This window comes from Genypterus blacodes, unplaced genomic scaffold (assembly GCF_046128005.1).
Source record: "Genypterus blacodes isolate CSIRO-AG114 ecotype Tasmania unplaced genomic scaffold, CSIRO-AGI_Gbla_v1 ptg000067l_1, whole genome shotgun sequence".
NCBI classification, from domain to species: domain Eukaryota; kingdom Metazoa; phylum Chordata; class Actinopteri; order Ophidiiformes; family Ophidiidae; genus Genypterus; species Genypterus blacodes.
Window position 1 is genome coordinate 4,730,345 of NW_027466879.1, and position 288,358 is coordinate 5,018,702.

Consider the following 288,358-nt stretch of genomic DNA (forward strand, 5'->3'; position numbering starts at 1 on the left):
GGAGTTGAGGAGCTATCAAGGAAATTAAAGTGATAAACAGACTTATAAACCACAACCGCTCAAGGTATAAGAAATGATCTGAATTCCTTGTATTTGTACAGCCCTCAGTCAGCTCGTTCAATTCATTTCTCAAAAGCTAAACATGTTTGTAGAGAGAGTGTATATGCACGAATTCCAAAACAGCTCTACCTGGCCAAGCATTCAGTGGTGCATGAAGTTATAAATGAATTGCTATTTTTTTTAAACCTGCATCAGTTACAGAAAAAACACAAACAAGATAAGTCATGAATTTGAGAGGCGGGCAATGAGGGAACATTCAGGTTGCTTTAATTGCAGTAGATTTCCACTAAGTCTCTAAATCAGGCATACACTGATCATGTAAACGTGATCTTGATAGTAGACTACAGAAGCTACAACACAGTGCACTAACATGAAGCATTCTCACGTGCGTCTAATGTTTTATGATCAAAGAGGTGAAACTCGGAAAACATGAGAGAGCTCCATGTGTGTGAAGTCACAAAATGACCAAACAGGAACAAAGAGAATGATTTGAATTAGCCAAAAATGTATTTGCATGGTGCCTGTGCCTACACACAACACAATCCATTACTTGACTCATTTGCTCAACATGATCTGCAGTGATTCTCCCACTCTCTGTGATCCTCCAGCTTGCGTCACTTGATCCTTTGCAAATATTGGTACGATACAGTGATCAAGCAGTGTATGTCTGACTTGTGTGAGACCCTTTGGTAGACATTTAGTGCTGTGATCTCAAGCCTATACCTCTGTAGAAACTATTGTTAGTTGTCCTGTCTATGTTTTCTCTGTCCCCATCTTTACAGTACTTCCTCCTGATTCAGACAGACACTTTTGATTGTGCTCTTTTCATTGTTTTAACCACTATGGCCAGTAATTGGATTCTTCTCTCAAATGTCTCTAACAACTTGACATCTTGTGAAGGCATTGGATTAATGGATGTGAAGATAAATGGATGTGATGGTGGGTGAGTAAATGGATGGCAATGAAAGAAAATGTCATTCCATCATGATCAATTTAACAAATTCAGTATTTTCTTGCGTGAAAGCAGTGGTGCTTGTGGTAATCAACCCATCTGCAGTCATCTTCATGCAATTCGTGGAAGACTTGTAAGCTAAATAATGAGATGTGCACTTCAGTACAAAGGGTGAGGGGCAACCAGTGAAGCACTTACAAGTGCTAAGAAGAGCAGGGAATGTGAGGAGAGGAAGAAAAGACAAAATGACCACTCGCACATGGCACAACAAAATCATTAATTTGTTTTTTAAGTGCTACACCGAACACATTCTCACAAGGATTTTGTTTTTCACTGTGAGGGGTGTTGAAATTCTGAGCTTTTACTCAAAGCGTTTCAAGAAGACAGCTTGTGTTGTGGCTGGACTGTACAATGGTCAGTCGGTCAGTCGCAGTTTATTTTACATAGCAATAGATCGAAGAAGAAAAAAGGGAAACAGATGGAGGTGCCATTGTCATTTTACCATTGAAAAATTCAATTAAATCAACTATTTTGTAAGATTGTAAGATTCTGTCCACTCACTGCTGTCTTATGTTGTTTGTCGGATGGGAGAGTAAGAGTGAGTGACAAGAGAGGGAAGACAACTTAATGTCTCAGATGAATGTTTTTCATCATCTCTGCCTGCACCGGTCACAAGAGTCATTGTCAATTTTGGCTGATCTCCAGATCTCTTTGCTCTGATTGGAAAGAAGGCTGTACAAGTTGTCTATCCCCTTCTTATGGCAGCCATCGTTTCACCTCCCGCCCAGAAAATGCCATGTTTACAGATGGAGGGCACTCCACAGTCAAGGCACGTTGCACGAGTCATTACAGAGAGGGCGAGGGAGAAATAAGAGGTAGACAGATGTGAAGAAATAGACAGATGAGGAAAGGAGTGATTGAAACGCAAGAGATAGAATGAAATGATGAAATTGTGGTAGGGTGAGTTGGAGAGAACCTTGGGAATAAGTGAGAAAGAAGACAAAGGAATATATTCCCTTCTGCTCTCACTGCCAATTTATAGGCAAGGGAAGAAAAGCCAGGGGGGAAACAGGAAAGCTATTCTCAGATTCTAAGAAACATTTAGCTCTGTTCATCTCACAGAACCTGCAGTTAGACTTCATCACTCTCGATTAATCAGCTCCTTAAAAATCCATCAGTCTCAATCTTTCTTCCTGTTTCCCTCCTTTTAGTTGTATGCCAGTCTGTTTCCATTACTCCTGTAAGACACGAACATGCTCTCACTTAGGTGGTACTTAGCCTGGAGCAACATATCATTATGCTCAAATTAAATCTCTGGATTCAAAATATACTAATGTGATTTAGGTGCAAAAAGCAGCAATACAGCCACTGTCAAAGACAGAAAATCGTTTTATACTGTATGCCTAATGTCAAGTTTGCCGCCTAATAAACTCTAAATTGGACTTTCAGAGCATCTGTTTGGACGTGAAAGTGGTTTAGTTTCTGCATTTCAGTGTCTAAAACATCACATCCCTAAAGGGAAATATCACCTAATGAAAATCAAGTGCTCAGGTGCCAGTTTGCCTTGCTTTTAAATGAACATATTTAATTTGCAAGGAAATGCCTTTGTGCCACCTTTCATCTGAACACATCTACTTCAAAGTGGAAAGGACAGTTTGTAAATGCTGTAGGTGATTTGATTACTATGCTCTGAACCATGTGCAGCAGTCTTTGTAAACAGGTTTACATACTATACTGTATGTGGTGTTTCTCAGACTGCTCCCACAGCTTCCCCATGGTGTCTACATGTATCAATATGCATTGCAGGTGAGGTTTTCACCAGCAAACCAGACTAATCCAGCTTGCGAATGAGTCTGGTTGTCTGGTTGCTAAGCGACTTATCATGTCTGCCTATTGAAAGCAAAGCATTACTGCTTGCTTGACACAAGTGCAAAAAAAGCAGTGCCTGTACTGTTCCATCTGAAACTGGAGTTCTGAGGCTGAAACTCCAGAGTCTATGAATACCAAACAGCCAGGTTTGCCAGACTAATACTCCATTCAGCCCAACACAACAACACAGCTCCAACCTGACATGGCAGCCGATCATGATCAGTCAGACCTTTGTACAACCTTACTTACAACCTCCTGGCTTTGGTGATCTGTTTAGTATGTATTACTGTTTAAACCACATTTAACCAAAAACTAATCGGAAAAAGGTGCCAAATAAAGTGAGAATAACAATGTCACATAAACGGGTGAGATGCCAATGAAAGGTGCTTGTGTCATGTGCGCCTCTCACTTATGTGGGGAGTCCAAACAAGGCAGATTTCTCACCCAAATTCTTTGATTTTACTGGAGTTGTGGCTTTCCTGTGATATTGCCTCAGGTCTGTGTGTCAGTATGTCTTATACCTGAGTGGATCTGGGCACTTTCCCAAGCTGTCCTGCTCATGTGGTGAGTCATGATTCCCAAAGCACAAGTTCTCTGAGATGGAAAGCATGAACAGAATTTTTTCTGCAAAAAAAATCGGACATTCTTCGTCTCTGAGAAATGTTGGATTGAGTGCAGTTTTGTTACTTCAGTTTCCTGCAAAAAAAATTGGGCATTCTTTGCCGATGAGAAAAAGTTGGATTGAGTGCAGTTTTGTTACTTCAGTTTGTTTTGTTTTTACATTGGATTGACAGCAGTCTTGTTTGTCGGTGGTAATCTCTTCAGCCTAGCACACCCTGCTGCTTTTTACATTCTTCACCTGATTATATTGGCATGTTAGTTTATTATGGTACATGTGTTTCAGAGAGGAGGAGGAGTGGGGGGTGGGATTGCTGTTTTTAGGGTAATGGCATGTTGGATTTATGGCTGTTATCAGTGAAATGAGACATCGAACCTGTGCAGGAGTGGGAGGTAAAGAATGGATTGTTGGATGATCTATGCTCAGGAAGTGGATGTGAAGTAATAAAGAAACCAGAAAAATAGCACATTAAAAATAATACAGACTGTTACTGGAATTACTACCAACTGCAGCGATTGACAATGTCTTTATTCACTAAACTGGTATGCCATTATTGTGAAGTTGTTAAACTCGTCACAGCTTCTCAAAACAAAAACTGGCTCAAACCAAGACCCAAAATAACACAGCCACCACAAGAAACTGCAAACACAGAGGCACAATTGATCAGAAGGGAAACTTAGTTAGAGTTACAAATCATTCAAAAAGGGAGTTGGAGAGTCCAACTGGGCCAAACCCAGAGTTTCCCTCTTTCCCCCAGACAGTACCACAAATCCAAAAGTGGCACCTGGAACCAAAAGTAACACAGCAAAACAAAACAAAGCTATGAACTAGTAAAGGGCCTCGACTCTACTTCTCCTCCTTCTGCATTAATTCCAGTCCAGTAGATAGTTTACTTAAAATTAATCCTTAGTAGCAAGAATATAATGAATTGTATGTACAATTACATTACGTGAAGTGTTGCAAAGCAAATGAGATGATCTGCTTTTTTGTTAAGGACTGTAAATGTCAGGACCCGAGAGATGTGGAGTAGCAACGTCTTTGTCATGAATGCATAATTTTGATAATGTGTTGTGTTATTTTGATTATTTGGTAAGAATTTACAACAGGGCAGTAAATCAGTCCTCCCTTTCCTTATAACCCGTTGCTTCAGTCAATGAAAATGGCAGGGGGGCTTGAATAAGTGAATTAACATCAATATCCTGACAGCATTGCCAAAGCAAGAGCAGCGTTAAACTCAAGTGTCACAGGATGACCTTTCCCATTTCACACTTTTATTTGTATTGCTAAGTGTATGTGTGTGTGAGTGTGTGTGTCAGGGGTGGGGTGGTTGGGGGTGTTCCGGTCACTTAATAGACGCACTGACAGAGAACATGTCAGAACACAGTGTCATCTGCTGGAGACAGCTAATTAGATCACACTGTAGGGCTTTTTCATTCTCTCTATTCCCTCCATCTCCCTCCCTGCCCTCTCCGTCTCACTCACTCACTCAGTCACACACACACACACACACACACACACACACACACACACACACACACACACACACAAATCTCAGTGTAATTTCCCCCCCCTGCCCGCTTTAAAGTAACACCAGCCATGAAACAGATAAGACAGCAAACACAATTCTGAATATATTTGCATTCTGCTTTTAATTAGCACTTTTGTAACCACGGCGGCTAACCTATTTTGTTGTGGCAATTTCAAAAGTTAAATCAATTTGAACAAGCGTGAAAGTGGAAGGGAAGAAACAGTCGTGGCTGAATAAATAAATGAAATAGAGCCACTTGATTTTTAATTATAAAAGGCATCACCATGTGTCTTTGTTGGAAATGAAGGCTGCTGAGAGATTGTTGTGATAACAAGCCACAGCCACAGCCACATTCTCACAGCCCAACAGACGAAGACCACGAGAGCTTGAGGGAATTTTATGATGTATGTGCACATGTGGACATGTGGATTTGTTTGTTGCATGTCAGTGCAACAATCACTCTCCCCCGCCGCTTACAGAATTGAGCCTGACTAGCTCTCAAAGGAAGGGATGTCACCTGAAATCACACGATGGTTACAGGACTCAGAAGCCACTTTATTATATACAACTGTTCAATCTAATACAATATAACATAAAGCCTGCTGCTATAAACCTGCCTGTGTCCAACAACTACATACATGGGGAGGGGGGAGATTATTACTTTTCAATACCTTTCAATACAATGACTTATGGAACAGCACCGCTTACTACGGCCATAAACAGTTAGCAGTTTAACAAAGGTGGACCTTATAGAGAGGGTGTCATAATGGATTTCTGGGCTTGTACAGGTGTATCTAATAAAGTGGCCCCTGAGTGCAAATATGAAGAATTGCATCTTAGGCACATGATTCCTTGCAGGGTTGTTGTGCACCTGGCTGTGCATTAATCATTCATATAAAACACATTGATCCCAGGCATTTGGTTCAGTAAGTTGTTGGCTGTTGATGATGCTCGGCTATTTTCACCACAGAGAACCCTCCCGAAATAAGCCTATTGATTTTTGATTGGGATGACAGGCTAACTCCCGTAAAACTTCCAGGAAGAGGATCACAGTGCACTTTTGGCAAGTAAACCCATTCCACTGAGGAGATGTGCAGCCTGCAATGAATCAAGGACATGCCAAAGCAGAGATTTAGATATGGTGATATGCACCTCGGCCTCAGATGTTGAGTGTGTCTAGGAGAGTCTTTCCCAAAATAGGACTGTGAAATGAAATAAAGCACAAAAGGAGGAAACAGATCTTACTTACAAAAGTTCTTGTTTGAAATTGTGTTACAGTGTGAGGAAGTTAGTGAAGTGCTTTTGAAAGGCAAAAGCTAAATTTCAAAAATATTATTTTCAAAATAATCTAATTTCCAAAATAAACAATGTATCAGCTTGGATTTTGTGAATGATGTTAACTAAATATTGGCCACACTGTGTTTGTTATATATGACCACAACAAATATGGGAATGCACAGTAAAACTGATTTATCATCGCTACAGGAGAGGAAATTGTTCCTGTTGTTTAGCACCTGGGAGAAGCAAGAGTAAACTTTGCAGTGCTCATTGAAGCCAGTTTTACCTTGCAGAGGGAGAGAGAGAGAGAGGGAGGGAGAGAGAGAGAGAGGGAGAGAGAGAGAGAGAGAGAGAGAGAGAGAGAGAGAGAGAGAGAGAGAGAGCTGTCTTGCTTTTTACAGTATCTTGATAGATCGCAGTGAAGCGAAGGCAGCAGCAGTATTGCATTAAATGAAATAACGTTTCTCACACAGCTCATTTTCCTACTCTTCCCCTCTCACCCATTAATTACTTTCCAGGTATTTGGCACTTCATGATTCTGTGCTACTTGGAAGCAGCCATCCGTAAATGCATTACGTATTGATTTGTAATCGATTCACAGAGGCGATCTTGTCAGATCCTTAGTTTCTCTTTAAATCGCTCACCAGCTGATCCTCATTGGCGTCACTTCATTAAAATAACTTGCACTGCAGCCGTGCTCATTGACATCAGCAGAGTTACTAAATGTCCTGCAAAGCTGAGGATGCACACGTTTACATCTCTGGTGATGATTTATGATGAATATGTCTCTGTTGACAGTGAAACCTTATACCTCTTCATGGCTGTCTGCCTCAACCACATTAACTTGTTCTGTTCAAGGAAATTTACAGATTCAATAAGCAAACAGTAGACGAAGGAGCACAACTCTATGCTAAACCGTCTGACCTGAAATCATTCACCCCTCACAGTCTCGCCATCGATCCTGTTAAAATGCTGTAAAATGTGATTTTCCACACAAATTGGTGATCCTCTTTAATCTTTTATGGATCGCTTCAGCATTCCTTGGTTTAGTGTGTGGCTGCTGAGGAGGGAATTGGCCTGACTGATGTGAAAAGTTGTTTAGGTTAGTGGGTTACCTCCGAGAGCGACACCTGGGAGGAGGGGTGGGGGGGGCACGTGTCCTGATCAATATGTGGGGGAAGAGAAATGAAAGGAAGTGATTATGTTCAGTGTCTAATGGATTGTGGAGGAGGATTGTAATTCAAAGACTGATCCCTCTCCAACAAAGTAACTCAGGGGTAATTTGGAAAGGGAATGTTCTTCACACTCTAGTGCAAATAGGCTCCATTCTTTAAATAGAGGTACCAAAATGAAAACAAAACAAAAGTTGCTGAAACAAAATAAGGATACACATTTTGTTTATTGTAACTGATGACCTCCAGGAAGGCCATTCACACTCTGACCCTGGATTGGTTTTCTATATTGATGCAGTTAACAATACAAGGTCAGGAGGAAATATATACCAAACCATCAAAGCTCAGCTGTTCATTAGATATGCTTCCAAGCACTAAGTGAGCTGCATCTCTAAACTTTAAGGTTCATATCCACCATGAATAAAAGCTCCATCTTGTATTTTTTCAGGCTGGATTGTGGCCTCTCCAACATCCCATTGCTACCTTAAGGTGGCTTCTTGCTGCTTTACGGTGGTAAAATGTCCAGCATGCACTTTAGAGTAAATCAAGGCTGGCTAGTTTATGGCAAAGTTGAACTCTGTTGAAATCTTTTCAACTTTTCAGAAAAATGGTCAAACACAGAGAGCAGACAGCCAGACTGCTCTGGGGACCTAAACACAACATTAATGGCCCTGTTGAGATGGCCGGTGCTGATGATACTGCAATATGAAATTGTTGAACCTAAACAACTGGACAAGATTGTTGAATGCCCCTCGTAGCCACAAACTCAAAAGTGTCAGGAGGAGCTTCCTTGACACTGGCTGTCTCAAGAGCTAAAGACAATGTGAGATGGCTTCTCAATGCCATTAAAGTAGTAGCAAACTATCTGCTGGTATGTACTGAGCTGACAGTGGAGTCGGTTACAAAAATCGCTCCTGTCTTTGTGCACTACTTGAGAACACAGCCTTACTCAACATGTCTGTCTTCAAAAAGAATAAAGAAAACATTTTGGAAGCCTTTCCTGTTCTGTTTTTGACAAGTCTCTCCAAAAGCACTGCGGTTCGTGTCGGTTACTGCCGCCTGTGTTTTGGTTAAGATGGGAGAGAAGCACAAACAGACTTTGAGTTGAAAAAATGTGTTATTGTGCACAGACAGGATAGCAAACAAGAGTCATTGTTTGAAATCTTTACAAATTCAGTATCATTTATGCTGGGAATTAAAAGTGTCTGTCCTAATTACACAACAGTTCCACACTGACACTCTTCTCTCTTTTAAGCAACTCTATCTGTGCACATGCCCAGGCAGCAGAGGGAGAATTGTGGCTTTGCTTTAACTGGAGGTCTCAGGTTTAAACCCAAGTGATGACAAGCGTTTATCATGCTGAAGTGTCCCTAAGCAAAACATTGAATCCCCAGCAGCCTCTGGGGGGCACTTCTGCGGCTGACCCAGCAGTCTGACAGGTCCATGGACAAGGGTAAGCAAAAAGAGAATTTCCATACGAGAATCAATAGAGTATCATGTAATTATCGCACACGCAGACCTTTGCCCTGCTTCTTGTTACTACTAGGGCAGGCAAAATATGCATCTCTCAGGACAGTTCATACTATGGCCCCGGTGCATAATAATGTACTGTACATCCGGCTATTAACACGCTCACATTAACAGATTCTATGTAAGAAAATATGTAGAGCAAACACACAATAGTCAAACTATGCAGACTTGTACCCTTAGGTATAAGAGTCTGAAACAGTGAAGCCTGCATAGAAGATCATAGGGATCTCTCTCTCTCCCTCCCTCCCACAGGACAGCTATCAAAAGTGAAGTATATGATAAGCCTACAGTATTGCATAATAACCTCCCCAGGCCTCCCTCGGCCGCTCTGCCCTTCTGCACTCTGCAAGTTTGCACCAAAGGGACTTTAAATGTTGTTGTTTCTGATACGCTTGATACGATGTGTCTCTGGACAACTAATGGCGGCCTGTCAGAATAAAGTCCCTTGTTGAATTAGGAAAGCCACCATGTAATTTCTGTTTTAGTTTAAACTGTTCCCTCACAATTTTAACGTCAGTAAATATCAACTCGCTTCTTAACCAAGGCTTTGTCGTGCAGACCAATTAGACTATTTAACCTACAACAATATGGCAATAAGTCAATCACATCATTGCTGTCAGACCATGGGAGGAGAAAGGAAAGAGTTGTTTCTTGTGTTGTTTTCTTTTTGGCTGTCGACTACTTCAACGTACTTCAACCTATAAGCTCCAAGTAAACTTCAGAAAGGATATTTGGACATTTGGACAACACTTTGTCTTTCATATTCAGCTAACATGAAAGGAGAAAACCTTCAAATCTTCCAAATCTCCTCCACACCCCCTGTACCTTCACCGTGAAATGTTATATTCTATATTTTGTGTCTTTTTCTTTATGCCAAACATTCACACACACATATGTAAAAACATCCTTTGATCCATCCATACATTTATCGATCCATCTATTCCACTTATTGCAGGGTAACACACACAGATTTCTTAAAAAGTGCACGGCTTCCAATAAATCTCTAAAGTATGGTACTTTATTATTTTATTTTAAAATGTGTGATTCTCAGTGATTCTCAGTGTTTTTTCACACTGTGCTCCTGTCTCCCTATTCTTTTGTCCACATTCCCACGAGATATCAAACCGTTCTTGACAGTAGCATGGGGTAGAATCCACTTATAATTGGTGCGTACTGTTCTAACCTATCAAATGCTACTTTAGAAGTAGACTAGTGGCAAGTGCCCCAGGCGTCAGCAGTTACTGATGTAACTTAAGTTGTTACTTTGGTGGACTGTGAATAAATTCAGTTCCTAATGGGTCACAATGCTGCATCACCAGAGGCCATGGAAATACTAAGGGAATATCTGGGGGAGGAAAAGAGAGAAGAAATGAGTGACACTTTATTATATCCTGGGCTCTTTGCTCAAGGCAACACGTCTCAGCTCCTCGTGACGACTTCAAACATTGGCAACTTCGGGCACTACAGAGTGTATACATACTACATATAAATATATATATATATATAAACTGTATATATATAAACATACATATACATGAATGTATCCCTGTGGAGTGACACAAATCTCACAAATCTCTATCTCATAGAGGTGAGAAACATCCTCCTGGGGCAAAAGCACATGTGAGCATCGGTTTATTTTATATACCCTATGACCCCAACCGGCTTATTCCATATATCTCTTTAAAGTTCATCCCTCCACAACCTTACCTGGCCAATTCTTTTTTTCTCTCGATCATTTCGTCTTTGTCGCAGACTGAGGATCTTTTTTCATGATGACCCAAAACCTTTCTAATTATGATCCTCTCCCACAGGAAGAACTGGTTGCCAGGGGCTGGTAGAGTTCACTGAACCTGCAAAGTGTACAGCTGTTATCTTTGACTGGTGGCCAAAAACAAAATTGGAGCGTCATGTAGAATCAGCCGGGTGTAAATCCTGTCTGCTTGGAACACGATGACGACTTTTTGGTTTATTCCTTTAAGTCGTCTAATCTCCTGACAGATAGATGCAATAACAAGCAACATATTTTATCAGTAAAATTCAGGTTGATGCATAGAAACAGGAAAACAGCATGTGAGCTTATGGGCTTGTGTAACTACAATTGGACACACATGCATACACACAGACACACACAGTCTCAAAAAACAATAAGCAGCATTATTTACTGTTCTGCCACAAATATCTTAAACACTTCACTGCAGTGGTTACAAGCACAGCAAGACCTTTGTTTGCCAGATCTGTAAGACACTCAACAGCGCAGTAAACGGTTGTACTACAGCAATCAAACTGTAATCTACCACTATCTGTAGATTACTGTAGTAAAAGCAACAATTCACCTGCTCTGTCACTGTAGATAAACATTCTCAACCAGCCTCACCACATGTTTGAGGTGCGCCAAATCAGCCCATCTGATGCCAAACAAAATCGACACACTAATTACACACACACGTAGAATGATTAAACAGTGAACACCCACATTCATCCTGCGGCATATCGGAATCTATTAGCCTGTGTAACATGCGTTATTGTGGGTAGATGATATAAATGTACACAAGGAAATAGCCATTAGTCATACACTTGAAGGCAAAACACACAAACACACACAGAAAAACAGACTTAACTGTACCAATTTGGCAGATTTCTTACTGTTTTCTTTTCTCTTTTCCATTTCCTGACCTATCAGATAAAGACAGTAAGTGGAGTGGACCCATACTACTGTACGTCATACTGCACTAAACTTTGTTTTCTCTCAGATTGGCTCTCATTAAAAACATTTTACGGTAAGATACAATGTTTGTTGTAACATCTAATAGTCCTTTCTTATAATTAACTCTCCTAACCGTTGGGAGGTATGATGAAGTCTTAATAGGCTGTCTCCCACACCCCTTTTTTGATGTGTATGTCACCTTGCGGCAAAAACAAATCATCAACACGAGTGTAAACAAACCCCTCAACACAACAGAAATACTGTGAATAAAAGGTTAGAAGTGATAAATGCAGTAACAAAATATAAACACAGTAGATCTGATCCTTCAACAGCACAAGTGTCATATTAAGTGATGAAGGTGAAAATGGTGTATGAAGGTGTTTCAGGTACATTTGGGGGACCTGTTGATTCTCACATAATTAGAGTGGTGATCCAGGCCAGACAGTGGAGACCAGTGCTAATCACTGATCCACAATAAACTGCTGTGTCTTTGCCACACTTGGCACAGCGCTGTGTTTGCAGCCCATCACTAAAGCCATTGTTGTGCCAAGCATACCTGCAGAGCATCTCCACCAGCTGTGTCTCTGCCATAGCTGGCCAGGCTCTGGCATCTGTATTCCAAGTCTAAATGTTCCAGCTCAGGAAAAGGCCGACTCTCGACAACGTTGAACTTGAATGGGTTGTATTGTCGAGGTTCTGGTTGAGTTGAAGCTTCCTGGTCCAGATTTCTTTTGTTGTATATTTTTATTGAAGCAAGCATTTGACATCACAGTGCTCATACAGATGTGGAACATGTTGGAGATCGCTTTTTTATACAGAAAGAGGGGGGAAAGGAGAGAGAAAGAGAAAAGGAAAGAAAATTTTGAAGTCCTTTCACAAATGATCCTTTTGTTCTTTCTTTCTCTTCTCGTTCTTCCCCCTGTGTCTCCCCCCTTTTCTCTTGCCACAGCCCATGTTGTTTTGTCACTGCTGGAACGTTGTTATCCTGGAGAAACTGCACCTTTAAGATTATCGCACTAGCAACACTGATGTCATTTGAATCTCCATGGTAACATTGTCTTGTCACGTCATCATATGTTTGCTGCGTAGTTGTAGTTGCTGTCACTTTCTTTGTTTTCCCTTTGCTTTAATTCACATGTACAACACACATCCTTGTTTTCTTTATTGTTTTCGTTCGCGTTTCTGTATATATAAAACAAATCACCCAAATTGTCCCATAATTGGATACTCGTTGTTATGTCAGATGCTTTCTTCAGTCAAAATATTCAGCAAAAAAAAAAAAAATTGAAATTGAAATCTCAGTTCTTTCACAGGCACACACTACCCATGAGTGTGTGACTCCACTTAGGCAGAGATGTGTTCATAGCAGCTCAGTGGTTGTCTTGTCACATTAAGTTGACAGATTTAATCAACAGCTCGTGTGGCTCAAATACAACGGCCACACTTCAGTTTGTGTGAGATAGTTTGCATCTGTGTTTGTTGTTATTTGTGTCAGTTATGTGTGAGCCATGCATCTCCTTATATTTATTTTTTAACAGATATTGACTTCAATCAGCAAACACGTCTGGCACAATCAAATGTTTAGTTATAAAAAATACCAATTAATTGAATGATTATCCGTTTCTGAGGAAATAATAAACGCCTAAGTCCAAATATGTCCAAATATCACACTGGTGCAAGTGGGCCTGAAAAAAATACCCTAAAAAAGGGGGAAAAGATGGAAAAGAAACAGCCCGGCTCCCACAACACATCTGTGCCCACTGGATACAGCAGAAACTACATTTAATTCCTTTCTTGCTTCAGTTTATCAAAAATGTTCCAATAGTTCTACTCATCATACACATCATATAAAAGCCTAAACTTCACACGCAGGATAATACACAGCGGCGAGTGGCGAGTTAGTGAACTTGTGGGAATTGATTGGATTTCTGCATTAATTATTCACCAAAGACACCAACCTGGCAACCAGACCTCTCAGTGCTTTCATGGAACTTACTAAGTCATTCAGAACCTGGACTGATAAAAGCTTCCAGAAACAGAGATTCACACTTAAATGACTCGATACAAATGTCCATCGATAGCAGCGAGCAACCCCCAATTCATGACGCTGCCTCCCCCAGAGATCACAGTTGTGCTCGAGGGTTTGCTGTTGGTGCACACTGCCTTTTTCTCCACAGCACCGTTGTGCCTTTACGCCACAAGGTTTATCCATTTTCTGTCCACAGAAAGCCGTCTTAAGCCCTGATCAGATGGTAAATGTGTCATATGAAAGCGTGTATATCACATCTGCGTGGCTCCTGTTCGATCGAGCTCATGCATTCAGATGGCAACTGAAACCGCAGAGGATGAGTGAGCTCGGCACATTAATCAATCACACATTCAAAGTTGCTGTTATTAGAAGATTAATCCAAAGTTTACCTGTTGCGTCATTACCATGGCTGATATAATCAACTTGAGTGCCTGTCATGGTGAAAATATCTTTTTATGATCCATTAATGCTGAAATAAATAAATAAATAAATACTTGGCTGTATGTAGCAATACTTAAGTCTCACTGGATAAATGTGTGGACAAGAAAATAAACATTCATATTAGTCTGGTAAAGGAAAACAGAAAAATAATCCAGTTACACAAGCATGCTGAGACCTTTCAGTAATTGTGGCTGAAAGATTTGATGTTGGTACTCATTTGGTGGCTTGTTGTGTATTTTAATGATTCGGGAGACTCACTCGATGCTCATTTACTGAAAGCCCGCAGGAAGCAGCATTTACTGTGCACATTTAGTTGTTTATGTACTTTTAGCAAACGCCTGTCCCAGGGGTCCTCAAACACAAACCTTAGAGGGCCACTTACTACATTTTGTCAGACTCTGGGGGGGTTGCAGATAAGGAAAGTGACATTTCAGTTCTGAAGCTGTATTAATGGGAGAAGTGACAGTTTTGTGTTGTGTAACCAAGCTCTTTTATGTATGGATGAGCAAAGGGTGCGAGTGTGCAGTTTGCTTCACACCGTTGAAAATGATGAATCACAGCTGTATTCCAAAACATATACTGACTGATTTACAGCATTGACTGAATTATATTATTCTGCCAGTAACCTGAAGATTTCTGATGGTTAATTCCTGTGTCTCTTGTGTGTGTAAGCTTAATGAGCACATGAGAACATACTGTGCTGTGGCCATCTTGACATTTTTCTTTTCTTGTCAACATCTGCTCACCATTCCAGACTACATTCTTTCAAAAGCAAGACCTTTCTGTTGCTATAGCAAGTTCTAAAATCCCTAAATGGACAGGAGAGCAATGTGTTAGACCTTAACAATGTGGTCAGGAGAAAATGTTCTTCCCGGTGCAGATCAAATTGTTTTTCCTTTTTTAGGTTCTGGACAGAGCAACATTAAATTGTATTTTGGTCCTGAGCTCCACTATTTGACTATGTAACCTGGTGGTATGGTTTGTGGATAATTTTAATGTTTTCTATTTCTGTTATATAAAAGTATACCTAAAAAGTGTGACAGCAGTGTTGTTGTGTTGAGCAGCTGTTTAATACGACTCATGTTTCCCCGGGGGCTCCTGTGCTATGCTGACCGTGCTTGACCTCTATACTGAAAACTTGACTCAGCTGATGGAGGTGCTAAACGCTCGTCTTACTGCTCTTCTTGCAGTGCTGCTGCTGCAATTGATTCAGTTACCCAGTTGCCTGCTTGATGAGAGCGTGCAGTTGCTTGGCAGGGTGGAATTGTGTGCCTTTGCTTTTAATCAGGTTGTTTGCTGAGCATATTGATGGGAATAATACTTTAATAGTTTGTTTCTGTTTTTAGTTCTTCCTACTCTCATGATACAAACTAAATAGTGGATTTTCTTTGTGCTCTTGAAATTATTACATTTTAAATGATTACACACACAAGCAGAAATAACACAATTATAAACTAAATGAAATAAAACACTCCCTAATGAAATCCAAGTCTCTACCCTCAATGACAGCATAATGAAAAATAATCAGTATAACAAGAAAAAAATAATAGTTAATAAATAAGTGAAAGTGTTCCCTTCTCTGTAATGGCTTAAAAGGCACAACATAATGAGTCATGACATCTGTTAATTTAGAGTAAAGTTAAGTAGGCAGTGCATACATTTAAATACACATTCCTCATACAATCTTAATAAGTTTGTCAAAAGAATTAATACTGTGTCTCTATTTGATTTTCTTACTCTCAAATAGCAATTGAAGTATCAGGGTTTAATATAGAGCACAAAGGTTTGAGTCAGTCAGAATATTAGGACATATTAACGCTGTAATGTTTTTGCATGGAACTGTAATTTACTACAGGATATCAAGTGTGGTTCATATATGATAATCTTAATTTTGTCTAGGGAAAAAAAGTGAAACCAAACATGTTTTGAAAAACATCTGCAGTTTCATTTTTCTAAACTGCTCAGCTGACAGCATCGACCTCAGCATGCTGCTCACGCTGCAATCCAACCTTTATGAGAAGCCGCTTTGCTTTATATTACCACCATGACTGATGCTGACTGTCTATCCCTGCTCAGTTCCATTCATTTCACGGCACACTCGTTTGAAAACAAATTCTTTCAGAATGTACAGACAATATTTCCCCATGTATTTGTGTGATTTGTGGGATTATGGGGATTATGGTGGCCTTTCTTTGGGGACTGTCTGTGCACTTGAGTGGGAAGCATTTAGGGATGAATCTCCCTGCTCCCACATATTTTAACGGAGGAAGTGACGGGGGCGAAAGGACATCTGAGCTATAAATGCCATGACCCACCATGAAACTGAGTAAAATGTTTAGATTTGCATGAGAGTTTCACCTTACTGGTGCAGACTCATCGCTCTCTTACAGTTCACTTCACTGCCTCTTTTACAAATCACAAAGACCACAGGCCCACTCTGAATAGTTCAAACACAGAAAAAGAACCTGCTGATGCTCCAAAATTGAGTGAAACTCCAGTCACCAACTAAATGAAGCTGTCAGTTTTCAGAAATCGATTCAGTCGTGTTATCTTTGAGTAAAACTCTTCAATGTTTTGCAGTGTGTAATGTAAATGTAAAGTATTTATTCATGACTGTTTTGCATGTGGTGCGATTGGAACATTCCTGCTAGATTGCTAAATATGGGCACATTGACATTTTAGTATTCATTAAAATGGCATATGTTTAATATTCATTTAAATGTCAAACCTTAAAAAGCAGCAATTTGAACTACAATGACCAAAGCCTACAAAAGATTACAGACTGGTGAGGTGGTGCTGCACAGCGGGCTACTTTTCATCTGAACTTCAGGTTTCTTTCAGTGTATGAACCTTCAAACTTTGGATTCTATGCAGATAAAGGCATTGCATTGATTATTTTTCAAACATCATGTAAACAATCTAATCAGTTTAAAATGCTGTGCTTATTGTGTGTTGTGTATAATACACCTACGTAGATGTGTTTGTAAATTGATTCACTTAGACATAAAATGATTCCAATCAGAGTGCGGCACCTCTTCCTCACCTCACACTCTCATTACATCTCTCATTACAATCTGCCGTGCGTATTTGGAGAGGGGCGGAATCCTGCCTGTTGTCTTCTCACATATCTGATCATTCATCTGTGCTATGATGAAGGCAGGAGTATAAAGTGCATTTGAATGAGTGTTACAGTCAACCAACCAGATGAAAACACAGTATCACTCAGTCCCACCTTTGGCATTACTGCCTCATTACTGTGGGCACACAGCTCCAGTGAAATTGCAGCACTTGTCAAATTATCACAATTTGAAATCAGGGGTGCTTGTTACCTAATTAAAATGTAGAGCTCAAACTTGTAACATTGTCTGCACACCACTCCAGTAACCATGTATGTGCAGCAAATATGCATTCTACTGCTGTACATGCCAACGCAATGACTACTTCCACAAGCACTAAGCAATAGCACTTGAGTAGTGATTTGATGATGACACTGACACAGGAAGTCAGAAGTATCTGATTCTATTGGTCGCTGTTATAAGTGACATGAAGCAACTTCATAATATTCCTACACTGTACTTACATTCTCGTGGGACTGTTTTAAAATATGCATTCCATTGAGCAATCAGGTTAAAAATAGATGATTGATAGAGCAGATGAAGCTGCCTGCAGGCTGACCTGTAAAATCCATAAGAAGGGAATGTATATCTCCTTTGAAGTGATTACTGATTGATCATTTAGAAGTTCATATGACAGGCAGTCTATATTAAGAATCATCTTAATGTGGTTTGCTATGGTAAGTGATACTGGGGGTGTGATTTTGCTGCAAGGACGAGCCACACGTTGTGATCGCTCTTGATTAAAAAACAATCTTATGACAATAACTCTGTTAGTAACTGATGCACAAATGCAATTAAAGAGAGATAAAACCCACAGCTTCAGTCACTGTTTGCACGCGCAACTGCTTTACAAAACGTTAATGGCGTGAGGCGCAACAGAGGAGGGGGAGGGGGAGCGCCAGCAGGAACTCCAGGAAGTCAGATGGTTATCTCCACCTTCAGGCATGTGTGCACTGCAGGGAGGAGGAAGTGTTACACAACACTACATTAAGGCATGAAGATATAGATTCTCATAATTGCAACCAGCGCTCCGAGGGCTTTTTCAAATAAAATAACAATTCATTACCTATTTTTTTTTAGTTTTTAGGTTAAATACATGTATTAATTTCAGATGAGATTAAATTTGCCAAGAACTCCCCGTGCCTGCTTGAGTTCTGTGTGTAGGTGTGTGTGTTGAGCATCCCCTTCTCACCTGTGTCTCATTCTGTCATTATGCCTCCCCGGCTGATTTTCTGAATTACACTCCAGTCTTACACCCTTTGCCTGCCAATTTTGATACCTTTTGTCTCTGACATAAGTCCCAAGTCTGAGTTGTGTATAGTACACACTTGTGCACACATATCTCAATAGTGAATCGGGTGCAGGTCACTTGTACTAAACATCTCAAAGACAAGTTCAATTGGATTCAAAATTTTCATTTGAAACTATGTATATGAAACAATCTCGAGGCAGTTTTATCCCCTTTCTTTCTTTTCTTTCTCTCTGAGTTGTACACAGTCTAAACATAGTACAACTGTAGTTTGACCTTCTTTGGGGTTAATGCGTCCTGATTAACAAACAGTTGACTTCGTTCATGTCAGCTCACTGTTAACGCCACATAGAGCACAAGAGGAAAATGAACATAAAAGAACATAAAGATATTGCACTGTAGACAGCATTCACCTTGTTCAAGGGCAGCAGCAAAGGTACCTTTGAAAATGCTGTTGTGTACTGAGAACACACGCAATCTTTGTTTGGTTCTTTTTCTGCATCTAGCATTGTGTTTTTTCCCAGAGTATGGGTATGAGAGGGTCTGTGCTGACCCTGACAGGAAAAGAACAGCCTTTAATAACAGACGTCTAACTCTGCAGGGAGCCTACGTTTGATTTCATTGCTTGAGGCAAAGCTGTCTGAATATTACCCAAACTCCCCCTGTGCCATAGTGGGAAGCTTCATCTCACTGTCTTGGTTCTTCATCCTTTTATTGGCAGCAGGAGGACTGGGATTGTGGGTGAGAACGGGCGTGTGCTTGTGTTGCATGATTTGAAAGAGGCTGGGTGGAGAAGGGTGATGCACTGCTGGTAATGGTTGTGTTCGTGTGTGTGTGTGTGTGTGTGTGTGTGTGTGTGTGTGTGTGTGTGTGTGTGTGTGTGTGTGTGTTGGGGGTGGGGGGGTGGGGGTGGGGTGTTCCTTCTCACTAAGCAAGCTGCCTGAGAGGTCAGAATAAACCACTCTTCAGCTGTCCTTTGACCCAGAGGTCAGGCATCAGTGTGAAACCTCCCCGGGCACAGACATATAGAGAGCCAAGCAAAGCAGGCGAGCGGCCCAGCCTTCATAACAACACTGCTGATTTGTAGCAAACTCCCCGGCCTCAATCGCCTCATCAATCAAGGCTGCAGCCCTGCTGATGGAAACACAAGCACTCAGAGATCCTATGCCCTCTCATGCAATACACATGGCATTATTGCGCTCATATTTTATTTACGCCCACTAACAGTTTTACACCCCGACCTTGGGGATGATAATGTTCATGTAGCTATAATTCTAATATGATTTCGAAGTAGAAATCAGATATGGTGTGACACGATGGATGTTGCAACAATTAGAACTGTACTTTATGCAAATTTGTGTGTGTCCGTGTAACTGTGTGTTTAATGGGTCATTTAGGACAAATCAATACAGCAGTGATTTACTGAAATGCAGCGGGGTATTGGTTCATACGTGTAGATTGATATGTTTATGTGGTCGACAATAGAGTCAGTAAAATACATGATTAGATAGATCTGTAGCTGTAAATTACTTTCAAGGTGTAAGAGATAACAATAGCTCTGCTCTCAATCCAAGAAAAGACATCACAGGGCTATTTTAGTAAAAACAATAAATAGGTTCATTTCAACCTGCCCTTCCATTTTTGCATTAGTTACAGCGTCCTATACATAACAGTAGAGTAGAGCTGCAAACAAGGATTCCTGACCTCTGCTAGATGAGGCTCAAAGTGTGACACAGAAGATTTCGTATATGAAATGAGTTCTGTGCCAACAAATATATATTTTCATGATGAAACCAATGTAACACCTTGGATGGATTTCAAGGCCATTTCTTTTTGTGGCTCTGTCATTTCATGGACATAATGTATCAATGTGTTACATGGTTTGATGATGAAAACGCATATTTTGTGGCACAGTACTCTTTTTGTGTACAAAATCCTTGGTGTGATTAGAACTCCTCATATCAGGGTTACAAAAAAAAAACAAAAACTGATCTCTGGTTTACTATTGGAGCAACATGGGGATCCCACTCATCCCTGGATAATCAAAGGTATTTAGACATTTAAAACACTCATCTGAATGTTAAACAACAACAAATGAACTCACATTGATTAACACTCCACAGTTACTGAATTTATTCATTATAAAGGTGATTTCAAAGCTGGTTGCCATGACCTTGAGACAGAGCATTTAAAATATAGTTTAAACAATTTCCTCCCAATAATCCCAATACTGTAACATATTTAGTACTTGCTGCCTACTTAATTCTTTACAGCACCGATTAATGGACCGAGTGTTGGCCTCCGTGTGTTCAGCTTGATTCATCCGGGTAAAGGAGGGTGAACGTTTGCCAAAGATAACAATAGTTTTATGAACGATAAATGAATTCTGGTTAAACCTGGAACACGGCCACAGATATGCTAATTAATGTAACAGATATGCTTATTATTGTAACAACACCGGGTGAACTGCTGAACTGTATGCAGCTCCAAATTTTTCAACAAATTCTTTGCCCTCTCTGTCTCCTTCAGATTTCACCTGTTCTCAGTCGACTTCTCGAGAGGCGTAGGGACACACGGTCTCGCCTCCATGTGCTTTCTTTCCTTCCTTACACAAATAAAGATGATCGAAGGACTAGACTGGTTGAGGTGGATGATTCTGAGGTCTAGTTTGAGCCCAGTGCCAGGCCCTCCTTTTAGTGATATACACTAAAAGATTGGTGACAAAACACAGAAAAATGCTGCTTCATCTCTACCTAAGGAACAGTTTTATAAATTCAGATTAATGGATTGAATGAAGACATATTCATATACAGTATATGATCGTGAATTTGCTATGAGAGGTAGTTACGCAAGCAAAACTGGGAATACGATGGCACAAGTACTGAAGATGCTGGAGCTCTTAGCAATACAAACACAAGACTACAGAGAAAGGATGAAATGATGAAGGGAAGCAGGCAATTAGTAGTGAATTTGAAATTGCAAAGATCAATGACTTCCAATATGGTCCTTGAGTCCTACAGCATATATACCTTCCATCTCTTCCTGCTCTATACACACCTGATTTGCTGACCATGTAGTTACCTAATCAAGAGTTATTGCCTTAAAGATCTTGATTAGCTAGACTGATGGATATCACTAATCAAGTCTAGGTGCAGCTTGGCTAAATGAGGGCTAGAAGTGGGATCCACTGGCACAGGTTGTCCTGCACATCTATGGATCTTTGCAAACCTTGTAGTACTGTAACATGCTTCAGAGAAAAAAGGAGATTGATTATAAGAAGTGGATGTTGAATGCCAGGCTGACATACAGTACATGCAGTAAGTACATATCTCACAGAGCACTGACATTAACTGACAAATAAATACATGAAATAGACTGCATTTAACAGCACAACATGGCCACAGTGAATACCTGTGCAGTGAAAGGCTGCTAGACAAAAAGCAGACATGACCTCCTCTCCTTTCGTTCTACCGCATACCAATCACGCAACACATCACTTCCTTTCCTTGCAACTACTGGGTTTGTCTTTAATTGAAAAAAAGAAATGAGTGAGTGCGCCACTGAAATGAAAATAATTGACATAGTTTTGAAGAGCAGGCATAAGCCTTTAATTCAATAACATGGCAGATTATAGGGGCTTAGATTCCACCTTGGCTCGGAGTGCTCCCGGTGGGGAATGGATCCACTTGGCCTGAAAACATGTTGATGGGTGGAAAAGAGCAGCAATTAATTATGAAGCAACAAATCCAGTGAATGGTTAAAAAGGCACAGGAAGCCACAGAGGTATTTCAATCTTTCCAAGGCTTGTAGCACATCATTATATTTCCATAGGAGGTCTGATGATTGTGACACCAGAATCTTGTCTCATCTGTTATGATGGGTGATTTTATCAGCATGTGCAGAGAAACCTGTTGACCTAATACTGTATTAGTTATATTATGCATGTTCTCACAGCTGCATAATGGCTGTTATATGTATTGTGTTTGTTCTTCGGTTCTGCATGTCCTCACTATCTCCATTGTGGCCACTGCAAATGCTTCCGTTGTCTTCTTAACATAACAAAAGGCTCATGTCAAATTGCCATCGCGGTTCTACCGTCGTCCAAAAGCTGAAGTAGCAGGTTTATATTCCTGGCCTCACATTACATCCTCCAGATTGACGAAGGCAGAAGCATCTCTGTGTGCAAACATGTAGCTTAAGTCATGTGCAATCCAGGCCTAATACATTAAGATCATTTTAGTTCCATCTAGCAGATTCAATGTATAATTTATGCATGCATGCAAATAGCATTCATACACTCCCATAAACCAGTATTAATAGAACAAATAAAAAGAATGAGAAAGCACACATCTCCATGCATGATTTAAAAGCTCAACATGAAATACAGAAGCAATGTGACAACAAAAAGGAGGAAGTGTCTGAACTGAATAAATGTGTGCATGTTTATAGAGGTGTGTATTAAAACCTTTATTCTACAGGGAAGATTTGTATCTTGTTGGGAAGAAACAGGTTTCATATTGCAACCCAATGGTACTGTAATGCAAGACAAAGGATACAGCTTATTGGATGATGAAGTTGAGCTTGTGGTCAGGTGTAATAAATCAATAAACCTCATAGCTCTCAATTGACACCAGCGCATAATGACGTGCAAGAAATTACATGCAGAAGTCTTGTTTTTTGTGCCAAAATAATGATTGACATTTATGTTCAGACATAATAAACAAGACCGTGTCGTGATGAAAAGACAACAAAGGTGTATTCATGTTTCACTTATGTGCTTACAGGGGTGATTAGGGCCTCAGTAGAAGTTGAGCTTCAAAAAGACTTCTCACGAGGCTCCAGGCACTGTGATTTCAGGCTGTTTTGGTGTTCTTTGTTGAGGGCCCCAAGGCGCAGTCCTGTCTTTTCTACTTCTGATACCTCCTCCTGGTTGTAATTGGTCCTGTGTGACTTGATTGGTCCCATCAGTGGTTGAGCTCTGCCTGCTAGCCCCTCACTACTACCATGTGACATTTGGGCCAGTTAAGCTCCGGAAAGGTCTCAGAAGACCATGGACAGTTCTAAAGGTCTCAGTCTACGTCATATGAAGTACAACATTCAGGGAAAAGGCATCTAGTCAGGATTACTGTGCTGTGATCCAGTCCCAGTTTTCTTTTTCCTGGGCCCGCCAAGGGACAATTTGTCTTTTCTGTTTTTCTGACTTTTGATATCGCACCTTGGTCGAACTTGGTCCAAAAATCACACAGCATCTTTTTTTACCCCTAAACTAATTATAGCCTCCGCCAAACCTTCTCTTGTTTTCCTCCTTCAAAGCCGCCCTTGGTACATTTCATGACCATTCTACATCATCTACGCCTGTTCTCGGGCGGTTGAGTCACCAGTAAAGCTCTGCCCATTGGCCCTTCGCCGGTTATGAAGCCAGACACGCCATGGAGCAACTGCTGCCAGGGGAGAGAATCCGAAACAGAAAGAAATTCATAAGGACGATGCCACAGTGTTGTTGGACGTGTTCACTGGCCTGCACTGGCTTTGGCGCTCCCATAATAAAGCACAAGTTCTGCTGTACTGTGTGTGATGCTGTGTGACTAATTTGCAACAGTTGGTGCCTGTTTTTCACGGTTGCCTTGTCAATAGTTTTCCAATTCAGATGACTGACTGAAATTACCAATGTGCATGGACAAAATCTAATAAATGCCCAGTAACACCCAGAGAGGTCTTAACAAAAATATCCGACTGCTAAAATGCCAATTATCTTCACAGCTCAACACATCTGAGTCAAACATAACTGTTCACTGCTCCAACAGGGCACAGGTGAGCTCTCTGTTCTCCCTCTTCTTTTGTGGCCTATGATTCAGGCTGTTCTATGTCTCACTGCTGTTTATTATAGTGCTTAAGCTTGTTTTATCGTGTTTATTCTGTTTCTATTGTTATGATCTCAGTGTTCAGTGTTTCAACAGCGTGCTGGCACAATCAGCCAGGGTTTATACTCAAACTCTTATTTTCACACTCTCTTCCTGGTTACACGTCTCACTTTACAACAACATATTGATTGTCCAACTCTGCTGTTCAAGCATTCTTGACCTGTGTTATAAGGCTGTATGCATAACGAAACACAATCCACCTACTTCCTGTATATGTTGTATTAATATATTCTTCCTATCAGCCTCATGGAATCACGATTACAGAGTGAGAGTCTGTGATTGAAACTGAAACTGTCAACATGTACCCCAAAAATCAAAGGACCTGAAATGTCATATGTCTACATGTCAAAAAGGCTACTCTCATTGATGACAGTGATAATGAAAGGGGCCGAGAACCAAAACACAGAGGGCTGCATTTCATTTAAGAGAATAAAGTGAAACATTGGTTTTGCAGAACCCCAGAGCAGCATGGGAGGGGCTAGATAAGATAATTGGTCGGGTGGCTAATGGGCCAAATGAGAATATTTTTTTCTAAGCCTTTTGGAACATTTTTGGATTTGACGCGGAAGATCACTGCGGTCTGTGCTACAATCCCAGAGAGCTTCTCAATCCAGCTGACAAAGGAGGAGGTTGGCAGCTGCCTCGTACAGATCAAACCCAACAAAGACCCTGGTTCTGATGGCTTACGTGGCCGTGTTTTAAAGCTGTGATCTACAAACCGATGGTTGTTTAACTAGAATTTTTTTGGCTTTTATCGATCACCCACACAGTGCCTGACGTGGAACGTGTCAGTAATTAGACCACTGCCTAAGTGCCTTCCATCTTCTGTCCTTAGCCTCCATACTGGACAGATGGATGGAGAAGTTTGCCAGCCACCATTACACATCACATTACAAATTGCTTACAGGGCAGAAAAAGGGAAAGAGGAAGGACGCCACTCTCACCTTGGTCAACATGGTTGTCAGCCATCTACAACAATCCAAGGCTTAGGCACAGATTCTATTTATTGATTTTGGTTCCATGCAGATCCATATGCTTTTAAAAAAGACTTTTGGACTTGAGGATTAACTGGACTCTGGTGCACTGGGTCAAGAGTCTGAACTGACCTTTAACCTGGTTTTATGTCAAACCCCAGAGTTGTGGTTTATGACCCATCTTACTTTCAATCTGCACCAATGCAATTAAAATGCAAGTTGTTCTTTTTCAAACCCAAGGTCTCTAAAGTAGAAAGATGGTGTAAAAACAAGCTTTTTGTTAATTAATGTTGACAAAATAAAAGAGCTTTTATTGAATCCCACTGTTTCCCAGCTTTTAACCTCAATGGCCAGTGTTTTTAATTAGGAAATTGAAGCAGTTCAGAGTCAACCAGAATGGTGCACATGAGCTTTTATCCGTCTGGTACTCATTCCCGACACAATCAACAAAACAAACTGTCCAGGGTTGTAAAGATGGCAGGGAAGAAAGCCGTGAATGACCTGAACAACACGTCCGTACAAAGGAAGGCATTCACTGTCATTCAGGACACAACCACAACCACAACCACACCACTCTCAGTACGTTCCTCCTATCAGACAGAAAGTACAGAGCACCCCTGGCAAACAAAGCAATACACAAAAACATCTTTCTTCCTCATTGCAATAAACCTCCACAGCAGTGACCTGAGCCCAGAAGCAATGTCCATGTAAATATGTACATTATATTGTGTCTGTTGTGTTTCATATTTGTTTGATATGATATCAAAGACAAATTTCCAGCCCCGTCCGGACAATAACAGATTTATTCTATTCTAAGTGTATTGACACCGGCATGTTTCTCCACATACAGCATGAGTAAGGATGTTCCACTCTCTTACATAAAGGAGATTATGTTTTATAGCTGTTTGTACAGGTTTGCAATAATGTGCCATGGATTTTATGAATTTAAGCCATTTCATGCCAAAATTCTGGAGGTTCTTACTGGTACTAATTCCTGATTCCTATTTTTTGTACTTTAAGAGCAAGTCACCAAAAGACTCTGCTGTCCCAATAAGATAAGTGTGTGACACAGAGAGAGAAGGGGGCATTTCTCATCTGTACTCCATTTTCCTTTGCTGTTGGAAGGGCCTGAACAAACACAGATAACCAGTGAAGTGTGCTCAAAGACCACCTGACACCTCTCTTCCAAACTTAACATGGTAAAATGGATAGAATAGAATAGTCTCAGTAGACGCCTAGCTATTTGGCTCTTCTGTTTGATGTGTACATCAATGAACACGATGCAGATTTTAGACAAAAAACAAAGACGGCACTAGGACCCAATGGTGTTCCATTCTATTTCCAGGGCTGCGAGATCCTTGTTTTTCTCCTTGGAGTGAGTGGAGCAGCAGACTCAGCAGCCTGACACTGATCAGCTCAGACAAAACCATTTTCATTTTAATTTTAATTTTTGAAATAATGAAAAACAATATATATAAAAACAATATAAAAGACCTTCTTGTGCATTTTGTGGAAACCAAACATGCGGTGCAAATAGTAATGATTGCTGGTAGAGTGATGATGAAGGCACTATTGTGCAGAAGAATTACCGTGGCAGGGAAAATTAATTTGAGGTGACCGGTCATGCCTGAATGGTGTCAGAAACACTAACCGATGTTCTCCTGCAACACAAGGACAGTGAGTATCATTAGCTGTATCATTCTTTATTTTAAAAAAGATGTTTTTTTTCAATCACTGCTGGAAGTGATGCTGTATTTTTAAGAGTGATGGCTTGTTACATTTCTGTCTCTTCATATTTAAAGGTAAATTGCTTTATGGTGTCTACGTCAATCTGTTATGTTATGGCAATGAGACACGTGAGTAATTTAGGCTTCTTTCAATTTTGGATGTGAATATGCTGCTTAATTGTCATCCTGCAGTTAGAAATAAGCTCTATCTTTCTGCCTTTAACTGTATTTTGCCTCAGTTGGTTTCCTTGCAGATTTCCCACAGGAATACATAGATACACAAACGTTCTTTTGTAATTAAATAACTTTAAATTCAAATTGAATTCATCAGCTAAGGTGCTTAGTAACTAATCCATGTGTAAAATGTAAAAAGATCTTGAAGCCTCTTGCGGTGAATTACCTCACTTTTGTTTGCTGTCAGTACCCAGGGGCCTTAATCCATAAAATAATAATTCAAATGTGTTATGTATTGTTCTAAATATTTAAAGTGGATACAATTAAATGTATGTCCAACCATTGGCAAGTTGTTTTTTTTCATGTTGCTGCTAATTAAACATCACAATCATTGTATTGCTGTTGATTGAAAAAGGTTGTCCTGGTGGTGTTTCCCCCTGAATAAAGGTTTCTGGATACATTCCTGAAACTTAAGAGGGGACTTTCAGAAGCAGCTTGCGTGGCCACAGTTGGGGCGGCCACCAAAGGGACTTGTTATTTCCATCTGGAAGAGGACCCAGATGTTCCATTTATAAATGATTCAGAAGTTTCTGTGTGTTCTGGGTGGATCTGAGAAAGGAAAGAGGAAAGTTTTGTGTTTCACCAGTTCCTACGTATGAATCCATTATAAATAAGGCTGTTGGAGTCTGTGTTTGACAGTCTAGCACTTCATACAGATTCTTTGAGGTAGGAGATTCTTGTGACATTCAAAGTGTTACAAAATGCAAAAAAAACAAGAGTGACCTTTTGGTTCCAGTATCTTTAGCTTTGAATTAAGGCCTTTTCAAAGGTGACCAAAGGAGGAATTGTTCCAACTGTACCTTGTTAGATGAAAATGCACCTTATGACCTTTGATTTAAATGGCAACTTGCAGTGAATCCTTGGCCAAACTGTAAAAAGTCGACTCAAATTCAACTCTGACTGCATTTGGCATAAGGACACAACTTCTTAGTTTACTCGTTTAAGACATGTACTTCTTCCTTCCATCAGTACAAACACACACTCATCCTGTACCAATCCTGATGATACAAATACCCTCCAGCAGCACCCCCCCCATCCCCCCCCACCCCCACCTCCTCGCTACATCCCCATGGAGAATATCGGGCCAGAGGTTAGAGATGCTTGGAGCATAGATTCCAGTTAGGATAAGGCCGCTTGTACATATCTGAGGGCCCTGCTGTCATTTCCTCTTGACACTTGTTATCTGACACCTCATGTGAGTCCAACAAATCGTATTTCCCAGGACTCACACATTGTGCCGCAGAGGAGACAGGATTCATTGCAGGTTTGATGATACGGTAGCCACTCATACAAAGAGTCCATTGCAGATCTGCATGAAAATGGGAAATACATCCTGATTATTCTTCTTTCAGATGCTTTGTGTCCAAATTGAATGTAGTGTGTGAATAATTAATGCAGCGCTTTGGAATTCCCAAATGTTCCAGCAGTTAAATGCATGTCAGTGGCTCGCTTTAGTTTACAGCTTGCAAGGAGTGTAACAACTTTGTCTTTTTAAGAGACATGTGATAACTTGTAATGTAACTACTATTGTTGTGTCCAATAACTCTATAATTGTAACCTACAGTGTAATTACTCTCTAAATTACAAAAGCACGAATCCATTATTCCCAGGATTTTCCCCATAATGACATTTTTGTATCTTATTATATTGTAAGTATCCTTCAAAGAAAATTGTCAAATCATGGTTAGAACCTTCACAAATAGAAAATTGTTTACACTTTTATCTAAAAACACATTCCTTTGTTCCGCCATAACTGAAATTTAGTACACAATAATTACTTTAATGACTGGTAGCACCAAATGAATGCATCATGTTTACACCTCTAACAATAGACGTATAATGTGTTATATTTGCTGTCCCTATGTCATATGTGTGATAATGTAATCGCAAGCTCTGTTATTCTTGTAAAGCTCAATGGATTGCCCTTGGGCCTGAGATGCTATATAAATAAATCTGCCCTGCTTGCCTTTGTTATCACATTACATCCTGCTGAATACCAGTTGCCTCATTAACAGAGTAAGAAGGAGTTTGCTTTGTCATATTAGGCCAGAATCAGTTGTGCACATCCTCCAGAATTAAGTATGTATTTGCAAGATCCAGTGCCTACAATAATTGCGGGGGTGGGAACGTAACCTTTTTTCCCGTCAGCAGCACAGCGACGGAGACAACTTGGAAATTGCTTAAAGTTAAGAGGAAAAAGTGGAGGATTCATTAATGGCCTCATGTATCATTTCTGTTCTCCCAGCTGCCTCGTTTTTTTCAAGTAAAACGCTGATCTCGTTGATTGTTCACACATTTGTGTAAACCAAAACTTTTAAAGTAATATGTGCTGATGGCTGATGCTTCTTCCCTTACTTAGTGGGAACAGATTGACATACAGTAAAACAGCCTGCCGTGGTATGAGTACATATAGTTCAAAGTCCTACCTTAATGTTAAAGCCCTGCATACACACACTGATGTTTTGAGTCTCTGGTGGATTAGACCTGTGCTCAGGTTAGGGTGGCGCTATGTTTGGAGTCAGGCAAGGTGTCAAGTGCAACAAACTCCAGCAGAGTCAAGAAGATGCTGACTCAGTATTCACTGTACACCTCCACACAGTCTGATGAAGAAGACTAAATCCGCCAAAGAAAGTGAAAGTACATGTGTGGGTGTCGCATTTATGTGCACGCACCTTTAGGTTCTGATTTTGTATCTTGTATAGAGAGGCAGGCAATTCTCAAAGACATCTATACAAAAAGGGTCGAAATCTTCAAAATGACGTGTGACCTACTTGGCTTAACCTGCCTTTGTTCAAGTTTGGTCTCAACGCCAGCTGTGAGACGTCTGCTGCTGTCAGCTGGAATCATGGGATAAGGGGCAGACAGAGGAAGAGGAGACAGCTCGCAGGGTGTGCGTATATACGTGTGTTCCTCTGGCTTGTCTGCGTAGGCGAAGATGGCAGCTACGAACACTGCATGTCTGTGTGCAGCCTGGTCTCCTGGGAGCAGCCTGGCCATATGTACAGTAATGTGGTCAGACAAGCAGTGTTAACAGCAGGAGAAAGGCCATTCAACTCCACTCACAGGCTCTGTTTGCCTCTTCAAGTCTGACAGCACCTCTGGACAGCAGGATCAGAAAGGCTCTGTACAGTTACTAGACACCTATTTAGGTACATCTGCACAATCCAAGAAGAGCCTTCGCTTTTCCTGCCTCCGTCAAACTGGTAGTGTTCAGCTTTTGTTGCCATTGTGTCAGACTCTCTGGTAATCATTGTGGTCATAGATTGTGACGCTGCATTGCATTGAAAGTTTTTGGAAAACCATTTAGAGACAATGTATACAAAACATTATCAAAGGTAGAGTGTACAGCAAGGGTGTTATATTAGACTGTACAGGTTTAATGAGTTTTAATTGTTAGCTCTCTAATCCTGTGGTCATTAAGGGTTAATGAACACTTCACTGGAATGTCTCTTGCGTGGGATTTGCTAAATACTGTACTATTTTCTTGTAGAGTGGCGGCTCCCTCTCAAGCGATTTTTATGTGCAAAATTGAAGGATGAAAAGAAATAAATCCCCTCCTCCAAAGCCCACAAATTCTTTCCTTCATCAGTGTGAAGACAATACATTTAAATCCTTATGAGTGAGAACAGAGCCTTTAGAGACTTAAGGCAGACATGCACTGTAAGCTAAGAGCATTATGCTATTTCAAGTATTCTGTAAATTGCTTTAGTCAGGCCTTCGGTGCAATGGAAATATTCATCACTTCTATGTCAGGGATTGCTTTTGCTGTCACCAAGTGTCTCTGCAAACACCAGAGTGTTTTACAGCGATACCGCGTTCTTTATCGCTCGTGAATTCTCAAGTTTATCGGAGGCGTTGGAGTAGATGATACTGTCTCTTCACACTAACAAGACAAAGCTTCCTGCTTTAATTGGAGCACAGTCTTTTATAGGGAATAAAGAAACTGACAGTGGCTGTACCTTTATTCATATTAGCCAATGTATTCTATTGCACACACAGACTAATCCACCAAGAGTTCTAAATATCTAAATTGGGAGTTGAGGGTAAAGCTAGATGACAATCAGGCCGACTCACTGGAAATTAGAATGTCTCTCTCTCTCCACTCCTGATGGTGTCGGAAGGAAGTCTATCATTCTGTCCCTTCTCTTTTTTCTAATGCCAAAAACAGATATTTCGGTTTCCTTTGTAGATTTTGCTGGTATGAAGCACGTCCATATGATTACTGATTTCCTTTCATCTAAGAAGTCTGTTGCGCGTCACAAATTCAATAAAATAACCGACAAACTAGATAATTCACTGCAAGGAATTACATCTTGTTTGTTTTCAAAATAATGTGTAGAATATGCAAGTTTGATATTAAATACACAATATTAAACCTGTTTGTCATCCATTTGCGTAACGGCCAAACTATAGGTTGAGTTGTCGGTGTATGTTCATTTCAAAGAATCTGAAACAAAACGCTGTTTGTGAAGGCTGAAGAGACTCCTTAAGCCACCTTGTGCAGACTTAATAAACCACCTTGGTTTGCTCTGAATCAACAGAAACTATCTCCATATGTTAGAGTTTGTGTTTTTCTAGTCTAAGTCTACATCTCATGCCGCATCATGTTCATGCTTCATCCACACCAACACGGATACATTTCAAAACACATCTGTTTCCTTCATATCTGTTAAGGCTTTCTGTCCACACCAGAAATCTTCATTTTACATCTGCAGCAAAATCATTGCAAATATATGGAATCATATTCTCCGTAGCACCATGTATTACTCTTGCCCCTCATTATTTTAGTGGTTTTTGAGAATTTATTGCAAAGTTTCTCAAAGTGGCTTTGCAGAGGTCCAGAGCATTGGCCCTTAGCTGCCTGCAGACTTCTAGGGAGGAATTTCACTTCCTTTCAGAGGTATAATGGTGCGGACATCTGCAGACAAGCTGAGCATCTATTGTACCCTTAAAGGTGTTCATGTTTCAGTGATAATGTAGTTAGACTGGCAATTAGTGGTTCCCTTTACATCCTGCACCAATCACAGATGTTCTGTCCTTAGAATCGCACTGTTGCTGATTTGGTGTAGTTGTACTTTTTGCAGACCGCCATAGTTTTGCTCAGAGCTGTGCAACGCAGAGTAAAGAACGGCATTCATGATGTTAATTCAACTCCTGTACTGTTAATGAAAGGGTAGACTTGTGTTTTAAGGATAGAAGAAGTTAGGCTGGCAAACAGGATGAAGCAGTTCACTGTACATTTCAGGCTATTATGGAGAATAATGTAACTTTGGATGTGAAGTATTGAATTTTCTGACTGCCGACATATCCTTACTGTTGATGGTCATCCAGAAATCACTGAAGTGTGCAAGAGACTGAGCACCAACATGCCAGTTCAGTGAAACCCCATTCTACAAATAGATGAGGAAAGATTTCCAACAAAAACAGATCTTGGTGAGGTTGTACACCAGCCACATACTCTTGGTGATTTGCGAGGCTTCATGTTCACTGACCTGGATAAGAACTTCACTTTATCAGGGGAATGGCTGTTTGAAATGGTGGCACTAGTTGGTGTAGTTTCCAGTGAGTGCTGTTCCCATTGAAAAGTTCAAGCCGGCTCACGCTGTAACCCACATACTCCACATCACATATTAGCATCATGCCAGAGGAAACACTGAAGCAATGACGCACATGAAAACACTACAGTGTGAGTCATGACGTGCCTCTCTCACTCTGCCTCTGTCGCCTTGTACCACATGTCCCTTCTACTCACTTAGCAATGTTCTTTTCAACATCTGCATGCTAACCACATGTTCATTAGTCTGACCTGATCATAGGCCCTGAGGGACAATCTGTGGGCTCATTGCCCATTGAATGTCAGCACCCTCTCTGCCTCCTGTTTGCCTTCTATTTCAACTGCACTTTTACACCTCAGCCTTCCTGCTGCTGTTAGTGGGGTAGCCATGTGTGACATCACTTGGGATCTGTTCCCATGCCTGGGCCAGAGTCCAGAGTCAATGCAGCATGTGCATTTAACTCCTCATCTGTGTGTTTCTGTATGAGAGGCACATGCTTGGCTTGATCATATTCTCATTGTTGTGTATTATAGTGTGAGAACTGAAGTGTGTGGTGTAGCAGTGCTGCTGATAATGCTGCTGCTCCACCATCTCAGCCTACGTGGCTGTCACAATAATGACAAATCCGTCAATCACAAAGCAAATTATACTTACACTTCAATGTTATCAACTCTCTCCAAGTTCCAAATCTATTTTTGTGGCACTGATGATGTATCGGAAATTTCAGCATCCTATCTCCTTCCAACAGTCAAGAAATGACACATTTTGTCAAACTGTGGAAGCTTTTACCAACATTTCAATGATCTGCACTTCCAACACAATATTCACAAATGCAGTTACAATTAGTGTGGTGGGATGTCGTATCTGAAATCTCTTTGCATGGCTCAGACACTGTACCTGCCACAACATTGACAAAAGGGATCAGGATCACGTAATGACATGATAGGTTGGTATCATGTGATTGAAGTTGGTTGGTGGGTAGTTGGTAATCTGGGTGTGAACTGGCATTTCTTTTTATGCCGTGGCAGCAATATGCTTCCATACTAAGGTCCAGTATATAACCAATCAAGAAATGTTAACCAGTGACCTTACAAATTTGACCCAAAATGTAATGTTCTCCAATTTGCTTCAAATTCTGATCAAAGTATTCCATTTCTGCACTGATGTATCTGACACTCCAGCTTCCTATTTCATTCCTCCTCTGTGATATGAACAGTCAAATAAATTATGATATTTGCCATTCAGGAACATTTTGTCCCCTCATATTTGACCAGAATTCAAATGTTCTCCAATTCTCTCCCAATTCTAAGTGCTGCAGGCAAACTTGAACCTTGACATGTGCATACATACTAATGCAGACATGTCGTCATTTATTTGACAACTGATTCCAGAGAGAAGCAGTCCTACATCTCTGGGTTATCACGACACTTCACAAGGTGTGGAAACTGGAGGCGATATGCTGTAGCATGTTGTAGCTTTTGGCCTTCAGAATCATTTTAATCATAATTCCTTCATTAGACAAATATGACACTGCCTCCTTCTACATTAATGCAATTTGTTCCTGAAGATGTCTTGAACACATCAATAAAAGTGAGATATTCATTGCATGCATGCGAGGGCATGCATTAAATACACACATACATCTTTCCCAGAGCTCATTCTGCGACTCACTACCATGCTGTCCGCTCGTGTGGCTGTGTGTGCATGCATGCAGAAGATCCTGCTGGAGGAGAGCAGGCAGGAAGATGCATACAAGTCCTATATGACAGGTGGCACACAGGTGGTCTGCCCTTTGTTCAATGATTCATAGTAGGTAAGGAACAATAACGTGCTCAGGTGAAGGAAATAACTCCCGCTATATTCTCAAACATGAACACAATTTGAGGCACAGTAGTTTTGTGGCTACAACTAATTTATCAATTTTCCACCACTTATCAACGGCCTGGTAATGCAAGGCAACAGGTTGAATGCAAAGATGTCTCTCTCCAAAGCCACTTCCAATTCTTCCTGGCATTCCCAGGCCAAATGGGATGTATGATCTGAGTCTATGTTATAATATATATATAGATCTAGATAGAGTATTCTGTGTCTTCCCAGTTGGATGTGCCCACAAAAACTCCCCAGAAAGGCGTCCTGGAGGTGTCCTGATTACATGCCTGAAAAACCTCAGCTATCAACTTTCAGCGTGAAGCAGCAGAGGGTCTATTCTGAGCTCCTGTACCTCCCCACACCCAATGGGCACCTTCCGGAGGCATCTTCAGCCGCGTTAGGCTGCAATTTCATTCTCTCACTCACTACCCAGATTTCACAACCATGAAATGACCAGAAATCCCCATGCTGATCTCAGGCTCAATCCTACTTTTACTCGTAACAAAATATCTCCAGATACTTGAAGTCCATCACTGTGGGCGCAGCTCACTGCCCACCTGGGTGTGGACACGGTGCTCTACCATAATTTTTCTGCACGAGCATCATGGCCTCACATTTGGAGGTGCTGACCCTCATCCCAGCCGTTTCACACTCGGCTGCCAACTCTCCTCCCTGCATGCTGGATTTCACAGCCTTACTGAGCCAACGTAACATCATCATCTGTAACAATCCACAGAGAGCAAATCACTGCATCGTTATCACTGGATACCAAGGCTGCCGGATGAACATCGTGACTTTTCCCAAACACTGGAGTATAATCATGCATGTTGTGCTCTACGTACCATGATAACATCTTCTAATCTGCTTCTGATCCTCTGGAGCATCAAAAGATTGTTAGATGTTTGTGTTCCAGTGTCAATCTAATGAACACCTATTTTTAGTTCGCAACACACAACAACATTGGTCATTAGTGTGCTTTGGATAAGTATATTGTTTGTCAAGCGTACATGGTTGAGTTTAGAAATGTATGTGCAATGTTTCAGAGTGTGTCAGAGGAAGTTCATTTGTGATCACTGGTTGAGGGGAGACATTTACTGAATTGTGTGGAAGAAATGTACAAAGAAAATAGGCTTGTACTGACCTGTGCTGAAAGGTTTTATAAAATTACTGTAAAATTGAAGGGTGTTAAAATAGCTCCGTGGTTGGATAAAACCTGGAGACAATTTTTTTTTTTTTGTCAATGTCTGCAAGCACTGTGACACAGCAGGTAGATACACATTATTGTTGGCTAACACAAGGCCCCTGAAGTCAAAGCAGTGACTGTAGCCATTTCTTTTTCGGCTGAGGAGCTGCACCAGAAAGCACAAGTCCTCCAATTTCTTTTGCCAAATATCCTGTGTGAGGGGGCTGTGGGCAGTTTGTATGGCCTGTGGCCGCATTTGCTTTGTGTTCATCGATCAGTGATCGAGGAGACCGAGTTCAATAAGCCAAAACTACCCACACTGTTTACTGAGTCTGCCTGAGCTACTGCTGTCCACCAAAACTCAGCATTCCTGCGGAATAAAAGCAGAAAAAAGAAAAGATTTCTCCTCCACACACAGTAAACGCATGATTAAACAGCACACTTAATGACAATGTAATTTGTCTCTTATATTTTAGTGTTGTCCTCAGGGCCCCAAATGAGTACGTGTACTGTAGAATAAAGCCCCAGCCTGGCAGCAGTCAGCACATGGCGCCTGACCCCCTGTGGTGCCCACAAATGGAGCGGTGCTTGTTTTGTTATGCCGTGGGCTCATGTTGACACAGTTGAGTACGAAAAGGAATTGAATCCTGAAAAAAACTATTATTATTTTATAACAAATGCTTTCAATTACAAAGCCTATAAGAAAATGATATTAGTGGCCAGGAGGAGCAGACGTGATTGACGTGATGGGTTTGAGGGTTGCAGCGATAAAAACGCTTTGTGGAGGATGATTATTAATAAAAGCAGCAGGGCCCTTAAAAAGAGTGATATTACACAAATAATGTATCATCTGCTGTGCTGCTGAGCCCAGTGTTGGGTTCAGTCTGGTGGTCTTCATGCGTCCACTGGGCTCGAGTTGGTTCGGTGTCATAATCATACAGGAAAACATGTTCTTCACCAGGCAAAACAAAACATGCAACTGAAGTGTGAGGAGTACAGAAGCGAGGGGGAGCGAGCTGAAAAAAAACGCTGCTCGCTAATTGGTGGCAGATCATGTTGCTTCTCTTTTTCTGAAAATGATTCCCACAGGTCTGTTGTCGGATTGGGATTAAACCAGACTAACCGCAGGCCTGAAAACACTCCCAGACCCTTTGTTTGGCCCTTGAGGGGGATGAAGCGATTGGTTTCAGGTAGATTACCCAGCTCGCACATCATATGTAGAATTCTGTTTGACTGAATTTGTCGAGGGGCTACAGCAGCACAGTAATTACCTCTCTCTGTTTTGGTGAGGATTATGGAATGGGGAGTTATTTGCATCTGTGATCCAGGACGTGCCTGTTTTTAGCTCGTCTGTGCTGCCTTATGTCATCTCCTTTGTGAGCCTGTGTTCTAAACGATGACAGCAGTTAGTTGAGGTGCAACACCTTTTCTCTCATTAGGCTCACTAAACAGGATAATGATTCCCCAGAGAATCTGTCTCCACCGCTCTGCTTGCCCCGTCACTCTCAGCACCGCCATCGCCGTGGTGATCAAAGCCAGATGTGCTCACTTTCTGTGCTGCTACCAACAAAGCAGAGGCACACTGAGTGTTTTCACAGTCGTCACTCTGCACAGTGCAGTAGCCCTCAGGGTATCTATTAAACACTGCAACAAGAGGAAAATGTAGAAAAACACTCTGCCATTCCACTCTTGGGCCGACACGTGCGCTTTGTTGAATTGAATCAACAATTAAAATAAGATACATTTTCCTGATTACAATTCATATGATAGCCATGTATGAATATTAACTCTCTACTGTTTTGTGCCACCAGAATGTTGAAAAGAGCCGACAGTAGCTCAGAAATAATGCTGAAAATACCTCAGTTGATGATTATTATTATTTTTGCTCTATTTTCTCAGCCAACTGCAGTTTCTTCTCACATCCAGGTTGCTTAAATCCTTCCCTATTTAGATCCCCTGCTGAGCCCTGGCAAGGTTGAGGCTTGGCTCCTCTTGCGTTACACCAACACCCAAACTAATTAAACGATCAACAAACCAAACACAGATCAGCCACTGCTGACAAAACAACAGCAACAGAAACTCCTGCTGCACTTTGGGGAGACGACAGATGAATATAAAGGAGGAAGGGGTCAAATGGCAAGTAAATGCTTCAGAAGAAAGTAAAATATGCATGTATTGGGATTTTGTGTGTGCTATCCATGTGCAATCGTATTTATCTGGAACATAGCAAGGGATGCATTTACTATCTTTTAGGCTTTAACAAGAAAACACTAACAAACATCACAGCGACACAGAACAAAGACAAAAGAAATGGGAGAGGGCAAAAATTTACAGCTGTGTAAAACAGCCGTGATCAAAGAAGAACACGCACAGCGAACAAATGCACACCTGCAGTAACAGATGGGGATGGCCCCTGGAAAGAAGAGAGAGGGCAACCAAACCCTGTAAGTCAGACTTGTAGACATAAAGCGAGAAAGGAGAATAAATGAGATGGTGAGAATCCATTGTTGTGCTCAACCACAACCCAAACAGAAGTGCAGACATGGGAGCGTCCAGGCTTTCACCGCTCCTTCCTGTTAATAGATGAAGCCAGACGTGTCCCCAGGTGACAGTATTAGGGTATTGGTTTACCACCGTAACAGTCTCTGCTGGACCTGAGCCCAGAAACAAGGTGACTCGGATAGAGTTGTGCAATGATTAGTCAGGTTCTGCCACACAGTGCTGCCTTTTGATACTGTTCAGAAAGAAACAAAGTCAAGATAGGAAAGAAAGAAAAATCGCTGCCGTTGTGTCAGAGGGGAATGAGGGAGTGAGCGGGTGTGTGTACGGGGGCTTTCACACCTTTCTGGCTGGGTGCAAACCAATCCCAACTTTTTCCTAGATATTTATGTCCACAATCGCACTCAGTGGTTCGTGGACGGCTCGCAAGTGAACTCTCGTACAGTTCGGTGCAGGTGAGCAGACATTTTTCAACATTAAGAAACAATTGAAATGAAAGAAAGAAATAGTGAACCACTGAGCAATACCGCCTTAAGGTTCAAAAGCTCAGGCACAGTTACAATGAAGTCTGCAAGGCCCACTGGTAAAGTGGTAGTGTGAGCAGCACACATGAAGAAAAAGGGGAAGCTCTTAAGCAGTGAATGAGGAGAACATGTAAGGAGGGACCATGATCTCTGCCCAAAAGTGATTTGCATTGCGAAATGTCAGCAGTCTTTTAATCTGTGCTCGAAATCTTATTTGGGCATCGGTTCAAGAAATCCAGCATCTTCATCCTCTCTACCAACCACAAAACAAAACTGTGACTGACACCTGCAGTTTACAAAATGTTCTTGCTGCCAGAGATGATCCAGAAAGTGAGCAGACCCTGGAGGTCACGTGTTTTGACTCCAACGGGGAAAATGGTGACAAATGTGTTGATTTTCCTCCTACATTCTGTGTTTTCCTTAAATCTTCAATACTCTTGACATGTTTTTTTTCCTTCCGCTCCAATCAAACATTGCAATCTGCTACACAATATGTTTTGCTCCACTTTATTAGGCCCATAGATAAACCTCATGACTGGAACAGAGGCCTGTGAGTAATGAAGTCTCCCTCAGCATAACAAGATGCTCCCCTCCGTATGCTCATCTCCTCCTCGCTATTTGAAGAGTCGATGAGTTTACGCGGTCACTTCACTTCTTTTGCACCAAGAAAAGCAGACTCACAGATGCTCAGATGATCGGTTTTGACATCTTCACAATGTATCAATTAGGAAACACATTGTCAATATGCAGGTTTCCAGGTAATGATTTGTAATTGTCAATAAAATGTTGTCCAACCAATCTCATTTTATGTTAACACTTAGACAGCAGGTTCTTATTTACCCCTGGAATCCCTATTATTTGTTGGTGGTGTCAGGAGGCCGACAATAACAGAAGAGCTCTCAATCATGTCGTGTAAACATTCTCCTAAGTGCCTCTTCTTTTTTCCTTCCACCGCACAGGCATTTAAGTGAAGTGAACCAGAAGCACAGCCTGGAAACCCCGGGGGGATCTTCTTAGTCAAAAAACACCTGATCAAGTAAAGATGGATGTCCAGTGGAAAGATTCTGCCGTGTGTTCCCACAGAGTGTAAGCTTGTTGGTGCAGCATCTCAGTAGTAGAGGTGAGAGTGGATGCACTCAGCCTGGAGGCCACTGTGGAATGGAAACATTAATACATTTCTAACTATTTTCTTTTTTTTATATATGTTTTTCAAGTTGGAGAATGTAGAATACACATATAAAGTTCCAGCTGCACAGAGTGTTAGGATGAAGATAATGTTGAACTAGGGAGCCTTGCTGTTTTGCTTCTACCGTCTCCAAATTTTTGTTTTACCTTAAATGTGTTAATCTGGTCACATTGAATGCACATGTGACCTCCTCTAGCCTCTAACGCTCTCTGCTAAACTCAACCCAACTTCAGACATAAAAGATTCTTATTTGAGCGGTAGTCTTGTATCAACACCGAAACGTGCCGCTTCTTTACGGAGTTTCCAGACACACTCAGTTTTAGATCAAGTCAGATTATTGAATATGTACACAAGGGTACAATCAAATTAAGTGGATCGTTTTTGTTCTTATGCTTTTAGGTGTGAAATGTCTCGGAAAATATGTTAATACTAATGATTGAGGCTCTCTGTAATCTGATTTATGTTTGCAGCAACTTGATATAATGAATTAGAAGCACAGTACCTCCTCAGAAATGCAAAGACACAAGAATGAAAAAGGAGACCAAACATGCACAAACACACGATCAAAATAACAATCGGCAAACTGAAAACAACACCAACGACACACAGAAACAGAGGTAATTATCAGTAACATTAGGCAGAAAAATATAGTTGAGGACATCAGAGCTGGTGACTGCGGTTGCATCCTCACAGGAAATAATTAAAGGCCGAAAAGAAAAGCTTTTAAAGTGTTCATTAAAAAGTGTATTGTTGCCCCCTAAAGCTAAATCAAGGCAACTGAAGAGGCCAAGGGACAATTGGGGCTTTCTCCCAAACCACTGAGTGCATCAGTGTGTTGGTCTCTGGCACTGATCCAGATGTGGACAGTGAAACCAGTGATGAAGATCTTAATCTCCCGATGAGCGACAGCAAACAGACTCTGTCCGTTTGTGGGTTGACTGATTGGCAAATGCCGAAATCATATGTGACTGCATGTTTTGGGATGCAAGTATAATTACTTATAAATGATCTGCATTTTAAAACGGGCATATGCTTAGCTTTATAAATAAAAATGAGGATATTTCTATTTATTGTCGCCAAGGCAGGACACGTTAAAGCCCCAGTCAGTTGCATTTTATTTTGACATTAAATCAAACACATAGCCGCGCATAGACTCACAAGCAGAGTCAGAGAAAGGTCAAGGTTAGAGGAGTCCCGACTCAAATCAGAAGGATATTTACAAAGCGTCGACACGATGGAACAGAAAGGTGAACAAAGCAGCAGTAAAGGAGACGGGCAAAAGATCGGCAAGGAGGAAACAGGTAAGTACGGCGAGTAAGGCGGGTAATCAGTGGACAGGGGAGACTGACTTACGAATCAAAACCAGGTAGCAGGCAGACAAACAAGAGGCCAAAAAGGTCAGAGACAGATTATCAGGATTCACTGGGAGGCAGGCAGGCAGGCAAACAGAGAGCAGGCTGGAACACTCAGGCACACCAATCTGGCAGAGACTGAAGAGAAAGTGGTCAGCATACAGTTCATCCAAGGGAGCTGATCATCTATATTTTAGTGTTTTATTTTTTGTTTTTGTTTGAACGGATGGCGTTTTTCCGCGCAATGCACAAACACGTCATCATCCACTTGGCTGGAGCTGAAGTCGTCGTCTCTATTCATAGCCGGTCTGTAACCAAATCCACACACTGCTAACATCAGTAGTTTTACTTTTTGCAGTTATCACAACTTTGACAAAGAATTTCTTTTGTAAACATGGCAGTCACAGATCTGCAAAGGACTTCATGGAAGGACATGGTTCAGACTTGGAATAAAACCGTTAAACTACAGTATTTCAGCGAAAACAATACAAATACTCACCTGTCAAATATCACCACATGACCTTAAAATATAGAGATATTGTTTTTAAGGCCCATCGCCCAGCCCCTAACTGAGAGCAAAGCAGGGGGAAGCCAGGAGTGTCAGCTGGTGAATGACAGAGATTAGTGACAAGAAAACCACAGGTAATAATGACATCCGATTTGATACGCATGGGTGATCTGGGTGACAATGATGCTGTGGTCTTTCCACAGTATGCAAACAGACACACACACTGTTCACATGTACGTTTCATACCTCAACATAATACAGCAGTGGCCTCCAGATGGCTTCCAGCGGTCACACCAGTAGATTAGTTGAAACCTTCCAGGCCTTTGCCAATGCTTAGGTTCATTCATGAAATACTGTAAATGTATTTTTTCTGCATTTTTTTTTATTGTAAATGAGTCTACAAAAGTGTGCATGCCTCCAAAAAGCACTTGGAAAAAACAGATACAAGTAATTTCAGCAATATAGGAATGTATAATAGAGTAACTGGAAGTTTTTATATTTTTGCAAAATGAATGGAAAATATTACACTTTAACTGTGCTTACATTCATGTTGTGCATTGACACAGAGACAGATGGTCTAACCATCAAACTTAAGTTGTAAAATGACTGTTCCAACCCTCGCAGCATGGATCTGCTTGTGTAGCTTTGTTGTTTGCACTGAAGGCTCTGCAGCACATGACGCACATTCAATAGAAAATACAAATAATGACAATGAATTGATTACAAAAGACACCCGATCACACAACGTGGAATGAAATGACTTAAAGGGAAAGAGGAATGAAAAACATAGAAAACCATAAAATACACAAAACAATTAACGACACATAAGTTGAATATCTGATAACAATAATAATAATAATAACATGCATTAGATTATAACTGTACTTTGTACCAGAGTGACTCAAAACTAAAACAGATAAATGCAATATCACAAAGGTATACAACCTTCAATACTAGAAGCAATTTTAAGAAATGCCAATAACCTGAAAGAAATATTGCCTTTTGCTAGGTTACATAGAAAGTGCATAGCAACAATACATCTTGTACAGCCAGAAGAAATTCTAAAGGCAAGTTCATATTGTCAGGAATCTGTAATTCACAATCAAATGTTTTGTCTGCCAATCTTGATTCAGCTCAATCTATCTAAGATGTGTTTATACAGTATGAAACCAAACCCTTCGTATTGTCCTCATATCGTTCGTTTTGAAAATCTATTTCTTTTCTGAAGGTGTTCTTGATAAAACTGTAATGAGTCACCTTGGCTGAACCTGCTGGAACTAATTTTAGACACTTTTTTTTAACAATGAACAGCTTAGTTAGAACACCGTCCTATGATGCTTCTTTGGCCTTTCTCCTTAAACATTTTCTCAGTACAAGAGTATTGAAAGTAGCTCTTGCCTTGCTCTTCAGTGTGTGTACACATGTACGTGTACAGGTATACATGCGTACATACAACATTATTCAAGAGTATACATACAGCTTTACCCTGGAGGTATGAGGTGAGTCTCACAGGGCGCGAAGTCTGGCCAGGAGAGCTTCTACATCCGGCTCTCCATTGGTCGAGCAGGTGGAGGCTGGCTGGGCGGGTGCAGGCTCCGCTTCAACCCTCCTTTCTTTCACCACCTCTTTATCCGTTTCCTTGTCCGCCACCCTCTCCCTGTCCTGCCCGTGGCGGTGAGCAGGGGTGTGCTTGAACTTGCGGCCTGACTCTGAACACGCAGCAGTCTTGGCCTGAGCTGCAGATGGATGGTCCTCTTGCTGGTAATGAGCCTCCCTGGCAGGGGCAGCTTTTGCTACCACTGAACCAGCATTTATATTCTGCCGAGAGCGAGACCTTTGTAAAGGTGCCTTGGTGTTTTCTGTGAGTGAATAAAAGACGGAAAAAGCAGTGAGCAAACCTGTGAGAATAACGGAGGGGAGAATGGAATAGGTGGTATTTTGCAAAGGCGCAGACAGACTGACTCATTACTTGAATGCAAGCAAAAGACCAACCAGAGACATCAATTGCAAGCCACTAACACAGGGAGAAAAGGTATTAAGGGAAGAATGTGTGAGAGTGAATGCAAATGGAGGTGGCAGTCACACCGTAGCAAAAGAAAAATCCAGACATTAGAAGTCTTTTGGAAGCATACTGTTAAGTACATACACACGCAGATTAGATACACACACAATCAGGTTTACACATGAGCACACTATACACTCTGTCTGGATCAGCGGACTAGAAAACACACACACACACACCACGGATGTATACTCCATGAATACACTGACTGATGAGAACAAATCTTCTGCAGCAGACTGGGGCATGCAGCCAGCACAATATGATGAAATGGATATGGCTGATCAACTGCAACAGAAACTCAATAAGGCTCTGCCCCCCCCATACCAATCCCCCAGTCTCTTTTCCTTTCCTTTTACATGACGCCCTCCCACTCAGCTCCACCTCTTCACATTCTACCATCATCGTCCATTCTTCTTTCTTCCATCCAGGCTTTCTGCTCCTATAGTACTTCACTTCATCTTCCTTATTTCTCCAAACTCCCGCAGCCCTTTCTTCCCCCCTGCCCCGCTCTCTCCCAGCCTCCCCTCTGCCACTACTTAAAACAGACACCGAGACAGAGAGTGGAAGCAAGCGACACCACAGATCAGACCCATGTTATGAATTATAATCCCCTGAATAGATCTTAGACTTCATCATCAATATGTGTGCGTTGGAGAGAGGGCAAATCCATATTCATGTGACCTTGAGCGTGAGGCTGGGAGAAATGGCGTGAGGAAAGACACCACTGCATTTAAAGTTTCCTGAGCCTGAAATGTCTGGCAAACAGGAGTCGAACACAGCGGAGCAGAACAGAGCGACCCGCTCCGTCAGCCAATCGGTAATGAGTTTGGAGCGTGGCCAGTCAGTCATGACAGTGTGTTTTATGGGCGGCGCTGACGAATGACAAGGAACGTCCCTGAACACAACCTCTGACAAATAAATAAGGATAAAGGAAAGAAAAAAGCAGACAAATATGAAGAAAACTGCAAAGTTAAGCAAATAAAACAAACAATCACAGGGGCACCCTGGCACATTCACACAAAGCTTAGGAGAGCAAGGGTTCTGGGTTCAGTGAGGGATTTTTAAAAGATGAAATGAGTAGAATAAGTTGCTTGGTCTGTGGTCTGAACAGCCAAGCCTGCACGCATCGTCTCAGCCTTCCTGCTCTCTCTCTGTGTTTACAGGCACAATTATAAACAAAGACAATTATTCTCCAACTGTAGTTCCTCTTGTTTTATATTCCCCCTATAACGTCCTGTTGGTGAATGAATCTCTGAGCACAAGGCGATATGGGCCTCAATTCAATTAGATTATTTTCAAACATTGAATTAAACACAAATTTTTTAAAACCACTTAATTTCCAGATAGGACTATGGAAATGCAATTACACATTATTAGTTGAGCACAAACGATAAAGGACTCCAATCTAAGACTTTGCATGAGGGTTAGATTTTCAATTATTATTGATTTTATTGTTCAGGTCAGTTCCGTCACGGCCTTCACAGTCAATGCATCACTATTCATTGATGCATCTGGACACCCCAACATGCTCTGTGTCTCTGTGCTAAAATGGGCCTCGCCGCCACAAACACAAAGACATTTCTATTACCAACACACAGGCTCAGAGTGAGCACTGCTGAAAGGGTCTGGCGTAGTACTCGCAATGGTAAAATCTGAAAATAAGCTCTGAGAAATGGGAACATACTGAGACAGAAAAAAAAAATCTGTTAAGCTGATGTGTTTTTCCTATTTCAGGTTCTACAGGACCTGTTATCCAAAAGTGCTTTTTTTTTTCTCCCACACTCTTTGTGGTGAGCGCGATCAAAGTGCTGGCAGGTTGATTTTCTTCTCTGTGACACCTCCCTGGCCCTTGCTTTGAAGAGTAGCTAGCTGTTAAAACCATGCCTTCATCGAAGCTGTAAAACACGACTAAGAGATGTAAAACAAGTCTCGTCTCACAGGTTGTACTCCTTCAACCAGCAGCTGACACAGGTTTTATGGCATCATGTGTCAAGAGAAATTTCTGTAGAAGTATCTGCTCCACACGAAATGAGCCCATCATCAGGAATTCAGAGACTGAACTGCCCTCTTTTTTTATTCAACACAAGCTGTGATGGCAATTCACTGGGGTGCAAAAAAACCTCCACTGCCCAATATTAGAAAAGAACGTAGAGAGAAGCATTTCTTCTTCTATCTGCAAATAAAGTGAGAGCAGAGAGGAATTCACATTTCCTCATGTGGAATCGTTTGCTCCATTTGCATTTGTCGTTTGATATGATGCAGATCAGCCCCCCTCCTCCCGTCCTCTCCTTGGTGAGGCCTCTGTGATTCCCGTTTGGAATGGAGCCACAGCAGAAGTCTAAAATGCAGCAGCGCTTGCCTGCCTCTGCTTCGCCTTAATTCTTAAAGCTAGACAGCACCAGCAACCTCTGTGATGACAATGAAGTCGTCAATATGAAGACTTTTTCCACATATAAAGCCTGGAGATCAGTATTTTCCAGTGAGAATAAAACACGAAACACAACAGGATTCTGCTAAAGCCTATCAAAGTCCCCTCGAGAAGAACAGTGGTTAAAAACAATGATAGAAGAGCAGGCAGACTCCACTATTTGTCTCTCTAGCTGCTCTCAGCTTTGCTGCAAAATGTGTCTACAACATGTAAAGCAATCACGGCCTCAGAGTCCTGTAGCAGTTTCACAAGCTACTGGTTCTCTGGCAGAGTGAGCTGAGTGAAATCTCAAATGAAACACAACAAGAGGCGCCCTGATTGGTTTGAGAATATCATCTGGATTTCGAAATGGAACCACAGTGGTTTATTAAATGCCTGATGTGATGGCATCGCGTAGGACTGTAAAAAGGCCCCGTCCAATCAAAAACACAGAGCTTCTATTCCCCCCCATCTGCAAATAGCTGCAGAGAGGAATTCACATTTTCCTCTTGTCAGATCATTTGGAGCATTTGCATTTTCCACTTCAAAAAGAGATGCAGACGAGCGTTTCCCCTCATCTCCCTCTCCCTCTCTCTCTACTCTCCACTCTTATGATGTGTGTAGCATTTGATCGTTCTGAGACGAGGGTAAGCGTGCAAACGTGGGAAAACAAGACAGTGACTTTCGCTGGGTGGAGTTACTGACACAAGTTGCAGTTGGCTAGATCAAACACAAATCTACACGCATCATAAACCACAACACGGCTAAGTAGTTTGGCTATGGCTAACAGGGATTATTTGATGTGTAATGTTAGTTGTGTGAAATAAAAGAGAAAGAAAAAGCAGCTGCAGTGGGGGAGAGAGAGAGAGAGAGATTGCTGTAGACAGATCAGCTTAATAGCTACAGGGCCGGCCAATACAGGCGTAATGACTCAACAATCAAGGGCAGACACCCTTGAAATCCCCATGGAGAGCACTAGAGGGCTGTCACACCCCCTCCATGGAAACACAGCTACCTGAAAAATATAAACGCTGGATCAAAGACGTTATCTTTAACAAAATCCAAACAATTCTCAGTTTTCTGCCATTTTTACTTTGAGTAAAAAGAAGAAGTTATACGAGTATTTGGAATAAAAGAAAGCGACCACAAACAATTCACAACACTTCTTCTGCTCTAATGGACGGCTACACAGTGCCACTGAGGTCAGCCCACATATGCAAACCTGATGATTTTGTGATGTGTGTGTGTGTGTGTGTGAGTCTGAAAACATGAGCACAATACAGCGGAAAATAGAATATGGCTATTTTTAATGTGTGTCGAGTAAAAGAGAGAGACATGGTGTCACTTTCACAAAGGAGACCTGAAACAGAAAGTAAAATTCAAGAGCTGACAATCAGCGATGCCACACACACACACACACACACACAAGTACAATGAGTCAATATGCCCCAGTGAGTCTTTTAGACGGTAAAAGCTAGCGAGTGGCTTGTTAGCTTGCCTGTGTGCATTATGCTGGCTATAATTACAGATCATTACCTAGCAACAAAACAAGCAAGTCCCTTGCTTGTTCACTGTAGTTACCTTTCTGTCCACAGAGCAGCTCTGTGTGACGGCTTCACTGCCACAGCTATACACAGAAAAAAAAACGCAGACTTGACCGAAAAAAGGTGCAATAAAAGGAGTCGACGGTGGACAACAGCTGAAAATATTAGATGATGGGAGAGAAGATGACAAGATGGATAGAATGAAAGACTAAAAATAGAATAAAAAACACAGAGGAAAAATGAGATGGAAGAAAACAGAGGAGGGGAGGTAATTGTTGAAAGAGCTCCGTAACAATCCTAGTAGTATGATAGCACATCAAACCAGGTTACAGGTGCCTGAAGCCTGTCCTGCAATAACACAACCATCCGTCTGTTCGACCAGCTCTCAAAAAGCCCAAATAGCTTTGTTGAAATGCAGAGGCAGAGAAAATAATAGTGGAAAATACTGAAAATATCTTTTGGGGGCTTTTTAGAAGACTGCCTGTATACTGGACCGAATTCAAATAAGAGTGTGGGACAAGGGCAGAGAGTAATACACTTTCTTAGGCAAAGACTGACAATATTACATTTGACAGTCAAGCCAAAAACATGCTTGAGAGTGGGTTGTAGTGGGTGGCAGATGAGCATATTTGTTTTTACCCTTAAACAAGCTGTTTGCTGAAACAAACAGCTTGCGAATGCAATGTGTAAATGATGTCATGATAATAACGATAACTAATCTTAAAAAGAAATCTAGAAAAAGAGTTACTGTAGCCTGAATGGAACCAAAAGAGAGAACAGGGACATTTTCCTGACATTTATAGGTCACCCTCCATGACTTCACTGACCAAAGGAACTAAAGAAATCACAGCAAATGTTATTGCGCGCACGCGCACGCGCACACACACACACACACACACACACACACACACACACACACACACACACACACACACACACACACAGTCCATAAGTAAAGAGATGAATTGGTCACATGTAAATCAAGTGTTGATGACACAGTGCAGAGGGCCAGGTCGTGGCTAACAGGATATGAAAGGACTTAGCTGGATGTTCCTCAGGTTATGTGCCCCTTAGTATGAACCCCAGCCACTGTGAGCTGCAGCCAAGCGTGACATTGCGTTAGCACGCCTTAGTGCTTCTAACAATGCCTCCAAAGTGAGCCTGGTTCCCTGCCACTGGGACTGTTCCCTTATACGTACACACACACAGACGTGCGCACACACACAAATAGCAGAGCGCTCTACTGAGAATACAATTTGAATAGACAACAGAATGCACATTTTTACAGCACGCACCAATCCACCTCAATACTGACAAGCTGAGACATGAGGTTACGTGGAGAGAGGAGTGTTTGATAAATGTTCTGACAGATCACTTATTGTATATTAGCGTGTCGAAGGCGTTGACTGCGTGTGTGTGTAATTTTGCAGTTAATTGTGGCAATATTTAAAAAAAGAGCAAAACCTCAGGAAAAACATTGCTTCAAGGACTGACAGATAAACATCATTGGCAGCCAAGTGCCAGGTAAAATCATCTTTAGACAGATTCAAGGCACTGCTTTTTATGATTAACCAATGAAAAACCATGAGTCATCCAGCAGCAGTGTGCAATGTTGACCAGTAGTAGTCAAGAGAATATTAAGGAACATTATTGCCCTTAATTAAGACGAGGAAGTTTTTCTTACTTGCAATGGGGGAAACTTATATGGAAAACAAATCAATTTACTGGTCAGTTTCACTTTGACTTGGTTAGTGATGGTTAGATTCAGGCAGTTTGAGGTTGAAAATAGTTAGATATCATGAAAAAAATACAAATTTAAAAGAAGAAACGAGTTAGAATCATAAGTAATAGCAAGTATATGCAAATACCCTTAACACCGCAAAACAATTGTATGACACCTTAAAATATAAACAAATCTGTCAGGCTACAAAAAAAGGGAACACACCTGGCAGATGGCTGAAGCAGCCTGGGCTCTTACTCCTGCTTTAGTCTAATTATATCTACATGCAGGGTAATGGACTGAGAATGTCTCCTCATACAGGGACTACATCACCTCCTGGGGTCTTTCTCACTCCCTCTCACACACACACACACACACGCACACACACGCACGCACACAGAGGAAAAACAGATATTAGACAGACATACAGGCATCACTGCAAGCAGACACGCACACGCAAGAACACACAGTCCTTTTCTTTTGTGATAAGCACTGGTTCCTTTTGTGGTATAGTTGTACAGACAGTGTACTCTGCTGCTTCCGGCATGAATTAAACATGTCTCGGTTTCAAAACTCTGCTACCTGTTGTTGTTTGTGTGTTTTCTGCTGGTAAATATCCCCCTGCAGTCGTGGTCTAATGCATATGTATTCCCCCCTCGGGGGCTTCACATGAACTACAGCTTTCTATCAGCCTTTTTCTCCAGCAGTGTACGCGTTAGGCTGGGAGAGGAAAATATCGACCCTTCACACATCTTCAGACGCAGCGTCTAAACGCACCCACGGACAGACAGACAGAGAGAAGCGTATCTGCTAGTTTCCAATCAGTCAGTAACATGGATTAATGAACTGGTTGACTGAGGTGATGTTTACATGATGGATGGGGAGCACAGCCAGTAGACTCCTGTGTCTTTTACCCACACAGTTTGTGGCGGATTATGGAAGATAGACTTAGCCGTCTGTGCCGGCTATTTGTATCCCTTAGATCCCTTACATTTTGAATGCTCCTTTTCTGATGAATTTGTTTACGAGTGAAAAGGATTGCGATTGCTAGAGTTTAGGAAGATTGCAGCTGCATATGAATAAGAATAAGCTACAATGTGTGTTTTTAGAAATTTGCTTGTTGGTCTCGACTTGCTGGCAGCCGGTTAGGAAACAGATGTGACCCCGGAAACATGCATCGTCTTTCTTCATCCCGCCCTTGTTTCTACTGGCAGGTAATGGGGTTGGGGGTTGTGTTTAACACTCAGGTCGGCTCTGACAGCTCTCAATATGCAGGGCCAGTCCTGCCAAACAGACTTATGAATTCCAAACTGCCCCGAGTCATGCTCCATATTTCATTGAAGTTGAATATTTAAAAAGATCAACCCACTCAAAACCCTATAAAACGTATCGTTCTGGGGCCTTATGTCCTAAAAATAAAATCGCATCTGCCATATCACATTACAGACAGACACATCAGCCTCCATTTCCCTGTCTCTGTATCCCTCTCTCTCTGACAAAACCCATCTGGTAACCAGACTGTTGCCATCAACACGGGTTTTGCTCTCTACTTTTCAAACAACTGCACACTTATTCCCGTCTACTTTATCTCATTCACATGTTTTTTTCCTCTTGGTGTCTCAAACTTAGCGTTCTTTACATCTTCAGTCCTCTACTAAACTCTTAGCTGTACTCTGTTCCCTTTCATTCATTCATTCATTCTCCATGGCCACCAACGGTGAATGGGCGAGAGGCAAGGACGTAAATGCATGAGCATTGCACGGAACAGGAAAAAGAGTTTGTTCTCTTTTCTTTAGCAGAGAGAGCCTAAACTTTTCAGATTTTCCAATGAACAAAGTACAAACCCCATATTCCCTCGGTATTGGTTTTACAAACTTTGATACTTTCAAATGCTCGGGAAAATGAAGAAATATGAGCGCCAACATTGCAAGACGGAGCTAATAATGAATATCGAAAGCCCTAAAATACAATGTCAGAAAATGTCAACTCTCACCATCCACAAACTGGCGTAACAACATTATGACTAGCTTAAAGTTGATGACAATACTTAAAATAGGATGATTTAATGTGCCTGTCTGACCCTTGGAATCAACCTGACATATCCTCACAGTATTTGCACGATCTTCTTCAAGCACATACAGTATGCATGAATGAAAGATGCAACTCAGCTGGCAAACTGGAAAATGCTCTTCCAGGCTGCTGTGCATGTGAATGAATCAAATGCACAACCCCAGAGGCAGAAAGTGGGGGGAAAAATGCAAAAGGCTATGAGAATTTGTCAAACAGATATTGCCTCAATGCGGTATTTGCTTTAAACAAATCCTGATCTGACGGTGTTCGTGCATGCACATGTTGTTTTCTTATCATCCCGACATCGAGACTCGATTGCAAAGGAAATCAATGATTCTTATGATGTTGCTTTGTGGCATTATTGGTACGTTTCTCCAGAACCACTAAAGCTCAATGACATATCAGTGCAATCACTATCATGGTCAGCCAGTTGTACTTGCAGTAAAATAAGAGAAAGCAAGACAGTAAGAGAATATGACAGAAAGAGAGACAAGTGAGGAAACAAATTAAGTGAAAAGGCAGCATGGCTTAGTTAAACTCAGTCTCTGTCCAGAGGCCTCCTCCTCTCACACTGGCCTAGCAATTAAAAATACATGCATCATTGCTCTATGCACCTCTCTCCCTCTACGTTCAAAGATATGAATACATTTACACAAGCCACACACATGTAACTGGACACAGACACTCTGCACAATGTGTGCAGGCAAAGGCAGGGCTATTTCATATTATTTATGCCACTTAGAAGTGATGGCCAACCAGCCTTGTTCCATCCAGCGATGCCCGATCAATGTAGCAGACAAATGAAACGACCAAGCAGGAGGCTGTTCAGACCATGGCTTAGGGGAACACATTAACCAAATCACCTCAAAAAGTATGGATCTGCCCAAAGAAAGTTGCAGTTCATCACACACCCTGAGTGCTCTGCAAGACGGTCATGAGTATGTCAAGGACAGTTTCGTTGATGAGATTGGAGCATATTGATTTTAATCAATAGAGCGCTCAACTGAGGTGTGTGCCCTCTCTAGACGAGGAAACAAATTTAAATTGGGGAGACTGTTCTTGTATGCAGTTGTATCCAGGCCTGTGTGTGTGGGGGATGATTATTTTTAACTTCTTTAAAGTGAATAGAAAAATCACATCAATGTTATTTGCGCATGTGTGTATTTTGTGTGTATATCGATGCTTTAGCACAAAAGCATCCTTAACACAACTGGCCTGAGGGAGAGTGCTGTGCTTTATTGTAAGTGTGTCATCCATCTCATTGCTACTGAAAGCTCCCAAGGGGCCCATAGCAATCTATGGTCCCTTTAGACATGTTCTACATCTCTATGGCTATAACTGAGCAGTGGCGTGGACAATGGACTGGGTTAATATTGTAAATGGTTGGCAGAGGAGCACTGCCAAGGAGCTACGACGCTGTGAAAGCTTTGACTATGAGAAAGAAATGGTTTGAAATAAAAGTAAAAATATCTACACACCCATACCTGCATTACCATCGCAAAAAACATAAACACATGCTGACAAAGTACTTGGCAGAGTAATTATTTTTCTCTCCTGGTGGTAGATTTAGCCTTGGCCCTTAGCATGTGGAAGTGAGACACCAGCCGTTTGTTGTATGTGTGAATAATTTGAATCACTGTACATTCTGACACATATGCTTACTGTGCTTAAAATGTCCACAACCAACACAGAAAATGATCTTGAAAGAAACCAGAGGCATGTGTGTTTGCACACATGTGTGCAAGAACACAAACAAACACACACACGCACACGCACACACACACACACACACACACACACTAACATGGACACAGGGTGTCATGGTTCACCAACTGGAATCAATGTGCTGGACTCAGTGGCTGAGATACAGCTACATCGATTCAAACAGCTTGGATCAGGGCAAATCTGGAAGAGTCGCAGACAAATTGATGCAAGCATTTCTGTTTTCAGAAAAGCTTGATGCGACAGGCATATCCTTTTTTATTTTTGTGCCTAATAACAGCATTTACTGTTTGAGTGTCTCCTCCCTCTCCCTTGTCTTTGCCTGTCAGTGGGGTAGGGGAGAGGGAGGGGTGGAGGAAAAGAGAGAGAGAGAGAGAGAGAGAGAGAGAGAGAGACTGTCCAACATGCCTTTTGACAGGTAGCCTAACCAAAATCCCAAGAGAATTGCACATTGTATCTTATAAATTAAATAGTAAATCTGATTGAATTGTGGTAACTAAGGGAAATGTATAGCACAATACTAAATTGCAATGCAAAAGCACAAAACAGGAATGACATCTGCGACTCTATACCAAGATATGCATTGAATCTGTCACAGTAATGCTGGCACAAAAGATGCACAAAATAACAGTTACATTTGTGTTTGTTGTCTTTAATCAGCCAATGAAGCGAACAATGACTCAGCGTGAGACATCAGAGCATACAGGTGTGCCTGCAGCATAATTCTACCTGTAATTACCACAACATCCATCAGCAAACACACAAAAGAGAAATGAGGGAACAGAGGAGATAGAGGGAGAAACAAGTAAACAGTTTCAGAAAAAAGACGTTGCACCATGCAACATCCAGCGTCTGGGTAGCTGTGGTGCTTTTGTCTGTTGCAGTTCAGACAGTATGTACAACAGGGGACAAAAACTGGGAACGCATACGTGTCTGTCCCCTCTGTGCCTTGGCAAGTTGCAGTTAAATCCCTGTTACTTCCAGTTATCACTGCATCATTACCATTAATCACAATGATATATTGAAGCCTCGATACAGAAAGCACACGCAACTATTCACTTAAAGTGACAGAGCTTACAATGGCCTTATACGAACAACACCACTGACAACAAAACCACAAAAACATCAATACACCCACTGAGCCAAAGCATACCTACATCAAAAATGCACGCATTTGTTGTGGTGAGTAATAGCACAAACAAATAATGTCTCAAGGGATTGGTATATGTGGGTACAGGACAAGAGCGTGATGCAAAGTATTTATTACTGAAAGCCAAGCCCAGCGCCACAGTTTTGCCTTGGAACAAACATGTCACAGTAATAAATGAAACAGACCCCAGCTGAAACAATGCAAAAATGCAGAGGTTTCAACTGCTTACTGTTCCTCTCAGATGGAGAGAGATGGTGTTCAGTCCAGTGAATTCCAACAGGCAACTGGTGTTCTCAGGGCAGATTTGGCTAATTATATATAAATGTCTAATGTCTAAGTACATAACAACTAATTGAAAGCTAAGTGCAAATTGCAAAAAGTTATTTTTTTTCTACTTTTTAGTCAATTACAGAAATTGTCATGTTGCACTGATACTCTTCAACTACTATATATATTATATACGTACATATTCTAACTAAAGGTTTTCGAAAGCTGATTTATAGAAACCTATAAATCAAATTCTGAAACAAGCAGATGTCGTCAACAGAGTAACAGAAGGCCAGTTCTTCTACAGTAGCCATTCCACACTACACACTTCAATGAGCTGGGATGCACTCAGTAAAACCCCTAGACAAGCACAAATCAGGTTCTGTTAGCATTGATTTTGGATCTGCCAAAACACTTGGCAAGACGACTGACAACATTGGGATTTGAAATGCTTTTAGCCTGGATGTAATCAGATATCTCAATAGAGGAAGACCCAGGAGGGATGGATACAGTATGTACATTTAAGAGTGGCCTGCATAAATAATGCTGTCCAGTGACTTTTTATGAAAGGGAGAATGGCAAGCAAGAGTCCAAGTGAACAACTCCCACGTACCAATGCCTGTAAAAATGATTATTATGCATTGCTCCATTGCTGCTTATGTAAAATGCTCCAATAGGCTAATGCAATGCAATATGTGCGTTTCACAGTACAGTCTAGGTAGATGGTGAAAGAACCTCACCAGCTTACCAGTCGCAGTAATGATCAGGTACATGTAGACTGCAAGATGTTGGCTGTAAAATCTCATTGTAGTGACATGTACAGTAGGCAGAACATTACTCTCTATAGTTATTGCAATCCAATAATTGCTAAGGAAACAACAGCCACCTTGTTGGCTGAAAAAGCTGTGCCTGTTTCTCAGTTTATGTGATAAATGCGGTTAATCATTAACAAACAGAAAGGTTAGAAAGAACAATATATAACCTACACTGTAGGATTAAAATGTTCTTGACGCATACATTCTTATAATAAATCGCTAACCAATCCACACCCTTTGAGTAAATGCACACCAACTGCCACGCCACAGGGTTAAACAAATAGTATTTGTAAAATGATGGAATCTGTATAGACCTGAAATGTTAAACAACACAGATGTTTCCTCATCTGGAAGTGTGCTCTGGGAGCAAGTTATTTGTTTGCTCCTTAAACAACCACAGGCTCTTTGTCACTCTTGTGCCATCTGTTGTAATGCTCCCCCAGTTGATCCAGATTTAACGGTGTGTGCAGCACTTCAGAAAAACAAACAAAAACAAATATGAGAACACAAGCCTACTGTTACCCCACATCAAATTGACAGGGGAAGCTGATATGAGGTAACGTCACTGCTATTATAACTGAAATGAAAGAAAAATCCAACTGCATGTTCATACAAGAACAGAGAATGTATGGAACAGCATACTTCAACCAGAATGCACTCAGTGAGTACATACTTTACCTCCGCAAAGTAAGAGAAGTCCTCCTATTATGACTGTCTCTGTGATGAAATTAAACAGGTTATTGACTAGACTACGATCGCCACATAATCCAGGGATCCAGGGATAATCCAGGATTTTGATTCTATCAGGTGTGGTTCAAAAACTGTAGGCCAAAACATAAAATAGTAATTGATAATGAATTATTCCATGGATCATGTCCAACCAGCCGACCATATGTCAATGAAATCTGTCAATTGTTTTTTGCGTTCAAACAAACACGACTGCTGTTTGTAATGTTGTTTTATGTTGTTTTATATGTTGTCTTCTGTTGTCTTTTTCTATATGTTCGCACCCAGAACCACAGCAAATTCCTCTTAAGTGCTAACTTAATTGGCAAATAAAGTGATTCTGATTCTATGATGAAAAACCACAAGAGCCTTGGCACAAGATCTTTCTTTCTCACTCTCTAATTTCCTTAATGAATTGTTGTCTAACTGGGGACTCAGTTGAGATTTTAAAGTGGTACAAACAGAATTACAAACAGCTACCTGAAAGTGGACTTAAGTAATCAAAAGGAAACCTAGTGGAACTGGCCGGCATGTGGTGTGAAATGCGAGAGTGGGAGGAGGTTTTGTTTTTTGTTTTTCTCTCAGCATGTGTACAGGTGTACAGTGATTGTAGCAGAAAACATAAATGAGTAAAAAGGAAAAGAAAAGGAGGCTTATGGTATAAAAACACTTTTTCCCCACCTCCTCACAATAGGATACCTATTGATATGGAGCAACTGGAACGCTGCTAATCATGCAACTTTAACACGTGATTACACATATGCTTGAAGTAACTGAGTCTTGAATCATATGGAATCGAAGCTCACATAGTGAATTCCATATTCATATAATTTTCTTCTCACCATAGCAACAGGTGATCTAGCATATGAACCCTTTATTCCTAACTACCTGGATCTCATTACAACCTCACTAGATGATCTGTTTGGAAGCATCCGTACAGATACAATCAATGACACAGACAAACAAACGTATAAATAGACACAAATCATGCTAATGTCTCCTCTTCTGTGGCTCCTCTTTCAAAATGCTACTGGCATTTTATACAGTAGGACTGTGACGAATCCTGACAACATTTCCCTTGTTATGACTCTCCTCCCCTCAATCCCTCTATGCCATGCAGAAGGTATTTCACTGGCAAAGGAACAAAACAGCTTTGTGCAAGGGCTTTGGCATTTGTACATATTAGGAACAAAAAGGATGACATGGGCTGATAATGTCATTTGTCATCGAGCATTTTCCAGGGATGGGTAGACGGTGGTGGGATGTTGCCGTTGTCCAGGACAATGGAGGACAAAGAGTTTGTGCAAATGGAACATGTGGACTAGTATTGTGAAAAAAACAGAGAGGAAGACATAAGGAAGGTAAAAGGGGAAAAAGGGAAAAACAGGGTTGAATGACTTATGGTACGAGATGACTGGGAGAGGAAGGGAGAAAGAAGTGTACAGCCAGAAAAGCCAAGGGAAAGGAGAAAAGGAGAGTGGGATTTATTTTCACCTGTCAACAGCACTTAAGGCCATAAACACATACAAAGCTTCTGCCTTGGGGGCATTGGGACAATGTTGGTCCATGTGTGTGTTTGCGTGTGATGGATGATTTTTCACATTGATGTACGTTGTCATTGGGGTGTTGACCCTGTCAGGACCCTGGCTAAATTTAATCCTTGGTGAGAAATTACAAACTTCTATCTACCAGTACACTACTTGTCACTATAACATTGGTGTAATAGTAACAAGCTTCTGGTGGCAGTGTGGGGATGCAATGCTACACTGTGGAGGTATTACACGGTCTACAGTTTAGAGCCTCTACCTGCCTACTAAGGGGCCAATGGGTTTAATAATAAAAGACGAAAACAACAGTCAACAGTACCGTGTCTGTTAAGGCTCTCAGTCATTCAGTAAACAGTATCAATTGATTTGATATCATGCCAGAGTTCCCAGTAACATCTGCCCTTGTAAAAAGCTATTGACATGACATCATGAACCAGCAAAACATGTTAACTCTTTCATCCCCAGTCATAAGTATTAACTACTCTATAAGGGTATCCTGAGGATGCCTACTATTGCTTAGATTTTTGAGGTTACAATTACAAGAGATTTCCAACATTGCACCCTAATTCTGCCATTTTATAGTACTCGGCTTTGCTCAATTTTTTCCTTTTTAAAGGATATGTTTAATTGCTTTAACTTAATTACATCAATTTAATTATTTTAAGCAATTAATTCTGCATGGCTCTTCATTGAACTACTTTAACTATTGAATGCTAATGTAGAAAAGGGTAATGTTTTGGATCTGCTCAGCATCTCACTCACTGATTGTAAAACAGCTGCAATTCTTAGATGCTTTCTTTAGTAAAAAATATTTGGCAAAAAAAGAAAAGCACCCCAACTACCAGGAGCTTATACGCCTCCATCAGCAACACATGCTTTTGAATCTGAAATTGCAAGTTTGAGGCTGGTGGCATTAAACACAGTTAGGAATTTGGATCAATCGTTTCATGGTGTCACTGAGTTTAAGTCTCTGTATGGGGATAATATGTTTGCTGTGTCACAAGATAAATACTGTATGTGAGCACTACAGTCTCTGCACAATGTCATGCTTTATTGATGCTTTGCACATTTCCGGTGTTATATGTAAGGGGGAAACTGACACATTGCCATCCTGCTAATTCCAATAAGAGAGAGAAGGAGAACAATCAGTGTATTGACGTGGCAGTGTTCAGTGATGTCAAGTCAATGTGCTGTACTATACAATACTGTATTGTGATTAAGAGTTTTGAGATTTATTCTAGTCCCTCTTTTCTGTTTTATCACATCTGTTGAAGCGCCTTGAGCGAAGAAAACAATATGGGAGGTGATGGAGCACAATGAAGACTGACTCAAAGGTAAAAATTAATCATTTCAAAGACAGCAGAGTAAAATAGCTCAATAACATTCTAATAAGTAGTTGGAAAGCCTTTCCACAAAGGCTACTCGCATATTTCAAGTCAATTAAGGATCATATCCACATGGGGTCTCAATATTATCCACGGCCAGCAATGGACCACCTTAAAAACTACTTCTGATTCTGCTAAACAGAGATTTCTTGATTTTGCTGGTTTAGATTTAAGCACTTTATAGTATTTGCATTTTTTGTTTTTCTATGTCCATATCTAAGGGTAGCTAAGGCTGACAGGGGAAAATATGCAACATACTCAAACCAGATTGGCTCTAGAGGACAGTGACCTTGTTTGAATGATAAGTAGAGCCACTGGGGTGTGATCGACCCTGCTACATTGCTCTTCCTCTTTTCCCATCCTTTTTGTCATCTCTTATTTAACAATTGAACTCTCACTCAGTCCTATTTACCTCCTTCTGCTTTTACGCCAGCTCGAGAAGAGTTTCAATTAATTTGGCCAAAAAACACACACACACACACACACACACAATAGTAATCTCAGATTGATCCATGTCTCCAAAATAAATGTTTGTTATTCACGGGGCTGTGACAGAAAAGGTGTTTACGTACAAACCTTTGGCTTGCCCTTTTCCAGCTAGTGGGGGGAAATGCTGACTAAAGGTAGCATTAAAGGTCTTTATATGTAGCTAGTGAATATCCCACAACATGTAGAAAGAGTGTAGCCCCCAATAAATGTTAATTATTGCTTTGGTGTATTAGAAAACAATTAGGAAAAGAGTTACTGCAGGTCAACCTCGATGACTAAAATTAACACTTCTGTCACAGTATGAAGCTGGTAAATGAGAACCTGAGGAAATGGAGCATTTGCTATTATTGTCATCATTGAGTTTTTAATGTTCTGAAAAGCACACAGACATCCTGAGCAGGCGAAATTGAAATGGAACAGCTGTGACCCAGAGGAAATGATTTCAGATGGGTTGACACAGACAGAGTCAGGTGAGGCATATGAATGACAGGGGCAAAATGGTCCTTGACGGCTGACCATTTAGAGAGTAGTTTTGACTGTCATCGCTGTCAACATGGGAATGTGCGTGGGAGAAATGGGGGGAGAGAGAGCATGCAGATGCATTTATGAAAAAACATGATAAAACAAATCAATTGACTTGGTTCTGGACCTACAGCTGTGCAACAGCGGGAGAATTTAGTTGGGGCAGGAACAGCTGTCATGGGATAACAAAGAAGGTGATACAACTTAGATGGACAGCCAATGTCCTTAAGTGGGAACATAAGAGAGTGGAGACAACAGTGCACTTTCTAATGTGTGCATGTGCGTGTGTTGTAACCATGGTGTGAAGAGGCTGGTGTGCTGTACTGTGCCATTGGCCTTGGCCCAGTCATTTCATTCTACAAACTATGAGGGAGCCAGGGCTGGGCTCTTGTCAGAAATCATATTTGTATGAGATGGCTGAGAAACAACAAATCCAAATATAGACATACATTCACTAATGCAAACTTCAAATACACATGCACATAGCACGGCCCTGAATAAATGAGCTCAACTGCCAGAAAAATAGAGAATGGAATGAAATCCTTCGATTTTACTTGTAATAGCACTTATTAGTGTAATCAGAGCTTTATTATTAATGAAGAAGCAGACAGTGAAACTGGGTAGAGGACAAGGACATAATGTCAGATGTCGAAAAGAAAAGTGGACAGGGCTAAGAACAATATGAACTATGTCTATGCTGGCTGGTTTCTCCAAGAATACAAGTACAGAACTCCCACTGATATCTCTCTCTCCAACACACACACACACACATACTATTATGTACACTACACTACCCAACTAATAGCAATTAATGAACCTCTGGATAATCTCTATATGTGAGGATGATTTCATGAATGTGCTGCCCACCTTAATATGTCTGTCTCTCTGCTCTGAGGCATCCCTCCTATCACTGTATTATCACTGACAACGTGGTGTGATAGGACACATATTGTGAATACTATTTGTGATTCAGACTGTGTTGCAAATAGTTCCATTTTAACTACAATCGACAAAATCTTTGACATTGATAGCAAGACAAAGATCTCTTGTTTTTAAACATCCAATTTGTTCTAATGCTGACTTGTATTTTTGAAAAGAATAAAACCTCAACATAACCATGAAGTTTTGAGAAAAATCTACTTATAAATGTTCAAAGGTGCGTCAGAAATAATATCTCAGAGAAACTGATGTAAATTCCTAAGATACTTGTACGCTCTCTTATTTTGTTCCATGATTACTTAAACACATATTTCAATCATTCATCTGTACCTGTGTACACTACTGTGCGGTTTTTATTTCACTGTCTTCTTTCCCTTTCACACACTCACAGACACTTTGGCACAGGTAGTCTTGTGTCCAGACAGCCATTCCAGTGCCAAATGTTTAATGAACATTGGTTGGCAGAGTATCATGAACAAAAGGCTGGCAGTGCATCATGAGCAAACTCAAAAACACTATTTGATAATTAGGTACAACCCATTGGGAAACACACACACACTCACCAGGAATCCCTGGATGTGTAGAAACAAGACCACTTTCAGGATTTACAAAACTAATGATGACTGAATTCCCAAACCATGCAGGTGAGCAAAAGACAATTTTCTTTTGGCTCCTTTTCATTTGAAATATTTCCCTTTATAACTAACTAATATTACGTTACATATATTTATTTATTTTTACCTCTTATCAGGCTGTCAATCTGATTATTTGTCTTTGTTGTCATCTTCCTATTTCTTTTCTAAAATTCTATTTCTCCTGACATTCACATTTTCAAATATCTTTCCAAGACACTTCCTTTCTTTTAACCTATGAAGACTACGTGTACCACCCCCCTCCACTGTTAATCTTCTTGACAGACAGCTACTAGTCAACTGTGACAGCCATACAAAGAGGCTTTTTTTTTCAGCAAAGAAGTCATTTCTTTTTTGCTGTAAGAAATAATAACAGGAAAAATGGACCCTTGCATACAAATAGGACTGAGGTGCAAAGGACTGTTTAATAGGTCCTATACTGCCTCCAACAAACAACATCTATCAGCTTCTCAGTATATAAATTAACATTACGATTCATTTAGGTTCAACAACAACAACAATACAATAAAATATAGGGAAAATGAATTTGGCTGTTTTGGCTTCTTACCCAGCAACGATACAGCTCATTTTCTACGGAAATGGAAAGGATTGTCAGCATTTTAATAATGTAGCACTAAAATGTCAAATTTAAACCAAATCTTTGAAAGAGTGGTGGTTGACGATACAATGCCTGGCATGAAGCTTTCTGCCTGTCAGGCTTTTCAGGCAAAAACATACCAGCTGTAGGGTGAAATACAGCCATGATTGATGAAAATAGAAATGTATTGGTGCTGCGTATTTCATCGAGAAGAGCTTTAGTAACATGGAAATTTTGACAATGTGTTTGAGTTGGATTTTACACAGCGTAGCGTGTACATGATCTATTTGAGTGTACCTGGCTTCAAATGAAAAAAAGAAGAGAACACACTCTCTCTCTGGTTGTGTTGCACTTGCAGATGTGCAAATGATGAAACATGCTGCAAAATCTAGAATATGATGTGTGCAATTTTTGGTTGTTGCCAGTCTCATGCTGGTGCTTCAGTCATACATGTGTTTCACTGCGATTTATTTATTTAAACCCATACCATCCCTCTAAAATGCTCTAACACAAGATTGTGGGAAATGCCAGTTGGAAATCACGGTGCTGTATAATTGACAGAACCTTGTGGCTGAATAGAGTTCAGGTAGATGGAGACATGCAGCATGGTGCACTTGGTTATTCAGCTTAGTTTTACTCCGCACTCAATCTATCAATCGTGCCAAAATAAAAATGACCGTAATGTGCCATGTGTTTCTTATAAGAGTTAAAGTGGATTTAAATTACCAGTGTTTTCATGAGCAACACAAGTGGACAACAATACAATAACAGCAGCATAGCTTTAAATGTGTATAGGCTTTCTTTCAGCATTATGGGAAACAGCCTTTAGAGTGTGTACCACCAATCACTACAGAAATCTTACATTAACAGTAAATGAATGGCCAGAATAGCCAGCGTCTGGTAACAAGCTACTTTATGCAGGAAACATGCCTGACATGTCTCCTCAGTTTGTAAATGCCAGCTCCAGATACCTGAGCAAGATGAATATAAGAAAGGGAGGAAATTCTAAGCATTATACGCATGGAATAAGCTGACACAATATTCTCACAATAACTATGTAGATAGAAAGTGTTTGTAATCTTAAGGTACAAAGCAATTTCTGGAGCCAGGCAAAAGCATGGTTCAGCTGAAAAATAAGATCCATGTTGCTATGGATTTTATTTGTGTGTCTAAGGTACAAACGTTTTACTTTGCATATATGTTTCTGATCTCAAATGTAATGATCTCGTAAGCGTCTGTGATGCTCTTTGATGGAATTTAATCTTTGACCTGACCAGAATACAAACCTGACAATTCAGTCATATTTGTTTGGGCATAGAAGAGATTGCCCTCTATCAAAACTGATAGATGCTGAAGTATTCAATGATATTTTGGTGTATGTGTCACTGTTACCATCTTTGTATTTAATGAGCACTCATATGAGAGGCTGATGTCACTGGGTACATAGACTTATTGTAACTACGCATATGCTTGACATGACTTGTATGCAACCCACACAGCCATTAGGCATGTTGAGTTCAGTAGCAACATAATACTTATTGTAAATATATACTGTATATATTTTTTAATTTATTGTACAACCAAGCACCACACCAAATTATTATGGCCAAAAAAAAACTAAATTGGGGCCATTAAAGCACAGTATTCTCCTAACAAGATACGGCAGAATGGACCATCAACCTTGACAGAACCGGTAATTGTTGACGACAACCAGAGGAGTAACTGAAAAAAGGAGAAAGCCATTATTCAATTAATCTGCTTTTAGAGGAGTGCATTGTCAAATGCTGACTGGAAGGAGCAAGGGGATGTTTTTATTTCTTCACATTAAGTAAGTGTGATGACTCCGGTTGATAAGGTTATATAATGTTACGTGGCAATTCAGAGGCACTGTCAAAAAAAAGCACAGTAAAGGCAGCAATGTTAATTACATTCCACAATACCAGAAACAGTATATGTCAACATTTCTGCAAAGTTCCACTCTCATTGGACCATGAAGCATTAAAACTATGCATGAGATAAGCACCAACAGATAGACGCAGGAATAGCAATATCATCTAATATAGTTCCTTTGGTGCAGCCACGCAAATAGAGGATAGACAAGGGGTAACAAAAAGAGGCATCAGTACAAAGTAGACAATAACTTAGCAATAGATAACAACTTAGCCAAAACAAAAACAAAACAAATAAAGTGACCAAAGGCCAATCTATAAGATCTGTATCAACATAAGCAACACTAGAGGAAGAAGGTGAATATGTGTGCAGAAGTAGGAAAATGAAGAAAAAGAAAGCCAGCCATGTTGGATGTTTCCACACTGGGCAGCTGGGCAGGTTGGTATCCTCAACATTAGCCCACTAACTAACACTCAACACTAACATGTTGTCTTGTATGTATTTATATTTTGGTTCTAGTTTAAAGGGTTTGAGTATTTAGTCCGCCTGTGACACAGTAAAAACAAAGCAGTTAAACAGCTCTTCATTGTTAACAGTCATACGTGGCTATTCCTGTCATTCTGTCCAATCTCCATTTTGCTGGCTAAAAGCAAATGACAGTAACTTCACCTTCCTATCTTTCATCTGACAAATCTGTCTTAAGAATTAGTGCCTCCTTGTACAGGGCCTATCAAATACACCTGTAACTGAGCCGGAGAGACTGCTGCCCTTAACCATGGCAATGATGTGTGAACCCTGAAGGATGGGCTTGGGTTATTAAAAGTTAACTGGTGTGTAAATGGGGTAACAAGGCCTGTGAATGACTGACCATTAAATCCAGTTCTTCCTTGCCAGTAATCAAATAATCAACATAGTTCAGTTACTCTGTGTTAGCGGCTTAAGTGTGACTACAGAAAATCATCACTGCCTGCATGTAATAGTATTAGCAGCATTTGCTTACAGTGGGCAATAATGCTGGTTACTAACTCTGAAGGCTACTTGTGAGCAAAATTTAGTAATAGAATTTAGAGGTACTCAAATGATCGGATATCTCAAGAACTTCATGAGTTGGATTCTGATGTTAATGTGTTAATACTGCTTCCAAACGAGCAATGCTTTAAGCCCTCTGTCGAGTAGGGAATGGGTGGCGTATGTGCCTGTCTTTGTCTCCGGTGTTTAATCATAAAAAAGGGGGAAAATCAGGGGAGGAAAAGGGTTGTTACAGTAATTCCGCACAGATACTAACTGATCTAACAGCATGCACATTTAGTTCTAGTTCTCTCTGCAGGATATGGGCAGAGTGTTGAAAAGAAAACAACTTGAGCGAGAAATTACTGGGTGAAGCCTGAGTGCCTGGTTGAAGAGTTACTGATTTTAACACCTCCTTCCAACGCCACCGCTGAGGTCAAAGCCCCCGCATGCAGAAGCAGCTCTTACCTAATAATCAATATATAAAACAAATGGCTGAAATCAATACAGCACCTGTGTCACTTCCTGTCTCAGTTTCTGTGCGACATGACCGCATTCTATATCTCTATGACAACCATGTTGGATTTGGTTTGGAGAGCTTACGATGGAGTAAGCTTTGTACTTATGCAGACAGTGGCGGTGGAAGACAGGAGAGAGGTGATGATTGATAAGCGGCGCTGCCTACCTCAGGCTCTACTTGGCTGTGACAGGGACAAAACAGCAGTCTGCTGCGCCTGCCACTGACATTTGTTATAAATCATTGGCAATTTCATCAGTCGAGTCGAGAGAAAGACGGGGCGACATATAGAGCTAGAGAGAAAGAGAGAAGGGTGGAAAAGACTGACAAAAAAGAAAGCAGGAACTAGACACCTGTCTCTCAACATCATCTATTGTATTTGTATGAATTTTGAGCTCAACATCTCTGCATCATGGCTTATGCTTTTCAACTTAGATCTCCAATACCACAGAGAACAACATATCAAAACACACAAGGTGAAGGCTTACACAAAACATTTGTGTTGTAGTTTACCTTAAAGAAGTCTGAGCTTAAGTATGTTTGTTTTGTCAAAACAAAACAAAAGCTATAAGTAGACGAGTGAATGTTTGTGTTAAATGGGTTTATAAATAAAATAAATAAATGGACTGTACTTATATAGCTTAAATCCAAAACACTTTACAATGGCCTGAGATTCAAGAACGCTCTACCCTGTACAGAAGTGAAAAACATCTTTTCACATCTGTCCAGAGAATATAAGTGTTGTTACCTGCTACTGTCAAACATGTCTGAAATTTTGATGAAGCTGTAGTAATAGCGCGTTGGTCTGTCATCCTTAACATACGTTTTACACAGTTTATTCATATTTATATATCTCGGATCTTCAATAAGCTCACTAAAGAGGCTGTCCACTCTTTTAACCTCCTCTCATCTGACTTTGAATCCTTCAAAATGATGAGAACTCAGACACCAAAGAAAGTAACTTGCATCAATTAGGAACCGATGACAGAAGTGAGATCCAAAACAGTCATTTATACAGTTGGTGTTAACTGTCAAATGTGAAAAGTTGGATTTGCACATGAAAAGCAGCTTCTTAATGTAAGTGTTTCATTATTTGATTCTTCTGCACTGCCAGAAGAAGATGAGAGACTTGCCTTCTTTCCCTGATCTATTTTGGTGCTCATCACTTTCCAATTTCCAACACCTGAGACAGATAATTATCCTTTAAAAAGAAAAACTGCTAAAATTTGTCATTTCATTCTCATCAAGACATTTTCTTGACACAGTAGCCCGACAAGCTGGAATGCCAATGTTATAGTAATTGGACAGAAAATGAAAAGAAAATACCAACAAATTTGAACAGTTTTAACTCTTATGGTCTATAATGTATTCATTTAAAAGAAACTGTCTCCTTTTAAAGAAAAGCCTTGAAAATTTCATCCGGCTCTCCTCTCAGACTCAAAAGGCCTAACAATTCATTTATCCACTGACTTCATGTGGCCATTCTTTATAAGTACCCATGCATCATCTCTTGCATGTTTCATGAAAGCATACGGGATCATCTTTTTTGTTCTGCCTGTCTGTCTCGTGTACAGAGGCTTCTTATAATCACTCACCTCCATGATAAATCATGCCCCCTCAGCTGTAGCCCAGGCCCCTGCCATTGTCACAGCACAGGCTCAGCTTGCTGGAGAGGCTGATGGATGATTCAGAGGCAGCCGGCCTCCTCTTTCTAAAACCTTCCTATGTGGATAAGTATTTTTCATTAACCCTCTCACACTGCTAAGCCCATGCACACAAGCTGGGTTTACAAAAGTGAGGACAGAAGATTGAAGACATTTGATGTAAGGGTCAGCTAATGACTTTGAGCTGGCTGGAGCAAAAAGGAGAATTGTTACTATTTCTTTAAAGCTCTCAATTGAAATCAAGTAAACATGGCCGAGTAGATCTAATTTAAGAGCCCCTGCCACGTCTCTTAATACACATTTCCCTTCCAACTACAAACCTGCATCTATGAACTGATGTCCAGTTGATAAGCCATAAGTGTATTATTGTGTACTTCACATACACCTTGGTGTTAGTATCTTGGGGATTCTGTACGCAACTAAGTGATTACTTCCTTTAAGTTAAGCTTAAACAAGTTTCAGCTTAAACAGCTTAAACTTGCTTTTGTTGGAGCATAAAAAATGTTCTAAAAAATGTGCTGTCACACGACTGAATTCATTGAGCTTTGAAGCTGTTAAACATGTCTAAAGTAAAGCAAGGACGTCCTTGACTAAAGATGTATTTTTCAGATGCTGCCCTGACAGAGACCTTCCCCAGACATGCACATGATCAGCTGAGACAGCGCTCCCTGTAAACCTGGACACATAAAAATATGGTCAAAAAGAGGTGTTTAAGTGAAAGCTGGTGAAATCTAATACTTGCTACATGTCATAAAATTTAACAATGTTCAGTAGCATCACCAATAAAAAAAAGAAAAGAGACTACTACAGACTGCCTACATCATTAAAAATTGACCACGAGGGAAGGATATTTGAGAATATTGGACTTATGCAGTATAATGATCAGCAGAATGACCTGAACTGGTTGTTCATTGCCTTTTAATCTGACATCACTCCAGATGTGCTCCATGTGTAGTAGAAATCTTTCATAATAGACTGCTTGTCGGTTGCCCTAAACAGGTTCTGCAATCGGAAGTTTGTGCTCAAGATTTAGATTTGCTCAGTGCCAAGAAAAATCTGAGGGAACATTTATTTTAATGAATATATGAATGAATGAGGAAAGGGACATGAGGAAAACATTTAGTGGATATGTATACGTATGCACGCTGTCAATACGTGTGCGGTGGAAGAAAATCAAGCGACTCAATTCAAGCAGCATTAAGAACCATCCTTCACTCTCTATAACACTGGAAGAAACATTATTATGAAAAGAACTCAGAAGAAGAGTGAGAGTAATGAGGTACACACAGCACTAAAGTAGTGACAACATAATAGTATCCCTGCACAGCCTGCTCTGTATTTTTGCAAGTATTAGGAAATGTATACTGAAGAAGAAAACAAGTAATTTTCTGTAATTTTGTCTGGCAAATGTGGAGTACTCCACGTCAAAATAAATGTTATAAATAACTGTGCGGTTAGCAGACGTGTTGCTGCATGATAAATAGGAAAGACAGGCATTGAACCATCTGTGGAAACATTCAGACAGCTTCTTTCGTTCCTTGTCTAACATTCCAATTATTTCAAAGTAGTCAATCTAATTACCTCCCCATTTAGAAAAATAATCAGGTTTATATACAAATCAAGAATAGCCACACACAGCATGGCCTGAACACCTAACCAATCAAGTCAAATGGATATGATTAATATGTTTTTCAATTAATAAAAACTGGCTGGTTCACTATTCTATCATTTAGTTTTCAGTAGATTATTGTGTAATTACTTAAAGTATTCATTATAGTCTGTCAATCAAGTTTGTGTTGAATTTGTTACCATTTCCGACCCCCCCATTAAGACTGTACTCCGACGTGATTAATTAATTATGGGATTAATTTGTCTTGTTTACAAAACTCTTTTTGTTGTCCTCCCCAATCTTTTCCTTCATTAACAGCAGGGAACAGAAAGTACTTAAAAGAAGGCAACAAATTGTTAAAAACAACACTTTAAAATCAAAGTCAATTCTGCTTCTGGAGCATCAGAGTGGAACTGGAAGGACACAAAGGTAAGTTAACTCTTAAACCAAGCTGCACAATGTGATTATTTTGGCCAATTGCTCCTAGGGGGCAGTGGATAAAAAAAGAAAAGAAAATCAATTAGGAATTGTAATCCTAACCTTTGAAGACTGTAAATCAATTCAGAAATCTGCCTAATCTGTTCTAGTATGATAATTCTGTTATTTTTTCTGCTCATTAAATATGTTATATTGACAGAATGGAAAACATGGAATACTGCCACAGGCACACAATGCAGCCAACTGCAGGTATTTAACATGCTAGGGATGAGGAAATGTTTCAACAAGCCTAATCTTCAATGATTTTTGTGAGCATTTTGGTTTTGGAGAAGGAGCAGCTTGCATGATTCACAATATGCAAGATTTTAAGGACATTTCACTCCACGGAGCTGAGAAAAGAATAGACTTACTCATTTATCCGTCTTTTGAAACATCTAAAGCTAAAGACACTATGGATGGCCTATTGCCAAGTGTTTCTAGTGTTACAGAAGATATCATAATGTCAAACCGTATGTAATCACCAGGTTTCCTCAAACTGCCGGAGTAAAAATAGTTACAACCTCATTATAATAGGGAAGAACAAATGATCCAAACAAACACTGTGAACAAACAACAGCCTCAGGTTCACACAACACACGGGTCAGTGTGGCACTAGGAGGTGAGCCAATATGAAGAGAGCGGTTCAAAGGAAATAACAAATTTTTTTAAGATCCACTTAAGATAAAGAAGCTGTCCGCTGCTTATGAAACAAAAGTTTGTCTGTCAAAATGCCCTATATCAGGTTTGTGTAAATGTGTGGCGATTTACCAGTAAGTAGCTTGAAGGCTCCAAAAAATGCTGAAGGAATAAACTACACATGCACTACAGCACTGAGTGTGTCTAGGCAGGATTTAAAAAAATGTCTATTTGTCCATGCCCTTTTCCAGCCAGCAGCAATTTCCTTTCCTGTACTCTTCTGCCCTGTCTGTACTTTATTGTGATGCTTAACAGTGAGTTTTGACATTCAGAAGGGCCCTGCCAAAGGACAGGCCAGTGGATGCAGTAGAAAAAGGAAGGCCTTAATGGGTTCAACTGGAATGGAAAGCATCTGCTACTCTCCACAGACTGGGAGAGGAAAATGTCAAGCACAGCTATTATAGAGCATGTAGCTGAATGAAAAACATTGCCAGACAATACACATGTACAGAGTACATCTCTAACTAATAAGGCATTCAATGGCAGTGAAAGCACACATTCACACAAAACATTCCAAAAGCACACTCAATGTATGCATCCACATGTCTGCATATCCAGTTGCAATATAGAAGCAACAAAGAATGCAAAAAACTGCAACAACATCCTGTTGCACATAATTCCATTTAAAACATAACCGAAAGCAAGAGTTCATTCCTCTTATATAAAGTCCCAGAGTGGGTTTTTCTTCATAGGATCACTTGAGCTTGTTTGCTAATTTGTGCCCTAGGGGATGGTAATCACAGCGTGTGCAAGGCTAATGAAGCTCTTTAGCCCAGAGGCCAGGGACACATTGAGGCCCTGAGCCTCAAGCCTCAAGCCACAAGTGCATGACTGTTTGTGCTTAAGCAAATGTGTATGAGTGAGATTATGTGGCTTTAAACCCAAACTCCACATTCTATGGAGAATCCAGTATCAAACGGATACTGCTGCCTCAGGGTAAGCCTTCCTCTCTCCATGTGGAAACTCCCCTCACTGCACTGAGCTTCTGGAACAGACAATGCAGACTGGCAGTGAAAATGATGAATGATGGATGAGACAAGGCAGTTAGGAAGAATTCGATCATTTTATCACCACAGACCAAAGTGATCCTGGGGATCATTGTTTGTTCTATTTCTGTATGGTGTATTATATACTGATACCTGGACTTTGGACTGTTTACAGATTGGGTATTACCGTAAAGTGAGTAGAATTCTAAACTATACATTCTCCCGTTAAATCACCTCTACCTGGATTATCTGCTATGTCTCCAAGTCAAGACAGTCTAGTATCAATCATAGCAATCGGTGCACACAGGGATATGGCCAGGGTGTGACCGGTTACAAATAGCCAAAGGCAAATGTCTAGACCGCCAAGTCCACCAAAAACACAAACAAATAAAGGAAATAGCACATGCTTAAAGAGACAGGAGTGACTCTAACCCACAGACAGACCGAAGTGCATCCCCTTGTAGAAGATATAGATAGAGAACACAGAAAGTATCCCTTCTGCGCCCAAAACAAAAGTGTAGGAACATTCCTTGGCTCCTCCTCTACCTCATGGCCATTTGAAAGCATTTTACATTGGCAAATGTGGGAGGACGGTGATTGTATGTGGCTAGATAAGACTGCTGTAAATTACTAAAGATAAAAATAAACTAAAGATTTAATTAGTGCGAAGCCATGGTGAAAATGACCTAATTTCTCACTGTATTATTCACCACATAACTACTTAAGAGCCTCGTCTAAATCAATGTATATACAAGGTTCAAATGAAGAGAAAATGGAGGGAGAAGGAGAAAGAGATTCCAACACATTTGAGATTTGAGAGGGAGAAAATACCTATCATATACCTAATATATAATACCTTTATTCTACCTTTCTTACACTTCTAAAATGAGGCTTAGACAAATAAGCAGAGCACAGATAAGTCCTCAAACGTCTCTTAAATAAAATCTCTGTCAAGTTGAAGCATAAGGTGTTTACCAGACAGTTAGATGGAGAGGATGGAAGAGAAGAGTTAGATGGAGAGGATGGAAGAGAAGATGGAGAGGAACTTAAAAGGGGTTTGAGCAGTGATCATAGATTGGCAGCTTCATCTACTGTTAGGGTCAAAGCAAGCGTGATCTGGCTGATTAGGGGTCACGGCTTGACATGCTGAACACCACATCCCATTTTACAATCCACAGCCTATATTACAGCCCAAATCGTGGGATGTAGACCAGAAGGACATACAGCAGAGTGCAAAGGTTATCAGTTTGAGACCGAGTTGAGCTCAGTGCCTCCACACGCATGTGTGAATGTTTACGTGCTGGTCAACGTTGGAGTATATGGAGCCTATGAAGACTACATTCATATAGGTACTGGTGACATAAGAAAGGGGTGTAATTATATGCATGTAAAAGTTAGGCAAAGAAAATGTATTATTACACAGTGACATCAACCCAATCTTATTTATATATAAGGACATTTTACCTTTTGACAATCCTTTTTTCCTGATTTCCACATTCCCCTGGAAACAAAATGTGTCTGAATACACACAAAGACATACAACTATATCAAACAACCCTTTTCTCCACACGTACAGCTTAACTACAGGACATTTCTCATTTTGTTTCATGATCTTGAATGTTATTGGAAAGGGGGACAGACCGCTTCATAATATTCGTCATCAAGTACCTTTTGTATTACACATATGACTGTCTTTGCAAATAAACTGATTCATCTAGCAGAGGCGGTAGAAACACGCCGCCTAAGGCTGAACAATCGATCAATGTTCTCCAGAAGCTTTGGTTACAATTCACAAGTCTCACTGCACAGACCTGCCCTTATCTTACTACACATTTTGCAAAGGTGCCCTCTTGCTCCATCTGTTTGAAACCTGTGTGCATAGACCCGAGCACACGTACAAACACACACCAACTGCAACACTTCAGATGGACAGACAATGGCAGGTCAAGGTGCATTTTCCCATCTGGAAATGCTTCTGTCTGTGAGAGCAGTGAACACTAATTACATCAAAGAAGTCCGCTGTTGAGAGAGACGAATAGACTCAAAATGTTAAGATGGATAAGAACACTAATACAGAGCGAATCACACCTGTACAAGTCGCTGACACAGAGCCACATTTGACCTTTGACTTTCGACATGGCCATCAGAGTTTAAACAGAAACACATCCTCTAAGCATGCATGTGTGAGTGAGTAAGCATGCGTTGAAAAGAGTGAAAATTCAATGTTTAGGAACAGAGGCTCTATGGCAATAATACGTCAGGTTATTGAAAAGTGCACAAGCTGTATGTGATATGTGGATGATGCATTGTGAGCGAATGTCAAGGAATCAGCAAGTTTGACAGTCAAACTTTTGAGAATCTGACATAGATAGCATAGATTTGAACAGATCTGGTGAAGAGATGTCTCCTTCTCTTTCTGTCTTGGGCTTGCTGGTATGTTTTAATAATCCCCAGTTTTTCTGCTTATGTCATGTCTTTGGGGAAGCAGCAAGGGATGAGATAGGGCAGATAAAACAAAATCAAGTCAAAGAGTAAATTGAGAAACTTTGGCATGACGGGAGGCTTCCTCTTATGACTGACACTGATATGATGAGGCAGAAATATGAAAGCGGAATCCAAAGCCACAGACCATCTGCAGGTTAGCCTGCAGTTCAATTCACATTTAATAGCCAATGAGATGCCCAATCAATAACACAAGCATCTAAAACAAATCCCTAAGGCTCCAGAAGCTACAGCCTGACTGCCTCATTATTACAAACGACTCGCATGCAAAGATGGGAGGAAATTTCTCTGGCTTTCATTTCAACTTCACTCACCAATTGCATCTGAATGCTGTTCTGCAGAGCAACCTGTGAAAGACACTGGAGGCTGAGTCTCACATGAAGCCTATGCCATTTAAAGTGTTCACTGCACAGCTGTCTGTGTGAACCACAAACTCAAGACTAAAGGGGAAAAAATTACAAACGCAGCAAAAAGGGACACAAAGTCAACTCAGCATAAGTTATTGAAACTTCAGTCAAGCTGAGCTGAAAAGGAAAAAATAAGTCTACTCCTTTCATTAGATGCGGTGCTTTGAAACCACTTGAAATTACCTTTACGTCAATTTCAAGCTCTAGTTCAGAGCTGTATCACACAGAAAAGACAGAGGCATTCACAGTACCTCCCCAATAAGCCGCTTTCTTCCCACCATTATCATCCATACACACAAAAGCAAACACACACACTGTATACTGAATTCCTGGATAGCTTGTGCTATCTTAAATACTTGTAATATGGAAGTACATGCACTTTGTCTCACACTCAAAATATTAACATAAAAAATAAGTATTGCTATACAGTGGCGAGAGCTTGGATAGAGGGCTAAAATGACCAGTGAGTGCCCGGAGAGTTGTTTCTAGCATAACCCAGTTAAAAAAGCTATGGCTCCCTCATAGATTCAAAAGTCCCCTACACCTGTGTACCTAACCACCACCAATCCATCATTTTGTGGAGTCCAGTCCAATTGGAGTTGAGGAGCCCCAGAGCCCCACAGCCTTATCCTAACCCGAGCCACAGCCACCACAAAGCCTGCTTACCTTCATCCTCTGGAGTCTGTGTGTTTGCCATAAGACCAAGCTAAACACCTTGGCTGCTGGCTCTTGTTTACGTGAGCTGAGCCAAGTATATCGTAGGGGAGGAGATGTGAGGAGAGATAGAAAAAGGTGAGAAAAGTACTGGGAACATGCCAGGCCAGGACTATGGCATGGACTACAGTGTGAAAGGAGAAACAGAGAAAGAATTGGGGCAGCACATAGTAGTGTATGTCTATGTGTAAGCAGCAGGGTGAAATATGCCCATTTTTATGACCATTTTGTCTGTCATAACCATCTGATATTTTGTAGTCATGGGAACTGAAACGATTATGTTTGTTTTGTCCCTGTAGACAACAAACTGGTGAACCTGAGTCACCCTTGGTACAAACGCCTAATGGCACTGCACATGTACAGGTTGACCATTGAAACCCTTCACCCTCCACCATCACTAATTACACTATCTTCTGGCACAGATGTTTCTATTTTAATTCTGTTTGCAGCTCCACCTGCGTGCAACAACACCCCTGAGATCAATTATAACCGGGTATTTAAAAACTGTAGGAAAAGGAGGTGGTTGGATAATGTTAGTGAAAGCAGCTGTTTTAGTATTTGAGCAGCTGACTAAACTTCATCACCTCCCAACTAAACACAGAGCATCCTGCGAGTTTCACTCTCTACTGTGACTGAACCCAGGACAATTAAGGCTTGTATCTCCATAGGAGAGAGGGAAAGAAGCAAAGCATACGTGAAGCCAGACAAAGTCGAGAGACTCCATCCCAATAACAAGCAATTATGTTTAGGGAAGGTCTTTGTCAGACCAGGGGAGGTAAGAAGAAGACGATGGGGATATGGGATTGTAGGGAAATGAGGAAGGGTGTTATTTCGGAGGCAGATGGCAGAGAGGGGGAAATTAAGATGAATGGGCACTGAGAGGGCTGAGCTTGTGCTGGGGCTGGGCAGAGAAAAGTAATTAGCTGTGTTTGCTCTGGGAGGTTGGCAGTGAGTATGATGCCTGCAGTGACAAGCTAAAGCCTTGAGCTTTATTAGTCAACGAGGCCATGAATGAGGCTGCCAGCAGGGGGCAGCTGGCCAGCAACCTCCCAGGACCTTTGTTTTTGTCCAGCACATCATGAGGTCTTTTCAAGCAGAAACAAAGAGCTGCACTTCCTGAATGTACTCTGGACCCCCATTTGTTTTGCTCTCATCCCCTAATAATATGACATACCCCTCCCATGCCCCACACCCACCCGACACACTATCTCAGTCTCAATTCTCTGAATCTTTTCTCCCCTATTATCCCTTAGTTTCACCCTGTCCAACTGGCTTGCTTTCTTCCTCACGTCATTTCTCTCCAGTCCTCACGCACCAGCCACCTCTATCTGTCTCTTTCCTCCCACCCTGTACATCAGCCTCCCCCTTGTGCCTTTCCAATCTAATTTCAGATAAGTCATAGGAGAACAACAGAACAAAGCCCTTTATCATTGCCATCAATGATGTGGGTGGATTGAGAGTGAATAAGTTTATTCATGTGTGCCTGTACTCAGGCCACTCGGATTCCAATTACACCTAATAAGAGGCAATGTAGTAACGGCGTAATTATTTTGTGCAACAGTGGAGATTGTAAAATACATTTGACATTTGAGAAGAATGTCATCGTTTCTCCTAGCAACAGCCAAAAGCGTAACATTTGTTTACAGCTATCCACTGTTCACTCAGTTGAAGTCATACATATACTCACACGCATACACGCAGGCACGCCAGACACACACACACACACACACACACACACACACACACACGCATGTACATGGTGAATGAGTCTGCCCCTTTAAACTTTGAAACAAAGTGTTTCAAAATGTTAACGCTTGTCACCTATGCTAAAAGGGGCTTTTATCTAGTCTGAAGGGCATCTGTGCCAAGTAATTGTGCCATATGAAGGCCAAAAGACCTCAGTGCATTATGCTTCACCACTCTTCCAAGGCCAAACAAATAAAAAAAAGGAAAAGACACTACACTGAAAAGCAACTCCAAAAAAAGCAGAAGGCCACACTCTTCACCCAATTTCATCCCTGCTCCTCTTAGAATAGGCTCCTGCCACAAACAGAAATTATTTTTGCAGTGGGTTTAGACACTTGTAGAGAACAGAGTACAGGAGGTCACAAAAATACAAAAGGCCAGATGAAAAGGTCAGTGGACACACACACAAAAGCAGGACATATAAACTGTCAAGGAGAATTTGCACTGACATGCAAGAAATGGTTAAGCCTGGTAAAGGTAAAGCGTAGCATGCTTTTTGCTTTTAGCTTTGTAAATGTTTGATTTTTGCTTTACCACGGTAAACAGGTCTGAGAACCTGGCGGTAGGAGCTGGGGCTGATGGTCTGTAGCTGGTTATCTGTAGGGAGAGCAGTGGAATCAAAATGTTCACCAGCTGAAGAAAAAACTGTGAAGGGAGCATTATATTGAGATGTAGCTCACTAAGATGAACCACTTGTATGGTTTAGAGCACAGCTGTCAATACAAAACTTACTTTATAACTGAATATTAAAAAAGCAAAGTCCAAAATGAAGAGGAATAAAATCCAGACAACTTCCAAAATGCAGTAGCTAAGTTATTAATAAGTATTTGCTCTTTTTACTTCACATGCCAAGTTAATGGAGCCAAGATATGAATTCACTTAGTTGTGTACACAAGATAAATGTATTCTGTTGTCAGAGTAAAATTATTCCACTGATTGTTTCAGGTTCAACTGGAGTTTGATTTGAATGTTGTAATGATATGTCTCTTTGTTTTTCTGGTGTTTCTGTTTTTTCAAGCAGGTGTGACTCGGGGATATGAGACTCACCTCTGGGTCTTGGTGCTCTCCTCCTGCGGTCTCTGAATGCGGCTCCTGACTGTAGAGCTTCCAACAAACTATCCATCACGCCTGTCTCATCATTCTCTGAAAAACAAAGAAAAAGGATGAGGATGTCTTGCAAGACAAAAGAGAGATAAAGACAGAAAGAAAAAAACACTGTGTGAATTCCTTTTAGTCGTGAGGGTCGTAACAATTGGATACACGCAACATCAGGGTACTGTGTTACAAAGAACACAGGGAATTGAAAGCAGGATCCTGTCACGTCCATTTATTATTTCACATTATATTATCTTTCCACATATATCCCCTATATGTTGGGTTTCAGAATACAGATAATACTGTCAACCATGCACAGCATTTTAGTCTTCTGCCATCTACTGTGCTAACCCATTCTGTTGAGTCCTCTTAAGTGTGTGAACTGTTTTGATGTCAAGATGGTAAATACAGTTGGAAATATGAGATGCCTTCAAACTGAACTTTGTGCAGTGAGCCTTAGGGTCTGAAGTGTCAAATATCTCTGGAAAGTGTTGAGGTTGTTAAAGAAATCATGGAAGCTACTGACCTTATTAAAAAGTCCTATATATGATAAAGGAAAATAAACTGTCAAGATAAGTGAGAACACTCAAGCCTGGCAAAAAGCCTTTCATAATATTGACTAGGAAATACTCATGACAAAGCCAATTAAACCCCTGCTTTGTTGATGCAAGGAAAGGAAACGTCCAGAGACGGAATTGAAAAGCTTAGCATGACATTTAAATGATGCCCCGACTTGATAAAACTGGAAACTGGGCCCTGACACTTGAGAAAAAAATGATGGCCCTGGCTCTGTTTTGCAGTGAAAGCAGTGGGTGGGAGTGATAATGGATAGCAGGTTAAGGGAGTGTTCAGGGACATTTGCTCCAACATGTCAATAAAATGTATGCTGTGGTTGTCATGTTAAAATGAACGCATGTATGTTGTTGAACACTGCATCATGTCGGGTATAAACTAAGAAGTCTAAACCAAACACGCAGACTCTAAACACTTACTGGGTTACATTTTAGGGTATTAACTAAAACAACTAGTGATTAACCAAGTGTTATCTTATCTTCAATCTGTTTTTTTGATGAGACAGAATTCAGCATGCTATGTGCAGAAGGGAAGGGTGAAGTAGAATACAAGTCAGAGGAGATTGGTGATTAAGCGTTATTTGCCCAGCCAGTCACATTACTTGTCTTAATGCCTTAAACCACCCATAATTTTTGACAGCAGCACATCAACAAGTCCACATCAGAGTACTATTCGCTCTGTGTGTAATTCCATGTGCAGCAAATCTCATTCACATTCAGTGTACAGTACTATTAGTGATTAAGAGGATAAACTATCATGACCATGACTACAGCATACATGGTACTCATTCAACACTGCTGATAAACTGCCACATAGAGTAAGTTCTGCCAGCTGTGCAGGGAATTGGTTCATTTACATTGAAAAATTGTGGACATCAATAACCAAGTGTTGAGACGTGACTGGGGCATGAAGCAGAGGAAAAAACAGGCAAAACACAAAGTTCAGCCCCCAATAATTCCTATCACTCTTCCTCAACTTGTCACTGCTTTCCCCTTATTTTTGTAAACAGCCCTCAACTGCTCATTGACCTCAACGGAGGCCAAGCTATACCATCAGCAATGGTGTGACTGTCGGATCCAACAGCTGATTTAGTGGAGGAGAGGAGGACATTGCTCTGATCAAGGCTATCTGTGTTTTTCTCACTCCTTTTACTTAATCTGACAGCACCCTGTGGAGCTGTGTCCTGCCATACTTAAAGTGTAAATATCGCAGGACAGAAGAAAGATGAAGTTGATATGCAGACTTTGCTATTTTTGAAAGACCTATTCTGTTATATATTGTATTTTGTTGTATTTGCATGCATAATCAGAAGCTAGAATTAGTGATTCAATGATAAACAATGCAATGCGCTGCTGTTGTCTCATCCTATAGCATCTATGGAATGAAATGCTGCAGATCTACATCCATTTAGATGTAAATGAGGGTTGAAAAGCCATTAAAAAACACCTTTCAACATGATTCAGTTAAGAAAAGCACAGTCACTAACTACAGCCTAAAATATAGCAACTATTACAGTAAAGGTACCCTTTAAAATTGATTTCCATTACCATTAAAAAAAGACACGACGAGACAAAACTGTAGCATATAGAGAAGCTATTGCCCACACAGTACTCACAGATTTTGACTGAATGGAAATGCAGGAAATTGAAAGAAAAAATATAACTAGAAAAAAACACCTAAAAATGATTCTCTAAATAAAGTGTGTAGGTACATGCTTTATGGAATGCTACAGGTAGAATATATGTGTGGGGATGAAATGGTTTTGAATTTACAATAAAGGAAAACAGTGAACACATGGTTGGTGCTGCCCCTACAGGTGCCTTCAACAAACCAGTGTTGAATTGATCTTTGCGTGACAGCTATCAGATCAGCTGTAGGGGCCATTGAATTATCCACTTTAAAACGAAAGAGTGTTAAACAGAATACTGATAATTCTCGCTCTAGGCTCCCCTAAAAGCCTTCCCTCTCTTTGATCCCCCCTTCGTGCATTTCAGGATTGTGATATAAATAAAAAACAAAAAAATTGGTCTGGACAGAGGAGTGGGGAGAGGAGGAGGCACGAGAAACACACTCAATAAGGTTAAATGCATTTAACACGCAACTGGGATTAAAGGCAAAATGTGATTTAGCCATAATACCTTCATGGAATTAACAAAAGTGTGCTGATCGCATTTCTTTGAATTAATGTTAAGTGCCAAGGGTTAAGGCTGAATGTCAAGAAACAGGAACCAAATCAGGCAGTATTAATGTTTTATTCACATCTTTGAATTATGACTGGGTTCACCGTCAGTAACAGTTAACCTCTCCAGTTTTATGCAAAGGGTCTAATCTGGCCACTTCATTCACACTAACAGGGAGGAGGAAACATCTTTCCTTAACACTCAAAAACAGAGCTTTTCAGAAATGTACCACTCAGCAAATCAATCTGAAGTTACCGGCTCATCATTTTAGAGTGGAAAGAGAAGATGAACCATTGTGAAGACCCTGACACTGATAGGTGATGGACAACGGCACCAGCTATTTGCCATTTTGATTATCCAACCTGTATAAATATGACATAGGCAGGTAGCCTAGGATAGCCGTTAGTTGTTGTCTAATCGTGCAAATTCCATTGTCATATGTGGTTGCTGCTCTTTCTGTGTCACACAATGTCTACTGGTTGGATACTCGAATTGCACCTACTGTGAAGAAAACATTGCTGTGACTATTTTCCTCCCTTATTTCTCATTTTTTTCCACAGTGGTGCCAATCTGCTGCAGCCACCAAATAATTCACGATGCAGGATAAAGCCTGCTCTCCCTTTTGCTCAACTGTTTATTATATTAGGCTCACCTGATCCGTCAGGTGCCTTCGTGCTCTCCTCTCTTTCAATCTGTGTGACTCCTTTATGACCCCTTCAGCTAGTGTAGTCATGCTGCACCATGGGCCTGCTAACTGAACACTGCATCAAATTTTCCTTGATGTATTCCATGCAGCATGTTCAGCTTGATGGAACACAGCAAATACTGTCAATCAACTCAGTAAACCCCTGACTCTACTCTGAAGCCCCTGCATTGAGGGTCTCCTGGGTGGTGAGTTGTGGTTGCACAAAAACTGTAAGCCAAGCTACCGCTGCATACACACAGAGAGTGGATGTATCATGGCCCACTTCCTTGCCTGCCTGCCTGCTGCTGCTGCTGTGTGTGTGTGTGTTGTGCTTTTCAATCCCAACAGTTGCACTACTGCTCTGGTTGATACGTGCCTAGTTCTTCATCATTACGCAGAGCACAGAGGCAGCAAGCATTTCAGAGGAAAACCAACGCTCCTCGACATCCAAATATGTCTCCACTGCTGTGGCAATTTATCACAGGCAGTAAGCTTTACACTCTCCACAACACACACACACACACACACACACACACACACACACACACACACACACACACACACACACACACACACACACACACACACACACACACACACACACACACACACACACACACACACACACACACACACACACACACACACAAAACACAGATAGTACACAGAAAACGAGCAAAAAAGTAGCAGATCAATCTATTGCAACCTGCAGTGTGTGCCTTCATGTGTAGTACTCCGTTTGACTCCAACCCACAAGAACATAAAACACTCCTTGAGTCTCAGGAGGGAGGGGAAAAAAACGAAACAGACTCAGATCTCCCGACTCAGGATTATATGGGAGCAAAAACAGTCCAATTTTACACATCAATCACAGCACCTCAGACAGGCCGAGACAGAAAAAAGCTTTACAGAATACAGACTAGAGGTGCTTTCAGACAGCATAACATTGAAAATCATAACACATATTTATATAGTCACATCCACGGGCCCACAAACTTGGAGGGGGAAAAAAGAGAGATCACAGGCATATTGAATGGATAGTAATGGAGCAAGAGCACGTGGCAGTGCAATGTTACTCAAGCCAGTAGATATAAAAATGGTCGAAATCAGTCATTCTGCTTGTAAAGTTGGTGTTATAGGTGGCTATAGAGATATAAGATAAGAGTGGTATTCCAGCTTTGGCATACCAACCAAGTAGTGCTCTGATGTGCGCAATGCACCTGCCTGTTCTGTTCTGCTGCATCTCAGACCACAGTGCTAGTCATGCACAGGCAGGTGTTATAATGTGCACAGAGAATCACAGCTTTATCTTGGCTTTAACTCAATTGAATTTAAATACCCTCATGAGCCGGTCTAGGCTTTAGTGACATCTCTTTAAGAGAGTGAATGCTTTGTGTTCACATCTTTGTGATTGCTTCTCAAAAGTCAACTTCTACTCCCAAATTTCAGCAGTGACAGAAAGTGGCAACTGAGGGGAATGTGCACCGCTGTGAAGTACTCTGACATGTCTGTCCTCTTCTTTAGAAAAGCAGTACAAAACAGGAGGAAGAAGAAGAAGAGGAAAAACAAAAGCAGAGGGGCGTTTTATCAATGACAGAACTGAACAAACAACACTCCGAGTGGAATCAAGAGTGAGTGAACCTCCACCTCTGAGAGAAGGCAGTAGTTATCCTTATGTCTGCAGTGAAACTTCAATCACCATCTATTTAATCAGAGCCCATTCAGAGTGGCATTTTCCATTGTCTGGACAAACACCCTGTCTGTGTGTCGATGTCTACCCTCTATTCAGACCTGGGCTAATGCCTCCAGCCACTTTACTCAACAGGATGTGGCTGTTATCATCAGGACAATGACCCAGTTGTAGCAGTGTGTTACAGAGGTGGGCCAGAGCAAGGCAAGACATAGGGTCAATTGGGCTGGGATTGAAAAGCTATGGACAGAAAATGACGTGCCCGAGTAAAATACATGCTGGCTGACTAGTGTGGTGCCTTAGGTACTTTGGAAACCTAAAGGGCGCCTTTTATACGTAAAGATTCTGCTTCTCTATCACCGATGAAACTAATCACAAAGGATGTGATGCTCTTAATATCGCTTATACTCAGCTCCATTATTAATGAGTTTCTGGACTATAGACACTCAGGTTACATGTTTTCTTAATCATATTGAAGTTTTGTATAGTTTGTCATACACACTGGCAGAAAGAAAACCAAAGATTCAAAGATCCTCTGAGGATCCCTGAATTTCCTCCTTGACTTAACAGTTATGTCATAAAATTAGTAAGGTGCTGTAAACTATGCTGTAGGATTCGGGCATGCAAGGAGATTTTCTTTAATGAAGTCATTTACGCTTGCTGTGCTCTTTTAAATCACATGACCTTCAGAGTAAAATGCATTTCAATCAGCAATCAAAATGAAGAGTGGTCAATCACACTGTAAAGGAAAGGTAGAAAAAAAAAAGCAGCAGCAATTGAAATCAGTACTAGAAAACCTGGTCTATGTATTATGAATGATGAAAAAGAACAGGAGGGATTTTTGCCCTATATCACAGTGGCCACCCAAGAACGTAGTGGCTACCAGCAAAGATGTACAAGATGTGATGTTGCATCTGGGAGGCAGTAGCTCAGTGGGTAGAGCTTCCACTTGGGAACCGGAGGGTCGCCTGCCGAGGTGCCCATGAGCAAGGCACCGAACCCTCAATTGCTCCCCCCTCTGCGAAGGGTGGTAATGTAATATAATGTAAGTTGCTTTGGATAAAAGCGTCTGCCAAAATGATCGTAATGTAATGTAATCTTGCACAGGTTAAAGGAATGAAAAGGAAATAAATGGACTCATTCCATTTACATTTCATCGATGTACGTAATTGGTACAATGCTTGACACAAGTGGTGTAAATGGTGGTTGTGAAAATATTACATTATTTTAAAATGGTCACGGACATTAACGCACTTCAGTTACAGCAAAAGATAACTGCTGAATAATATTTGAGGAAAATGAAAATGCTTGTTACATTCGATCAATCTATCAATCTTTCCTTTTCTGAATTTATTCCCTTCAGTAGTTCTTACTTAGATAGTAAAGCAAGTGAGTTTTATCGGTTTCTTGAGGCGCCGCTTTCCCGCTTGCAATCGCTTTGCAGAGTGGTTCGTTTCAGATGGGTTGATTTGGTCCATTGTGCTATTGCGGTGTTCACATATACCCAAACAAACCAATCTAGGTCTGAATACAGCTTTATTTTTAGATGTCACTATTGTTAATAAAAACTGCAGAAATGTTGTTAAGTTTTATACTATCAAATCCTTCATTTATGCCACAAAATGCATAATTAAAACCATTTGGTTGCCAAAATGAAATTGGTACAAAATTATTATCATCAACATCTACCGCGCAGCATGATCACAGTTCAGCTGTGGTTACAAAGTCAACAGCTGGTGTTTGCAGCGTGGCACTTCATGTTGCTGTGCCACAGTTTGTGTGGCTAAGTGAGTCATGCAATAAATTGAAAATAGGGGTTTAGTTTATGAACTTTCTTTTGGCCGTTAATTTTGCTGGATCAATATTTCTTTTCATTTCGTCATTACTTTACCTTTGTATGTCTTCTTTACCCTGAATTAGTAGATGTACCATAATATTCTGAGAGTTTTCATATTAACGCTGTTACTTTTATTTGAATAGAACCTTAGAATAGCAAATATGAGGCAATCATGTTGAAAGCATTTTCCTTGTAGTCCTTGATCATAAGCTGTAACTGGATTTCATAAAACATCACCATGCAAAAATCCTTACAACAGGCCTGCAGTAGTTTTTTCCCAATTGTATAATTAGTGTTAGGGGTCCCTCCTGTGTCTTTTGCTGAGCTATCTTTACTAATCTACAACCTTCTATTGGATTGTACAGGTGTATCCAATAAAGTGACCACTGAGTGTTTAACATAAAATCCCTGTTATTCATCACGCATGACTCTTAGCTACCTAAGAAAGACACGTTTGTCACACAAGCTTTTTTTCTCCACAGATTCTCTCTTGTGCCTCTAACCGTCACATGATTTTAGCATCTTTGCATACAGGGGTGCATCTGTAGCTGTTCCACTATTTGACATCTTAATAGTTCATCGCTTGTAGCCATGTAGGGAATGTTAAATAAAGCTCTCATGTGTAATTTGTCGCTCTACCAACATTCCTGCTCCGGGCCTACCCTGGGAGTTAATGCAAAAGATTTGTCATACACAGTGTAAGCACCGCTAGGGGGGGAGGAAAAACACCTTTTCAATATGAATTTCAATCTCCATAGGGCTCCATGCAAATGCACGCAAGCTGAGTCTCACACTACCAGAATGTAGAGTGCAAATGATGGAAACAGGCTGCATACTGTATTATTCTGAAGGTAGAAGCCACTTCGGTGGAAGGTAAAGAAAGGAAATAAGGAGGGAAAGGAGAGAAGCTCACAATTTTCGGAATGTATATGTAGGTGAAATAAATGCTCCTGTAGCAACAAAAGAAGAAAAGAAAGCCTAACTTCCATTTTGATCATTTTCTTCGTGAATTCCTCAATCTTTCTACCCCTGTCTCTCATTGCCGAGCCCTTCAGCATAATGTGGATATGCATTCTCTCTGGGGCTTTTTAGGAAATTGATGGATAACCAGATCATTACAGAGAAAATATCCATTGAGGACAATCCCGCCTGACAAACACCGAGAAAGCTTTTTAGTTAATAAATAGGCTGTTGAGCAAGACAGCGAGAGAAAGTTAGACAGGATAAACAGACAGACCTATCAACTGAGACAAAGACGAGAAAACCCCGTCCTGGGTTGGCAACACAATGCAGAATTTCAACCACTTCTTCGTTTAATCCCAACTCTCTGAGTTTATGTTTGTGTGTGTGTGTGCACATCTGAAATATAAATCACATCTTGAAGTTGTCATTGAGTTTGTTTTAACCTAATTTGAGCGTATCTAAATAAATTTGAAGCTCTAGGCAAATTTATACAAGCCTTTCTGACTAAATCTGGCTTAGGTTTATACAAATTATTTTCAACATTTCAAAACTACTTTTCTGAAATGGAAAACTTTGCTTTGAAAGAGTACCAAACAAAAACCCAGACAGAAACAAATCTGTCCAAGCTGACAACCTAAACCAGTTACACAACCGAGCATGTCAAAACCAGATTAAATTCATAAAAGTGCATACATATACATGGATTTCCTTTCCATATGTACACAGTAGGCACATGTAAAGTCATGCCAACACCCATCCACATACATAAACTTCACTAAATAAATAAACTAGAGAAAACACACATACACACATGTCTCAGCAGCAGCAGATTGGCAGATTGGTAGGGTACATCAGTTTGAGGGCTTTGTTGGTGCTGTGTTTCCGGATAGCAATAACACAACCCGATGCTGGATACACATATAGATATATTATAGATTATAGATAATAATGTTTTCCTCTGGATCGTTACAATGCCCAAAGTAGGCTTTTGGCCTGGGTGGAGCATGGTGGTCCTCAACTTGCCCTCTTAAGTCATGTTAGCTAGATGTGTGGCTGGTACTGCCAAGCCGAATTGCATTGCCAGACTTGGTTTTTGGCAGTGGACATAGGTCTGGACACTGCACTGTTGAAAAAGTTGCTGGCATTAGCTGTGCTCCAAAGGGAAAAAACAACAGGCAGTTGGCACCAGCTGCTCTGGCATGACGAACATTCATTTCTTCATAGCTAAGTCTGAACCTGATTGGTGAACAGAGTTAGTTTTGTCTAACTTATCTCTAAGGGGCCACAATGATGGTGAATTATAGAAGTACACACAATCACCCGACTCTCGATACTGGTAGCCTACAAGATAATACTGCAGTTTGTGTTTCTGTGTATCTGTACAGCATATAGGCAAACGTTCACCCATAGGAATGTTGGATGCCTGTCACTTAACAGCATTAAAATTGTAGTAATGTAGTGAGACCTTTGTTCATAAGCTGTCCAGTATTCAATACAATTTAAGTAGTGTTGACAAAAACAGGCATATAGCACACATTTGGCATTAGGTTGCTCTCATTTATATTACCCTGTATGGTTAAAAGAGAAAAGAGAAAAAATAACTAAACGTGATGTGTCAAACAGGTCCAGTGACATAAATACTTAAATGCTAGTTTTTAAGTGAAATTCCTTTCAGCAGTACAAACCATGTGCGTAAATGTTTTTGAGTGATCCTATTCAGAGTTTGTGCCTAAATTGATTCAGTGCACAGCTGAGTGTAAATGCCAAACCAAAGCATTGGTGGGCAAAGCAGAATGAACAATTTCTACCTGCATTGACTTCCAGCAACCTCTTCTTTTTCTGCTGTCTCTCCTGCTTTTCACGTTCAGCCTTCTCCTTCGCTGCCCGTGCTCTCCTCAGTTTCTCCTCTGATTCCCTCCTCCTCAGGTTCTCCTTTAGTGCTTGCTGTGGGGTAGAGAGAGAGAGGGAGGCAAAGATTTGAAGAGAGATTTCTAAGTGGGGTTAATTACAAGAGTGCTGGGTCTGTCAAAGGCAGAGCCAGCTGTCAAACTCTACAGACATCATCAGCCAACACCATTAAAGTCAATGATGCTTTTCAGGTGCTTTGCCATTTTGGTCTCCACAAACACCTGGGACTTCAGACAACTGAGATTGTGAAGGATAATACGATGACATAAAACATTAACTAGAGGTTGGGTAATACAAAAAACACCTCTGGTTAATTACTCCCTCCACTCCCTCCTTATGGGTGCTGCTCTATAGGAGGCTAAAGCATTAGCTGTGGCCCTGTAGAAAAATACTCTTTGAAAGGTTTTGACTGCTGAGTCAAGTACCATTTCTATTGAATAGCTGGGATAATTTTAGTTGTCTTTGTCCACATACATTTCACGATCTTCAGGTGGAAAAGAACCAATCTACCAGACAAACTTTCCACTAGAATCTCTAAGTGAAAAGTAAAGATGACCGAGTAATATGATAATAAAGCTGTCATTTACTTAAGAGATTAGAACTGTGACTGTAATGGTAATGCTTTTAATCCTCAGGCTGGACTTACTTCCTTACCTTGTAATGTACAAATTCTGAACCTTTTTTTTTAATCTGAAGCTTAGAGACAAATAAATGTAGATGGATGTTTGGAGTCTAGATGATAGTGCATTTACCTCAAAAATGTTCCATCAAGAAATAACAGTTTCTGCTTATTCAGGGTCTCTACCAACTAAACTTTCCACTTGACTAGACAAATACACGCCATGTGAAACAATAACCATGCAGAGTATCCATACGTTTTTAAGAATAAACCTCTCTGATTGTCCTGTATGTCCAAAGCAGCATTCCTTCAGGTAGGCTTAGGCTAAACATAGTGAATAGCATTCACCTTACACTTTTTATTCCATGTTTGCTGTCAACCAAAGTGTCAAGTGATAATCAACCCCTGCAGGTATAGGCTCCATGGTCTCTGTGCCAAGGGGCTGTTAATCTCACACAATGGTGTCGATGACTTGATAATGCCCTTGCTGAGGGACAGGCAGTTTATGATTTAATAGAGAGCTAGTTTGATTGCCACCCTGATCAATAGCCAGTCACTTCAAGGAGGAGAGCCTGGGCGCTTAACAAACACCCAACTCCTCCCTATCTTCCCTCCTCTCACATCATTCACACACCTGCTTGACAGGAAGGTCAATAGAAGAGTGTTCAGCCATCAATGAACATGAATGGATGTGCCCACAAACATAACAATAAGGAGAAAGCTACAACACGGTAATTGAATACAACTGACCACTGTTGAAAGTTAAATAAGCATTTTCAAATCGAAATTTGACAAAATATAAATTGATAATAAAAAACAGTGCATGTATAGAGACACATTTGCCTAAGCACACCTGCAGCATATCTGACCTCACTCCAATAAAAAAACAAAACACTGCTGAATTATCACAGGGTTCCAGAATATTTTCCATTTTAAAATTTTAAACATTTGGCTGATATTTTTAAGAATAATAAAAATAATAATTTGTATTAATTTCACAGCCAAAGTACTTAACATGCAACTGAGAAAAAAAAACGTAAAAAGGTGACTAATGAAAAGCCTGCCAAAACTGACGTGTCTTTCTAAGATAGAGGTAGCAAAAAGTACTTAGCAATAATGGGTCTGTCTGAGAATGGGAAAGATGTGATTCAGAGTGGAGAAGGGACCATGTGAAAGGGGAAAAAAGGACAACAAGTAGTAACAATCTGTCCCATGACGTCGAGGTCCTGCTCACATCCCTTCAAGCATCACCTGATCTGTACAATAGAGATTGAAGAGTATTGCAGGAGGACAGATAACAGGAAGATAGAGACTCAAATGAAAGCTGCATGGAAGCTCTATTTTTAAATGACACCAACTCATCTCCAAACTAACCTATTATTTGATGGAATGACTATAGTGGTTGCTCATGGCAACTAATGAAATGTTAAACCATCCAATCTTCTAAATTATAGTCACAGAATGAAATAAAGAAGAGAAGAAAGCAAGTGGGATTGAGTGATAAGTAAGGAACTTCATGTTACATGTACATGCCTCACATGAGTTTATTCTGACATTTCTTGCCATGAAGCAAGCAAAAAAAGCTAGTTAGTGTAGTTTGTAAAACATAAACTTACTATTATCTCAAAAAGCAAGGTTAAAAGAGCAAGAGTGATCCATGAGTCTGTACACCTAAATTACATATTATTCTGAACTGTGAAACCTACCGCTAACATCAGCTAGAGAAAGCGACGAGTAGTCAATAACAGGTCAATACAACAAGTGGAACAGTTTAGAAAAGGATCACTCTTACACTGCACAAAAAGAAGAGGAAAGGACAAAATAAGCTGAGGAACATTACACCAAGAAACCCCAGAGTCAGAAGAATAATTTATATAATTACTGTCAATCTCCCCCAGCAATATCACCAATCAATTATTTAAGAAAAAGAGCAAAAGCAAGGACATAAACTGAGTACAATTTTGTATGGAACACAAGGAATATTTAGATTATGTTCTAAAATGAAAGAGTATACTAATTGCGTCGACTAAAAATATATTGTTTTCTAAGGATTGTGAAGGAGAAGCGGGAAGAAAAGTCATGCAACGCGCTCTGAGGAGATTGCCCTCTGCTCTCCTCCATCACTACAGGTCTGCTACCCCCCCCATCTCTTCCTGGATGTCCGCCATTAGACACGCTCAATTGGATTCCTGTCAGATATGCGCCCTCGCCCTGGGTCTCCTTCCTACGGGTGACTGAGCACGCCATGTGTGCAAGTGTGTGTATGTACTGTATTTGTGTGTGAGAATCCTAAGCAACTTTCTGAAGATTATCAACACAAAATGATTGTCAACACACACACGCACACACACACACACACACACACGCTCACACACACACACGCTCACACGCTCACACGCTCGCTCACACACACACACACACACACACACACACACACACACACACACACACACACACACACACACACACACACACACACACACACACACACACACACACACACACACACACACACACACACACACACACACTTCAGAGCCCCTTCTTGCGCCAGGCGAAGGTCCAGAGAGAGCATGCTCCTATTAGCATGGGCCTTGGCGCAGCAGGCCAAATGCTGACACATATTTGACCGCAAGGTTACGGCACTGAGATTTACTGTATGTCTACGTTACCTGACCTAGCCTTGACTTCTCTCAGAGATGTGTCTGCGTGATGTGGCCATTTCAATGGATTGCTGAGAGGGTAAGCTGCTTACCTTGACCTATCAGAGGGAATAAATAGCTACCTTGGGAGTTTTGACCATATAATGCTAGTCTTTATAACACTTCACATGGTCACCTTTCAGTGGAAGAGTCATTATTGTACAAGGCTGGTTAGACCACAAACACAACTAATGTCTACACCATGAAGTTGATAAGAAAGGAGAGTTAAAACTGATGCTGCCTAACGATTCTGTCCCAATATATAGCATAGTAAAAAAAACAAGCTAAACAAACCATGGATTACTTCCGACTGTTCCTCTTACTCGCACTCAACTACTTACTCGCACTCAACTACTTCCTACTTCCGCATTTGGTTCAACTTTCAGACAACACTCCAATATTAACATGCTGAGAATCCTCAGGACATGATTGCTATGACTTTTGGAATTCACATCTTTCATACCCCATTCAAATGTCATCAAATGTTCTTAGTTTTCACAGTTTTTCAAAAATATTTGGTTTAAAATACTCACAATACATACAAAGTTTGGTCCTCTTTCAGAATACGTCATCTGTTAAACTGTAATGTGTAGTTTTTATATGCCTTTAGGCGACAACTGGTCCTGAGTTTTCCTCATCTGGCCCAATGTTCAGATACAGTATGTTAATAGTGATTAGTAATGTACTTAATGTTGCTGATGTGAAATCAACTACAAGGAAAAGACTAACTGACTGATCTAAAGAGATACAGAAAGTGGGAGGGTGAAAAAGAGGGGTGGGATGAACGCAAAATTGAAACTTAATTTCATTGTGGTCCTTATTTCATTGCAGTTAGTTACCAAAGCAGCACATAAACCACTGAATCATGAATAACTGTATCCTCAAGAGGCATCCAATCTGTTAAATTACAGACAGAGAATGAGAAAAATAAAATGGAAGAACAAGTGTACTGACACATAACACATTTTCAATAAAGTGCAATTAAGTCATTTCAGGTTACAAGTAAACCGCTGTGATGGATGTTTTTTATGAACTTCTAGTCAAAACCCCTGTTTTGTTGCTATCAAGGCATCTCATTAAATTGTCAACACCAATTAGTGAAACAGCATTTAAACCTAAGTGCATTACAAGAGGCAAGCAAACACATCTCCAAAATCAAACCAAACACACAGAGAGCAATCTAGTTAGAGTTGATACCGGCGTAGGTTTCAGAAGTCTCTCCAAAATTGACTCATGATGAGCCCATATCTTTGGTACAAGTAAAACAAGATGCCTTGTGGATATACAATATAAAGGACAACAACGCTGGGAGTGGATCAAGTCACAGGCTTCAGTTTAGCAAGTGAATTAAAAATGGCAACAGGGGAAATCTGGGTGTTCAGGTAGTTAACGCTGTCAGCTAACAATCATGGTAGCCGTGTGTTTTTCATACATTAAACAAGCATATTGACTTCCAGCTTTGTGTAATGGCCCTATGTTCATGTGGTCTGTGAAGTGATTTGCCAAGTATCGAGAGCCGCTGGATACTTGGCAAAGGCCTTTATGCCTGCTTCATCTAGGTAAGGATAGTGACTATCCGCCTTCTTTTCCCTTCCATTTGTCCAGTGCTGTAGTGCCACTTAATGGACAGTCTGTGTTATGGCCTTTATTTCATAGAACCTGGAAGTCTCCTTAATCATCGATTTTTGTTTCCTTTTTCCCCCACTGTCTTTTCACAGACAGTGGAAAATGTATGCATCAAGCAGCCTGACTCCAAGACTGTTTAACTTCTCAAAAAAACACATAATCTTGTCTTCCTTGTCATGGCTTTCTTTTATATCAACTTTCTGTCTCTTTCAAGCTATGGGGATCTTCAGCATCTAAATAGAAAGCATAATCTGCAATTTGGTCCATCTGTAGTCAAACACCCACCTTATTCAGCTTGTGAATTCAGGCACACATCAGTCACTCTCACTGTCACGCTACACTTTTCTAATCTCTAGTTTGAGAGATTGACTGATTGACACACACACACACACACACACACACACACACACACACACACACACACACACACACACACACACACACACACACACACACACACACACACACACACACACACACACACACACACACACACACACACACACACACGCGGGCGCGCACTGCAATTATAACTTAGCTCTTAGTAGCTGCATAATTATTCTTTAAAATGCAAACATCAAAAAACCTTCACAAGTACAGTCCACAGATTTTGCTGGGAGACTGACAAGACGAGATAAGACAGCCAGAAACAACTCTAAATTCACTTCTAATAGAAGCCTGTGTACTCGTTTACCAAATCTTAACCATTGGTTACATAAATTACCCACTATATTACTATGTCAGTCAAGTGGAAAATTGCTTTGCAATCCAAGTGATGACTCATAAAAAAAGGCCTCTACAGTGACAACACTGGCTAGATTTAACATAAATAAGATGGAACCAAAACACATGAGCCCAACGTCCTCTCTTTCCTTCCACTCTCCCTCAAAAAAACATGGAAAGATAGAATGACTCCAGTGGCAAAAACAAAAGTCAAAGAGGCATGAAATGCATTTGTGCCTCTGTATACTAGTTGAAAATGGGGTACAGGGCAGGAATTTTGATAGGCTAATTAGCTACTATTATCTGTTGAGACCAGTGGCTTGTGCCACATTTCCTGCTGATTAAACTCAGTAGGTGTCCACAGGTCCACGGAGCAGCACCGGACTGATAAGGCCAATGAGCTCACTGATGACAAAAATGCCAGGATGTAAATGGACCAGACGGGATCTGCTCTCTTCTGCTTTACTCTTTATCAGAGGTTACTACTCATACTTTCACTCATCCAGAGAGATATGCAGTTCAGGTTTAAAACCTGTTTCTATATTTTTTCAGATTTAGCTCTGCTCTTCAATAATGATTATGGTCTTCAAAGCAGGTGTGTAGAGGTGGCATTCAAACAAACTTGAGGTTTTCAAACTAGGCTGAATGACAAGGAACTTTCTGCTCCTAAATGTTGATAAACTGAAATGTTAATTTCAAGTTCAATGACAGACAACAAAACACCTAGGCATAACATTTGCAACACCTGACCTTGAGCAACCACATCCACAATATTACTTAGGTTGTTTATTTAGATAATGACTTGTTTTCAGCGATGGAAGGGTGGGTAACTTTATGTGTCATGCATTTTAAACTATGACCAAGGATCTCTTTCAGCATATGCGGTTGAGTGTGCGTGTTTGTCATTGTACAGTCTGGTTGGAACATCCACTGATGGTGGCAATCAGTGACAGGTTGTATAAAATCACCATCTGGCAGCCTTATCAGTCTATGTTTCTAGTTTCACCTTTTTACACACATAGAGACTTGAATGTCCAATCTTTCATTATCACTCTATATACTCACTGTAAACATGGTGCGGAAGTTGCTGAGATCAGTGAAAAGCTCCTCCACAGAGGTCTTCTTGGGGTCGATGGCAAAGTAATCCAACATGTTCTGGTACAGCATCTCCATGTTGCTGTGCATGGTCACCAGCTTACTATGTTGCTCCGTTGCACCCTGGCTGAAGCTGTGAGGTTGGGGTCAAGGTCAACAAGTCATCTCTCAATCAAGTGTTCAGCTATACATCTTAGTTAGGGAGAGAGAGATTATACAAATACATGTTGCTGTAAGGCTTTGGAGATGCAGGGCACATTGTGAGTGGCAGACTGTGGCGCTGCAATTAAGAGTTCTAACTCTGACGTGACGTTTAATCTAGTGGGTGCTCAAGAATCAAATCATATATCATATATTTGTATAGCCCAATATCACAAAAACAGATTATTTTCTGTTTTAATCCTAACTTTCTGGGTACAAATAGACACAATTTAGATAAAGTAAAGTAAAAGTCTGTTGAACCAGATCTTTGAAAACAATGTAAGTTTTTAAATGTCGATCCATAAAATCTATATAAAGAAACAACAACGATTTTGGTGGGAACAAATCTAAGGGCAGTGCTTATCACAGAAGAAAACGCTTGTCTTATTTGTAGATGAGAGGCAATAATGTCTGTGTGGTACCACAGGTGTGCGGGTATCTGGCTCCTATTGTGCCCCTTCATTATTGTTCAATTGATGAACCTATTTGCAGTCTTGGCCTCAGCTGAATCTGGCTGGGACTGGGAGTACCTATTCACAGGTGGGCAAATGCTGTTCAATAGGTGCTGCTCCCGGATTGACTTGTCATTAATTCCATCCAAGCAAGGAGCTCGAGGTAAAACATTCAGATGTGCTAAGGTCTCATCAGAATCATACAGTGGCAAATACAGCAGAGTGCTTGGTAGCAATATCACCATAATCAGCATTTTCATATCAATTCAATTTAATTTGTTTTAAATTTGAATGTCTATTTAGTACTGTTAAAATACAATGGTGTGTGTCAAGAATGTGGAATTGAAAAGCAGAGCTGAAAGCTGTCAGTCATTCTCAGTGAACCTGTTTAGGTTGCAGTCAGTTCATGTACTCAGCTAGATACTGGAGCACAAACCACTGTTGCATCCTAGCCCCAAGGCTACTGGTCAAAAGTACATAAAAGAGGCCAGGTGCAACGTGTATTATTGAACACATACTTACACACCTGGCGTAAGACATTCCTGTCAACCGGATTCGCAAGGACTAGCTCAGAGGACAGTGAATAATTAACACTGCTGCAAAGATATGCATAATTGGCCAAGCATCAGCAAAGGACCTGGATATGCAAAGAACAAGTTGCTGTTTTGGTGGCAAGCGTTTTGAAGAAAAGTTTAAAATAGGCTAAAGCTAATAATGATGCTCTATACCAGGGGTATTCAACTAAAATGCCATGGGGTCCAGTCACTCCCCATCCTGCCCAGCAAAGGTCAGGGATACGGTCTGTGGTTGTTGTCCAGAGGATAGATTGTTCATCTTTAAAAGCTCAACTCTTGTTTCAAACAAGCCATGTCTTAGCATTTGCATCTTTGCATCACAGCAATTGGAAAAAAAACACATGCAGCTCCGCTGAGTTGTCCTATAAACACCGGTCCATACATTTCATGAAACTATTGCTTATCATGTTTGAATGTGAAAGATTTGAATAACAGTCTCTTACGGCCCGCTTGTTGGTGACCCTGCATCTATGCCAACAAAAACCACCATTGTCACTACAGAGAAATTAATTTAGTAAATTAGAAATGATTTGATGTGAATGATAAATGCATACAGACAAAAAAATGGGCAAACCAACAAAGAATGCATTTAAATGATTTTCAACATGATACGGAAATGAAGTCTACATATGAAGGTGGAAAAATACTTCTTTCTTGTGTATGAGACTCTAAATTCTACCACAAAGAACAGCAACGTCTACCATCTCCTTAGTTTGAGAGACACCAACCACTGCAAGGGGAAGAAACAGACGGAGCGAAAGGCAGCATGGGGTAATGTGTGAATGAAAGCAGGGGTAGATATTCAGGGAAATCCGTACCTCCAGTTTCCCACCTCAAGCCCAGGATCATTTCAGGGAAAATGCACGCTAGTGCTGTATTGTCAATAAAATAAATAAAATTGCATGGAAGTGCCAAGAAGGGATATATCTGTCTGAAGAAATATGCTTTCACGTATCTCGTGGGTGATTTGATAACTGCAATACAAGTTTTTTTTTTTCAAAAAGTGGCTGGAAATTGGACAGATTCAGGAACAACGGCGCTCCTCTCAGTCCGTGCAGAGGAAGAAATTGATAGGCAGCTGCCTGGAACAGTTAGACATGCTGTTGTGTACACGGAAATAACAGGAATTCTACATGAGCACAGCACAATGAGGCAAAAGAGCAAAGTCTGAAAAGTCTCCGGAATTTTTCTTGGCAAAAAAATGACAACGGGGGAAGAGTGGCAGGGATGCATTTACCGCCATCTGCTGGACTTGTCCATTGCCATGGCATGTATGAATAGGTGTTAGACGGCAGTTAACTACTGTACTGTGTGTGGCTGCATGTATTATATATAGAGAGTATATATGCATGTATGGTAGTTTAATCAGGTGTTTGACAAAGAAAAGATGCCTGTGATCTCATTTCACTCTTTGATTAACTACTGTCATTGAGGCCAAGAAGAACCATTGAAAGTATAAAGTGTGTGTGTGTGTGTGTGTGTGTGTGTGTGCGCGCGCACGCGTGCAAAGGATATAGCCATTTTAGTGAAGAACATGTCATTGGGGTCATCGGGGGAGGAGAAAGTCTCCAGGTCTCTCTCCAGCTGTACCAGCTGCTTCTCCATCTGCCTGAGGCTCTTCTCCAGATTTTCTGCGGACACTGATGCACACCCACACATACATTCAGAAAAACACACAAAGACACACATCCACGTACCAGGAAAATATAAAGAAAGAAGAAAAAACAGAACAAATTAATCACAGGTACAATCAACTGCAGTATTATTGTGAGGTTCTGAAAGAATCTGAGGAAAATATCCAAAAGATGTCAGAAGTGAGAGACTACAGATCAAATGAAAAGCGAGCTTGTTCGTATGTAAATATCTGACATTGAGGGGAACACCATTGAAATCAACAATGACTGAAAGCAAAATTAAAATCAAGCAATGTATATTCAACATATCCATAGCTTTTTCATTATTATGTTCCCTCTTACAAGACGGGCTGGGATTGAAACAAAAAAACAATTTAAGGATTGTAAGAATATCTGATATACACAGGATGAGAAGGTTTCAGAAAACAGAAGAAACCACATGTACATAATTATGGGAACATACTGTCCCAGATGTCCTTGCTCTCTCACTCACCTTAACACAAAATAAGTCTCTCCAAATTTGAAATGTAAGAGAGAATGAGTATGGTCTATTCACTAAAGAAGAAGTTGAGAAAAAGCATGTGCATGTAAACTTATAGACACACACTCATGCACACTCATGCACACACATGCGAGTACACACACGCTTTCAACTGGCTGAGAAGAAAGGTCAGGTGGCACTTTTCATTCTGACTGAGTGTAAGGCAGAATGCACTACAGTGACAAGAGGAAATCTATTTAGAAAAAGATGACTAGGTGACAATTGGCACGTCAACTGCTTCTGTACCTGAAAAATACTTTTCCCTTCAAATTCCAATCTACCTTAGCAATGTGTGTCTCTACATTCTCCCTTTGACCTCCATTTCCTTCTGCTCTCCATGTTTCTGATGGTAGGCACTGACAGTAACAGTTAAGTCAATCGAAGACACTGAAAATGCCAGAGTTCAAAAATCCTTTACCATCTGGTGAGAGTACACTGTACCCCTCAGCAATGCTTCAATCAGAAAACAGAGATTCAGTATTACCTGCCAATCTAAATTTGAAAAGCAAAAATTGGAATTATGATATAGAAGGGTCAATACCCCCAAAAAGTACTCTTCCCTCAATCTATATTTACCCAGAAGCTGTATAAAGCTTAATACATTTTGCTAAGAAAACTAAATATATCTAAATACATTTGATTGAATGAACAAAAATATTTTTGACAGAGGCAGAGCAACATGCTTGAGCCCCACAGCACCACATAGGTAGGATTCACCCCTGTCACAAAGAAATCCTGACAATTACCAGGAAAATTTGAGGTCTAGAGCTGAATCGAGCAGAGAAGTGAGACCAATAAATATTTGTTGAGTTTATGTCTGGCAGAAGTACAACTGACAAGTTAACTAACCAGTTTAAGCTTCACATCTTTGGCCTGTTACATCAATGACACTGTGAATCAGTGCAGGAAATGTCTAAGGCTAGGGCTAAGACTTTAATCTGTAAAAGGGTATGTGTAAAATATAAGTAAATGTGCATGCGTGTGTGTTATAAATATGTGTAAATGTTTTTGTTTTTTTTACAGAATGTTGACAATGCCCGCCACAAAAAAACACAAAATATTTGCAGTATATTTGCAGTACAATTTTGGCAGCCATAAAATAACACTATGATGCATTATGGGAAGAATGCAAGCAGGTTTAGGTAGAATGATGATCTGGGCCTGTGGTAGGCTCCAGGCTCTCTTTGCTGAGTGGCTAACACTGAACATAAAAGCTAATACCTTCACAACTCAAAGTGTCAAACAATAAATGGTCTCCCTTGAATGATCAGTGATTTGCACACACATTGTGTTATTCATTCATTCATTGAGTAATTGCTACTACAAAATACACAGGCTTGGTGTTCTAAATAACCTATAAAAAAAGACGGACAGTGTTTTGCCAGAAAGGATTAAAATAATGGACTAAAAACTATAGGGTAAAGTAGAAAGAGGGTAAAACAGAAACATATGTGCTTTAGGCTTTCCGTGGTCTCCAGGCAAATTAACATTGGAAAATAGACAGGGTGTGATTGATCAGGCCACACTCAACTAAAATGCTTTCAACACAACAGAGAGAAATGTGTTTTGATCAACATAAATCTACGTGCTCCCACACGGACAGGGATAGAACATGCAAAATCCACAAACAATGGCACAGGTTAGGTAGTCTGAGGTGGGCTCGAATCCAGGACCTTCTTGCCGTGAGGGACAGGATGAGGTGAACTGATACTCTAAATTGCCCGTAGGTGGACGTGATTGAGTTGTCTGTCTCTGTGATGGACTGTCGACCTGGCTAGGTTACACTGTGCCTCTCTCCCATCGACTACTGGGATAGGCTCCAGCCTTCTCCTGACCCTGAACAGGATGAGTGGGTATAGAGAATGGATGAATTGAAATCTAGCGCTTTACATGCAGTAAAAGGACATTATTATCTATGTCTAGGAATCATGGAATCATTGATTTGCGATGTGGGGAGAGAGGAAGCAGAGAGGCAGGGAAGATAAAAAGCTGGTTTCTGTCTCCCTTGCTCTTAGCCCACCCTTGGTCTCACTTTCTCTGTGTGTTTAACTGTGAGTGATTTTTATGAGCACTGGGGCATGAATGCCTCTGTGGTCTAGAAGGACTGGAGACAGATATAGGATGTTTTAGAAGAATAATAATGGGAATATTTGTAGAGGTCAAATCCCCCATTGACATCCTTTTATTGCTCTGCCAACCTGCTGTGCCATAAATGAGACTGACTAGAGCACACGACCATGCATAGACGCTCACAAACAGCCCCGCCACATAGGGCTCCACTATAGATCATCTTTTGATGTATGAAAATGAAGAGACTGAACAAGCCAGATCTGCTTTGTGAGGCCAACGTTGACATACAAGTAACAAGACTGTTGGGAACTAGAGACATCTAATGTCAAAGATCATCTTGCACATATCAAACATGCTGAGCACCTATTAAATGGAAACTGAAAATGAGATTCAGTGCAGCATCATGACAAGGTTGGTTGTAGTTTGGAGTGTTCCTTTAAATATTTGTAAACTAAAGCCCACCATTCAGAGACATTGGTAAAACTGCCGAGCAATCCAGTTAAACTGGAGCCATGAGCGTCATTAAAACCTTGTGCATTTACATACCACAGCTTAAACATCCCTCAGGGCTGGAGCCTTATCTGAGGAGAGCATTCTTCTCTTGCTGGGATGTATTTAGAGTAAGCACACAGGTTGATGTTGTATGTCACTATGGAACATGTTTGCCTGTAACATCTAACACCATGAGCGTAGAGAGAGACAAGCAAACACAAAGAAACCTCAAACTAAGCTGCAGCTAAGAACTGGGATTGGTTATATGGGAAATCAAGACTATGGTACACAGTTGGAAGGCAGTGGTTTTTTCAAAAGTGCAAATCATTACTACTTCTACAGCTCAACCTTCTTTTCATTCTAAAGCGTAAGCTCTTTGCTTGGAGTCTGTGAATGTAATGTAGCCTTTCAGTGTATTTTCAGGCCCTGCAAATGGCAGTTGTGATGAAAAGGAATCAATTCAAGATTTACAGATGAAATGGAATTTTGTGCTTTGCTAGATTTGGAATATTTGGCATGAGTGGCATACAGTTAGGTCTGATCGTCCAAGGCAGTTTGATAATATAGTTATCCATGTTGGCACGAATGATTTTAGATTGAGACAATCCAAGGTGACGAAACTGAATGTGGTTGGGGTTTGTGAGCCAGCATTGAGTGATTGTCCCCTCTCCTTGCCAAGGGTAATGAAGAGAGATTTAGTTGGCTCTCAACCGCTGGCTGGCAAGGTTCTGCACAGAGCCGGCCTTAGTTTTTGTTGACAATTGGCCCTCCTTTTGGGGCAAACCTCGCTTGCTGAAGAGGGATGGCAGTTCTGTTTTCTAGTTCTCCTGGCTGCTGTGCTGTCTCCATGCTTGAAGGCTGCCCATGCCAACAGGTCGATTAATGGGTAAACCAAAATCAATCTACCATTCTGCCACACTGCCCATCCCCCAACCCACAACCGCGCATACACACGGGTTCGAACTACCTGCCTGGTCTGAGCGTCAGGATTCTCCAGGAGAATTCTCTCTCTTTCAATTCCTTATGGTAGGACTCGGTTCTGGGAGAGGGTGTGCGATAGGAATCTGTTCAGGTGTGCAATAGGAATCTGTTGAGGTGTGCAATAGGAATCTGTTCAGGTGTGCAATAGGAATCTGTTCAGGTGGTTGTTGTTCGTGGAATCTCTCGTGGAATCTCTCTTTGAATCACTTCTCCAAAGGTTTCTTCCCTTTCCTTATACGTTGAGGTTTTTGGAGTCTTGTAAAGCCCTTTGAGATGAGAGGTTATATAAATGAATGTGATTTGAAAAAAAATAGACACTTGTGGATCTCATGGCGATTAAGAAAATGAAATGACTCTACAGACTAGAGTCTTAGCTACATAAAACGGGCAAATATATACCTGTGCATGATGGAGGATTTAGATTAAATCGAGATCCAGTAGTCTCCAGTGACCTTGTATGTTTAAGTCCTTAACTAAGGACAAACAGCAAAGCTGGCAGATATAAATACTCAACAGGAGCATCATTATGCATCAATTATCAGAGTAACAACAAAAACTATAGGTGGACTTATGGGTGAAAGTTTGCAGAAGAAACTCGCACATTTCACCCTCACTTTTTTCTCCTAATTTTTTCGTCCACTCTCTCCTGGTGGGGAGTTAGCGGTGGGCAACATCTTTGCTGGAGCGGCAAGTGACATGCCGTGACAGTACCATGCACTCACATACATATAGCGAAGCAAACACAGTTGCACATCACCTCCTATCGGGTGTTGCCTATGGCAATATAAATAAAGATCACCAAGACTCCTTTGAAAACCTAGTCTGTCCCTGCATGTCTGTGACCTTTACCACACTCTAGACTGTGTGTGTCCGTGTGTTTGTGCCAGCAAATATTGGACTAGGGGTAATAGGTGGGGCTGAGGCGAAAGGGCTGAAATATCAGACCCTCAGTGTGAGCAAGACAGAAATAATGAGCTTCCCTTCATCTCAGGAAGGTTTTTGCAGTAAACATTTACAAAGGTTAGGGTCAAGAGAATGAGCGAATTGGCATCTACCTTCCTCAGCCTGTGTTCGCTCACGGGCCGCTCTACACAGCCTTCTCCACATGAGAGAGAGCCAGCAGCATCAATATTTCATTGAAGGTGAAAGGGCCCAATGGCTCGAGTATTATTTATTGTTTGGCTTAATTGCATCTCCATTAACTTCCAAAAAACTGTCAGCCTGTCTCTCTGCAGTCCACATTGAGATTTGAATTATGCACTCAGAAGAAAAGAGTGCTTTTTCCTGATTTCCCCATTCAGGTTTTGGCTGTAATAATATGTTTCCACCTGCCGAGAAAACATTTTCAACATAATATATATATATATATCACTCACAACTAAGTTGGTAGGGTTCATTTGATTTCCACAGGCAGTTAATCACACACACACACACACACAGATCTACAAAAGAGAGAGAAAAAAAGTATATTTACTGCATGATGCTCTTTCTTTGCTATCCTGCAACTATTTGGACTTGGATTGCTAATTTAGTCTTTGGAAGACCCAGGGTTTTCCTTATCATTCTACGACTTAAGCACAGCACCCAAGTGTTTTTGCTTATCCCCCAAGCCAAACGAACCAGATAAACAAACAATATATAATAAATATAAAAGATTGTATTATGTGGGGGGTTTTCTACAGAGCCCATGCTGAAATAAAATAAATTGAAAATAAAGAAGAAAAAAAGCACAAAGTGAAAAAGATAGTTTGGCATGAAGGGCACACACACACACACACACACACACACACACACACACACACACACACACACACACACACACACACACACACACACACACACACACACACACACACACACACACACACACACACACACACACACACACACACACACACACACACACACACACACACACACAGGGTGAGAGAAAACTCACCCTGCTAGTGTTACTACTTAACAACCACGACAACCAAGCCATATACTGATATAAGCCTGATAGTATTTATTTATGCATTAACATCTTACCTCTGCTTGCTCGGTCCACATGCTCAAGGTCTTCAACAAACTTGATCACATCTGGAAACTCTTCCTCACACACCTGTGCCAGGAAATGCAGCAGTGTGATCTTCTGGTCGGCAGACTTAGTGTCCTTAAGCTGTCGTGAAAAACACACATCCACACCAACACAGTCACACACAAAAGCACGTGGGAGTCAAAATATGTTATTTTCTTGAACATTCAAGAGACTAGTAACAAGAACATTCTATAGACTTTAGGCTTATTGTATGCTTGCTCAGACTTCCCTTGCTTTATATTCTAAATAGAAAATAATAAAATAAAAAAACTATTATCATTCGTTGTGCTGGCATGGGCTCCTGCTGCCTGCTACCCTGCACATGATAAGCAGGAACAGAGATGGAGGACGAATTGTTATTTGTCCAACAGATTTATAGATTTCATGCAGCTTTCAAGTACGATTTTGCAGATAAAGTGCAGATTTGGCAAGACATTTTGTTTGTTTTTTTCACAATACAACATCTGCTGCCATGAAGCACTCGGAATTGTTTTTAAATGTAGCGTAGGTCTTCAGATGATCATGCCGTCCATTCATGCAGCAGTCACATATGTGATGACCTCAACTACATTTTCTCTCCCTCGCTTCCTCTCCTGCATACAATAATTTTTCAATTCCTCTTATCCCTCTTTTACAGTCTAATTCCAAGACAGCTCTCAACAGCCCAGCCGTACGTGCCTCCTGTGGGGAGCGTTGCTGTGTATCTCTCTAGGTGATCTATTGGTAGACAGCAATGTGCTCAACCCTGCTGGCTTAAATCATGTTTGTATTATCTCCTCTAATCAAACATTCTCGTTCCCCGTTTGTTTTATGTTTTCCCGTTTTATTCTAAAACCATTTAAAAGCATCAAATCTGCACTCACAAAAGGTCCCTCTTTGAATTTGGATGGATGGTAATCATAGTTGACAATGTAAACATTTTGCTTTTTTCCCAGTTGGACTCAGTCCTATTTCCCTGTGCTGTACCATGGAATTAAGCTGTCAAACTCTGGCACAGGCACGAAGGTGATGTCTTGCTGTTTCTTATTGTGACATCAGCTAATACCCTGGTCTCACATCATACAAGCTGGCAGATAAGAACACTGACATGCCGAAAACAGCAATGCTATAAACATTTTCATTCTTAGGCTTTATTCATTGATTATTTTATTATCCTGCTGATGAGACCTATCTGTGTGTTCAAGTGACTTGTGTTTGCGTAACAGTACAGCCAGTAGTATTAAACTGAACATAAGCACCAAAGTCTAACAGGGCAGAGAGGTGGCAGTGATGAATGGCTGCGGTTGTTGTTTCTGTGGAAACTGCAGTGTGGGTGCTGACAGCTGTAATGTAACCAGTGGAGGGGTCTCATAGTCTAGGATTACAAACTGTTCTTTCTATCGCTATTATACAGCCAAACGTACTGTTCTGTCGTCAAGCCATGTAAAATCTACAGGTGCAGCGATTGAGACAAACCTGTCTTTTGGACTTGACATTAGAAATGTCTTATTATACCAGCCACTTAAGACTAACAGGGCTAGCAAGTCCAGATGAGAGGTTAGATCTGTCAGTTTATCATCAATTCCCTATTCCCAGGCAGCCCATGTTACAAACGAGTTCTGTTTTTAAGTCTCTCTTTAGGCAGAATTTGTATGCAATTCAAAACAGTTGTGTACGGTTTACATCTAGCGTGAATTGGTCAAACACAGCGCAAACAACAGTGTACGCAAATTAGAGTTCCCTCGGGCCAATGAAGGACTGACACTGGACGGTGTTTTGAGCTTAATTCATGCAGGTGCAAAGCAGTCCAGTAACTTGAAGTCTTTATAATAATAGGCTCTATGGAGGTCAGTACGTAAGTATCGGACCAGAAGTGTTAGTATCAGACCTCTGGAGCTGTCTGTGTACATTTTCCACATTACAATATGTTGATATGCAATCACTGACTGCAGTAATGAAACCTGGGTTAATCTGTTTGACAGTGATTAAACTGACGGACCAGAACTAAAACTGCTAAAATGTTGACATTACAGCTGTACAATTTAGCTAAGATCAAAGGCGCATCAGATTTAGCATTTAAAATGGAAATCTGGTCAACTACTATCTTTGGGACACACATTAGTGGTGCTGAACCATTGTTGTATGGCTGATGGTGAGGCCAGCAGTGAAGTCGTAACCCCTTACCTTGCAGAGGGAACTCAAGTCGAAGCCGTAAGACTGAGCATTCCGTGAGCCTGCATTCATGTAGTTTCCCAACAACAGCACCAGCTCCAGCAAGCGACCAAAAGCGCAACTCTTTCTGACCTCCTCACAGGCACCGTTCACAGCCAGGATGTCTGGGCGCAGGTTGTTCACCTGCTCTTCAAACTGAAGCCGGAAGAGGATGTGGCTGAGGCGTGGACGAAGCCGCTTCACACTGCTCATCTAGGAGAGAAGACAAAGAAGAGAGAGAGAGAGGGAGAAAGATTCATGAAAAGAAAAAGTGTAGGGAAGATAAAACGCATGAGATGAGGGTAGGGAGAGAAAGTAAGAAGTGAAAGTCAGAAAACAGTTAAACTTAAAGTAACTGCAATCTCACTTTTGGCACTCTCTTGCATTCAACCAATTTCATTTCAAACATATTTATGCAGCTAGCATGCCGGAAAGTGTTGCTAGGCAGTAGTAATAGATGCTGGCAGTGATTTGATTTGGGACCCAGGTCTGGTAAGTTAATTGCAGAGTTAGTGTCCATATAGGGCAGGCAGCAGGGGGGTGGAATATACAATAGGCTGCCTTGGATTACCACTCCCACACAATTAGAGAAAATTGGAAAATATTGCATTGGGCCCAAGGCCTGGCCACATCAGTGAATGTGTATGTGCAGGGTGGTAGTGAGGGACGCAGGTTCCAATTGTCTGTTTCACACAACAGCTGGCTGTGTGGTATGATGTTCTCCATCAAGGGTTTAATTATAGCTACTGTAATGTTATCAAATGGCTATTTCAATGAGTGAGTGAGTGCATGTTTTTGTATGAGAGAAAAGGAGAGAGAACTTACGAGGCAGGAGAAAATTAGAGAAGGCAGAGTGCAGGAAGACACAAATACACAACACAAAAAAAGAGCCCAGCTAGTGATGAAATTATTTAATAAGAGGTATTTAAATGGAGGTAAAAGTAATCAGAGGGAGGAAAAAAGAAAGGGGAAGGGCCTTCAAGGCCGTGGTTGTTGAAAATGACAGGGCAAAATGGCCAAAGCGGATGACAGCTGCATTAACAAAAAACTGATGGAGTACTTATACCACAATAGTGACTAGAGAGATGTGTGGCAAGTTGTGCTTGGCTATTGCAGAGCCTGGACTCAGTGAGGCTTGCAGGATGGTAAAACTGAGATCTGATGAAATGGATTTCCCTCAAGCCATCAGAGGTCTAAAGAATCTTAAGTGACAACGTGGCACCTCTGAGTGCAAAGATAAAAACAGCAATGTGTAGCCCATGGCTTTCAGCTTTAACAGTTTTTGGCAAAATTATTACAGTTTTTGGCATTAAAAACAAATGAATCTTATGAATAATTTTAACCCTGAAACCCACTTTGCAACAACATTCACTGGGCCATGTCAAAATCAATATAGATGAGTGGTCCAAGAGGTAAACAAAAGAGGAACATTTCTGTAAACGGTATAACCACACACAAATAAATCACAGCAGTAAAAATATAATAACCAAATATCTCTGTGGTGTGTCGACAACAACTTAAATTGTTGATCTTGTCAAGCAAGTTGCAGAAATTGCAATTGTAAGCAACATTACTCAGATATCCGATAAAGAATATGAGCTTGATAGATTTTCAGTGCAGTTGAGATAAAGCAGTAACAAGTACTGTACTGTATGAAGAGGACTGTGGTATAAGACTACTATTGTGATCACGTATGTAAAAGGTGTGGCAACAATGAGAGTTTTTGGAGGATAAACAAAGATAAAAATGTGTGTCCTTGAAATATGGTGAACTAAAACATTCCCCTAGAACCTTGGCCTTACTGACTGGTAAAAGCGACGCAGGTCTCCTTGGACCCATGCATACACATCAGTGAAACATTACATAAGCAGGCCACTTTTTGTTCTATAGCTCCCTCGTGAACCATACACTACAGCTGAGCAGGCTCTATTCTTTACCCACACCAATCAACCTCTTCCACACTGCTTGAACTTCATTAAGTGATTTATTTTTTATTTAATGACCTGAAAATAGATGGGTGCACTGGGCAAAAGTGGAAGATATGGAAGATTATGGTATATTTGGTCAGTAACTCAGCTGCTGTGTGTGTGTGTGTGTGTGTGTGTGTGTGTGTGTGTGTGTGTGTGTGTGTGTGTGTGTGTGTGTGTGTGTGTGTATGTGTATACTCACCACAACTCCAAACTGCTCAGGCTCTGACAAGTTTGCGTATTCATTCTTCAACTTGGCCAATGTGCTAAGCTGCTGCTGCTCTGGTAGATGTTTCACAAGGTTCTGCAAAGAACAAAAGTGAGAAGCAGAATGTCTGTAAGCACGTGCGACCAGGCATCAACCTCCCTGTTTGACTAAAAGGGCTTTTCCAGTTATGACTGACTATGTAGAGCTTTTCAGTTTCAGATTATGACTGAATAAAGGTAGTCGTAGAGAGAGAAAGATGGATTCTGATACATTGTCAGATAGATATCAACATCAGCCCGGTCAGCTGGTGCTCACCAACAGATTTAATTAATGTTTTGGACTTAACAAATTACAGTTATTTTAGCCTCAGGCAGCATCCCATTTCAAGACAGACAGCTAATCATGATGAGAGACAAGAGTTTGGGCGTGGGAGAAGGGCAGCATTAAAGATCTACTTTCTGACTCAGGGTGAAAGTATGTGCAATGTAGGTTTATATCACTAAACACTGGTATAATCCCATAACCATTTTGCTAATTTAGTCCTACCTGAATCATAGGTTCAGTGAGTTGTTCCTCATTCACCTCCAGAATCATCTGACGAATTTCCTGGTAAGGCATACGAAATGAACCCAGGAAAATGGCTGCGCACAAAAAGAAGTGTTTAGCAACATATAGTATATTAATCATATATCATTATAAGGCTGATGTTCAGCACCCAAGCTAAACAAACAAGAAAACACACATTTTAAAAAGTAAAAAATACATATATATATATTTTTTTAAAAACGTTTCAAAAGTGAAGATGTAAAATGTACATTTCATATTTAGGTCAAGACTCCAGTGAGAAACAGAGTTGAAGACAGTGACATCAACTCTACCGGGTGGATATCAAAGAGATCTCAATGTAGCAGTATGATATACAAACACTTTGTGAAAAGTTTTTACAACAGCAACAACAGCAGGACAGTAAAGCACCTTAATTTATTTATACATATACATATGATCCGATGTTGAAGTTATTAATGGACTGTATTTTGGTTAGTTTTAATGCAGTATCATGAAATTCATCCTTGGTTGTACAAATGGATGATGGCTGGATGATGTGACTGAATCTTCTAACATCTTCTTATTGCACAAATGTAGTATTGCTAGTTTTCAGCTAAATAAGGTACCTGGACTGGACTGCAGAAAAAAATTCAACTAATTACAATTCAGCACAATGTAAAAATTCATGATGACTGAGTGGCTATGAAGCAAAAGAATTGTTATCCCACATACTAATCAACCTGGAAGTAGCTTTCATACACTCTACCTCCCATTGCGGCACATACAGTACAAACCACCGACCCCCCTTTTTCACTCCTGTTTCCTGCTCTATAATTTCCGCTATGTGATTTATCATTGCTCCTGGGCTGATTAGACTCATTTTATTTTAATATTGGAAACAAAGGTCATAGCTCTGCTTGATACAAGCCAATGAGGTGCTAAGATCTGGGAGTGCTTAGGAGATCAGCTGGATCCTCATTAATGCCAGCACTGTTAAAACGGCCATTTCAAGACCCAGCATGTGTGCATGCTTGAGTGTGTAAGTAAGAGAGAGCAGGAGAGAGGGGGAGCAAGAGACTTTAAAGCTTAATATGGTTAACATAGTTAATTAGTTATGTGTGCATGTCTGAGAGAGCCAGAGGATGAGATGACAGGTAGTGGTGATGTTATAACAAATGAAATACCACTTTACTGGCTAAGTCTTTTCTAAGCTCTACGAAGTAACATAACAACATGCCAAGAACATAGATACGGTATATGTTATATGATATGAAGGAGGCTCAAGTAAGGAAATGGAGCTACTGTATTAGTGAAAGGAATTGATCTTGTGGAGAAATGTGCAGGATTGATAGGTTTGAAAATCCACAGCACATTGTGAATTGATATGGATAGATAGATGGGTAGAGCTTGTAAGACAGGGAGGAGAAAGTGTGGTAGGAGGAACAAAGACTTACAAAGATTCTGTGCAATCTTGGGATCAAGAACCTTGAGCTCTTTAATTCTCTTCTTTATGGATTTCTTATCCTCTAGATCCTCCTCTTCTCTTTTGGCTGATGAAGAAAGAAACAAGAGAATTAGAATTACCACATTGAAGCCACATGTGTGCATTTAGACACATACATGACCATACTGTATCGCTGACATTTACAGTATATACAGATTATACACACAATGTCTGGGGAATGAAAAGCGACATGATGAAATTTATCTTTACAGATGTATCTCTTTCTCTGGACAGGATCAAGAAATTGTTCACTATATCTACATGTTGCTGTTATAATAGAATGTTTCATATATTTTATAATATTAAACATGAGTTATTAAAACTATTTAGTCCGAACAAAAGGATTTTTTTTTCATAAACACAATGTCACACTGAATCAGGTTACAGGCATCAGTATATCTGTACTACAACCAAGGGAGCCAGGTGGGTGGTGGAGGACTGATGGTGCAGTTGGTGGTTAAAACGGACATCATGAGATCTGGATTCAAACAATAACTGAACTACACACACACGCGCACCCACACACCCACGCACCCACACAGACCTCCCAAGCCATGCTTACAAAGAGTTCATGGTTGGTTTTAATTATTTAAGACACCAGATTAAGAGAACAAAATGTGTATCCCAGGAGCATGCTTGGTAATTGTCTGGTGCTGTAATTATGGTGGAGGAGAGGAGAGAAGAGGAGAGAAGAGGAGAGGAGAGGAGAACCTGGCATGGGTTAGCACATGGGTTAAACCTGCGTAAAAAGGTGTTTCTCCTTCTACACTTGGTCTCCTTAAAGATTATGTGTTTAATTAAAAAGTGAGGAGGTGTGCTGGTAACTCAGAAAAATATTCTCAAATGTATACACACACACAAACACAAACACACACACACACACACACATATGTGCATGCACATGTGTGCACAGGGACCTACATGAACACAAATACACAAACGCACACATGCACAGTGCCATTCTTAGACTTACGTGGCTCCTCAGTAGGTTCATTCTCCTCACACTCTTTGAACGTGTGAGAGGCAACAATACAAAGGAAGACAACAGAAAATGTGTGGCATGGAAAAGGTAGAAAATAAACAGATAAAGAAATAAAAGCCCCTTATAGCGACTAATATGAAAAGACTGAGGAAAGGAAAGAGCAGTAGGTGTGAGATGATTTTTACACGATAACAGTTTATATCAGAAATGTTACCTAATTGCATTTATCTTACAGTTCGCCATTCACATAAAATATACATGTTTACCAAGTTTTTCACTTAATTCAAACATCCAGGAGCTCCATTACATGCAGTCTGTGATTTCATCAATTATGGGTTATTTTTAAAAACACGTTAATGTATCAGCAGCTTTGGAAAAAATGTTTTTTTCATCTAATCTTTGGACAAAGACAATACATACTACATGGTACACTTTCACAACAACCTTTCTTCGTTCCTTGAGCGGGACAGCGAACAGAGATTCTCATATTTATCCAATAATGTGACAATAGGAATGTCATTTTGAGTGTGATGCGATTGTGGATTTTTAAGCAATATAAGGAGTAAGTTTTGGAAAGCCTGTATTGATCTATTCCTCTCAACACATAGAGTCTCATTATAACACCAATACATTCTCTTACTTAGTCAGATACACACAGTATCAACATATTTGCTACCTTGTTTCAGTGCATATAAGCATACCTGGCTGGGTAATATAATCCATGAATCACTCTCACACAATACTGTGAGAGCTGCAAGCATCTTAATCATACCAGAGAAAGTGGAAAAACATAGGAAAAGGGCACACACATACTCACCCATATCCACACACAATTTCACACAGCAGCCTGAGGTGTTATCAGTTAAATCAGCTAATTAGATTGCCCCCTTCCAGTGTCCCCTTATCCCTTTTAGCCTTAAAACAGCTCTTCTTGAGGGAGGACTGCTTATTATACATTAGGCAATTAAAATGGCCTGCAGGGGGTCAGAGGTCACCAGTTAATCAATCAGAGGGGGCAACGAATGTTGTAGTTATCAGATTATTCTATCAGCAGGGAAGTAAGGGAGATAAGGATACACTGGTGAGTGCAGAGCAGCAAGGACTCTGCATCACATCACTAGTTCTCTCAAAAGTAGATGAGATGAGTTAATCCACACATGAACAGCAAGGGGGACAGCTTTTTTCTCTCAAGCATGTAGCTCTAACGAAGGTTGTTCCGTTTCAACTATTTTACAGTTAACACCAGCAGCTGAGACCTGGTACTACAGAAGAGGCAGGGGGTGAAGGAGACTTAACAAACCTTAGCTCGACAAAACCTTAACACGGCGATCAGGCTTAATCGGTATCACAATGCTGGTAATCAACTTGCTTAGTTAACTCCATGATCTCACTTCACTGTACACTGTTCTGAACTCACAACGTGCTACCTGTGTACCATTTTAGCACTTTTAATTAAGGCCTCTTAATGGTAGCCTGTGAGAAATCTCAGCTTGGTGAAAAGGTTGGACACAACACAGGATGTAAGCAGAGACGAATGACCAAGACAATGTTCCTTTGCTCCCAATGTAGCATTTACTCTGTAGAAGACAAAAATCTCTCTTGGTCCCGTCCCTGCAGGATCCCCTGGGCGTATCTTTCCGGGGTTTCTCCCTGTTAAGGGGCAACGTCTCCGCATAAAGAAGAAGTTTTGACAGTCAGTTGAGGATAAATAGCTAAAATGTTCAGTCTCAATCTCTTACTTGGAATAATTCTGCTGACTGGGTTTGATCCAATCTCTCACTTTTAAAGCTCTTGACAAAATATGACAATGTGTAACATTGCACATGCACACACACGCGCACACACTTGCAAAACAGAAAAAAAATCAGTTTGACTCAGTATCAGTGAATTGTGCCATCAAACCACTAAAGGGAATGCTGGATGAAATAAAACAGCTGGTAAAGAGCATGACTGATGCTGAACATGACAGGTAGGCTTTTGAGACATGGTAGTAACACCCAGATGCCTCCCACCCCACAAATGCTCCTCATCTACCACCTCCTCCCCTCCATCTCCCAAGCTCACCCACTCCAGTATTTCATCTTTTTAAGATGGGTTCCCAATCAGAGGAAACATCTTACTGGAACCGTCCTCTCTCTCTCTCTCTCGCGCGCACGCACACGCACAGACACAGACAGACAGACAGACACACACACACACACACAGTAGAGCAAATATCAAACGAAGAGAAGATACTGTGTTCTAGATTAATGGTTTGATAGCAGAAATTGGGGCAAATGCTAATATACTGATAAATAAAATAAACTGATTATTAATTAAAAAGATGAATGAATAATAATTAAACTGGGAGGTAAAAACCAAACAAATGGGAAATGCATTACTATTGGATAAATATAACATCAATATAACATTTAACTTAATCTACCAAGACAGTTAAATATAATGATAATAATATTTAGATCCTGGAATTTCTTCTTGTATATCTGCTAACATACAGATCCATTATTATTAGTTTATTTTTTTTCCAGGGACAATGCAGCGCACATTATTACACACATAGCCATCACAAATCAATGCATAACAGAGTATGTAGATGTGCTACATGAAAGGTTTCTAGCCAGATGGCTAATTTGCAACCCCAGTCCCTGGTCAGGCCTCTCTAAACAAAAAACATAACATGTAGTGGTCTAAAAAATTTATAAATTAAAAAAAAGTTGTTGTGTACGTGTGCATACACCTCTCTATACTCATAAAGACCAATATCAAACATCAAGGGTATAGTCTGAGTCAGACGACACCAAACCATACACATCAGAACAAACACAGCATACCGATATACAGTTTATATCAGTGGTAATTATATACAAAACCGAATATAATAATAGGATTTGCTTGCCAATACGGTAGGGCTCCACAGAATACAAAGACTAGTAAATCAGCTGAAGTGAGCGACTGCTAAACCGTGATCGCCATAATCAATGTGTATGACAAAATGTGAATGTGTGCCTTTCTTCTTCAATATTTGCTAGATTAACTCCCTTGCTTTATTAAAGAGATAACACCCACTTGAGCTAGCTTTCCCTTATAATGAGCCTTCCATTTTACGGCTGATATTGTGATAAGAACAGGTACAATCAGGAAGCATGCACATACAGTACATGTGGACACACACACACACACACACACACACACACACACACACACACACACACACACACACACACACACACACACACACACACACACACACACACACACACACACACACACACACACACACACACACACACACACACACACACACACACACACACACACACACACACACACACACACACACACACACACACACCAATGCACACAGAGGAAATGGGTGAGTGAGCAGCAGTCTTCAAAAGGGTAATTAAATCATGTGTTGCCCCCAATAGCCAATCAAAGGAGCCATGCAGGTAAAGTTTACATCACAGTTATTAGAGAGAGTTTCTCTGGCAGGGATAATTCCAAGCCTCACAATTTGATGTGCAAACACAGCACACATACACAACTGCCTGGAGCAAAATCCACGGCGAGATATCTGATGCGCAGGAGGGGGTCTGTAGACAGCATGTGAACAAATCCACCATCCTGACACATCTGTCAGCGCTACAGTCAACAGAAGGGAGATGAACAGTCAAAACAGCAGTGCGGCTTGACTGTTGACTTGACTGTATGTTTCTGAGAAGGGAAAAAAAACGAATCCAGCACGTCCAGCCGCAACCATGACCTGCCCCTGTCTTACCACCACCCTTTCCCCTGCGAATAATACTGACATCATGGTGTGTGAATGGTTTGTGTGCACATGTCTTATCCTCACCAAAGAAAGCTGTGGGTGCATGAGTACCAATGGGTGAGAGGGAGAGATCAGAGTAATGAAGTTAGGAGCTGTGTTGTGAGAGCCATAATCAAAGTGAACGATGCAGGGCCACCTCTCTCTGTGATCCAGAATAGATGACCCAGGGCCATAATTAGTGTGAGACTTTAATTCTGATAGCAGCAAATTAACAGACTTCATTACGCCCTCCTCCTCTTTCCCAGCTATATCAAGTTATTTTTCTAAATCTCAACCACTAAAATGACAGTGTGTCCCTCCTTCACATATCCTACCAGGAGACTGTGGGAGCATCAACATTCAAAAATAGAATTGCAAAAAAGAAATTAAATCATTGATGTGACATCAAAAGATACATAACAGAATAGCAACCTCTGTTAATAAGTGTTCACTTGCCTGTAGGGGTCATTTTAACTGTAATTCTTTTCTCAGTGGAGTACTGCCCTCTAAAGGAATCCTTGAGACCTCACAATGGCCTCACAAGCATGTCCCTGTGCGTGTGTGTCCCTGTGTGTGTGTGTGCCTGCGTGTGTAAAATGAATGTTTTCAGAGTATTCCGTCACATCAGGTATGAAACATTATTATCTCCATCTCATTTCACTATATGACAGCAAGAGCCTGATTTGAACAGTTGTTAAGCCCGCTGTAATGTTTCCCAAGTCACCCAATGGATTGATGACAGCATAAATCATTCATCTCTCAAGTCATTTGCCATTTTTACGCTTTTCTCCCTCTGTCCCTGCAAACATGTTGATCTCCACCTTCACCGACCCGACCCCCCCCCCCCCCAACCGGCACAAAACTAGGAGTGGATGAAAAATTACCATAGAAAAATAAGTCGAAAAGGCAAATATGTTTTTAACGAGTCAACCCATTACTTTGGTGAAATGAGAGCACAAAAACACAAATTGGGAATAAATTGAGGATGTGATATTTGAGATAGGAGGAAAAACGAGAAAGCATTGGAGGAGAAAGGGAACACAAGAAGAGGAGGATGTTAGAATAGAAAAAGTAGTGAAGGGCACACTTAGTACCAATGAGGACAGTGTGTGTATGTCTGCCAAACATGTGCTATGTGTTTCGTGGCCCAATAAAATGTCTAAATCATAGCCTTGCAATAGCTAGCTTATGCCCTTTTAAGCTCAATGGTGTTGTATTTTTGGAAAACCTGAGGACACATATAAAAAGAGGACGTAAGGACAAAAAAAACATCTTTTCATCCGGATCCCAGTGTGTGTATGTTATCAGCCTTTCAACAATGGTGAATAGAGCCTTTAATGATTATGCATTTGATGAGCTCTCTCATAATGGCATGAATTTTCTGCGGCCACATGAAAAGTCATTATACAACTAATGGTCTACTTCAAAATGTCACAGCAAAAGGATAAAGACTGTGAACAAGAGAGTAAGAGAGTAGCAGGATGGACAGTCCATCTGATGTAAATGGATTGGATGGATTTGGTGAAGGAGAGTAACACTAACTGTCAAACAGCATGTGATGGACATCCTGCTGCTATCCTGGGATGATGTAACCCATAAAATCTCACTATCCAAAGTCAGCCCTCCTCTTAAATAACAGAACAATGCTGCTGGTGTTGGCATTTCACCAAAACATTACGTATATTATGAATAGATTTTTTTTTTTAACTTTAATTCGTGCATCCTCAAAACCAGGACCTCTTGTACTAATTTGGGAACAGTAACGAAATGCATGTTTCCTCAACTATAGTTGGAAGGAAATTTGTATCACAGTCAGTGTAGGACACAATAATTAATAAATATAATAAATAACAAACCTGGTTTTCATGTGGAATTGAACAATTTCGACAATGACAAGACAATTCTTTCAAATATATATATTTGCATTTTGGATAAGAGATGAAGTAGGGACGGTGCTGCTGTGTTGAGGCTGAGTTGGTTTTGGCAACTGGTCACTGACATTTCTGACCGTATATTTTGACTACAAGTCGAAAAATACTACCTGAAATACTGAAATACTTTGTCCAGGCATTTCATTTCAAAATGACCACCTACTAGTGGCTTTTGTTTATCCTTTTATCCCCACCTCATTTTGTCCTTAATCTCTTCATAATTCCTTGACCCATTTTGTTTCCCTATAAATCCACACAGGAAACTTCAAAACATGTTTAGAGCAAAGAAAACGACTTGTATTCTAGAAATACAATAACCTTAAAATCAGTATGACTTCAAGTAGTTTCAATGTAGAAACAGTCTGAAAGTGTACTAGGGTACAGGATTTAAATAACCTTAATTGTATTTTAGAGCACAACGTCATTCATGGTTTGACAAGCTGTCAGCTCTGACCGTAGTTTTTACCTCCGTATGGGATACCCCTTTCGTCTGATGCAGTCCTAAAGCAAACTATCCACCGCAGTATGTATTCCTCACACGCACACACTCTACCACTTAGATCTAGTAGTTCACAAGTTTGCTCGTGCAGACTATCGGTCAAAACTATCCAAATATACTTCTTTCCTACATGGTTATGATCGTGTGAAAATGGGTGTGTAATTATCTGCTGCAGTATACTGTATGTCAGAGGGGAGAGAGCCTTTGCAAAACTCTTTTCATAAGAGTCCACTGATCTGGAGCGAATCTGTTCTCTCCATTGAGTCTTAATGCTGAGGCAAGAACTACATAAATACAAGGAAAATTAGTACTTAAACATACAGCACAGATTATCAGTAATCAGATAAAGGCAATAATAGCTTTCCAGCAAGTTCATGATTCGAACCATTTGTCTTTTCATATTTGATTTTATTTTCATTTTGGATGCTCTTTGTAGAAGTATTTTACTGTAATCAAGTTGCATGGCTAATTATAGATGTAGCGCTTTACCTGTGGCAAACACTGTGAAAACAAATTAGCACGTTTTATCCTTGAGAAAAGTGCTATGGCAATTTTCTTGTTTTTTGACTAGTTTAACCTCTCTGCATCAGGCAACTTCACTCTACTACTACAATATTATCCTAGGGCTGTCACCATCTTTTTACACCTCATCTATTTATCTTAATGAGTTAGATACTGGCTGCGTTTATATTGAGGCACAGAAAAAAACAGAAAAAAACACCTGATTTATATTGAATCATAGGATAAGATACTCAAAAACCCACTTGCCACAATTATCTGCTCACTGATTCTTGCTTCTCTTAACATTTCTATGCAATGTGCAAGTCTTCCTGTCCTTCCCTGCACTAATAGTTCAGCCTGGATGAGGGACCAGGACCTTTGGCAAAAAAAATGTCAACCGAGCCAATACTTGCATACAGCCACCAATCAGCATCCAGCTTGTCTCCTCCAAGGTCAATTTCACAAAGTTTGCCAGGAACTTAGGTGTCACAATTGATAATCGTCAGTGAAGACGTTGCTTTAGTCCCCGAGTCAAGCAGATTTGTCCTGTACAACATCAGGAAAATCAGACTCTACCCGAGTACCTAGCTGAGTTTGCAGCACAGCTCCTGTCTTACTAGCGGGACTACCAGCATGTGCATTCAATCCATAACAAACTATCTAGAATGTGGCAGGTCTTCTGGTCAAACAGCACACGTCAATCAGCTGCTCATATCCCTCCTTTCACTACCCGTCACTGCCCACATGCTTGATGCCAACTAACAAAGCAGCATCCAATATGACACCCACTAATCTGAATTCCCTCATTTAGGTTTAGGCTCTGTTATGCTCACTCCACTCTACCAATAAACAGTGCATGGTGCCACCATCATGATGCAGCCCTTCATCCCTAGCCAGACACTTCTACTTTGTGGTCATAAATTGGTAGAATAACTTAAACCAAACTTGTTTTCTTACCCAAATCTTTTGTAAAAACCTTCATAAATGAATGTTGTATTTGTTGACTGAATGAATGATGCATCTCGGTGTTAAAGAGCATACTATAAGGTGCCCAGTGTGGTTTTTAACAATCACCAGAGCAAAGGTTATAATCAGTGCTGCAACCAAGTGGTATGGCGGTATGCAAGTGCACCCTTATAAAGGAAAAAGCGCACCAGGCCCCTGTTTGGGAGGGAGGGAGGCACAATTAATTTACTTTTGATTTTTACTTGATACTTGAAGACTTGCATTCTCATGTTATCGTACTATGTATCATCTTGCTGGTTATTAGCAGATGCCTGTATCCCGGGGAAACTGATTATGTGAACTTTGAGGGTTCCATTTAATTGGATGTTGTCTATTAGCAGAGAAGAAGCCGCCGGAAAGGGCAGCTCTCTTTACGTAGTTGCTCATTTTCCCAGCAATTTGGCTATGAATTTCTCTCTGACCTGTCATGATAAACAGAGAGAGATAGGAGAGGAGAACTGGTTTATTCGAGAGGTCAATTAAGATACCACGACTTGGACCACTTCTTGGGCGTTTCTACCTTCTCTTGCCGTCCATCCCGTAACATCTTCCCCTGATATTTCACCCCCTTCCCCAATGACTTAAATAAGGTCTCTTAAATAATCACACGCAAACCCTAAACAAATAAGGCAGAAAGGCTTGGACCATTCCTCAATTGTATCTGCTAGTGTACATTAACATTAAGTGAGAGACAACCACCACAACAAATGAAGAAAATGAGAAGAATGGATGAGACAAAGGTATCCTGTCTTGGCATAGGTTCCACATGTCTTTCAATTCCAACAAAACATTCTTTGATTTCCTCTTTGTCTTTTTAACGCCCACAGGAAAGCCCTGTCATACACATTTTGTATCCAACTATTGTTACTTATTAGTTCCAAGAGCTTCTCCAGAGGCTACATTCAAAATCTTAGGAACTGCTCATGCTCAAGTCACGAGTTGTCAGCATTCTCTCTAGGCCACCACTCACTAGACTACACATCACTTTTTGCTAATTTGTTTTTTGTATTTATTATTTCCCTCAAGAAAGAAAGAGAACTGTGTGAGAAGTCACAGTACATGCAGTCTCAAACTCACCCTTGGTTTCTAAAAGGTAGTGAATAGAAATTACACAGCTCTCAAAAGGATATACTGTGACAGTGACAATACAACCGTTCGTGATACCATTTGCAAAAAACAAGATTAGGCTCTTGAACTACAGCGTCAGATGGAATGTGATGGAAAAGTGTTCCTAGAAAAAACAATCACATGGATTATAAGGATTCTTCCTCCCTCCATAGGAGGAGCCCGGGATTAAACCAGGAACCTCCCAATCTCAAAACTAGACTTAACCTTCCTGAGCTGCTGGTTACACCCTTTCAATGGTATGTGTGCTCAATTTTCCTAAAATGCATCTCCAAATCAGAATCTGATAAAGCTACAGCAGCAAAACTTCGGATCTATTTTGAATTACTTTCCATACCAGTTTTTTTTTTTGCAAATACTCCTACAGTTTTGTTTAAAATCCGCTGGACAAAACGTATGCGTATTATGGTTGATATATCTGCAGGCACATTCTTAAACAATCACTGATGTCTAGATTGAATTAGGTAACAGTTTAAAATAAGTTAATAAGGAAACAGAAAAGCAAGTACAAACCTTTGGCGTCTGTTCCAGTGAAATCAGCAACCAATCCGATCCAATGCATTATGCAGACATTAAGCAGCCAAGCAGAGGAGGACAGAGCAGAATGAGGAAACAGGCAGAGAGGAAGAGAGACAGAAGAGAAGCTGGTTAGTGATGTTTGAAGCAGGCATCATTAACTTGGTTTTAGGCATTGTACTGCCAGCAGAAAACACAGAAAAAAGTATGGCACAGCATACAAAGTGATTCACCAGTACTACTAAGAGCATAAGGTATTTGTACTCAGCCTATGACACAGAAACCACAAAATCTGCAAACGAAAAGCCCTATGATGGCAAAGCAACATATTACAGCCCAGAGTTCAGAGGCAGACATTGTTACATCATTGGCTGGGCTTAATTCATAATAATATTTTCATTAGGCCATTTGGTCTTCAAGGCAACAACTGATAAAATAAATGTTGTATTGACAACTGTTGGGTAACTTGTATGTAAGTGTAAAAGTTATAATATCTATGTTTATGAGGAAAATATGAGATACAATCTCTGCAAAAAAAAACAACCCTCCAGTGCATTTAATGGCAACGTGATAACATCACAGGAAACCAATTTGAAGAAATAGGACTGTATGACTGGAATTGCAATAGCATGAACTGACCAGACCCTCACAAGCAGAGCAGAAAGAAAAGGGACAGAGAAAAATAAAGTGGGCTGAAATGACAGTACAGGGGGTAAAAGTAATTTATTAGTTAAGCCAGTAGATATTAAGGACAAATGGACCCATTGTCAGTTTGGTATTAAAGACCCAAAGATCAAATTATTTGCAACAAGGACTTTTTCATCGATATGTTTGTGTAAAAGGCAGGCTCCTAAGAAAATAAAACCTGGATGTGGTCCATGGACACACGAATAAACATCCTGCCCATCATGGTCCTGATGTTTGTTTTCATAGAATATGACCTGAGGCCTATTCTTGGTACATGAATTAATGAGATAGCAGGATTTGATTTGATTTGCATGAGCTCAGATCTCTCAGTTCTTCGACGCACTTCCACAACACCAGTAGGCTTATTCAACACAATCAGGATTAAATCACAACTTGAGACACACACAGTACTCTCAACTCAGATTCAGCCATGTCCGCTCCCTTCAAAAAAAAAAAAACTCAACCAATCGACATTGATTAAATCTATTACACAACTGCCAAGTTCCCATGGTATGTTCCAAAACTAATTTTTACTTCTGCTTTCTTCCCATTTGCTTTACAATAATTAATGACAAAATAAATAAAAAATAAGCAAATGTCAACTAATTGCTCAGCATTGCCTATTACTAAGATTGATTTTGAAGTTAGGGGAAGTAAGGTATATCCGATATTTGACTCACCTTCTCTAATGAAGTTCTCACATGCAGTTGAAGAACCTAAATATTCAGCTGGGTGTCAGCACAATTAGGATATCCAATACTAATTCAATTGATCTTGTATTTCTTAAGCCAAGTATATAACCCCCTAGTCAGAATGATATAATGGATTTGATTGGCTGTTCAAACTTCCAGTCTGAAACCCGTAGATGTACAATTTGGGGGTGGCTCCCTCCACGAAACACACACAAATAGTAAATGATAAAGAATCAAAGAAACAATATCTCTCTCTATCGCTATCCCTCCCTCAAAAGCACTAATGAGCTTGCACACCCAATTCGGCATTTGGTTGTAGATGGACTGGGTGTCATAATTATCAACAAAGGAAAAATGCCCTCCCCTTAATAAGAGACGAGATAGGAAATCAACATCTTCCTGAGGCAATGTACAACAATCCCATTTGACCGCCACCATTGATTTACTGTAGCAGGTCACAATTAGACTTGATATATATACGCTGTCTTCTATTCTCCTGCAGCATGTGTACTTTTTCTGCCACCGCTGCTACGATTGTGTGAGTTTGTTTGTGTGTACAGAATATAAGTATATGCTGGTCACCCCTGCTGTGAAATACTACATATCACACAACCAGTGCATTCACTTTGATGCAACACCCAGATAAATTTCTCCTACACAAGTAGATTTTCTTTTGCCTTGTGTATTATGTGCATATTGTTTTGCACAGTTTTCCCAACCATTCCATGACTTAGACACACCGCCTAACACTTGTTTTCTCATCGCCTAAACCAAAGAGCTTTTCAGTAGCTTTTCTGTTATTTAAGGATGCTATATTTACCATTTTCTTCTTTAACATATTTTATTCAAAGATCAACTTTTTCCCTCTTCATTCTCAGTCTGTCCCTGAGGGTTAAAATAAATTAATCTGTCATCAGTGGCTGACCTGTTACATTACAGTTTCAAGTCCATTGAAGGCGTTGTGTAAGTGTCACATTATTAGTTATACAAACTGGGCTTCACTCCCTGAGCCAGAAAATCCCTGTAATAGGCCTCTAACAAGGACCCAGATGTTTCAATAGTAAAGAAAGACCAAGTCTTTAGTGGGTTGCCTGCCTGACAAAAAACCCACCATGCATATTTAAAGTCAAATCTGGACAAATGCTGTGGGCAAAGGCAGACATACTTGTCTAGAAATTTGGCAACAAAAATATTTAATCAGACTTTCATGACATGACTTCTCTTTATGCTTATTTATAAAAGGGCTCTCATAAAAGGGCGATTCACTTCAGAGGATCTTGCATCTATTATTCTATATTTTATGATTCTATGTGAAGCACCCTAAGCAATTCATACCAAATGTACCCCTTAATTGTGCTTGGTAATACAGGCTCTGCCGTCAGGCTTTGAAACTGGTAAGCAGGTAAAAAATCTCACTGAGAATAGAACAAAGAAGAAACGAAAAGAATATCACAATTTTTTATAAAACTAAAATAATGACCTCTTCTCTGAGTTACGTCATGACATTTCTGGTTGAATCTGTAGTTCAGACCTTCTTTTATCAGACAAAATAAACAAAATGGCATTGTATAATTATCATTATTATTATTTAGACTTAATTAAGTTGCAGAATAGAGTACTAGACTAAACATTGTTCCCTATGCATAAGGCATGCATCTTATTTTACCATCATTTTTTCTTTTTCCTGTCCAGGGTTGTACATGTGTTGTGGTGTTGAATATTTTGTATCCCATGTATATGTTTTTGGAAAAGGTTTATCTCTAATGTCTATCTCCATCTAAAGTCAGCGGGTTTTGTTCTCCCACAGTTTTGATTCCCAATACTGCTAAAGAGCCTCAATCAGCGGGAAAGAATCTAAGGGCTGCTTCATGGAATGTAAATTAATATTTAATGACAAAAACTGAGTGAATACCATGTCCTTTTTAATGTTTAATGCTGATCCAGATGCTGTTACTCTTTAGTGAGATGAAGCATGATGCGACAAGGCCTGTGTTATTAAGACGACAAGACCACATGCACATGTTCACACACGTACAGTACATCCACTGGCACACACAGTGGTAGCAACCAGGCCCATCAGCTAATCCCACAAGACACATTGCAGCCTCAAATGAGACCAGGAGAGACCGCAAGAAAAAAATCCTGAAACCAAATGGAAGATTTGATGTAGGTGCCCTACATAGAGGAATGTTTCATAATGTTCATCCCAAATGTAAAATACATTCCTGATGAAGGGTAAAAATCCAAGGCAAAAAAAAGAAAGAAGGTAAAATTAAAACTTGTGTAGGCTCTGGGTCATTACTCTTACAGAAGAATCTGATTGTCTGGTGAAGGACATCTTCATCTGTCCCGAGACGCCCGCTTAACTGTCTGCCTACCTGTTTGACATTTAGATCTGCCTCCATTATTCAACACCTCGTCGGGAAAGAACAAGGGTGGACTGGTGTGTAGGAGAGGGGTCCTCGAGAGAGGTGGCATAGAGTTGTGACAGGTAGATAATACCTGGATGAATTATTCAAATTGGCGTAAGCTAGCTGAGTCGGTGACAAGGCAACAAGAGCGAAAACACAAGACATGTGAATAAATCATCAGAGAAGGGACTAATAGACCAAGCACAGGCGAGGACAAGACTGATAACATCTCTTGCTACCTCTTAATCAGGCCAACAACCTCATACAAAAATATTCCACAGCATGTCAACCATGCAAATGTGTATCCCTGTAACTGCATGATGTCTGATCATGTAGCATTACCACCAGAAACACTGATTGCCAAGCATATTAAGGACCACACTAATTCCATTAAGGATGAAAAATTGCAGAACTAATGACTGAGATACATGAAAGATACAATTATCTTACTGAACTGTGCTGGTATGTGTTGTATGTTATGGCATGTTAGTGACCTCAATAAACCTGCCCAATAGGTAAGAACAGCAGATTTGGCATTTGTTATACATGATATTGATGAAAGACTTTAAAATTATCCTATGTAATCCTGGAACCTAAAAAATCTAATATGAACCTAATAAATGAATTATCTCTTTTGTTATGCACACTGTTCTCAGAAAGTGAGAAAAAGCAATCTAGCCACTTCATAATTTACATTTGCCTCCGTTTATCTTCTCACGTAAAGCCTCCTCAATTAAATCAAATAGAATCACTCTATCTATTTTCTCCAAGACAACACTAAGAATGAGAGCCAAGTTAACCTAAATCAATCCAGCAAGTAAGCATTGGGAGAGTGATGGCATTGGGAAGTAGTGGTTAGAAACATGCTCCAAAATCTGTATGTGGAGATCAATAAATCAATTTCAGGTGTTTAGAGAATCCCAGACTGGCAGAGGGGCAGCTTGTTAAGCACACTTGAATGATAGAGTAAGGTAGAAGTAATGCGACTCTAACCTGTTCTTTGTGAACCAAAGGTGAGAGCAATTTTGGTGAGCAACTCTGGTTTTGCATATCGATCCTCATCAGCCAGCACCCAGAAACAGCTTTCTGACATCTCCTGAGGACGGATCTGAAAACACGTGTTCAGTTTAGCACATTTAATTAACACCAATTATTCATTCAGACGCACACTGGCCTTTACATAGCACCTCTAATCATTTATTTTGTATTCACAGGACTGAGCAAATTATGGAAGTGTTGATAAAAAAAAAACATGTAGCATTTTAATCATCTTTGTCAAATGTCAAAATCAAATGATATTAGAGCTAAAACTAAAGACACTTTTAAAAGGGTCTTGCAGCACAATAGGCTTGTCTATTCCCATGACTCCATTAACAAGTTGCATGGGTTTATTTTGATGGGCAAACCCAAGTAAAATTGTTTCTTCATTCACCTATTTAGCCTGCATTCCCTTTAATTCCAACCATGCTCCTTTGTCACACAAATCTACAAATCTGTATGTTGTACACAGAGTATCTGTGCAAGATGGGCATGGGAAACATTGCAAGCAGACTTGACAAACGATAAGTGAAATTTGACCCAAGGGACAAAAAATGATAATTCATGTGTGATACTATGTTCTCATGTGCCTGAGGTCAGAAACCCTTGGCAGGTCAAACAAACGTGATTGTTTCTAAAGGTGCTAGAGGGGAATGCCAAGTCAATAATGAACTCATATTTGAAGAATAGTAGGATGCCCGTATTGATAAGCTGTATCAACAGGCTCCATTGTTATCTTTAGTGGTCAAAATCTGGTTTATTCATCTTAATGAATCTTTAAACACAGCTGAGCCACTCAACAAGTGTTCAACCTTAACACTTGATAACGCTTTAAATAACCTTTGTCCCAAATATAACCAGAATTGAGAATTTACTGCAGCTATGCCATAAGACATCCACACAAAAGGTACATTTAATATGTCAAACATATGGTTTAGATTGTTGTACCAATGTACAGATGATGATAAATAATTAATTACCTCACAGACTAATATCACTTGAATTAATCAGACTCTGCATAGGTTGAGCAACATCTGCAGAGAAAACCGAGGGTGTTTTGGCTATACCATCTGATCATCTGTTATTATTTTCAATGTCTTGGCAAAGACGAATAGGACGTTGTTTTGTAAAGTCTTAACATCTGCAATGTTCAGGTGCTGCCAATAAACATCAGGAGTAAAGTTACAAGTGAAGGAGTGAAAAGCACATGCCCTAAATTTTCAGTTTCAGGTCTTTAAACTGGTTGCTACACAAAATATAAAATTTGCATATGCTAGAGATAATTCTTCAATTCAGGTAAAATAAATGTCTGTTAATCAATGCACTGAAGCAGATTTGTAATACTGTAAGTAATACTGAAAAGCATGTTCAAAAGAGGCTGGACATAAGCTTACCTTGGACCAGTTGAGGCGCTTCATTGAGGTCTCCAGCTTGAATTCCTTCTTAGCCCTGATGCCATAAGGCAGTGCATGATGGGTGGGTGAACCGAGACAACTAAAACCTAGAGGGGGAGGAGGAGGGGCACCAAATGGAGGAGGAACACCTGGTGGTGGTGGTGGAGGTGGAGGTGGAGGTGGACAACCAGGTAAGGGAGGTGGTGGTGGGGGAGCTGGCATTCCAAGCCCTAGGGGAGGAGGTGAAGGTCCAGAGGGGATGGCTGAGGAACAAATATTCTGTCCATTGTGAGCTGAAGGTAAACCAATAGGAGCAGCTCCAAACTGAGAGGGCAGAGAGAAGGAAAAAACGGATTATTATGCCACATTCTTAGTAACTAGGCTCTCCAGACTGGACAAGTAGTGCATCAATCACTAGTGTCTACAAGAAGTAGCCTAAAAGCTAAAGAACTATGCTTATTGCCTGCCTGTGACAAATATTCAGCTTGAGCTGAACCGAATAGACTCTGGTTGCAGTGGTTGCACTGGGCATCTAACACCACGCACCAAACTGCGTAAATGCGGAGCAGGACATACCGTGAAAAGAGTATTGCTGCTAGCCACGCCTACATCAGATGAAAATATTATAAATGACTTCAAGTGAAGTCACAAGTCAAAGAAAAACTAAAGAGAAACATGAAAGGACACATAAAGCATCTCCAAAGTATGCTTTCCTGCCCTTTACCATTGTGCTGTGGATAGAGGAGATGTGTTCTGTCAACCATCCACCAGAGGCCAAATGCCCATAAACGGTGCCGGTCCAGAACATTCGTGGAATCATTTGTTTTTTTCCAAAGCTAAAAATCAAATGTTATATCCAAGGCAACAAAGCTTGGTAAATTGTATCATACAGAGCAAATGGCTTATTGATCCATGCACCAGTTTTAGATTAAAGACACACACAAAAGGTCAGCCCTGGGCACTTTCTGCCAATGCCTCTAGAGGGACGAACACCTTTGCTGAATTAACAAGCGTGTGTGTGTGTTTTAGTGAGAGTTAGAATGAGAGAAAGAAAAACACGGAGAAAAGGTGTGTGTATATGTGTGTGTCCACTGTGGCTAAACGTATCGCAGTCATTTCAGGGAAAGGTACTATTTGAGTATTCCTTCTGTGTTTGCTCTCCCAAATTGAAAAATTATCAGGAAAATAAAATGGAAGTTCTCTTCCCTTCTCTGAGTGTGTAGTTATCTTGCTGTGGCAACGCATAGCACTCTCTGGAGTGGTGGGGGTTTGAAGAGAGGCCCATTGGTGAAGTTTAAGGGGGTTGTCAGAATAAATTGCTTTTAGAACAATTTCCTCTTGTGGGATAGAGATCAGAGAATTAGAAGTGACCAACATGGGGGACTGGTCATGGTTCTCATTAGATTTGGTGTCAGCTGGGTACGAGAGCAGCCTCAACGTCAAACTAGACTGCAGGCTTCAGTGGTTAAAGTCAAGTGTCTGCGTAGATTTAACAGTTTTGTTGAGTAATAACATAGAGGGCTGAAGCCTAGTCTTAGCCTAAAATGCCCCTTTGAGCTGTCTTAATGTAAAACAGACTTGTTGTGTACAATAGTCCTAGGATGAACTTGTTCTGGAGTAAGCAAAACTGATTGCAAGCAGGAGGATCAGATATTCTCTAAGGACTACATGGAATTTTAAATCTTCTAAGTAGGCAGGTTTAATCTCTGCTTAAAACTGGTTGGGCCTTGCTTATTTGGAATATATGAGAGAACACCAACTGGCCAGTCAGATCAACAAGTGTCCATTATATGACTGCTAATGCTAAGGAAACGCACTGGTATTTTTCTAAGAATTCCAAAGGAAAATGATATTGAAAACCAAACATATAACTTTTACTCTACATTTGAAGAACACTACAGATAAAAGAAGATAGTGAAGTAGGCTATCTTGCTTAATTACCTGGGTCCTGAAGGCCTGGAGTTCTGCTTGCAGATCAGTTATTTTCTCTTCACTCTTCACCAGCTGAGATTGGGCCTCCTGTCTGCTTAGAAACTCCTCATCAAACTAAAGAGTGAGACATATCCAAGTTAATCACAAAATAAATCACATCAAAATCACACAAGTATTATTCATTTAATACTGTAGTTGTAGCCAGTCGCCAGTTCCTTTCATCAGGTGTGTGAGTGACAAAACTTCTCTGAGCTCTGTGCATTGAACACCCTTTGTGAAAAGTGAAATCACTGGTGAAATGTAGCTCCCTTAACAGGAAATGATGACCCTTTTCTTTAAACTGGGACCAGATGAGTTCCACATTTAGTGTTGCCACTATCACAGGCATATTACTGAAATAACTCCTACGCCATACTAAAATCATTCACAGACAAGTACAAGTAAAAACTCATACAAATAGTTTGATGATAAGGGAGGATAATGCTCTCATGAGTACAAATGTTCAAGAATTGGTCTCAAACACAGTATCATTTGGGTCCCAGCAAAGAGGTGGTATTTTGTGGATACTTACCTTTTGTGCCAGTTCTGAAGCACTTTGTTCACACTCATCAAGCCGAGCTTTGTCTACACAGACCTCTGAAAACATAAGATAAAATGAAAAACTCCATAAGTAATGGTTAAATGTCTGGGTTCTAAAAGTGCTGCAAAGCGTGCAACTTGCCTATGAGGTGGCTGAGGTCCACATCTAGACGCTTGCGGTAACTGAAGTCGGGGTCAGTGCCACTGCGGTGAAGGACAATCTGAGAAACACACTCTTCAATGATCTTAAAGTACTGAGGCCTGACAGTGAGGTAAGAGACACAAGAGAGAGAGGGTCACAGGGGCGTGGGTGAGAAAACGTATGGGTAGTCATTTCGCTTCTAGGAGACCCAAACTGTGTAGACGATTGTAAAAATGAGTTAATATGCAATGATGCACAATGTGTGCTAGCAGACAATTAAAAACAATTTCTTACAAGGATGCAATTTACAATAACATAACCACTCTGCGAGGAAAATTAACATGTAAACTGCTGTCACCAATGCAGATATAGAAAAATTTAGCCAGTATCACATAGTTTAGAAAAAAAATGTAAAGGGTCGGTAATACATTTCATATTCTTCAGATTAGAGCCCCGTCTTTTGATCAATCTGAGGTTTAACTGGCATCCAGCTGTGAGTGAAGTTACATAAAACAAGCCTTTGAAAAGTACCATTAAAAGGAGATGAGTAGTACTCTGGAGCTATGGTTACTGTGGTTGGCGATAGAGATGAAAGACACAGCATTCTCTTTGTTAGCTAATGTCATTGAGAAGGTTTGCACAAGAAAGAGTCAGACTTCCACAAAAAACCTGGGTTCCTCACTAGTATACAGCATTACAAGTGTTCAGAATGTGCTAGACCCTATATTTGGGCAAAATCTTTAATTAATTAATAAACTGCTTTAAACCGATAGCCGTAAGCATATTTATTACTTTAAATGATGAAAATGAGTTTCAGTATATCAATTTAATTTTGCAGAAGATGCAATTAGCAGATGTGTGGGGTGGGGGGGTATCAGAGTAATTAAGGGAAATAATTACAACTTAACCACTGCATTCTTTATTACACATAATATAATTTCAAAGCAAATAATTATGTTCAATGTTCAATGAAGTAATGCCGAGTATACCTGATCAAGTAGTCATTGCGTATAAGCATCAGGTGCTGAAGGATAGACAGGAAATAGGGTTCTGCACTGCTGTCCTTCACTGTGCTCTGCACCACACTGAACACATCCCCCACATCAGTGCAGCAAGTCAAGGACTCATAAGTAAATGGAGAAAAAAAGAATTGCACACGACAGAAGACACTGAAATTCAGAGGGAATGGAAGATGCAATTATCTTTTTGTTTTCTTCGGATCTGTTTTGAAGAATAAATGACCTTTGCTGGCTGCCAAGACCATTTCCTGAGCATGACATAGATATAGGAGTGAAAGTGCGTCTGAATCAGAGATTTACACAATGTTTAATTCTGTAATGATGACAAGGATATTCCAGTTCACTCCTGATGTCTTCCAGCCTGTGAGAGAACTCCATCATGTCCTCCTCTTTATTCTCCTCAAACACCTTCAGCTGAATGTCAAGGGCATCATTCCTTGTGGCTGTCAGTTGCTACAGAAGGATTAAAATAAAGAGAAGATAAAAAGTTTAAATGAAAGAAAGTAAGGCAAAGAAGAAAAAGCCTCCGGGTAAGAACTATTGAGAATGTCTCTGACACCAATGCCTATGGGGAAGCATTAAGCCTCAGTAAGGAGCTCAGTCTAAACACCATTACTCATCATGATATAGAGACATGGAGACCAGCTTCACATTTTAATTTATGCTTTCCTGGCAGCTACAGCAACACAATTTGCAACAGGTAAACATGTTTGGTAGATGGTGTAAAAGCCTATGGGAAAATGATTAGCTCAGGTAGTAGAAACTTTATAGGTTTCTTAGTGCTGGCACATACAGAGGAACTGTCTCTGTATTATATTATTCATTTGCTGGAACAAATCTAGGAGTGGACAACTCATTTAAATACTAATACGAGGTGAGTGTGTGTATTTATTACACGTGTGTGCGGTTTGTGTCTCTGTGATTATGGAGTGCTTACCGGCAATATCTGTTTAAGGCCACAGCGCATAAATTCATTCCGGATGTGCAGCCTCAAGTCCAGCTCGTCAGGAGATGTTACTAGTGCATTGATGAGCTGCATGCAAGCCACCTGCAAAAAGAAGGGCACACAGAGCAATGAGTGAGTGAAAGAGAGGGAGAGAAACATGACTTCTTCCAGAACTTGATGAAAAGCATGGTGACATGCATTCTAAATGAGTTATGTCCCTCGGAAGCAAAGGCCCATAACTAATGCATGTCTATTTTCTTCAGTCACCAGCAAGGGGAGGGCTGATTTTAATATTAATGCAACAACTGCAGACCCGTACACACAAAACCAACTAACAGTCAATTAAAGGGGAAACTCGCTCTTTTGGATGCTGTTCCTCACTCCCTCCTGAATTTGCCTTGCTGCACAGGGACTGCGGAATCTTGCGAGATCAGTAAAGCAATCCACTCATGTGTGAAAAGGGGGTATGCTACAGTGCTGGAGGGAAACCAGGATATTAAACTTTTATTGTCCATTTCAGACATTTTAATATTATAATCTAGACAACTAATAATTGCAAGCATGGTATTGTCAAAATCATTATGTTGGTGAAGGGCAGTAGCAGTCAAAAGATCACCACCATTGTTATACTGGCGTTGAATGAATCCATTTAATAAAAACTACACATGCTACAATAATTTCTTACTGCCCACATCCAAAACACAAGAAGGCCATGTTTTTTTTTTAACCTAATCCAGAATCAATGATTTGGGAAGAGGCAATGGATCACAAACTCTGCTAGCTGCACAGAGACATATTTTGCAGATTTTGTATGGACACTTCAAACATATCAATCACTAAAAATGTTTCTTACAAGATCAACAACAAGTGCAATTTCAGTTTTTTTAGTCCCCATAGGTATAATTAGTCTTTTATACAGAGCCACTTCTCTTGAAAAAAAAAGAAAAAAAAAAAAGCTCTGGCTTTGTATGTTGACCTGAAGTCGATGTTGGAAGATACATTTAAAACTACAACCCTAGCAATGAGGTAGGTTGTGTTTCTTAAATATTCCTCTGAATACACCCTGAGAGAGTAAGAGAAAGAACATCTGTATCTTCAGCTTAGCTTAAACACCTATTTTCTCTGTAATGACACAACCCGTGGCTGCTTTACAGCTTTTGTGGCTCATTACTAGCCGAGATGCCACTGTAACTAAAATGTTAAAGGGATTATGCATATAGAAATCCCAGGTCATGGGAGAAATTTGTCTGAACAATTATCACCACTACACGTTAATTACGTTGATAACTGTAAATTGTAACATCAGATTGGTTGGTTAGAGGCTACTTGGTTATTTCAGTTGCTTATCTTACTTCTCAGTTATGACAAAGTAACAGAGCTAGGACACCAATACAATTAAATAAAAATCTGCACAGAGGACAGCTCAAGAAATGACAAGTCATCACTGCTAAAGGCAATACAGAAATTCATTCATGGCTTCAATGTAGTTTCTTCTTTGACATTTCATCCATCCAATTTTCCTTACATCACATTTTGAGTGAAAAGCACAGGTAATTCCACGCAAAGACAATTTCAACATGTCAAAATAATGTGGCAGTGAAAAGGAGACGCCTGAGCAGAGAGGTTGTAGCGATTGTATGCATGTCCCATGCTGTATGTTGTAATGACCAACCTAGGTATTCCGTTTCAAGACACAAAAAGCTGGAGATGGTACATTTTCCTCACACTGACCTGTAATTGAACTGAGCGATCTCGTAGTCCCTGAACAATGGGACTGAATCTTTCGATGGACCGCCGATCACCTGCTGTGGTGATAGCTTCAAGGACCTTCTCCATACTAAATGGAAATTAAATGCATAAGCGAAAAAATGGAAGAGAATGATCTCGTATTTATTCACAGGGATTTTGTCTTGCAATGGTCTTCATCATAGTGTATCATCAACTTCATACTAAAACACCACAAAGGACTAATTAATATATGTTATTAATGTCAGTTGAAAACATAGCAATAGCAACATATCAGTGAAGTTGTGATACAGTAGCAGAACCATGCTTTCTTTACCCGGGTATATTTTGCTTCATATTTATACTCAATATTCATTTCTATGGAAAATGCATTGAGAAATGCAGGACACAGAACGTACGTGTTCTCTTCACCCACGATGCAGATCGCCGACAGAAGCTTTACCACATCAGTCATCATGGCAGACTGAGTGGGATCAATGGTGCTTGCCAGTAAGGTAAGACTCTTCTCCTCCTCCAGGATTCGCTGCAAGCCATACTACAATAAACACAAACATGAATAAATATGATTACTCAGGCAAACTGTATTTCGGCTCAACTTTAACAGGTTTTATCAGAAAATGCAATCTTTGGTGTCTTATGAACACAAAATTCCCCTCTTCTCTAATTGAGAAAGAACAAATATGAAGCCAGATATTGACTCAATAGTAACTACAAATGCATTTCCTGAAGAAAATGTGCTGTGATTGCAATTGCTGAAAGGTTTTTGCCAAATGCTGAACAAGTGCCTGAAAGATTGAAGTGTAAAGGCCTGAATAATGTTTAAATGGTTTCTGTACACGAATGAATGAATGAAAGGAGCCTGGATTTGTGAAGGCCTGAAAGTATAAAGGCATTTCCTCTGTATGAAGAGTCTGAAGAAAATGTGGATGTATTTTAAGAGAGAATGGTTGAAAAGTCTTTACAATTGGAAGCATTTTAAACTGGCACCATCGGAAAAAAACATGAAATATGTGAAAATGCTGAAAAAAAAAATGAAAGAATGAAGCCTGAAGCCTGAAGACCTAAATGAACCTTGAATGAATGGCATGACAACACATACTGTACCAAAGTCATACTGTGTCCTTGTCTTCATGCATGTATGTCTGATACTTCCACTATATTCATTGTTAATATCTCAACCAGTTGTCTATATCAGATGCTGCATAATGTAGTAACATTTTCACACAAAGGTTTGCATGTATCATTTATCAATCGCTGTTATGAAGAGCTGTGCGTTATGAAGGGCTCTGCAGAATGACAGCTCAGAGAGTCGATCTTTGTTCGTTACCTCATGTCCCCTATACACTTCCACCTGAGGAAAGGCTGTTTTAATTCAACAACCTGTTCCATACAGGATTTAAACACACAAAAAGTCACTTTCACACACAGAGTGTTGGCTCATAGATACAACACATTAACGTACATCATTCACTTTATACAAGTTTGTGCAATTCCGAGACAGGTCCCAATTCATTACATTACATTACATTACGTTCATTTGGCAGACGCTTTTATCCAAAGCGACTTACATTACATTTCATTACCACCCTTCGCAGAGGGGGGAGCAATTGAGGGTTCGGTGCCTTGCTCAGGGGCACCTCGGCAGGGGCTCGGCAGGGGCTCGAACCGGCGACCCTCCGGTTCCCAAGCGGAAGCTCTACCCACTGAGCTACTGCCTCCCAACGTTTCCCAAATTCACCTCAATTACCAGCGCTACAATACATCTACAACCTGCGGGAAATCTGGCAAACCCGTTCTCCAGGTGTGTCTAGATGGGTGAGGGATTAGTTAGGAACAAAAGCCAATCACATCCTCTATTTTGGTCGACAATTGTGACAACAGGATTTTGGGATTGTAGCTGTGGTCTCGGATAAAAATACAGCATAGCAGTGACACCTCGACAGAAAGCAATAAACTTAGTCTTTAAAAGTACCCAGGGCGATGAGTTTCAGTCTGGAGTGTACCCTTGGCCTAAACTAAATTAACATAGCTCACCCAAGAGTCTTACACCGTCTCTTATTTTAAGGATTTTATAACATTAACATTTTTCAAACTCGTAATTCAATAATTTTACGGTGAGATCTTCTTCTTAAAATCAATCAAGTTCTTCATAAGTCACATTAACTGTTGAGTAACTTTTATTGATCCGCTGGTGGCAGACAACAGAAAATGAGCAACTTTTGTCATTCTGGAGGAATACAGGAGAAGGAGAAAAGCTGCACTGACAGCTGGCAGAGAACACCTGTCTTCTTGCCATTGTGGCTACATCCAATCCCAAGATAGCTGTGGAGCCAAGGAAGGGTCTAGGCTGACAGAGAGGCCTACGGGTAAGTGCTGGCGTCTGGCGCCTGTTGAGACGCAGGATTACATGAGACCTTACAGAACACTTTGTGCCAGAGCGGCAGTATATCCATCTCCACTGGGCTTTAGCTCCATGTGGCAAGATTGTCATGCTTCTTTTGGCTACTGTGGACTAACAGCACAGAAAGGAAGAAGCTATTTCTTTGTTTATGCTCATTGGATAATTCAAGGCCACACAGAAATTCTCAAAATACTGCACTGTGTGTTGTATGTCTCCTATGGAGAGTTGAATAACCCCATCATATTCTTCATGCTTTGTGCTTTCTGGTGAAGTACAGGTATGGTTCTAGTGAGTGGTAGCTTTGCAACCACAGTCACCTATAATAAACGTTATTATAGAGAAACAGTTATCATAAAATTAAATCTTAAATCTTCCTGTCATTACCTTATTGTTCATGAAAGCTTTGAGACACTGCACAACTTTATGTTGGTTCTTTCTGTCAATCTTCTCCTGCCTAGGGATACAAGAGAAAGCAAGGAGTATGAATATTTTGAGAGAGGGAAACATCGAACATTGAAGGAAATAAGCAAGTTATGTAACTGTGTACAAATAGGCATTGACATAACATAGACATAACACCAACTAACGCTAAAGGAAAATTGTGTATGTTATCTCACTCTAAGTTATCACATATCCTTACTGTTTCTTGAAGAGCAGTCTCTCCAATACGTCCAGCAGGAGTCCAAGGCCCTCATGGCCAAAGCTCTGGACCCAGCTGTGATATCAAACATAAAAATCAACATTATGAGACTGGCAATCAACTGTTAAAACCAACACAATCAGACTCACACTCTGAAAAAGAAGGTACATATTGTGCTGATCATCTTACACAAGAGTTACAAGAAAGAAAACAGCTGAAATATTGTGAAGGCAAAAAAGAAAACTGGAAAGCACATTTGGATACAATTAGTAGTGTAAATATGAGGGCTGAAAGCAGAGACAAATGTTATGCCTGAAATGCGTGGGAGTTTGAATTCAATGAGAACATAAAAAAAAAGGATTGATGTAAAACAACACCCCACTCAGATTTCAATGCATAGTACATAGGCACTTGAAAGCTAATATATCAATTGTTGTAACTGACAACATAGCATTAGTGGAACATATAGAAGAGACAATTTAGAGTTGCATTGCACCCATAAATAAGCCATGGGAGCTCAAAATAATGTGTTGCTATTTACATAAAGGTTCATCTTAGCCTATATAGAGCAGCATATATACATGCTGCAAACCAGGGACTTGTTTCAAACTCATTCTTAAAGCATGAGTCTCGAAAGCACAGGACTAACCAACACAGTGTATGATGGGGATTACTCAGAATCCAGTGCAGGAGCCATTTTTGTAAAAACGGCAATAGACAAGGCAAGGCAAAGCAACTTTTTGCTACAACTATTTATATAGCACATTTCACAAACAAGGGTGATGCAAGGTGCTTCACATAAAACATGTTAGAAGACACATAATGTGTAAAAACACATCAAATTTAATAATTTGCTTTTAAAGTTTAATTTTTTGTGACAGATTCTGTTTGCTTGATCTCTGATTGATTGCCTGTCAAACCCTTTATGGCAGGTAAAGATTGTTTTTTTTAACTAAGTCGTGTCTCTGAGTTGGACAATTGAGTAATTTTGCCTGTGGTCACTCCAGTTGTTAGAAACACAGAAGGCATAGGAGTCATCCAGAGGGACCAAAGACTTTGCAAAATCTCCCTGCGTCCTCATCCTACTGATTGTTCAGTCTGTGCTTAAAGCAGGTGAATGCCCTTTGAGAGAAAATGTATGGAGTTACCACAGAAGAATTCCAAGTGCTAAAATTGCGATCCTGAAAGCATAGGGCAGCATAGCACAACAGAAACACCCCATCGCCTTTAAAAAACAATTAAATTCAACTGAATATGTGGTAATCAACTTAGAAAATAAGGTTATTCTCAGCTCGTGACAAACACCCAACTGCAACTATTTACAGCGGAATCAAATCTGCCAGTATTTGCAAGGTGACAACCTAAAAATGGGATTCTGTTATCTGAATGTATGTGTTGTTACACAGTTGTCTGTGTTAAAACATTGTGATAACTGGTTCGTAATGAAAGTGCTTACAAAACAAAAAAAAAAAGAGGCATATTCCATTGATTGTAAATTAACATTTATGGAATGTAATAGCCTGCATGATGTGCAATGTCAGCAAACATTGCATTGTTTAAACATGCAATATTCATATCAGGTCCTTTCCTACATGCTCTTCCATGTACTTCACACTGGCAGCATAGCAAAGCCAGGGCATGACTGCTTATGAACATGAGTTTCCTCGGACGGTATAGCTGAGATGCAAAATAGTGTGGACAGGGAGTACAGACCGGCTCAGTCGAGATGGACAGGACCACTATTTTGCCAAGTTCCACCATGAACAGAGTCCATTCATTTGCTATAGTATAGAGCAATGCTGCCAATAAATCAAATACATTATCATTAAATTCAAAACATTCGTTCTACATAAATGAATCAATATTGACAATAAAACATGTAGTCACGATGGTGTCCCTTTCAGACATTAATTGAATACAATTCAAATGCAATTACATGCTGTAAACCTTGACACAATCTTGTATCAACAGTTTCATGCAAACAAAGTCATTGTGGGACTCAGAGGCCTTGGATCTGTAGCAAACCATGACTATGACTAAGCTATAATTCAAATTGACTGAACCTCTGAATCTGGTCTGGGACCTTTGTTCCACGCACAAACAAAACACTGCAAAATTTGAAAATCTGTAGTAAAATAGACTAGACTAGATCTCAAAAGCAAATACCTTTGGGATAGTGCTTCAAGCATAGAAAGAGGCGGTGGGAAAAATGATGCCCAAGGATGAGATGGAGAGTACAGAGTGGATAGAGGAGAGTGCATTATAATGTGATTTCTATGAAAAGTGAAAATGTATGTCTAATGACTCCTTATATCACACTGGAAATCATTCCATCTTACAAAGAATTAGGCTGGGCTGAATCGGTGATGGATGGCAACATGGAAAATCCAGATATAAGATTTAATTATAGCTGACAGGGCAAACACTCTGATCATGCATATTACTAAATGTTTAAAGAGGCCAAAAGATAATAGCTACTATTTGTTGGTTATAATGAAAATATATATTTGATCAAAATCTAAGGTGCAAACTCCGTCTTAGCTCAGCTCTTTAAAAAAAAACCTGCTCTGAGGCTCCTGACACAAGTTTATAATAGATAGAAGAGCAGTGCTATGTGTCAGCCCCTGCATCAAGGTGTCTTAGTGTGTGTTTGTCAGGGTCAGGAAAATGAGGGAGGCTGACATGCCACGTTGATGGAGACAGGAAAGGCTGCTGCCAAGGCATCTCAGGAGTGAGGCTCTCATGTTACAGAGAAAATTTAATTTAGCCTACACTTCTCACAAGGCCATGGCCTGGGCCATTCTGAATATCGAGTAGACAGGGCTGGGGTCTTGACAACTGCTTCATTGAAATGCATAGCTCAGTAGCAACTGCTAGTTTTTCATCATCAGTAGGTGAGGCAGAGAGAGCAAGGGAAAATAATCAGTGATCGATAGCAGGAATTATTGCAGAGGAAACTGACCAGTCTGCCCTGCCTGGGTGTGTGGCAACATGAGTGAAAACTGTAAAGGAGGAAGTAGATGACAGTTAACTCGGCTATTGTATTGTTTCTTAAGAACCCAGGCAAATGGAGAAGGTGAGAAATACATAATCTGAAAAATCTGGAGGAAAGTCACCTTCGAAAACAAGAAAATCGAAAAATCAGAAATGGCAACTATGACTGACTCCTCCTCTCAAGTGCCGATGTTGTTGCAAAACCCATATGCCTGGATTTCCACCTCAGGGTAATCTAATCAATTCACCAAGAGAGAACCCTTGCTTGCATCCATACACTTGAAAAATCATTCCAAAATAATTCCACCACCAGTGATTGTACAAATATAATATTACAGGCTTAGATGTTGTAATCATAAGAACACACTTCTATTTTCAATCGTATTTTTTCCTTTCACTAGCAAATTTTACTTCAAGACCATGCATTGAATCACATCAAATACTCCTCCTCATTGAATTACTTCACTGTGCACATATTCCACATCATATTTGAGTATTGCCTAAATTCTGTAAAATAACTTTTAGATGACCCATTTAAGCCCATGATCACGCCCATATTTAATATGACACTATCCATTTAAAAGTAATTATTGCTTTCTCTAAGATTGGAGGTGTGCCGACTCAACGTACACAAAATTAATATAAAAGCAGTCCAGCACTGTATAGCCAGAGGCCATCACCTTAGAAAGACAGAGGGAAAACAGCAAGGGAGGGAACATTAAAAAATAATGAAAACAAATTCATCATACCATTCCCTTGGAAACCAAAACAGCCATAAATCAAGCAGAAAAATGAGGCACCTTATCTGGCTAACTTCATAGCTAAGGTAGCTTGACTTGTAACAGAGTCTCAGGAGGGTGCCTCCTAGGTTCTCAGGCAGTGTAGCAGTGTGTTGCGCTCTGCTAAAGTGGTTATGAACCAGAAATAAAAAATTAACTCCGAAAAGTGAACCGACTACAGCGGGACTCTCTGGGGATGCAGTGAAACAAGAGGTTGAAGTCACAGCAATGTGGGACATCTGAAGTAAAAATAGAGGAGGTCATTTCATTCACTGAGGAATGAATTACATCAGTCTAGCAGCCTGCCATCTTCAGCCAGCATGAACATAGCGTCACTTTCAATGGCCAAGGTACTAAAATATGCTTGTGAAATGGAATGGTGATCTCCTCCTTATCGTTTATCCTACTGTTTCATTATCTTTACGGAAAGAAGATTTAAGATTTTCTGTGTAATAACTCTTCCTTCTTCATTAGATTTATTTCATTACACAATACCTAACAAGATTTCCAGGAATGCGCTTGATATATACAAATTCAGGAAACAAAATACACTATTTTTTCAAGGAGAAGAGATAATTATAGAGCAAAGAGGATTATTTTTTAGTTTTAGAGTTCAGCAGAAAAACAAAGACAAATAGCCGATTCACATTCTTAAAAAGTACATTCACGCCAACAAACTAGTGAGGCAGAAGCAAGCCAGCCAACAGAAATCCAAGTTGAGCATCATAATGGTGGTGGGTGCCCTGTCAGCAAGGAAAGCACTGTGTATATTTCTGAACATGAGGAGCAGGTTTATGAGAGACAGAAAGAGCCGTCCAAGGTTCAAGAACGAAAAGAAGGAAAGACTGAACCGTATCCTCTTATACAGCTACACAGACAAAATAACTAATCTGAAACCTTAAACCTGAAGGTCACTTTAATATAATATCAGAAAACCAATTTCCACTTGTTTGTCAGATCAATTCATCAAATCCATTAAATACAATTACATCCTGTAGCCTTGCTGATGCTGTTGACCAGTATTGGGGCCCCTCATCAGAAATAGGAGGTAGAGCTGGAATAGCTAAGGTGAGCGAGGTATAAAGGGGTGAGAGGCCTGCAGCAGAGGATGACTCTCTATAACTGCAGGAACCACCAAATTATCTGCAAGCGTGTCTGCTCCCCCAGCAGAAACCAGTTAAAAAAGCATTCATCTCTGCCACTGTAAACTAAGGATAAAAGCACCTAATGTTGGATACCGATGAGAAAGCAATGTTTGCCAAAGAAAAATGTGCCAGAAAAATGACATATAGCATCAAAAAACAGTGGCTGGCAAAATGGTTTTACAACAACATCTATCACGTTCTTCTATTTTGCCATAAAGGGGGACGATCAAGCAAGTTAGTCTCCCACACTGTGCAATCATTAATGTGACAGTGTAACTTACAGACGTATTATTGTACAAACTTCTATTCCAACAAAGTTGAGAATGTATAAAATACTAATAAAAACAGAAAGCAGTGATTCGAAAATTCTCCTTTCCCTAATCTTAACAGGTACAAGTCCAAGGTATACAAGGTTATGGGTACGATTCAAGATGAGAGTCCGTAAGATGATGTCTGACCACTGTCATCCCTAATGAGTATTGAGCCATGACCAGTCGCATGGATCTATTCTACATGAAAAAGAACACACACATTTGTAATGTGGTCTTATTCTACATTCATGTATTCATGACTTGCATTGTAAACTCGACTTGATTTGGCAAAACATATTACATCTGTTTATGTGTGTGTGTGTGCATGTACGTGTGGCATCAGGAGAAGTAAAAAAAATGACTACACACTCCCTAGTTTGTAGTAAGTAAGTACTAAGTGTTTCTGACAGTGTATATGGTAATCTGTTACTAACTTCCTATACCCCACCAAAGACAGAATGAGCCCAAACCAACAATCCACATCTGAGTTGAAGACAAAACTGGGACGTGATTGAACAAGGGATCCTCCTGTCATTGGGCTCAGAAAGCAAACAACACCTCCACACTCAAGGCTCAGGAGTATAATCTGCTTTGTATTGGCAAGAATTAAACATTCACTAAAAGCATTGTGACACGCAATTAGCCATCCTTCCACAGGCACCACTATGTTTTAGTTTGCACTTTCTTGCATCGCCGCTTTCCAAATAGGCACATGCAATAATTACCCAATTATTACTATGGCTAAAACTTTAATTGTTAATTAATGGGACAATTTAAACATGATTTAATTGTAATAGGCTTCAGTTCAAGACCAGGGAATTCAGGTCCTCCTCAACCTGTGTACAAAGTTGAATTTTCATTTTCATACACAACAAGTCCACAAGTGTGCTTTACCTGACAGGGTTGCTGGTGAGGGAGACTCGTAACGAATCTAAGCAGGCACACAGTCGTTCCTCCATCACTCCTGACTTCAGCTCTCCAAGGAACTCTTGAGGAGAGATCTGATGACTGCTCCGCAAGCTACCCTAAAAGAAGGACAGGATGATAAAAAAAGTACATTTTAGTAAACAGATAGATAGTGTAGCTGTTGAAAAAAGTGCTCAGAATAACAAATTACAGTCGATAAGTAGAAAATAATACATTTTGGTGACTGGTATAATTTATGAAGCAAAACTACCAAACATCTGCTGTTTTAAACTACTCCAATGTCAGCTTTCTCCAAAAAAGTTGTAAATTGATTAACTATGACTACTTTGACCTAGGACCAGTGTGATGGTCAGATGTCCACACACTTTAGGCCACATAGTGTAGATGTGATTACATGCAGGGTTTTTTTTCTATATAATATTTTTCATATTCCTGATTTAAATCAGAGCCTAAATACAGGGATGATATTTCAAGGCGGTGCAAGAGGTGCAGATTCATTCCTCAACAATCACTCCTGTGTTCAAACCCATTGCTAACAGGGGACCTGACTTCAAGTCATTTTAGGCCAAGTTAAGAGCCTTGAATATTCTCAGAATGTTCTATGAATAAAGCCCTTTGTGTCGACAAGGATTGAGTAGATTTCCACCTTATCCCTGACAGAACAGAAAGCTTTCCATTACTAATTAATTAATGACCAGATTTCCACTTCACGGATTATCAATTGTGTGAAAACATTCTAGGGAGAAATGACTCTGTTCAAGGGGTGGCAAAACTCCAGACTTTCCATGCCGGTGTTATGCTGGTATTTTTCAATAACAGTTTGAAATTCAGTAAAACTGTGTTATTGAATTTAACCCTTAAGTTTGCATCTAAGCATTAAAAACACCCGCAGCAATTTGTTTAAATTAACTTTACACTCAAAATAAAAATGTCATGATTCCTTTGACCACCTCATCTCTCCAGGCTTGGGATCAAAGCTGCCTGCTAAACATCCTCCAGCTAGCCCAGGGTTATGGATAAACTCAAGCACATATTCCACTGCTCACTTTAATATGATAGTGAGTCAAGTCTCCTAATTAGTTCCCAAAACTCAGAATAATTTAGATTTGAATAACATGTTTTCCAAATAAAAGATATCCAAAGGGGCCCAGAATCCATAATGTTTTCATGTGGCTCCCTTACAAACATCAACACAGCAATTAACTTGGCAGTCATAATCTCTCACTCAGGAACCTCCTGTCACATTTAAAAAGAAATGCACATACATCAGTGGAGAATTGTTACTTATTGGAAGTATTTCATTAAATAAAAAACACAAATGGTTGTAGAGAGGATAGCCTCCTACTAAAGCATGGAACGGACATCATAATGTGTGAAAATGTTCATGAATGCTAATCAAGGAAAGGGCAGAATAAATGGCATTTATACCTGCCAACCAGCTAGCGGCAAGGCTAGGCTACTTGCCCATATCAGATACAGAGCTGATAATCAAGGTGACGAATAGCTAGTGCCATCACCTGTGAGGGACCCAAGATGACAAATATGTGCTTTATGTTTCTAATTAACATGGCAAAGATTATCTGACTTTGACCATTTGTGGCCCCTCCAAGCATTTGTAAGCCCTTAAGAATCCCCAGAGTAGCAGGAGGGAACGTTTATCAAGTAATTCTGGCTACTGCAGGTCTAAAACAGTGTCCTTGTCAGCAGCTTCAGTCGGTATGAAAAGGCCCCAGGCGAGCCACAATTTTCCCTAATAATCAATCTATTGATTTTTTTCTGAGGGCCCTTTGATGTCCTCGAGATGCAAGTGCGCAGTGAATTCAAACAGACGACTTGAGGACTATAGCGTCCAGAGTGATATAGAATAGTATACCTGATAAGATTAGATGGCACTTTGCACACTACCATTGCCCACCAGTCAGTGCAATGCTAAATGAGTACAGTGACAATGAAGCCCATTCATAAAGCTTCCTTGGTGTTAACTCAAGCACCATTGTCCCATTATCATCACATTGCTGTAAAGGTGTCCCAGATAAGAGATGCAGAGGAAACAGAATACAGAAGATGACACAAGTAAGAGATCAGAAAAGATCAGGGAGACAAGTGGAGGCTGTTAGAACCACAAATGATGGCCAGGTGTCCACATACCTTTGGCCATACAGTGGACCATTTTCGATGTATAATAAATAATTTATCTCAATCCTGCCAAACCACCGCCTACACTCTACCACCTTTAACTTTCTTTAAGAAGACAGTGGCAAGAGACTGAGCTGCACAAATGCCAGAACCTTGTCGCATATCTTCGGGTATGTTTTTGAATCGTCAAAGGCCTGAGGAATCAGCCTATATTACTACTGGCAGGAATAAACAATCTCCATCCCATGCAGGCTGCCAAAGCAATGGAACTATGCCCAGTCTGTCTTTCCCCCAAAACCCCAAACCCCAGTCTAAATTATTCTCCTCCATATTTCCCCTCAAGTGTATATAATACCCTCAGTATATTAAGTTGTCAAACCCTCACTCAAGTAACCCACTTCTATTCTAAACCATTAAGAAATGTCTCGTTATAGGGATTATACTCATCTGTGGCATAAAAAAACTCATCACAAACTCATCCCCAGTGAAAGCAGAGTCAAAGAGCCAGATGTGCGACTGAATGAGAGTCAGGAAGACAAAACCATGATTATCAATGAGGATCTATTCAAGTCTGTGTACCAGGCTACTTTCTTTCTAAGCAATAAATCAATAAACTGTATGGGAGTTGAGACCTAATGACTTGAGAATGTGACGTGAATTAAATGCTACATATTTCATAGAAGACGTAAAATGAGGAACAATGTAAGTAAAAGAAAAGGGGTTTGAAGTATGTCAGTGAACCTGAATGCCAAACCTAATCTGTACAATTATCAGCTTCTCCTGCAACATCTTTTTTGCAGCCCTGCCCGACAGCAGAAGCAAGAGAGGGTACACACATACACACTCTGAAAACTATACAAAATTGCTCCACACCTTAACATTGTTCTTAAGTGCTTGAAGGAGAGGTTGTTGGTGCACTGCCATGTAAACAGGTTGGAGAACTCACAGCAAACATTAAAAAGTCTTTATGAATTCAGGAGAGGCATTTTGAAAAAAATATGATGCAGCTTTGTTTTTCAGGCAAAATTTCGGAACACAATTCCTTACCCTGCAAGAACACTCTACACACTCTTGTGCTTGTTCAACAAAGCGTAGCTATTTTCTTACTGATACACAGCAAATATCAGCAATGTTTAAAGTGTTGAAGAACACTCCTCAGACGCTACAAGACAATTTACCTAGATTTACAAACCAGTACTTCACCTTATAAATCAGATTAGGACGTAAGAAAGAGGGAATTTAGGAAGACATTAAAGGTTGTACTTCACATCATCCCCTTCCAAACATTTGATTTGCTTTGTCCTCAAAAGGGAACTTCATGGTGTCACAAGCTTTTGTTGAAATTGAATGAACAGAAAAAGTTTTGAATGATTAATTGTCTATTGTAAATAAATACCATAGACTTAAATCAAATTAAATGTGAACATGTTCTGGGTAGATATCACATGTATACTTGTATATACACATTTTAAATAACGAATAGCGGTCCTTTATAGCTTTCCACTTTTAAGGGTAATTGAAATCAATGGAAAGTCTGCCCTTTCCTCGGTCCAGGGAGTGGAAGAACGGCCCACAGCCGCCAGTTTCAAGAGATTCAATCTTTTTTTTTCCTCTGAACTTTGAGAATTATAATCACACACACTGAGGACCTTATTGTCTGCCTTGAGAGGGAGAAAGGAGAGGTTGTGTGGTTGTGGTGTGTTCATGTGGCAGATGGAAAGCAGGTGGAAAGTAGGCAAACCAATAAAGCATATTTGAAACTGAAATGTAACTAAATGTAATCAATTACAAATGCTGGGAGTAGTAATTGCACCATTAATATTTCGAGAGAAGGGATCCATAGCATGCTGCCGTGATTGTCTCCTTCCTAATCGCAAATCTGTCTAAATATATGAATAATTGTTGACGAGATCTACAAATCAATAAAACGATAATTTCTTCTGTTTTCAATCCCCATTCTCCCTCATGTTGTTTCATTTAAAAAATATATATAAATTGTTGCAATTATGGAGTGATTGGGAACATAATTATGGACTGTTACAAATAAATGACATTTACACAGAGATGTTTGATTCCAGCTATTGATTATGATGTTTTATAGCCTTTGCCAACGAATAGTTATGCAGCAAAACATATTGCAAAATAAAGAATTACCAAAGTCAAAAAAACATTCAAAAACTTTTAAAGTAAAAAAGTAAAACTCACAGTTTTTGAGGCAGTAAAAACATACTGTATGACCATTTCCCTCTTTATGTTCAGGCATTTGGCTCTCAATGGTGTCTTCTTTTCCTCATTTAAATTCATGTCCTCCTGCAAAAGAACAGAGGAAAATGGTTCATCTTAATCATCATTTTAATAAGATTTCACATTTCATTTCATTTCAATTGATTGTGTTTTTGGGTGTTTTCTGCATACATAATTCTTTATTAAACGTGAAAGTCTTCTCCGTCTGTGCCATTACGATCATTACATTACGATCATTTGGCAGACGCTTTTATCCAAAGCGACTTACATTACATTACCACCCTTCGCAGAGGGGGGAGCAATTGAGGGTTCGGTGCCTTGCTCAGGGGCACCTCGGCAGGGGCTCGAACCGGCAACCCTCTGGTTCCCAAGCGGAAGCACTACCCACTGAGCCACTGCCTCCCCAAAGTGAAAAACAAGAAATAAGGGGGAAAAACTTCAAGTGTACTTCAAAAAATCACTTTTGCCACAATGTGGGCACCCAACCAGCAGATGTAGCACCTCAGAGAAAGAGCACCAACAACAAATGACGAATGAAAAGCCGAACTTAAGGCATTAACCCCTGCTAATGTGATGCTAACCAAAAACCAACACAAGCAGCTCCATGTTAGTGTGGATAAAATGGGATTAGCCCCCTTGCATTCATACTTTTTGTCATCGGTTATTCTTTATCATCAATCATCGAGGTGCCCGGTGGAAATAAAGCTGTGAATTGCTGCAGCATTGCAACTGGAAAGAGGGAAGATTTATAAAGAATTAATTGCAAAGAAAGCACAGCGAGAGGAGGGAGACGAAGTGGAGAGGCGAGTGGCGGTGAATAGACTAGAAGGAATGGTAAAGACAAATAACTGAAGCTTTGCATCATAATGCTGGCCTGAGAGGGGAAGACCTGCTGAGAGGGGCTGAAGAAGGACAGGCTTCAGGTGAGAATAAGGGCTGATACATCACTGGGCTTCATGGTCAGGTCATTGGTGTAAAATACAATGTGTTCTGAACCAACGTAGCCCGGATAAATAAAGGAGAGGGATAAAATAAAAATGAAAGTAACCCAATTCTTTGTACAAAACAACCCAAAAAGACGGTCTAAAATGCTGGGCTGTGATATCTGTGGCTGGAGAGACGGGGTTACTTTATGAGGTGACCATTTCTCAACCAGGACAAACCCTCTAACATCAGATACTATATCATTGGTCTTGTTGTTTATTCTGTTGTTGTTTTACCTCATCTATCTCTTTACTTTTGTGCTGCTGTAACAAATTCCCTGAAATCAATATGAGATCAATGAAGTACAGTGTGTCCATCTATCTATCTATTGACAAAGTCTCAAAATGTTATGAGTACAGGTTTTTTCAACAACATGTATGTATTCATTAAGATCATGAATAATCAACATATTCCGATATTTACAGGGTTTTTTGATCACTGAACAAATGAAATCATAAGTAAATCAATAAATTATTACATATTATAAAATCGTTGCAGGGTTGTTTTACTTTATTCCGTTACAAAAGCAAACACACACAGGGAACTTTGATTATGGAAGAGAAACTCTAAGCTCCTGTCCAAACATTGGAAGCAAAGCTCTGGTCATTGACCCTTTTCAGACCAATTTCAGTTTGGTCAAACCACTTGTCTCAAATCTACTCCTCAAAAGAAAGCTTTCTACCGACTTCTCTCAGTTCAAAGCTTCTGCTGTTCTGATGCCCGATACCGCCTGACCAGCAATCTGAGTCAATGCCAATCCACCAAACTCAGACTCTGAGAGGAAACACTCTTCTACTCTCCCTCCTGTCAGCACAATGAATGACTGCAGTGAATACCCCCCATCCCCAGTCGGACACACACACTAACTTTGTTTCGCAACCAAGCCCTCAAACCTCTGCAGTGTAGCTTGAGTTATCCATGTGTGATCTGTCCCAACGCCAGGGTCAGCATTACACTTGATTTTAACTATGTACAGTATATGCATATGCCCTTGTATGAGATCCTTCTATGACAGTTAGTATGGGGGTTTACATAACAGAACTTTGATATACTGTGCAATAAATAAGAAAACATACCATCATCTTTTCAAAAAGAGACAAAATCTCTTCTTCTGAAGTGATCCTTGTTGAAAGTTCTTCATGCTGAGATGTTGTGGCCCAGTCACTAGGGTTGTGTTTAACATGCGACAGGTGTGGGCGCTCCTTTTTACTCCCCGGTATCCGAATACTGGCGAATCTGTCCAGCTGTAGAGCAAGAGAGAACAGAATTAAAAGAGAGACCTCACCCATGGATTTACGCAAAAGCGGTGTAAGATTTTCAACTTATGTAAAATGTTAATACTTAACAAACAGAAAAGACAACACAATTAGCATGAAAACCAATAAATGCTGTGTGAGCAGAGCAAATATAACATAAAGTGTGTCTATCTAACAACTACGTACAATACACACACTTCAATACAGGAACTTTGTACTCTGCAACTGTATGTCACTGTATGTTTGTCAGTGTCACATTTTAAATTTTTAATGAAGATATTTACATTTTTAATGTGGATATTAGATAAACACCACTTATAACTTGGAAACACAATGAACACAATGCAGTCCTGTTTGTTTACTTAAAATTCAAACTATTTAAACAACTATTTAATTGAATTAAACACAATGAGCACAATGAAGCAGCTTTGGGTATATGCCATTATCAGTAGGTAGATTAGAACATGTTTAAGAGTGATGTTAGATGTTGCGACTGAAAACAAAGACAAAGAAAAAGCAAAGATTTTTTTTCAATCTTACCACATCGTCTGTGAGGTTTCTAAAGTGTTGCTGCTGCAGATGGAGAAAAAGAAAGCAAAGATAAGGAGGGTTAAGTGATATAAAATACATTACCTTAATACAGTCACAACATACTTGATTTGTTTTAGACTACTTATTTCTTGTGGGGATTTTTCATTTATGTGCCTGCTTTCTGTTTTGCATTGTTACCTTTTGCCAAGAAGGTTATGTTTTTAGTTGTGTTTGTCTGTTAGCAGGATTTGATTGATTTGCAATTAAACTTTGTTGGGGGTAGAAAAAAGAGCCACACTGAACAGAAAATGTTGGCATTGTGGAAGTGTGGAAGTGTGTAGGTGTGTGTGTTGTAGGATACATCTGGTTGCATGTAACAAATGAACAAAAACTGAATGTGGTAGAATTCCTCAAACATTACAACAGACCACTCAAACCCCCAGAGATGTAAATCAATACACACCAATGTTTTAGTTACATACAATTGACATGAACCTGTCAGTAAGCCATCCGATTAAAAAGTTTTCTGAAATTACCATTACACAGTTTTGTAGAGGATATGTCAGGAAAGAAATCGGGGGGTTGCCATTTACCAATTCAACAATCGGTCAAGCTAATTGGATGCATGAAAAAAGACGAGGTTGTCAAAACCATATCTCCCATGCCTACACTTTGACACTGCATGCTAAAAGGAGGCAAATATTTCAAACAGAGCTAACTAGTGTTGAACTGTGACACCGACCATAGATTAACTGTCGAATTGTGTTTTATTGCTGACACTCAACATTACAGTGTAACAATTGTCAGGGTGTTCATTATGAAAAACAGGTTTCTTATCTTAACACACTGTCATTCATTACTAAGAATTAACATTTCAACACTGAATAAGAACCGAGTGAAAATAAAGAAAGTAATGCAACTGCAATTACAAAAAAAAAACACAACATTGCTCTTTACGTTTGCTGATCTCGATCTCAACATATTGATCGTCTCTGTAATTGCTGGCGATAACCATTGGGTTATTATCTGTATATCACTTATCAAATAAAAGACCAACTGAGTAAGACTGGATCTCCGCACTTGATTAGAAAGGCTGTATTCAATTATCCAGGAAGATTGCACACTCCTGTGTTCATTTAGAAGGGCATGCACAGTATGTCGACAGTTGAAGTCATGATCAATAAGTGTCTGATAGGAAGAGATCTTCACAGTGGATGAAAAAGAATTTAAAAGCATTATATGAACTAAAAACAACAGTGCACAAACAGCGATCATTTAGAAAAAAAGGGTTGGCCAAAGCTTGTAAAGTTAAAGATATAAGTAGTCTATTCAATCATACACATTCTGTTTTCGTGTTTCGTGTTATGATGGTCTTATACTTTCTGTTATCGCTCTTCTCCATGTCAGCGCACAACGCAGGACCTAGAAACAGATTATAGTTCAACACAAACACATTCCACAAAATGCAATGTGTTACTTCCCTTGATATAAATATGTGGTCGAAGACTTTGTATCAATCAGTTCAATTTTCTTTTGTTGCTATTCAGTTTTGTAACTCAACAACAACAAAGAAGGATTCCTCCCCGAGTGAAGTACCTCTCCCAGCCGTACTGGCAATGGGATCTCTGTCTGACTGTAACTGCAGCAGTGTGAAGTGGTTGTTCTCTTAGAAATGGAGAGCCCATGGCCGGACTTGGGTGACAGTGTTGAAGTGTGTATGTTTCAAGCTATGATCTAATCCTGTTTGCATTGAACAGGTCTACTCCCAAGCAGGTCTAACATTATGTTACTATGACAACAACTCCGACGAGCTCTGCAAAGGGAGAGCGCTCCAGGATCATGCCAAATGACCAGCAATTAAATCCTGCTAAGTCATTACCCTGGGCTAATGAATAGGCCCTCGGTCTCAGTCACCATGCCGCGAATCTAAGCTATTAAAAAAAGTCTTTACAGAAAAACAAAGCTCACAAAGATATTGCACATTAAAAGGCCTATTTATTTAAAGACAGACGCAGAGAAGGGTTGAAGAAGTCACACAAAAATGGTCAGCAGTGTACCAGTTGTCACCAAAGAGAGGGATAGTAGGAAACAGAGCCAGCAGGGGGAGCTACAGGCGGTGTGGGTGGGAGAAATTGTGAGAGTGGCCGAAAGGAGATGAGTGAACATCTGGTTACAATGAAATGACAGAACTAAATGGAAATTGTGGTTGTCGAAGAGCTTCCTAAACAGACAGATGGTTAGCCAGCAATGTTATTGTGATTATTACGTTCTAAAATCTGAAATCTCACCACAGCAAACCTTCTGTTTCAGTGGATGAAACAGGGTGGCCTGCCAAGAGTAATTTGTACATGTCAGTGGATTCATTTCACCTTGCTCTGTTATCACCCTATTCATTTAATTAAACTCTGATAACATCTTTTTCAATTAACTGAGACAAGTTACCCAACTCCTGCTGTGAAGAGAAAAAGGCTTATTTACAAAACATCACACAAGCCACCCAAGACAAACAAGAGAGGTACAGATAGTGAGAGGGAGGCTTCATGAAGGTCATGGACAAGGCAAAAAGGCATCCTAGGGATTTTACTATATTTTACAGATTATTATGTAGTCTGCCTATTTTAAACATATCATTACCTTGTCATGACTCAGATACTCTGTGTGTGAAGTTGTCTTACCCTCCTCCTTTTTGTTACTAAACATATTACAAAAAGTAAACACTAGGATCACCAAGTTGAAAGTTCTTCTATTTGCCAAAACAAAAACAGCCGTCCTAATATTTTGTGGGCCATAATTGTACACCACTACAGATAGATGCCTCTCCCAGATTTATAGATACATGTATTAATTTGAAGTGACATGACTGGGCGTCTCAAGACGCTGATGTAGGTTTAACAGAACAGAACTGACAAATAAGACTGAATTCAGCCACAGAAGCATTATGTCAGCGTCAAAATCCAATGGCATTGCCAATTACTGCTAAAAATCCCTCAGCTTTGAACAAGAGAGACATCCATTACATTAACAAGCTCATAACACCTTGTGAAAGCCCAGAATGAGAACCAAAGGAAAGATTTCGAAGACCTTTGATGTGAGTCAGTGGACAGTACTTTCTCATCTTTCTCTTGACTCTAACTTCTCATTCAAAGCCAACACCTCAAAAGAAACACTGACATGTTCTATGGGCACGTTTCCTCTTTCACTCAGGCTAGAGCTTTAAATAAGCCACCTAACAAACAGTAACTTGTAGCATTAAATATTTTCTTCCAGTTGACATTATGGTATTGCACTGCCATCTACTGGTCATGTGGTGCACATAAATCATGTAGCATATTGTTACAAAAAAACATTTCAAAGGGTTTTAGATGTTAGAACTGCTTGGTAGCAGGATGTCATATTTTAAATTAAAGAGAGTGAAAAACTACATTAAAGTTTGTGCTCGTCTGGCTTATTGAAACATTTGTTCAGGTAATGTCTGTCTTTCAGTACACACAAATGTGAAATGCAGAACACTTGTCTGCTTTTTGGCATTTTGTTCACCTGTTGTTGCCATATTTAGACTAAACCTAGAACAGTGTAGTGTGTTTTCAGCGTAGGGTTACACACTTAAATTTGTTGATTCAAATCATCAGTTGGAGGATCCTAAAAACAGGTTCTCACTTGGAATGTCGCCTTCCTAAGGCATCACATTGTCCAAGATTAACCATTAAAACCAAATTTGGAGAATAGGATAATGGTTATCAAAAGGATGAGGAAAGTAAAAAAACAAACAGCTAGTCGAGACTACGGAATTGTCTTGCTATTGTGTCACCCCCTTTTTTTACATACATAATAATCTATACTCAATACCCTCAATATCATGTAATCTATCACATCATCATTTACTATGATGCTCAGAGTTCAGTCTGCATCTCCCTTTATTTGTTGCTGAATATTTGTGTTGAAGAATGAGCATGCGGTTATGAAACATTTTGGATGTTGTTTTTAGAGAAGAAGTAAAAAAGAACATGACAAGAACAACCATATGTGATACACGCGCGCGTGACAAATAAAGACTTTGGACTTTGAAACAAAGCGACGCATCTTCCTGTCTTTGAGTGTTTGTCTGGCAGCGTCACCCTGTAACTGGCTGGGTGATGTAACCGGCACATACCAAGCAGAGTGGCCGTTGGTTGGTAGTCGGAGGACGCACAGGGATTACTGTAAAGGCTAAACCATGAGCTAATCCTAACCTTTTGATTTGCTGCCTGCAGAGCAATGTCAACAGTAAGTGAAGGCGACTGAACACACAGACACAGACAGTTGAAATTCATTTATAATACCTGAAATTAGCTGAAACAGACAGGAGGACTGCACAGAGTGGGACAGACAGGTGGGACACAGAGGTGGGAGATAGGCTGATAGACAGAGGGATGGGGAGACAGGGACAGACAAAATGAGAGAGGGGCAGACAGACAGACAGGGACAAACACAGACAAGGGCAGAGGACTGCAGGGAGGGGGAGACAGGGACAGACAAAATGAGAAACAGACTAGGAGAGAATAGGGGGGGAGCAGATAGACAGACGGGGGGACGGGGAGAGACACATGGACAGAAGGAACTGACATGGGGGGAGCACAGCTGACAAACCGACAGACAGGTGGGGGGCGGCGGATGAAAAGAAGGGAGGGGGCGCTGGTAATATAACTTATAACGCACTAAAACCGCTGTACTTACAAACTTGGGTTTACGGTCTCCTTCGTCCAAACCCGCCGCGCCGTGATGGGAGGTGAAGCCCTTCTTCTTCTGAGATTTCCCCTCTCGCCCGGTGTTTGACTCAAACCGAGGGAAGCTCTCCATGGTTTAGCGACAAGCTGACAGTAGCGCAGACAGTATCCAGTTAGCAGCAGTTCACCTTGGCAAATGTAGCAAACAGTCCAGAGCAAGCATCCTTTTCTATAACACCGCCTTTACTTCCGCGGGTTAACGTATGACTGCAACTCACTCCGTGCTGTGTGAGGAAGATAATAAAACGACATGCATGTTTTCTGGCCGGCATACGCCCAAACCCCGTTTAGCCACCTAGCAACTTAGCTACACTACACTTCACAGGTGGCTTTACCCAGCAGCGCTAATCCAATTTACGGACAGCCGCGTACCGTTGTGTTTCTGACGTTTAAACAAACTTCCATAAACAATCCGTGTTTTAAAAGACTAACTTTACCACTAAATAAAGCTGTCAAACGATATAACTCTGCCACCTTACCCTTAAAGTTGTTAAATTCAACAGCACCGTTGTTGTTTTTTGACGGACCCGCGCAATGACGTTATCAGATCTACGTATTTGATCCAGCCAATAGTGTGACAGAGGACAGAAGCTTTCGTCGGTGCCGCCCTCGTTACACGTAAGAAGGCATATGATTGGCTGATGCGCATTCAACCCGCAGCACGTCAGGAGCGATCATTTATGGTACCTGGAGGTGCTTAAGTGAAGAGTTTTTGCAGGGTTTTTCAGACTTAATAATATCACGGTGGAAATACGTTCTAAACATCTAAACATACAAATGCTATAATCACTTTAGTTTGGTCAGCATTATAACGCGTCGCAACGCACGTTAACTCTCAAGTGTCAGTGTAACAAGCGCATTGACCCAACAAGCATTTTTTGTGACATTTAAGATGGATAAAACAAACGCATTTGCATTACTTCATCGACATTTGTGGGCGTGGAGGCAATGTGGAACGATTTTAAACATTTTTCGATATTTTTTTACTGATAGTGTCCTTCTTGGGATCAATACGTTTTCTGAACCTGAAAACAATAATAGGAAAAAAGTAATTATACTTAACAGTAATACATGTTACAGATGTGTTTTGACTAAGGGTCTTTAAGATAACCACTCAGTATGGATGTTTTGGGCCAGTGATCCAGTATATTTATCCATACCACTATATACTATGAGCAACAGGCTGGAACACAAATGGATCAAGATTTGTAGCAGCTTGTACTGTATCTGCATGCGACCCAAGATGTGATTTGTCAGGTCCATTTGTAACAATTTAAAAGGACTGCAGCTTGTAACAGGTGTAATTTATAAGACACAGATTAAAACTTAATGTCACAACTGAACCAAACTTTCAAGTATAAATTTTAATTCAAATTAGAGTTTCTTAAAATGCATGTCCCAAAAGACATTTATTTCCTGATTCACAATTGAATAGCAGTCTGCATTGCTGCCAACAGTAATGTTAACACGTCTCTTGCCAGCCACAAGCCTTATGGCACTGCGCCTTATTCATCCTCTCAGACGAGTCCTCTCTTCCAAATTAGTAAATGAATTGCTTCAGGTATATAAAATCAAAACAAATCCCAAAAGAGTGGGGAGCGTAGAGACATTTTAAAACCCCAATTTAATAGGATTTCTGTTGTTGCTTTGTTTGTTCTTCTAATTCAATTTTGCATTTTTTTATTGGCATGACTGTTGCAGACAATACTGCTCAAGCCAAAAAGAAAACAGAAATTTATTATAATTTAATCAATTATCTGACAAATGAAAAATTAATGAATAATGTCTCTTAAAGTATTAAGACACTGGCCCAACAGTAAAACCCTTAACCTGTATCTTTCCACCTAATGCCAATGTGTAGGATTTTACTTTTTGTTCAAGGATGCAAAACAATGCATGGACAGTGACAGATCATGTTCAAACTAAAATGTTATAGTTTATTTTTTATCCAAAGCACTGAATAAACTTGGAGGTTACGGTTTAGGTCTGTTATGCAGAAGAGGTAAAATTGAATTGTGCATATACTGACATCTTGTGGTTGGAATTGAAATTGTGTCACTTAACCAGATCCAATGTTAGTTTGTTCTACTCCTAAATACCTAATAGGCCACGTCTATTTTAGTGCAGGCATTGATATGAATAATGAGGCCATCAACAGTTTTTGAGTTGTGTATGTGTATGACTGAGTTGTTTCAAGAATTATGAACATACTGGATACTGAAATTGAGCTCAAAGCTAAATGTCTCCCACAATCCAATGTCACTCCAGCCTGCCTGATGGTGATCATGCATCATGAGTTGTGTTGCTGACCAAAAATAATAAACACAGAGAATATCATGACCATCAGATTTAGCAATAATAATAATCAAAGACTGAGACTGAGACAACAGCTTACACAGCCCTGGCTCCATGTCTGAGTCAGGTACTGTGTCTGCCCTCATTTTCTGATCACTATCATCAACAGTCAAAGTTTCATGCAGGAGCAGGATACCTCAATACTCTAGCCTTCCCCTGTGACATCATTCGTGATGTCATTATGGGGGTGCTAGTGTCATTCCATTCTCCTATACTTTGGTAATGCAAATAAAAATAAAACTCTCTATTCTAAGTAAATGTAATGAAAAGTGCCCTATGAAAATGCAAATTTAATCTAACAATGTAGCTTCATAAATCAAACAAAACAACCTAAGTTCCCCAACGCATGCTTGCACATTCTGTAAACTAATTATATGTGACGAAAACTCGATGTCGTCAGTCTGCTTATTTAGCGACATTTGTCCCTCCTGGCTGGCCGTACCTACAGACGCGTCTCGATCTGTGACGTACGGTCGTGTGGTTAGCAAGCTTTTAGCATTGTTACAGCTAAAATATGCATTATATTATTAGATAGTCAGTACTGAATAGTATCGGCAGTTAAAATAGGTGTCATCATTTTACACGCCCAGAGTTTGGACGAAAATGGCTGATTTATCAGAGTCTTTGACCACAGAGGGCTGGTAGGTAGCACTGTAGCTAACGTCAGAGCTAGCTAGCTGTGGTGTTGCAGACTGGTATTGGCTGACAAGAGTAACCTTATCGTGAATGTCGTAACTTTACTCTAGACAATATCGCGATCATGCAAGCTTCTAAATGACACGTGGCCACTTACGTTTGCTTGGACTGTGTCGTGGTTTCAGTAGTAGGTACTATGCCTAAAGCTTTGCCCATGGGTGGAGGCAGCGACTCAACAAAGGATACCTTGCTAATACATACACTATCAAACCCGTACATCCATTCTAACTGCTGACTGTGCCGAAATTGGGATACTTGTGTAATCTTGTGAAATGATTAATTTATCTACTTCAAAAGCGATACAGCAAGCAAAGGTGGACAATCACTGCAGTGTAGTTTCTCAGGTAACTCGTGATGCAGCGATGTTGGACATGCAGCCTCCTAACAGCATCACTATCATGTTAGGGCCCCTTAGTTCCAATAACAGGAAATAGTCAATGTACAGCTTAAAATAGTATTTTGACAGCAACTTTATGGTAAAAGTTGTGTAGAGGCCTCTGGCACATGTGTGGGAGAATATGAGCAGCCTGTTCAAAGCCTGGATTAGAACACTGACTAGGAGAGGGGCCACGTCGTCCTGTATAGGTACCCAATCTCCATAATGCCCTTAAGGCAGAATGGAAGCAGAGCCCTGCACCCATGTTCTAAAATCCAGCAGAAATCCGACTGAAGGCTTTAGGTGGTTAATGCAGCAAACAACAGAGCGACTCTATATGGATACTTGTGTGTTTGTAGTGCATCTCGGCCCCCCCATGTGAATCATTTTTCTCTTAGGCAGATAAATATAAAGCAGAGGTCTGGTTGCACTCTTGCTTGTTTTTTGGAGGCACAAGTTAAGCGCCTGTTTATTAATGGAAACATCTCATTCACCTCCCATCTGATCTGACTAACAATACTGACGGCTTAGCTCTGACTTATCGCTATCGGAAGAAAGCAAAGCACCAAGCAATAATAAGTCTAGAATGAAATAAGTTTTTAAGTGGCATTCTTTTAACAGTAATGTTTGCATGTTTCTTTGTAGTTGGCAGAGGTTTGGTTTTAATTGTCCCTCTCACCTTTGTCCTCTCACAGGTACTTCAGTGATGAGGGGATAACGGAACTGAAAGGTTCCGCTGAGAAAATAACACACAATGAAATTATTCGCATTGCACTTGACGTAAGTTTTCCCTCACAATGTAGTTATTCTGTCATGTAACCTCAGGCCCTCAGTCATGTTTGTGTGTGACTGTAGTTTTCATTGAACATTTTCTGCCAATTAGACTCATTGTTCATTCTAGTCGGCTGCTCCTACACATTAAGATATCTGATGTCCACTTCAGGCGGTGACAGCAAAAGTGGACATATATACAAGACATTTTAAATAAAAGAAGTTGTAAAAAGGGACATAGTAACAAACGCATTCTCATTTGCCTCCTCCTGCAACATAACCATGCACGTCAACATCAAACAGGTCATTGGTATCATGTGACAAGCTGCATAAGTAAACAGTAACAGTTTGTTCCAAAGTTGACGATCAAAGTCCAGTAATGTCAGATTATTTATTATCACAGTGATCGCCTTTCAATTCTGATCATTCTCTCCTTTGCAGAGCGATCTCAGGCCTCTTGGGAGAAAATTTCTACCATCTGAGATCAATAGTGGAAGAGTTGAGACGGTGAGTGGTACAGAAAAGTTGACGTGGCTATTTCTGTGCTAAATAGTAACCTAGGGCATTTCCAGGATTGAAAATTGGCCTGGAGAGTTTGTTTGTTTTTCCTATCAGAAGGTCGCTGTTGATTTTTAGGTTTTCAACTGAAATGCAGTTCTCGTGAATGTCACTAGATGGCCCTGACACACCGGCAAAGAAGGATCAGGGAACCACTGCCTCACTTCTAAAACTGAGGTTGAACAAAAATTAGAAAAAAAAAAACAAATGATGTCGAGAGATAAATATATGTAATAGCTACCCCCCCTGCTCCATTCTGACCCAAAATTAATTCCACAGACATCTCATGCCGGTTATGAACTCTACCTGCTATGCATGTCCAACAGAGGCAATAGAAAAGGAGCCGTTTCATTTAAAGAAGTTTAATCACGAGCACCCATTTCACCTACACCTATCCCCCACCCAGATGATGCTGACATGCATCCTTTTCAGACCTTAATTATTCTGTCGTCTCTTGTGCTTGGCCAGCTGGTGGGTCCATGTGTTCTCCAGGTGCAAAAGGTGAGGAACGTCTCTGCGCCTAAAGACCATGAGGAGTCCCAGGGAGCACCAAGAATGCTGCGCCTGCAAATGACAGATGGACATACCACCTGTGCTGGACTGGAGTTTAAACATTTGTCCAAGATCAGGTACCTGCTTAAGGGATATGTTCGCTTCAGTCTAAATGATGGCAGGCAAGGTTATTCTTTGTGAATTCAATCAGTGTTGAATATTATAAGTAAAACCATTAAGTGTCCAAGTATTGTTATGTAGTACAATATCAATTGTTTGCAGATTTTGTTCAATCAATCAATCAATTCTTGCTGCTGTTTTCAATATGCAAAGTTTTATCAAAGCTTTGTCATCTGAACAACTATTTCTAGCATGGAGTAGTAGGAGTTGCACACACACCAAGTTAGCCAAACAGTGTCAACTTGGTTACTTTCTCTTGTATTAAAAGCAAATGTGTAATATTCTGGACACACTCTTCACCTTCACCTCCTCGTCAACACTCTCACCCCGCCACATGCCTTGATTTTTCCCTTTAGCTGCAATTTCCACTTGGTGGCAGCTGATCTAACAATTCCCAGCCTTAATTACATCTCCATCCCAGCAACGGTGGCCTTGGTGACTGCTGCCATGGTGACTAGCCAGCCTGTACAGGTGGAGTGGCCAGAATGTGGGCCTTGACTTCCTGATGGGAAGAGAGGAGAGAACAGAACAAATCCCCTCTTTATGAGCCGCACACACACTCACACCACTAAGAGCAGTCGTTAGTGTTTGTGGCAAAGGGGGATGAGTTGATTTTACAGGCACCATGGAGCAGTCGAGGACTTTTAAGTGTGCAAGAGTGATACAGAAGGAGGACAATTAAACATGAAGTTGCAAAATTGATCCGAGGGTGAATTTTGTGTTTGTGTCACGTGTGTATTTGGTTTACTGGCCACTATCATGTGAACACACCATAGTAGTTTGGAGTGAAATCCCTAATTGTTGCTTTGGCATCCGGCATCAGTAGCTGGAAATCCCTCTAAGTCCCTGTGCTTTCCTAATGAGAGAGGCTGAGGCCTTATCAGGCTTGATGAGATAGAAGGGCTTTTAATTTACCATGAGGATGGGTGAGCAGCTGGTATTATTAATAGTCCCTTCGAGCTTTGTCGGCCATCCCCGGGTGGTGTCAGTGTCATTTAAAAATGGTATGGGTAAGGCGATAGCGGCTTAGGCTTGGTGCAGTACTTGCAGTTTGTATGTGTAACATTGGAATATGTTTAAATGTTAATAGCTGTCTGAAATGAAATATATGAAACATTCTGAGACATAAATATTCATGTTGTTTTTCAGTCTCAACACCCCCCCTGGAACAAAAGTAAAGCTCCTTGGCACAGTCCTTGTAAGAAATGGTCTTTTGCTTCTCGATGACTCAAACGTCTCTGTTCTCGGAGGAGAGGTTGATCACATGGTGGAGAAATGGGAACTACAAAGGGTGAGGATGATTTGTGTAATGATGACTCAGGAACATTTGCTTTCAAAATGTGTAATTGAAATTGAAGATTTTAGATTAAATCAGATTAGATCTGATCTGCTCTGGCAGTCTGTCGACACCACTGGGATATCTGTTTTTTGTGAATGTTTTGCTTTATTCTTTAACCTCCAGAGCTTGGCCAAACACAGTAGGAGTAACATTGGTGCAGAAGGTGGACCTCCTCCCTTTGTCCCATTTGGACAGGTAAGTAAAAATATTCCCATTACAGCTGCATTTGGATTACTGCTTCCATGTTTAAAAAAACACAATACTGCACTGATGGGGATTCAACAGGCGTATAGTTAATGTAGAATAATATCACCAGTTAATGCTATTAACAGACTTAAATTGTTGAGTTGCTTGTCATGGTCACTGTGGCGAAAGAATGCACAGAATACAAGTATACAATTTTAGGAACTCCCTCCAACTCCTCCTAGGGGATCCTTAAACTATGCCAGGCAAGCAGGTCCTGACTGGGGCATCTCTGGATACCAATGTCCTCCCCTGAGTTGCCCACTCCTCTGATCAGTCTGGAGTTTTATGGATTGCTGCCACAACAACCCCAAACCACATTCAGACCACAGCACTTAACAGATGATCCATTACCACCCAACTTCACAATGTGGTCCTTTGCGCTCTGTATTCCAAACTTATAGCCAGATGCGGGCAATCTTTACATAAACACAAGTTAAAATCATTACAGCACCGCCACACCAGTATGAGAGAAACCATACCATCCAACCAAACCATCCCAAGACAATCCTGTAAATAGGAGTGAGTGCATGAGTCAGCTGGCCAAATAAAAACGTTAACCTTTTAGAATGATTGAGTTGGGCAGCGCTGGGTCTCGATGGTTAGAACTGTTACTTCACTGTGCTCAGGGTTCCTCTTTGTGTGAGCCTTGTGATTGATTTGTCTAGGCTATACTGGGCTAGGCTATACCTCTTGCTTCAGAAAATAGCTACAGATTGTTCATATAGGCTACCACTGCCTGTTCTTGCTGTGTTGGTTAAGTTACATGGAGTTGTCCCTGATTTATTAGAAGTATAGAGTGCTTAGGCTGCTGTTATAAAAACATATTTATATGGCACAAGGCAAAATCATTAAAGCCATTGTGTTTTCAAGACGACCTGAAAGACTTTGTTGTGGTCTGGAGTCTGAACAAGTATGGTCTCCTTGGATTACTTAAATTTTTATTGGTGCTCTATAATGGAAATTACCTGAATGATAATCAATTATTCATTTGCATTAATCAGTATTCATCGACCACAGGACGTTGTGTAAAACAGGCATTCCTAGCTGGGTCACTTAGGGATGTTACCATTTCAAGAAGTTCCAGGGTTGATTGGATTGCTTAAGGTCACTGGCCCGTTGGAACATCAAGTAGCGCCGTGATCCAAAGAAACTGCCACGCTGAAGCAGATTGTCTGCAAAAATGGCCTGTATTTGCCTTGGTGCACTATTCCCTTTTATAGTCAGTTACACATTTCCATCTTCCAGTTCCTGCTGTTCAAAAGTGCTTTCACAGTGTGACGCTACCATGGCCATGCTTCACAGCAGGGATGTTTTCACAGATGTGTGATTAGTTGGCAGGGCTGAAACAGATAAAGTATACCACATTAACCCTGAAGAGTTTAATTCAGACATCAGACAAGACATGATTTGCCTACATGTTGCTTTATTTTAATGCATTTTAAGAAGTATGTCCAAACTTTTAGTCTTTTAGAGGCTTCAATAAGCATCTGTCACCAGCACGTCTTAAGGTCTCAATATATTTCAACCACAGAGCACAACAAGGCAGCTGGAGACCAGTTTGACAACTCTCCCCAAAATGTCATCTTTGCAACAAAGCAACACTCGCCCATGTTTTCCTGATTGGTTGACTGAGTACCATGTCTAAGCACATGCTGAAAAAGCTCCTGCAACTTTACTGAGTTGGAGGAGAAGCCTGAAGTTAAAACTTTACGTGCTGCGATGTGGAAGTCAAGCGAGACCTTTAACTCTATAAAGTTATGTCTGACAGTCTAGGTCTTGCTACCTGCACAGCTAACTTTACTCTTCTCTTCTCAAACATGTTATTGTCTGTTTTTGCTGTTATTATCTTTAGACTTTCTGAAGACGAGCTGATTTTTTTTTTTTCATTGACACCATTGCCAGTTTCGTGTTTAGCTGTGCTCAGACAGTTTCTGCGCCACATCTCCACAAATAGGTAGACTTCTGTACATTCGCAAGCGTTTTGCTTGAACGCTTTCTTCCCCCCACAAAACTAGCAGTGTTCTCATTTCGCTCGTATTGCATTCATGACTCTCAGCTGTGGTTTGCTATTGTTTCTGTCTGTGCTGAGTTTGTAAAGTTAAGACACTACATATCCGTTAAGACACTACATATCCGTGTATGTGTGTAGGTATTTATTCTTTGTAACTTACGAGGTGTGAAGATTAGAATCGAGATGCATACACATACACGGCCAAGTTACTTCTAGAAAGCATCCCAAACTACCTCCTGAAGTTATTTGAGCAAAGAGATAAAAATCTGTCTCCAATACGTCTTGGAGGGTATTTACCCTTGACATTTATACGAGGGGATAGCCATCCGATCAGCACAAGACACACAAAGTGAATACCCTTAATGGCTTAGACACTCCATGGATTTCAGCAATAATCTATAATATGACCACACTTTTTGTATCCCCACAGATCCTATTAGTTAAATATCACAACAGAAGCACATTAGTCAAACAGTCTGAATCAATTAAGTATTTAAATGTTTGATGCTTAATTCAGATTTTTGCATACACCTTTTTGAATAGTTTTGTGTAATTTCTAAATTGGAAGGTTAGTCCTGCATATGCGAGTGATGAAGAACATTCTATTATCTTACTTTCTCACTTCTTTCCGTAGAAATGTGCAAGGAAAGAAGAGGTGGACACCAGAGAACTTGACCAGAGAAAAACCCTGCAGAGTCAGTCTGTGGTCAAAAGCACTGAGGAGAATGATGAGTTTGAAAAGCAGCGGACAGCGGCTATTGCTGAGGTGGCCAAGACCAAAGAGGTATGCAATTACTTATCTTGGGTGTGTCTGTCTTCGTTATATATCATGCAAACCACTGTGGTTACCAGAGAGTACTAAATCATTTTACAGGGTTATTGGCAGTTTTTCTTTCTCATATCTGGAAGCTTTTCTGTAACATTGAGCCTACTTGAATACGAAAACTCAAAACGACAAAAGCCTGTCAACTAAATCACTCTGGGAATCATTCAGTAACACACAGGTAACCATAGGCAACCATATTAAGGTAGGTTCATACTGGTCCCAGATCCACAGTTATTGTGTCTAGAAAATCTGCTCGTAAATATAAAGTATTGTTAATCACTTGCAGTTGCCAAATATTGGGGAAGAAAGAAGGGATAGTTTGTGTCCCTGGTCGGGTTGCTGTCAGCCATGTGCTCCCTTTGTGAAATGTTTCACCGTTTGATGATCTTTACACCTGGTGACTAGTGAAGCCACAGACGACCTTTTAACTGGGCAGCACATCAGTGACTAAGACTTCACAGCAAGAGGGTCCTGACCTCATGTCTTGAACTCAGTTTGCTTGATCTTGTCTGCATTTCCTCCATGGTGTTTCTTCTTCCAGACAACTGACCTCACCACTGGTTCCCAACTACTGGCACTGGTAAATTCCTGCTCTAGATGTGTAAATGGGATGGAAAGAATTGTTGAGAATTTACTAGTAATTACATGCTTCGGCTGAGAACAATAGCGCCATTGCCATTACTCTGAACTAAGTTCAGACTTACCCAATTAACAGAATGTTTTCAACACAAAAAGCTCTTTAGGTGTTCTTCAGTGTAATTTTTTGTTTGTCACAGCAAGATTTTGCCACCATGGTGCTTCTCAAAACGTCTCAACCACCGCACGGGACCCGTTGTACACACACAAAGACGCCCCCCTGTCTTGCGATTGTTGTCGAAATGTTCACTGCTTGACATAAATGTGGAATAAGTGGGTGTTATTTGCTAAAAACAAATCATTGTTAGTGGGAAGTTGTTAAGGGGTGTCCAACACAGTGAACTGAATCTCCCTTGGACGGTTCCTGTCTTATCTACTCACAAAGCAGTGCCCCTGGAGTCCATGGTGAAGCATGTCCCCCCCTCCCCCCTGCATACAGTGAGTGGCTCATGCCACCGCATTAACCCAGGAATGGATCAAAATTAACCATTGTGTGGAGCAGGTGGAAGTGATTCTTTCTTGTAGTGTTGCTGTTTTATGGCGTTAAACCATGATGGCTCAAGACGGTTCGCTTGCTGGCTGTAATGGCAAGATTGATTTGCAGTATGTTGTTCATCAGAGAATTGCCCCTTGTGTCTTTATCCTGCATGTTGAATTGTGAGGTAACCGATGATGCAACCGCTGGTGTCTGCTCATGTTGCTTTGAACATTCGTGAAAGCATTGTCAAGCAAAAACTTCTCTTTGGCATTCATGTAATATAGATTGCATTTGAATTTTGTTGCTTGATGTTTTCTTCACGGTCTTTCCCTTGTTAAAGGCACCCCGTACATTTGGTGGTGGAGGAAATGCTGGCAGTAATTTGAGCAACCCTGCTGCCTTTTCTCGGGGCCGTGACTCATACCAGCAGCGACGACGTGACGACAGGGTTGAGAGAAGTGAGAGCAGACAAGATGGAAACTACAGAGAGCTGGTGAGTAGACGAACAACGTCCAAATCTATTGCTTCATAAATCCTAGATCACGTGTTAACAGTCAATGTCCATCACCACACTAAGAAAATAAATAAATAAAAACAGAAAACTGTCAATCATATGATTTCATTTTTAAAGAGCCAACAAATGCAGCAACAAAACAAGCTGAAAGACTGATAGCTTAAAAAAGGGGGGAAAAAAGTGTTTGTGCTCCTGTACGTTTTCCTGTATTTGTCTGTACTCTTCCCTTCTCATCATGGATCCCTTTTCTTTCCTCCTTATTCCTCCTATCTCTCTTTCTGTGTGACACTTAACCTTGCTTCTGTGGCCATTGTAACCATATAACTATCATCCATCCACATGCCTTTTACCCATCTCCCTCTGTACTTTCTGTGCCTTTCCACATATCATCCATTTTCCTCCTTTCTCTTATCACGTCCTTTGTCCAGGTGGACGAGCGTGCTCTTAGAGACATCATGGAAATGGGTTTCAACAGAGAAGCTGCTCGTCAGGCTCTGATGGATAACAACAACAACCTTGAGGTGGCACTTAATAGCCTACTGACTGGATCCTCTAGTCCCATGCCTGGTCCTGTGGTAGCTGAATCCAACAAATTCCAGCCCAGAGGTACATACACATGCATACACATACTCGTACTCGTTACTATGGCAGAGGAGTCAAAAACTGCCTTTTTTCATGATGTGTTTTGGAGGAAAAAAAACAATCATCTAGTTTAATCTATCAGAACATCTTTTGGGTTCTTTCCAGTCAGGGGGAGGGGAAGAGGCCGGTCCAGAAATGAAGATGAGGAAGATGGACCGGGAGGAAGGCCATCTGGACCAAGCACTTTGTTTGACTTTCTGGAATCTAAGATGGGAGTTTTTTCCATTGATGGTAGGTGAACTTTCATATTGTACGGTCTTGGTACCTCACCCAGTTCCTTCCTTTTTATTTTTAAGGTATCAGTGTCTCCACTCATTATGTTGCTGTAATTCTTGATTCCAATCTTGTTTTTGGTTTTGTTTCCCAGAGCAAAAGACTCAGCATCCTCAGAGACATGAAAATAACTATTTCTCCAAAGACACGTCACAGATCAAGTCATATGACAACAGGCAACAAAGGAATGACAGACCGCCTCGTTTCCACAGGGACACTGACTTTCCCAAACCTGGCCAGGAGTCCTTCTCTAACTGTACAGCTTCTCAAACATCAGTTCAAGCTCAGCATTGGAAGGGCCAAGAAAGATGGCCCCATGGCACCACAGATAGACTGCAAAATGAGAGAAGAGAAATGCGAGATGAGCAAAATGTCCCCTCTACCTTCTCAACTACATTCACACGCTCGAAAGAACCACAAAAGCAGGCGGACTTTGGAGGATCATTCCACCAGCGATCCAGAAATGGAGATGGCGGAGGTGGGGTTATGGCAGAACACAGAAGAGGGGCAAAAGACAATGCAGCCCCATCTAAATATACTAAACCTGCAAGCAATGAACCTGATGGAAGAGGAGGTAATAGACGTCCCGACAGTAGAATTGAAGAATCCAGTGGCAACAGGAGAAAGGGAAAGCCTGACCGGCCTAATTCAGACCATCCTGACCAGCACAGGAATAGTGGCTCAATGAACTTGAACTCAAGAGGAGGAATCTCAGAGGGAAACCAGGAAGCTGGATTATCTCGGGACTCTCGATTCAAGACAGGGGATCCTTCTAACTTCCAAAATGGAGACATGGAACATAAAAGAACTGGACCCATTAAGCAAACAAACACACCCGGTCCTCCCATCAGGGAACAACCCCCCAAGAAAACCACCATGAATAATCCAGGGCCTAAAAGAAGGTCGGGACAGGGCAAAGGTCAAGGTCTTCGTGGTCCAGAGAGGGGTCACGGCATGGAACAGATGTGGAAACCTGGAGACCAGTGCTTTGCACTCTATTGGGAAGACAGCAAGGTAAGGTCATGAGAACATAACAGTGATGATACCATAGAACTGATTTTTGATTGCATTTCTAATTGGACTGAAGCAAACTGGGTACAAAATCATCTTAAAAATAAGCAAATGCCGCTTGCACCTTCAAATTGGCTGATTTACATTATTTCTTTTCTAAAATAGCTTATCTAGCCAATTCCATTTCCGCCTGGCTAAGAGCAGGAATTAAGCAATTTGTTATGATTTATATTTCTATTTTGCGAAGGCTGCTTTTTATAATACAACTGGGCGGCGTTGAAGTGTCTTATTTGGATTTAATTATCCAACCAGGATTTACAGGAATAAGAGTAGGCTTGATGAAGATTCAATTTTTTTAAGGATCCTATGGATTTGTTCAATCTTGGAAGGATGTGCCTTCCCAGTATTTTGTTTGTGGTGCTCAACCAAAATCATACAATTCCAAAGTTGAATACATCAGAACTCTGAAGGCTTTTAGACTGAAATGTTAGCATGTCTTGTTGGTCTTCAACATTTCATCCTTTGGATTTGTAGGTATAATGATAATTTACTATAGTAAATGTTATATATTTCTATTTACATTTTAAAAACTTAAATCATTTATCATATCACTGTCATATTCATGTATTTACCAACCATAGTAACATGATGTTTGTAGATAGATAGTTACTTGATTCATTCTCTTGGGGAAATTGAAGAATTTTTCTCACACTTTGCAGTTTATCCACCTTTATCTTTTGTCAATTGACTTAAATTTAACATTAATCTTGCAGAACTGCAGAAATGTTTGTATGGAATTAATTGGATATCTCTTTATTTCTCCCTGTGGTTTTGTGTGTGTGTGTGTGTGTGTGTGTATGCATGTGGTTTATGGTCTTAAGTTCTACCATGCCAGAATTGATGCAGTGCATCCATCAGGATCCACGGCTGTGGTTGTGTTTAGTGATTATGGAAACTGTGAAGAGGTCCTGCTGCATAACATCAAGCCTGTTACTGCTGACTCCTGGGTGAGAGAAAGGAAAGCTTCTTTTCAACCTTCATAGACTCGCATGTCAAATCTTTTATTCATGCATTATTAAAGTCTGAAATACCAACCAGTTCGAATTTTATTCCCATACATCCACCTCACTTGCTCACAAAATGTGTCAATATGACAAAAATTAGATTTCATTTGAGAAACAATCTGACAGGAAAACCTTTCAAGCTTTGCGGAAATATTACATTTCATTACTGCCTTTTATGTATTGAAAATGAGAAATTCACATGCACTACATATAACCTGTCTGTTTAAGTGCAGTTTGCTGTCTTGTAGTAAAAGTATCTTGACCTTCATATTTGAGTTCTGTGTTTTGGAGCTGAATAATTACAAGTTTGAAATGTCTGAATTTCTCATTACCACCTTATCTGTCTCACTGAGCGTTGGGAATGTTAATGTTTGCACACAACCAGAACAATCTCCTTTAACACACCCTCACCAGTTGTGTCTCTTTCTGCCATAAGGTGTCCAAGAGAAAACAGATTTAACTTGGTCTGAACAGATGATGGAAATTTCATTTGGCACTCCAACACTCAAATCTCAATAAAAGTAGAAACGAGCCCCTTCCTCAAAGTGTGGACTAATGCCTGTGCCACCGGGAATAGCGGCGATGATCTCAGGTTACCCAGAGATCTCGGGTTGCCCGTAGTAACATCACAACCATATCAAATGTACACTGGCAGGAGGAAGATGATGGCTACTACGACAGCTCACTAGAGTTCCGCCGTGGGGGAGATGGACAGCCTAGACGCACGCGACCAACGCAGCAGTATTACCAGCCGCCCAGGGCACGAGATTGATTGGTCAGCTGTGGAACTGGTAGGTAAAACGTATGAAATTTCAGGCTTTTTTGATAGTATATGATGAAACTGTCACCCAATTATCAGTCATCAATGCAAGTTGGCATGACTCATGTTAAGTATTTTGTTCTTGCTCCGTATCTATCTAGATTATCATTTTGTGTTTTGTATGGTGGGCAGTAACTGCACTTTTCTATTAATGCACACACAAAGAGGTACCCCTCTGTCAAATCTGCATTGATTTACAGTATATTTTTATCAAGCCTACTTCAGTACCTTATTCATTCTCTCTACTGTGTGAAACAAGAACTAAAAAGGAATATTAAAGCATTCCTGCTAAGTACTGGTAGATTTCAGTGCTGCTTCTGGTAAAAAATATTCAGATTATTGCATAATGTGATCTTGGATAACATGTCACCTACAGATGCCATCAAAAGATGAAGTCAGGTTTATGTTTGTAAAGTGTACCTTGATTATGTTTGTAATAATTAAACACACCTGTTTAATAATTCCCCCTTTTCTTTCGCAGTCTGCCTGTGCTGTATTCTTCCGGAGGTAATGTCTCTTTCTCCAACAATCCAGAGGTCTTCCTGAGTGTCGACATCGTCCAGACATGCAGAATTTATAAAAGGGCTTTGGAACACATGCAAAAAAATAGACATGAGCACTTGTTTTTGTTATGAACATATCTACTGTATAAGATTTGTAAAATAGATGAACGTTTGTAAAAAATGGATGCATTTTCATATTTGTAATATTGAAGGGCTTAGAAACTGTTAATTGCTTGTAGGATAGGTTGTGACCACTGTGGTGCACCCAGCAAGAATGGCAGTCTTTAATGAGCAAATATTTAAAAAAATGTATGATAATAATAAAATACTCTATTAGGGACGTGCACTGTATGTCTCTGAGACGATTCAATCGGTATCTCAATACATTATCAACAATGTGAAGCACTTACGATACATTCTAAGCAGCCAATGATACGATACAGTTTAGCCCTTTTAGACGATGCAGCGCTATGGGACACAATAGGAAGCAAAGCAAGCTGATACTTTGGGATCACATGAAGCAGACTGCATTGCAAAGAGTTCAGTTTTAATTCTACTACATGTTTGATATTGATTGCAAAAAAAGGATGTAGATCTTGCTGATAAGCAGCTCATTTGTTCTAATGTTGACATGAATTTGTTTGCAAATAAAAATAAAATATCAACGTACACCTACAGTCCTTTCAATGCCTGGAATGTAAATAATGTGGAATGTATACAAAAACCTGAATAAAGAAAAAAAGACTACAAGTAAGTCAAACTAAAATAACATTTTATTTAAATTAATTAAAAATCAATATCTGATATCCGAATAAAGATGTTGCTTGAGGTTTGATGTGTTGCTTCCAGTGGCAGTGTGAGCTTTGTTGCATCGTTTATACATGGGTTACGGTTTCACCATTTTAATTTTGGCCTTAAATTTATTAAAAGCTATATCTCACTTCTACAACTTGAGTTGCAGGTCACACATAACATTCATCACATTACCAGCTGGTTAAATCTGTTACAGTGCGTAGTTTGAAGATAAGCTAAATTATTTTTCTAGTGACACACACGTACAAATTTGACTGAACTTGCTTTTCCATAATACACAGAAGGTTGGAGAGATCTTTTCATCTGTTAAGTCTTCAATCTTTTTGTTCTCATAAAAAAATAAAGAAAAGAAAATAAGGCTCTCGTGTGGTTTCTTCTTGCTTACAGAAAGTACAAAGATTTGCAATATTTATTTGGCAATCAAAAGTCTGAAGGATAAATGCAGTGCAATATTTTAAAGTGCATTTCTTCAGCTTTATTTGTTTTAAGATATTTGTATGTGCTAACTGTTCAATCAGAAATAAAGAAGCAATTTAACTTCGACACATTTGCCAACGAAAGAATGGTCGCATGTAATGTAACCAGAACAACAGTTGATGAAAAGCTCACAACCGCCTCAAAACATTTCTGGACTTGTACAACACAAAGCAAACAAAAACACGTTTCACGCACCAGAAATCAGGTCTTCTCTTGTGTCGGTAAACAAGAACAAGAAACTTTTTCTGCCTCAAATCCATCACTGCTGAATGTGGCAAGCTAGCCATCTTCAGTCCTCAGGTACAATAGGTTTGAAGTCTGAATACGGAAGAATCCCACTTCAGTACACATTTATCTCAACTCCGGCCCTCTTACCAGAAGTTGCCATAGGTATTTTTAAGTTAAAAGTTGCAAAATGTCAGTACTGTACTGTTTTTATAGTATACGAAACAACACTATTTCCAGAAGGCCCTATCAGACAATGATGTGTTTCTATCAGACAATAGATTCCCAATATTATTTTATCAGATTCTTATATTGCAATATTTATTTTACATTATTTACACTACTGATTTATTCTCCTATCCAATCTCCTGTCTTCTTGTGAACAGACACAGGCAGTAGTAGTCTGTAACAAGGAGCTGAAACTCATTTGTTGTGTTCTCTCAAGCAAATCCAAAGGGTAAGACAATCTCTTCTCTCTGTAATAGAGATGCGAACACTGGAGAGATATCATTTTGCACATTACAAAAGGGAGTATCGCTAGCTTTTCAAGCATTGAACATGCCGCTGTGCTAGCTATTTATGGACTCGTGCTGTGCAAGAGACATGTTTTACACATCAAGGAATAATCTGCACCTCTACTCCAGTTTCACTTTTACCCACAGCAGGGGATGAGAGGACAATGCACTGGGGTTCAGCAGAGAGGTCAGCATGCTATTCTGTGTCACTGGTCAAAAGGATTTGCTTTATTTTCCAACTGAGTTGCCAAGCGAGCATGGATGAATAATTAATGGGTGGTAATATGGAAACCTATCCATTAGGGAGGAACTGAAAGTGAAGCTCTACTGGACTGAATTTGGCAGACTGGCCAGATAATTGTGAGGAATTGATTTTCCGATACACACAAGTGATTTTGTAGAGGAATTCAGGCCATTTCATTTTGGACATGTTTCGGTTAATCCTGAGAAATGTCACGCAGAACACAAATATTGCAGCTAATGCAGGTAGTCTGTGGCCCAGTAGTCTTTAGACTCAGAACAGTCAGGTCATTATTTCTTCACATCTTGAAGTGGTGGATTACAGGGCTAGTTTTTGCTGTCACTGTTAAAAGGTTGACAAGTATAATTGTTTTAAAATACTGCTCAATAGCTGTGGTTTGAAAGAGACAAACAAACTTAAGTATCATAAAGTAACACCCACTTAACCCAAAATATGTACCCAAATAAGCTTTGGTAAGAGCTACATTATGTACTCAGTATGATTCCAAATTCAATCTGCCAAAACAAGTATAATGATGTGCCTGCAAGCATGGAGGACATCAAGCTAAAGCCGCAATTAACATCAAATATGTTGTGTGCTCTATCATCTCTCACAATGAAGGTGTTTCAAACCTGACTATTAAAGCTGGCAAAGTACCAGCAGGGATTAACTTCAAATACAGTGAAAGGTGTGATGCCCAGTGCAACAGAAGATTTCATATTCAATATTATATATATATGCTGTATGTACAGTATACAAGTTAGGTGCCATTAAATGTATATTTTCATGACAGAACCAAGTTTCACCTTTATGGCAATAAGACATTTTCTATTTCATGTACAAATTAAAAAGCATTTTTGTGTCATTGTTTCATTGTCTAAAATTACTTAGTAACTTTAATTACTTAGTAATTAAAGTTACTTTACATTTTGTGAACATGAGGAAAATCTTGTCCAAACATTTCTGTGGACAAAAAAATATGTTTTCTTATTTTGTGGACCAAATGCATGAGGGAGTAACTTGCCTTCATCATGAAAAAACTATGACTTATGTTGCACATGAAATCCTGTGTTACGCCCGCTGCCACATACTGTGTGCAAACATGTTGATATGAGCAGTTTGCTCCTCTGACATATAAGCTCTATATGAACTCTAACTATTTGCTGTTATTAAAGATAAGACTAGATTTTCCATGACAGGATTTACATTGCGAGCAAGGTTTAATGTTTTGACTTGACAAGATTATGTTTTAGTACAGCCAGCTTTGAATTCAAAGCATTTTCATTTCACAAGATATGAAGATAATGATCAACCCAAAGACATATTGTAACATCCCAAATGGGAAGGGGACTCTGGATCTGAGGCTTGGTTGAGACGGTCTCAACTCAGCTACAGGATTATCTGATGCGCCAAGAGGTTTAGGGATTACGTTTTAACTACACCAATTGATTTGTGAACTGACTCACCAATAGATATTTACAGTTGTACCAAAATGGAAAACTGCTAGTTGCTGAATAGAATTTTCGGGTAAAGTTTAATTAATACAAAGTGCTGAATGTAGAACTTGCCCTACCCACGGTATTTGCAGAGGACATGCACATTCTTAAATTAACAGAAACCTAGTTAAGTGTATACACGCCATGATTACATGTGACACAAAAGTTACTTCACTCTGCCATAAGTTGTCCTGTAATGAACACTGGGCACATGCTCGTCACATGAAAACTCACTGGTTGATTTGAGTCAAACAACTTTGGTTAAGCTATTGGTGATTAAATTAGTCAAGCATGAACTCTTCAAGGGTCAAAAACTATTTACAAGAAAGTTCTTTCTTTCTTGGTGACTTTCTTTGTGACTTAAACACACACTCTTTATTTTTTTTTACTTTTAATGTATTTGTAGTAAAGGTCTGAAAGCAGAAGGTTTCTTCATTGTTTCCCACCCCTCTCTCACTCTTTTCCATGCAACCTGATAAGCTTCAGTAATCGGAGCAAAGCTTTCCTCCTGAGAGAGAACAACCTTCTTTCCCACATTAACATTCTCTTTGCTCTGCCCCTACGTTTCCCACCTGCCTACCTCTCCAGGTATCCCCATTCACAGCTGTCCGACCATTGTCTTTCCACCTTCCTGACCCCACACCCTCCATCCCTCCACCGTGGTATCTTTGTGGCAGTGACATCTGAACCCTGTGATCCTGTTATATGTGTCCTTTCTTACATCATTTCTACACCAGCCTCAACAACTCCATCCTTTCTCCTTTTTTTGTAGACAGCAAGGAGAAAGGAGATCAGAAAAGGGGTTGCAAAGAAGTGAGTTGGCTGGAAGTCATATTTACTACCTGCGGAGACAGAGTTTGAGGGAGTAACATAAATGAAATTAAGTGTCCTGCCTTCATAAGAAAGGGTCTTTGTGTTTGCTGTATCAGCTCCACCCACCATAGACATGTTTTAAGCAGGTTAAATTACAGGCAAGTTCAAAGACTTGAAACACCTATATATTGTACTTGTACCATGCCACTGTATCAGCTTACAATAACACTTAAGAAGAACGGAAGAGCTGTGAGCAATTTCTGCAGTTTTTTGTATTAGTTCTTTATATGATTGAATTACAGTTGAGTCAATGGACAACTCTTATTTCAAACTGTTACTCTCTTGATACCACTGTTGTTTGCATTTTAAAATGTTGACCTAGAAAGAGGAAATTGCAGCTTTGACTATTCTTAAAACGATTAAGATCTCTGGGAATTATCAACACAGGAAATTGGAGTATCCAAGTCTCCAGGAAATACCCTGTTTACTTGGTACATCAACAATCACCAAGAAAAAAGGTTAAAAAACAGTTAATGGATCATTTATAATGTTCAGTTGCAGAGGGCTTTAGTAGGGTTGATGTCTGCATGTGAAACAAGGAATACAGTAAAGGAGCATGACCACATTCTGGCACATGGCTCTTCCACATTTAAATGAGCACACGCTTTGCTGGGATCTCTAGGCAAATATAATTTGTTTTGCAAAACCCAGCACCTACTCACATGGGTGAAATGATAACAGCCTGTTGTACACAAAGTGTCAACCCATCTTCCAGCCTTGGTAAAAAAAAACAACAACACAGGAGCTCTGCGTTAAGGACTACAGTAAAGTGTAGTTGATCTGATTTTTAAATTAATTTAGTTTGTTGCAATGCAATTTTAGCCCCAGAAAAAGTCGTAATTTCCTGTGCCAGATATTTTTCTATCTAGGTACAAGGCTGGTTTCATATTGTAAATTTGATTCTCTATAAATTTAGCCACTAATCTCCATATCTTAGAGTGCAATTTACATTTATTAGTTGACTTTACTGCTCAAGATGAGCCCATTCATCCCTATAGAGGCTGCACGTTAAAGTTAGACTCCAAACGGGATCACCATTTGATTACAGAAGTAAAGAATAACAATCTATAATATATTTCTCAGATGTTTTTCCCTCTTGTAGGGACATAAAAGTCTCATGTGACCTAACCTGATAATTTCACCTCCTGCACTTACAGGACATAACCTTATCCAGCAAGTCTCACAGTCACAGGTCCCTATAGACTACCATAGTCCATCTGGCTTTCACAACACATTCTTTAGACGTAATGCTATGCTTAATCGCCACAGCCAATTCAACAATTAATGAGGCAATTGTCCAATGAAGGCCACACACATCTTATCATCAGGCAGGTATCACCATTACATGAGGGGAGCAGCCACACACGTGAAGTTGGTCCACCAACACCTACACGATGAAAGCTTTCTTCCCAACTGTTGTTCTCAATGCCAGAACGTATGTCGTTGTGTGGCCATTGTGGGAGCTCAGGCAGGTGCTCACCAGGTGCTATGTGGAACAGTCCCAGTGGAACTACAAGTTGAGCAGCGGACATGAGTCCCAGGAGGCTAACGATAATATGATCTGATACCAGGAGGCCTAGTTGCATCTGTTGATCCATCTACAATCTCTTTGTTTTTTAGCACCAGGCTCCAAGTCAGCTCTGTCTCAGCTTGGAATATACTTTCCATCTCGCTTATAGTGTATAATAATGTAATACAGCAGCTAAAGCTCTAACATACTTTTAAAACAGTATTATTGGCCAAGACATAACTAAATGGTAGTCTTTTTTATTTACAGCCTGCCCCTTGAGAAAGAAGCCACAGGAACCTCTTTTTTCTTTGGAACACCGAGGGATTTAAAAAGTAGTTTGAGGCAAATAAATATAACAAGCAACCAGTGAATTATACTGTGTGTTATAGATATTTCGCAATGTGATTGCAGAAATAATATTTATCTCATGAATTCACCATAGTTGTAAGTACAGTTGTGTTTGATTGTGTATCCATAGTAAATAATAGTTCTTAATATATATATATATATATATAATGTAATAATCGTTTTTTTACATTACAGAAAAAGATGCCATTGTTAACCCACTAGAGACAACCCATTACTTTATTTGATCTGTCATGATATTTTCCTAATCAGCCTAAGCAACAAACTCACAAAACAGTAGCAATTATGGAAGACAACAACTGCAGAATTTATCCTGGAACTGCCATAGAGAGGCTGAGTCCTTAATGAGTATGGTGGGTGCTGCTTGTCAGTGGTAATGGCTGTTTTCAGTGTGCAGCAGACCGAAGCCAACGCGGGTCATTCTTCAAACATCCTGCCAACATTTGTTGCCAAGACCCTTCTGTGTAACTCATAACACATGACAATTTAATGGTCAAATGGGGCCAGTTAGTTTGACCAAAGACAGTACAGACTAACAGTGAATGATGATCAGCAGTTGGCTATTGATCTTTACCATTACCACATATGGCTCTGCACAGAGAAGCAAACAAGAAGTAAAGCACCTCTCAGTCACTTTTATAGGCCCTGTCCAGCTGTACCAAATGACTAAACGCCACACAAAGAACTACTGAGTCCAGGTGGAGTGGTTATCTTTAAAGTGTGTGTGTGTCTTCAAATGTATGTTTTGATTGCTGCTTCCAAAGGAGACTTGCAGAGTCATTTTTACAATGTCAAAGGCTGAGCTTAAGTGTTTTCCAAAGCTACCCATACTGCTGACAGTTCAATCTGGGTTTTCTCTTTCACTGAAGCGACGCTCAGTCAGTAACACTTAAACCTGCCATGATGTGACAAATTAAAGGCACATATTCTCACCTACAAATCTTATCAGCTATAATTTAGCAGATAATTGATCTAGAGCTTGCTCCTAGCCTAACCACATTTATATTTCCATACATCAAGATAAGTGAAATGCTGCAAGGCTTGTAAGAATGCATCTAACTCCAAATTCTACTGTGATCTTATAGAAGTTGCATCTTCCCCATGTTGATTATTCAATCACCACCTCTCCCAGTGAACCCGGTCCAATGACCACACTGTGCAATATCCCTGACGTGCAACATGTAATGCATTCAGTCATTCGATTCACTCATTGACCCAGGATTACCATTGGAATAAGTACAGCTGCCCTTTGATAGGCTTTTTACTTTGTTAGGCTCATATCTTAACAAAGTGCTCTTTATTGCCTTGCACTGTCCACTCCTCTGCTGCAACATGTGAACCTCCCTGCTGCGGGAAGAAAAAGGGACTATCTTCTCTTATCATGTCAGTTATAGACTACCTTAGTTGGACCTTGTTACTGAGCTTCCTGATTTTAGAATTTGTCTCTCTCCCTGTGTCGGCAGGCTTCTCCTCACTCATAGTTTACATAGAGACAATTCTTGATGAACAAACACATTCAAACGGAATAAATATGATTTTACCACTCTTCAATTTCTGTACCTGAATGGATGAAGGGCCTGAAAGTATTAAGGCCTGACAGAAATTTTAATGTGTTTTTAATAGGGAATGCCTTAAAATAATTTTCTTTTGAAATTTATGAAAATGCTGAACAAATCCTGAAAGAATGAGTGCTGAAAAATGCCTGAAATGTATCTGTACCTGAATAAATGAAGAAGTTACAAGCAGATTGAGTGACAGCTACAGCTCAAATCCTTTGAAGCTGCAGTATGTTTATAAACAACAGGTGCAGACAATTAAGCAGAGACACAGAGCTGAGTCTGAGAAGATCTGAATACCACATGTTGAAGAACTAACTCTCACGCAAAAAATGCAAGTCCTATCTGAAAGCGGATTAAAGCAATCACAGCAATAACCCATACCTGCTGATACAGACATTTTACATTGATGTTATTATGTTGTTATTGGTTGTCTATGTGAGCTCACTGAAAGGGTGCATCAATGGATGAGAAAATCTCCACATTTGTGTTATCTTGTAAAGGAGGAAAGAACAACAGTCAGAAGACAAAAAGGCCACTAGGCCTCATGTTATGTCCACAATCTCTGGTTCCCTGACTTTCCTAATTAGGTGATTATGTTGTGGGGGCAGTGGCTTGTGAAGCACAGCCCTTCCTTTGACCCAGAGGACAGGGATACTGTTTGGTATTTGTTCTTGTTGGCCTCTTTTTCAGAAAGTCTCTTTTACCACTGTGAATTGGTCCTATATGATTTTAACAGAGGCACAAAGCAACACAAAGTATATTTCTAATGCAAAGGCCACTGCAGTTCCTCTGTGGTATGATTCTGATTTATGAATTCATTTCTTTATTGTTGCCGTGGATAGTTTTTATAGAATTATACCAAAATGTGTTTTCCTAATTTTCTGTTATAGACCATAACCATGAATGACTTAAATCAACGCTGAACAATGCAATAAACCTAAAATGTATGACATCTCTCCCGCTATAGCAAGGTGGCTCACAAAATAAGGGGTATCCTCGGATTTTCAAACACAGTAGAGTAATCAATCATTTTGAGCTGTCTGTAAGTACAGATGTAATGATATATTGCCTATCTAGAACATAATTCAAAATGACCCATAAGTCGATAAAATGAAAGAAATGACAGACTTCACTCAATAAAACAGCTCTAAAACATCAATAAATGGCCTGTCTACACACACATGGGATTTAAGACACTGTTTAAAACAATCCACTTTGCTTTCTAAGCAGCCGTTTATATATAAATAGGTTATTTCAGAGCCGGAGGACCTAACTTCAAATGTTTGGTTACTCTTGGTTTGAGTTTTGACTGAGGGAGAGCCATTAAGCCGGACAACCTTGCTGTGCATGTATGTTGTGGGGTTTGGAAGTCACAAATGTAGACCTCAGATTGATTGTGGAGAGGCTCCTAGTCCCACCAGGCAGTTATAGTTTGGGTCTGAATGGCAGCATTGAAGGTGCAGTAAGTCCCTTGTTGCTATGGGGCTTCAGGTTACACATCTTCTATCCAATCATTTTATTATTCAAGACTAAAAGCAGTTATAGAATACTAAAATGCAGCCTCTTGCTACATCTACATCTACTTTTTTGCAAACATTGAAGATCACAAACTTTTTAATTATTACTAGATTACTAGGGGGTTAGAACAACTAATTTGCAGAAAAGAAAAAGAAAGAAACATTTCACTTAAAACATAGATAGTTCATTTTTGTTCATCTAAAGTTCAGTTTCAGTTAGTTGGTTTTGCAATTTACATATATATGTAAATATACTGTATGTAGCCACAAGTGGCAATAATTTAGTAAAGTAATATAAACACATCTCTTAATAATAATCCCATTCAATGACGAGGAAAATTGTTATGCAATGCACATGCTAGTCCTCTGATCCTTTGATGGGCAGTACTTAAGTAAGTAAGTGTTAAATTATTGCTGGGACGTCCTTCACACATTTAATAAGCAGTTGTTAAGAGTCCTCAAATAATCTAATCTAGTCCACACGCTACCTTATTGATGTAACCTTGTTCACGAATTTGTACAGATTTAAGAGGTTTGTCGTTTAGTACAGTATAATTGTGTATGTCTCCACCGCATTGCAGAGACAAATATATCACAGAACATGGCCACTCTGATTTCATGTACAAAGGCAGGTCATGCAGGCAAAAATAAAGGAACACCTAAATTACTCTGCCAACTTCTGTATAATCAAGTGTGACAATAACGTTTTGCACAGTAAAAAAAAATATCACCTCGACGGCATAAAAGGTCTTTCTCTGCCAATCACCAAATTAGGGTCCAATGTGTTGTAAGTGCCCATTAAAGTTGGTTTTATCCAATGCAATCTCTCGAATCCCATGATTGTGGACAATTTGCTTTGCAGCCACATTCTTTTGATCAGATGATGATGGCATATGGTTTATCTCCCCCTAAGAAGCTTATACAGCAAATGAAATGTTATTTATTTCCACCTGTATGGGAATGTACAGTATGTATTTTTTGAAGGGTGAGAAAGGACCATGGTAGCACAGTATGGAAGCATGAAAAACATGCATGTGTCCCTGCCATGTGACTGTTATGTAATCCCAAATACAAACCTCACAGTCACACAAAGCATTTGCACTGGAAAGGCACTGGCTAATTTTCCACTGTGCATCATATTATCTGGTGGTCAGTGCCCACAAGATACTTGTCAAAATATTATCCACTTCACTTATTTACTTCACTTTTGGGGCTTGGTAAAAACAATCTGTGACAGAATAAAATTAAAAGAATGTGTGAGTGTTTTTGTGAAAGAATGCAAAAAATGTTTTATCCAACAGCAAATTGGTTCTATTGGTGACCTGAGCTGAACGATCTCACCTTCAAACAAGCAGACCAAACATGTTAATGTTCCGTGCCAGCATGCTGTACAAACCAACAACAATGTCTTTCTCTTGACCAGTAGTTTTATTTAGCACCAGCAGCAAGTAAGTGGAGCCCTGCTGCTCTTTAAACCGGTTGAACCTGAAATGGAAAATGCAGTACAAAACAAACTGCTGTCCTCAAACAAATAATAATTATGGCTGTAAAGTAACAGGCATTACACAACATTCAAAGGACAATTGCCTGTTGCATTTCATTGGTATTTGCCCACAGCCTTGCAAAGCATTGCAAAAATCCTAACGATCCACAGTAATTATAGTGGATTAACATCTGCTACCATCACATTAGAACAGTAATATGCACGATGGCTTTGATGCTTTGCAAGTATGTGTAGGAGATAGAGCGAGAGAGGGCTCTGGCATTTACTGGAGGTGACCTGGCAAACACAGAAACACAGAAAAAAACCCTCCACATCGAGTGACCTCCAGCTCCTCTTCCACAAGGGAACACGAGAAAAAGGGGAACGTCAAACATAAATTCAAGCTGGCTGGCCTAGTGCTCGCATATTTGCATTAAATAAAACAAAGAACAAAAACAAGAAACCAAAGAGCACCATACCTGACAAACACAGAAATAAACCCTCCACATCAAGTGACCAGTGGAATATAAACTTGAATTAACGCGGCTCATCACACGCCCACGCTGGAAACTTTAGTCGGGCAATCACCATTTATGAGGTTATACTCTAAAGAGAACTCATAACATGGTGCGGCTGTGTAATAAAATAATGTACACTGAAAAATGTTGCACATTAAACGTTCAAAACACAGGATTATTAAAGATTTGAAAGTTTCATTAATGGCGGGGGAAAATGTCACCCACCTCTCCCACAGGGGCACACAGGAAGAGGGAAGAGGTCAGTAACAGCCGGGAGCCGACAAGACCCAAAAATAAAAGGTTGTAGGAGGTGGAGCTCCAACACAACATTGTACAAAGTGTGTTCAAATCATACGTGGAGGCTTACAGCAGAAAAATACAAAAAACAAGGGGATTTTGAGTAATTATCCAAACCTATAATAAAGGACTCATTTACACAAGACCAGTCATTGTTTCCACAATATAAATGAGGTTAAGCTCATTTAAATGAATTTAGCTTATTTACTTACACCCCAGTTGTACTCTACAGGCACGGTTTGCTGAACATGTTATTTTCCCTTTTGCCGAAATGCTGTACTGCAAATTTGTAAAGCTGCACATACAAACTCAGGGGACCTCGTATTAGAAATTGTATTTTCACCAACCACTTGCAGAGGATGGAAAACAATATCCATTCAGTTTCTACACCCAGGTCACCAGCCCAGGGATTTGAAACAGTGACCTAACAATCACACCCCCATGCTTCTTTCACCTTTCGATTACTACACTTCAATTCCATGCCTGTATGCACACAAACCGCTGAATCCGACAGTGAGCTTGTAACTGCGGGGGAGTGAAGGAAAATCTCAACTATAAAAGGAGTTTTAATCAATGTTTCGGTTTGAAAAAAAACAGATGGGTTTGAATTGCGTAACTCATATACCACGATAGATGAGTGAATGGACGCGGCTGAACTGTTGAGCACTTATCTCTGTGTCCATCTGTCTCTGTCCTTTATCCAACCTTTCCTCCAATTCTGTCTTGCCTTCACTGTATGTGTCTCCTTCACTGGTGCTTTGCCTGTGGTTGTCATGGGAGAGAACATAAACAGCAGCAGAAAGGAAACGATTAAGGTTTACCTCCTTCTTGTCCTTTTATTGTTATTCTCTCTGTATCACACGCCAATTGTCTTTCAGTCCATCTGTTCTCCTATTTTCAGTTTTGGAGATCAGGACGAGATCTTCGTCAACAGGCTTTGAGATTACGCAGGCGGATAAGCGTACATGACACCTATGTTTGTGTTTCTGTAATCCTGCATACATTCCAAACATGCTTTTCTTTCCCTTTCAATTAAGCTGTGGGAGATCACTGATCAGTCTCAATTAAAGGAGAGAAAGTATGAGAGTTTTTCCCTCTCTCTGACAAAAGCCATTAGAAATTTTCCTCACCAAATTAGGTTTGCAGACTTGGTTTCCCTTGACAGGAGAAATGGCTCCCTGAAATGCATTAGTGGCTGATATTAACAAGATGCACTCATGCGGCACACCATTAACTTAGTCTGTGTGTACAGGCTGGTCAGACAGTCAGACAGTCAGACAGTCAGACCACACTGGGCAATCTCCTTTTATAGCCATTTATGCTTCTTTTCTGGGGGTGGGGTTGGGGAGGTGGGGTGGTGAGGGCCCTCCTAAGTTTCTTTGACTGGAGAAGGATGGAGCAACTTGTTTTGGAAAATAATACACTTTAAGGTGAAGTACACTGAATAATTGTCAAATAAAAGGCACACCAAACAGCCACAGCCTACATGAATCCAGGAAAAACTGAAAAGAAGAAAACAACATTAATTCAGTACAACAACATATTCATGACTTAATCACTCCTTTAACGGAAATACTTTGTTTATCCATGTTTAATTCAGCGACTGTGATTGAGGCGTAAATCAATATTAAGATGCTGTTAATGAAACTTGTATGTGACACCAGCAGGGAATGTTGATTCTGATTACCAGGAGGTTGAGAGGTTGAGAGGTTGAGAGGCTGAGAGGAAATAAGAAGTAGAATGGCTTAGAATACATTAATTAGCATCTAAAAGACGCAGAGAGCTGAATTAGTAATGATGATACTGCTGTACTGATGAAACTAATGGCATTTATCATGACAATATTACAGTGCTGTTCTGAAATATATGTTTACTTTGCATTTACAACAATTCTTACTAATGTATGGTGATGCAGCACGAAGCCTTTCTGTGGAACATAAATGATTCATAATTATACAAGAATGGCTGTGTCGTCCTTCCAAGACCCAAGGCAAGTTTACAGCAACAAAGTGTTCTATTACTCTGCAGATGCATTTGAAACTGGATTCTGTGACTTGACTTAAAAGGAATGTGTTTAAAAAGTCATCGCCATCCCTTAATTTGTCACTCCAATATCTTGATTAAAAAGAAGCTTTAGGAGGAAACTCAGAACTTTCCTTAGTGAAGAAAAATAACTAGTATTAGTATAGTTTTTATACATTCATCAGCTTGTGTTTCATTACAGCATGGCTAGATAAAAGATTCATGAGACTAAAAAACGATCAGTCCCATTGTGGTTTCTTCAAAGCCTGGAGAGGGATGAGTGAGGGGAAACCATCCAAACACTCTTTGAGAAAAATGAAGTTATAGCAGCCTCCTTATCAAATGGCCAGACAGCATAATTGATCAATAAGGCTCTACTCATTAGTGTACTTTTGGAAAACTATCTCCTACTCCCATTGAACTCAAGTATGCACAAGTAAAGTACAGAAACTAATCAAATCTATATGTGATTAAAGCACACTATTGCTCAAAGCAGTGACTGGTAGAAGGACTGCTTGGATGTCAACTTTTTACCATTTAAAATGCAGAAATGTGTGACCAAAGGAAAGAGGGGATGGTTTTGATTTTCTGGTAACTTTTTGACCTGAAGTTCTGTTGTGCAACACGGAATACCAGAATCCTGACACAGCATTAAGTGTCCAAAGTGCAAATAACGCTGTAACGCCCAAAAATCCCCTCATCCAAGCTATGTTATGTTGTATCACAAACTTTATTGCCAAAGCAGTTTAATAAATTGCTTCTGTGAATTTGCTCAGTGTTGTTGATAAAAACAATATCTTCACAAAGACATTTAAAATATTTACACACAACTGTGAACTTTTTGCCTCGTAAAACACACAAAGCTGTTTTGGACATTGAACTTTCAATGTACTGGAATCCACTCTACAGTCAAGATAGTGGAATTGGGGACAAGAATTTCACTCTGGTAAACAAATGAAATGAAGGCAAAACAAAGCCACACTATCTCAGCGTTTTTACTCTTATGTCCCCATATGACCTCCATTGCATAGATTTTACAGTAAGTACTGTCAAATGCGCTTTAATTTGTGCCATTGGGAAATCTTATACAGCACATTTGTTAAACCTTGATGCATTACTTTTGGTGTCTGCGGGAACAGAAATTGTTAAAATGAGACCCAGAGAACATTCTCATGGTGGGAATAGTGTTACAGTCCCTGACAGACAAGGAAGGCATTCAATTCTTTCGCACGCACGGAAGAATTTAAGTTGCTGCAGTGAATTCCTCTATGGCAGCAAGGCTCTGTTTTGTTGCAATTACACTAGATGAAACTGAGAGTAAAATATAGAGGTGGAGTAATAAAGGAAATTAGTAACAGAATCTTCATAGAATCAAAAGAGAGTGACTGGATTATGTTTTGTTGCATCAACGCAATTGAAAGATGTTTTAGATCAAAGACAGTGATTTTCAGCGGGAGAATATGGAGATGCATTATTGAAGCTGCTGAACAAAGTGTGTGTTTGTGTGTATGGGGGAGGGGGTCGTATTTAATGTCATAACTTGGGAAACGTAGCCTGTCCCATTCAGACGACCCGTGTAACCCAACCCGGGCCTCTCATTGTGTCTTTATTTGTTTGATTTCAGGCAGGGACAGTACAATAAAGCCAATCTGGAAACGTGATCGGGCTGTGACTGATAGTAATTACTTGCTGTCTACGCCATTAAGAATTTAATGTAATTTCAGATAGACTTTCCTGGAAGAGGGAGGGGGAGAGAGAGAGAGAGAGAGAGAGAGAGAGAGAGAGAGAGAGAGAGAGAGAGAGAGAGGTGGGAGAGCAGATGACTAAGCTGGGTGTTCAGCATGTTATTTTATGAATCATGTGCAGGACGCAAAGCCAGAGAGAGAGAGAGAGAGAGGGAGAGGTGGGAGGGCAGATGACTAAGCTGGGTGTGCAGCATGTTATTTTGTGAATCACGTGCAGGACGCAAAAGCCAAAACGAAAACAGGCTTGACATCAATGTCCAACATCAGTGTTTCCTTAACTCCTCATTTTCCTCTTCCTTTTATTAAGCCTAAGCCTTACCTTGGGTTCACGATGAGTTCAAGAACCTGATTGAAGTCATCCCTACGTTGCCCTTTGGCTTCCTTCTGAAACACACAGGGCCGTCCCTTCAGACAGGATTATGCGGCCGTGACCAGTCATGTGGAAAAGCTGTGGGTGTCTTTGTCTGGTTGACCCCTTTTCCAGCTGTTTCTGATATATATAAAGCTTGTTCAATGCCTCACAGAAGTCACAGTATCTAAATCAAACACTTCAATCAACAATCACGGTAAGGGGTCAACCTGAGGATCATGTTGGATTGAGGAAAGTCATGGCATTGCTATTTGATACTGTTAACTAGGATTGATTGCAGAAGCAGAAGTCCTGTAAAGTGCAGTCACCACTAGATTTGTTTGTTCTGCAGTCAAATGAGGATGTTGCAGCATCTACCAGTTAGATTTGAATACATTTGAATCAACACATTCAACAAAGCCTGCTCATTTTCATGCTAGACCGCCTTTGTGATGGTTCTGCTTTTGGTTGACAGCATTGGTGTTGATCCATGGGTCATTTTTCGTAGACTAGGTTCTGATTCTGCTACACACTGAGAACAAAACACCTTCTTAACCTCTGTATGTTGGTTCAGGGAGGGCCAATCTCTTGGAATTGCCTCTCCCATGGTTTCTTCTATTGTGGGCTTGTAAAAGCAGTTTGAGACATTGTATGTGATATTGGGCTATAGAAATACTGTTGACTGGCCTTGACTTAAGAATGTAACCATGACAGCTGAACAATATAACCTAGAAAAATTGACAAATTATGAACTTGTATTACCTTAATTGCATCATTAAAACCCGATGCGGAACAAAGTGATGTCATGATCAAATCTCGCCATTTATCAACCACAATAAAAACCTTTTGTTGCCTATAAATGCATTTACCATTGTTATAACAGCTACGAATAAGCCATAAAAACACATGAGAGAACGTGACCAATTAAAACAGTCGGCCTGGGTGAAGGAGAAAGTCGATACTGTGAAATCCACCTTCCCATCTAATTACTTTAATTAATCATATGTTGTAATTGTTTATTCAGTGGCAAAGAGGCATTTAGAGTCGTGCAAAAGTCTTCTCAAGTTTTGTGGCAGTTGGCAGCACTAAGCCTTGCCTGTGGAAGTTGATTACCTGTTATACAGTAAAGGCAGCAAAGCAATTCATCACCAAGATATTGATGAAGCATTGATTCTGGCTGATTAATTGGAATGACATACAGTAACAAGGTCAAACATTTGAGACTAGGCACAGAACATTCAATTTTCTGTAAGAGAGACAAAGTATATTCGTTTTTCAAACAAGATATGTTACCATTTTGTAACGGAAACTGCTCTCATTAAACTCAGACCATATTGAGCTGCAATTAACCAAAACGATTGTTGAATAAAGCTGCTCCAGTGTGTTGTGTGCATTTTCTATAGTGAGGGACTGTCAAACATTTATCTTGATGAATAAGAAAAATATCCCAGTTCAAGACAGGATATTGGCTTTCTATATTGTTTCTCATCCCCTTTGTAAATAAAGACACACACCCACACCCACACCCACACCCACACACATGTAAGGACATGCTTCGGGAAAGTTTTTTGTTTTTTGATCTCAGCAGCACTAAGCTCAAACAGCTTGATGCTGCAGTTTGAGGACCTTTTCAACCAGCTCTGGTGACGTTCAACACATTGTGATGGCATGTTTTTCATACGGTATTTCAACAACACCAGCCAGTTACACCAGTCCTGCTGTGCAAGACAGATGAAATGTCATTATTTAATGTCACAAATCTCCATTTATGAACTGTAGTTGCTGATGCTATGACAAAAGTATTTTTAGCTTTATTGGAAAGTATTAACGAGTACAAAGTATGAATGAAAATAATTTCTCAGTGTGATTCAGTGGCCAGGTGATTAGTGAGGATTACGCTGAGCTGTTCTCGTCCCGAGGTGTTGTGTGGTTGCATGACACACTGCAGTCCTGACATAGTGATCATAACTCAACAAACCATGTAAACACAGCTCCTCTTGCCGTCCTTTGTTCTGCATGTTTCCTATAATCATAGAGCCAAGCCCTAACAGGTTTTAAATGACAAAAGAAATGTCATGTACAGTGAGGATTACGCACATGGGAGAATGAGTACAGGCTAGCCTGAGTCCTGGATCATTTCTGTTTTCAAGCACTTTCATCTTGTAAACACAGGGCATAGAATCGTCAGGACTGTAAAGCAGATTTTCCTGTAAAATTTCACAAATTTATACAAGAGTTACAATGACATGAATTCCACCCAAGAAAGGTGAGAAGCAAGTGGATTTGATATAATTTAGTGCCGGGGAAATGGTCTTGACAGGAGCAGCTGTAGCTACATGTGAGCACCGTCTTTTTCCTGCTTCGAGTGAACCTGGGTGCAAACCACTGGCTGAAGGCAGAAGCAATGCAGGCGTATAATCCTCAGCTATATGCCGTGTGATGTGAACATGATAAAAAAAAAAACACAATTGAAAATACGTAGGTTGTGATACCAACATGAAAAAATCCAATGTGTTATAAAAATAAAGCATTTTAATAATTACGTCTTTCACAAACACTTAGCATGTTTTCACAGACACATTGAGCATTCTATGTTTGCATTGAGGACGCAGATACGGCAACATGAATTCTCATGATAAAGACACAGTTTGAACCGTTTGCATGATAATATGTTGACCTTGAAACCTTCACAGAGAATACAGGGCCTCAATGTACTTCCCATGACTCGGGAACACCATAGAGAATGATCTGAAAGGGAGTTTGTGCCCAGTCTGTACATTTACATACACACTTTACTTTTGTATAATCTTGTTTGTAATACGCTGGAGGCAAAAATGCCAATTTGTAATATTCAAGGATGGGACTGATTGGATTCCCTCACTCTTAGCTTAATTGGAATTAGATGTGAGGCAAAGCATGCAGAGATGGCTGACCGATCATACGGTCATGGATTCTTTACCTGTTTGAGTGTCTTCATGTACAAAACACAACATAACCTTCAGCAGGTCTCTCAGTCTGAGTAAGCATATGTTTATTTATGCTGATTGCAATTTTAAACATGGTGTTGACGTTTGAAAATTGATTTACTGCCATTATTGAGTATTCAGTTTTTGTGTGCATGTAAACATACTGACTGTGTTAGTCCTGTACATATACAACAACATTATAGCACATTTCATTATTGTACTAAAATCATTGGACACAATTATTGGTACAATCAGAACCTTTTCACTGTTCCATTAATGTACTGCACAGAGCTTTCACGTCAACTACAACATCCTGAATTCAATGAACGAAGAACATGAAGGCCTTTGTTGAAACACTTAATGGCAATGACATATTGAAATCGATGTAGGACTGGATTTTTACTTTTCAATTTAAATGCATGGTAGGACGCGTAAAAGGAAATCTTTTTAACCCAAAATGAAAAAGGGAAAGCAGTTTGTGGTGTTGTGCCTCGGTGTGTCTTTTTTAAAACATTGTGTGTCAAGATCTCATATAAAGTTGCAAATGATTTTGCACAGTATATACACAGGGCCTCAGCTTGAGACATCTTCACTCAGTTGCTCTCATTGCTTTGTAATATTGATGTTTTTACTGCAACGCCAATACTCCATTTATTCTTTACTTTGGTTTTCTGATACATAACGGTACCACAAGTTATAGGTACTATAGGTAATTAAGACCGATTAGGGACTGACGCTTTGCCCAAAGGAAAACCTGATCGAATTACAATACACTACAGCAACAGCAACAACCATTACAGGAATATTACCAAGGCAAAAAGAGCAACATCATGTAAGAACTATATTTCTCACAGTGAGTTTTGTAAACATTCATGTAAACAGTGGTGTTGTGTATGTGTGGACAACTGAATGTCAGATGTTTGACTTCTGCCTGAGGTTTCGGTTCACGACCTGCGTGCAGTCATTCTTCATTTTCAGCGGTATCTCCACTTCTAATCTTTTCTTTCTGTGCCTTTTAAGCCTCTTACAGCATATGTAAGCTGTCAAAGTAATAACTAAGAAGAGCAGCCCCAGACAGGTCACTGACAGAGCAATGAGGACAGGCTGGCAGGGAAACAGCTCATACCGCTCTGGCCTCTCTGTCATCTGGTACCAGGGCTTCTCCTCCACTTCAATGTCAGCCTCTCTGGTCAGCAGACTGTGGATGTAGCTCTCGTTGCTAACTGTTTCATTGACAAAAAAGTTAACCATGACTGTAGAATAGAGAGGCTCTGGCTGACCGTGATCACTAACCTTCACCAGAAGGCTGTACAGGCCTCGATTGCTAAGCTCCCTTTTTAAGGTAATATTTCCTGTTTCTGGGTCAATGGCAAACGACCCTTGCTCATTTCCTTTCCTCTTAATGATACTATAAGCAATTACAGCGTTCATGCCTGTGTCCTTATCCACAGCGTACACCTCTGTGATTGAAGTTCCTGGAAGTGTACTGGGAAGTAGTAGCATGTAGGACTGATTCGATTGGGGAAAAAGGACAATTGGCGGGTTGTCATTAACATCCAAAAGCAGGACAGTCACCATGGTGGCACAGGAGAGTGCAGGCTCACCGCCATCGACTGCCTCAATCCACAGCATGTATGTCCCCTGTTGCTCACGGTCAAGGGGTGTCTTGGCCCTCAGTGCACCACGGCCTGTGTCTATCATGAAGATGTCGCTACCATTGAGGATAGAAAGCGCCACCCAGCCGTTTTCTCCAGCATCAGCATCTGTCACAGAGAGGACGCCAATCTCACCAAACCCTGGGAAGTTCTCTGGCACAAAGAAAGTAAAGTCCTTATTTATGAAGCGTGGACTGTTGTCGTTACGGTCTTGCACTGTGACCACGACAGTTGCAATGGACTCTCTCCTGGGTGTTCCCCTGTCCACCGCTCTGACTATGAACCTGTACGTCTCTTTTTCTTCACGGTCTAGTGACGCGGTCACAATCAGGACACCAGTAACACCATTCACAATAAAAATACTTGGAGCATCACCCCCGAGGAGGTACATGATTTCCCCAAGTTTCCCGCCGTCCTTGTCTGTGGCCTGGAGCTGCGTTAGGAAGGCATTTGGGGGATTGTTCTCCTCTACTGATATTGCCACCATAGATTGCTGAAACACAGGTGCATTGTCATTCTCATCCTGCACCTCCACCTTGATCACGGTCTTGATGACAATCCCTCGAGTGTTTCTGACCACCACTATGAGCTCATACTCCTGTGTTTTCTCATAGTCCAAGGGCTCAGTAGTCTCCAGTAGGTATTCATTCTTAAACTGCTCATAGGGACCCAGCCTGAAAGGCCCGAATCCTTCCAAATGACAGTCAACCCGTTGATTTTTGTCAATGTCTTTAATTGTAAAAAAAGCAATAGGAGAAAATGCTGGCTCAGACTCCTTTATTGTGACCACCCCGTCCTTTTCTGCTGCGATGTATCGAGGAATGACAGCAGGCGGGCCTGTAACAACTTTGATGATGCGCAAAGTCACAGTGGCAACAGCAGAGATACAACCAGGGCCATTGGCTAGAACAGTGAGTTTGTATAAAGTGGTTGTGCCAGTCTTTATTTTCCCTCCTAGCTTGATCACCCCTGTGATTCTGTCTAAAGGGAACAAGCTCCTCGTGTCCCTTCGCACACGTTCACTGTAAGTGTAGCTGATCTGAGCATTAGCACCGAGGTCGGGGTCAAAAGCATGCAGACGAGCCAAATGATCCCCTCTGGTGGTATTCCCATACAGAGTGACATTAATTTGTGACTCTGTGAATTGGGGGCAGTTATCATTCACATCAGTGAGAATGATTTTTAAAGTAGCTGCACCAAGTAGGGGAGGGGATCCTCCATCCTCTGCAATGATATCCGTTATGTATTGAGCCTGTGTCTCTCGGTCCAGCGCCTCTGTCACAATGAGAAAGGGTGTCAGCTCTCCTCCCTCGTTCTCCTCAACGTCCAGCGTGAACACGCCAAAGTCGTTAACAAGCCAGTAGGTCTGTACTCCATAAACGCCCAGGTCAGGGTCAACAGCAGACTGCTCCACTGCAAACCGAGCATTAATGGGGGCGTTTTCCGGGACAGACACAATGATCTCCTCCGTATGGAACTTTGGTCTGTTGTCATTGACGTCCTCAATAAACATCTTTATCTTGACCAGCTGAAAGTACTGCTGAGGCAGCACGAACACGTCCAGCGACAGAACGCATCCCTGCCGCACCGGGGTATCAGGACAGAGGGTCTCCCTGTCAATCTCTGTAGCAGATGTATAAATCTCTCCTGTGGTATTATTTAAGTTCACATATTGTTCACTGACCTTGTTTTGTGACAGACTGAATAAAAAGGGGGGCTCAACATTTAAATCCAAATTTAAGTCTTCTCCAATGGCCCCTATAAAGGTCCCTCTGGGTAATCCCTCCTTTATCTTATAGATGAGCTGCTTTGCTTGGCTGAAATTTGCAAAACAGGGCAGAGGGCTTGTGTAAAGCAAAAGGAGGCATAAACCCTGTGAAAAGAGACAGGGAGGTTTGAGTATGTAGTTGCAGAATAGCACATTTTACATTCAGGATTAGCATTAAAACAACAGGAGAGAGTGTACAGACTAATGTACTAATCGACCCGAATAAATCAGAAAATATAAAATCATTCAAAATGGGTATGAATGGTGTCTTTCTTAATAACACGACAGTCAAGTTACACATAAGTGAACTGATAAGGGAATTCCCTGTAAAGTGATTCTTTTAATAACTTACCCATATCACTCCTCTTTTGCTAAGGCTGGGATGTTTGCTGTTGAACATGTTTATTCCCCAGTCCAAGACTTTGTTTTATAGCAGGAAGAGGAAGAGCGGCAGTTTGAGTCGCCCAGGCATTTTGAGTGTTGAGCAGCGTAGACCTCTGCTGAGTGCTATGCCTTATTGCTGTCTGAGTTGAACAAGTCATTCATCCCTGTGTTGGCTCAAGACACTCCCACCATATGCAAATCAGCCCCTGCTGCTAACCAATCACAGACGATGGCCACTGGGAAATCTACCAAGTCATCTCAAAGCTTCCTTTTCACAAAGTACAGAAGATCACACAGATACCCTTCAGTACTTTCTATACACACCCATCCTGCTTATAGTTACTGGGTGCAACAGACACAGGCCACAATGCATAGAGGACAATGTGTGAGGCGTATGAACACAACAACAGAAACTAAAACTGATGTTAATCCAGTATTATTTCAAAAAGGGGGTTCAGAGTGATAGAGTGGTAGAGAGATAGAGAGATAGATAGATAGATAGATAGATAGATAGATAGATAGATAGATAGATAGATAGATAGATAGGTAGATAGATAGATAGATAGATAGATAGATAGATAGATAGTGAGGCGATCGTGTCATCACCATGGTCTCATTCTGGATTGAGCCTTTAACCAAATCAACAACCCGGCCTAATCCCCATGTGTTCTAAATGCCAGGCCAGCTGTTTGCTGGGATTGGAAGCATACTGTGCATAGGAACTGATTGAAGTTTGGAGTAAAGGGCAGATTGAGACAGCCACATACTCATATTCACTAAGGTTTGAGTAAGGTCTTTGCTTTGATGTTATTACACAGTGTCACATTGGAATTGGAATAATTGTTCATCCCAATTTAGTGGGCGACCGTGTATAATTTAAGGGTTTGACAACAATTTGCGCATGCATACCAGTTTTATATATTTGCAAAATATACAGTCAACTACAGTGACATCAACATTTGTTCAATTCTAGAATCTTAATATGAATCTTCAACAAATCCATCATGCAGATAACTGGTTTGCTTCCTGAGCTCAGTAATATTTCTGCAAACACACACTGTAGCCACAACAGACTGGGAAGCTCTAGAGTGTGGGAAAGCAGCACATCGGGGAAATCAGAGACATTTCAGAAGTGCCTGGAGCTGCACAGACTTTCAGGTGTTTGGAAGACAGTCCTGAGCAGCTACTATACATGACACAGCTGAAATTCCATCAACTGTATTCAGTGATGTAACCTACAATCTACTACTATATACTAATATCTATCTATTTGTGTTTTTCCATCAGCAAAAATGTTTGACTCTATTTACATATGCTTATTGAAGAATTCAGTGGCAGATGATAAATAGTTTTGTAATATTCCGCATCCAGTCATAAGTCAAAAGTCATATATGTGGTATTGAAGCACTTACACTTACTGACAATTATTATTATTTAAGGAAATTTAAATGGTCAGTTTTTGTTCCACTTGTCTCAAAGAGGTGTGGGTGGTGGTTTTGTTGGATTAAACTGCAGCATACTGAAAGATATAACAACGGATCACAGACTTGGGAACACTGTGCAATAAAAACAATCTTTAAAAGGCAAAAAGCCGGTTTAAACTACTGGCTGTAGAAAAAGCAGTCAAGCAAAACCAAAAGGCTACGACAGGCAGGCAGGCAGCAAACGGCCACACAAACAGGTGCACTGGAACACCAGAGCTACGATGCATCATTGTTTAGATCATCTGGCAAAAAAATGTGTGGAGTTACCCTTTACATAAATCAAGTTTAATGAGCTGATGAGGCAGCGGTGATGGGATGATGTGGGAAGCTCCACAGTGACAGCCAGTGGGCAGGTGTGGAATGGCAGGATACAGTAGGTTAGTATGCATACGTACGTATATAGATTAGATCAGAGGGTCAGAATATCAGAAATACATAAATATAATGCAATCTAATTCAAATCCACCAATAACATGTTTGTTGTATTATTTGTCAATTTTGATTTGTAGAACAGTGTGTGTTGATAGGGGTCAGACAAAAAAAAGTTTGAATCAGGCTGAAGATGAAGAACTACTTTGGATTTAATGACATCATTTGCTGCCCTGGGTTTGTGTGAGATGAGGCCTGGTAATCTCTGCCCAGATTTCCTAACAGATGTCCTGTTAACCTTGGACTTTCTTTTAATCAAAGTGCAGCTAAGCCACACGGATCACTGTGAGGCAGCTCTATGCCTGTTAAATAGGGTGGATATGACCACACAAAACTACAGTGCTGGGATATAGCTTGAAAAATGCAACTAGAGTAGTTTTAGCATGGAAATGGTGTTGGGTCAGAACAAAGTCTGCCCTGCAATATAGCAAATCTCTAAACCAAGGATCTAAACCATCAAGATGATTCCATTATTGTGTTGACACTTGTCTTTCTTCTAAATGAGACACGATACACATGCATGTCACATATTTTCCCCCAAAACAGATGCTAAATGAACACAATTGACCTGATGAAGTCATACTTAATACAAAAGAACACCAACATTGAGATAATGTAACAATAAGCATGTTATGTCCTGAAAACAATGCAACCCCTCCCCAGACCACAGCATATGAAAAATAGGGCAGATTGATAAAACCCGCAATAGCAGTTCCTCTGTTGGAGGCCCATCAGTGCAATTTTCCAAGAGCCTCAACACAGTGGTTAGCTGCACTCTTCCCCCAAATATCATCAGTCATGTCTGACATATTGTCTGTGACACACATACAAATGAACCAAATGATACAAAAGTGTATAGCACCCTTTTTGGACTAACATCTAGCATGAAAAGAAGGAGGAGGATTAGCTTGATGTAGAGTTATTATTTATTAGGCCTGTTTGTTCTTCTTCTAGCATTATTATTATTATCTATTGCATTAGTTATTAAGAGATGAATATGAGCGGATTCATCAATCCTTTGTCAAACCTACATTCTGAGTTTTTAATCACAAAACAGCACATGTTGCAAGTTGAACACAGATTTCAGTTAACACCTCACCAATCACTGTTCAGTGACTCTGTCAATAAAGCAGAAATGTCATTCAGTGCTCCTATGTTATCAGTCAGAGCAGACACTGAGCCAAGGCAGAGCTGCTATGAGACGCATTCCTTACTGTGCATTACCTTGTAATACCTGGATGGTCTTGCATAATGGAGCTATTATCTTAAAAGTTATTTTTGGCACAGAGATTGGCACATGTAATTGGGTATAGGACAGGCTGATATCTTTTCTATTCTTTTGGGTATTGAAAGATTATTTTCCAGTCCAGTGCATCCAAGTGTGCATCAGCCTCACTGCAGCTGCATCCTTAGTGGTCAGGCAGACTGCAGTATTCTCACTTTTGGAGCAGCAGGGACTCAGATCAGGCGTGTCCTCTGTAAAAATAGGCCACAGATGATGAGGACAGCATAGATTTACTTTACTTGGCGTCAAAAGCTTACACATTTGCCTTAATTTGCAAACTAATTTATGTTCTTACACTGTCACTGCCATCTACTGGTTACACTGACACATGTTTGAATACCACAGTGTGAGGGATAATGACATGTTTACATTTAGACATCTCTGCTTCTGGTTGGATCTAAAATGTACCCTTGGATACCCTTCACACATGCATTTGTGCATTTACTGGGATTGGTTCTTAAACAGAATTAGTCCCTGATGTGAGACTCAAAATTTGACTCCAGGACTGTAAAAGGTGTAAAAATACCCATTCACGATAAGTGGGTGATTTGTCATTTTTCCTACAGACCTGCTTTTCTCAAAAGGAAAAGGTACAAAGGGAAATGGCTCTGTGGCCTGCTATCACAAGGAACCAATTTAAGTGCTACACTGAGCCGTCCTGACCTAATATTATACTACACAATTTCTTAACCTCAAAGGTCCTTTTCTATTAACTGAAAAAATAGTCAGCTGTTCTCTCCTTCTTTCTGCCCACGCCTCCCCTGCTGCTTCTCTCCTCCACTGTTTCCTCTCTCTACTCTGACAGCTGCTAAACATGAAATCTGACATGGGCGCAGTGAACGCTCAGCTTCAAGAGTGGCAGAGAAACAAAAAAGGGAATATAAAATAACACAACAAACCTGGTGAGCTTGTGTTTGATAGTCAGACAGAGTGGAAAGTAGCGGTTTGATATTGAGTGTGTTAAACCTCCGTGTGGTGTGTGTGTTTGCCTTTGTGCCTCTGCAGGTGCAGTCTGGATATATCATTGAGAACAGGTGCAGGTGAGCATGTATGCCCCTCACAGCTGCAGCCAGGGAGATTACCAGCCTGGCTTCCCGGTAATGAAGTTTCTATCGATTGGTCCACCCCGGGTTCTTGTTTCTGACTGCTAACAGTGTGACTCCCTCAGAGCCTCAATTTGAGATTTTTGAGTACATCAATTAAGATATAAAAATGGAGGTTCAAGGAGGGCACGGTTTACTGATTGAAAATGATCTCTTAGCGTCTGAAACTTCCACAACTCCAAAACGAAAGGCAACTTTTGCTTTATCAGTGTTAGAGAAAATCAATTTCTCCCTGGAGTTCCTCCCAAACGATGCTACACTTTGAAAGACATTAAGCATCGTCCCCACCAAGTAGATTAAGCTTTATTCTATTTTCATAGGTTAGAAAATCAGGTAGTATGAAAAGAAAAACGCTGGCTATTTTAGAAAAGGGCTTAATAATATTAGACACTTTAAAAAATATAATGATAATGAATACAACATGCTGCCTGATACCTGCCACACACCTAGTAATTATATTACCTGCGCCTGTGATAATGAAACCAGATTGCAGTGGAGGTGTGAGGGATAATTAAAATAAGACAATGGAAAACACCAGGGAGAGTCAAAAGTGTCCAAAATCCAAAGGTTATTCCAGCGGATGACGAGTACAGTTATGTATATGATTCAGATTGTTTTTAGACAAAGAAATAATAAAAGCTAATAATAGAAGAGAATGCATGACAGCATTGTGGATGTAAAGGTCTGTTCTTCTGTCAGATCAAAATTATACAGTATATACCGATCTCAACAGATAGTAACTGAAAAGCACAACTGTATATGTACAGGTTTATACAAAAGCTGAAAAGTCACTCTTGGTTTCTGGTGAGAGAACTTCAAACACGACTCAGACAGATATTTTTAGATGTCAGATTATAGGTAATGAAACATGGCAAGCACACTTCATTTGTTTACCAATAATTCGGCAAATCTGTCAATTAAGTTTCAGTGAAGTACTTTTCGACAATGGGAAGGTGATATGAGGTAAAAGCAGGAAAAGTTAGAAGGACGACTGCAGACTCAGAATCTCCTCATATCAGCTGTCTGCCGACCACCAAGTACAAACTGTGACATCTTTAGAAGGTTACACACAAAAACAGTTACTTTGATACATATTCTGTCATGCAGGTTCCTTGACTTCAATGACCACCATAAAACTGGCAAGGTAGTTGTACAAGTGACACAGTGAGGCCTTCAGCTTTAGCTCACATACACAAATCCCGAAAAATCCTTCAGTCTGGATGCACCACAGTCACCACCTCTGCACCTGGGACCTTAAAACCAATCTGTGTTAGTCAGCTCAGAGTTCTCTTCTCTCTGTCTCAGGGTTTGGCTGGTGATGTGATGTTAACTGCATTTGTTAAATTATAAAATGTAGAGAACAGCATGCGAATATTGAGCCTCGTGTGTGAAGCATGTGAGGGCCTGAATCAGCAGCACCTTATGTTTAATTGGCTTGAGATGATATAAACCATGTGCTCAGGTTCTATCACCCTATATTCCCCAATGGAGTACATATTTGAGTCACGATATTTAACGATAACATAAGGGAGATAACATTTAAGGATAACATGAACACTTTGGGGTACTTGATCATCGCTAACACATCCCTATTGTGTAAAGTGGTGACACAAGCTCATAAGAAGTCACTGAAATACCAAATAGGTCAGATACACATCGGTGTGCCAGTTGGTGACCATGCCCGTGACATTGTTCCCTGCATAATGTGTTATTATACATTCACAAGAAAGCCCTTTGAACCCAGCATTGTATAGTCTCACAGAATTCTAGAACGACAAATCTTCTTTAGTCGTTTGTTCATGCAACTGTTGCCCAGCAACATCATTGAGATGCTTTTGTTGTGCTGTTTTTGCTAAGAATGCTGAAGTAGGCTGATGTGTGAGTAAAGATCTTGTGAGACAATGGGCTGGCTCAAGGTCATATCGGACTAGACATTATGGGTCTGAGGAGGACCACAGGGGAATAAATATGTGTTTCCTGTCCCCTCCCTGCATCAATTCTCCTCTGTGTTAAGCATGCTGAGTAGAGAATCTAAGACACAGTTTTTCAAAATAATTTTTTGATTACTTAATGGTCTGCACTTACTCGCCAGAGTTTATGATTTGGTATGCAGGCAACTGTTTTTGCACGGCATGCTTCCCATTCTTTGTATCCACACATGGATGTTATGCATTTAGATCAGTAGCGAAACAACCTGCCCTAAACAACGTAATTCTATGCCAGTAGGCTCTCCGGGTGATGAATGTCCTCCTGCCCTCTAGAGAGTTACGAGTGGGATGGAATGAAGGCAAAATGTGGATCCTCTGGTGTCCTTTTGATGGCATCTTTATTACCTATTTGTGACATGAGAGCGAGAGCCCAAGGAAACTGGCAGGAAAGAAATGGCTATGTGTGTGTGTGTGTGTGTGTGTGTGTGCTTATGTCTCTGAATGTCACACAGTGTGTGTCCGGATGTGCATGTATGTATGTATGTATGTGAAAGACATGGATGAGGGCAAACCATCTGTGGTTGTGGAGAGTAAAGATGTATAGAGAAAAGTAAAGGTTAAGTAAAGATGGATTGGACATGATGAGAAAAATACGGTACAAAGGAGGTGGAAAAGGAATGTTGGAGTTGGATGGAGGTGCAGGAGCTGAAAAAGCTGTTTCTCTCCCAGGGGTCAAGCTGTCAGTATGGCTGGGTTGCATTTGTTGACTGACCTTTCCACTGTAACCTTGCATTAGGCCAAGGTCAAATAAGAGACAGACACATTGGTTTGTTGTCAATAACACATCAGACACCTCCTGTCTCTCCGTCAGTCTCTCCCTCACCTCCTCTCTCAATCACACATGCATGCCAACCCATCAGCCCATGATGCACACTAATCTAGCTTATCCTCATAAAGCCAGAGTAGATCTCACAAGCACAATTCTTCTGCAAGAGTTAATCAACTGTGTCTGCAGAAATCTACAAATCCAATCAGAGGGCTATGGGGATTGTTTGGATGATTACATGACAAAATCAAGATCTTATTGAACAACTGTTCTTCAGAGTTGTTACAGATATTAAAATGAAACAAATGCATGACCTGTTTCTCAAGGTTATTCAAAACCTGATCTTGTAGGCAGGTCCACGAGATATGAGACCAATGACAGCATAGTGAGTGGTGCATTTATCCAGCCAGGTGTCAGAAGGATTTATATTGATGTCTGAGTGAAGGAGCGGACTGTCAATCATCTATTGTACTTGAAATGACATCTGTCGCAAGCAAATTCCTATTCAACCTCGCCAGGCCACGCAGCAAGACGGGCAGCGCTGTGGTTGCACATTGTGACATTCAATGAACTTGACCTCTAAATCCCCCTAAAACGGGTTTTATTGTGAAAAGAAACAGCAAAACACCACCAATCAACAGAATGTGAGTGTTAAATGAGCTTGTTACTGCTTCAACCAAAATCTCTGCTTTACAACCAGCAGCGACATATTCATGATATCAGTGAAAATGGCTTTGACAAAGACAGATAAGGAATAATGAGGGTATAACCTCCTCCACCCTCGATACCCCAAAGACGATACTGTATATGCATTCATAATCCACACCCCAACTCCCACAATGGCTGTCCTTTATCACCCTTTGTTCGCTTGAAACAAAAAAGGACCTCCGGATGATGAATTCCCCGGTAACCCGTCTCAACAGTCCTCCCTCTGTGTGATTGTCAGCATCGTTTACCCCTGCCATATTTTCTCACTTTGCTAATTTACCCGCAAGGTGAGAGGATGCTGAGAAGCTCCTGAAAGTCCTCTGGCTCCAGATGTCTGGACCAGATGTCCCATTATTTCTGTAGTGATCCTGTGATTTTATTTTTATCTGTTTCCAGCTCCAGACACCTTTACTAACCCCTCCCCCCTCCCCCCGCCACATACACAGTACCAGAGTGGACTGCCGGACAAAAGCAAAATGCATGCACACAAACTCATGCAAACCTACTACACGTCGTTTTCTCCCTGCAGCTTTATTTTAGGGATTTCTAAAAAAAATGACATACATTACATTACATAAACGTGAAATAACTGTCAATGCAGCTGGGTGACAGACATATCTCCTAAAACATACATACACAACCTTAATGTGTTCTTTGCAAGCTCCAACTTCTGGGCTTGAAAGTCGTAATTACAATACACAATGCATGGGGGGAGGTGGGGGAGGATTGCACAGGGTCGGCAGGTTTCTTTACAATACAGAGAGGAGAGAATATTTCTGACATTTCTGTGTAAATTATTATCTTCACTGAAAATGTGAATTTGCTATTTTTACCGCCAGGCTTCTTCACATAACATCCATAAGAGTGTCTTTAGAAAGCTCCTGCTGACCGTCTAAATGAAGAGACGTGGCCTCCTACTGATGTGCGTTAAAGAAGCAATCTGCAATGTTCTGACCAGAAAATGTTGATTTTATTTTAGCGTACACTTTGTACATTACAGTAATGGATACAGCAGATTGGTCTGGTTTCTTCAGGTAATGGTCTTCCGTTGTTTTTGCAATATTTTCTAATTTGGTTGTAGGAAATTGGGATGGCTTTACCATATAAACAAAGCACCACTCTGCCATGCTGTGGATTTTAGCTATATTCTAGGTTTTGCCGTTGAATGGAGGAAAGGAGCTGGACCCTAACTCTAAAATGCAGACCATTTTATCAGTAACATAGTCATGCCGGGGTTGAAATCATCAATAAATTGTGTGAAAACATTTTCCACAGCTTCTGGGAGTAGATAGAAAGGATCCAAGCAGAGAAGTAAGGCAGTCTTTGGGCTATGGAGCAATAAACTTTATGGACTGTGAGTAGTGAACACATTTATCCCACATGGTTATTATTGTTGGCGCAATTAAATACAATTTGTGGATGTTGGTTGCACTGTACATAAAAGTACTTTTCTGGGGTTTTGCAAAAAGCTTCAAGATAATCTAGTCCATGTTTCGACACCACATCATCCACGTTTGGTGTTTGGTTCTCCTCACAGACCTGTTGGAGATGCTTCATGTGTATTGAGACGTCCTTGTTAGCTGCCCCACCTGCTGCTGCTCATTTCTGTCCTCAGCTTGGTGAGAGATCGGCAACTGCAGGACTCGATGACCGAGCCAATGTCCCTGCATCAGTATCACTCGTGGTGAAGAATTCACAACACATTCTCTCAAATGATCTGACCTGTCCCATTAAAAAGTTCTCTTATTTCTTATAACTGTGGTAGATTGTCAACGGGTGTGTGGAGTAATAGTTAAAGTATTATATAGAATGATGAAGCAATTCTTTATCTTGAAAGAACAAAATGTATCACAGCCTAATAAATACCTGAACCTTAAATTTTACACCAACACAAAATACTATGAATTATTTTCTGCAGTGTAATATATAGGTATATACATCTATAAACCTATGTGTATGTTTATAGATAGTTTTGAGAGTCGATCTAGATTTAGATATGAATCCATCCAGCTAACAATGATCAACCTTCTTCTCGGCAGCAGCAGAATTACTGATCCGCTGGCCACTAGATGGCAGTGGAGTGCTGTGTCAAACAACGTGCACTTTCACCATTATGTGCTTGCTGTTGTCACTGTTGGTTGGTCCTATCTTATCTTTCCTCAGATCCTTCTTTCCTATTGTAGCACAGGAAGATAAAACCTGCCAGTGCAGACTGATATCATTTAGGGATCTGTTGCTGCTGACAGCAAGTGGATAGTTAGAGAGGAGAAAGAGAAAGTGAGAGAGAGGGAGAGTGAGAGGGAGAGAGAGAAAGAGAGTGAGAGAGATAGAGAGTGTGTGTGTGAGAGAGAAAAGGTGGGGAGGAAGGGGGTAGGCAGCAGTGTAATTGGCCTGGGACGTGTTGCTAATGCAGCCTCATCTTTGCTCTATTCTTTCCTCCAGCACTTCTTCTCCTCTCACTTTCTCCTCAGTCTCTTAACCCCACATTCCCTGATTCTTGCTACGTGATACACCCTTCTCCCTTTCTCTTTACTTCACCTTGTCTCACTCCTTTACCACAGACATTCAAAGTACTTTCTGTCCTGTGTAACCTTCTCCAGTCCCATGTCCCTTGCCTACCAATGCTCCCATGGCTTTGCACGCGGTGCCTTGTGGTTTGTCTCCATCTGATACCACCAGGGAAAGAGCATCAGTGATGAGCACCTAAAAGGTCAAAGGGCAAGAGAGCTTCCCCAGGGGCTTCTGCTCATTTGACCTCGGTGACCTTCCTGGCTGTCACATGGCTAGAAGAGGAAGCTGCAAAAGGTTTCAACATGGTCACAGCAAGCTTTCTTTATCAATGAATGTTCAGAAAAGTGCAACATAAAGTAATAGTTTTCTTGTTTGATTTGAACTCTGCCGACTCAGACCGAGCGTCTGGATGGACACAGGAGTCACAGGATTCCTGGAGGAGGCTGCTGCGGTGAAATTACTGGCAGAGGATGGCTGTCAATGCAGAAAAAGTGTGGGAGAAGTGGGGTTGAGATTCAGCACTTTTAGCTGCAACTAGTGCATAAGTCCCCCCTGCCATGAGGATACGTGTCTCCCCTGAAGTGTCAAATCCTCAACATGCAGTGCCTGTCTCCTTCCTGGCTACAGAGCCACCATGAAGCTGAAAAGGCCATCAGCAGCCTGCTCGGGTAGTGACCTCAGTTAGCCACTTGTTTTGGGATGGGATAACCCCCCCACTAGGCATGCATGGTGCTAGTCTCGGTCCCCATCAGGGTGTCAGGTACACTCAGTTCTGACTTACAACCTGTCTTTGGAGAATCACACTGAAGGTGCAGCCTTGCAGAATCAGCCTTTGATGGCTTAAGGCCTAAATATGTTGGGCCCAAGCGTATAGCGTGGATTTCTCAAGGACTTATGTAAGACCCCCCTTTCTCAAGGGGGGTCTTACATAAGTCCCCCCGTGCGTATGTCTGTATTTCGTGGAGGGATAAGACGGAGAAACTAATAATTAAAATGTGTACTTTGAGACAAATTCTGATCAATACAGTCTGGGAACTCAGCATGCGCTACAAAGCTACATAGGCAGGGCACTTTAAGACACAGCTGCTGTGTCTTAAAAGTGTTATCCACGCACTTGAGCAGGGGACTCATTCCCCCTAAGAATGTGTTCATAAAAGGAATTCATGCCTATCAGATAATATCGTAATATCATAATGATAATATACATTTGTCTAAGGAATGGAATCCTGAGTGTGGGCACAGTGTAGAAATGGGAGCCTCGCTTTCAGATTCACCTCCAGTTAATTTATGAAAACAATAAACACCTCTGGCTGAGAATACCTACCACAATCAAGCTCTTGTACTTTGATCTTACGTTTAAGGTGATGAAGGTTGATAATATACAAAGTGACTCAGTGTATTGGTGAAGGTACACTGACGCCACAGACCGCCGTACTGTCATGGCCGGTGACAGGTGAGTCTATGGAGACAGGGCGCTGCTGGCGCTGGCTTCAGGATCCTCCATGTGCCTCCATGTGCCTCCATGTGTTATTTTTATTAACACACTTGTCACATCCCCTCTTCCATGAAAAGGTAATAACAGCAATTGTATGTTCTGTGATGCAAAGAAAACACACCTCTGCAGATGAAAAACATCACATACACTATTCAGCGATATTGACATCTAGATACTGTATATTTGCAGATAAAATACATTTGCAGCGCACAATAACCAGTTTAGAGTCATTTTTTCAATGTATTTTAGAATTCCTATACTCTAGTGTTCTGATACCCTCAAATCTTAAACCTTGACTGGTATGGAAACATGATAATCAATAAGTGATATGCAATGATGCGCCAACCTGTGGTCTATATTACAATCTGTCATAGATTTAGCATTTACAAATAAGGGATTCTACCGTACCGGCTCATGATTTAAGAAGTGTTTTGTAATTTGTGAGCACAGTCTGCTTTCTGCATGAAGAGTTTTCTATACTGAAAATCTGTTGTGACAATTAGGCCAAAGCTATTTAAGAAAAAAAGCTGTTAAAGGTAACACTCTTAATTGTTAAGATTCACATTGTTCTAACCCCAGCCCGCACACATGGGCACAGCTACACACATTCTCTCTCTCTCACACACACTTACGCACGCACACACACACACAACAATAGGGACACACTCACACACACTCACATAATTGGATCGTACACACTGCTCACGAGGGGGGGTCCCATCTGGAGGGGATGTTTGTGTGTTTGTGTGTGTTGGTGTGTGCATAAGGTACATTTCTCTTGCAGTCCACCCTTAGGCCCCGGGCTACATTTGCTCCCATCCATCAGCCAGATGAGCTGTGTCCTTTTAACATTGCTGACAGCATGGAAAAAAATAAACTCTGACAATATATTTATTTGTAGATTAGGACCTAAATCAATAACCCCTTTGGAGGCCACGGGTAATGTCGCTGATGGAAACATGCAGCAGTGAAATTAGAATTTAATAATGACAACTATGAATTTCCTCAGGAACATGAACAGCTCCCCGGCCCCAAACAAGCACACACACACACACACACACACACACACACACACACACACACACACACACACACACACACACACTCCAATGTCCACTGTTATCATCTGTCATTATGTAGCTGTATGTGTGTATGTATTTGAGTGACAAACAGGAAGACGCATGTACGGCACAACACAAAAACGAAAAAAGGACGCGTGTACTGTATGTTTTCATTAATGAGTGTCATTTGCTGCTGTGAATGTGTCTATTTTTCAGCTGGATATCGAGGCATGCCTTTATTTAGAGTACTTTCTCAGCCGTCAGCCTCCACACACTATTACCTCGTACAACTGTTGCTGTTTGTGCCCAGTGTTGCTTCTAAAGGATTATTCCTCATTCACATATGGACTTACATAAGAGACTGAAATATTTGCTGTGCAAGGGCCAAGCAGATGTTTACATGGACTGCATACTTGATTTAGGGGCCAGGTTCTGAACTGCTGCAAGCCTAAGAGAAAACATTACCGCACCAAATTAAACCACTCTTTACAAGTACTACTTCAATGAATAGTGTAATGCAGTGGGTTAAAAGATAAAACACCACAGGCACAGACTCATTTTCTCGCACCTTTTTCAACATTTCGGTTAGATAATTTCTCACTGAAGTGCTTTGCAGATATACAGCAAATAGGACTTATTCTGATTAAAAGTCTCCAGCATGGTTGTTATGTTTAAAGCAGACATATTATGCCCTTTGAATTCCTCCCATATTTTTATTGTATAATACAGTTGGGAGAACATGTTGTCAAAGTTGGAGAGCTTGAGTTCAACGCCTACAGAAATGCATCCAGGAAGACAAACCCAAAGATCAATTTTTTGCTTCGTATTTTATTTGCGTACCGTGTCGATGACAACACGTAACATTTGAATTTGCCCTCCCACACACACTGTTAAAAGCACCCATGAAGTTCGACGCCACTGAGCGTTTAGCCAGCATCTATGTTTCCAAGTCTGTTGGCCAGCTCAGACTTGATGCAGCTGGCCAATCAGGTGCCGCTTTTTAGGAGGAGACTCATAAATAAACACAACCCTAAAAAAAGCCTGTTTTCACACAGTGTTCCCAGCGGTGCTGCAGCATGGGGGAGTGGAGGATGATCAATGTGTTTTGTTGACATTAAAGCATTGTAAAGGTTTGAAAATCGACCCCCCAAATGAAAATAAGAACATGGAAATGACCGGGGGACATTTCATGGAACCGAATCAGTGGCTGAAAACAACATGCTTTACAAAATGTGATCCATGGCATGACATGCCAAACGCACTATTTTTGCCCTTGTGCTCTTTAGCATAGAAACTCGTCTTTAGGCAGCAGCCGCACAGCTGACAGTCGCTCCTAATGTAGCTGAGGTCGGCCTTACAGCTTCAAAGTACAGTTAGAATTGCTGAGTCTGTGGTTGAGTCAAAGAACTCATTTCAGCTGCTTCACTGTCGGGATGTCCATACATTGCCAGAAAACCATCTTTACTTTCTTGTTATCGTGTTGAACCTTCGGAAGTTTTGTGGGTAAGTCGGGTCTGGTTGGTATCACATCATTAGTGAGACAAACAATCACCGCTTCGTTAATTTCCCTCCGGCGGGAGAACAGCTAGTTAATGCTCCAGCTGTTGCTGAGTCATCTTCACCCGCCTGCCTGTTTTGGGCCACAAATCAGCTGCTTGGCTCTGCTCCTCACATTACCTTCTTGGTATTCACCAGGTGTTTCTGCCTCTGGTGATCAGACAAATGTGTTGTGTTGCCACCAGGAGCAGAGCCGCTGCTTTGCTCCATGCTTGTCCCGCTTATTCTTCTTCTTCTTCATGCCTCAGTATCATCAATACTGAGCTATGAAAAATATTTATCACAGAAAAATATTCCATTGTTATTATTATAATTATAATTATTATTATTATTATTATTATTATTATTATTAATAATTCGGTTTGACACAGCCCTAGTTGAAACCTGAGAGTACTGACCGAACCTTATAGTCCATGTTCACACACACACTGTAAGGATGCACCTCAAAATTGCCTCTCATTCAATGATATGGCGATCATAAATGTACATAAGTGTTTACGCTACATTAAATATGCTGAAGAGGTTAGTTGAGTCCAGAAAATAAAAATTGCATAGCTCCAGATTATATGCTGTGGTTAATTTTGTTACAGTGTATCCCATTTAAAATATGGCCCATATCCATATTGAAATGATTTTTATTTTTTTTAGCACAAAGCTTTTATTGCAACAATACAGTGCTGTCAAGGAATTACAGTGATGTCCATTAGTATAAAATGCACCCAATCTCTTCCTTAAACAAGCCATTGGCCACCCACTATGCTAGGCCATCCACACATTTCCACCTCAGTGGTGCACACCAAACAACCTCCTCTCTACCCTGCAGGCAACAGTTGCTGATGTGCCTCCATTTCCATCCCAATTCCCATTTGCTTTCAAGTGCCCGTGCTTCCCATGTCTGTAGGTCTGTCCATCTTGCCAGGAGGGGGGTAGGGGACACACATCTCCTGAGCCTACCTCTATTTCTCTCCCGCTTCCCTTTCAACAAACCCGTTCTTAAAGGACAGTTACCTACAGGGCCGTGTAGAGGGAAGGACAGGAGAAGAAGGACGTGGCTTGTGCCCCCCCACCTCCGCCGTAAACAGACCGATCATAAAGTGAAGGACAAAAGAGACGACTGCCAAGTCAATCGGTCGAGCGGATTCAGCCCCGGCTATCGACTAAAGGAGAAACGCGGTGGCATGAGAGGCATGGATGAATGGCTGATCATACATTTGTGTGATAGGATTTGATTGCATATTGCCTCTGTGCTGCATTGTAATACTGTACTGTATTACTGAAGGCCAACACAGTCAGACATCATCATACATGCTCCGTACATAGACATTGTGTGTGTGGAATTTAGAGTAAATGTGTACGTTCCTCATCTGTTTGTTTGGTTTAGTTTGTTCCACTTTGCCTAACTCTATGAGTGGATGTCAGGAATGTAATTAGTGTCTACTCTGTCACTGAGACAAACGAGATGTCTTCCACGTACTGAAGGTGAGAACATGTTCTGTGGGAATACTTGTCATAAAGCTCCTGTCACGCTGATCTGTGCCTGTGTTGTTTGTCTCATTCACAGATCCATTGTTGGGTCCTTCTCAAGCAGGTAACTCTATGCATTCCCCTGAGAGCGAACGATCGCTTCCCAGCATCTAACCATTGTTATCTGTTCCTTCTACATCCTGTCTTTGACCTTGTTTCTTTTGTTTCATTTTTCCACAGCTCCTTCTCTTTATACCAGTTGTCCTTTTAATCATTCCATCCACCCTTTTTTTGTCCCATTGCACCTCCACATCTACAACTCTCCTCTGTTTACCATGTATGCGTGGCTTCTATCTCTTCTCTAACATCGCTTCACGCCCAGCAGACTATTTCCCCACAGTCCTTTTTCTAACATCTCGTTTTCTCTGTGTATCACTGCTGATCTACCTTTCATGCTGGGCTCTTACATGCTCTGACGCCCTCCCTCTGTGTTTATGCTATATGTGTGTTATTTGTATCCACGACCTGCCATAGCGCAGCTCATTGCTTTGTGCAAGGCCCCACTGGCTCCACCCAAACCACTCACTTGTGTGGCTGTCAGAGGGACCAGGCCACTGAAGATTACACTTCACAGAACCAGTAGCCTCTCTGCAGGCCTATTCCCAGCAGATGTGACTACTGTAGCCTATCATCACTGTGCTCCCATACTGTCTCTTTATGTCTCCCTTTCCACCCCATTTTATTCTTTCATTTAAAGATACAATATGTTATTTAAAGATAGGCCATCTCTAGTGGAGGCAAATTCTGTGAGTTTCCATGCATTCAGACTTCTCTAGTGCTTTGAACAGATTAGGGTTTTCTGCTGTTGCATGGCCTGTCTATTTTTGTCTTACATCTCTCTTGTTTGCTACCATTAAATGTGTTTAGTCATTTTGTCTGGCATATTTCCAATAAAAAACATTTGGCTGTGGGTCTGGCTTAATTTCAGCAGGACCAACCTGGATAAAGGGTAAGATGACTTCATTCAGCCTTGTCAGAGGCGATGCAGAGAGATGGATTTTGAAGCAAAAAAAGTCAAATCAGCTTACCAAGACAAGGATTGACATTGAAACACATCCTTTGATGTGTGCTTCTTTTTATGTAACACATTGTACTCTGAATCTTAGCATCTTTACAGCCTGTCTCTCCTGTTTAAAATGGAAATTCAAGCAGAAAATTGAGGATCAAAGGTGTACCTTCATGGTTATGTATTCTAACCATAGATCTGTGAACACAGGTTGAAGCGTTCTAATCGATGTTCATGGTCCGTGCATGAAAATTTGCATTTACATGCTCAGCTAATCATGATGTGTATTCATTAATATTACGGATACAAATCTGGTATTTTTCGCTGGCTAGAATATGCCGTCTAAAAACAATGGCATACAAGGTAATGGCCTCAGAAATGTGTTATAAAACACTTATTGTCAGCTAAATGTTTTATTTTCACCTTTGCTGCTGCTGCTGGAGCATCCTGCATCGTCTTAGTTAGTTGTCGTAATATTCTTCACACTCTGATACAAAGATTTTTTATTTTCAGGGGTGATATTTACACCTTTAATTTGAAAGCTTTTATTTGTGACCTACCTCACTGTATGTGATATAGCAAACAGTTTAATCCTTTAACACTTCAGGAGTTTTATTTGCTGTTGCTTGATTGTTGTATAAAGACTTCAAATATTACATGTGTTGTATAATTATGTTAACAAAGAATCTTGACCAATCTTGACCACATTCTTCAATTCACAGCTCCCTATCTATTATATGATGTCTTTTGTTGTTTCATGTTATTTTTCATATGCTGTATTCATAGTTTTTTATTATGCACCTCTTGAAGAAACCTTTAACCAGTAACCCGCACTGGTTAAAGGTCACATGGAAATACAGTTCTGGTCTCCACTAGTCAGCGCTCAAGCTGTGTTTGCCAGTTGGCCCAGGGCACCAAGGGTCCCCTGCCTCACCCCCTCCCTTTGTCTTACAGCTGAAGTTTAGATTGGTTTAGAGGGCAACATGCTGCTCTCTCCCCTCACAGATGGCCACTACTTATTACCATCGTGAACTTCCTTTTTCGGAATGTGTAGATGAATTCCTGTTGCAAACGCTATGCTTCATCAACAGCAACAACAACCTTTAAGTAATTCAACTAGGCCAGCATGTCTCTGTGGGGTCCTCAGGTAATTCAGGGATTTCAAGGTGTTTAAACTAAGAAAAGCTGTTATTTGTACAAACAACAACTGAGATAGAAAACATGTGGACAAGAATGTTTATTTTATAACATGTTATGACTCCTGAAAATACTTTCATGGCCAGGATTCAGCGATCAAGCAGTGCACCACTATCCACTGGACAGTTTCTACAGAGGTTGTGTTGTTGCCTGGTGTAAGTGGTCAGCGTGTAAGTGTGAAAACACACTGTGAAATGTGTTCTCAAATAAAAAATAATGGATTAGGTGAAAAAACACAAATGGTGGTTCCTCTGCTGGAACTCTGAACCGTCCATGTGCCAAGCGTCCACTCGCCAACACAGGGGGTTTGAACAAGCTTGAACACTTGACGGACTGTCTCCCTCTTCCCACTTGGCCACTGCAGTATACACTGTAATTAGCAAGATACTTGATACTGTAAAAGTACTGCTGCTTGCAAGCATCTCCTATTAGTGATGGGGTTTAAAAAGGAGCATAGGTCATTTATGATAGATGATAATGCTCTGTTTTAATTTGATAACACTTTAATTACATCATAAAGCTCTCACAGGACACGTTGCCATTTACATTTCAAAGAGATGGAGACCTCCTTTCCATTTTTCTGCTTAATCATTTTTGTCAGGAGTGGACAATGCATTTAGTGCAATTTGTAGTTAGTTCATTAGTTCATTAGTGCATATTCCTAATTAATGATAATATGTTAACGGGGTGAATATACTGTATGTGTTAAGGCCAGTGAGTTGTTTTGCCTGTTAAAGATGACAAACTGGCAGATGGGTTTAAAGTTCTTCCTCTTTCTCTCTATTCTCCCTATTTCCTCTTTGTTTCTCTTTGTATTCGACTCTGTCTGTTTGGCTCCTTTCATCAAGTCTGCTGTCACCACACCTTAAATACCAGTGCCCACACCATCCCTCCACTATGTGTCCCCTCTCTGCTACCTCTCATTTGGTTCCAGCTCATTCCAGCGAGTCCACTTCATGAGTAATTACACATTACGCCACATTCAGTCAGTTTCACAGTATCATTTATAACAACAACCTAGCAAATATTTTGGCGTTCTGTTGACATTGTTTGAATGTCCTCCAAGCGGTCCAGCAAAGTGATTTGGCTGTCACAGACTGTCAAGGCAGAAGGCCCAGGAAGGTTTATAGAGTTATGTAAACAAAGCACATGCGGCATTACATCATGCCCAGATATACAGCCTAAAACCTGGTCCCACTTATGTCACTGTCAGACCGGTTGACTGTACACTGGACTTTAAAAAGGGTAACTTTCAAGAATATCATGGTCAATATATCATTCAGCTCAATGATATATTCCTTAAATCATCCAAACTAAAGAAAGAAAACAAATTATATAACAAACAAGTGTAACATGCTGCTAAATACTTGCTGGCCTTTATTCTTTTTACCTCAGATGCTAGCAGCAGCTTCCTAAAAAGTGCTGCTTGACGCCGTTAGTGATAAAGAAGCACTGAAATGACAGATTATGTTATCAGTCAATTATAGAGCATGTAGAGTATTAAACAAAAACTATAAAAAGACTTAAAACTGCCATTGTTCGCTTGCTGCTTTTCAATCTCCAAACTGGGTCAAATGTGAATATGTGTCTTTCTCTTGCACCGATACGAGCTGCAAGACCCAAATACAAAGCTGCAATCATGTCAAAACATCAATAGGATAAAATAGCATTATCTTTCAGACAAACAGGTACGAAGATGAACAAAAGCACAATGTTTTGTCATTAACATTGTTCAAGTAGGTTACCCGGGGAGATCTGACCTGCACGTTATAATAGAATGTCCCGTACGTAGTCATAACAATGAAATTACACATGGCTCAAACTGGAACGTTGTGCCAATTTGAGGAATAATTCTTAATTACAGCGAGGCAGTGGCCCAGTGTTGAGCTCTGTCATCTCACAACAAGGTTTCCTCTCACACTCCACAAACATGAACATTAGTCGGACTGGCAACCCTTAATTGCCTGTAGTTTGAATAACAGTGTGAATGTGGTGGTCCATCTGTACATGTGAGCTTGTGATTGGTAAACTATCCAAATGCTGATCGATTGCTGTAATACACTCCAACCGCAGCAGCAACCCTCAACAGAACAAATAGCTATAAAACCATTTGGATGGATAAGAGAATAAACTACTTCTAAGTGTCAATTTTTATGTTACCGTCTGCACTAAATTAGATATTTCCTCTCGCTTCACTTTCTGAATTACTCAATGTGAAATGAACAGGGGGTTAAAAATTGATTTTGAATGATTTGCAAGTGTTGCACTGTGGATTAGCTGCAGTGACAGTTTTTGTGCCAAATGCAACTTCCCATAGCAGGAGCAAGAATCCATTTTCTAATCAGAATATCAACCAGACTTACTATGCACAGACCTGCCCAAGCAATTATAGGTTTAGCTTATCTGTATACGGCTCAAATCATTCTCTGCTCATCGACGCACATCCGTCACATCATTATTTGCTGAAACAGTGCAGAGTGGGAGGTGGGTGTTGTCAGTCAGCCAGGAGCTCACAAACTATATCTAAAGGTAAATCCAGACAGGCACCAATTGTTGCCAACAAGGCACTTCTGCTTGTGTACCAGAGTCAAGTGAAGTCGAGTCAAGTAAAGCTTTGAGTATTCAGTTGCTGGGACAAAGCATGGAGTAACTGTTTTCTACCCTCTTTTCTGTTTTTAAGATTTCCTGGTTTTGTGTAATTTGATGTTTCACTGCAAAGGTTGCCACAGATGGTGGCAGCAGATGTTTCCATCCAAACGGTGCAAAGTCAGTAATACAAAATCAATTTGAGTTCCCATGAATTAATGTAGCAAAGTTTTCTAGACGGCTTAACTGAGAGTCTGGCATATATTTGCATTTCATGGCTGCTTTGTAACCAACATGGCATTAATGCTGTATGAATGAGTGACAAGAAATTGGGTGACAGAGCCGAACTGACGGTGTTTGCCTCCTAAACAACGGGGTCACTTGGACACTCCACCCCCACTGTTGCTGTTTTGCGTAATACACTTGTTCGCGCAACTGTCCCAGCATTGCAATTGATTTGGTTTGTTCACACTGATGTCCTTTCCAGGTACAACGTTTGCATTCACATGCATTCCAGAGCAAATCTATGATCAACTGTCAGCTTCACTCGGGGAATACTTCAGACAGATCAACAAAAATGGCAAGACTTCCTGTAATTATAACCGATTAGGCTGGGAGGTTTCAGGTCATTAAGGCAACATTTCAATTCAGAATTGAAATTGTATTGAATTCATTAAAAGTCAATTAATTAATTAATCATCTGTTTCTATGCAACAAAGGATCATAAGCTGCCAATTACTTGCAAATGAGTGGGAGAGAGGTAAGAAAAGGAAGAAATGCGTGAAACGAAGTGCCTCTGTGTGTGTGTGTGTGTGTGTGAGTGAGAAAGAGACAGTGAGCTCCGCCTGATCTAACTGTCTGCCACTGCTGACTTCGCCCACCTTTACGGCACTGACTACAGCTTTAGTGCAGAAAGACTTGTTAGAGCATCGACTCCGACAATGTTACTAAGGTTTCATTGGTCTGGATTTCACATTCTGGATTTACACTGAACGTTCTCACACACCACAGGCACATTAACACAAAGAAGGTTAATTCAGTCTGTGTATTAAACGTTGTGGATGGAAGTGTCCATGATAATGAAACTAGTGATTAATATTGACTAACTTATATTATTTGACTGAAGACGACATGTAGAACTAAAAATGGAACCCTGCACACTGCACTTTCAAATGAGGCCAAAAACCTCAGCTACCACAGCTACTACTGCAGAGTGTGCATCTTTTATTGCTGCAGGCACATTCAAGAGTTGCACTTGGCAAAACCAAAAGAGAGGTGAAAGTGACTAAGTGCGTAAGTGTGAACACAACACCTCACCTTTAAACTCCCACCAACCTATGGAAACTCATAGTGACTGAGAGTGCTGCATTTGACCTGGAATTATCCTGCTCAGTTATGTCAGCAGCAATGTGTGTGAGACTACCTTTTTTGTTGTGCAGATGTCTTGAGACGTTTTGGATGCAGGACTTTATATGCATGCTGAGCCCAACATATGCTGCACAGAGGTTTAAACAGTATGTCTATGTGTCTTATTACATTTGGTACATATGTTGTGTGCTGTGGCAGTAAGCACGCATATCAATATCTCATGCAAATTTAAGTTTAAGGAATATAGATAATTAACTGAACAGGAGGGACGCTGTGTCATAGCGATTTCACACCTTGGCATGGAACCATATGGTAGCTATCCTGCCTGTGTTCATGTCTCAACTTAATGAGAATGTGTCATTAAAGTGGCATATGCTGTCTTAACACTGTATAATCCTTTCACCCATCATACTGTGTAATATCTTTATTTAACATATGTGAAACAACTGTAAGTGTCAAACAATAGAACGCCCTAAGAGTCTGCATAACTCTGCCAACACTGCAGAAATGCTTAAAAGCAGTTCTACATACAGATATAGACAATCATTTGAAACATGTGTGGAATTTTACATTCAGGAAAATGCAGAAGTTCATAAGATGAAAGTGAAGATGAGATGAAGTCCTTAAATATGACTGACGACATTTGTCAAGTAAACAGCCCATAACAACCATATGTAGAACAAATTCTGTGGTAGCCCAGCTGGAACATGCAAAAAGGGCCAAGACGAGGAAGTAGAGCAAAACAAAAATGTTTTACTTGATACCATTCACGAGTGACTTCTTCCAGAAAAGAACATGCAGCTGGTGGCAAATGCTGTGATACTGTGTCACCTGTAATAAGTACTGTGGCAGAACTTAAGAATAAAGGTGACACACCGATCTTACAAGCCATGGCAGCTTGAGGATCTGTGGTGCATTTGGAGCTGTGGGGACTCACTGATGTAGCGCTGGACAAAAAAGCAGAAATAGTCGGAGCATCAAACAAGAGGGCTCATTGTAAATTTAAACCACTAAATTCCACAATTGCATAATTTATTTCCTTCCAAATAAAGGCGAAAGATCAAATAATTTAACTAGAAATGTGTTTCCTGAAGAAATAGCGCGGTGATTGCAAATACTGAAACTGAAATCCTAAGAATTTTAAAGTGGCAATATCTGAAAACAAAGTGAAATATTTGCAAATGCTGAATGGGTGAAAGCCTGAGGCAATCCATGAAGCATTTAGTGGCTAGTTCCAACTCACCAAAAACTTTGTCTTATTCCATATCTAGTCTACAATAAGCTTACTGTGTGTGTAGGTGATCAAGGACATTGGTCATCTTCAAGCATATAATTAATCGACAAGACTGATGTGTTGATATAGTGTCAAAATAGAAAAGTAGCAAAAAACAGGACCACACACAAATGAATCGAAGGGACATTAGAGTGAAGTGCATTTTGCATTATTAACAAGAAACGATTAAGATAAGAAAGAAGAGAACATTTTAATTTGAAAAATGTGATTTAAAAACAACGAGGGTGCTAATACTAAAATACAATCAAATGTGCTTTCATAAGACGACATTAGGCAATGTAGAAAATGTTGTTACATTCAAGGCTGAGTACAACCATTCAGTGCTCAGTGAACTCGCCTTAATTTCTCTCATGTGTCTGCAGTACCTCTGTAATAACGAGTAATGAAGTGCTGCTTTGACAGTTGGAGGACAGTTTTAGTCCAAAGGTTGCTTTATTTTCCACATGGACAATACAACCAACACCTTTGAGCTATTACTCAAATATTGACTGATTTTCTCCCTCAAGGTGCACTTTTAGATCAAATGTTTCACTACAGGACTATTCATGATGTGTTCAAGGCCCACCCTTCATCATAGCAAGCCCAGGGCAGATTTTGTAGAATAAGAATAATTCACACTCATATACTGTATCTGCAATTTAAATCTTTAATAAACATTTTGCTCTTGCCTGAAGGAGCTCCATGTCCCCTTTACTCTAAATGTCACCCCAGTGAGATACAGTAATTAATAGAAACATTAGTCAAAGTGATTTGGGATAGAAGTCACTTTAGGAGCATTTCAAATGTCCTTCTCCAACAACCCTATTGATGGATTAATGCATTTCGGGATCAGCACATGGGACATCCTCTGTCACCTGAGATGGCATTTGGCAGACTTACTGGACAGGCAGAGGCAAGACTCTGTATATAAAAGAATGAGTTAGAGTGGATTCCAGAGGGCTTCCAATACCTCAGCTATTTTCAAATTTGACCTTCAGTTCCTGATATCTGTTGGACTTGGGCTGCTTGATATGGAGCTTGGGAGTCAGAGTGCCACTGGCTTTCTGTTCTTCACCTTATACAGTATCCCTGCCATTCCTGGTTGCTCTCAGCTCCATACTAATACCATCAAATATAGTATCATGGTTGGGAACATTGGGCCCAGATGCTTCCAGTCACACTGATGGCTCAAATCCTGCCTACTTAAGAGAACAATAAGAGGACCTTACGACTTGCACAGTATATATATATGTGTATATATATATATATATATTAATGTACCACTGTTTAAATCGAAAGGAAATTATACAAGTTGTCTGAATTACAAACAAAAACGCTTTACAAACTAAACACATTTCCTTATATAAACTTAAATAATACTGTGGCAGCAAAACCACCAAGTGTATTGGATAGACGAGAGATGCATATAGCTTAGAATATCAATTACTACTATTTGCTGGAGATAAGTCAATGAGTCATGCTTTTTTATATGGGAAGAAGTAAATAAATATGCAAAATGCCCATGAAAACACAAATTGCTTTGAACACACACTCAGTTAAACTGGAATGTTACAGGTCAGTTAAAACTCATACCACAAATTAACAACTATATTAACATTTCAATGAATATTTATCCAGCCAGTAATATGTGATAATGAAACACTTCAGTAAACTATAATTACACCTGTAACTATAACAACTGTGTGTAATTTTTTACAGTAACAAGTTTTATATTTGGCTGAACACACAAGGACAAATACTGTAGATGAGCAAACTAGTTGCCCCCAGATCTCTAGTTTGAGCATTGAAATTGGTCATGTTGCCTGAGGGTGCCTATGAAAACAAGGCCAGTTAGAAAATGTCCAGCCGGCCCTCTGACTCTGCAGGAAAGCAGATGGTTTTTAATAATGCTCTACTCTCAGCTTCATGCCCTCCAGCTAGCCAGCCCTATAACGCCACACAGATACTGACTGATTGCTGTCATACAAACAACTCTACAGTAGTTGCCGATAGTGCAGTTTTTCGCCCAAATCAGGCTATTGATCTGAGACAGTTATAGGAAAGTGAATTATAACGTTGAAGGTTGTGTTTTATTTGGGCTAATTTAATATTATTTTAGAGCCTCCTTGTATCCGTTATTGTCAACTGCATCCAGTCCATCAGCTTTCTCTTAAGTTCACTTTTGGTTTAATTCCAAAGATGCTTTTTTCACGTCCGAACCACAAACCAGCACCATGACAGTCTTGTCTGTGCCTGTGAATACAGACACAAACACACCCAACTGTCCAGCAGGACTTGCAACATTAGGGGCTTTAGTAGAAGTTGGAGCTTGGTGAACAAAAAGCATGTTTGGGACTAAAACCTAAGTGAAACCAAGCAGAAACACTGACTGGATTCATGCAATTAACAATAACAAACACCAGAGGGATCCAAAAATTGCTGCTTTAAGCAGACAAAGTTAATCAAACATATTTTAATGCATATTTAGACTGGAGTGAAATACTGCAGTGCTGTACTTGGAGGCAGGCACTTGCCCAGTCAAACCACAGTATGCCACTTTTGCTACAGCCGGTTATTCTTTACTTTCTTTTTTTAACAGCTGGCTATTCAGGACTGCTTTTGGGATCCAATAGCAATATGGACACCCCTGTTGAGAGGCCAGTGCTGATGGCATCAAAATGTGACTAATGCATTTCCAGAGGAGACAGCTGTGAAATAGGCCTTGAACCTGACATTGTCAAACTGGAGCTCCTGTATAAGCATTTAGCCCTTGTTGCTCTCTCCCACAGAGAATGCCATGTATCCACAAGTGCATTTTTAATTTGACCATGTCAGGTCCAACAGGAGTACCTTCCTCAAGAGGTTTCCCCTCAAAAATTACTCAATGGCAATTTCTTCCTCTTTGTGAACAAAAACGGTTAGCCTTAACAAGTTTGATCAGCTAGTTTAGAAGCGCTGGACTGGCATTTGCACTACTATCACCATCTGCATGTACAATCCACTAATGAGCTCCAGCAGCTTCAAGAAGTTTCAAGGTGAAAACAGGTCACACCCGCATTTCTTTAAGTAAGCTATGTCAGAGAGTGAGTTCGTAAGGTAAACTATTAATAAGCGTAGGTGTGAAAGTTATTGTGGAACTTAAAATGGCCTCTGTATGAACTGGAAGCACCTACAGGGTTTGTGCTGAGTTGAGAGTGAAGTAAAAGGAAAGGATTTGCTCATTTGTGAACAAACAGGGAGTCAAACTAGAGAACGACACAAGCTGTTGAGGCTATTACAGTGCATCTGTAGCCAGGTCCCTTTAAGATTTCACTTCTTAGAGAGATGGAGGATATTGTGACAGATTTGGCCCATATTGCATTTGAATCTGCATTTTTTGCATTTAATAAGCTGTCATCACTGCTTGCTTGCCAACAAATAGGTGCTAGGTATGATTAATGTCTCTGTAAAACACATTGCAGTTCTAAAGATTCATGTTGGATTTCTGTAGCTGGCAATTTTATTTATAAGATTTGAAAATATATTAATAAAATTGTTTCAATGCAGAATAGAACTACAAACTTATGAGTTACCAAAGATGCACATAATCGAATTTATGATTGACCGATGGAAGGGTCATATCATGCAAGTTGGCAACCTGTACTTCACGAGCAGTTAGGGGTTGTGTATCTTGCTCAACCACACTTCAACAGGGTCTCTCAGAGGAGCAGGAACCTTCCAATTATGTGCTTGATCAGCGAAAATAACCATGAACAAGGAATTCCATTTCATCAAATTCATTCTATTCTTTGACTTTCTATACCATTCGAGTGTTTGTATCATGACAAATGTAAGATGGCAGTTGGAGCATTCAGCGCCTGGCTGCTACTGCCATTACGTGCAATCAGTTACACTGGTCCACTTCTCTCAGAAATGACGGTGATTAGACCAGGGTTCCAGAAATATGTCCCGGTTTGATACTAACATGCTTTTGTAACATGGAATTAGGTCACCAGCTCTACCTCAACTCGTGGCTAAATGTGAGTTTGCTTATCTGGCAGGCACATGCACATAACATCCAGGGCAATATGGTTAAAGTTTATTGTTTTCTTTTTATTTAGTTTTTAGTTTTTCACTCGGTCATTTCGAAAAAGTGGAAATTGGTCCTTTTTGATTTGCGGCTGGATTTTATGTTCCATTTCATTCATTGTGTACATATGTATGCCATCTCTTCCCATATTTTTGGAAAAACAAAAACTTAAAATAAACTCAGATTATGTAGGTTAAAAACTATAGTAGATGTTTCATAAATCCCCAAGCCAATACATATCACGTCTACAGATTATTATATATTAGTTATTATCACCAGATATCCCTTTTACTTTTGTTGTTTGCATCACAGCACAGTTACTTTTCCTTTCTGCTCACTGACCCTGTTTTCTGTTTCCCTCCAGTCCTCTGCTGGCATAAAGAGACAGTAATGGCATCTGCATTTCCTTCCTCCTCAATGGTCCTTCATATGGCTCAGCAGCTTAGCCTGACAGCTTTGCAGTGTGTGTTGGTTAAATTGCTGGAGTTGAAAGCCTTTCACAGCATTGGGGTTTGGACTGATAGAATCCTCCATTTACCTTTTGGCCTTTAGCGATCAGAGAAAAGGAATAAGGTTAAAACCATGCTGGTGGCAAAGACGAAATGGAACATGGCCCCTAAAAACAAATATAAGGGAGTTGTTTTTGAGAAGGATCTGTCTAAGTAGGACATAGTTAAGATGTCAGAACTGAGGTTTAAGTTCAATCACTTTCTCAGCCAGTTGAAATGCCAGCAAAGTATGTTGTTTCTTTCTTCGAGTGAGTAAATCAGGTTAGCAACACATACGGCATTTGCTAACATTTATTTGTGGCACTAATATTTATCTTGAGGTGTTTTTGCACATCACGGTTACGGTATTGACATAACAGAGGAGAAACTCATGAGCAAAGTATCCAAAGCACGACAACCCACTTCAAAACATAACCGATTAGCAGCTAACGTAACATTTGCAGCTAACAAGTTAGCTCAGGATGGAATCAATGCTTAGCTCTCGTCAAAGCTACGGACTCGTCCTGGTCTTGTTTGTCTATACTACTTGACTCTGGATCTTCACCAGCACTATTCTACTGAAGTGCCCCTTCAGACCTTCACCTCCAATTCAAACATCAAAGAGGCTCAGCTGGAACCACATTTGCCACAGATATTGATAACATATTAAGAATGAACGACAGACAATGACTTCTATACCCCCCCACCCCCATCTTTCTACGTTGAAAACATTTCATGAATGAAGAATTTAACATGGTCAAGGAGGCTGTGGAGAGAGAGCAGAATTGGAGTGATACGGTGTATTTTTGGCCAGGTGAAATCACAAAACAGTATGCTGCAATCTGAATGAATTTCTGGGCACATCTTGAAAACCCAGCATGAAGTCCAGGCTACGAGCAAAAAACTGAGTTCCTACTGAGGGTCTGAATTGGCTGATGTTGTGGGGTACAAATATAAAAGTGTGAGTTATATTTGTGATGGCAAATGTTTGATGCATGACAGCTAGTTGTCAGGAATTACATTGAAATTGTTGACAGTCTGCAGGGGTCACTGTGTGTGTTGTCAGTGATGATGGAAAGGTGTTGCAGAGGGCAGAAAACAGTCTTGATAGGAGAGAAACTCAGTCCTCTTGTCAGACTGAGGTTGAAGTGTTAGGCAGACATCTGTCCAAAGATGTCAAAGTGGCATCCACAAATGAATGCCTCGCCCTGTGTGCTGCCAGAGGAAAGAGAAAGGTTAGGTCGAGTACCATCAGCATAACAATGGTAGGTGTTATTAATAGATGGCAGAACAGGGACATTTCTGGCACAGAAAAGAAAGGCGCTGCGATCACGTCCAGAGCCATTTGATATGATACCAGAGTGCAGTGATAAGTTAGGAGATGAATCACAGGAGTTCAGCTTCGACATCTGTTGATGAGCAAGCATAGCAAAGGGCTTTCCAGTGCTGAATGCAATCTACTGTCAGAAGAGGATGTGAATTGAGGACAGGGAGACAGCTTCAGCAGTGAGTCGTGCCTCAGCAACAGCTTGGAATGTGTGAATTTTGAACTCTGATTGGCTTAATTTGCATTGCTATCGCACATTTGTCATCTGGCAATGTCACATCGGGCTGAATACAAACAGACAAACAGTTCACATCATTAAAGGTCCACACCATTTCCCAGGAGAGTAAGTCACAAGAGGGCTCGTATATGTTGCAACATACACAAACAAATCAAGGAAAATGCATCTATTTCAATTCAGACATTTCCATACTTGGTCAGAGTTGGAGACATCAAATAAGAACATTACAAAAGGCGCTGAGGGATGAGCAAATAAATGCTGTATCTTATCATTTCATCCCGCATTGTGCAGTATATTTTCTCAGGGGGCACCTTTGAATCTCCTCTTGATGAATGAGTGCCATCTTTCCATATTTGTGTGTTGTTTTATGTTTTCATTTTGCCTGCTTTTACTGTACACCATTAAAAACAACTTTGTACTTAACCCTGGTCCCTGGCCCTTAAAACAAGCTAAGCATGAGTGTGTGGGTGTGTACTGTATATGCTCTAATCACTGATGTACAAGGCATCTTTGTGTAAGGGTAGTGTTTTGTTAGAATGATTAGGTCACTACACTATTTCAAAAATCTAGTTCTACTGAATGATTTAGTAGGCAGATTTCCCTAAACCAGCAATATTGTCTTCAATAAACAAAACCCATTCACTTCTTATCGACTTTGTGTGGCATCCATCCACCCATTCTCTTCACCTGATTAATTTCAAGTTTATGCTTTGCAAACAACACTAAAATAGGTTTTGGGGGTGTTTCATTATGTTAATTGCAAATTAGGTAAAGCATATTCAGTTCAAGATCAGGTGGGATTCATCAACAAGTGTCTCTGCATATGATCAAATTGTCCGCCCCATGTGTCATGAATCAGATCTGGACTTTTCTAATTATGCTTGTATGCCTCAGACCCAAAAATGTAACAGAAGAATATGAAAATATTAATGAATGAGGTGTCATTTCTCTGCTATGAATTTTGACAGATTATTACGCCATTGTCTAATATCTTTAACTTAAAAAGTGTTTCCACACACCTTGAAGTGAATTTTATTTGCAGGTTCTGCTTGAGCAGCCTTTACAAACTCTTATTATATGAATCAGTTTGAACATTTACTGTATTGTCAATGTTTTCTTTCTCATATTGAGCTTGAGAATAAATGGCACTGCAGCTACAACACTGCAGACACCGGGAGCCAAAATCATGGAATGACGAGATAAATCTGAAAGACAATTCTATAAAAAAAAAACACACACACACACAAAACACTCACCTTCTGAATGCTGATGGCTTTGCTATGGGCAACATTGAAACAAATCCCAAGAATCTCTGGATCAAATTGTCCAGAGAGATATATGACAAATACAAACAAGAATATGCAAATGTAACGACCAATGTTTATTAATAAGTCATTATGGGATTTTCCCCAATTCCACTGATCCACAAATCATCTGTTTTGACAACACTTATCCCAATTAGGCTAATAATAGCTACAGGGCCACCCAAACACTCTGGAGCTCCTCCCAGGTTGCCCCAAGCATGCCAAGCAACCATGTCTCCTATTAAATACATAATATGCAGAATTTAACAACATTTACAAGCAATATTTTATGCCAATCACAAAGTAGTGTCAAGTTCAAATCGACCTAGTAAAAGTAGAAATTGTTCACGGCACGACTTTAACCCTAACCTGATATGACTGACATTTGAGACCCACATTTGCATCCCAAATCAGCTATCGATTGCGCCAAGAATGCTTGCAGACTTACTAGATGATGTGATTGTAAATCAACTTGGGTATTAACGTCAATGGGAGGAACTGCCTCTCACTGTAAAACTGGCTAAAATGGAAAATGTGTTTCAAGTTTTCTTAAACTTTCTTAAAACGCTCATGTGAACGGACACGAGCCCTTGTGTATCACAGAGTCCCCAGAAGCATAATAACATTGTTCAGACAGTTGGTCACTTCAATGTCACAGGTCAGTAATAACTTTTGGGACTGATCACATGAGTTACCTTACCAATCATAAGGTGGTTGTCTGGAGTGGTACAAAAGTAGTCAAATCATTCTTTGAGAGTTTTCTGTAATCAGAATCTTTCTCCCACACTTAGAGTCATACTTTTGTGACTTCCTACTAAATTTACCAGGTTTTTGAGTGATTATTTTAGAAGTTTCTCAGGACTCGTGGGGAACCTAATGCATGGTAATTTGTGATCTGAGTTGAGGCTAATCATTGGTACCGTTATAAAAGGGGGGGCAGGCGTCAGGGAAAGTGACTGAACATATTGGAGCGTTTCTGTATCTGGCCTGTCAGACACGCAGGGATGGTGGAGCATTGCAGCGTGTCAGTCCCGCCTCTGAGCTGACAGGACATGTTTGCCACTCAGTCCCTGAACGAAGCTCAAACCGCTCCAGTTTCTTTGGAGCTCATACATATATGTAAAGACGGCTGATAGGGCTCCTGTGTGACCTCAGGTGCGCCCTGACTGAACAGGTAATTTAGCCTTCGTCTAAGAAAGGGTGTGTGATCAATTCCAATTGAAGTACATGCGTACAAAAAGGGTCAGGTGATTGTATTGAAATGATATACTTTGTGCTAAATCCTTACCCGCATTATAAGTCTTCAGCAGAAGTCTTGGATTCCGTCGTTGAGCCAGGAGTGGTTTTTACAAGGCCAATCCGCCTTATCCGTTTATGGCTGAATCGTGCTTTTGCTTCTAATTATGCATGTTAACATCTTGAATGACATTAATCTCACCAAGTGGTTTTAGCTGCCAAAACTTTACCATTCTTTACTTATGTTGGTGTCATTTTCTTTAACAATGTTGGTGCTTAATACACTTATCAGTGCCAACAGAAACCAGCAATTATGTTCAAAATCAACATTTCATCAGGTATTTTCCTTATGTAATAACATTTACCCATTTCACCCAACCCATATTTTTCTAATGGACAAGAGTCGCAATGGACAAGCTTCTCTACCAGAGAAGGTCCCATGAGAACTGGGAGATGTAATCCCAGCAGCATGTTCTGTGTCTGCACACCGTTCTTTGGGTCAACAGTGCCGAGAACACTTCCAATGACAGCTCCCAGGGGTTCTAATGTAAAAGCTTCCTAACCCATTTACTGTGGCTCCTTTCGATGAGAAGGAGCAGCAGCTTGATACCAAGGTCCTACCGAATCTCTGAACTCCTCTGTCATCTAGAGCAAGGCTAGCCACCCTGTGGAGAAAGCTCCTTTCAGCTGCTGACAGCCAATATCCCTAAATTGGTGCAGTGGATTCATTACACTGTTCTTTGTAAAATAAGGAAGACAACACATGGGGAAAACAAATATAGAGATTAGATAGAGAGAATGAAAGAGAGACTAACACACCATATGAGCTGTGAAACACATGTTGCCCCAGGGGAGGGGGGCAAAGACCGACTGAGCTCCATTACTTCCAAGAATAACGCATTATGATTGAATAAATAAGTAAAGCATTACGTCAATTAAACTCATCTGAAATGCTGTAAGGCAAGAGATAGTTAAATGTTCATCTGTCTCATTGTATTAAAGAGCTCTACGCGTGAGAGTGGCCAGCCAGCTCTTAATGACAGGAAGCAGTACAGATACGGCTGCTCTGTGGGGCGCTCATAAATGCTCACTTTTGTACATAATTAGATAAATATGTTGATGTGTCACTAATCAAGCTGGGAGTAAAACAACACATGAGGTGATAATGGAATTTTTTGATACACTTTAGAGAAACAGGAGTTACATGAAGAATTACCTAAAGCCCCCAGCATGGAGCTACTTTGTCAGTGCTGCCTATGTCAGCGTGTTGCGTTCCTGCTTCAACACCTGTTACTCACCAAATAAGAAATGTAATGGAACAAAATAGAAGCCACTACGTCATGTTGGATACAGCCAATTCCTTTCCATTATTTCCCCTTTAATAGCATAACCAATGTATGTTCTATGGCCAAATATCAATTACAGACAAACCCTTTGGCTTTGAATAGCTCAAAGTGCCTTCAAACAGCCTTTGATGGCGATTACTAAAGGAAATGAATTTCACATTATTGACATAAAGCGGTAGTCAAACATGCCCAGTCAGAGGCTTCCTGCTGCTGCTTAGGAAGAGAGAGACCATAGCTGTATGTGGGCACACACCACAAATGTCTCGATGGAGGAATGTTTCAAAGAATGTGGCTACTTCATTGCATTTTCCAAATGGCGTGGCCTTTTGAAAAGTATTTCTGTGTCATCGTCCTCAACAACAAATGACAATAATTAAACTGCTCTGATGTCAATCGTCCAATAAGCGAGTGTGCTGATCTGTGACAGTCAGCTTCTGGCCTATTAAACATTACCACCAAAATCACATAGAATTGTACTTTCCACTTGTATTTTATTGCTTTATTTCATTACACTGAAGAATGAATAATGTTACTTTGCCAGTAAAGACAGTTATTAGTTGTTCCTTATCCAGGAATAATTGTTCAGCCAGTTATTCATTGTATTACAGCCAAATACACTAATAGACAATTATGTATGAATTACAGATGAAAGAATGGCCAGCTTCAAATTCCAGACCTTTCATACAAGACATTAGGCTTTCAAGAGCAGAATAACTACGGTGCAATAGGCATCACTTTGTCCTGAGGCACAACAGCTGCAACAGACATTATCTCAGCTGCTGCAGTCATTATTATAGCAAATGTTAAGAGTTACATTAAAAGAAACACTTGCCGGAACTTATCTGGTTATGGTTTTTAACACGTTTGCATTATTAATGAGAAATATACTGTATATAACGCTTTATATAGGTCTTAGTTGCTGATTATGTTTCTGTGTTTTTTTTTATTTGCATCACTTATATCTGGATTTACACTATATCACATTCCCATTAAACCTGTCAAAAGCTTCCTATTTTGTAGGAGGGCTGAAGAAAAAACTAAAATCTGAATCAAAAGAAAAAATGAAACATACACACACACACATACATACACACGCACAAGTGAACAATAAAAGAGGAGGGAGGAGGGAGAAGCAAGATGTGTTCTCTTCTCGCTCCAGCAGATGTGCAAACGAACCGCTTTAACCGGGCCTCAGATGGGGGCTCTGCTCCTGTCACACTGCCACTGTGTGTTCTAATGTTGGAAGGGGGCTTCACATGTCTGGGGAATGAACAAGTAACGGTAGTATGGAGTAACATCTAGGGATCAGGAAATCCATCCAAATGTCCAAAGAAGAATAAAATGCATCTCACACAAAAATATCCAATCAGTGTGTTTGCAGTTTGTGTGATGAACAGAACAGATAATCTTCCTGGAGGAATTATCAATGGAATAAGAATCGGATGAAGCTTCCTTCCTTCCTTCCCTCCCACCCATGGACCCCACATTCATCAATTGTGGAAATGAAATGAAATCACAAATTGATAATAAGGATTTGTTTGGAGGATTAAGAACATTTGGGGTTTTGAAATGAGCTCCCATTATTTATTAGGCATGATTACAGGGGGATATGTGCAAAATCAAATCCTGCCTGTTTAATTGTGATAGTAAGACAAAGTGAAATAATGGTTACACAGTATTGTGCATTTTTACCGCTTAGTAGACCAATTTCCCTCAAAACATTATTCCTCCACGAGTTGTTTGTGTGGTTTGTTTCCACACATGTGGGTTAAGCCTCATTTTGAACCATTGTCTTCGTTATGCAGTCCACAATGTGTAATCAGGCATTCAGTGCAAAACAGTCCCCTTCTTAGGGTCCGGCGGCATAACAACGTTCCTAATTATTGTTGCTACGTTTCAGAAGATTTCAACATGTTTGTATTTGTTTCTTTCCCTGATATCCAAGAGTTTGCGCTTCATCTTGTCGAAATGGGCTCTATGCATATTTATGATGTGAAGTTGTTTGGCTTTTGCGATGTTTATTTTAAAATCTTTTTTTAGCTGTGCGCGTAATTTTGTGTTATTCCACAGTAGATTGTGTTGATGTTGGGAATTATAATGAGATTTATGTTTCTAGGACAACATCTGAAATGAGGCTTTAGTCTCAGTTGGATTTTTCAAGCACTCATCTTCAGTTTTTTCCGTATTATTTTATAATTTTTTTCTTATTTCAATCGAATAACAAAGCAGAAGATGATAGACAAGGAGAAAGCAACAAAGGAGATTGGAGGCTTAGTTTGAGTGCTGAACAACCAAACAATGAATAAAACTAAACTAAATCCTGAGAGAGTTGCAACAAGCATGACTAGCTCTCAAATGTGAAATGCCAATGAGCCTCTACGTAGGATTTCTACACGGTGTCCTAGAGACGACCAACAAATGTGGTGTTTTATTGGTAATCACCACTGTTTTTTTGCTGTTTTTAATGGAGTTACTCTAAATACATCTGTAGCGCTGTGTGACATGCAGCTGTGTGACATGCAGCTGTGCGACACGCTGCTGTGTGACCTATTTGAAGCAAGGCAACCAATATATTATTCTGCTAAATGGAAAGTAGAAAGATACTTCTTATTTATTAATTATGCATTTATTAAAATCAAGGTTGAGATGTAGGGTAGAGAGTACCAAATTATTGAATACGGTTAGGTCATGACCACATGTGACTTTATGATATCATATTGAAGTCTTCTCTTGTCGTCCCTGTAAAATTCGTTGCTTCTCCACCTATGGCTTGAAGATCATGAATCTTCCTTTGATTTGCTTCTTCTGAGGTGTCTTCTATATGTTAGGTGCGATTTCCCTTTTCTTCTTCAAGAAGTCAGGCTGGGTTGGGAACTCTTATTGTGTGGGTCTGGATGGTACAGCGGCATTCTTGAAATCAGAAGGTTCCTTAATTCTTTCCAGGCTCCGCCTAGAGAGCCTAAATGCATAACAATGGGGGTTCAGGATCCCTGACGGCTCCTGATGCGGAGCCTGGAGCCTGATTGGCTCCTTGCATGGTTTGCCTCTGCCATTAGTGTATGGATGAGTGAATGTAAGGTCATCGTTAAGTGATCTGGAAAAAAGTGCCATTTAAGTACAGCGTTATTATCAAAACTCAACAGTGGAGTCTCACATTGACCAGAGCACATGAAGCCTTTTGGATGAATCACATAACATCTTCACTTTGGACCTACATGTCTTTCTACATTCCCAAGTTTTCTCTTTCCTTATTATTAGTATTATTACTATTTTCCACTCATCATCACGAGAAGCCTAAGTGACAAGAAATGCTAGATACCCTTTCAAATTCTGTCCGTCCAGAAAATACAAAAGCACATCTAATGTATCTGTACAGACAAAATTGCTTTGCGGTTCCATTTGATGGGTAATTATCAAATCCATTAATGCAAAGTTAGTGACAGTAGTGGTGAACTGGGCCTGTTTGCTTTCTTTTGGCAAAATCACTCCAACTGATGTTTACTGAGAAACGTTTGCAATGCTAAACAAAATGTGGATAAGGACTAAATGTCGTGCTTCCTCGCTCCACAGTCAGACATGAGGAAGAGAGGGGTTCCATCATGCACAAAATGCCCACTGAGCTTTCCACCACAGGCACACGTTAAAGAAGATGAACCTGTCTCAGAGCACTTGGCACCATTATTAGTTTACTGCTGAGCCTCGGTATCGAAGCATGTTTAGGAGAATATACTACTCACTACAGTTAATAACCAGACTGAGTAAAACACAAGGCCCAACATGACTCAGAATCCTCCACAAACAACACCATGTTACACATTCTAAGATAACCATTAGGAAAAACAAATATCTGATGAAGCTGAACATTTTTTTCACGTGTTCCTAAAAGTTCTATATATATTTTACACCCAGAAAATGTAGCTACATTATATTCTAATATGTCCATTTCAAAAGTTATTGTCTCACTCTGCTCCACTTTGCTGTGCTGAATTCGAGTAAACATACTGTATATAGATCTTTAGTATGCAGGTACTTGCATATCTTTCATACTGTATATCCTGGCTTGGTCTTCCTGGTTGGACTCCTGTGCCAAAATCTTTTTGCTTCAGGCTGCAAGAGATGAAACAGAACATCGATATGGGATTTGATGACTCAATGTCTTTGTTGGAAACCCACATCCTAACCATCTGCACAGCTCTTTCAAGCAAATCAGCTTTCATTGGCAGAATCACCAGGGCAAGCAGGGAACAAGTTGCTTTTAATAAGACAATTAATTAAATATACCAATAAAGAGGCATAAGTGTTCTGAATGATGACACTTTTTCAAATTCTAGTCAGGCTCCTTAATTCTGCTCATTGTGTGTTCACTTCATCGCAACAGAGGCGGGTGAGTGTAACACACGGCGCTTCAAAGAAATTGTGCCATAAAATCATAAATATGATATGGGAAAGTTCAGTCAAACCAAAGTTAGAGATATCTTACCAGTAGAAGAGTCAAAAAACAAACATTTACACATGGTGGTGTTATGCCTTTGAGATGATTTAATGTTTTCTAAAGCGATGAGGTGCAGTGCAACACTGACGGCTAAATATTCCCGAAAGGAAGAAGATGCGAGCGTTTTGAAGTATTGTGACACTGGCAAGACAGAAGATACAGCCCGACTCGTGAATCCAATCAATATGCCACCACTGGGGTGCGAGGAATCCACTGGCAATATCTCTCATTTCCTGAATCAAAGCTCAACTTCTGGTACATCTTGAGTGTAATGAAGACTTTGGTGTTGTGAAAGAAATGAAGCATGTGATGTTCAAGGACCTCTCTGACAGGCACTGTGCTCGACAAGACACTCTTCACCAACATAAAGGCTATGTTATGCATTTAAATGTTTGTGCGTGTCGGTAAGTGTGTGTATCTGTGTTTCTGAGTCAATATGTGCATACGTGCTCTGAAATGTCTTGTTTTGAATCCGCACTACAACATCAAAGAGTCGCCTTTCCTTGAAACCAAGAAGAGAGAATGAACAAACACGAGGCAATATGTTGAGGTGAATGACAACCAGGTTGCCAATACAAGAAAGAAAAATTGGCTTGTTCAATATTGGAAATCAAGTTTGTCGCCTTGTCACAATAAACTGTAGGGACATTAAATAATTGCTTTGGTCCATATTTGGTTAGATATAGGTTACATAGATACAAACAGAAGCTTGCTCACTATTCTGCATTCATAATTGAACCTTAGCAGAGGTCAATTTGAGTGCTTCCTTTTCCAATTTTCCCTCTTCTGTCCACATTATTCAGGGTTCTCACGACTTGCACTTGACATTGTTTAAACAGCTTAAGATGACAGTTTCCAACGTCATCATGATTCATATTCTGTGAAAGGAAAAGTCAAAGGTCTTAGAAACCCGGTGGTGGAATCTAATAGATCTAATAGATTCCAACACAATTCCCCATCCAAAACACATATGGTCGGGTGTGAACATGCAGTGAGAACGTACTGTATGTGTGGTATCAAGCAAACTGAAGACTTTCACAGTAACCATTTCTTTAGTTTCATTCTTTTGCAAAATGAATATTTTCCCTTTGAGGCGTTCAGCCATGTATTTGAATTAAGATGCCTCAGGCTAACTAGCAGTCCTGAGGCGATGAAGAAATTGTATCATATAGGGGATGGTATAATGAAACATATATTCAATACTGAATTATGTAAAAGAAATGGCAGGGAGCATATGAAGTCACTGAACTGAATGCAAAGCATTTGTTGATTAAAACCTTTGCTGTGACCTTGAAACATTTCCCCCTGAAGGAAGTCGTAAATCCAAAATGCACAACACACCGATCTGTCTCTTCTCAAAAAGAATTCCAGTGTGAAATATGCTTTTGAAGACGTACACCCTTAGCTTGAATCTATAAATTAAGGACACATCTTAAGGACACGTCTTTCATGGATTTGTGTTACGTTACGATAACACATTTCCTCAGGATATCAGATTTGGTAAAGGATAGAGAAGCTATCTCCACTGAGTTTAGCCTTAAGTCAAATGTCATTAATTGCAAATGAAAAGTTGTGCTCCATCAACGTCAGTGTATAAGTGAAGCCTTTTATTTAGTGTCGACATAAAGCTTAAGAATACATTGCTTGCACTTTATACAATATATACTATATAACTGCTTTCATACATTAATAAATGGCACAAGTAATTATATGCATTAAGCTCTGTTAGTGCATTGGCGAACAGCTATGGTTGTATAATGATCTTTGATAATCGGCCAAGTGTTGCTTCTGATGGAATAGACTGGTTATGACTCTTGGTTGTGCCCAGTGTGTCTGCTCGGCTTACCATATATTCAATTTTATACGTTTTTTTATCATGTTTCATCATGTTGCACTTCTAATTCAAGAGTCTAGAAATGCTCCTGAGTGCACCACAAAAGATGAAGTCGTAAATCCCCCCAAAAATATTTCAATTTGAAATTTCCGGCAGAAACACTGTCTGTCAATGGGCTGACCCTAAAAGCAAATGTTACCGCTCTGCCCGAAGAATCATTGATCCCTACTGCTCAAATATTTTCCCATTCTCCCTCCTGCATGGGTGTATGTTTCATTTCTATGGCAAGCACGAGCTGCCATTTGCAGACTGCGAGAGCAAATGTTAATTTGCCCCGTGCGCATTTCTGTGCCAGAGGAGCCATAGAGCTGCGAGCTGACACAGTGGTGAAGGAGGAAGGGGGGCTGACTTGGGTATTTACATAAGGTAATGTGATTGAGTGGTACCCATACATTGATCCTTTCCCTCAAAACCCTTGGGTGAGGAAAGAAATAAAGGAGATAATGCCCATGTGTGTGTGTCACATATTTACCTCACATCCTTAAGTGGCTTCAGTTCAAAGATAGAGACTTAGTTCACCCCAGATTAGGAGCTCATTATCCTCCTGTCGCACGGATTGTATTTTCACTTACATTACATTTTAAACCATTCCTAGGCAATGTGTGATGGTGTTTTGTTTTGTTTTGGTGTTTTTTTCTCTCTTCTCTTTCTGCCTCTGAAAAAGTCTTTTCAGACTTGCTTGTCTTTCAGTTCAATACAAACCACTCAGTTGACATTCATATCGATCACATCTGCTGACAACATTTTTTGGGACGTACGATTGTATTGAACAAACTGGCTCAATGTTCACCGTCAACATTCATTTTTCTGTTGTTACAGGATCTGAGAGCAGAGAGAACTGCATCATAAAACACCTTGGTTAAGATTAGGGAATGAAAAGTGTTGTAGGCTCTGGGACACAAACATCAATCTCTGATGCCTTTGATTGTCTTCCTACATTACCAATGAATGTAATCAAGGAGCAAATGTTGCTAATTGGAAATGTACTTGCAAGAAATGAAACTGAGATTAGATTTTCATTTGATATTTGGACTTCAAGGGGAGAGGGGGGGGGGTGAGTCATAGCACTTTGATGTCTGATATAATGAGATACTGCATGATGACCATTGTTTTAATTTTGGTTGTGATCTTTAGATCTTTGCCCAAAAAAGCTCTTTAGGCATTTGAACATTCAGTGTTGAGGCTGCAGCGTTTGTGGATGATTTTGATGAAGCTTTGTGAGTCATTCATGTCAAATGCTAATACATTCAAGTTTTGTTCCAGGGTTTCTGTATCTAAGCAAATCGTATATGCTGCAGATATTACAAACATTAGAGGATTTTGTTTTTCTCCCTTACAGACAGGAAAGGGGGTGAGGGGCTAAGGTAGCCTGGTATTTCCTTAACCTGTGTTAAGGAAATACCTCTGTTTCCACAAACTGAATGGTTTTCTCTTCCAAACCTAAATGATTTTACACAGTGAAAAGAAAGAGGGAAGCAGGGAGGAAAAGCAGGTCAGTTGTTGACATGGACAAATGGGGATACGGCAGAGCAGAATACACCGTAGTGACCCAGATAGGACCCAGTCCAGAGCTGGAACAGGCACATGAATATGAAATACACAAATTCAAATTTCTATACTTCAAAATGTACAGATATCAACTATACATATAGCATGAGTGCCCTTAAGGTGTGTGTTATCATATACAGTACATGCTCACATGCACCTGTCTATATGGTATGTTATATACTGTGTGTGTGGTTGCATGTTGTGCACATATGCTTAAGACTTGCTTAAGTATACACAGTATATGAGTAACTTAATACTGATTGGTGAGGATTTGATGCCTTACGTCTTTCTCAAGTCTTAGAAGCAAAGAAAGACAAATTCTGCATAGTGATGTACTTCAAAATTCTTTCAACCACATGGTGGTGCTAGTGGACTATTGACAGGAGGCTATCAAAGTTCACGTATCTCACACACTGACTCCCTTCACTCCAACATCCTCTCCCTTTCACTCCCTCCCACTTTGACTTATATCCCTGGCTCACTTACTCCTGCTGTCCTTCCTTAAAACATAATGTGAGATGAGGTGAAGTGTTATGGCAAATTAAGTAAAATTAAGACAAGAGAACAGCTCTACTCAGCCGTGCCATGTGTGATTTTATTGCACAGCTCCTGACGGGGCCTGGCTTGTGCTGTCCTTGGAGATGGGTGTTGATGACAGAGTGCAGCCCATGAAAGGAATGGGAGTGTTGCATCCAGAGGAGGTGGAGGTGCCTGCACAACACATTATCATTCACCCTCTATGGTTTCTGTTGTTGTCGTCCCTTTTCACACTTTGTCTGCTATATTTTCCTCTCTTCTTCATATCCTTTCTTTGACTGTGTGCCCCCCTTCAGTTCACTGCCTTTGTCCTTGCACTTCCCTGTCTCTACCAAGTATGCTGTGTAAATCTTGTCATTTGCTGAAATCTTTAAGTCTTCTCTATCTTTCCCTCTTGCACATTTCTGCTGTTATCTCCGCCACCACCTTTTTACCGACATCTACCTTTTCCTCATTCTGCCAACCTCTTCCCATGGCACCTGTCTTATTCTCCTTGTACCCACTCTGCAGTGCCACTCATAGCTTGCTCCTTCAACCTCCCCTTCTTCCTTTCCTGGCTCTCTCCGCCCTGGCAGTCTGACAATTGTTGGAGCATACACTGCTAAGCAGTTATCACCAGCTCACAGAGGTGTGTGTCTGTGGATGTGAGTGTGTATGTATGTTTGTTAATAATAGGAAGAGAATGTGTACATGACAACCGTGTGCATTTTTCTATTTATATAATGGTGAACAGCTCATGTGTTCACAAGAACAATACAAACAGTGTGTCAGACAGGTTTCCATTGTATTGGGCCTTTGTATGACTCTTCTAATATAATGTAATTTTTTTGCAACAATAAGGGGAAAATTATACAGAGAAGCTACAACTCCTCTTCTAGCCCTGCCAAACATCCCTTGTGGGTTGCTGTTCTGGATCCATATAAAAGGCACTCATTTCTTTGTCTTTTTTTCCTACTTTTGGTCCCATCTGTCACTGGGAGGAGGTTGAAAGAAAGGAGGAATAAGCCTAGCTGGAATCCTTTGTCTGGTGAAGGTAGATCACATTGTAGTGAGACCAGGACAATGCTTCAGTGCCGTATGGGATGTGGAGACGAGGGACACAGGCCAGGCCTTGGACCCCAAGAGTCAGGCGTGCCAAACAATCACCTGGGAGGAAACTGATCCGAGAGGAGTTCACTTCTTCATCTTGTTACAGTTAAATCGCATTCTGAAGGAGTGAAATGAAGCATCACATTGGATATTGAGCATATTTCTGTTGGTATAATTAACCAATAGCCTCTTTAAAGTACCTTTGTTGGTTCTACCTTTGCTATGCCGGTTCTTATGCAATACTGTATATATTGAACATTTTTTGTGTTTTTTTGGGGGGAATTCAGAACAGAAGGGAAACGCACAGGGCTCTATCTCTGTGTGTCACCAATTCACACCAAATAACAAAACCCATTGGTCATGAACTGGCCTGACTTACATCAGCATGCAACACGTGAGTTTCCCTGGTTAGACACACTAACCCAGGTCGAAGCACGACGGCTCAAGCTTGATGCATCCCTGTCTTGTTACAACTGGCCAGTCCAAACAAATTGGTCGTTTTTCACTCAGTGTGCAATGTGCTGTAGTAGCAAGGGAGAGTACATTACATTACATTACGATCATTTAGCAGACGCTTTTATCCAAAGCGACTTACAATAAGTGTGTTCAACAAAGGTAGATAAAAGAACTTCAGGTCAGGAGTAGACGAGTAGATGAAGGTGTTTTTTTTTACTAAAGCATTGCAGAGGTTTCATTGCATTTCATAATTGGTCCATGGATAAAATTCAAACATAGAAATCTGTATTTGTCATTTTTAGCCCAGGTGATGTTTGATAGGTGACTCATAGGTTACAGTTGATAATGCTCCAGTCAGGAAATACAAGCGACATCATTGTAAAAAGGCCATTCGCACAGCAGATCCTTAATTTCTGCCTCTCTGACTGGGGTTTATAACTCTAACATGTTCTTTGTACCAGCCACTATTTTCTCCACGCAGGCTGTGTATGAAAAAACTGCTATACTGCTCACCGTTACTCATATACTGACTGGTTCCCTGCAGCGATTGCGTGAATTCTACATGATAAGTTGAGCTTTTAAAAAGGCGGGATCAGGCCATAATTTACAAAGTCCACATTCTGTATGAGTCAGTTGTGAAAACTGCTCAAGGTCTTTTAAAAACCTCCACAGCAGGGACCAGAAGTTACTTGGATGCGTCCATTCTTTCATTCTTTCACTGTACACTTGAAGATAAAAGCTGTGAGACCAGCATGATCAACAAGCAATATAAAACTCATTAAAAATTAATTTCATGGGTTGAGTTGGAGATTGTATAGCGGTGACAATTTGCCCTCCACCTTAAGAGGGAATAAGTCTAAAGCTATGGCAATTGTAATCTTCCTGGCTGTATACGTAAGCATGACGTATAGCAATGATGCCTTGTAGCAATCTGATGGCATGGAGCTAACTTACTTACTACTGCATCCACTTTGCATAGTTATAAATAAATAATGACACAAACAAACGAAGAACAAAGAAAGAAAGAAAAGCTGTGTTGCCCCATGTTTATAGTTATTAGGATCCAATAATGTAGTTTCACTGTCTGACTCTGAACTGTGAGCTCTTGTGGAGACACTAACTAAGCTTATGTTGATTTCTACCATGGCTTCGATAGAATAGTTTTAAATATTTAGATTAGTCTTTGAAACCAGTAATAAAGTTTATTTTATGTGTTTGCAGCTTGTAGCGCATCAATAATACATAAGAGAGCATTTATCTGCCATGTTGTCTCAGGTCCTTTCCAAGTACAAGCAGGCATCCAAGCTGTGTCTCCGAGCTGCCCTGGGTGAGGGAGGATGTCTGTTCCTTTACAAAGCAGTAAACCGACTTCTTATCAATTGCCTTTCTCTCTTTTCACAGCTACAGAGCACACAATTGTGGCAGAGGGAAAACGTCTTGCCATGGAATAAGAAAAAGAACATTGAAATGTCTGGGGGATAAATGGAAAAGAAGCAACATTGGGAAAGTGCGCCTTATCCTGCCTTGTATGCACAACTTACAAATTATCAATGTTTTTAGTTCCCTCTACACATTGGTTGGAAGGCCCAAGAGACCTATTAAAGAATGGAAAGAAGAAAAACAGCAGGTTTGATCTGATTCCCCTGCGGTGTGGAGTCTTACAGTGTTAAGAACATTTACTGGAAAAAGTCCAGGGCGATACAAAAGTTTGACCATAAGGGCCTTTTTTCTATGGTATTGATCCACTTAGCATTTACGCTCCCTTGTGTCTAAGGCAATAGTGCAAATTAGACATGCCAAGCCAACACAACAGCGCTACTGTACGTCAAGGTCCAGCTGAAAACAAAGTTGAACAGGTTTACTGAGCAGTTGCTGCTCTCGCTAAAAAAATCCATGTATTTATTGATCAATTACATTAACAGTATAATTTCCTCCAGGGAAAGACTTGACTGGAACCGGGCATTAACATCTTTTTAATAAGTGTTTATCTCCTGCTGTTTTGTTGAAATTAAGTCGTCGGAGAGACATTATAAAGCAGAGGCTGATGAAAGTAATGCCATCCCTGTGGCATTCTGTCACTCAAGAGAATGCAAAACATCTCACCTCACTACGTTTTTGGACTGTTAAAACATGGCGGAAGTGATAGTTGGGAGGCCTTATGACCCTTTTACTGAGTGCAAAAGATTGGTGGTGAGACAGCACACACTTACCTGGAGTGTGTATTTGCATTTCTAAGACTGGATCAGCATCCTAATTTCAAAAAATGGCTAAATAAGAGGAACAAGAACAATGAGGGGAACAGACAACCTGGTTTTGAACTAGAAGACATTCAGGGAGCACATACCTCAGCCAAGGCTGAGTAGTCCTCCAGTTAGACATTCTATATCCATGTATAACAAGCTAGTAAGGCACAGAGGGGTGTCGTCTTTTGGAATGGATGTGAATAGAAGTGAGGAGTTTAGATTTGATGACTTACGGCTTAAATGTTATATGCCAAAATGTAAAATGAATTATCAAAGCACCAACTGGCAAAGACAATGGATGGGTTCTTCGCTTGAGCGATCCTGCTTAAAGACAGACGTGTCAAAGTGCCAAAAACACAACTTCCCCTTTATGATATAAAAGGGTATTTTGACTCTGAATATGGTCGGGGAGCTTCAGTTCATCTGCAGCAGGTTTTTGAGCCGTGAGCATGATCTGAAGTTCTTTTAAACCTACTCAAAGGTGATGTACTGATCGGTCCATAAGCAGGGAGGCCTGTGCGGCTAACAGAAGATACACCATTTCATTTCTCAATTTCGTCTTGAAGTGTATCCAAAGTTGACAATCTGCTGACTCTGTATGTTCCCCAAATAACAACTACAACAAGGAAAATAACCTGATGATGTTATTGATCCATGGTATTAATCTATCCCAACAGAGTCAACTTACTCCAGTTCTGGCTTTGTTGTGACTGCCCAGTTCTCATATGGCTTTGGCAAATCATTTCTGGCTTCCTTACAATTTCTTCTGTTTTGAAAAGTCTCTGATTTGGAAGAAACTACAGTTTTGAAAATATCCTAAACCCTACTTCAGTTTGTAATTGCTCTCATGCAGGACTTATCAGCTCTTATGCGAATTAGAGAGAAAACGCAGCCAACATGGCTTATTAAGACACGGTGCTTTAGTCAAAATAAAATAGCAATTTATCTACATTTACAAGATATGATGTAATGCCTGCACAAAGTTCAAATCCTAATGTGCAGTGAAGAAGTGAAAATCTTACATTGAATCCTACAACGCACATTTCAGCTGACAAGGATACAGATGTTGAAACGCTGCACAATAAGGACACGGTGTTTAGAAATGTGTATTTTTCTGTACGTGTCAGAGGTTGAACGCAGATGACTGAATCCTTTGCCAGAGAGCATTTTGCCCATAGGATTAAGATTGGATGGCTGGGTTTAAACCTGTCAAAGCAGCAGACTCAAATCCCTCACTCACAAACACTTTGTGGCACGGCTCACTTGAGGTGCTTGTGAGCAGTGGTGGAAGGAGATATTTCTCTTTCATGCCACTTAATTCAGAGGGCTTTCAGCCGGATTGTGGAGGATTTGTAGAGCACTGAGCAAAGTAAGATTTTGTAAATTAGTTATCATTCTTTTTTATAACACAATCACGGTACAATTTGCTCTTTAGAATGACAAGTACGGCAGTCGTTCCCAGAATTTGATCGTTTGTTCATATTCCAAGTAATGGCAAATTGTATTTTATGATAAACATGCATCCTCTATTACACATTTAAATGACGATTCCGTCTGCAAATAACACTTAAAGTCAGATATAGAAAATAATTAACCCGGCTGCAGAAATCTGTGTGTGGTAATGCTTCTGGATGTGTCTGTAGTGTGCTGGTGAGCAACCAAGGGGGAAATTGGAGAGGGCATAAATGAAAACAAGTAATCATTTTCTGAGGAGAAGTTATTTGAGTTGAATTATAATGTCTTGTTATTTTGCCAAATTATACTGTGTTGGAATAAAAGAGCACAACTCCAGGGAATTGTCTTGTGTTCCATGCAAATGTTACACTGTATAGCTATTCATCAGTTGCTGGTTCTACTTGGGAATGTTAACAATGGAATTATTACTGATTCAGAAGTGACTGAGCATCTATCTATGAAATGAGTGGCCTTTTGTTCACTCAGACTGATAAAATAGCAGCAGTGGGTCACAAAATGTGGTCCGTGGCCCTGCCTGTGGTCTGCAGTAGACTCTGGAAATGTCTATACATCATCAAAACCCAAAGAAATGTGGTTATTGGGGCATATTATTCAGAAATCAAATGGGTTTCATCAAAACATAGTATTCTTTAAAGTGTTATTCTTCTATTTTGAGTTAAAAATGGCTTAACTCCTTTTGTGTAAACATGATGTGCTTCCATTATTTGTTCATCCCTCACAACTCTCAATTTCAGTACAGCATCCATAAAAACCTTAGCCTGAGGTTTTTCAGTGCCTTTTCTAAGAGCTGGTGAGGTGGCACTTTGATGTTTTGATTTGCTCAGCGGTGCTATTTAGTTCAAAAAGTTTGGGTTGTGCAGCTTTATAGGATTCAGTGAACAGCAAGTGTGTGATGTTAGATGAGAAGCTGGCAACTAAGTCAAATGGGTCCTGGTCTGGAAGGGAGAGAAAACCATCACAAATCTATCATCCAGCATCTAAGTGACGTGCACTTGGGCATCCCAAGCCAAATCTAAAGCACTTAGGCTCAGTTCACACTGCTGTGTCACAGTGTTGCAGCAGCCACATGCAGAGGAACAGCTAGAAGTACTTAACCATCAGAACATACGTGCACCAACTTCATAATGAAATGCACTGTAATTCTTGTCAAACTGAATTGTTTGCGTCTAGAAAATACCTTGACATTCAACAAATCTGCAAATGATTACGATCGATGTTTTGTTTACTTCACCTAAGGAGTGATTAAGGCTCAGTCATCATGGTAACAAGCCCTGTGTTTTGTGCGCCTGACAATCCACCCAAAACTCTTCTGCATAAATGTTTCCGCAAGGAGACAGTTTGTTTAAGATAAGTAACAGAAGACACATTTGGCTTTCTAATGATGCAATTTGTAGGAGACCGGGTTCCTTTGAATTTGTTTCCACTACTATCGATTCCAATGGGAACTCGTTTTCACAGCAGATAAATGTAATCGATCAGTAGAAACTTCACAAACGTCTCCTGCTGCTCGATCTACTGCCACTCTGCGCCCTCAGAAAAAACAAATATAACCCTTGATGAATCCTCACTTTACACAGTAACGTTAACCAATGAAAAGAGGATTTGAACACATAATGCCTGGTTGATAGTTGCTGCAGCAGCTTCTACGAACTAACAAAAACAGCAACTCTAACGTGCATGAACGCAGGTATTAAAGGAGGTGATTTCATTGAGTTTCCCTTTGTGTAAGCTTGAGGTCTCGCTCCTCTAAACATCTCTGCCTCCCCCCTGGCTGTTAGAGTTGTATACTCATGGAAATCGTTTAATAACAACCGTAATGATGCAACTCGGGGAAATTTTTGTAAAAGACTCCAACAGAAGACCAGCGACAGGCGCAGAGCAGAGGTTTGACAGATGAGCACCAGAAAAAGACAAACGAAATGTCAACTTGTTTATATACACACATGCACACTCACACGTACACGCACACACACACACACACACACACACACACACACACACACACACACACACACACACACACATATCACTGCACATCTCTGTGCTGTTAACCTCGATGTGGCCATTCAGCTCTGGGCTGCACATGAAACTTTCTCTTTAGGGGAAGCCAAGGTTGTGCAATGTTTTCACTTCTTTCAGCATCTCTGCTCTTGACACATTAATATACAATAAAGGGGCTGTTGCCTTAACTCCTTTAATTGGCATAACGGAACTCACCTCCTCCTGAACTTGGCCTGGATCGATTCTATCTATTGTTATGATCACGTTCAGATGGGCATTGTCATAACAAAGAGGTCAGATGTATATTGTGCCTTTCTATTTATTATGAATTGTTGCTCCAGAGCTCTGCTGTCGGAATAGCTATTGATTAGGAAGGCTGATGGTAGTTGGACTTGATTATTCATGTGAGGACTTACAGTACCTGGGCAGGATCGATATGGCCCCAAGGATGGGAACTGCACACATGCTCTGACACACACACACACACACACACACACACACACACACACACACACACACACACACACACAGTCTTGCAGGCATATACCGATCTATGTGCGTACAGAGAGAACACGGAGATGGCAGAATATAACTAATTACTCAAACGGAGGAAAAATAAATGACAAGTTGCCTTAATTTTTTATGTAAATATCACATACAGGTTTTTGGTGTTTTATATAGTGTCGTAATGATTTCAAGACCATTGCAGCATTTTTTTCCCACTGAATCTACACTATGTAATCCTGCTCTCAGTAGAAAGAAAACATGCCAAAACAGCAGCGGGGAGCTTGCAAGTCAGCTTTTAATTAACAAGTGAGTAACACCATCATATTTCGGGAGACAGAAATGCACCAAATAGCGAAACACGGGCTCATATTCTATTTGTCAGTGATAAAAATAACAAACTTGACAAGTTAAGTAAACAGCAACACTCTACAAACACAAACAGGGGCCTATTACCTGGAGAGGATATTGTGCTCATGCTTTCGTCTCTGGTGCCGGTGGAATGGTAATGGATGGACAATGTTGGCAATGGAAGCAATCGCCTCACATTAAATGAATGTACATCTGCTGGATTGTTTCCCCCATAGAAATCAAGAGGGAAAACCCCATCAATTAGCAGACACACACAAAGGCATGGTGTGCTTTGACTGACAATAATCAAGCCCCCCCCTCCTCCCCCGCAGCAGCCTACATCAAGCATCGGGCTGGTTAAGCAGTCAGAAAATGGAGCCCCATCCATGCATTCATTCTGACTAAAACAGAAAAGCTTACAAATGAGCGTGGCAAAACATTTATGCTTGGATCTCCCTTATGGATGTGTATTCGTGAATGCATGCACTCATTTGGCACACTTAAAAATTACAAGTGATGCTTATCCTCTTGGCTCGATCCACATTTAATTTCCGTAGTCAGCCCTGGAAGTTGACATATGGAAATTGGGAACCTGTGGATGTGTACAGTATATCCAAACTGGAAAATGGGCTCACAGAGCAGCAGCAGGTTAGCCTAGTAGTCCCCACTTGAGGATCCGACAGCGAGGCTCCAGATTTGGCGAAGGAAAAGCAGGAGGTCTCATCAAAAGCCCGGGGAATGACGAAAACCTCAGCTGCACAAAGCCCTCCTCAGAGAGAGAGAAGACTCTGTCGTTTACAGACAAGCCTGCTGCAACTGTTTGCTCTGTTTGTTCTAATTCCATACAACACAGGCTTTAACTGTGTGTTTTTTTCCCCAATGTGAGAAATAGGATAGAAATAGAAAACATGCAGAGCTTCTCTCATGTCACATCAGTCTTTTGAACATTGTTATGATGTGACAAATGCATTATTTTGCTGTGCACTTTGGCAGATGCAGTATAACTAACAGATAAATATGTACAAACACTGCATTCTATGCTAATCAGCTGGATTACTTAAAGGTGATGGATCTGACATGACTGGTAAATTCTGTGTGGCGTTTAAATCCTTTTTTCTTACATGTCTCAAAATATTTTCTCCACACATGCTTTAAAAATATTTCCCCTAATATGCTGCAAAGCTCGGTTCAGTCGAATGTATGCTGGAGCTTTTACTCCAAAATAGCTTGAAGAAAAGAGTGAGAAAATGGGAAAAGCAAAGCCCACGCCAAAAGTTCAGGTCTTCCATTGTTGCCTTGCAGTCACGTTTATTATTATACCGAGCGCTTGGGAATATTTAATCCGCGCACACACAGGTTTATGAAATGTGTTTTTAAGCAGCAAGCCTGATGAGAGCACTGCGCATTCTGTGGTGCTGCTGTGTTAATCCCTGCACTGTTATTCAGCCAGTGCAGAGAAGTGGAGACTGCAGCATCTTGGTCAGATTAGAATGACAAATAAAAGCAAAGTTACCGAGATAAAAGTCGAGTCTTGAGATAGTTTGTCTGTATTACGAACAATGATTAAGGTCTCGTGTTTGGTTCTAATACAAACACCGACAGAGAAACAAATGCATCCAGACTAACATTGAGGTATCGAGTAAACTCAACTGAATTATTTATTCCTCTTTAACTTTTTAAGAAGTCATCGCACCCTTCCGTCTCCAACTCACTCTTTCAAATAAAAGTTGGCCGTATTTGCCTTTGAAGTGCAGCATAGTTTGTCCTTTCTCTCACCAGAAAGCAAGGCAACGCGCGCTCGGTGTCTTCTTGGCAGCTCTTGACGCACAATGCACAGAGCAAGGTCAGTTTGGTCTCCCTGGCAACAGTGCAATACATTTGGCACATTGTCAGGCTATTTAATCAAGAGCGGCTCGCTGCGTGTCAGATGAACATGGACATTTCCTTTTATCTCTAAAACTGCTGAGTGAGGCGGACACCCCACCCTAAAAGTGGGGGGATGGAGGGGGGGACACGGAGGGACACGGGGGGACACGGAGGGGACAGAGAGAGAGAGAGAGAGAGAGAGAGAGAGAGAAGGAGAAAGGGAGGGAGAGTCTCATAGAGTGTTACCAGTTTCGCTGTTAGAAGTCCTTGATGATGTCTTTGTATTGATCAGACATTACCGCGGTTGGCCACAGTAAATCTATTCAAAGATGACCGCTGTAGCAGAAATGCTTTTGGAAATAAGGCAGCGACAAAAATAAACAAAACATTCCACAACTGATTTTCAATCCACTTAACCTCTCCGCTCTTCTGTCTAATGATAACAGGGCAGGAAAAAACGCACAGAGAAACAAAGGGAGGGGGGGGGGGGGGGTTAGTGTGTGTGTGTGTGTGTGTGTGTGGTGGGAGGGGGTGTAGTAGTTTTTGCATCTCATCTGTTGACAGTCAAGCATGTTGTTATCATTGTGTACTGCCCTCTAGTTTATCTCCCTCTAGAAGATAGTGGCCCGCTCCTCTTGACTATAGGGCCAGACAACCAATTATCTATGTGCCCTCTATCAGATGTGATTTATATCAGTAGGCTGTCCCTACTCTGCTGTCCCCTCGCTACCCATGATCAATCATCCCCTGCACAAACACAAAACAGGCCTTTAACAAAACAAACACTTAATGTCCTGGATTGGCTGCAGCGAAGACTTAGATATAAATTGTCTTCGATTTTGCTCTTGTTCATCTTTATAGAAATAATGCAGCACTGACATTGAGAGGGAGAGCAAGGTGGAGGTGGAGTGGGGATACAGCTCAGGATGTGGGAGAACATGTCAAACATATGTCAGGGATGTTCTTTCAAACTATTATTATCAAAACCTAAACATTAATATCTGTTATATGTTTATACTGTGCATGAAATCAGTTCTAGGCCGACCAAGTTGATGCATCCTGTGGACCAAATGCATCAAGGTGGGACTTTGTTTCAATATTTTGCACACATAATGCAAATATTTCCTTTGTTTTGACACAAAGCACTTACTTTATACATTTAGTATTATACTTTGTCCATTACTACTTAGGAAGAGTCCTGCGTTAAACTGAATTTTCTTACATGTCTTCATAAACTTATCTCAGACCTCTGAGGGTTTACACCTTCAGTATCAGTCTATCACTTCTAGGCATGTGCCATATAAGATACTGTGAGACATACAGTATATGATACAAACAGGATATACACAAGTACAAAATCAATACTTGTATATTACTAACTGAAACCTTGTACAAGTGGATTTGTCCATAGAATCTGCTTATATGTTACTAAAACCAGGTTGTAAGAAGCTGAAGTACGATTCCTGGAAGGGAAAATGAGATTGAAGCCATGTGGGAGTGTGAAGTACAGGAAAAGGTGCAACATTTATCCCCACAGGCAGACTCATCTGTTGGGCAGTTCCACCCACTGTGGGCTGTGGACACAGATGAGCAATGGCCCACGTCTACATCACCGCCACGCCCAGGTGGGGCTGTGTGGGCTGGTGTGGGGAAGATGCAGGCTTGATTGCACTGCAACTTCCCAGAGATCCTCCTGGTTGGCTGAGATGAAGCAGGCGCAGACAGACAGACAGAAAGTGTTAACAGAATGAACACAAACAAAGGCGGCGAGCACGTACTTTCCAAACTGCGCTATACTAGAATCTACACCCTCCCATCTGATGAATGTGAATCACTGCCGGCCTCCAGCCCTCAGGATACACCAGATTTCTTAACGGCTCTGCAGTAGTACAGGTACAGAGAAAACAACTCCCTTTTGTTATTGTCGAAATTAATATTTCAGGATCGTGAGGTGATCAATAGCAGAAGGCTGTCTGGTTAATGATGTAGAACCTGAGCGTGGTCTCACAGAGGAGTGATGGGTAGTGTGGTTTGTGGACTCTCTTCTTTCATTAAAGATGTGATCAGTAAGCACAACATGTCTCATACCCAAGGGCAGAGATTCAAGAGGCCTCATACGAAAGAAACTTTTCTTACTTTTATGGTATATAAGTGAAACGGAATGTCTGTGAATTACAGTCAGACGGAAGCAGCAAAATGGAGAGTAAAGAGGTATATTTGAAGGTTTTATTATTCATTTCAGAAAGATAGAGGGTTGGTTTCTCAGTGATGAAGTAGGTGTTTCTTCTGTAGTTTGGATTTCCCTTAGCTCCGTATTTGTCAAGACACATCAAGTAGAATAGCATTAGGTCAAAGAGTGGACACGTGTTTTCTGCAGATTCCTTTAAGCAACCATGCTGGTCAGGGCTTCTCATGAATTATGCTTTTTGAGACAGCAATCAATGCAACACACACACACTCACACTCACACACACACACACACACGCAGACACACACGCAGACACACACGCAGACACACACACACACACACACACACACACACACACACACACACACACACACATACATACACACAGACACACACACACACACATACACACACTCACGTGCATTCAGCCACAAGCCACAAGATGGTGTGTTAGGACGTGAGTGAGATTTGTCAGAAAGCAGCATTTTTAATTCCTCTACTTTCCAGCGCTCTCTTTCAGCTGTTTCTCTTTCGGCTTCACACTCACATCTTAACACCCGTGAAGTATGACTGCCAGCCAGCAGGATTGGAAAAGCTTCACTCTAGTACAGCAAAGTTTGTGCTGATAAAAACACAACTGCCCCCACACCAGCACAACGGCCGGACTCTGAGATGTTGGCTCTGTGAAGTGGCAGAGGATATCTGGATAATTCTATGATTGATCCTCTTGTGTTCTTCCTCCACTTCACTGAGCAGGACTTAGTCACTGAAGAGGGAGAGACATCTTGAGATACAAGATGCTTGAGCCTGTAGGGGCCCACATGTACACGCCATGCACATTTATACGCACACATAAACCCACCAAGAGCGTAGATGTGTGCATTGTGGAGAGTGTGTGACTGTGTGTGTCTGCATCGATGAGTCAACAGACTCTTTCTTGCCCTTTGTCTCTCTGCCACTTTCAGCTCAGAAAGCCAAGGAAGATCACATTAAGTGGGGCTGCTGTAGCGTAGCTGCATTTGGCTGAGTGCTGAGGGAGATATGGGGCAAGGCATTACTCTAAGTCAGTCCCTACAGGCTGCAGCCGATCCAGAAACAACAAGGCCAGTGTAATTCACAGAGCCAGATATCCTCACTTCAGTGGTTCCGGGGCCTGTTATAAGCGCTTGTTCTCTATTGAGAGAGGACATTTTCAAATATTGACAAGCACGTGTATGAGAGCGTGTCGATTCATCTGTGAGCAGAGGGCCGACGGAGAATGTTGCTGTTATATTGTTTGAAAAGTTATTATGTACTGTAAATTGGAAGAATTCCCCCGGTCCACGTTTTTGATGATTGAGCCAAGAGAAAAATGTGAATACTGTGATTAGTTGTGAATGCCGTGCACATGCTGTGACTCTCACTGTGATATGTACTTATTTTGTTTGTTTGTTGATGTTTAATTACTGGTTATTTTTCATGCAGCACTTTATTTACAGATTTAGAATTTATAAAATGGAAAGTACATTTATATATTATTGTGTATAAACAGCAAGTGAACAAGGCATGAAAAGTGTTTGATTTTTTTTTAAAACAGCGGCAGATAAATATGTGTTACAAATCATGTTGGGCTGGTTACTGTTTGTGTGCCCCTGTTCAGGGTTGATAATGGGGGAGTGTGTTTCATGTTATTTATGGTTGCAGGTTTACAGGCGATTGTTTAGTTGTTGGAGCTGTGAGCCGTAGTGTGAGGGGCTAGGCGTGAATCCCCATATGAAGCGGTCTTTCCTGGGGTTATGTGGTCGGTGTATGAGGCACAGGAAGCTGCTATGAAACTCAGATCCCCTGTGAGTCGTCTTCTCTCCAATACCAAACTCACCACATAGCCACATGTGGATGCGGCGGTGAGCGGGCTTTTGACCTGACTGACAAAATCTAAAGTGGAGCAGAGAGCACCCAGACCCAGACAGAATTAGACTTGATCTAATAATATACTGGTCACGACAAAATAATCCACTAGAATAAACAGAATCTAACTCTGTAGCTATAATATATAAACCCAAACTGCCACTCATCAAGTTCTGACTACAATGATTTATAAATCTAGTGCTGCAAACAAACAAACCAACACATTTTTAGTGACAACTCATTACCGGAAGAGTAACACTCTTCCCTCTCGTGACAAGGCCTACTGAGATACCATTTGGCAAGGCACCTACAACAGTGCTCCGGTGGAGTGAGGACCAGCAGGAGAACATTGTGTTTGTTCTCTGTGAAATGTGAAGCAGAATGTTCCTCACGACAACAAATACACTGTATTCCCTCCTAACGTATGCCTAGAGTGAATTAGGAAATCTCAGATGTTTTACATTTGCCATACCAGTCACAAGGTTTTGACAATCAGGATGTGAAAGTCAATTTTGCATATTCCTATGTTGCTGACAATTGAAGACACACTGAAATGAGTTCATTAGAAGCTACAAAGGTACAATAATGAGTGAAAACGCTGATTTTTATCATTTGAAGCAAATGTTCATATGATTCTGTCTGAATCATGTCCTAAATGCTATGCTTTGTTGCTAAATGAACCTGAAAAAAACAGTGGCTGTCTGTGGATTATTGATGTAATGAGTTTGACTTGGTTATTGTGAAACAAAACATAGTTATCAGTCTTTCATTTTCTATTTACAACAGCTGTGCTTCTCACACTCTTTGCTTGACTGTATTTGAAAGCTTCAGTTCATGTCCAATAGTGTGCTGATTGTGAAAGGGTTTGCAGAGTGTGAACTAACTGGGCCATTATACTTTATTGATGTACTTTGTTCATGGCCCAAGGGTGAGCGCTACTTCATTATCTTGGACTACAGTAGTTTGATTGGATACAGAGAGAGGCCAGGCCACTGTCATGTTACAGCAAAAACACTCCTCAGGTTGGATTAGTGAACTCGTCCCTTGCTCTTATCACCATGTTTCTGTGAATATCCGGGGGCAGACGCGTCTGGTGGAACAGCGACAACGTGCAAAGGTACGAAAGCTAGAATGGATGATGGGAAGGAAGTGCAGTCAGCTGCCGTCTAATTAGGATTCAAATAACCTGCTTTGTGGATGACCTCGCACATGCACGACTGGTTCATGCCTCACATAGATGCGGATGCAATGAAGTGTGCATAAAGAAGATGACGTAGCCGAGGCAAAACATCTGGGCACGTTTGGGAGGCATTTGCAATGCTAAACCCAACCCGACATGACACAAGCGTATCTCTGTCCAGGAAGCTCCATCAGCTGAATAACTGTTCTGCATCTTTTCTTCCTTCGCAGAAAGTGTTTGATATGCAGCTCAATATTCTTACACTATTCCCAAAAGGAATAGAGGCATTTAGTTGTCATGAAAAGTGCAGCATACAGTACATGGATGAGAAAGTAACCAGATGGCATTTACGCATTCATACTGAGCTCACTAACACATCCAAAATTAACAAGGAGCTGCACAACGTTTTCAACAATGGCTAAGGACTGGGATTGTCTAAAACTGGGTCTCGTCACACAATAAACAAACCAAATCACAACCCGTGCCTTGCAATTCTGTCTTTGCGCGTAATTTTCTGGTGCAATTCCATGGCCTGAAAAGCAAGTATGTCGTCTTACAGTGAGATCTGTCCTGAGACTATATGGACGAGTTTTACTGATTTATTTTCTAATGTATTTTTGATTCACACCGCATTTTTGCACGTACACAAGCTTCTTAGTGAAGGGCTTGTGTTTCTAACTACTATTCAAAGTATTTGTTCTAATTGATATGCTCCTTCTATGTTGGTATCTAAGCACACCGAGGTGTCATACAGTGATGATTTGATGGTTAACTAGTCTCCTCAAGCGGATACCTGTTGATAACAGCGTCCGCAAGCAACATCTGTGTTTTGTCAGTATGTCAGTATTTTTGACATGCATCCTGTAAGCCTCCAGGTTGGAGTGTACAACACTGCTTTGTCAGTGTAACAAAGGATGTTAACACCATGTATGCAGATGATATCACAGATGGTCAGCAGTACAGACAGACTCTTCCAGAAATATTCAGCATAGTGTGAAGACACACAGTTGACAGTTGACAAACCCATAACGTTTGGAACGCACGTGAATTTCTTCCAAATAACTGTCCAACCTGAAAATAATTGCATTCTACATGTTATTTCCATTCATTTTCAGAGTTAGTCGTGAATTTGCTGTGGATGCTGAGTTTCCAGTAACAAGGGCAGTTCAAATCGTTCCATCCAAAGCAATGTAGTAACGACACGTATTATACTTCTACTTCTTCTGTATTTCTGTTGGAAGTTTGACACTGTGTCAATATGATAATTTCCATGGCTGTAGTTAATAGTTGTATTGTGTTTGAGGGCCTCATATGGAATGGTGTCCACCTCCATTACATACCGGATGGAGAGAGAATACTAGAAATACACAAGTCTTCTTCTTTCTTCCTGTAGGTGTGAGGATAAATGTATTTATCTGTATATATATATGGTACATAAGCCCCTGAAAGAACATCCAGGGGTATCCTCCCTCTCACCCAAAGCATGCTAGGATAGTCTCCAGCTCCCACAGCACCGGACAGGCTAAGGAATGGAAAATGGATGCATAGATGGGAAAACCTTTGTAGTTATGTTCTTTCATCATAACTACACATGCATTTTTACTGAACCAGTAAGTACTGAGCCACATACAGTTGGTGCGAGCAGGCAGGGAGCATATTGTGCCGTTGTCAGAATGCAAGTTTCACCAGACTGATCTCAGTTGGCATTACATCTGAGAAAACAGATCTTTTCAGGAAGTAGGAAGGGAAACGAGTCAAACGCAAACATTAATTAGAGGATTTCAGGACACGGTTGACGTCTTTTAGTAAAACTCTGTCAAGGTGACTGAAAGAAAGAAGGAAAATGGTTGCATGTTGCATTTCCTCTCCAAAAATTGTCATGGTAACAGTCGCAAGCATGTTGTAATTGAAAATGGAGATTAGGTCATCAGAAAGTATCAGAGTATTTTTGGGAGATTTTACTTTTCTGTAAAAATACAGCCAAAAGACAAAGAGGTTATTAAATGCTGTGAAAACTGCGGATAGTGGATAATATGCAGTGTGTGTATGTGTGTGTGTGTGTGTGTGAGTGTGTGTGTGTGTGTAGCATTCCATCCAAGATGAACCCAGCAGTTATTTCATCTGATTAAGCACAATGTGTAAGAGAAGCAGGCAGCTGTCTTGATTTTTATGCTGAAGTAGCCATGTGATCTTTGACTTGAAGCTCACTGCTGACCCAGTAAGAATTAAGGCACTTTGTACTGCAACGGTTGAGGACACACACATACACACACACACACACCCTTAAGTGCCAGGGGGTCTGCTGAGGAGCAAATTTTGTAAAGATATTATTTGTACTTAGCCAAGGGCAAGTGAAAAAGATTCTGACAGCAATAGACTTTTTTTATGTGACATTGTATTATTGTGATGTAAAAAAATATATGAAATTTTACATTCAAAGGTGTTCAAAAAATCCACACTGACTTATGACCCTGTAGTATGTTAGTCGTGAACACAGTGAAGCATCTAGGACGCAAGAGCCCCGGATGTCTATTTAAGTAGGTGGTGGAGATTAAAACGGAGCATAAAAAGGGGCAAATACACAGACAAAAGCAAATGTTTGTGTTAGTCATAGAAATTCGCATCCCTACAAAGCTCAGGGCAATTTGTCTTTCACACGGTTTTGAAGGGATTCTGCCCCTAGCGGCCAAACATTGATAATTCAGCTTCATATGTATTTAACACTGGGCTCTCTGCTGCACTGTAGCTATATGACGTCTTTGCATAGGAAAACCAAGATATCAGCAGTCCTCTGTGTGTGTGTGTGTGTGTGTGTGTGTGTCTGAGAGTGACTTACCCATGGCGGTGTTATTAGAGAGTAAGCCTTTTCTCCACTCTTGCTGTATCTCTCATGGAAAACGGCCAAAGACTGATGCTGCTATCGCCAACTGAACAAATGGGTCGCAGGCTTCACGTCGGCGCTCAGAATACAATATGATCTGCTGAGGCACAGACAGTGGGTGGGTGGAGGGGGGTGGGATGCCGCCAACATCCCCTCCAAGCCCTGGGCAAACCCCTCAGGTAACTCAGCAGTTTCACCCTAAAGAGGGAGAGCACACCTCCAGGGAGAGGAGGGTGTGAACGCTGCTTAGCCTCTACTGTGGGTTTTTCTTGCCTCATCAAAGAGCTTCATCCTGGCCTGCTTTCCCTCTCCTGAAATGTCTGCAGCCAGGCAGCTCAATCAGACACTGCACCACTGGTTACTCCTGAGGGGGTTATATACCAGCAATAAGAGCCTGCAGCTGTGAGGACTGTATACTATGTACAATGGGCTTGCTTTGCCATGGTCAAAATGGACAAAGACAAACTTACGATATGTCCAGAACGACACTGAAAGAGAGCTACAAACTGCAGGCTAGGAACGTCTGTGCTTTCCAAAGAAATCCTTGGAGAGAGTACATATAATCCTTAGGTAAATGGTTGACCAGACATGAACATATTTCCTGCTGTAGTTTTTAGGTATTGCATGACCTTAAAGCTAATATACTGGATGGAAGCGTGAGGGTTATTTGAACAGTTATTGGAAAAAGGACCTAATTTTTAGTGTTGATTGGTGCGGCGTCACCTCTATTGTGGTAAAGAGAGAGCTGATTTAGAAGGCGAATGTTTCACTTTTCACTGTGGTATCACTTACTGTATCCTCTGTCATGAGCAGAAAATTAGATCAGAGATACATTGGGTGAAATGAGTTTCCTCCAACAGGGTCCAAAAGAATCACCCCAAGGGGTAAGAACGTATTTGGAAGTTTGGAAGCATGCAATCAAGATGCCCCCTAGAATATTTCCCTGGGGAGGTATTCCGGTAAGACCACGGCACAGACTCGGAATACACTTGAGAAGTATTTATCTAAACTGATATGGGGACATAGAGTTAGAAGTTGTGGCAAGGGAGCGTGAGAAAAAGCTACTTTGCTTAGCCTGCAGCCTCCATGACCTGAACCTGCATAAGTGGTAGAAAATGGGTGGACAGATGGATGGCTGTGCTGAATGCGACCATGTATCTTGGGTATTTACTTCAAATATAAGACACATAACTATTTATCAGCAAGATTGGTGGGTAAGCCTCAATGCAAGAAAACCACTGATGAAAAATAGTTGCGTTCAAGGGCATCGAACTGAGTGTCCACAAAAGGAAACGCTCATGACAGATTGTGGACATTTTCAGTGAATTATTCTTAAATTAACTTGTCCTAAAACGATATGCTAATAGTAATCAAGTGCCAAAAAAACACTTTGTATGAATGGATATCACATTTCTTGCAGTGGAATGAATCATGTTGTATGAAACTCTCAATACATCATCAGTTAAATGTCACTTCAGCAAGACCTTTCCTCTGTGCTGGCGTGGTGAGTGTGGTGCTATGTGAATCATCTAATGAGGCCTAGGATTAGAGGAGTAAATACACAGGCTGAAGCTATAATTGATGAGTATACACAGAAAATATAGCATTGCAAAATCATAGATAAAGTTGTTTTTTTTAATAACGGGATTTCCATTTAGAAGCCATAATTTTGATTTGAACGCATGTTACATAATAACCATATTTAAAGGTATATACAGTATACAGTGTATGCTGGAGCGAGGAAAGTATTGCTCTCATTAGCTTTAACCACTGCGATGGGTTTTATTGATTCATTTAAAATGTTTTGCAGTTGTTTATGTTAATGAATAAACACTAAAAACGTTCAGGTTATATCTCCATCACATATCACACACTTGTGGGAAGAGGGCGATAGGGAATGAAACAGATGAAATAGGCCAATCGATGAGTTGATTTGCTTGGGAAAGCTCAAATACACACATTAAAATGAGATTCTTGTGATCAGAATCGTGCATGTTCCATTGACACTTACTTACATATTACACCTTTTAATCTCTAGCAGTAAATGAAAGGAATTGATGGTACAGCTGAGGCAGCTTCATAGTTACATTACTTGGTAATCATACTGTATACAAAAAGGAGATTATAAAGATATCTGCTAGGGTAAAATTACATATTAAAGCATTTGTAATTATATAGTGTATATGTAATAATTTGTGAAGTAGCTTGAATAGTAAACCAGCAATTGGTACAAAAAGCAATTACTAAAGTGATTAATGTATTAATGGTGGTGGTTGTGATGTTTAATAGTGTCTCCTGTTATATTATTAGAGATTAGAGAGCGTAATGATGTAAAACAATAATAATCCCCTTCACCCGATTTAACAGGTGTATTGTACATACTTTGCTACAACGTTAGTGTTTCTGTGCAATGCATCACAGACTACATGTTTTTGTGACTTATATAAATGTGTTCCGTGATGAAAGTGGGGCAAGCGGTCTTTGAATACAATATATTGCTCTAATAACAGTAGGAGTTGTCACAAAACTCCCGTTTAAGTGCGTTGAATATCGTTGGATGTGGGGAAATTGATGTATGATTTGTGCCGTAATTTGCACCTGCTCTTCGGAGGCGGAGTAATCTCTGGCAGAATTGACCCCTGTTAATTGCGTGACACTTTAGTAGATTCAACAGAATGTGTAATTAAATACACTTATAATATTCCCAGCTGTTAATTGCACGATCCTCCCTTAAATGCATATGCATAAAAAAGAGATTGCGATTCCAGGCCTATGCGCCTGTTTTAACATTGCCCGCATGTTTATTTAGAGCAGAATGTGTCAAATCTACATCTGTGTTCTACCGGGTCATGCATCAGGATCTGCATCCTTCAGCCCACAAATGAACACAAATGGGGATGGTGGTGTTGTGTTTCTGTGTGGTGCACAGATGCTAGTATACCCTCTCACTCAGTGCATCTGGAAACTTTAGTAATTACATTCAAGTCATTCTATCCACTCAGGGAATTCACCTCATCCTGGTCTCTGTTTATCCTTCTGCACTGCAAGCTGGAGCCACACTGGCACTTGAGCAGCTCACTTCTCTGATCGCAGAGGTTGGAAACTCTCACCCTGACTGCTATTTTAATACTGAGGAACCTTCGCTATGTTAATCTCCTAAAATCACTGCCTTGATTCAAACAGCAGGCTCAAGTAGTCACAAGAGGAGACAAAACTCTCCCTCAGTGCTTTGACTCCATCCATGTCACTCTCCCCTCAATCACATGACCACAATATGATTTTTCTCATCCCTCGTTGCAGTCAAAGGCTGAAAACCATTAAATGGAACTCCAAGCCTGTGAGACAGCAGTCCCCCCAGGCTGCAGCTGTGCTAAGCGACTTCGTTGATGGGTTTGTCTGGACTGCTTTTGTAGAGACAGTGACACGCGTAGATCATACATCAGTTTTGCAGAAAAAGAAAGAAGAATTGTATACATTATGCTCAGCAATGGCGCACTTCTAGTAGAGAAGTTAAATGGTTTGTGTGAGGAAAAACAATGATTTTTAAAGTGTGGGCTCAGAGCTTTAATGAGGCAGTCAGATATGAATTTGAGAAAGCTGTGAGGAAAGCAAAGCCTTCTTATGAGGTTGCAAAGGAAGCTACAGTTCACGGACATTGGTGGGGGCGGAAAGGGCCTGCAGAGAAGCATAGACCACACAAACAAATACATCACGGTCAAGGATACATTATATAAACTTTACTGGATAGTTGATTTGCATGAGAAGTCCAGCACAGCGTATGATAGGGAGGATAGGTCTCTGTGTCTATAGCCATATTAAAACACTGTTCCAAGGCCCCGACACCAGGTTTAAATATCTCTTATTGGTTTCTGAGGCTGTTTTAAAATAAAGCATGTTTCATCTCTGCAGCTATTATCTCTGTACTCCAAACGTCCAATGTGTGCAGTCCATTCAATTACAGATCTGTTGCGTTGACCTTTGTTATCATGAAGGTGTCTCAATGGCTGTTTGAGTAAAATTAATGTAGACTAGATTCCAATGTGGCTATCAATCCAAAAGGCCTTTAGAGGGCGTTATACTGCATCTATGGGTCTCATATTCTGCTGCAACTGGCAGTTCCCTGTTTTAATCACTTTTAGCATTTGAAATATTTTTCATGAGAATTTAGAGAAGTTGGATGCAATTCCTTCATCATGCCATTTGACTTGATTACATCAGACAGAAACAGGAAACCATAACCCTCTGAGGCTCGCCACTGTCACTGGCTCATGGACTGAAACCTGAATAAATCTTGTTGTACTGAGCTCATTCTATCAACCGCCGACAAAACCCAATACATACTTACATACTTAATATTTTGTACTACAACTTCAGATTTTTGGCCAGATGTTTTAATAGAAAAGTTTCCATCTAGGTTTATTGATCTGCCAAGTAGATGTTTGTGAAAATGAATCCTTTCCGCGTAAACTTAGGGTTGTTTGTTGTTCTTTTAACATGCTGTCCACCAGGGGATGTGACCAGGCACACGACTGAATACAGCCTCACTACTGAGCCGCTCCAAGCAGCCCCTCCCTGACTGTATGGTCCAATGTCCCTGATATCTTTCAATGATTGAAAAGGGAGGCAAATGAAAAATATTAACAAGCACAGATGCTTTGTGATCTTTGTCATTTGAAAAGGTGGAGTGCGGCTAAGGAGGCAAATGTCCTCGCTTCTTCCTCACAGCTTGGTAGGAGAACACCACGGCTCAAGAGAGGAGACAGTTGGACAGACTCGTTTGTATAACTTCTCGGATCATTGGTTGTGACCTCCTTTCTGTCTCCTCCCTGTAAGACACACATATCAAACTCATGGAACAGAAAATTACAGCTGACCCATCTCACCCTGCCGCCTACTCTTACAGGAACTGAAGAATCTCCCGGATGACCTCTTTTATTTGAAAAACTATGAATTCATGAAGCAGTTTCTTTAATATTTGTATATGTTTTGATTTTTTCATGCTGTATTCCTTATGTCCTGTTGTCTGCTGAAGCTAATCAATTTCATAACCCTTTCTGTTATCTCACTAATGCATATGAAAAGGACTGCCTGCTCCGAGTCCTTGAGTAAGACAATATCAGCAAAAGTGTTAAATTCTACTTTAAAGTTCATTTTATGTTTTCAGATCCTCTTTTATAAGTTTTGTAAAGGTGATTGACGGACCGGGCAAGCTTCATTTCCCATTGTATGTGTACAACAGGACAAAGATGAGAGGGCTTTTCAGGTTGCACTCCTCAGCAAACAATGCAGAAACTGTGGAACGTCACAACTTCACTAAATAATACAGACCTTACTCATTCAATGACATTTTTATTTCATACGAGCCAGAGTAAGGTGAAACAATTTCACCATTGTGACACTGGATGCTCCATCACTTGGTGGAAAATTACTGATATGAGGAGCAATATACAATACAACACCTCAAGATCAAAAGAGTATCAACATCCAGTCCGAGACTAAATAATTACTGACATTTTGACCAATTGTCACCTGCATCTGTTGGTTAGGTTGACTACTGAAAGATTTAGGAAGAGTTTGACAAAGCTTTTTGAAAGTTTATAGTGGGATTTGACATTTGTCTTAAGACCCTTATGGTTTCCTTCACTTCCCCTTCTACTATCTCAGATTCATGCCATTGTGTCTCCCATTTGTCTTATTTCTAATATGATAAAGTGTGTTATTGTGGATGAAACAATGTCAGTCGTTGTAGTAGGGACACGGGTATAAAGGGTTATGTGAGGAAAAAGAGAGAAAAGTTTTTGATGTTCAGTAAGAGGGAAGGGTGAGCTGAGTCAGTGTCTTTGCCATGATGCATTGAATTAAGAACAGAATTGAAGAGTGAACATGAAAACTGGCATTAGACAAGGATGAAGTGGATAAACGCCATCTCAGCTCTTTGATCTGCTTTCCCTCCATAATATTATGGACAAATGGCAGAAGGTAAAACACAGGCTCGGGTCTCGTCAAAGCACCAGATGATTAATTTACACACAGTTGCACATATAGATAACACCCCGCTAAGTGTGAAAGTGTGATCATAGAAAAACGAATAAGAGCATTTTTAAAAGGTCCTTCATAGAAAGGTGAAACACGATTAATAATACATTCACAAAACACAAGACCAGCATGTAAAAGATCTGGATTATTATACTGAGTAGTAAATTTCATTCAATAAAAATCATCAGAGTTTCAGAGAACATAATGAGTGTTTGTCCCAAATATAGTGGATGAAAAATATCCACAGTCTTTGCAGAATTGTCAGGGTTACATTTGTGTCATCGATAAGTTTATTGTCTACGTTGAAAGATTCTCGACTCACAAGCCAGAGGACAGGATTCTCAACCAATAACACACATCCTGAGTGCATAACTGGTGGTCCAGAACACTGAAGCAGCATGAAGCATGCCTTTGATTACTGCACAGCCAGACTCACAAGAAACATCGGAAAACCTTCAGGGCAGATTTGATCAAAGCGAATATCTATAGGCTAAATGAGAGCTGGAATAATTCATTACCAGTTAAGCCAATTCAGTTGATTCAGGCTGGCTATTGGCCATATGGTGCAATTACAGACAGATTCCCAATACACAGCATTTGATGTTGTAATTCTTTGTGTCGGGATTCAAGGTGAGCATTCACTTTGAAGCCAAATTCCGATATCCAGACTGCTAATCAACATGTCACTAGATTAAGAGTGAGAAGGAGAATAAAGCAATATTATCAGGTGGTGCCTTCTCCCAGGTTTAACATCTTCATGCCATGACTAAAGCAGCCTTTCATCTTCTGAAAGTCACAACTGACCTCCAAAAAGCAAGAATCGCTGAATCACGGCAACCATCTGAAGGCCAACTATGCTTCACACTCAAAAATGTGAACCTCAATGCATGTACAGTATCCTCATTGTAATCTTAAAAGGAACATATGCCATGTACAGAGTTTTTTGGCTCCGGTTTTGATCTTTTCGTGTTGAGTGAAGTGCTGCCAAGTGAACTGTCAAAAACAGATTTTGCTCCCTGTGTTAAAGATTTCCTGGAAATAAAGAAAATAAAGGAATGACGCCACAGAAGCACAGAGGTCCCAGAGCGTAGATAAACTATGGACAAATGAACATGTTACCCAGCATTATGTCGTCAGCTCTGCTTCAATACAGACACATTTGCCAGTTTTTCCAGTAACAGTTGACACACAGGTAAACAGGAAACATATGTGCATTATTGCCTTTACAGTAGATTGTGTGTATATACGATGTATATCACATCATGAATGACTGGAGAGGACTTTATGTGATGGAGAGGCCATGGAAGGCCCCGAGCACATAAGACCACAGTGGACATTGTCAGTATTGGTCATTGTAGCTGGCAAGGATTTATTAGACGCGTGTTTGGGTGTCATTTAGCCAAAACCTTGTTTCCACTTCTCAAATTGAGGTCTTAGCGTCTGATTGTAATTTGTCATTTTGAGGACGGTGGCAAATGTGACTCCAGACTGCAGTTATTTTTCTACTGATTATCTCACAAATGTCGACCCGTCTGAGGCTACTCGTGCTATCTGGCAGAGAAAGCAGCTAATCACTGTAACTCCCACTTTCGAGCAATCAAATCAGTCCCTCTGGACATTAAATGCCACCAAAATACCCCTTTGAAGTAAAAATTGCAGAGGCTGAATGTGCTGCTGTTCTTTGCTTTGTTCTCAAGTCTTACCTTTCTTTTCCCGCCTGATTCTGCATTTCACACGGTGTCAATAAACACCCGGAAGAAGATGAAGAGACAATTATAGCCTTTGATATGATAAAGGTTACATTCATTAAAACACTGTTATGTATGTAATCAAGAATGTACTAAAAACTAAAAACAGCTGAGGCGTCCTTGTGATAAAATCAGAAAAACATACCAATAAAATAATTATAGACCATTTTAACCCGTGTCACATGACATTGTCTGGCATTTACTGGCACAAACACCAACAAAGAAGTAAGACATTCTTATGGCCACGTCTACACACATCTGCATCCAGATATGTTATCCTTACAGCTGCAAACATGTACATGCAAACGCAACACAAGCAGTTATTTTAACAAAAGGTATGAATGCTACCTGTAACATCCGATTCAGATCATAATTTATTGCAAAATGGCCTGAAATGTCAGTTACTGTAGATAGAAGAACAAGAGGGAAGGACTGCCAGTTGAATAATTCAGAATACGACCATCCAAACCTTTCAAAGTAGTCAAAACTAGTAACTGTAGCCCTCGGTAAGACGTGCACGCTGTTTGGAGCTACTAAACATGTTTCATCTCTTTGTCAGTACTGTCAACTCGCAGTTATGTTCTCCTATATGGTGCCAGTGATGGATAGGATTCTGTTAGCCAAAAAGATCCGGTGCCAAGCTGGGAAATCACATCAAACCCACTGACGTTTTCTGAGCACCCTTCCATTTCTACAGCAGCTTGTCATCATAGAAAGGATGAGAATTTTAGAGCGTGTTATTACTGTAGTATAGTTGCCAGCTGCACTGTCCTGATATCACATCGTACCATTATGTAACCAACATTATGGGGTTCCTTAATCATCACTTACTGCAGTTATAGTCTCATCTAGTCCACTCAGGAGCCACTCTGGAGAAGCACTGACTACAAAGTCAATTCATCCATTATCTCACTCAAGATTTGGCCACAACTGAATGTAAATATTGTAGAATATGAAAGACATTGGTGGCTACAGCCTTGGTCATTTGGTAGGAGGGGTGAAATATGAAATTCAACATGGCAGAGCACATGTAATTTGTTGGAAATAGACCTGGCCCATATGGATCCACTCATTTTCTAACAAAGAATTCAGGATCAGGCCATCAGTGAGCGAATGGAAGCACTTCTGGACTCAGATCTGCAGCAAAACCAAATCACTTTGTTTGTTCATTGTAATCCAAGAGGACCAACATAAAATTCTTGATGGGGGCGAGAAAAAACACCCTGTCAAGCACTGGGACACTTTTTTTTATTTTTCACTTTATTTAATGTACTATAGTGTATTTATATAGAGGTGTTAGAGAGGCCATATGTGTCAGGCTGGAGAGTGAACATGGGTGGGGGCACTGTGACACATGTCACCTTCTTACGAGCAGCCGTGGCGTCACTGCCTCAGCATTTCACCCACCGTGACAGGAAGGACATCAGACTCGGAAGCCGCCACAGTTTTCGATACGGCTATGTCTATATTCCTGCCAGAGCTTAGCCTCGACATACAGGACAGTACATACAGTACACAACAGTATAGCATCTACAGAAGATTCTATTCAGAGGCTTTGCAATCCAGTGGTGAACTATAATCTGCTTTTCCAAATACTTTCATTGCGCCAATTATTAAAAACAGCAAATATGTTGGTCAACTATGAAAAACAAGCTCGTCTTTGTCTCACTTCCCTTGTCTCCTTGTGTCTCTCTCTGTCTCACCGCCGTGTTTGATTTGTATCAGTGAATGAATAAATAGCGGAGATGTTTTGGAGGAGCTGAATGCTTTCACCTGTCCTCAGTCTCACGTGACCACTGCGTTGAAATTAAAGAAGCATCGGGAGTTTTGAAGCAGATACTTTGTACTTGCAGACAAATGTGTGTATGCGTGTGTCTGTGCACACCCTCATTCATCAGGGGCAGCAGAAAAAGAAAAGTGCGTAGCAGCATAAATCAAAACCTTTTCATTTTATTACCAAGACAAAAAAATATGCTGGTTATAGTTATACGCCCACACTCTTATATCTCATTATATTGGTCCTCTGAATACACAGTACAGTTGCCTCTTAATGGTTCTCACGCATCCATTTAAATAGCAATAGGCTGTTTTTCACAAAAAAGCTGTGATAAGTGACTGTACGGTATATTTAGACACCAAATGACTGAGAGGCAAAATAATACCTGCTGTAGAAAAGCAACCATCTTGCAAGATAAACACTGTATCATTGACTTGGGAGTTTCATGTGTGTCTACTGGATATAGAACATTGTTTGCTATACTGGCAAATCGGGGTGCACCTATCAAACATTGATCAATACGATCTCATATTTCTACGTTGGGCATTTCTATCTGTAGAAAGATGGATGTTGGAGTAAATTTGTTCTTCTTTACTTTTGTGTTGTGGGATTCGTCTCTACCTATGCAGCAACTGTATGGCTTCTTCTAAATTGGCCAGCTCATGGCATCTTAAAGGAAGCTTCCTGTGTCCTACCAAAGAGAAACAGTCCTGTATGCTCAAAGTGTCAAATTCCTGCCTAGAAATAGCTAACGCACAGTGCAGATTCCCTGTTGTGGTCCTGTGTTTGTTTGCACTGCCTGTGAAGGTGTTTGGCAGGCTGATGAGCAGGAGGGCAATGTAACGGAACTTTTAGTTCAAAATTTTTGTGCAAACTTGTCTTAAGGAAAAAATTATTTCCCAGACGAGGCACCTGGAGCTCAATGATGCAATGATAAAAAGCTGCTGGCATCATTATCTAACTGGTTCGATCACTGGGTTTCTATGCTGAGACAGTCTTGGGTTTTCAAGCTTTAGGAAGAATTTAAATGAGTGTCCTGGTCAACTCTGGTAGGTTGTAATGAGACTTCACAAAATCTATCTGTGTGTTTATCTATAGCATTTTAAATGTCACCAAGGGGCTCTAACCATTAGCAGTGAAGGTGTGATATATGAAGAAAGCTTAAGAGAGTAACTTCTGTGTGCTTTGTCGGGTCCCGAGACAATCCCAATTTATTGTGCATTAAAGACTATGAACTGCGTCATTTATTACATATATTGTTTATTTAGCCACCCCCTCCATCTTCCTCCTATTTAAGCTCTAATTAATCCTGCACAGAAATCTCAACTTCATTAACTTGGGCAGCTCTGGGCCTCAACTGGGGTTAATTACTAAAATAAAAAATGGAAAGATTTTGTTCAATGCAACCAAATATTGGATGTGATAACGTTACAAGAAATATTTAGCTGAAATTTATAAGGTCACATTCATGTTTTTGCCGCTGTCAGACCTGAGAATGATATGAATGCTAAGTGTGAAATGAGGACTAAACAAAAATAATTGACTCAGAATTTACTCCAAAAATGATTTTAAAGCTGTCATATCTGTCTAAATTGCCCCTATCACAAACAAAGATTTAATCCACATGCAGTCATGAATAGACAGCTAAAGAAGACAGCTGGTGTTCTGCTGCAGGGCGAAGTATAAGCCACAGAATCAAGTCATAGAGTAGGGATATAGTAATAATAATGTAGTTTAAATGTTACAAAATAAAAAGAAATGTAGTCCACTTTCTTATGCTATTCTAATTTCCTTTGTGAAGTTGTTGTGTGGGTGGGGCCAGGGCTGGAGGATATCGCAGCAGGAGGTCTGGATACTCTGTAGACAAGTGTATCACCTGGTCAACACAGGAAAGTCAAAACAACTAAACGCATTGTATAAAAACCATAAACCATCTAAAAACCTTATTGCTCTCTTTGGCTTTTGGTTTCAGATAGTCACATTCAAAAATAAAATGCAGCTCATAAATATTTACAACAATTGGCGTTCACATGTATAGTACTCTCCTTTTTTGTCAACAAGGTTTTGTATTCCAGCTGAAACATCTGGCTCCATACACAAGGGAGGGGACAGTCACATGCAAGTGTGCACACATGTAAACGAAATTACACACACACACACACACACACACACACACACACACACCGCAAAAAGATGAGGAAAAAAATATTGAATTGGCTCAAAAGTTAACAGCTGTATAATATCTGCAATGGGTCTCGGTAGATGCATCCCCACAGTAAAGACTCAACAATTAATTATCCTGCTGCAGATTCCTGGCAGCCCCTCATTTTACTGACGAGTGCACTCCTGCTGCTCCTTTAAAGATTAACATTTAAAAATTCATCAGCTGGCTTTTCCAGGGTACTCAAAAGCCGTGGCTATTATTCCATAAGAGTATGTTTTATTATCTCTATGTGCGAATTATCGCTGCCATCACGGCTGTGAGTCCAAATTAGCAGCAAAATGTTTGACTTACCCATCCAGTTCACGAGGAAAAAGCATCAGAAAATCAGTAACTGAACCAATATGTTCTGAGCTGGAGGCCATGGCTGCACTTGTATACGACCTGAATTTAAAAATCAGATGGGTCTTTGTGACAGACATTTTGATGTGTTATTGCAGATTGTATTTGTCTTAAATGGGGGGGTTGTATGCTATGAATTATAACAAATCAAATGTGGAGGTGTTTCTTTTTTTTGCTGAATATTTGTATTGAAGAAAAATGAGCGTGCTGTTATGAAACTCAAACTCAAGGTTGTGTACAGGCCATTTCAATAGATGCGTCACAAATGCAGTGCATGATGTATGAATGCATGTGGTAGACATACAACACAGGTTGGTCTGCCTGTACAAGAAGTTCTTTTGTGTGACCCCCTCTATGGTGACACATTTCTAGCCTAATGTGAATGATCTCATCCAAGATGGCAATGATCCCATCCATAAGGCTTGAGGGGTTATTCAGTGGTTTGATGTGTATAGAAATCCCCACTGCATCCTGTAGAAGTCATCCATAGGCTTGTTTAATCAATGCCAAGGAGCCCTGAAGCTATTCCAGTGGCTCACGGGTGCACAACACCTTACTAAGACACAGATTTCTGTTTCCGTCACCCCTCTTCATGTATCCTTTCCAAAAACGTTCTCTGCAGTAATAACTTTATAATTGCTCAAATCAGTCTTCCTGATAGGACGTTTATGATGAGAAATGTTGCTGCACTACTCGTACCAGTGCCACTTACATTTGCTGACATGGTTCCAGCATGTTGGTATAAAAGCTTACAACCCAATGAGGCAGTTAAAGGGCAGAAAAATACAAAAAGTACAAAATGAAAAAACTTGAAACATGGTGAGAATAAGCCCGAGCTATAACTAGAAAAGAATTACCAAGGCCGCTGTGTATGTAGGATTTAATCAAGTTCTACTTCCATATATAGCATGTTGTCCATCTTCTCTAAATATACGTTTTAACTTGGAGTGGGTAGCCATGCATGCAGGAGAAATAATGAAACAGTAATTGTTTACATTAGTCTCTCTATGAGCTTTCCCCCAGTTTCCATCATGTCCAGGTTGTTGTTGTGTTACTGATGCCATTTGTCCTCCAGGAGACAAAAGCTGTACATGTACAGAATTTACTCACCAATTTAAAATATCATCTAAAATGCACATTAGTTGCTACAAAATGTGGCAGTTACTATATTTGGAACCCTTGATGAAAACAATTGTAGCATCAGCAGGACAGAAGGAACTTTTAATGGTTGGCGGAACAGCAGATGTTTTGATGACTTCACTTGGCCCCAAGAGGTTTTTCATTGAGCCAAATTTAGCTAAATCGTTTCACCTCCTCTAGCCCAACGTGGGGTAAATAGGTGGGATGATTTACTTTCACTCTCTCACAGTTTAAGATAAGCATTCAGTATAATTCAGTCTTGCAGCAAACACAAGGAGGAGGAGCACACACACACACACACACACACACAGGCCATTACTAAATAATGCAAGTATGCAAGCAATTACAAAAACCTGCCTGTATCTGAAATATTTAAATAAATTCAGTATAATGAAATTCTGAATAGCCACTCTCACAGACGTGTTTAATACCCAAGCAATGAGGTCATGGCTTGCAGTGTTTTCACACAAAGGGAGACTCAATGCAGGAATTCTGTCAAATCAGAAATGGCTCCATGTTGGATGTGAGACTCAAGCCACCCTTAAGGCCATTTAGCAGGGACACAAACCCATTCAGGCCTGAAAAACAGGAGAGAAACATCTGGGAAATCAGGATGCCTCTGGATGTTATTTTGCCACCTTCTCATCTTACATTAAGCATTAGCCCATCAGCTGGCACGGGCACATCCCCACAAGCAGTCACAGTAACGCACACACGCCTTGAGAATTCACATACAGCAACAGTTTCAGACACGGGGGGCGATGGTCTGCTCAGAGGAATGGGTTCAGCTAGTTTTGCTTTTATGATTTCACTGGTGATAAAAATACAGTTTTTTTCCCAAATAGAGCTTTTGGACACTTTAAACATGTTTTATAAATGCTCATGCTCATGATGATTATATTGATGGTGGTTTGTTAATAGAAATTGTGCAATTTTATTTTCAATGCCGTTAATGTTATTTTTGATAGCATATAATATAACCACATATATACACCACCTATAAAATATAATGCCACAACTGACTAAATTACTTGCTGCCGATTCTTCTTTAAGTGCAGATTCTTCCTTTAGTGAGATTTCAAGGCTTCAAATGTGTTTTTCACTTTGAATCTGAGCAAGGTCAGTTGGGTCATGGTTCATTGCCTCTAAGGAGGCTGACCTCCAGTTGTGTGATTCCTGCATAAATAGAAAGGTTAAAGTTTAGAGCGCACAGTGCTGAGATACTCCTACAGCCAAACTGGCTCGTAAAACTAATGTGCCATCTATTCTGCTCATAAATACAAATTAATCAGTCTCAAGGTAGAAGCAGTGCAAATAAATGTATAAAAAAGAGCCAGGGCCAGTTTATATTGCAATTTAAAACCGACCTGGTCAACGTCCTAGATCTCAATAAACTGACAGATGGTTTCACAGAGAAACAGGGTATTGACAAACTATTAGACACATAAAATATAGAAAAATATGAAATATATTTCTTCCCAACTGTTTCGGAGGACGTTTGGGTGTTCTGACGTGGCAACAGTGCTATTTTTCAAAAACCTTTGCATTTGCTTGAACAAAGTGCCACGTGTGGAAGAAAGTGTGTGTCAAGAACACTGAGCCAACTGTTGTGCATATACCAATGTTTACAAAGATGAGGCAGCAGCAGCAGCAGCTGGACAGAAAATGTTGAAAACCCCTAACCCCCCAAGTCCCTGCTTCAAAATAACATAAATTCTTGAGGATGCTTGCTGATTCTGGAACCAGCTCAGTGGCCCTCAAAGGCTTCTCAAATGTTTACAAAGCAAAGGAAGAGACCGTGGTACTTGAAAACTGACTTCAAATTACTGAAGAGGAGGTAGCTAGGGTGCAGAGTGCCGCATTACAAAATGCATCTTGTGTGATGGCAGCAGAGAGAAGGCCAAGTTACGAGCGCCACAGCTCATGATTATTGATCAATATAAAGAATGAATAAAACAGAGAGAAATCACTGGTGAATGCCATTTGTTATGGAAGGCACAGACCAATACAGAAAGCATGGATCCAGTGGGGGAGATGCTATGGCCAAGATGTAGCACCACTATGTTGCTTCTGTCTCAAGACATCCACTGAAATTTCTGCCCGTGAACAGGTTGGTAAATCAGTTTTCGGGTTCGGCTGTTGAAGTGTGCACTGGGGCTGTGGGTGTATGGTGGATTATAATGTTCCTCCTCCAACATGTGGGAAGTATATAAAACTGCAGTTAAATAAGTGGGAAAATTATGAATGCAATAAATTGGCATCATGACACAGGAAAATAAGGCCAAGCTTGGGAAAAAACGTGGCCATATGCATTAAATCATTTCAAAGTTGATGAAATAATAAGGTAGTGATTACAAAAGCAGGGAATATTTCTGTGCTTATTCACAATGTCACAAGAAATAAATGAATACATTTAGACATTACATCTATTTTGTATTCTTTTTCTTTGCTTTCAAATGCATGAGATGTGTCTGGATTTGTGGTGTGAGGTTTCCAAGCTTTGATCATCGACCTTAGAACTGATGACTAGAAGGAAGTTCTAACTGATGTCAGTAATATTTTTCTATCTTTCAAGGCAGACAACATCCCCCTGTTTATAAACTCTGTATCAGCTTTAGATTGCTGGTGTTATACAATATTCTCAATGCAGAACTGGAACAAGAAGTCAACCTGTGGCGTCACATCAAAAAGCTGTTTTAACAAACTCGCTGCCCCTGAAGCAAATATTATTCCGAAACTGGTTAACCCCAATACCCAGCATGACGAAAACAGAGAATCAGAGGGTGTAGACTTTATCTTCAACATTTATCAACAGATGCAACCTCTGCAGCCCACTACACAGTTGGAAAATATTCCATTCTATAAATATCCCATTATACAAATAAATCAAAATAGGCTATATGTATGCTTCAATAACTGAGGCAACCGCATCCCAAGCCTCATCTTTTTTAATTATGTCTGAGGAAACAGTGGCAAGAATCAAAACAGCTCCCTGTACTTTTCCACTGAGGTGATTCACTTAAGGTGTCTTTTGTCTTCTTCATTTTGCTGGTAGTCTTGTCTTGTGAGTAGTATAAATCAACATTTTCTTGTGTTTTTGATGAGGCAATGAATGTCCGTCCATCCACTCATGAGAAATTGCAGTGATTAATTCATATCAATTTTATTCAGAAAAGGATTCTGTTTGTGATTCCACACTAAAGGATAATAAAGACTGTTAGATATGTCGTATAAAATCAAACTGTTTTTGAATATCTTGAATAAAAGCAGCACAATGTTGTATTTCAGCTCATCTAGTGTGAGATAAGAAACTGGCTGATTTTATTAAAGATTGTGTATTATAGATTTCAGATAACTTGTGCCTGAATTTTAAGTATCTGTTATATATAAACAGAAGAAAGAACCACGGGCCAAATGACTAGAAATTTAGATGTGATGGCACAAAAAGTACAGGACAGATAGACAGAAGGACTAAGACTTAATTTATAAATTATATGAAGTAGAACAAGTAAGAGGTCAGTCACTTGTCAAAACTGCCTACTCAATGCTTTATTACCACAATCTGAAGTGAAGGGTTTTTTTCTCCAGTTATCTGAGAGAATTAGCTTATCACCAGCACAATGAGGCTGAGAGTGAGTCTGCAAGCCCAACTCAGTCCAGCCCCTCTGTGTATCATTATCACGGCCTCCCTGGGTGTGCTTCTCTGCTTTACTGCCACTTGCATGCATATCAGGTGAACGGGAAACTCTTGGGGGCCAGATTTACTAAGCATGACGCAAATTACTGCCCAGGCCGCAAATTTCTGCGCTGCCGCATGTTTTCAATTTGGCGGGGTGTTTACTGAGACTGATTATGTAAATAAGCACAGCCGCAGCAAGTTCATTTGAATGCACTGCTGCTATTTTAGATGCTTCTTGCTTCTGTCAGGAAAGCAACACTAATTGCTCATTGCAGCTACGGTGACCAGCAATGTAAAATCAGCTATAGGGAGCCATATGCATACGTTTCCATTCTCTCCTGCCCTATAATGCATTTGCATTAACCCAAACACCCAATTTACACACCCACATTAGTAACTATGGACAAATAGTATTTTCTTGTTACTGTCTAAAAGCCCTTAGTAAATCTGGCCCTAGGTATCTTAGTGACAAATCACTCTTTTTATTTTCATTCATTCCTCCACTAGAGTAGCTTTTCCTGTTTCGGGTTGCGGGGGTGCTGAAGTCGACACGAGCGTTCATTTATGTGTGCCAATTAATGGTAATGATAAATACAAAGGTTGTCACTCTGCAAATGTGAAAATATGCCAAGTAACCGCAGCCAATTTCAATTAGCTAGAGACTAATAGTTGTCGGGTTTGAGATCAAGTTAGAGAAATTTCTATAATTTGTTCAACATAGTTTCTGTGTTGTTCCCTCAGTGTAGCTACGTCACCTACCCAACTGATAAATATCTAGCCAACTCCCACATCAGGAGCAGATGAGCAGTGTCTTGCTCAACAACACTTCAAGAGGCTGTCAAGAAGCCCAGAATCAAATGGGGAACCTACCGATTCCAAGTTGTCAGCTTTACCACCCTGAGCGATGCCGCCCACAGACTCATAGTCCCCATTCATTAGACTATGACTTGGATGTCTGTATACAAGACATAATGTTTAAGGTGGGAAATTGGCCTATTTATGCCTTATGTCTTGCAGTAAAATGTGAGAGTTGATGCCCAGATGGGGAGGAACACATGTGTGTAAATGTGCTCAGAACTGACAATACATTGAAGGGATCTTAGTCACAACTAGCGGGTGTAACTGCAAACCGTAAAACTGGAACACATTTGAGAGATGATATCTGCCCCACATGGTGAAGACGTCACTCTGTCTGATTTCCCAGATTGTGTTCAGTCTCGTCAATGAGTTTTCTGTATCAGGAGTTGTGACTTGCTGTAAATGGGTAGCTGCACGTGGAGTGCTGACAGTGACAGCCCATGCAAAATGGGATTCATCATTCGGCATTTTTATTTAGTCATAAAAAATGTATGAAAATTGTCTATGGAGCAAGGAGGGAGGACACACTGGCTTTTAAAGCCAGGGATGCAATTTTTCCAAAATACAGACATGGCTAAAAGTGTAGGTCCCCTTAAAATAAAAGCAAAGTGCCCACAATTTTCTCTGAAATAAGAAGAAACAAAAGTAATTGCCATGCACTGTGCTTTATTTGACTCTGCATAACTGCATACGGTCTAAAGACTTTTTGGGGCTTGTTTAACTCACATTTAGGCAGACATATTATCCCATAATTAAAATCATGAAAATAATGAAGAAGTCATTGATGTCACTGTGGATTTAATTACTCTTGTATGAGTTAATCAATCAGAATGTAAAACACTCAGTGTGAAGTATCACCCCGGGGAATCTAATGATTCTACTCTGTTTTGATAGGTGGAATTTTCACAGTGACTGAAGAAAAGTTTCCTCCTCACTGCAGAAGCAGGAGTAGCTAATTATTTAAAAAGTAAACCACTCAGCTTTTTCTAACCATTAATCTGAGCTGCTGCTCTTGGAAGGTGTTGATTGGTCCCACAGCTGTATGTTATATGCCGCCTGTCTTATGAAAAACAGAACCTTCTGAAATTCATCTTGCAGCCCAAACCACACCAGCTAATTGACACTCAAACAAAGCTGAGGGAACTGCAGTCTGCTGTTGATTGATGGACGAACATGAAAAGTGGCCTGCCTTCTTCCATTGTGTGACTATTCAATCAAAGCTAGGCCACTGTGGCTGGCTGTCATCAATATGCATGGAGATAGCCTGTCACCACTTTCCTCTGCTTCAGTGTGAAGCGACACACTCTGTCTGTTTTTCTTTGTTTGTCAAGGTGCTATCCATCTGTCCACCCGTGAAACTGCAATGGAGTGGACCCACAGCACCTCACTGTCATCACTATGTCCAAGATAGAGGAAAGAAACCCAAAGTATCTGTTACAGTTTAACAGTGCCAGTGTGGCAAACGTGATTATTTCCACTGAGTACTCCCACACTTATATTGATTTCATTACAGCAATGTTGGCAATTATGTTTACCACATAGCTCTTCATTGTTAGTAAAATAATGCACATTGCAGGAGTAGACAATAACTTGAATGTTTGTTCAAACCGTATTATGAATTTAATGGAATTTAAATTACATACAGAATGTGTGCATCAAATATTTGAAATATCACCTTGACAGTTTATCTTTGTTGGCAGACTCCATATGGCTTCTAGGAGATATTTTCTACCTCGGTCTTTTATTCTCCTTGACTTTCATGAATAAAAGATAACCCACTATGTTGTTGTCAACCTTTAGCTATTTATTGTAAGCTCACATGTCATTCAAATTACTTGGCCCTGCAGCTGAAAGTGAGTCTAAACAGTCTGGGGCGGCGCACCAGCACATATTTAGTGCTACCCCCCGCCCAATATCTGACAAGCGCATCTTCTCTGGGTGTCTGGTGGATATTTCTGACGATGGCTCATGATGAGGCTTTGAAAAGAAACAAGAAAGTGTATATTTCTGAAGAGAGAAGACGTACCTTCAAGCACCGTGTGCATTGTTTTTTTACATTATCGGTACATACTTCTGGAAACTATCGATTCCATAAGCATCTTATCCTACAGCCAATGAAAACAACAAGTAACTTAGTTCAAGCAACAATTACAAACCGACCAGTGAATCTCTGACATAGATTCCTTCTGTGTAAGCAAGACATGCCAGGCAAGCAGATCTGATGCTCGCTAGGTGGGTTGTGTGTACGGGTCACTGGACACACAGCCACAATTTACCAGTGAGACTCCCACCTGTCTAACACAGATTATCTCTGTAACTCTATGTGGCTCAGGGGTGGTTGGATACCTCCCTGGACACCATTGCTTGTTCATAATCATAATTACATATGTGCAACCCCTTATGTCTGTTATTTTCATTAGGATTATTGTTTTCTGTTTGTGTAGCCATGGTGAATGAAGCAAGCACTTTGGCAGCAGGAGCGTGTGTAAAAAGCTGAGGTTTTGCTTATACACATAATGAAACAGGCAACGTGACAATAATAATAAAGAATAGTAATATGTGTAACATGTGAACGCCTCTCACCCTACCTCCTCCACGTCCGCTTGTGTGTTCTCAGGGGGGTTGGAGTTTAACATATCAAGGGTTAAACCAGCTGGAGAAGTCAGAACATGAACAATAAAAGCTTCCGACAGTGAGTCTGCAAAATTGTTCAAACTACTGTGGTACTGTTCTGGAGAATGGAAGGGCGAATGGGGGTGTCCTTGTAATTGCAAGCAAACAGCACATAATATAACGTAGCAGCTGGGATGGCGTCGATCAGAATTCATGATGATAGATGTTTTCTGCACATATTGTAGAAAGCCGAGTGCACCCCACAGTTAAACCTGTCAAATCAAACCCTCCCCCTTGATATGGAGCATCTTCGCAGGGGCATGTGACTTCATGTGGTGCAAAGGGTTAGTGGAAAGGTTTGAGAAGGAGCCTGTGTGTTTGATAAGGAACCAGGCAAGTGTGTTTTGCACCAAACCCCAAATATATTTGATTGAGTATTAAAAATGATGACAGTTCTTTCAAGTTACAGTGAATCATAACAACATGCAAACAGACAAAGGTGTTCATCTTTGTATGTTTCTATGTAGGTATACTGCAGATATCAATTATTTTCCAGTGTGTTATTAGGGAAAAGAAAATACCCAGAAAGCAGAAGTCAGAACTGTTTCAATGATACATCAAACGCTGTGTCAAATGCAGAGCCAATCAGCAGAATGGAGGGGTAACATGTTAGCTGGAATTAAATACCAGAAATACCTGCTGTGCAATGCGACTCCTCAAACTGGGCAGCATTCCCCAATGATTGAGACTCTTTGCATGTGAAAGCACAAGATGCAGCTGGGTATCTGTTGAACTCAGCACTTTAAAATGATTTCTTAGTATCCACAGTGTGCGCTGGCTCTTTGATGTTTCTTTGAGATATTCAACTGATTTGCGAGAGATGAAGCTATATGAGGAACTCTGTGAGTGTATGGTGTTTGTGTGAGGTGGAAATAAAGTAAAGAGGAGAAAGTGGTAGGAAAAATCTAACTCCATGCATCCGATTGGGCTTTGGAGAACAGAAATAGTTTTGGTGGTCATTTCTTCATGGATTTTTAAGGTTACCAGTTAAAATGTGTTCAAGTGGTGAATCAGCTTAACACCCTTAGAAGAGATGTCAAAGGATTACAACATGGCTGCATTTTTTCTCTTTTTTTCTTCTTTTTCTGTAATGTTTATAGTGCACAAACCAACTTTTGTCATGCTCCAGACTGAAAAGACAAAGAAGCAACATCACGCAACACAAATCAATGAAAGGTGATCATTGTTTTCGCTTCCATTGGTTTTCAGAGTATGATGCGATGCACTCTGTTTCTATGCCAGGATAGCTAAATAACATTGGTGAGCAACACCTTCTGTCATGTCAAATCTGGGGCTGTGAAATCATTCCAGAAGAATGCCAAATTTGAATCCACTTCAAAACGTGCAGCCTTCAGATGGCCAAAATAGACAATGAAGCTTAGGTTGAGGAAAAACATTAAATGGAGAAGTTGGATTGAAAACTTTTCACATCATCCATTTGAATTGATAGTTTATTTAATAATAGCTGACCTTGTTTGTTCAGCACCCCTCTGCCTGAGTGAGTAGATGAGTATTCATGACAATTCTGTTGTTCCTACAAAGGACATCGATTTCCTCTTCCACCATGGTTTTGTCAAAGTAAGGTGGTGCTTTGAGTGTTGGTTTTAAAATTAAGCAAAAACTGTTATTTCTGTTGCTGTCTAGTAGGCCTCTTGCCACAGAATAACAAAACAAATACTGCATTTGATACATCTGCAGTATTGATTCATGAAAAGCTACAAGGATTAGGGGTTAATGCACAGTTCACCATGTTCCGTATGACCTATCTGACGGTCATAACAATCTTGGCTGATGATTCATATCACTTGTAAGTGGTTACTGTTATTTACTGTATTTCAGAACACAACCAGCCTCTCTTTCAGTTCATCTGCCCCTACAGTAAAAGAGTGAAGTGGATCAGATTAACAAAGATTGATGCTTTGACAATGTCTGTGTCAATGGAGTGCAAAATAGCAACCAATTGGCTGTGTTGATATTGTCCGTGTTTTCCCTATTTCTGTCATTGCAATGATTTCTGAATTGCAAATGGGAAAAACAATGTACATTTAACCACATAGACCCTACATAGTAGCTGTAACAGTGTTATTATTTATTATAGGTATAATAAAAAGCTACAAGGATAAGAAAATATTCTTATACTATAAAATCGATGACGATCTGGTTATAAAACAGTACAGCTTTACTTTTATATTAATGAGACATTTTTGTTATTTATCAATGACTCGAGGCATCATAGATCTGATGAGTTTTATGCACTATTCCTGGCAAAGTGCACTGTACTATTCTGGATTATATTTTATTATGATGCATAGTAAAACAGGGGTCTAAAAGGCCTTAATTTATTCCTATTTAATATGATTGAAGCAGCTTTAGTCTGTATGTTCTATAATAGATTAATTTTATTTTGTAAAGTGCCCACATTAGATTTCATATCAATTTCTCAAAATTAAAAATGAATCTGGATTACAAAGAAAGACATCACATCCCGTAAATGGAGGGGATCAATAACCTGAGCAGAAATGGTGAAATTTAGCAGAATTGATTGTTGTTCACTCCACACAAAATCACAGCTGTTAGTCAAGTGTTCGAATTACAGCGCAATACAATAACTGTGTGTTTACTGGTTTAATTGCTTTAACCGATACCATTTAGTTTTATAAGTACAATATTAGGGCTTAAACATTTGTAAAGTTAAGCATCAATCGGAGTGTCAAACACAGTCTATTGCAGAATCAGTGTCCATTTTTCCTTCAGACAAGAAGGAGAAACATGACTCTTATGTGAAGTTGTGACAGCCAGTTGAGGTACTGTAGTTGTTTTCCTCTCAACTATTGATTTTCATGGCATAAACATATGCAATATATTTGGCATTTACTTTATAATGTAAATCCAAGATACAATGGTGTTACGGTTGAAAAAGAAAGATGCTTGATGTCTTCACTTTGATGTCCATCACTTTGTTATTTTCCCTGTTATTTAGCCTGACATATTTAGTAATGACAATGCTTGGGTGCACATCAGGGCTGAATGGATGAGGCCACACATGGGTACTTTAGTTTAAAGAGGTTAAGGATGATACAGTTTGCACTACAACTATGAAATATTTTTCTCAGGGGAGAGTCAAAAGTTTCTCGTATCTGGATTCTGTCCACAATGATTGACACTAACTGATTGGATTTCAGTGGGTGGATTGTTTTGCTGTTACAAGTCATGATTCCACCTCGCTCATTAGATGCCTTTGAAAAAATATGCGTGTGTAGCCCTTTATGGCAAATCCCAACTCTAGATTACTAAACAAGATCAGCCATTGGCGATATGGAGGAGAGTGGGTTCTTTACATACAGGCTTACAACATATCAACACGTTTCTCCATAAAGTGACATTGATACTTTACAGGTGTAATACAACACAGGAGCAAACTTTAGAAGTATTTAAACTGGGATTGAGGTTTAAATAATTGCTTAGACTGTGGTGAATGATAAACAATACTTTGTAGTCATTCTATTCTATTAAATTAAACATGAGTAATGACTCAAGTGCTTCAAGAATGCATTTACACCCACATTCAAACACATTAGAGCACAATATTACAAAGGTGTGAGAGCACAGAGGAGTATTTGTTTGGAAAGTTGTTAAATTCAAGACAAAGATGTAAAGGAATCATCTTTTCTGGCGTAGTGTTGTTGCGAACACAATGGCACACAGCATTGTGATTAATGTAGATTTAATTCATTTATTAAATACGTACATGCACACTCTGTAAAATGAAAAGTAAAGATGTTTATCAGAGTTGGTAGGACATGGAAAACATCTGCAGTAATCGTGTCATGATCTGGAACATAGTATTAATTCCAATAATTTTAAATGTAATTAACTGTAGTATTGCTTGTCAGTAACCCAAGGTTAATGATATGGAATACTGCTCCAGGCTAAAGCCAGACAAATGAACAGTAATGACTTTGTTCCTGCATTTCATTTTCTTCATACATTTGTTTCATATTTGTTGTACTCTGGAAGAATATTTACAGGACTTATTGCAGCTATTTTCATCTCCGGTCCACCAGATTAACTCGAATGTGTATTTGTAATGAGGTTTGTGTGTGTGTGTGTGCCTGAGTGACAGAGAGAGCGAAAGAGGGATGGAGGGGTGGTAAGTCCCCTGCCTACACAACAACCACCGACCAATTTTGAGCTTCTTTGACAGTGATCAAGTGTGGCTTACCAAGACAGCTTAGGTGATCAAGGTGTCCATAGTGACAATTCATCATGCTATCAGGGAGCACAGAGATGACAAAGTAGTTTTACTTCTTGAATCAATTTCAACATTTTGTTTTTACTGGAAAAAAAAGACACTTTGCGGTTGAAATAGGGCAACACGGTTCATTGTTCTTTCTTTCAGCAAAACACCTGTGGAACCGACAGAAGTTTTGAATTGAAGCTCTTGTTATAAAACATTCTGGCTACGACTAAATCAATGTGTTTCTGTGATTTCATCAAATTATCAGTTGGAGGCAATTAAAGCAAAAGGTTAAAATTACATGGCACAAATATACTCTGTTGTGCTATAATGGGCTCTGTGGTGTAAATATGCCACTGCCACTTTTCATTTGCACCAAGGATGTATTGGTTTTCTCACCTGATACTCCCACCAAATGAGCAAACAGAGCTCAATAGCTGGTGCAAAACATTGTGCACCGTTGGGAGGAAGCATATCATTCAACCAGAAAAATGCAATCTGATGCAAAACATTTTCATAATAAATGCTCCCTAGGTGAATTCACACCAGTAATATGTTAATCAATACTCACATTCATCCACATTCATGCAGGGCGTCTTTCCCCATTCAAAAGGAAGTGGGCCATTAACGTGAACAACAGGTCTGATTATCAGTCAACCACAGCAACAAGATGAGAACAACAACAACAATATGGCATCAGCAATTATCAATAATCATCCCTGCACATGTAGAATGTCTCATAAGCGTTGAGCAGAGAAGCTGCTTAAGATAAAGCAATTGTTTTTGGAACAAGTAAAAGGCGTTTCAGCGAGACGTGTGGTAAGTAATAGGGCTACAGAGGTCAAAAGTGTAAAAAAACTGCATGGGGGAATGGATACCAGAATAACTGTGTAAGTGAGGTGGTGGACACAAAGTGCATCCATGAATGTCCCGCAGGACTGTGCCTTCACGTCTGGAGTCTAGTCAAGCTAAAGACATGGCTGTTAAAACAACAGAATCATTTATTGAACGTGCATTAAAATTTAATGCTAAATGGCATTCTCATGCTGTTTCCTATTGTTTTTAAATGACTTGATAGCTTTTTATCTTTCCCATGATGTTTTTATTATCTAGGGGCATTGTATTATCTTTGCTTCTGTGTGTTTGCCTTCCATTCTCGCTTACATCCTCTCTGTTTCCTCCACCTGCTCCTTCTCTCCATCTGTTCCTCTCAGCCCTTGACTTGCTCTTGTTTCCTCTCTTTTTGTGGCTTGACTAGCTGCATCATCCTCAGGAGATTTTGACATGATATTAAGTTAAAGTTACAAGGCAATACTCAGATGTGGTTCCCGGGGGAAATCTCTTAGATCTAGAGTGCGCCATTTTTACTAGAGGAAGCAGGTGTCTGCCTTGCTGAACCAAACAACGATATATTTAATTTGGGGAATGGATACATAGTAACACCCTCAAGCCACCAGGGATCTGCATCCTGACACGAGAGAATCTGCCTCTTCTTCTTTCGAGCCCAGGGGGATGTTAATTCATTGACAGAATGAGGTATGATTCCAACAGTGACAGGTGTAGGCATAAGCAGGTGCTGCCTTGCGATACTGCCATGAAATTTATGTCTCCCGTCTCCCAGTGAGGTCCTTGTCTTCACCAGCTGCTGCAACCTTGTGTAGGGAAAGCTAAGAGGTTTTAATTATGAGTAAGAGAGTTGTTAATTACGCATTCCTTCACCTTCACATCACTTTCTTATGGGAAAAAAATCTACCTTCTGACTCCTCCCACTCCGGTTCCTCGTCAGCACATAACCTATTTAACTACCCCAGAATTGACTTTATTCCCTCTGAGATCAGAAAAGCAAATTTGTTAATTTGATGAATCACAGTCCTAAGTCCCTCCATGCCATCCCTCTATCCAACTCTCCCTGATCGCTCAGCATACTTCTGTCTTTGATCTAGGACCCCCATGGGGAGACGTGTTTGAAAAGGCAGACCCCCTGACAGCTCTTTCAAAGTGCCCAGATTTAAGTGAGAGGGGGTATATGCTGCAGATTAGTCTTTTAAATGACTTGGGGAACAATGTGCAGAAGAATTTCTTATGGAAAGCTCCTAGGATTCATTACTCTGACTAATTTAATTTCTCTCTTTTGTACAAACGAGATGATGAGGTCATAACTCAGCGCAGAAACACGAGACAGAGGCTGTTGCTGCCGACAATGTGATAAAGACATGTAATAATGCTTAAGTTCCTCAGATTTATCCTTCAGAGAGAGGACACTTTAATCTTCCGATAGAATGTAGCAAGGCCTTATTAATATCCACTCATAGGTAGTCTGCAAGGAATTACAGGACTAGAGCTGTAGTACCTTATAATAGAAAGTTCTAAATTCCAAGCCTCAAATGCAAAGGAAATATTTCTGAATGTACTCTTTATAGCAATTGAGTGATGAACAATTTCTGTAGACATTCCAAACCTGGTGAGCTGTTACGCTATCCGGTTCAAAGACAGAACAACTTCCGCAATAGATGAAATATTATTGATAATAAATCAATTGAATGTATTCATGACAATTTTTCCACACTTACCCCTAGTCTTGTGTTCTTGTCTTGCATGCTATTTCCCAATGCATGACTTTTATGTGTTTTGCCCTGCATGCCTTCTGTCCCTCTGTATAATCCCACTGGAAGTTCCTATTGCACAAGCAGCCATTCGTGGCGAGGGAATCTCTCATGGAATTGCCTCTCCCGAGGTTTCTTCCCATTTTCCTTATCCATTTATGTTTACTCGGGAGTTTTTCCTTGTCTTCCTTGAGAGCTTTGGGCTGGGTCGGGAATATTTCCTTATGTTGTGGGTCTGTAAAGCCCTTTCAGACATTGAAGGAGATATTGGGCTGTACAAATAAACTTGACTTGACTTGTGTTGGAGTTTCAGCGATCAGCCCTCCTACCTGACCCTCAATGCAGCAGCATGGAAGCATGTGGTCAGTAACCAGTCTGTGGTCTACCCGAGTCGCTCTGTTCACTCAGGAGAGACAAGTCTGGACCTGATCTTTAATCCCCCAGTTTCTTAGAAGGAGACTGCCAAGAGACATTTGAACTTGTGCCAGAGTTCCTGCAGTGTGGCCAACTTTGCTGTTGAGTTCTGGTCACTTACAGCAGAGATTGGCTGCAATGAATGTGCTCTCCTCTCCACTTTCCAACACGGGCTGCTGGACTCCATTCATAATGATTTTGCCTTCCAGAAACTTTCAGATAACCTTGACACACTCATCAACATTGTCATTCAAGCTGTCAATCAATTCTGTGAATGAAGGAGTCTTTTTTTCAATGAGCCATCGTTGGATCCAAAAGAGGGTGCCATGAGATCAGGAATCCACTTGTTACCAACTGTACAGGAGTGAGCTGCCAGAAATGTACTATTCAGTTAGTAAACTAAATAGTAAACTATAGTGGGCGGCCTCGACACAAGCAGCAATGCCTAGGGTGACACACACACACACACGCACATTTTGATATATTATATACAATACATTTTTTCTTAACTAAATTTGACAATATCAGTGAAATAGAAACAATACTCAGTACTCTCTCCAACCAATGCAATGTCAAAGACTGAAACTGTCCTCATACCTTTAAATTTAACTTTCCACTCTTGCATTTACTTTCCATTCACTGGCTTAGTAATGCTATGGTGGACTGCAGTCAGCAGAAAAGACTGCATACATTTGGGGAGTCTATCAGATTATGCAAAATACCTGTCTTCACAATGCTGAAGGCATGATTGACGTCCCAGATTACATAAATTAGGTTTAGGTAGAAGAGGTTTGTTGAATAGCCTCACCTAAGGTTTCTTTTATTATTCCATCTAAATCAAGCTCTTTTGGCAGTTCTTTGGGCCAGGTCAGTTGCCGTTTCATGTGTGAACCTGTAAAGCCTTTGGAGGCATTATACTGGCTTGCCTCAGGCACCAAATTTAGCAGGACTGCTTGCTTAAATCAAAACAATTAAAACCTTTCGTAGCATTTAAAAGCAGAGAAACAAGACAACAAGCAAATCTGCCTCCACAGTCACTCAATCCTCAACACTGCCACCCCAAATTGTGGAAGAACTTAAAGACACATCTTATCACATCAGTCTCTGTAAACTGTTAAAAGCTATTTTAAGACTTTATTTTCTTCTTTTATATTGAAGAAATAATTGTAATTGTTTAATTTCCAATGAGTGACTTTAATTTCCAGTGAGTTTAGATCCACCAAAGCTGCTGTGTTAGATTTTCACAGATAAAGTTGAAAGAAAATTGGAGATTACAACTGTGCTTGTGGAGGTATGATATGATTCAGAAAATTTCTCTGTGGAGATCTCAGTCAATTTAGGTGGTTGAGTGGGGAATAATGACTAAAAAAGCAGTCTATTGTTATCGCAAGACACTCGAAAGAAGTAAACTTCTCAAAGTCTTCAAAGGAAAATTCCTTGCACTGAAAAATGTCAGAGGAAAGAGCTGTTATGCTTCCTTCTCTCTTGTCGGATCAAACATTTTTAAGAGAGCTGAAACTTGAGGGAGACACTTAAGGTAACACTGTTGAGCTTGAATCTAACCAGGTTTCAGTTAAAGACAATGACTATAATCAGTAATCAGGTCAGGAATGAACATGCATTTAATTGAACGAGCCCATAATTAATAAAGCTGCTGTTAAGAATAACCTTCCAGGTTCGGGTCCAGCAGCAAGGTCTGCAGTGGACTAGAGGGATTGATTGCTCAACATTAATTAAAAAAGGTCCCACTAGGTACTGTTATGGAAATCTCGCTTTTAATTGTTTGTTTTTTAATCTAAATGAACAAAATTTGTATTCTGCTAATTAACGCTTCATAAAGTGCTCAACTATGTGTGTGAAACAATCATGGCCACAAAATAGTGCCAAGCTAAATCGAAGTTCACAGTATCGTCAATCGTCGATGATGCATAATAAAAGTGCATTTGTATAGCGCCTTCCAAGAGCTAGTGTCAAAGTGATTCACAGGTTGTAAGTGCAAGACAACATACCCAAATACAATCAAACATCAAAACAGAAAAGCACAACATCAACAAAAAGCCTGTCTGTACAAACGGGTTTTAATAGAGTCCACACTGCTAGCTGCTTTAGTGTCTATAGGGAGGCTGTTCTAAAGCATGGGGGCAACAACAACAAATGCTCACTCACCCCAGATCTTAAACATGTGCTAGGGATAGCCAGCTGACACTGATCTCAGGACCTAAGAGACCTGTTGGCTGAATTTGTGGTCAAGGGTTCACAAATACAAGAAGGAGTCTGATTATTAAGAACCTTGTAAGTAAATAAAAGGATCTGGAGGTCAAGACTATATTTTACAGGGAGCCAGCGCAGTGAAGCCCAGGAAGCGGAAATGTGTGCTCTATTGGTGCTTCTGCTTAAGAGTTTGGCAGCAGCATTTTGTAGTTTCTTGAGTTTGTGAGTTTGCAAGTGAATAAGGAGTTACTATAGTCCAGAGAGGAAACAAAAGCACATGTTTTGTTCTCAAAGGCATAATAAGGGACCAAGATACATCATTTAGAGATGTTTCTAAGTTAGTGAAATAGGAATGAGATAGGACTTTAGATGTTCATCACGATGTAGGTGATGATCAATTCGGACACCTGCATTTCAGAAATACACCTTAGCAAAGCTTATAGTGGGGCAGAGACACAGCTGCTTTGAGGTAATGGACTTTAGCTTTGTTACTGTTCAGCTGGAGCAGGTTGTTTGCCATCAACTTCGTTCAAACAGCTAAATAGTCATGTTGGATGGTCAATTTGTCCAGCTAGTTATTAATGAAAGAAAGGTACAGCTGAGCATCGTCTACATAACAACAATAAGAAACCTGAAACGGATGATACTATGGCCAAGAGCAGCCATGTAGGCGGTTTACAAGGGGTTACTGAGAAATGAATCCTGAGGAACATCACAGGACAGAAGAGCTGTTGATGATAGGTGGTCACCTACTGAGACGGGACAACTATCAGAAAGATAAGGGGAGCTGAGCCAGCGCAGTGCTGCATTATCTCTACCCAGCCAGTGCTTGAGACAATCCATCAGGATGTTATAGGCCACAGTATCAAAAGTTAGATCTCATTCATTCCTCCTTGGTCACTGTGAAAATGAAAGTAGAACATTACAATAAAATAAGATTCAAAGAAAATACATTGTGACTATATGGGAAAGGAATTCAAGACCTAATACATAAAATACAGTTAAAAACATGCAATTAGATGGGGATACTGTGCAATTGACAGATGTTATTGGATGAACTGATGGTAGGATGTTCATTAAATAGACAGCAGCATCCTCCAGTGTTGCATATTTGCATTAAGGTGCATGTAGTAGTGCAGCAGCCCAATTAAAGTGCTATGTGCTAAGTATGAGGTGAGACCAGTCCAGAGAGGTGTGCAGTGACTTAGTTTAGAAGATCCAATCAGCTCTACGATAACTGAGGCTGAATTCATAAAGTTCTGGTTGTGTTAATTTGTGCACTGGTAGCTCATTTGCCACTGAAGTCTACATATAAATGTGAGACGCAGAGGTTGACACCAGAGGCTGTTTAGAGTACAGTTCCACTAGAATGTGTGTGAGAGCAGTTAAATAAACTTCAGACACACTTCAAAGAATCCCTGAACATAAAATCCATTTCATCCAGATTTCATAATTAAAATTACCGGCTGAAACATGTGTACGTTTTTGCATGGTAGTGATTTTTTGGAATAGTTTACCTGAAATGAAAATGAGCCTTGCCAAAGGTGTCTATGAATGCGGAAACATGATTGCTAAGTGTTATTGACTTCACTGACGTGTTTAATCTGGCACTGTGTTTTAAGAGTTGCCCCCCACTGTATTCATAGTAATACCAAAACCACTATTATTATATCTGCTACCCTTCCCACTCACACATGGATGCTAGGTGAATGGCCAATACTTGTCAAATCTAATGCTTATATGCAAATTATGATTGGTGTTTGTCCTATCACGTACTTGCAATGCAAATTAGCTTGTGCACTGTCGTCTAATTGCATGCTTTCATGCAAATAAAGATCAAATTAACTTGAAGTTCAGCTGACCTCTTTGCTACACGGTGATATTCCAGTAAAACATACCCCCAAGCAATTCAGTTGTAGCTGATTTTTAAAGTGATTACACACAATGAATCCATATGGTAAAGGTCCAATGTGGGACTGGACTGTGCTATATTTGTTTGTTTGTCTTTGGTCTCATTATTGAGTCCAAATATGTGAATGTTGGTCTTTCATCATCAACGATTCATGAAGGGGCAAGGTATGGGGAAATTCCAGCAGCCTGGTACTGCTGTTATCTGTTTCCATGGTGATTCCATATGTAGCTATTGGATAATTAGACAGCAGAGTCCTTACTCAGCTCTGGCTGTGCTGGATTGCTGAGTAATCATATTATGCTGCTAATGGAAACATCACCAACAAGGTTGCTGCTCAGCTTCTCGAATCTTCGACTTATCTTGGCTCTTACAATTATAAGCAGCATTTTTCCTTCCTTTCTTATCGTAATGATTACACATAGCTCATTTAAAGCAAAGTCTAAATTCTTCCTGCGTTCTTAATGTTTGGAAATTACCTATTATTTGATAATTTTTTAGACAAATGCAACTTTGTGGACAGGAATGAGTGAACTCATTACATCAGTGCACTCAAATCCATACGCTTTCCAAATTATTTTGTGTTATCATGCATATACATATGCAGTTCCCTTGTTGCATCTAAACTCATTAAAACCTAGGATATACTCTTATATGACAGGGTATACTACAATATTCAGTATCAGTGATGTGGTAGAGACTGAAGTAGGTCATTGTACATTTCTGTCTTTTGCAGGGTATTGGTAGCTGATCACATGCAGGAGGAGCCCAAGTAATTATGGGTGCAAAAAGTGTTCAGTCGGGAGCAACCAATAAAGAAATCACCATGTGCTTTGAAACATTACTCACAATTACCCTGTAGACCTCTCACATCTAATTCGCTCCATACTTCATTGTGGATTCGGAGATATCTTTTTTTCCACAGCCTCTCTTCTCAGTTTTTCCATATTTGATTCTGCACCACCTGCCCAATAAAGGCTCTCAGCAGGAGCCCGTCGTAACATTGATCGGCAGTATATCATGCATAACTGTAAGGTTTCTCCATATTTTCTTCAGTTTCCATAACCACGGGGAGGAGAAGGCTCTGAGATTGTGATTACATCACTACATTCAGGGTAGACACAAGAAATGCACTTGACTTACATGCTCACTGAGCTCACAGCTGCTTTGTTTTACTATCGATCATTCCAGCAGAAAATCCAATGCGTCATCAATGCATATATTAACTGCGCACACCTGCTGATTTATAAAATTAGATAATTATAAAGCAATTCAGAGAGTAGATGTTGGCTGGAAAGCAGCGTTGTTTTTGATGGCATCCATTAAAACAGATCACAATCATTTTACTCATTTCGGTGCACAGTAGCTCCGGAGATGGTACTGCCAATTCCTATTGCTATTATGTACACAGCGGCACATTTGATGTTTTGACAAATATGGATACATTTTTGCATGAAAACTTTGTGCTCAGGTTGGCCTAAAATTATAGATTACAATAATTATCATTAAAACACTGAAATTGCATTTTTATGGTATAAACTGGTAATGATGTGGGTGTCTTGCTTCATCAAAGACGGTTCAGCAGAATCAATCTGTTCCACACACACACACACACACACACACACACACGCATACACATACACACACAAACACACACACACACACACCTTTGTGATGTCAAGCCAACAGGTTGAATCTTGCCAGCTAGTTGTCCTGCCAATTGCTTGGACAGTCACGAGGAACATGAAGGGAGAGCAGCTCACCATACATCATGCTATGGAGGTTCTGTTCTTAGACTACTGCAAAGATTTCGACTGTGTGCATTTAAATCAAAGCCCGATTCCCAGGCAGTTTCTCACTAGCTCATCATTACAAGTTTGTTCTGCTAATTACTTTGTTTACCACAAAACTACATTCACAAATGCCAAATTGTATACCTATTTACTGCAAGGTAAGCCTTAGTTTTTGTTTGTTTTTCGGTTTAAATCTAAATCTATGCAGTCGTTCAAAACCTCGCTGAATTCAATGTTAGACAGTGAGATAGTATTTTAGGTCAGGTTTAATGGTTGCCACCTTCCTTTGGAGATTTCCCCTTGGAAATCTACAAGTGACAAGGAATCCCGTCTCTAGCACTTCATTATTACAACCATATAGTCTACCATTGCTCCAGGGCAGAACACATAACCCTTGAAAATAATGCACTTCATTGCCACTGCATGCTCCTAACTATTCTATCCTCCTAGTGTCTCTCACGATGGTGTTCTTAAGAGTCTGCATTTCATTGTCATAGAAGTGATTTATATCATTGACAGGTCTCCCTATAATGAAGGCTATGATGACTGGCAGGGGTCTCATGCTCCTGGTTTTTGAGACCAAATGTTTTCTAAAGCACAGCACTAAAGCCTCACCTCAAAACTGACTACAAGCAAATTATAGTATATGTGGGTCATAAAGAAAAGTCAGGTACATTGTTGTAACAAACCCCATGCATATATATGTGTTGTAGTTTAAAAGTTAGAAAACTTGTGAATATTTTGGCACAATTATCATATTTCTATTGTTTCGTGTAGTGAACCACCAGCGGTTTACCCGCAGTTTGAGAACCACTGATTCAGAATGCCTAGTCTCCCTCTTAGATAAAAACAATAAAAATAGTGATTGTGCAGAGTCTGTGAAATAAATTATGAATTAAATTACTACACTTGCATCAACGCACTTGATCCATAACAATGACTCCTTACAATGATAGAATGCAGAGATGCATCACATACAGAGTAAAACCTCAGTTGGAACACGCGGCTTGTCTTGTTATCATAACGGATAAGTGATATATTGGACTTTACTGAGGGTACACACAACTAAACAATATTCCCTGTGCATTTTCTAAGCATCTGATGGATTATGGCAGTTAATTTTCTTCCACAAAGGTAATTTGCTATCCTCTTAAATTGTGATTTGTGGTCCCAATTAGATGGACTTTTCCTCTGGTTTGAAAAGTAACAGTATTTGCTCAGCTGTGTGTGTGTGAATTAATATCCAAGATCACGCACCAGATAGTGTGTCTGGACCAGCCTAACAGGGCCTGCCTGCAGTGGTATATTTTGAACACTGCATCATCTGCTGGGAAAGCAACATCAAATAACAGACTCAGATTTGCCAAAGTCATTAATTTCACATGCTGGCCAGGGGAATTTTCCTGACTGAAGAATTCAGTTCTTCTGAAGAATTCAGTTCTTCAGTCATCGTGCCTAGGCTTTTGAAAACATGATTTCAATGGGAGCTAACAGAACAATGCCAGTACGGGTTATTGGTTTTGATGTTCCTCAACAAAATATTCTGACAATACAAAATTCATTATTTTGCGGTTTCTTGTTTTTGGCAGCAAAATGTGTATTTATTCTGAATTATTTCTCTTCCTTCCCGATTATCTGACTAGACTCTTAAGAAATTAAGTAAAAAAATACAGATTTTTTTTTATTCCTTGAGCCCCAAGAACCAAAACATATTTTAATTTTTTAACATATACTGCAGACTCAGGACCAACACGTAGCCATATAAAACTGGAGCTACCTTGTAATTATTCCACAGGTTATTTCAGGTCATTCAATGCCAACATATTGTAATTGTTGGCAAACTACATACTATATAAACTATAGACAAGGTCCACTGACAAAGGTATATAGACTTACAGGAAACTGTAACCCTGTATATCAACCTATTAAATTCTTTAATATAGAATCGTGTACCAACAGTCTCACAGCAAAATAGGAACAGCTTTTTGGTAAAAGGTGTGTTGGCTTGATTCCCCCTTCACATACTGCATCTGCCTTGCATTTCTACCTCATATCATAAGTGGGAGGAGCATAGCAGTGAAGAAAAATGTGTACAGTAAATACAGGAACAATACACC

The 288,358-nt window shown here is 40.3% G+C and overlaps 3 protein-coding genes across 3 annotated transcripts; 1 reads left to right on the forward strand and 2 right to left on the reverse strand.

Annotated features, from left to right (window-relative positions):
• Window positions 1-42,460: 42,460 nt before the first annotated feature.
• LOC143004535 (protein diaphanous homolog 3-like) lies at window positions 42,461-157,557 on the reverse strand. Its single transcript, XM_076155498.1, has 29 exons — window positions 157,237-157,557; window positions 154,039-154,175; window positions 149,335-149,367; window positions 148,615-148,782; window positions 146,516-146,620; window positions 142,142-142,272; window positions 136,019-136,093; window positions 135,763-135,832; window positions 133,376-133,512; window positions 132,963-133,068; window positions 131,223-131,333; window positions 130,620-130,738; window positions 130,256-130,372; window positions 129,267-129,385; window positions 129,117-129,181; window positions 128,555-128,659; window positions 126,614-126,937; window positions 125,175-125,289; window positions 109,975-110,070; window positions 108,521-108,615; window positions 107,969-108,070; window positions 105,773-106,012; window positions 103,561-103,690; window positions 97,330-97,454; window positions 94,557-94,721; window positions 87,722-87,857; window positions 77,938-78,033; window positions 77,425-77,487; window positions 42,461-43,938 (listed from the first exon to the last, which is right to left on the reverse strand). Exons 2-29 carry the CDS (start codon window positions 154,159-154,161, stop codon window positions 43,586-43,588), a joined length of 3,624 nt encoding a protein of 1,207 aa, XP_076011613.1. The 5' UTR covers window positions 154,162-154,175; window positions 157,237-157,557; the 3' UTR covers window positions 42,461-43,585.
• tdrd3 (tudor domain containing 3) lies at window positions 156,869-170,550 on the forward strand. Its single transcript, XM_076155497.1, has 14 exons — window positions 156,869-157,084; window positions 158,211-158,295; window positions 158,728-158,793; window positions 159,313-159,473; window positions 160,666-160,807; window positions 160,979-161,050; window positions 163,747-163,896; window positions 165,393-165,545; window positions 165,995-166,172; window positions 166,314-166,439; window positions 166,576-167,495; window positions 168,374-168,499; window positions 169,212-169,347; window positions 169,858-170,550. Exons 1-13 carry the CDS (start codon window positions 157,047-157,049, stop codon window positions 169,326-169,328), a joined length of 2,334 nt encoding a protein of 777 aa, XP_076011612.1. The 5' UTR covers window positions 156,869-157,046; the 3' UTR covers window positions 169,329-169,347; window positions 169,858-170,550.
• A 17,847-nt stretch (window positions 170,551-188,397) lies between these two features.
• On the reverse strand, window positions 188,398-192,791 carry pcdh20 (protocadherin 20). The gene is made up of 2 exons (XM_076156040.1): window positions 192,627-192,791; window positions 188,398-192,379 (listed from the first exon to the last, which is right to left on the reverse strand). The coding sequence occupies exons 1-2, from the start codon at window positions 192,672-192,674 to the stop codon at window positions 189,764-189,766; spliced, it is 2,664 nt and encodes an 887-aa protein (XP_076012155.1). The 5' UTR covers window positions 192,675-192,791; the 3' UTR covers window positions 188,398-189,763.
• Window positions 192,792-288,358: the final 95,567 nt, after the last annotated feature.

Bases quoted from the DNA above. Each gene is read 5' to 3' on its own strand.
- LOC143004535 (XM_076155498.1), bottom strand. From the start codon at position 154,161: ATGGAGAGCTTCCCTCGGTTTGAGTCAAACACCGGGCGAGAGGGGAAA. The intron at 146,621-148,614 runs GTATGTTTTCTT...GTTCTTTTGCAG, and splicing joins CTCTTTTTGAAAAGATGATG to GAGGACATGAATTTAAATGA. The intron at 142,273-146,515 runs GTGAGTTTTACT...TCCTTCTTTTAG, and splicing joins TTTTTACTGCCTCAAAAACT to GGTAGCTTGCGGAGCAGTCA.
- tdrd3 (XM_076155497.1), top strand. From the start codon at position 157,047: ATGGCTGATTTATCAGAGTCTTTGACCACAGAGGGCTG. The intron at 159,474-160,665 runs GTACCTGCTTAA...GTTGTTTTTCAG, and splicing joins AAACATTTGTCCAAGATCAG to TCTCAACACCCCCCCTGGAA. The intron at 161,051-163,746 runs GTAAGTAAAAAT...TTCTTTCCGTAG, and splicing joins CCTTTGTCCCATTTGGACAG to AAATGTGCAAGGAAAGAAGA.
- pcdh20 (XM_076156040.1), bottom strand. From the start codon at position 192,674: ATGTTCAACAGCAAACATCCCAGCCTTAGCAAAAGAGGAGTGATATGG. The intron at 192,380-192,626 runs GTAAGTTATTAA...CTCTTTTCACAG, and splicing joins GCAAAAGAGGAGTGATATGG to GGTTTATGCCTCCTTTTGCT.